At 43.5% G+C, this 288,358-nt stretch overlaps 1 protein-coding gene across 2 annotated transcripts; it reads right to left on the minus strand.

The window, feature by feature from the left end:
• Window positions 1-14,714: 14,714 nt before the first annotated feature.
• On the minus strand, window positions 14,715-231,971 carry APOOL (apolipoprotein O like). 2 transcript variants are annotated; one of them, XM_085607811.1, is made up of 9 exons: window positions 231,849-231,971; window positions 126,399-126,509; window positions 123,587-123,706; window positions 102,125-102,179; window positions 93,943-94,041; window positions 79,180-79,271; window positions 73,635-73,751; window positions 43,032-43,224; window positions 14,715-15,343 (listed from the first exon to the last, which is right to left on the minus strand). In XM_085607811.1, the coding sequence occupies exons 1-9, from the start codon at window positions 231,858-231,860 to the stop codon at window positions 15,246-15,248; spliced, it is 897 nt and encodes a 298-aa protein (XP_085463937.1). In that variant the 5' UTR covers window positions 231,861-231,971; the 3' UTR covers window positions 14,715-15,245. The 2 variants fall into 2 exon arrangements, with proteins under 2 accessions (XP_085463937.1, XP_085463936.1); XM_085607810.1 differs by having other exon boundaries at window positions 43,032-43,227.
• Between the last annotated feature and the right edge of the window lie 56,387 nt (window positions 231,972-288,358).

The raw sequence follows: 288,358 nt of genomic DNA on the forward strand, positions 1-288,358 counted from the left end.
GGCCATAGTAGCTCCTAGTTTATGAGTGGAATGTGCTCTAGGAGGTACCATTAGAGTCCTTTTGGCTTTTGCGCAGCCAATCTGAAAACATTTAACAATCCACCTAGCAATACCTGATTTGGATATAGCATTGCCCTTGTGAGGGGGTGCAATAGCAACAAAAAGTTGTTTGGTCTTACGAAATGATTTTGTTCTTTCAGTGTAATACAAGAGTGCTCTTCTAACATCTAAGGTGTGTAGAGCTCTTTCTGCAACAGAGTCAGGTTCAGGGAAGAAAACAGGTAATTAAACTGACTGATCAATGTGAAATGCAGTTACTACCTTAGGTAGGAATTTGGGGTTGGTACGAAGAACCACTTTATCTTTGTGTAGCTGGAAGAAAGATTCTTCTATGGTTAGTGCCTGAAGTTCACCCACTCTTCTTAATGAAGTGATTGCAATGAGGAAAGCTGTTTTCCAAGTAAGGAACTTTAGGTCACATTTGTGCATGGGTTCAAAGGGTGGGCCCATGAGTCTTGTGAGGACTATGTTAAGATTCCACACTGAAGCAGGTGGAAGTCTTGGTGGTATAACTCTTTTTAGTCCTTCCATAAATGCTTTGATTACAGGCACTCTAAATAGCGATAAATGTTGCCTATTTTGAAGATAGGCTGCAATTGCAGGGAGATGCAATCTGATGGATGTATAGGCCAATGATGACTATTGTAAATGTAAGAGGTAGCAGATAATATTTTGTATGGAAGCATCCAGAGGGTTGATGTTATTGTTATTTGAATAGATAACAAATCGCTTCCAGTTCCAGTCCCTTGTGGTAGGCTTTCTAGCCTTCTTAATAATGTTCATACAGTCTGGTGGAAGGCTCAGATAACCAAAGTCTATGACTTCAGGAGCCAGATCGCGAGGTTCAATTGTTTGGGATCTGGGTGTTTGATTTCTCCATGGCTCTGTGTGAGTTAAATGTAATTTTTGATGCAGTACCAGAGAGAGTTCCAACAGAGTTGTGAACCAGGGTTGACGTGCCTGTTAGACCAAGGATCCCTTATTGACTGAGGTAGGTACCTTAGGCCAAATAGGGACCCGTGTTTCAACGTCAGGGAAAGGAAGGTCTCTTTCTGAAATTGCCCCGCTCACCCCCTTGGTAGCTTGGCACGAGCAGCCAGGTTTATCTTTAAGGCAAATGTGTAAATTATTTGCAACCACGCTCACAGCAACCCAATAAAGACACCACAAATAGACTCCACATGAGTTTTATAAAAACGAGTATACATTTTATATAAAAAGATATACGATAGGACCACACAATATAAATCCAACATATGCGTATCTGTAATATTCCTCCTGGCTGGTTGTTAGACCAGCCAGCCCTTGTAAGTTCTGGCGATATTAATGAGCACGTCTCAACATTCTACTGTAATCCTAACACCATGTTATGGAGATCGTAATGCTAGAATCAGGCACTTTTGCAATGTAAAAATAATGCAATGCGTACGCAACAATCAGGCACTTTGCGATGTAAAAATAATGCAATGCGTAGCACGACAATCAGGTACTTTGCAATGTAAAAATAATGCAATGCATAATATAACCACCAGGTACGTCGTTATACAGATGTAAGGCAATGCGTAATACACTAATCAGGTAGTTCGTTATGCTAGAATAATGCACTGCGTAATACGCTAATCAGGAAGTTCGTTATGCAGACGCAATGCGTCATACGACAATCAGGTAGTTTGTTAGGTAGAAACAATGCCATGCGTCATACACTAATCAGGTAGTTCGTTATGCAGGAAAGATGCAATACGCAATACACTAATCAGGTACTTTGTTATGCAGAAATGATGCAATGTGTGATACGATAATCAGGTACTCCGTTATGCAGAAATGGAGTAATCCATAATACCCTCAGGCACCGATCACGGGGCCTCAGGCGGTCTCTCCGCCACTCGTGCTGACTCGCAGGTAGCCTCTGAAAACAGTTGCCCCCAACACGGGTATGGTAAAACACAAAAAGTGCAGCTCCGTGCTCCGGTACTGCCGCTCCCTTAGTAATAAGGCCCGCGATGCGAAGCAGAGGCTCGCGTTGCTGAAGAGAGAGAGAAGCCGAAAGCGTCTCCATCCGAGCCTGCGCCCCGCCCCAGGAGTAGACACATGTTACCTCCCTTGAGCTTCGGGTGCACGATCACCGGGCACTCCTGAGCTTCGGGTGCACGATCACCGGGCACTCCACACGAAGGTCTCAGGCTGCACAAAGATCATGTGCACAGCGTCGCTGAGACTCACTTTAACTCCAGGTGCACGTTGACAAGGCAATCCTCACGAAGGTCTAACAATGTACAAAGCACACACACACAGCGTCGTGAAACTCACTTGGATTCTGGGTGCACGATAACAAGGCTATCCTCACGAAGGTCTCACACTGCACAAAGTACACACACTCGCTTGGACTCCAGGTGCCCATGATCACAGGGCACCCCTTACGAGGGTCTCGGGCTGCAACAAGCACGCGCACACAGTGCCACTAAGACTCTCCTGGAAACTTTTGTGTTCCCGAGTTTACGCAACATGGAGCCAGCTCACCTCGGGTCTTTGGGGCTAAGTTACTTCAGGACACAGCACAGCAAAGTCCTTTCAAGCAGAGGGACACAGCACACAGCAAAGTCCCTTTAGCCTTTCCTTGGTTAAAACAGCTAGCTGCAGGCCAGCCCCAGAACACACAGCAAGGGTCAGTCCTCTCCTTCCGTCTTTTCAGTTTTTTCATCCTTGGCAAAGGTCCTCTTGACCATGAAGTAGCTCCAGTCTTGTTTACACTTGATCAAGCCATTCTCCAAAGTTCAGGGGCTTCAGCTCTCATAGTTATACCCCTCAATGACTTTGAAGTATTTGTGTTCAGGGGACACTGACACCTGTTCAAACCAGTTCTGGGTGCCTCCCTGCCAGTGAACCTTCTACCTTTGATTAGTGGGGGTATGGATTCTCAATCACTCAGCAGGAGATGGGACAATAGTTTTATAGCAGCAACCCAGGCCTCTTCACCTCTAGGGGCTTTTCCTCCCCCTACACTCCAGATGCAGGTCAGCCTGTTGCGGTCTCACCTCCTCCCCTGGGTCAAGACATTCCCCAGATCCTATCGCTTTCAAATCCAGACAGTCAACCCACAGCCAGGCAGAGACACACAGAAATGTTAGATCACAAAAACTCAGCCACTTCTAAAAGAGTGGCTTCTAAACACACAATGCAAAAAAAGATGTGTTATTACATTGTGAGTTCAAACATACTAAACTTCACCTCTCAATCTTAAGCCTTTGAGAAAATAGGCTGGAAAACATATTGCACAGCGTTCCCATTCTGTCCTATGGGCAAGATGGCCTTTCAACAGTGAAAAACGAAATGGAGATTATTTCACTGTCAGGACATGATACACACCTTAGTACATATCCTACTTTTCACATGCACTGCACCCTGCCCAGGGGGGTACCCTTGACCTACCATAGGGGTGTCTGATGTGTTTGGAAAGGGAAGGGTAAGGTCTGGCAAGTGAGTGCACTTGCCAGAACAACATGGCAGTTTAACAAACTGCGCGCAGGCACTGCAATGGCAGGCCTGAGTTCCCTTTTTAACGGTACTTGTGTGGGTGGCACAATTAGTGCTGCAGGCCCACTAGTAGCATTTGCATTACCAGCCCTGGCACACATCGTGCACTTTACTAGGGACTTTACTAGTAAGGCAAACATACCAATCATGGACAACAAATTACCATTACACTTTATACAGGGAGCACTTGCACTTTGACACTGTTTAGCAGTGGCAAAGTGTCCAAAACATCTAAGTTGGCAACACCATGTCAGAACAAGCATTTGCAATTAGCTATTGACATTGTAAATGGCAATGTTTTTTACCTATACATTTTATTTTTGGAGTGAATGTATGTATTGTGCAAAATCCCTTGGAATGGTCCTGCACTTCGTAATAAATATATTGAAAAAGACGCAAAGTGTGGATTGTATCAACAATTGCTTGGCACGTACCTCATGGGTGAATTGTCGCCACACATGCACACCGTGGTGCTTTACTAATGCGAAACTCATTAATAAAGGTAGTGCTTACATACTAACCAACGCGATTGGGATCGGAGCATGTATATCCGAATCCCGGCTTCCTTTTCATTTTCTAGACTATGTGACTCACTCTCCTGCATCTTGGTTATCCCCCAAACACTGGGAGGCAATGAAGTTTGCCAAGGGGGTGGGGGGCAGGGAGGCTTCGGGGGTACATGAAAATGTATTCATTGCCTAGTTGTCAAAGGTCACCCAGTGCTATTAGTTAAAAGTGTGCAGATTTCATTAAGATATTAAGAGTACTTTACTCGCATCAATGAGAAAATCGACATTTAATAAACAAAATGCCAGAATGCGTGTCAGTTTTCACAGTGTTTTAGACAGTACTGGTTGCTTAGTTTCATTGCATTAATTTTTGTATTTACTCTTTTACACAGCATCCAAAGTAGGTTACCTAACCCCAAAGCCCCGAGTTGTTAAATGACACACAGAAGGGAGTGTTTTACAGTTGAGCAAATGTGTCCAAATGTAATTTTGGTAGTGCCATGGAATGATCAGCCAATGAGGTACTCGATGAGCAGGTATTTAACTACACGTTCAAAACGTAGGGTATTGTGGCTGTTGTTTGGTTGTACACAACCACCTCTCTGAATGTGTTTAGTAACACAGAGCTTCATCTACCAGACAGTGCACACAGAGGGGCGACTAAAGCACAGAACAAAATGTATTCATTTATCCGGAGTGTGAAGGCTGCCGAAATAATTAGGTGCCCGCCTGGAGAGGCTAGGGATCCCAGCGCTTCTACAGGCACTGCTGTGCGGTTGGGGCATGCGGGAGTTGCCGGCAGATTTCCAGGTTATTGAAAGTGATGATTCTTACGTGAGGCAATGGAGACTGACTGTTTGTCTTCACCAGTCTATTTCTCTACCATCTACGGGCTCACTGTTGTGTATCCATTCATCTCTCTTTGTTAGAGGTGCGCGAGCCAATATATTAATTAACAGGTAGAGCCAGCCGGAGACGAGACAAGCGTATACGAGCCAGTGGGCGAGCCGTGAAAATGATTGGCATGTTAATTATACAGTAAACATGATATAAATGTGCCATAATGTCTCTTCAGAATTCAAAAAAGTGCATTTCTTTAGTGCGTCACCGCAGTACACAAGATTATAGCACTGAATTGAGAAGAAGTTATTAAAAGTGCTTGTTTTAAGCATGAGTTAAAACACTGCCGCTCCTCCCGCCCGACAACAATGCCATTTGTGAACTAAGAGGCGTCAGTTGACATGCATACCCCGAATGTTGCCTAGAGTCTTATTATATTTAGAGTAACATTAAAATCTAGTTCATTAAACATGAGAAGTTTTTGTACAGCACGCATCTTGAACTCGCATATGTCAAGGTGGCAATAATAAAGATGAAAACGGAAGTGCCGGCAGGCAAGAAAACACGAACGGGAGTGGGGAGGGGTGGGGGCAGAGGAGGATTGAGAAGTCACAGTCTGAGGGGGAGGGTGGTGGGGAGGGGAGACAGTGAAGAAAATAGTGTTAGGAGTAAAGGGGCCAATAACCGTGGAAGGATACAAACGATGAATGAGGGACTAACAAGCCTCAAACCAATCAGAAGGCAGCATTTAAGACAAAAGCCAATGGGCAGAGAGTGGGCGGAGCTTCCACGAAGCTTCCACACTACAGTATATACTGCATGTCTCGCAAAGCGATGGCAGCACATTCGCACTGCAATGCTAGGCAAGACCTAAAAGAAAATAGTGCCAGGAGTACAGGGGCCAATAGCTGTGGAAGGATACAAATGATGAATGAGGAGGGACTAACAAGCCTCAAACCAATCGGAAGGCAGGATTTAAGAAAAAAGCCAATGGGCAGAGAGTGGGCGGAGCTTCCACGAAGCTTCCACACTACAGTATATACTGCATGCCTCGCAAAGCGATAGCAGCGCATTTGCACTGCAACGCTAGGCGAGACCTAAACAAGGTCTAGGAGGAAAGCAAAACGTTTAGGGAATAAGCCAAAAAGGGCCTAGTCCTACAGTGCCCATGTTGGAGCTACCAGTATTAGTGTGAGGGATGTTTGTCTGAGTTTTTGAACCATTGATGGAATGAGTGGGAGAGGCGGAAAAGTGTAAGCAAATATCCCTGACCAGTTCATCCATAGAGCATTGCCTTTGGACAACGGGTGTGGATACCTGGAGGCGAAGTTTGTGCATTTTGCGTTTTGGGGTGTTGCGAACAGATCTATGTGAGGGACTCTCCAAGCTTGGAAGTATGGGTGGAGAACTAGAGGGTGAAGTTCCCATTCGTGTATTTGATACCTTTGTCTGCTGAGGTCTGCAATCTGGTTGTTGACTCCTGGGAGGTGTTTCGCTAGGAGATAGATATTGTGGTGAATAGACCACCTCCAGATGTCTTGGGCTAAGTGGGACAGTTGGAGAGAGTGTCCCCACCCTGTTTCTGTATGTAATACATAGCGGTCATGTTGTCGGTTTGAACCGAAACAGCTTTGCCAGTGAGGTGATCTTTAAACGCTTTGAGAGCTAGAAAGATTGCCGTCAGCTCTAAATGATTAATGTGGAGCAACGTTTGTTGGTGGCTTCACAGGCCTTGCACTGTGTGTTGTTGAAGATGAGCTCCCGAGCCAGTTAGGGACGCGTCCGCTGTTACTACTGTCTGAGGAACTGAGTCTATGAACGGCCGTCCTTTTGACAAATTTTGTTTGTTCTACCACTGCAGAGAGCGATGAGTACGGCCGCTTACCAACACTAGATCGGTTAATAGACCATGTGACTGGTTCTGACTGGCTAAGCATTCTTGAAGTGGACGCATGTGCAGTCTGGCATGGGGAACGATCATGATGCAAGATGCCATCATTCCCAACAGTTGCATAAACACTCGAGCTGGAAATGATATAGTGGTTTGAAATTTGCAAATTAGCACCTGAATGTTTCGAATCCTGGCTGCATTGGTAAATGCTAGAGCCCTTGTATCCAGAGTGGCTCATAGGTAGTTCTGAATTTTGTTTGGTTGAAGATGTGATTTTAACACATTGACTGTAAAACCTAGTTGGTGAAAAAACTGAATTGTTACTAGAGTATGGTTGCGGCATTGTTGGTATGTGCTGGCTTTGATGAGCCAGTGGTTCAGATAGGGGAAGACATGTATGCTTTGTCTTCTTAGATGCGCAGCTACCACCGCCAGACACTTTGTGAAGACTCTGGGGGCAGTGGTGACTCCAAATGGGAGCACCTTGAATTGAGAGTGGTGACCTGCTACCACGAACCTGAGAAATTTGCGTTGAGCCGGATGGATTGCAATATGAAAGTAGGAGTCTTTTAAGTCTAGAGTAGAAAGAAAGTCACCCTTTTGCAAAAGGGGTCGAACCTGTTGAAGTGTTACCATGTGGAAATGTTCTGACTGTATGTAAAGATTTAGTTCTCTGAGATCTAATATTGGTCTGAGGGAACGGTCCTTTTTGGGAATTAGGAAGTAAAAGTAGTAAACACCCGACCCCTGATGTTGTGGTGGTACGGGCTCTATAGCTTGTTTTAGAAGCAGTGATTGTACCTCTTGTTTGAGAAGGTGTAGGTGATCCGGTGAAAGTTTGTGCGACTTTGGGAGAATGTTTGGAGGAGTGTTGATGAACTCCAGGCAGTAACCAGAATGGATAATTTGGGGAACCCGCTTGTCTGTTGTTATTGACTGCCACTTTGGTAGAAATTGTGACAGTCTTCCCCCCACAGGTGTTAAGGGGTCGGGGGGAACTATGGGCAAGGCACTGTTTTGTATTGGAGGGAGAGGTGCGTATGTTGGAACCTCTACTTCTGCCCTTGCCATTGTTTCCTCTATAACTACCTCTGAAGTAAGTTTTGGAACCTGAGGGTTGGTTATTACCCTTATAGGTGGATGTAGTGTCCGAGGAAGTGGTTTTGGACCCTGCTCGATAAAAGAATCGCCAAAAGAAGCCTCGGCCTTGTGGAGACTGAAGGGCTCCCATTGATTTAGCCACTTCGGTTTCTTTCTTCATTTTTTTCTACCACTTTCCCAAACAGGTGTTCCTTATCGAATAGTGTGTTCAATATAGAGGTCTGAACCTCCGGTTTAAACCCCGAATATGCGTAACCATGCGTGCCTTCTTAAGAGGACAGTAGTGTTCACCGCTCTGGCAGATGTATCAGCCGCATCTAGGGAGCACCTAATTTGACTGTTGGAAATTAGTTGTCCCTCACGTACCAGGTCTTGCGCTTTAGATTTATGTTCTTGGGGTAAGAATTGTAGAAGTTGTTCCATTCATCCCAATGCGCACAGTCATATCTGGCTAGCAGCGCTTGCGTGTTAGATATGCGCCAGAAGTTAGCTGCCTGGGAGGCTATTCTTTTCCCTGAAGCGTCAAGGAGCTTTGACTCTTAATCTGGGGGTGGTGCGTCTCCAGTAGTCTGGGAGTTTGCCCTTTTGCGTGCATTAGAAACAATTAATCAATCCAAGGGTAATTGTCCTCTTATGTAGACTGGATCAGATGGTGCAGGTTTGTATTTTTTTTTTCCACCCTGAGGGTAAGGATACATGCCCTGACCAGATCCTTAAATATATAGTGTACATGTCTGGTCATTCCCTTAAGCATGAGCAACATATGTGTGGATTGTTGTGTGCTGTTTAATGTTTCAAAGAGGAAATCCTCTTCAAGGGATTCTTTATGCAGTTGGGCCCCCATGGTAATTGGCAGGCCTGCCTAGTAATTCAATAGATCCTATGCTGTCATCTGGTGGAGAGTGCCTGGTAGGATATAGGTCAGGGTCATTGTCTGTGGGCAAGTCAGTGTTATAGTCATCCCACTTATCTGTAGGTCCCGACTGATTATCATCATTAGTATCATCCCTGTCCCCATCAGCCTGATCGTCAGGTATATATGTTGGAGTGCTCAGGTGAAGCTGGCACAGACAGAAACTGAGGTAAAGGAGGAAGAGGGGAAGGGTTTGTCCCAACAGTTCTCTACTTTAATGAAATGTGGCATTCCTCTTCAGTAGTAGTCCCTCTTTATAAAGTCACTTTGGTAGTAATGTGGCCAGTTTTTGGATGTATGACCAAAATGTTCTGTTTTGGGTCCGTTTTTTCAAGCGAATCACCAAAACAATGCTTCTTAGGTGACTTTAGTGTATCAGTCTGTTTCGACTCTGAAATTTTTGGTCCAGATGATTTTGGGGCTGTTTTCGGATCCGATATGGTTTTCGGTGCAGAGTGGTGATGATCGGAGCCGGACTTGGTCTTCGATCCCGAAGGCTTTGGCTCGGTGCCCAATTTGGAATAGGGCTTCTCGGAGCCGGAAGATTTTTTGGAAGGCTCCGGTGCCGAGCCAGGAGGCGGGGCGTCAGAAGCGTGGTTTCGGTGCTGACCGGGGCCTGAGGGCATGGGTTGATCCAGAGCCTTCTTTTTTGGTTGAGTTGAGGTGAGGTAGGGCCTGTACTTACACTACGTTGTCCCCGCGGGATGTCTTCATCCTGGTCGGAGCCATCACCTGAGAGGGAGATATGTTCTTGCTCCTCTTCGGCTCTGATAGGGTTGTCGGCCTCTGCCTCCGATTCAGGTCCAAAGTGGTCCGGAATGGTCGACGGTCACGAAGAGTTTTTTGGAGCGGAAAGCTCGGTACGCGTCGCAGTCCTGTTCACTGTGTTCCGGTGACAGACCCAGGTTGCACACCTCGTGTGAATCGGTGCGCGGATATTTCACGTGGCACAGAGGACAGAATTTAAAAGGAGTTCTTTCCATCGACTGCGAGTCGAAATGGGGGCTATGTCCAATGGCCTACCACAAGCTCTCTAAATCAAAAAGAGTTTATTGTAAGAACACGATTCGCAAAGAATGGCTAACGCGATCGAAAACAATACCGTTGAGGTTGAGTGTTGTACGCACTGAGGGAAACCGAAGGATCGGCATCGAACCGGAGCGCATCGGGTCACATCCGAACCCAATGGCGGGAAAAAACAATCTGAAGATGGAGCCGATGACCATGCGCACCATCACCGAAAGGAAGAGTCACTACCTCGTGACTAGGAGGACTTCTTTCAAGAAAAACAAAGTGCAAACATCTGGACCCAATACTAGATGGCGATCTATGCATAAGCATGAGATCTACAGCTCACATGCCTCGAACACAGTGTTTAGGAACTGTTCTTGATTATGCTGTCGAACTGTATTTCATACAAGCCATCCTTTTTTGGTGATTAGGCATGTCAATGATCTGCAGTGATTTGTTGAGTTCCACTTTTAAGGTTAAGGCAGCTATCTGTAGACAGCTGTCCGTTATCTTATGCGCTTACAATATGGTCAGTAATGCCATATAAATTGGCATTAGTAGAAAGACTGTATTTGGGAATTAAACTTGGCAGTGATATACGTGATGAGCTGAGAAGTGTATGTTAATGGGATTAAGTGAAGAAAGAGAACCTCTTATCTGACCTATCTTATTTGTACAGTATTAATCACTGAAAAACAAAAACCCCAGAATGCAAAATTACTTCAAAAACATTTTCATTTTTTTTATTATTTTCTTTTTTTACAGATATAAATAGCAGAACATTCATATATGTTCTATTAGCATATAATTTGTATATAGATCATACATTTCTACACACGTTTCCACATTAGTTGAATTTCATAAATGCTTGTGGATTTAGAAGGCAAAACAGTTTAAAAAAACCTGTGGAAAAGAGATCCCGAAGGAAAATAAGAAAAAACCGTCACATCAACATTCTCACCTATCAATCACTCTTACATACAATCAGACATTCTACATAGGGTAAAGAAAAAATTGATTTCTTATTAAAACCACAAACCCACTCTGGCATGAGATCCTACTCAAGTTCTGATTATATATAAATTTTGAATAGTTCTTGCTAAGTCCTGAGATACTAGGATCAGGACGTTGAGATTGAATTCTTCTGTGGATCTCCCAGATGTATGGTTGGTACTCCCGGTCTACGTACGTTTCGGAGACTGTATACAAATTTCACGTCTCCTTCTTCAGGACCAGTGTATTTTTAAAGGTATCTTTATCGTCTGAACGGCGAAAGAATAATGTTTGTATCAATTCCATCCAAATTATTTAAGTGCATGAGTCCTCAAAGGGGTACGCTGCGTGTCTTGGAAAAAATAGAACGTAGGAATGACTAATGGCCTAATATATCAGGATATACAACTCTTGACGCCTACTTATTCTTTAGAGGAGTCAAATCTCTAGAATATTTTCGTGTTTACTGCACCAGTTGGAATACGGATCAGGTGTTTGGAAATCAGAGGCTACGCCAAAAAATACAGAGAACCCCTATTCTTTCGCCGTTCAGACGATAAAGATCCTAGTATCTCAGGACTTAGCAAGAACTATTCAAAATTTATATATAAAAAATTTTTTGAATCAGAACTTGAGTAGGATCTCATGCCAGAGTTGGTTTGTGGTTTTAATAAGAAATCAATTTTTTCTTTACCCTATGTAGAATGTCTGATGGTATGTAAGAGTGACTGATAGGTGAGAATGTTGATGTGACGGTTTTTTCTTATTTTCCTTCGGGGTCTCTTTTCCACAGGTTTGTTTAAACTGTTTTGCCTTCTAAATCCACAAGCATTTATGAAATTCAACTAATGTGGAAACATTGTGTGTAGAAATGTATGATCTATATACAAATTATATGCTAATAGAACATATATGAATGTTCTGCTATTTATATCTTCAAAAACATTTTCATTTTTTTTATTATTTTCTTTTTTTAAAGTAATTTTGCATTCTGGGGTTTTTGTTACACATAAGTGATTAATACTGTACAAATAAGATAGGTCAGATAAGAGGTTCTCTTTCTTCACTTGTTTCTTTCCCCTCCTCTTGGACCTAAAAGTACTTAGAGGAAACCTTTCGCACACATATGTTAAGGGATTATACAGGTGCTTACCGCATTTATGTAGAAATAAACCGCTCTCCTCGGATCTCTGATATCAGAGAGATGGTCGAGGTCCTTCAGGAATAAGCTATGTTGCCTGTTCGTGGAGCAGTATCAGCACGGGTGCAACCGATTTTCTAGTGGCATCAATCAGTCACAGCATCAGGCAGGAGCCATCTTATTTGAACTGATCTACAAGGCGGTGCTGCTGGTCACACGCAGCCAAGAAAGAGACACCAAACACTGTCAGGCATCTGGTTCCAGCAAGACATTCGGAGTCCTTCAGGCTGTGGGGTAAGTCATGGTATCCGTTACTGGCGCAGGAGTAGCTGAGGCTGTGATCAATTTTCCGGAGGCGACGGTCAGTCGCGGTGTCAGGTGGGCGCCATCTTGTTTTCAGTTTGATACCAAGGCTGTGCGACTGGTCTCCTGCTGTGTGGGAAAAGCACCACAGTAGGCAATCTCTGACAACGTTTGTTCCTACAATGTGTCAGCCAGCATGACCGCTTCCCATTGGCGAGAGAAAGGCAGATTAGAACATTATTATTTACTCCATCTCTGGCAGCAGAGCAACAAGACTAGGCAGCCATCTTGTTTGGGTTCAAGCCACGTCGTTTCAGGTGCGTGCTAATACTCCCTTTGTGAAGTTTGTTCTTGTAGAAAACGCATGGCTGGTGACAAGTTTTATAAGCAAATGTTCCAAAAACTCGAAGTGAAGCCCAGTGAATTGTTGCATTTGATATGGGACTCGTAAAGACCAATGCAATCATCAGACATGCAACAGCATGCCTGCAACAAAATGTCTTTAGTTGTGAGAGTGTGGTGCTAGATAGACCTGTAAAAAAGTCAGTCTCATCACATACATGTGCAAGAATTAGGGATCTTACTGTTGCTTGAAAGGTGGGAGTTAGGTAAGTATTGTACTTTTAGTGTTGTGTGTCTTCTCTGGAGAGAGGTGTCAACATAGGGCTGCCTGAGTTCTCTGTGCACAATGACAGTTGGGGGGGGGTGGAGGGGGGGCAGCCTTCCAGAGACATTCTTTGCTACATAACATGACAAATTCCTAAATAGTAGGCTTCAAAACTGGAGGAAATCCATTGCTATTGTGCTGAGACATGATCTTAGATGTTATATGCTGCTGACACTTCCAGATATACTTGAGTATTGGCAGCATATTGGTGGATGAAAGATTATGGGGAAGGCTGCAACGGAATATCGGGTAACAATTTGCAAGGCTCCATGTGGACGCACCGCTGTCTACATGAGATTCACATTGTGTTACCATTCAAGCATGTGAACACAATAGCCACACCTTGAATGTGAGAGGAGACGAACCAATCACCTTTAGGGTATTATCAACAACTTGGATGGTTGTGGCTTTTGTGCTGCATCTGGGATTCAAACTATACAAGTATGATTGCAGAAGGAAATACAAATTGGTATATATGGTGTATACTAGTGACTGCTGTGCTAGTGGCATCTCATCAGCAGATCTGCAGTGCTACTGGTGTCTCATCAGCAGATCTTCAGGACTAAGCTGAGATTCTTTTCAAGAGGAGAAACAATACAGCTTTTATTTTATTTTTTACGATGGAGGTTATAAAGTGCTTTCTACTTGAGAAGTTATAACAGTCTCTAATTGGAGGATGCTTTGCGGAGGGATTTTATATTATCAGATGGAAAGGTATCATCTTCAGCATAGTTATCCTTATAGAATTTGACACTGTTCAGGCTGACAATATTCAGAGGCTTAAGTACAAACCATTGAGGTTTAGCTCAGGGAAGGAATGTCAAGTTGAAGTTTATGCTGTCTCCGATGTCGCCAATATTCAGGATGGTATTCTGGCTGTTCATGGCTGTAGATGTTTAAACTCTACATGACTGTGGGTGGCAGAGTCGGGTTGTTGAAGTGGCAAATAATGTCTAGATAATAGGTTGATCTTATGTAGAGTATTTAAGACTATGAGGTCTTATTCAGCTTTTATTGATATTTATCAGGTCCATTCTTTTTCAAATACTTTAAAATATATACTGCCTGAGAGATCCACGCATAAATTTGAAACTCCAACATAGTTGATTTAACCATATTGACTGCAGGCTGTAATATTTTATGTACCAGATTTGGAATGATACAGAACTGTATTCTTTTCCTATTCTTGATTGGATCAATTATTCACCATAAATCTGTTGTAAAATGGGACAGCAAATGCTCATAATGAATGTCAGTATTTAGAAGCGTATAACTTATTTGTACACCCATGGTGCACTAACACACTATATAGTTCCAAAGTTCCATACTTTCATAGTTGGAACCTATAGCACTTAATCCCCAAAAATAAACTAACGTAGAGGACATAACAAGTACTTTTTTGAATCCATAAATTACAACAAGGTTTGCATAAAAATCAGAGAAAAGAAAAATCAGTCAAATTAACAAAGACTGAAATACCACTGGCATGGAAAATATAGACTAGCAGTATATGGCATGCTCAACTGTTCTAAGTTAGCAACAGCATGTTACGCTGTCCAAAGGCTGGTGACATCACTGAATCTTGCAATTAGAATTTCCTAACTATATAATGGGTTAATTAAATTTGAAATCTAGCATCTAGCCATCTTAATAGACTAAATCAAGGGCAATATTAAATAAGCATTTCAGAGAAAGTCGTTCATCATAGTTAAAATTATTAACGAGTCAGTCATTAAAAGATACCATAGCACAAGTTGTAGTTTTTAAAACCATTGTATTACTTTGGCAATAGGGTATTCAAAATATAGCATTTGTATACAAAGAGAGGCACCTATTTAAGTGATAAACATAAGGCTAAAAGCAAAGAATGCATATGTGTGCACCGTATTTGTAACACAGAATACAAAGACCTTCTACTTATCCTGATATTCTCAAATACTACCAAACAGAAAACATAAGAGGAATAAAAGCATCCTTAAGAAAAACCTCATGCTGACTACTTTAAATATGTTCAACAACCAAATATTGTACCAACACCATATATTAAATACTATCATATGCTACAAAGATAAATCAAAATTGCTTGTGTTAAATTAGATCTTATTAGAACACATTTTCAGCAGACAGAAAAAGAATGAGCGATCATGTAGACATTTTGCAACAGGTCTCAATGATTTTTTAATATACATATTCAGTATACACACTGCATAATTCCATCCACTCCATCTTTAACACTTCATTAATTATGTTTTTCCATTCATTCGGTTAGGATCCAGCACAATGGCTCAGCTTCTAGTGCTGTACATATCACTATCCTCAGGGTTTGACTGTCCATGGTCCAATAGCTTGGGATCTGGCTTAAACGTTTCGTTCTTTAAGTCATCTGGAGACACAAAAGAAAAGTGAATATTTAGATGAGGAATGGACACAAATAATCATTGTGCAATGATCATATCTTCGTTTTGTTCATAGAATAATTCGGCTTTTTAATAAAAAAAATGTACATCATGGGGAGAAACTAATAACTGTGGGTTGAAAAATAGCTAAGGTTAATGTTTCTCCAATTTTCATTTTAGATTCCTTTTTTTTTTTTTACTAAATAGCCATATTTAGATTTCCATCAATCTAACGGTGTTCTTTTCAAATTACTCTTATTTGCGCATAAGTAACACCAAAACAAACTTAGCACTATCAAAGTTTTATTTTATTTGAAATGTTTTTGGAAAGTCAGCTATGGGTACATGCAGAACCCAAAGGATCTACTGCCTCTTAAGTGAGAAGCAAAAATAGTTAAGTTTTATTGCCCTCAGCCATTTTCTAAACTTGACCTTGCTGATGTTTCCATTTTTCAGGACAGACCTGTTGCACTAGGACTGGGGTAAAAGTATTCAACTGACACAGTGGAATAAATAAGCATCAGGACTAGCAATGTGAAATGCCTTTCTGAGGGAAAGTAGTATAGAGCCAGCCAGCCATCAAAAATAAATGATCAACTGCCTGATAATTCAATATTAATGTTGGTATGGAACTGCTAGTACACAGAGTGAAAATCATCAACACTGTAATAAAATCTAGATAGATAATTTTATGTTAGGATGGATGAGAGATTTCCAGAAGAAGTAGTGGACTGGAGGGGATTTGTGATGGCACTTCATTTCTGCAGGATACCATAACCCCCTTCAAGCAATCTACTGTGCCCCGTCTGGAATTGTAATCTCAACCAGAAAGCAACATTTGAGACATATCTGCAATCATTTAATTTATTCTGTAACCTAATAACTGAATCTCAGCATTTTAGGGAATTTATATGGTGAAAGCCTTGTAGCCTAAATCATGAGATTCTTCAATATGTTGCATGTTAAATGCCATTATTCTATACTGCAGTGTTTACAATTACTTAATCAAAAATAAAATACATGAAAATGCTTAAATAAAAATGTAAATACAATTTAGGAAAATGAAAGCCTAGTATAGATGTAATCTATTTTTTACTGTACTTGGCAAGCAAAATCATACTTTCTACTCTTTTTTGCACATATTAATCAGGCTTTAATAAACTGTCTGCTCTCTGTGATTCTGTAGTAAAGTCAATATCGCAGCCACTGAACTGATAGGTATTTCAGATCATGCTCCAATTTACATTTCCTATCAGCTGTATGTAGCTTCTAATCTGTCCTGACAATGTCTGCAATACATCACTCTTACTGAGTGACAAATGTGTAGAATGGATTAATGCACAAATCACCAAAACATAATGTAGCTCAGAGTCTACAACTTTGGATCCGCTAAAGCCTTCTATCTGTGGTGATATTTTAAGACTCTAATCAGCACAGAAGGCGGCTTCTTTATACTAGGTAAATTAAAAAATATAGGAATATAAGAAGATCCAGAAGATATACATCTCTCTCTCATCACTATCTTCTTGTAAGAGTTCCAATATTTTTGCAGCGAAAAGCCCAGGGCTGTTCTTATACCCCTATGGCAGTCCAAGAAGGTGTAGATATTGCGTGTTTATTGCTTAGGAAAAAAAGGCCAACATCAATGCGTTTTGGCGCTTGCACGCCTTTGTCATTTGACAGATGGAGACCGCTACTTTTGAAGTTTTTCAGCACTTGGCATAGCACAGCACACGAGCACCACCAGCGGTCTCTTAACCCACAAGCAGCACACCATCATTTTTTAAATATATATGTTACAGATGACGAGCTAACGGAACACATAGCTAGGGTGGACGGGATAGTAACATTTGTAGACCGTTACTATTATGAAATAAATGTTATATCTAACATTACATATATCACTATGATTTTTCTAAAATAAGAGTCATTAGCGAGGTAAGGGATTAGCACTTGACATCCTACAAAAGTGAGCTACTTTCCAACCTCCAAACTCACTACTGAAGATACAAATCCAGACGGGGTTTTACCTTTGGCAGGGATTAGTTGGCTCATAATGGTGAACAGGTTAAGCCATTATATGAATTAATTTGTTTAACATTCTATTCAAAGAATTGAATGAAGCACACACAGCTATTCTGCGTGGACTGCAAGCAAACGTCCCAGAAACTTAATATTTATAGATAGAGGGCAACAAAAACAAAACCTATCAATTAGGGTTGTTTCTAGTAATTCAGGTTACACATTTGAATGATAGACAACTCCCATAGCATACAGATCATATCTTTATTCCTCTGTTGAGGAACTAATTACCTCTACTGAGAACATTTTAATTGCCGTACAGACTGCTGTACTGTAGGAATGTCCTCTAGAACAGAGGAAACAAATCATTATAGTTTCTCCCATACCTACAGCAAAAGCAGCGACTAACTTTAGTTTTCATAATGCATTTGCTCTACACCCGATTTGGGTGCAATGGATTTCTTCTTTAAATGCTTCTGGTGCAAAATTGTAATACTACTTCACCCAAAATAATTTTTGCAATATGCACAAAATATTCCACAAACTCAGAATGTTTTGCCCATAAATGAGAATAACAGAACGTTCTACACAGCCTGTGGATGACACTAAACAGAAGTACTCCACAGCTTGTGCTGCAGTGCAGGGAATTTTTCACAAACGTGACTTCAAGGCACTAGGCATATTCTCAAATGTTGGGTGATCCCACTGCACAGATAGCAGAAATAAATGCCCTGTTACTTGCTCTTCAAAAGGCAGATCTGTCCGTTCCTACACTAACTGTGCCAGATTCAGCGTTCTGTGTGCAAGGCTGTAGTGCAGATTTATAACACTGAACCTTGTAATGACTCAAAGGGGAAATCAACATGGAAAAGTAGCTGTTCTACTGGACAAGCTTCTTTGGGCCATGTGCAGCATACAATGGTCCATAAAAGTGAAGGAATCCAAGTTAAAGAGAACTGGGCAGCAAATGTATCTAAGAAGAGATCAGTATAAATCTTCAAGATAGCTGCTGAAATTCGATCTCAAACTAAGATGGATGCAGATATTTTAGCAGCAATACAAGGGAAACTGAAAGGAGAAAAGCCTCCCAAAGGTTTTCCCTACAAGTATTCTTAGACCCTCACTGAAGATAATGTTCCTATGTTTTTCATACCAGGGGTCAGAAATGGTCACATTCCTACGAGACGAACCAGGTAAGCTCTAATTAGAGCAGCTCATGAGGCAATAACTTCGGTTCATGCTGGCATCAGTGCTACCATGGGAAAGTTACAACATCAATACTGGTGGCCGTATTTACCAATGTATGCTGAAAACATATGTGGAGCAATGCAGTGCCTGTCAACAAATATAATAGTTGTAAGGCCAGCACATAACTTCCACACCCCGACTATATCCATTAAACCCTTTGGATTAATTTTTCTCAACCATATCGGGAAACTCCCGAGTGTTAATCAATATAACTATATATAGGTTGCGGTCAATTCATTAGATACATTCCTTTGGGTTTGGACACAAAAAACTCCCAAGTTTGAGTGATCATAAAAGACTTGCAGTGCCTGGTAGCATTAGGAGCAGTTCATAACTTTAATTCAGGCAATGGTCCTGCATTCTGCGGTTAGGCATTCATTGATGCTATGTCAGCTAACAGTATGTTCAAACAAGCCTTAACTGCTAGGGTATTTGATTCCGATTGACCTGACTACATATCCTTTACAGGGTTCAAAGAGCACTCAATAATTTACATATAGGAGTATTAGGTGATAGGATCCCACAGGAACCACTATTTGGTGCACCAATGTATATGCCGGATCTTGATGTCCCTGGAAATGTGGCAGAGTTGAAAACAACTGATGCAGTGTCCTGAGTCAATCCGTTACAGAATGTTCAAGAAACTAGAACTAAGGTATCCAAAGTGAAGAATTCCGGCTCTGCCACCAACAAAGATTAAAGGCTAGATGTACAAAACACTTTTGAGGTCGCCAACTGGCCGATTCACAGAATCGGGCTGTATGCGACCTAAAAAATGCCTATTTAAATGTACAAACACCAATTCAGTATCTTGTTAACAAATTGCAATCCAGGTTTACGACCACAATACCGATTCGGGATTTGGAATGGGCGTGTTTGGGGCTCACCTTCCAAATCATGAATTGCAGTGGTATGGATTATTGTTTTGCAACCAAAATGTGGTAACAAAACATTCATATTTTACTAACACAGGAGATGGTAACCCGCTAGCAAATGGGTGGGGGTTCCCAAGGGACCTGTTCCTCTATATGAATGTAGGCAGTGTAAAATAAAAATGACACTTAATTTTTTTGTTTAAATGCAACCCGTTTTCCTTTCAGTAAAAAAGGGTTGCATTTAAAGAAAAACAAATGCTTTATTTAAAAGCAATCACATGCATGGTGGTCTCCTGACCTCAGCAGGGCACCATCCCTGTGAAGGCTGGGTTTCCAAATGGGTCACAATTGGTAATCTACCACATTAATATTCCTGAGGTAGGTGAATTGCGACCCACCACGAATTGGTAATTAGCAAAACAACCTATTCGTACATAGGTTGCTTCACAAATTACCACACTGGTCACAAAAATACTGCCAGCAAATTACGACCAGCATTTGGTGACAAGTTTGATGTACATCTGGCCTAAAGTTACTAAAGCTGCTGAAGGGTTGCTCCCCAAAATGGGAGAGCTAGTTCAGGAAAGAAACCCTGCAAGTAAGTCTTCCAAACATTTCACTGACCATCTGTTATAGCTTAGTGTAGATTTCACTTGGACAGTAATCTTGCCACCGCTTCCTGGTGCAAAAAAGAACGTGAAGATATTGATCGATCACATTAAAATGCATTATATGCAGACAATTCTGCTCAGCAGACCCCCATCCACACCAAGGTGCCTCCGGAGTAGATTAACACCTCCTCTCCCTACACTAAGAAGAGTTCAGCCATTTTGGAATCAGCCCCATTCTGGAGATGGATTACACTGCAGTGCCTTCTTCTTTAACCACAAATAAATGAGCCTGAACAGGTGCAGAGTGGTTGCAATACAACTATCCTGGGGGGGTCTAGAAAGCATATTTCCAGGTGTTGTTCTGGATCATTGATCCCAAAACTGTATCAGGTCAACCAATGAGAGATAACAGAGCATTCTCTCCCCAGTTGAGAGACCCTCTCTGATGGGTTATTACGCAGAAAATCCCCCTTCACTGCACCCACTGCCACAGTCAAACCCCATCAAGTTCACAAACCCAAACCGCCTGGTCTGTTGATATATAATGGTCAGCAGTACTGTTGACTAGCAGCATCTGAATGGTACACTCTGGTGCATAAGGAAGAAATGTCTTCATGCAAAGGTGAGCCACCTGTAGCAGTAACAGATGAAATTGATGCATGGATGTAGACAAAAGGCCCAGCGTTGTCATGTCAACCAGATGTTCTCTCCAGTCCATCAAGGAGAGGTTTGTAATCCCGGTAGCCTGCACTTGAAAAGGGTTGTACAGACAATGTACTTCTAGATTGGAGGATTCCATCCACCAGTGCAGGTCTGGGTGACCCTACTTGCATCCTAAGCACCTGCGCCGAGAGGTTCACTTGACAATGTCACTACCATTGCAGGTACCACTGCAGGGCCTTCATCTACCATCTGGACTGTGAAACTAGCACGAGGCTATGAGGTTAAACAAACATAAGGTCTGAGGGACAGGGAGATGCACTCGAGTCAGAAAACTATGAATCATCTCCCAGACATCCATGATCCTCTGAGGAGGAGGAAAAACAATAACACAGATCATTTCAAATGCTGCACCTATGACAGTTAAGTGGAGTCCGGTGAGTCTTTTGGTCATTGAAGGTAAAGTCTAAGTAGTGGAGAAGAGTCATGCTATTCAAGTCTATTCTTGGGATTTATATAGTGCATGGCTACCCAACGGGCCTCCCAGAGCAGGAAGACCACTGCTCTAGGTGTTATACGCCTGCTGAATGGTAGAGTAGATGAGTTTTGAGTTGCTTCCTGAAGCAGACTTCCAAATTCTCAAGCCTAATGTCATCAGGGAGTGTGTTGCAAAGTTTGGAAGCCAGAAATGCAAAGGAATTCCCCCTTCCCCTTGCTTTCTTGACCTTTGGACAAGGAGTAGCTTTTGACCTTCCGAATGCAAGATTTGCTTTGGCACATACAGGGTTACAAGCCGTTGGATGAGCCGGGGGCCTTTGTTGTGTATGGCACTGTACTAAACAGACAGATTCAAATTGTATCCTCTTTTGGATTGGCAGCCAATGAAGTGCTGCCGGAGCGGGAACCACCAATGTTCGTTTAGGAATATTAAGAAGTATACCCGCTGCTGAATTCTGTACTACTTGAAGATGGTTGGTTACATATTTGGGACATCCACAGGGAATTCCCATAATCCAAGCATTAATTTATTAAGCCCTGCACTACCACTCTACATGCAGATGAGGCAAACCATCTTAGTATTTTTCTTAAGGTACGGAGAAGTCCAAAGCAGCAGGCCGCTAACTCTTGACCAGGATTTCCATGGATAGTCTCTCGTCTATCCAAAACCCTAGGCGCTTGACTGCCGGTGCAGGGGTAAGGAGGGGCCCTAAGTTGACTGACCAGGTGAGCTCATTTCACAGGGAGGGCCTGTTTCCTACAATGAGGAACTCAGTTTTCTCTCTGTTCAACAGCTGTCTGACATCCAATTGATGACATGATTAAGGAATGCATTTATTTGGAAGGAGGTATACTTGTGGTCTGCAGACAATGAGATGGCAAGTTGTGTGTCTTCTGCGTAGAGACTAGTGCAAACCCATGGCTCAGTACTATATCTGACAGTGGACGCACCTAGAGGTTAAAAAAAAGTTGGACTCAACGATGATCCCTGGGGCACTCTGCATTTTAAACCATAGGTTGAGAAGCTTGAGGAAGCTTCTTGGACTTGGAAACTTTTCAGGTCCAGAAAGTTAGATAGGCATTTAAGGGCGATACTGCCTATTCTAGCCTGCTTTGATCTTTGGAATAAGACTGGATGTGACAAAGTGTGGAAGGCTGCACTTAGGTTAACGAGGATCATTGCTGCTGAACCGCCCTGATTGAGGAGAACCCTCAGCTCTTCAATTGCAGCTAAGAGGGCAGTCTTGGTACTGCTACCAGGTTTGAACCCTGTTTGTGGAAGGTTCAGGATGTCATGTGTTTCCAGGAAGGTGAAAAGATGTTTGTTGACATGTTTTTACAGGATCTTACTTACCCCGGGGAGGAGTGAGATAGTGATCTATCAATAGTGGGTCAGCTGTGTTTTTTTATAGAAGGGGTTTCACCACTGCAAATGTTCATGTCCGAGGTACCTTTCCACTGTTTAGTGAACGATTAAGGAAGACTGTCAGTTCTTGTAGGATGAAGTTTCCTCCTCCGCTTATGTTGGTGAAAATAGGGTTTAATATAAGGCCTAGAGTGTGAGTGGGGTACTTAACTATTTGAACCCTTTGAATTGCAGCCATGTCGTAAGTGAGGTTTTTTAATGCCATCTGTGCTAACTTTAGCGAAATGTATAACCTGAGAAGTTTCCAAGTCCAAGAAGCTTGAGTCGAGGTATGTTTACTTTAAGACGGTGTGGTCAGTTAACACTGTGTTTTAGTTTAGTATGGATTGCTGTCAGAAATGAAGAAGTTGTCTGGAGAAGAGATTTGGTAATATTTATGATGACTTTGTGTGTGCATGAGTTTGAGTCAAGTGATATTAAGATTGGGAAAGCTGTAATCTAAAGCTTAATATGTTTTTAGTTTGTATTTAAGTTAGTTTGTCTAGTAATGTAGTACATCTTAATATGTTATAGATCTGTGTTACACGAGTGAGTGGATTGATAATTCTCATTACAGCAAATGTAGAGACTAAATCATCTGTGGTGATATATAAATGGGGTTGAGATATATATATATATATATATATATATATATATATATATATATATATATATATATAACATTTTGTCCATATATGTTTATTATTTCAGTCCATTTCGGAAATGAATGGATACGATGCATTTGCCAAGAATGTAATAGGGAATGGTTACCATGACGGCGCAAGAATGAGTATTTTTCCTCGGTAAGCAAGGACTTTTTTAATATGCAATCTCATTTGAATACCACTAAGGAAGGAACTGTGTGATATTTTTCTTGTGGTTTCTTTATTATCTCTATAGATGAATATCCATGACTGTGATTTAATTTTCGACGTAGTGAATGATTTGCACATCTCCACATGTGGTATGATGATTATGGAGTTATTTTGAAAAGAGAATAATTAAAGTTTTACAGTGGGACTATCATCTTTACAGTGTCCTGATTCTGTCTTAAATAATTTCTGTGTACCATTCACCTCTGCACCAATGGTTTGACTATGGTCTTTTGAGTCTCTGGTCATCTTTGTAATGAGGTACACTCACCATTTATATTATTATGGTCATACTCATTTGTATCTAGACCTACGGATTGTATTAATCAGAATCAATGTGTCTCTGTAGCATTTTTATTTAAAATCACTGTCATGGAAATCTGACAGCAGGCTAAATCTCACTTGGATATGTTATATTGTGTACATAAGAACTTTTCGTTTGATGAAGATTAATTTTTTGTATTTTAGGATTGTGTTTTCTGCAGCCCTGAAGAAGCGGAAGAATATCTGTGAAACACGTGTTGGCATTTGCAGGATTGTTCTTGAGATCATTATTTATAACGTTATTTTGCATTATTTGAACATAAACAATGTCAGTTGAACCACTTCTTGGAACTCTGAATATATCAGATGATGTGCATCTACATGTTACAGTGGATGTATGTGCCTAAAAACACGATAATATCAACTGATGTATATTAGCATGTTAAATTTGATGTAGGATACCTAAGAACACTGACCATATCAGTAAATGATTCAGAATGTAATTGATAAGGTTTTTTTTTTTATTGTTGTGATTCTCTTGTAGTTATTTGTACCTCCCCACAACCCAAAAAAGCACGAGAGATAAACTTACTTTTTGTTTAGAGTGTGCAGGGCCTTTTCCCTTGTATTATGTTAAGTAGTTTTATTAGGCACTCGAATAACGGAGGGTGTCTTAGCGCTGACAACATTGTGGCAGAGGACCAGGAAAGGACTGAGGCTCATTATAAAAAGTTGAATAGCCAGGTTTTAAGGGTCTATCTAAAGATAAGAAGATTTGGGGAATTGTTGATATGTTAAGGTAGCTTATTCCAGGCTTGAAAGGCTGTGCATCCGCCCCAGGATGCACCATTGAATCTGGACATGATCACAGCTTTGGTGGCAAAGGACCTCAAAGGTCTATTGGGAAAGTACTGGTTAAAACTATTTCTGAGGAACAAGGGCCCTTGGTCGTGTAGAGCTTTATAAACAATGCAAAAGGCATCGAAAGTAACTCTCTGCCTGATGGGCAGCCAATGCAGCTTCTTCATAGGTTTTGATACCGATTGGTGCTTGGGAATTTTGAGAAGAAGCAGAGCGGCTGGATTCTGCTGGGTCTATAGCCTATTAAGCAGATACTGATGTGCGGCTAGATACAGACCATTACAATAATCAACCCTAGGCAGGACAAGGGAAGTTACTATCGATTTCAGGTGCTGAAAATGGATAATAGGGAGCATCTTCTTCATAACCCTAAGGATGATGGAAGTGACAGCATTGAGTTGGTCAGAAAGAGACATTTTGTTATGAATCAGGACACCCAGGTTACGTGTTTTGTTGACAGGCGCAGGAAGAGGGCTCATGTCTTGAAGCCACCAGGCGGGAGTCCAGAATGAGGGCTGAGCTCCAAACAGCAGGACCTCAGTCTTTCCTGAATTTAACTCAAGGCAGTTCTCTGCCATCCATTGGCCAACGGCCTGCATACAATTACAAAAGTTGCTTCCTATGCCAGATGTGTCATTGGCATGGGAGACAAAAATTTGAGTGTCGTCGGCGTATGATGTAAGGGAAAAGCATAACTAGTTGATAAGCTCAGCTAGAGGGATAACGAAAATGTTAAACAGCGTCCGGCTTAGTGAGGACCCCAGTGGGACCCCACACGGAAGGGAAAAAGAGTCTGAAACAAAATTGGCCAGATGGACTGATTGTTCATGACCATGAAGGAACGAACTAAGAAGATTCCAAGCCATGCCAGTGATACTAATAGTTGCTAGATGAGCTAACAGTCTGCCATGGTTAACAGTGTCAAATGCCGCTGACCGGTCTAATAAGATCATGCCGCTCTGCCCCCCAGGTCGAGGGATTCCCTGATTTCTTCTGTTGAATTGATAAATGTTGTTTCCGTGCTATGGCCAGAACAGAAGCCAAGCTGGGTGGCATCCAGCAAATTCTAGTCCGAGATGAACTCAGCGAGTTGGATATTCATTATTTTCTAAATTACCTTGGCAGGCAAGGGGAGGCACAATATGGGGTGATAGCTATTTGGATCTAAAGGATCCAACGTGGGTTTCTTTAAAAGAGGAAGCACTGACACTTTTTTCCAACTAATTGGAAAAGAGCCAGACTGACACATTTGCTGAAAAATACCAGTCAGTGTGTGAGCGATTGTTTCAGCAATGAGAGTGACAGCACTGGGAGGACATGGGTCATCTGGGAAGCCAGACCTGGTGGCTTTGATTAGCCTTATGATTGTCTCGGTAGAGAGAGGAGTAAGAGAACTAAAGGAGGGCTCAACCAAGGTCCGGCTGGAGGAGATGCAGCTGCAATAAGAGGGAGTGGCTGACTTAGGAAAGGTACAAAAGCTATTTGCAACTTTCTAAACAAACGGAAATGGCCAAAGATTTGCAAAAAGATTGGCTAGAGTTAATAGAGTGCCTGGTCGAGTAGTGGTAAGCTTGATGACCATTTGAAAAGGTTTTCTAGAAGAATTTTCTGCTGCTTCAATTTTATTGGTAAAATAAGCAGACCTTACTATAAAATATCTAGTTTTGTAGGTACTCAGACACTTTTTGTACTTGGTCCTTTCCACATTGTTGAATTCGTGTCGCCAGTTTTTCTCTTGCCTTCTGCAGCTCTATACAAGAGCTCTCGAGTTTTCTGCTAACCAAGTCCATCCAATTTGTATACTGGGTAACGGCAGAATTCAGAAATCAGAGAGGTTAGGTTGAGAGTTTGATAGCAATCTGGTAACATTTTCAGAGTTAACTTTGTGGCAGGTCCAGGTGGGGATGGTGTGGGGAATAAATCTAGTAGGAAGAAGAGGTACCCTGGCAGTAATATGAAACAGAACGGCATGTGATCTGACCAGGGTAGAGGAAGAGTATCTGTGATGGGCAAGTTAGAATTGTTAGAAAAGATACCGTCTGACGTATGACCTTCCAAGTGGCTATGGCTGACAATCAGCTGAGGAACACCTAAGGAGGACATGGTTTGAAGAAAGTCAGAGGTGGCAGTATCCTACTCAGCCATCAAATGGAAGCTGAAATCGTTTAGTTACTAGAAAGAATGCCAGCCTCTAACAGGCTGCTTAGTTCTTGAGTGAAGACTGAGCTAGGGCCTGAAGGGCAGCAAACCAGAGTACCCTTGAAAGATTAAATCTTAGATAGGAAGATGCTAAAAGAGATGCTGGAAGATTTGCAGTAAGTAGATGGCAAGGTGTTGCAAGAGACTGATAGATCAGACTGATAAATCAGTGCTAAGCCCCACCTACTGTCCGGTCTATCCTGGCGGTTGATTTCATAACCCACAGGAATAGCTCCCAAGATATCAGGAATGGATGCAGAATTCACCCATGTTTCGGTAATAAAGGCGAGAGAAGGTTAGTAAGTTTCCATGAAGAGAAGGAATTCTGTATTGTGCTTCACAACTGATCTTGCATTGATGAGCACACATGACAAGCATTTGTGAGATTTAGATGGAAGCCTATTTTGAGTGAGAGGAATATTATCAAAAGAGCCCAGAGCTAGGTTACAAGTATGGCACATGTAATGACCAACTGAGGAAACATCTGCCATGGCTGATGGGAATGGAGCTGAGCGCTAAAAGTGGGCCATGGGTGTACCTGCTACCGGCCACTGGTCTGGACTGGGAAAGCCAGGGTGACTGGGCAAGGATATACACAGACGGTCTTGCCTTTGGCGTGCCTTCGGTGCAGAAATAGCCTGCCCTAGACAGGGGGGCATGGCCGGGGCGTGGCCTAAAGCACTGTGCAGCACGAAGCCTCGTGGAACAGGTGGGAACAAATGAAAATGCCAACCGGGGTCGAGCAAGCCCTAAGGCACGTCAGTAGGCTCCCCTGTCTGGTGGTGTCTACTGGTAACTTAATGCAAGCTTAAAGAACAATGTGAAATTAAAACTCATAAAAGAAAGGGCAGCAGCCCTTCTACGATGGAGCTTCAGTGCACCAGAGTGACAGCGGGAGTCAGGCACTTCCCAGACAATGGCAGCAAAGACTGCCTAACAGGAAATTAAATCAATTTCAGTCCTATCAGCTTCATGCCACAATGTAGCTGCGCGGACGCACTTTGCTAGTGCAGAAATAGCCCACAAGGGGCTTGGGCGGTGCTTGACTTTCAAACATGAGGCGTGGTTGTCAGCCCAAATGGCAAAACTGTGGCCTGGTAGGGCACACAGTGAAACTTTAGAGAAGGTCTGTGAGCCGGGAGACATTGAAGATAGGATTAGGCATCCTAAAGGTACAGAGAGGCCCAACCAATCCCCCGCGTTCAGGGCCAGGAGGATTTGGATGAGAGACTGCTTCTTGGTGTCCAATAGGAAAAGGGAGTAAAATCCTGTGCTCAGTCCTTTCAACAGCACAACTACTATGACTCCTTTGTTAAACAGAGCAAGGGCCTCAACCTCCAGAATTAAGGTATGTGCTGGACAGCAAACCCTGGTAGAGGGAGAACGATCCGGGGGATGGCACATGTAGGGCGTATCCCTTACAGATTAACTGGGAGACCCAATGGTCCATTGTGATCAACTCCAATGGATGAAATCTGAGAGACTATCCCCTCACTGGAAGATGGTGGCGACTCGGAGAGGTTTTGAGGCAACAGTTCCAGCAGTGGACAGAGGGGACTGGATTTGCTGTAGATGCTGATAGGGACCATTAGATCCACCCCTGCATCAAAAGGAGCACTTTATGTGCAGTGGTGTCCGGAGCAGCTAAGAGGGCTGTCTTTGCTATGGATACTGGGATTTATAGTAGTCCCTGAACTTTCTTTATTGCTACTAAAACTTCCTGACAGGCACATCCTGGTCCAGCAATTAGGCTGCATCCCTGCTATTTTTTTGACACTCATTAAAGCAGTAAGCCCACCCCAAAAAACAAAGTTAAAAGGAATGCCCATGAAAGTGGCCTGAAGCTACCTTAGAGGCAAAAGTCAAATCCAAAGGGTCAATAGCTTTATGCTCTACTGTGGTAAAGGTGTATACTTCAAACTGTCAGGGCACCAGCATGGTGAATACTGTACCCTGCTGAAGAGGTTTCTAGACCACTGCCATTTTGAAAGTCAATGTAAAAACCTGCATCAGAGAACCCTCTGAATCATACTTTTCATGTGCCCATTCCGGTTGAGTCTTCTACAGCTTCTGAATAAAAGCTCAGTTTTGGGAACTGCTGCTGTGACTCCATCAAGCTTTATGTGTTTTTTGTTAGAAGACCTTTTGAGAGAGTGTTCCATCATGGGAGATTTACCTGTCGGAGAAAGAGTATGCTTGGGCATGTCCCTCTGGGCCTTGACCAGGAATAACTTGGCCTCACACTCCCCGATGGCCTTCGGCTGCATCAAGGAAAACAAACCACTGGCTACAGCATGGTGGTGAAATACTAGACACTATATGCATTTGTTGAGTGGTTTTGATACACATCTGCTGGTAGCCTTAATTTCAGGGCTTAAACCCTGAAATCTTTGGATGAGACAATTATCCTAATGTATGTGGTCAGCTGAGAATTTTATTTGTGAAGTGGAGCACAGAGAGTGCGTGAGGCATAGAACAATAGAAGCTATTGTCAGAGCGCACGTTGGAGCAATCATACACTAGTGGCGTCATGTTTGGCAGATGGAGTTGTGGCTGGAGCAGTGTGGCATCAACTGGATGGAGAGCTACTGCTGGGAGAAGTTTTCCTGGACCAGCCTAACGCCTGGGGAGTATTCCAAAGAAGAGAAATGTGCAAGATTCTGTATTGAATATGCTACTTACCAGTATGCATCTGTTCTTGGCATGTAGGGCTGCTGACATTCATATCTGTGCATAGATCGCCGCCTAGTGTTGGGTCCGGATGTTTGCACGTTGTTGTCCTGGAAGAGTCTTCGAAGTATCCTGAGATAGGTGACTCCTCCCCTGGACTACAGTGCGCATGGGCATCCTCTCCATCCTCAGATTGTTTTTCGCCATTGTGGCAGTGATGGAGTAGATACAGAAAGTGATGACCATGCTAAACAGTAATTCTGAGAGCTGCAGCTGCTACAGGCGCCGGGGAGAAGGGTGGGCGATATGAATGTCAGCAGCCCTACATGCCAAGAACAGATGCATACTGGTAAGTAGCATATTCAGTTCGAGGCATGTGGGCTGCTGAATTCATATCTGTGCATAGAATACATAGCAGTACCTCCGATTAGCGGCGGCTACCAGTGCCAGCTGCAGCGGTCTGAAAAAGAGTTTTGAGAACAGCCTGTCCTACAGCTGCCTGCTGTCTTGAGTGTACATCTACACAGTAGTGTTTGGTAAACGTATGTATAGTGGACCATGTGGCTGCTCTACATATTTCCTGTAAAGGAATGTTTCCCAGGAAAGCCATGGACGCCCCTAACTTACGTGTTGAGTGGGCTCGTGGGGGAATCGTTAATGTGCGTTTAGCCTTTTGATAGCAAATTTGAATACATTTAACGATCCATCTGGCTATACCTGCCTTGGAAATGGCGTTGCCCTTGTGCTGTGGAGAAAAGGCAACGAAAAGTTGTTTTGTCTTCCTAAAGACCGTAGTTCTGTCTATATAGTACATGAGGGCTCTCTTTACGTCTATTGTATGGAGCATTCTCTCTGCTACATTCTGTGGATTTTGAAAGAAAACAGGCAGTTCAATAGTTTGATTCATGTGGAACTGCGATATTACTTTGGGCATGAATTTGGGGTTGGTACGTAGTACGACCCTGTTTGCGTGAACCTGTATGAATGGCTCTTGAATGGTTAGTGTCTGGAGTTCACTAACTCTTCTTAACAAAGTGATTGCCACTAGGAAAGCTACTTTCCAGGTGAGGAATTGAATCTCACATGAGTGGAGAGGTTCGAAGGGTGGACCCATCAGTCGGGTGAGGACCAAGTTGAGGTTCCACACCGGTGCTGGTGGGTGTCTTGGGGGAATTACTCGTTTAAGTCAATCCAAGAAAGCTTTGATGGCAGGTACTCTGAATAAAGAGAGGTGCTGCCTGTTCTGGAGATAGGCTGCTATTGCGGTCAAGTGGACACGTATTGAGGTGTATGCCAGATTGCATCGGTATAGGTGGAAGAGGTAACAGATTATATTTTGAATGGATGCGTCGAGCGGGTTAATGTCATTGTTGTTGCAATAAATGACAAACCTCTTCAATTTAGCTGCATAGCAAGCCCTGGTAGTGGGTCTCCTGGCCTCCTTAATGATCTCCATACAGTCAGGTGGCAGGTTTAGGTAGCCAAACTCTAGGATTTCAGGAGCCAGAATGCCAGGTTCAGCTGTTGCGGATCTGGGTGCTGAATTTCTCCATGGTTCTGCGTCAAAAGCGCGGGTTTGATCCGCAGCCTTTGATGCGGGACCACGGAAAGTTCCAGAAAGGTTGTGTACCATGGCTGGCGTGCCCATGTTGGAGCAACCAGGATGAGTGTCAGTGAGTGCTGTCGCAGTTTGCGTGCCACCAGCGGTATCAATGGCGCTGGGGGAAAAGCGTACGCAAATCTGCCTGACCAGTTCATCCATATCGCATTGCCCTGCGACTGCGGATGTGGGAACCTGGCGGCAAAGCTTTGGCATTTTGCGTTTTCGCTTGTCGCGAATAGGTCTATCTCTGGATGACCCCACTGCTGGAAGTACGGTTGGAGTACTGATGGGTGTAACTCCCACTCGTGCATTTGGTGGCTGTGTCTGCTGAGCAGATCCGCCATCTGGTTGTCCTTGCCTGGGAGGTGTTCCGCCATGAGGAATATGTTCCTCTGAATGGCCCACTTCCACATGCTCTGAGCCAGATGAGACAACTGTGGAGAGTGTGTTCCTTCCTGCTTCTGTATGTAGTACATGGCAGTCATGTTGTCCGTCCGGATCAACACGACCTTGTTGCACAGATGTACTTTGAATGCCTTCATGGCTAGGAAGATTGCCAACAGTTCCAGAAGGTTGATGTGCATCTTCTTTTGTTGTGTTGTCCATAGTCCCTGCACTGTGTAATTGAGTACATGAGCTCCCCATCCCTGGAGAGACGCGTCCGCTGTCAGTATTATTTGGGGAACAGACTCTTGGAACGGTCGGCCCTTGCAAAGGTTTTGTGGATTCCACCAATGCAGAGAGTTGTATGCCCGACCGCTCACCAACACTAGGTCTTTCAACTGTCCTTGAGCCTGATTCCACTGACGTGCTAAGCACTCCTGAAGTGGGCGCATATGTAGTCTCGCGTGTGGGACTATGAAAATGCAGGAGGCCATCATGCCTATCAACTGCATGAACACTCGCGCAGGAAGGGAGTGTTGGGGTTTGAACTTGGAAATCAGCATTTGCATGCTGCTGATCCTCACTAAATTTGGCTGAGCTGTGGCTGCCAGAGTGTTTATGGTCGCACCTAGGTACTGTTGTACGTGTGCGGGTTGGAGATGTGATTTTGGGTAATTTAGTGAGAATCCCAGACTGTGAAGGAGCTGAATGGTGCGGGACATGTGGCTGGCACATTGCTGGGCTGACTTTGCCTGAACAAGCCAGTCGTCCAGGTAAGGGTAGACGTGAATGTGTTGTCTTCGTAGATGTGCAGCCACGGTAGCTAGGCACTTTGTGAAAACTCTGGGTGCTGTTGTTACTCCGAAGGGGAGGACTTTGAATTGATAGTGCTGACCCTGAATGGTGAACCGTAGATATTTTCTGTGTGACGGGTGTATGGGTATGTGGAAATACGCATCTTTGAGGTCCAGCGTGGCGAGGAAATCTCCCTGTCTGAGGAGTGGGAGAACCTGCTGCAGGGTGAGCATGTGAAAATGCTCTGAGAGAATGTAGTGGTTGAGGGGTCTCAGGTCTAGAATAGGTCTGAGTGACCCGTCCTTTTTTGGTATTAAGAAGTACAGAGAGTACACCCCTGTTCCCTGCTGGTGTACTGGCACGACCTCTATTGCGCCTTTTTGCAGCATACTTAGCACCTCCTGCTGTAATAACGCTAAGTGCTCTGAGGACATAGGACGGTGCCTTGGCGGTATGGTGGGTGGAGTGGCGGTTAGTTCGAGACAGTAACCGTGTTGGATAACATCTTTGACCCACCTGTCTGTGGTGATGGAATTCCATGTGGACAGGAACCGCTGGAGTCTCCCCCCGACAGGTGTTATGTGGTCGGGGGGAAGGGAGAGGGCGTCACTGTTTGTTCTTGGGGGAGGACCTGGTATTGCCGTAACTACGTCCTCTGCCCTTGGTGCTGGAGCCACAATATCCACCTCGGGTGTTTTTATCGTAGGAACCCTGTGTGCCCCCTTTATTGTAGGTTTGTTGTGCCCCCTGTCCTCTACCTGCACCTCTATTTCCGGGGCGACGAAAGGAGCCACTACGAAAAGTCTGCGTTTGCAGAGCCCCCATTGACTTCGCAGTGTCCGTGTCTTTTGTTATCTTTTCTAAGGTGGTGTCAACCTCCGGTCCAAATAAGTAGTCGGGGTTGACCGGCTGATTGAGGATGTTATTTTGGACTTCAGGTTTGAATCCGGAGATTCGTAACCAGGCGTGTCATCGTAGCATGACGCTAGTGTTAATCGCCCTTGCAGCTGTATCTGCGGCATCCAGTGCACACTTGATGGATGCGTTTGTGAGCAGTTGTCCCTCCCTGATGAGGAGCTCCGCTGCCTCTTTGTATTCCTCTGGCAGGTGTTGGAGTAGGGTCTCTAATGTGTCATAGTGTGAACGGTCGTAGCGAGCTAGGAGGGCCTGTGTATTGGCAATGCGCCATATGTTTGCTGCCTGGGCTGCAATCCGTTTGCCGGAGGTTTCTAGAACCTTGGACTCTTTGTCCGGGGGAGGAGCATCACCAGTTGTCTGCGAGTGTGCTCGTTTGCGAGCATTGGCAACTACAATGGAGTCCAGAGGCAACTGGCTCCTAATGTACGTGGGGTCCCCAGGTGCGGGTTTGTATTTTTTCTCGATCCTGGGGTTTATGACCCGTGCCCTGGTGGTTTCTTATAAAATGTCCTTTGCTGGCTTTAGGACACCCTTTAACATGGGCAGAGTTTTAACAGTCCTCTCTGAGGATGCGAAAGTGTCCACCAAGAAATCGTCCTCGATAGTGTCTGAGTGGAGTTGCACTCCATGATTGGCTGCGGCACGTTCAATGAGGGCGTTGAATGCAGCAGTGTCCTCTGTGGGGGACGTTTTTGCGCCATAAAGTTGCGTGTCCTGTGTATCCAGGGCAGCACCAGGCTCTACGGGGTCATCCCAGACCTGATCAGGGTCTTGCTGGCCCTCAGGGTCCATGTCTTCGGGGTAGATGGTGTCGTCACCCATGTAGTCCTCCACTGCAGCCGTGTCGGAGTGCGTTGGAGAGAATGATGGATCCGTGTAAGAGGTGTGGATGCGTTCATAAAGAACTGGTTCCGATTCCGCCGGCATTTTTTGTTTTAGCGGGATCCTATAAGAGTCCAAAGCGTACCCTGAAGTGATCTTCCGCTTTTGGAGCATAAGCCTGCCGGTGTCGGCGTCGATGTCCCAGTAGTCGAGTGTTCGGTAGATGGGGACCTTGTCTGTGTGACGCGGGTTCTGATTTCGAACATTTTGGGCGCCGTGGATGGCGGCAGACCAAAGGTGATGTTGGCTGGTGCCGAAGGTGCCTTATGTGCCCGTTTCGGTTCGGAGCCCGACGAGGTCTGGAGGGCTGCCTTTTGTCTGATGCGTTTCAAGGACGCTGCCACTTGTTGCACCTGGAGAGCTGATGGTTCTTTGGCGCCGATAGGTTCCGTATCGGCAGGTGTGGACTTCTTCGAAGCCACCGGGTCATCGAGCCGAGGGGGGGTAGGAGCCGACGACGGCGTCGATGAATGTACCTTAGTCGCTGCCTTCGAGGTGGATAGCGATGCAGTGGCCATTTTCACCTTGATGGCTGGTGCCGATTTTTTCGGTGCCGGGGGCCTCGGTGCTTCGACGGTACCGATAGACTTCTGTTTTGGGTCGGCGCCGACATCGGCTGCAGCGAGTTCGGCACCGAAGTCCCGTTTGGTGCGGTCGGAGCCGACGGGTTTGGCTGGCGTCGAAGGTGTGGTGGTCCTCGAGCCGACCAGTGTTAGTTTCACTTTCGGTTTCTGTTGAACCGGTGCGATGAGTGGTTTCGGTTTCGTGGCAGGGAACCCAGTCTTTTTAGGTGACAATGGCTCTTGCTGAATGTCCGTGGCCGGGCCAGAGGGCGGGGCCGAGGAACTGCGGGATTGGTCTTGGGTAAGGCCCGAAGGCGATCCCTCGACCGAAGCCGTCGACTGACCCATTGGGATATCCTCCATTTGAAAGGGTAGGCCTTGCTCCTCACCGGAGCTACCTTCTTCTGCCCCTAAGGCCTCATCGTAGTCTCCTACCTCATCGTCGGCTTCTTCCCTGTGAAAAAGCTCTTATTCGACATCTTCCGATCGGGAACCGTGTTCGGAAGTGGGGCTGGAGGGTGTATTTTCCACGCTTTTGACATCTTCGTCCTCGGTGCTGAAGATGTTGGCCGGGGCCGGTGCCGCTTGCTGCGCTTCCAGTCGCGCGGCTCGTCGATTCCGTAGAGTCTTCTTGGATCGGAATCGGGCACAGGCCATGCATTTCGATTCGTCATGATCCGGTGAGAGGCATTTGTTACACACCGGGTGGACGTCGATATGGGGGTATTTGGCGTGGCAAACAGGACACCGCTTGAATGGGGTCCTCGATTCCATCGTCGAAGTTCGGTCGATGGTCGGATTGAATGGATCCGAAAAGTTGTTAAAAGCGCGAAACTAGTCTGTAAACTGTCGATACCGATCGGAAACAGTACCGTCGAAAACTAAAGGCCTTTTGGCCTGAAACTAGATTTTCCTAACTTGAGTCAAGATAAGCACATCCGAACCCAATGGCGGAAAAAAACAATCTGAGGATGGAGAGGATGCCCATGCGCACTGTAGTCCAGGGGAGGAGTCACCTATCTCAGGATACTTCGAAGACTCTTCCAGGACAACAACGTGCAAACATCCGGACCCAACACTAGGCGGCGATCTATGCACAGATATGAATTCAGCAGCCCACATGCCTCGAACATATCAGAAACAGCCATCCTCCAAGTCTTCAATGATATCTTATACATACAAGATGGTAGAGATGCTTGCTTGCTACTTCTGCTAGATTGATCAGAAACTTATGACTCCATGGACCATGGCACAGTATTCAATGTACTGTCCACCAGAACAGGAATAGATGGCACAGTCCTAAAACGGTCTAAATATTTGATTATTTCCAGATCTCCACTTGTGAAAGTAAAGAACTCCAGGTTGCAGAACCGCCTACTCATGTGTGGTGGCCACAGGTACCGAATCAGTCACTGCAGTATATGTAAACGGAGCCCATGGGTTCAATATCAAATACAGAAAGAATCAAAAAGATACCAATATGCTCACAATATCTGAATACATATTTGAATCTCTAAAACACATTGAAACCCTACAAATATTTCTGGAACATCTAAATTTGTATTAATGCTTTTCTTTCCTCTTAAACTTAACCTACATGGAACTGAATTTCTTTTTCTTCACTCTCCCACTGCTCCCCTTGTTGTCTAGCAATGGATCCAAAGCCTAAATGGCTTGGAGTCCACCCCTGCCTTGGTACATCAGCAAACTCTTTGAGCTTCACTTTCAATCAGAATATTACCATGTTGGCACAAGAGCTAGCCAAATCTAGCTACACCTCTCCTTAAGGAACTGAAGTCTTATACCTCGCCAGAAGATTTCAGATCCATCGTTCAAGCCTCCTTGGTCCTCTTACAAAAGAAGGAGGAAATGCTGTACTTCCAGGTCTAACCAAAAATAAACTAACTCCTTTAAGAGCCACACCGCATCAGTCGCCCGCCTAGTCAGAGGATCGAAGAAGTCGGGCCACACCATCTTGCAAGACCTCCATTGTCAACCTCTACTGGCCAGAATACAAGAGAGAATGTTTAACATATAAACCATTTAATCTAGGCCAGTTCTCCTACCTAACTGAAAAACTGTTACTTGGAGGAGAAGAAAGAAACAGCAGGAACAAATCCTGACTTCCCCTAGCAATCCAAAAGTAAGTGTTGGGATGGAAAAGTCGCACGCAAGGTGATGGATATGAACCCGTGCCCTGAAGGCCCCAACTGCAATGATATCTGGATCACTGATGCTGAATTTTGTCACGTGAGAACACGGATTATGTGTGAGTGTCATGACATAGGCCTGTTTTATGGATCGTGGTTTTGCTGGACCGGGAGGGACACCCAAAGCACTGCCCTCATGATGGTGAAAGGGTACTGCCTTTATCAGGAGATAAGTAGGATGAGTGTGGTGGTGGCAGTATACCGTGTAGTGATCAGTAGTGGTGGGAAGGCCTTTTTACCTGCATCACTGGAGTGAGACCTACAGGCCCACTCATGTAAAGTTCTGCTGCTGTGTGCTCGGCCTACATCAAGTTAATATGTAGGGTTGTGCAGTGTGTGTGGTGCTACATGCGTGTGCTGGATGTATGTGTGCCTGTGAGTGGTACAATACATGGAAGAGTCTAGGTTCCATTTTGGGAGACCTATGACCGGCTGCAGGAGCATGAGGATGTAGAGGATTACCCCAGACTGATTTTTGAATTGTTGCACTCCTGAAAGCTGTTTGGAACATACACTGGAGGAAGCCAAGCTCTTTGATACCCTTGAAAGGGTGCTCTTTGATTCTGAGAGGTCACTGAAAAGGGGCTTGGGTACATCTTAGGAAAGAAATGGGGCTGATAAGAGAAACATAACGAGACCCTGGTGTAGCCTTTTAGTGCACATATCAGTGTGGCTGACTTAGCAGGGGTGGGGGAATCATATCGCCCGATGCCCGAACCATGTTGTTTATATTGACGGGCAAGAAGATTTATTGTCTATTTATGTCCGACGGACATGTAGACATTAATCACGTTTTAATCACGTTAAAACAACAGGCTGTAGGCACTCTGGGGCTCACAGCCAATCCGAAGCTTGCAGAGAGCCTTTGGCGGCATCTGATTGGCTAGCAGCCCATGACTGGGCTCTAGCCAGTGATTGGCTGGGGGAGTGAAACGTCACTCAGCCTCTGCAAGCAGTAGTCCGTGGCCGCCACGAGGCTTGCAATAAGCATTCAGGTAAAATAAGCAGTTTTGCCCGCTTGAATTGTGTGATATTGTGACAGAGGTGCTGCGATTTTCTTTTATTTATATTTTTAGCAACCGTGCGTGGGTAGATTAATTAGTACAAAAGCCTAGGCCTGGCCCGCCTCGGCGCCTCAGATGAGGACGTCAAAAAAGCGTATCGCAAGCAGGCGCGCTGCGCTACCACCGCTTCATGGGGGAAACACCCATTACAACGAATTCAGATTCACGCGCTGCCATCGCAACGCGGGTTTAACATCGCGGGTCCGGAGCCTTCATACCGCAGATGGAAACAGATCTGTAGATTAATGCTTTCAAAAGAGACATCCGTTGGTGACTTGCAATTTATAACTTAAAGTCCTAATATAGAATAGTGAGCTATTAACTTTCAGCCCAGAACTGCGTAAACACACCGACAAATATACATTACAAAGTTGATTAATGTTGCAAAGAGGGTACATTTGGCGAAAAACGATTCTTATTATTAAAGGAAGCTCCCAACTTTGCTGTTTCTTTTTCGACTCTGCGTTTGTGCTTCTCCACACCAAGCACTCTTAAACTACTGCCTACCAGTAAGGGTGACATGTGACTCCTACACTCTCACTCCTTTGGCTTATGGGCAAAAAAATATTGTCGCACACGGCGCAGCCAGCACTAAAAGCTTTCGAAGCACCTGCTGCAGTGTTTCTTTCCGCCGGCAATTACCAGGCCTCACAGAAATGTGTAGGAAACTTGTGTGATGAATTACCATCCTGGAAAGAGATCCGTGTTTTGTATAGTTGAGGTTGTGACCTCGGTGAAGTTAGTGCAGAGGGTTAATATGCCTGCTGCAAAGAACATGTACGAAGTCGATTAGAGATTGCATAGGATGGAAACAGATCTGCAGATTAATGCTTTCAAAAGAGACATCCGTTGGTGACTTGCAATTTATAACTTAAAGTCCTAATATAGAATAGTGAACTATTAACTTTCAGCCCAGAACTGCATAAACACACCGACAAACATACATTACAAAATTGATTAATGTTGCAAAGAGGGTACATTTGGCGGAAAGATCCGTGTTTTGTATAGTTGAGGTTGTGGTCTCGGTGAAGTTAGTGCAGAGGGTTAATATGCCTGCTGCAAAGAACATGTACGAAGTCGATTACAGAGTGCATAGGATGGGAACAGATCTGCAGATTAATGCTTTCAAAAGAGACATCCGTTGGTGACTAGCAATTTATAACTTAAAGTCCTAATATAGAATAGTGAGCTATTAACTTTCAGCCCATAACTGCGTAAACACACCGACAAATATACATTACAAAGTTGATTAATGTTGCAAAGAGGGTACATTTGGCGAAAAAACGATTCTTATTATTAAAGGAAGCTCCCAACTTTGCTGTTTCTTTTTTGATACAACTTACCGATTCGCAAGGAACATAGGGCTCACGTCTGGCCAGCTGCAAAAGTGAGGGGGAAATGGCAGGAGGCACGCTGGCTGACACCTTTTATATCCCACCCATACGTTTTTACAAGGGTGACGGTAAATTAGTACATTACGTATGGTTTGAAATGTACGTATTTTGTGGGAATAAATACACAGCTAAGCGTGACGGTAAATTAGTACATTACGAATGGTTTGAAATGTACGTATTTTGTGGGAATAAATACACAGCCAAAAAAAATGGAAAAAAAGGGGAATAGAAATAAAAGAATTGCCGTCAGGGTTAAGGGGAGGGGGCGCAGGGGGGCAGGGATGCGATAATATCGCTTGACAAGTTTTCCTTTAGCATTATTATTGCACAGCATTCAATGGTTTACTGATTTTAATAAAGCAAAAATATATTAATGTTTCTCTGTCAGCCGGAGCCCTTAGGTTTGATGTAGAACGGGAGTAGGTGGGACAAGTGGACTTTACAGGACATGTAGATCTCAGTGGCGTTTTGTCCCTTGGACAACTAGATTATTTGGAAAATTCCACACCCCTGATTTAATATTTGAATCTCTGTTCCATTTCGGAGTCACTCCTGCTATGACAGACTGCTTACAGGAGGAGGGCAGAGGAATGGGCACTTCGAAAGGAAGCAGACCTCCAATACAAACTTCAAAGATTCAGACACTAAACCCTATTTTGTGTCTGGAAATGAACTATAAAGCAGGGTAGCTTGAGGCCCCCCACAACTGTCAACTTCCAAGCAGCCAGTCAGGCTGTGTGAGGAGGAGAAGCTCGGCAAGACTTCTGGAGAAGGGGTGCAAGACCTCTACCTGTGACCAGGGCTAGTTATTAAGGTCTGCCAGTCTCTTAGCTGGGTGATGGGACATTACCCAGGTAAATCCAAGACCACCAGCCCTGGAGCCTGGAACACCAATGCCTGCCCACTTGCCAAGACCAGTGGGCCTGGTCAGGAGCCAGTTGCTGCACCAATTGGGCCATTCATGTGTGCAGATTCAAGTCGGTGACCCCATATGCCACAGGGAGCCCATGTAACGCTAGCTGTTGCTGCACTGATTAGGTTGTAGATGAGATCGAAACGCCATAGAGCAACTATACTCCTTTTTTATTATATAAAAAAAACTACCCAAAAGGAGTCTCTCTCTTTGTTGTTAAATTCGATGAATGTTTTTAATATCTTCCAATCTTTCACAAGCCCGTTTTTTCACTTGCCTGTGAGCAACAGATCTACAAACGTTTTAGCATATTGAAATAATACTGTGCAATGAATAAAGTAATTGCTTAGTAATGTTTACTTTTGTCTTGCTACATACTTGCCTTTAATACACTGTATAAAGCCGGGTCCTAAAATTAAATAGGACCTATTATGTTTATATTTTAAAATACCGCAATCAAGATCCACTGGCCTTGAATGAACCATTATTTTCTGAAACCAAAAGAGAATGAAGTCTGCTCAACCTTGGTTTTTTGAGGCTCCCAAGCCAGCAAAACAGGGGTGTCGCAGACAGGAACGCAAGTGGAGGAAAGCCTCTAACCAGAGTAAAAAAATACAAACTGCATTGCTGAGTACAAAAAGATTTCCTTGGCAGCCAAATCGGCTTACTATACGGACAAATTAAACTGGCTAGTGCCTCCAATAAAGCACTTTTTCAAACAGTGAACAAGCTTACGTTGACATCTGCGCGCAATTCAGATGCCTGTTAGGCTATCTGTGACTCTAGCTAATTTTTTTTCAGGAGAAAGTTGAGGTGATCTTTAATAGGTTTTCTTCAAACTGCTCCAGCTGCAAAAAGAATAAGGCATCTTCTGGTATAAAATCTGGAGTGTTCACCTTCAGCAAATTCGACTCTCTAACATTCGAACAAGTAAAATCAGCTATCACCAATAAAAAAAATCAGAATCTCCTCAGGACCAAAGCCCACCCAAGATAATTAATTTAGTACTCGAAATGGTGGGCATTCATCTGACCAAGATCTTAAATGCCATGGCTAGCTCAGGATACTTTCCCAAACATTGGAAATCAGCCTGATCTTCGACTATTCAAAAACCCCAACTTAAACGTGCTGGATCCTAACAACTACCGGCCTATCTCCCGGCTTCCTTTTCAGCCAAACTGGCGGAGAAGGCCATGAACACACAGCTTGCTGCCTTTATATAGAATAACCATCTGTTGAATGTTACTCAGTTTGGCTTCAGATAAGGCCACAACACCAAATTGCCGCTAATAGTGACCGGGAAATTAAGGCGGCAATGCAGCCCATACCTTACTAGACTTGTCTGCAGCATGAAATACGGTCAATCATGACCTTCTGATAGACGGTCTAGAGATTTAAGCTGTAGCACTGGCTTTGCTGCGTTCGTTCCTTCTAGATCGGGTTCAATCTGAGCCCTACTCCTTGCCTTGCGGGGTTCCTCAGCACTAATCGCTGAGCATGACCCAGTTTAGCCTTTACATTACACCGCTAGCCACTCCGATTAAGTCATTTGGCCTATCCCTAGTGTCCTATGCTGACGATACACAGATCAAGAACTGTGCTAGTATGGGCAACTATTTTTGGAGCTGAAGGAGTGCAGTTAGTAAATGGACGGACAGTAATTGTCTCAAATTAAATTCGTCCAAGACGGAGATTATCCTTTTCAGGAACAATACCTCATTCTGGTCCCTTTTATGTGCCCTAATGATATGGGCACCCTTTCAACACCAGTGAAGGTTAAAAACCTAAGTGTCATGATGGATGAAAAACGTAATTTCAAAGATCAAGTTAACAAGGTCAGATTGCCCCCTTCTACGCCCTGCGAATCATCATGACAATAGCCAGATTGTCCCATTGGATCTTTCAAAGACAGTTGTCATTGCATTAGTTCTATCCAGATTAGACTACTGCAATCTTCCTCTACCAAAATATACCCAGAGATTCCTTGAATAGACTCAAAATTATACAAAATGCAGAAGCTTGCATGCTCTTAAATGTCACTAGATTTCACTCAGCATCATTAGCCGTTAGCAGGCTTCACTGGTTGCCTATGAAGCAATGCATAATATTAAAAGCCTTATGTATTACCTTTAAGGTCCTTCACAGTCAAGGTCCCACCTATCTGAAAGAGTTTTAGATGGTATGCACCTGGCAGCACTCTCCATTCCAGCTCCACCAGTAATCTGGTTGTTCCTCCCTTCAAACGCTCCTCGTGGGGAGGCAGGAGCTTCATTACTTGCACAGCCTTGAATAGGAATAAACTCTCTCGGGACTTGAAAGCTGCTACTTCCATATCAGCATTTAGGAAGTCCTGAAAAACTTGGCTTCTTCAACAATAGAAGCTTAGGGCCTTTCTGATCTTGTCACTTATAGCGCCAAGACGCCTCTGGGTATTCGTTGCGCTTAGCAAGTTACTTCACTCATTACTTCATTCATTCATGCTTCAGGTTTCACATTGACTATTACATTTTAGTATTTAGTTCCCCATCGCTGAAAAAGGGGAGGTTGAACAGACAATGAGATGTCAAGTTGATAAAAAATAAATTGATATTGAAATTTGATAATTGAGAAAAAAAACTACAAATTACATACAAGACGGACTGTTTGCAAGGAAAGTAAACAGTAAAAACATTTCCTCAATCATATTTATTTAGTCAACAGAAAACTGTACTTACAAATAAAATAACTTAAAACATTTTAAAGTAATGCAACTTCCATATCATACCTTGTTTTAATGTTTGTGTGGGCATTTCTGATTCGCTGAGTCCTACAGACGTATCTGCGGTGATCTTAGACGGTTCCCCAAGGGATGCTGAAAATTCTGTTATTTCTTGAGGCGGACTATATACCTCCTCCTCAGTGACTGGTACATGCGTGTTCGCTTCTTGAAGTTCCCTCTCCAATACTGGTTCTGGCCCCTGCTTTCAGTGTGCAACAAGGACAAATGACAGACACTCTGAACGTGGCAAGATCAATAACAACATACCTTTATAAAATAAAATATACTCCACCGAAATGACTTAGACAAAAGCCCCTATAGTCTACTACTGTCAAGAAAAGAAAAAACAATACTGAAATATACTTTGGCTTAACAAAACAGAGAAGCCAGCATGCTTTCTCTGATAAGTAATTTGCCTCGACAAATTATTATTATTACAGGCTACTGAGTGGACCTTACTTTACCACAAATAATGCACTAAGCTTGTTGAATCCACTTAAATTCAGTTCTGACGAGACCTTCGTCACGTCCAAACATTAATGTTTGCCTCTGGGGCCCACTCGCACCTATTTTGAGGTACTAGAACCTCTTTCTGTCCCTCCCGCAGGTAATGGTCCTGCCAGTCTGCTGTAAGAAAGCATGCTAAAAACACATTCCTGGGAGGCAGGGCCAGCTACCTGTCCATAAAGTGCCACAGCCCCACCAAGACCAGGCATTTCTTTGAGCTGTTCCGGCGCAGCAGGCAACGCCCACTAGTGGTGTTGCATCTTCATGGCAGTGACAACTGTGCTAAGAGGTCCAGTTGGTGTTATACAGCTTAAAGCGCTCATGTCATCTTGTCTGGTTCCATCTATCTATGATGCAGCAGTAAGAGATTATCTGAATTTTAAATTAGGTGAGAATCAGGTAAAAGAATTTTGTGTCTTAATACCTTGCTCCAGGCTTTAATTCGCAGTCCTTGGTTCGCCCTGCATAATTGCAGCTTCGGTCTTTATGAGGACAATAAGTCATGTACTAATATCAGCTCAAATAAAAGCACACAAGAAACAATTTGTTTTGAGGAACCCCTGAATAAGTAGTCAATATATTATATATATAAAAACCTAATCACCCCATCGTGATGTCGTTGATTAAGTGCTACCCGCCTGCGTAGCCCCACTTGTTAATGCAACTGTTGTGTTGGCGGATAGGCATAGTCAGTTGTCCTTTTGATTTAAGCTCCTCAACCAAAAAATCCTTAGCCTCTGCGGAAAGAGCCAACAGGAGACCCAATTAGTGAAATTTTATGTGTAGTGGATAGCTTCACATGGAACGTAAGCGAGACTGTTAAATAAAGGAAGAAAAGCAAAGATGGGGGTGTTTTTCCCTCCCTGTGTGCGAAGTCAAACAGGGCCCGATCTCCACTTAATGACGTTTGAAATGAAAAGTTATTTGCCGCCATTAAAATAACGCAAATTGCCTGCTTCTTGGTTCTATGTAACCCTCAGCAGCTTTCACTCAGGACAGTGCATTGAAGGAGGAATATCTATATACTTGGTATATAAATTGCGAGATACAAAATAGACCAATATATAGAGACAGCTGAAGTTCAATAGCTAGATCAAAGTCTTGGTAGACATAAAAATAGAAAAGGTCGACAGGCAATTAAATAGACACATAGTTGAACAGGAAGACACATCGCCATAGTAACAAACAAGAAATAATAATTCTTTAACAAGAAATGGGAAGAATGTGGTCAAGTGTCATGGTCTAAAGGCTCCAAGCATGTCTAGCAGACAGTTGAATGGGGTGTAGATTTTGAACACAATAAGTCATGATCAATGGGTCCACGAACTCAAAGCATTTTTTTCACCGAATGAGACATCAGACATAACTACGAGGTCCGATGGAATGAAAGCAACTTCTCAAACCAAACACGGACATCTCAACGCGTAAGAAATTCTAGACTGCTACACGTTGCAACAAATTCAGCGAGCAATAGCAAAATTAAGAGATGAACAAGTGCCAGGCCCAAGTCTCATAACAAATGAAAGCTTCAAGCACCTTCACTTGTTGTGGTAGCCTTTGTTATTAATAATCTTCACCTACCGCATATCCAACTTGACAGTCCAGAGCACTGACAGTGTCATAGTCCCAGGATACAAAAAAAAAAGGCACAACCCAGAACCCCATTTTTTATAGGCCAATATATTTAATAGATGCGGACCGCAAAATCTATATTATACTAACCCTCCAAAAAATCTAGAAGTGGAATGAAGAGGTGCAGTTTATCTCACCCTTCCAGGAAGGCTTTTGCAAGGACCTGTCAATGGCAGACCATGTCTTCATCTTACAACTCCAAATTGAGAAATACATAAAGCGTAAGAGCGGTTTCTTATGTGTCATGTTCCCTAACTTCTTGCTGGCCTTCCGCCTGGTGAATCGAATGTAACTATGAAAGACATTAGAGAAACTTGATATCAACTCACATCTAGTTTTCATACTGAAGGATCTCTACGAAGGCTTGACAGCACTACAGCGATATGGATCAAATCGAAGCGCAGCAGAATCATTCCCAACAACATATGGTGTGAACCAAGGCTGGCTGTTGGCCCTTCTCCTTTCCACATTATACATTAATACGATGGTAGAAGAATTTGTCTGAGCAAAGGAAACAGAGTTCCCAGCCCTAGAATATGCAGACCGACCACTCTGCTGGTTTAGCTTGCATGTCAAAAGGATGCACAAACTATCTGAAATAACTGAGGTGTTCTTCAAAGACTCTGGCATCAAGGAAATATGTCAAAATGTTAATGATGGTATGGGAAAACCTTTCAGGCAAATTTAAGAGATGGGACATCATGATGGCAGGGTATTTGCCAAGACTATATGGCAGAGGACCACTGGGTTATATCTTGGAGATCTTTGGATTCAAAATATTAAGTATCCTACTCTTTGGTGCCAAGGTTTGGGGGCTCCATAAGTCAACAACCAGGTAGGTTGCCAAGAACATCCTGTAGATGCCTTTTTCAAATCTCCCAGACAACACAAAATGCCCATGCTGTACATGGACCAAAGGAAGCTTCTCCTGTAGAACAGTTACCTTTCCAAAGAAGTTGCTCACTTTTATTGACTTTCCTTTGAATTGATTCAAGCTCCAATGTGGTATATCCACATTATATCCTTGGACATAAAATACAGAATCCGAAACTATGAATGTAGGTATCAAAGGATAAGTTTTCTGTACAGCAAGTAGCGGCATATATTTCAGAAAACTGTGCAGTAAAATCACCTAAAACATTGGTGTGCATAACATCTTGAAATCACCCTCTTCAAAAATTTCCTGCACTACAGCATAAGCAGCAGAGTATTTCTGTTTAGTGTCACCCACAGGCTGTGCAGAGCCAGGCGTATAGAATATGCTCTTATATATCTGTGTATGGGTAAAATATTTGGAGTTTGTGGAATATATTCTGTATTGCAAAAATTCTTGTGCGCAAAGAGTAGGATCATATTCAAGTTTGACATCAGCAGAATTTAAAGAAGCGGCCCACTGTACCTAACACAGGTGTAAAGTGTGAGCATTAGACATTTTTGCTTTTGATTTGGCATCTAGTACAGGTATAGGGGAAACTATATTGACCTGTTTCCTCTGCACCAAAGGGCACTTTTTCATTATAGCCATCTGTACTGAAGTGAGAATGTTCACAGTAGAAGGAAAGCGTTCCTTAACAGACGAGTACAGACATGACCTGTAAGCCATGGGTGTTGTACGTCCTTCATTTTACACTACGTATGTGTAGACTGATGTGCTGGGAATGACCCTAATTATGAGGTTTGTTTTATTATCACGAGTCTCTAAATGTTTCGTCTCAAACATCCTGCTTTCACAGTCCGTGTAAGATTGCCATGTGTGCTTTCTTCTAATGTTTTTCAGAAAACGTTGGAGTAATGAAAACACACAAGGGTTTCAATTGCTTAGCGTAATGTGGCAAGTAAGCTTTGATGAAGTTAAGAAACCCAATCAGGGTTTTTAAGTTCTTTAATGTATTCAGAGGCTTCAAAGTAGCACACTTCTGTTGGAAGATAGATCCAAACAGGATAGCTCGTATCCAAGATCAATCACATTTAAATAAGCAATTTGAATTATATTAAAATTGATTTCATACACATATCGGGTTAAAAAAGTCTCCATCCTGTTGCGTCTGTAAGATATACATCATCAACATTCAAAGCATTTCTGTATCTTCTTATAAGAACTCTATGATTCTGGCTGCAAAAAGCCCAGGGCTATTCTTATACCCCAGGGTTAATATTGTATAAGCATCCACCAAATGGAAAAGCAGTTAGAGCTTGAGATTCAGGCAGTATGCTATGACTAAAGAAACCATTAGATAGGTCTATGGTTGTGTATTTTTTTTCACCAGAGTCATCATTAGTCCAGTACTGTGAACATTTTGTAAAGCTTGCATACATGTGTATGCAATACAATTTCAATGATCTAAGACTATCCTATATGAATTACCAGGTTTCAATACTGGAAAAAGATGGGTGTTCATTGTGGAATGACAAGGCATTTTTATACCCTGAAATTGTAGCTGATGCAAAATAGCTTTTATATTGTACCGAGCCTTTGGCTTCCAAAGATACCGAGCCTGTACCTGCGGCTCACTCCTTCAGTTAATCATATTTGGAACAGAACTTTCATCCCACCCTACCTGGTTTCCATAAAATGCAAGACTCTGATCGAAAGCCCATACGCATGCATATTTTCCCCCTCGAGTTCCTCAGTTAGTAAGGAGGAAAACGCTTGCATTATCAGCTCCTCGCCTCTATGGCTTCTTTTATGAATACTGGAGGCGAGTCATCCTCTACAGGGATGATCAAATGATAAATGAGGCCAGAATATAGCTTTTATGTTGAGTGATATATCCCTCCTCAGTTTCGATTTCTGCACCATGTACTTTATCAATATGTGCATCAGGCATCTCAACCTGTACGTATTTTTTATCTGGAGTCAATACCAGATGCTCCTTAAGAGTCTGGTAAACTATTGGCACTTCTATAGCGCTGTCCAAAAGGGCAGCTGCGTATGAAATACGGCTCTTTATTTAGGTGTTAAACTGTCTGCTAACGTTGAAGACATTGTAGGGCTTAATCTCGACCCATTACTTGCTTCTACTAATAGGTCCCTTGAAAGGTTGAATAATTTACATCTTTCCCTTTACGGTCGCACGAATGTTGTTAAAATGCTTTTTTTCCCTAAATTTCTTTATTTTTTTCGGACTATACCTTTATTGTTCCCCTCTAGTTTTTATATTAAGTTAGACAGAATAATTTCAAGATTTTTATGGGGGTATAAAAGAGCTAGGAGGTCCCTTAAGTGGTGTACCCTACCTCCGCTTAGAGGAGGTTGGGGAATGCCGAATTTTCGCTTATATTATCTGGCGGTATCACTTAGGTTTATGAGTGTTTTAATCTGCGAAGGGACAATTATAGATGATTTTTTATATCCATCAATCTATACAATGCTTCTTGGTACCCCAGCACAAAATGTTTAGTATGTTTTACAGAACCAAGTTACTATAAAAAAACAAGATTTAAAGTTATGGTAACAGCTTATCAGATCTGGAGGCAATTTAAGTCAAGATTTTCTTTGAATAGTAATTTTAGTTATTATACACCACGTTTTGATAATCCAATGTTGCCAACAATATTTACAGACCATATTATGCTTCGATGGCAAAGTTTCAACATAGTGCAGCTAGGGGATCTTTACCTGGATGAACAATTTTCAACAACAATATAATTTACCCAAGGTGGATATTTTTAAATACTTACAAGTACGTAGCTTTTTAAGTACAAAATATTTATTGTATACGGATAAAATTAAGAAAATTGATGTACTTGAATGCTGCTTTAAAAAAAATAGAATTGGGGTGATTTATCAGACAATGATAAACCGATTAGAAGATAATCTTGGATTAGCTAATCTAAAATGGCAAAAAGATTTGGGCATAGACACTATTAATGTATCTGATGCATTAGTACTGTCCGAGCAAGTCTTATGTAATGGATCTTTAAAAATCCAATTCTTTATGAGTTTATTTGATTTATATTATACTCCAGCCAAACTAACAAAGTGGAAAGCCAATAGAGGTGATAAATGTAGTCGTTGTGGATTTCCAGGTGCGAATTCTATTCATATGTTTTTTTTGTGTCCTAAATTATTTCAATTTATTTCTGAAGTTCAAAAGTTTCTAAATAATATTATGAATTTGCCGGTTGTACTTTCTGCTGAACTTGTAATACTTGGTATTCAATCAAATCCAGATAGATTGCATACAGGTGCTGAGGAAGGTTTTTTATTTATATCTATGTCTATTTTTAGATATTGTATAACTTCTCATTGGCTTGATGCTGATCCTCCTTCGTTTTTCCAGTGGCAATCTAAACTTTTAAATATTTATCAATTAGAGAAAGCAATATATTGTTTAAAGGGGAAGAAAAAGAAAGCTTTTGGATAAAAAATTTGGGCCCCTATTCATAACTGGATTCAAGCATAAAAGCATAATTTGTTTAATTAAGTTTAATCATGTTAAAGTGTAGTGTAATTATGTTTATTATTTATTTTGGTAATCATGTGTTTGATATGTGATGTGCGGCCAACGATTTATTTGCTGCTGTAAAAAAATCAATAAAGAAATAAAAAATAAAAAAGTCTGGAAAACTATTGGCACTTCTGTTGCGCTGTCCAAAAGGGCAGCTGTGTTTGTCCTGTCCCGCAAAAATGTCCTAAGTTTGCAGGGTATGATAATTTGTTACACCAATCACTTTCTTTTTCTTAAAGGGAGCCTTTGAGTCTGAACCTTTCTCTTACTTGTTTAGAATAACTTCAGCCTCATGTCCTGATTCGATTTTCTGCTCGATACAGTTGTCTTTTCTGCAATAATCAGCCTTCCACTTCTTTCTGCCCTTTTATTGACCCCAGAGTCCTAAAAGGAAGGGGAAGAATGGCTACCAGGATAGTGACACCGTTCTGGCTTTTTGGTTTTGTCAGAGTGTATGAATTTACATCCACCCTTAGTGAATTCCTGTGTTGAGGGAGATCTAGTCCTTGCTTTCTGGTTTGCTTTCTGCTTTTTCTTAGTCTCCAGTATAGCTTTTTATATGAAGGAACCCTTAATCTCATGTTTAGCTTTGAAATACAGTTTATAAACTTATAATCCTAAAGTGGCATGTCCTACAGAGGTGTTAACTACTGAAATACTGGAAGTTTCCGGTCACAATCCTGAAGGGGAACGCTGCAAACCACTGGTGAACTGACAGAACTGCAGCTTCTCCATTAACATTATTCAGAGTTTTTCAGAAGATGGTTTCAAAATTGCCCATTCATTTCATCCCTAAATCAAGAGCAGGTGCAGTTCTATGTTCATTTTGTACTTGTATTAGCGCCTCTGGTAGCATCACTAGTGAGGGTGTGCCATGCGTAGTAGCATAAAACTCACAAATGTGCTTCACCAAGTGGTGCACTCTTCTGCAGGTGGTACCATCCCAAAGGGAAGACACATGGTTAAAATTCTATATTTATCCTGGGGTGTTGTAGGAGGATAGACTGCTTCGAACTGAATGGTCCTACGAGTGATTAAAAATAAATGGAATGGCACCTTGCTTGTGGGCTCTTTGCCCATGATAGCATGAAAAGTCTGAACTACTTGCCTGCACTGCACCATGCACATGTTGTGCAGGTCCAGGACCAACTACTTCCATAGCAGTCGTTTGTAGACATACTGTCAAAGCCTACACAGACCTACATGGGGAAAGTCATTATGCAGTCTCCCCACTTGGGCCCAGATAGAAAGGCATGTATTCAATCACTATTAATCAACTGCCACCACCTGTTAACTGTGTATTATCTGGTCATGAACACCGCAGTCACCCATGCTGAATTAAGTATCATTCTGGGTGGACCTCCAGCTCCCAAAAGAGTACAGTATGCTTTATCAGAAATTCCGACATGGATCCTCTGCATAAGGAAACCTATTGGACCAGTCAGAATGAGAAAATAAAGAGCAGACTGTCACATGGAATCTGTGCGAGGGAGTTTCAACCCTACATTAACATATGATCTAAAGAGGTGTTGGAGATTGGTAATGCAGTGTTTTACTGAGTCTGAAGGATAATGATAGATTAGTTTTAGAAGCATAGCACTCACACACTATAACCAATGTCTTTGAGTGTGAAGTGGGTCACATTACTAACTTGGTCACTGCACGCAGTTCTCCCCAACCTAAACTATTAACCACCTTGATGTACTTTTCAATCTGTATTACATTTTAATCGAAAAAAAGATGCTTTGAAGAATCTTTCAGGCCTCACAAACCTTTTCAGTTTGGTAACTGGGTTTGACAGATTAAGCTCTTTTGAAAGAAGCACACTTCTTATGGGCATTTTATATGCTATCGTTTGAGTGCTCGCTTGTGCACACTACACACCACCCCACCCTGGAAGTGGTCCCTTGTATGAAACACATACCCTCAAACAAGTACCCTCCAGGATCTAATAAATGTGGGAGGAATTAAAACTCAGAAACTTTGAGGCAAATACTTCACCTGGATTGACGGGCAGAATAACGTCTATAACACTGACTTTACTCATCAACTGTTCTTTAGCTGGCAGGTCATTAATATGATGTATGCTTCTAATAACCACGCTAGATATTGCCACATATGCCCAGATATTTCCATTGTATGTTCAGATATATATTCTCACAAACCCAGGCACCGCCTCACCTGCCCAGGTATAGCATCATGCCAATGTAAAGTTTCAAATGCCCAGACACAGCCTTAAGTTCCCCTGTTCAGCCGTATAGGTCAGTTCATGTAACAAGGTACTGTTGCATGCGACTAGAACAGTCATATTACTAGGCACATACATATGCCTACCTACAGCATATTTCTGCTACTCTCTTTACCTTATTGGTCTTTAGGAGCAATAAACTATTGTCTTTGTCCATGATCTGCTGTTGGGCAAACGCCATGCTCCTGGATGCCATGCAAGACAGTGCAGTATAAAAATATTTTAAGAATATTCCGAAGGTTGGTATAATGCTAGCTTAACATCTCTGTGATACTCATTTTCTCTGACTGGGCTCATGCTAGCCTGTCAAGGAATTGGCTCCAATAATGATCTTAAGATGATAGACAGACAGACAGACAGACACACACACTTGTCCCCCAGATACATATGAGGCAGGTCGCCCTATTACATCGTGCTTACTCAAGAAACACAAAGCATACAAATCCCTAGCCGTTACTGCCCTAGTGGCTAACTCACTTTTGCACAAGCTAGAGAGGTATGACATAAGATCTTACTCTTTCGGTCTCCAGAGCTGGGGCACTTCATCCCCCTCCACTGTTAAGTTACCTACTTGTAGTCCAGGTATTGCATCAAAGGGATCTTCACTGAAGTCATGAACAGTAGGATAATTTCCCTGCTGCGTGCGGGACCCAGGAACATCTAAATCCGTACATCAGTAGAAAGAGTGAATATTCTAACATGTTCAGATGTTGCAAGGCACCTGCCAAAGCCTATCTCGAGCCAAATTTTCAGAATTTCATTTGGACTGCACCACCAAATGAACCTCAATCCAAAACTACATTGCAGCACCCATAACACTAACTGCTGTCTGCATGTCTAATCAATGAGGATTAGTGCACCCTGATAGGCTTTCGTTGAGAGTTTAAACAGTACCCTGTCCCTTTAAAACTCCAAGACTCCATTTACCCATGATTGCTTGTACTAAAAGTTGCCTCAGAGTGTCAGATCTTTTTGAAAAAAATAGTGGAGAGTAAGCGTTTGTATACCAAAAAAGACGCCAGGGAGGATGTTTATGGTTTCAATGCGGAGTCCTATGATACAGGACCAGGACTACAGGTAAATAACCATTTCTTCTGCATGGTAGGATCTTTATTGACTGTCATAAACATTAGTAGAGAGTAGCGAGCTAAAAGATGCCATAACCCTTGCCGCTCTTCAGCAGAAGGAATTAAACCTGTATCTAATATGATAAATGAACAGAATTTTCACTACAGGCATAACCACAAATATTCCCCAGAGGAGCTTCATCAAGACTAGAATACGCTTTTAGTATTGCACAAATAACAAGTGCCAACTGATTTCCAGGTGGCCACTTTGCATATGTATAGAAAGGAAAATGCTACATAAACAGTACGCATCTGTTCTTGGCATGTAGAGATGTAGAGTCACATGCTGTGCATAGTCGCCATCTAGTGTTGGGGCCGGATGTTTACACTTTGTTTTTGTTGGAAGAATTCTTTGCCAGTCACAAGCTAGGCAACTCCCCCTTTCGGTGATAGTGCGCATGGGCATCAACTCCATTGTTAGATTGTTTGCCACAGAGGGTGATAATGGAGTAGTAAAAGTAGTAAGAGATGTCCATGTATATATGTATCTAAGTAAGATATAACTGCAACAGGTATAGGTACCCGGGGAGGCAGGTGGGCGCATGCGACTCTACATCTCTACATGGCAAGAACAGATGCATACTGGGTAAGTAGCATTTTCTGTTTGAGGCATGTGAGCTGTAGATCACATGCTGTGCATAGATTATAAAGCAGTTATCTCGCAAAGCGGTGGCTAACCTGTAGCTGTTGCAGTTGTCTGAAATGGTGTATGTACAACTGCTTGGCCCACACTAGCTTGCTGTCTTGCTAACACATCTACACAATAGTGTTTTGTGAATGTGTGAGGTGTAGACCATGTTGCAGCTTTGCAGATATCATCTATGGGTATATTTTCTAAGAAAGCCATAGAAGCCCCTAGATTGCGTGTGGAGTGTGCGCTTGGGGGAATTGTTGGTGTTCTTTTCGCTTTCGCATAGTATATTTGAATGCACTTGACTATCCACCTTACAATGCCTGTTTTTGATATAGGATTGCCTTTATGTGGTGGAGCAAAAGCAAGAAATAGTGGTTTTGTTTTGCGGAAAGGTTTCGTCCTTTCTATATAGTAAAGAATTGCTCTTTTCACATCTAAAGTGTGGAACACACGTTCTGCCAGAGAATCTGGTTGAGGGAAGAACACAGGCAACTCAACAGATTGGTTGATATGAGAGGCAGAAATTACCTTTGGTAGAAATTTAGGGTTGGTCCGAAGAACCACTTTGTTTTGGTGCATTTGTAAGAATGGTTCTTCTATAGTTAGTGCTTGAACCCCACCCACTTTCCTCAGAGATGTGATAGCTATGAGGAAAGCTACCTTCCAAGTGAGAAATTGTATTCCACATCTATGCAATGAATCAAAGGGTGGACCCATTAGCCTGGTGAGGTCTTGGAGGAATGATTCTTTTAAGTCCCTCCATAAATGCTTTAATGACAGGCACTCTAAAAAGAGACAGATCTTGTCTGTTCTGTAGATATGCAGCTATTGCAGCAAGGTGTAAGCGTATGGAAGAGTATGCTAAATTGGAGCGCTGCAGATGTAGTAAATAGCAAATGATGTTTTGAACTGAAGTGTCCAGTTGAGCTATTTGATTGTTATTGCAGTATATTATAAAATCGCTTCCACTTTGAGGCATAGCATGCCCTTGAGGTAGGACGTCTAGCCTCTTTGATCATATTTATGCAGTCTGGGAGAAGATTAAGGTAGCCAAACTCTAAGACTTCAGGTGCCAGATTGAAAGACTGAGATGGCTGGGATCTGGATGTCTTATCTCTCCATGGCTCTGAGTGAGAAGCTTGGGAGTGAGTTGTAGTTTTTGGCGAGGAATTACTGAGAGCTCCAACAGGGTTGTGAATCAGGGTTGTCAGACCCATGCGGGAGCAACTAGGATTAATGTCAGGGACGCCTGTCTGAGCTTCCGAACCACTAATGGAATGAGTGGGAGAGGCAGAAAAGCATAGGAAAATATCCCTGACCAGTTCATCCATAGTGCACTGCCCTTGGACAATGGGTGTGGATGTCTGGATAAGAAGCTTGGGCATTTTGCGTTTAGGTTTGTGGCGAACAGATCTATGTCCGGAAAACCCCACATTTGGAAGAATGGGAAGAGAACTTGAGGGTAGAGTTCCCATTTGTGAATCTGTTGTCTTTGATGACTGAGCAGATCTGCAATCTGATTGTTTACTCCTGGAAGGTGTTCTGCATTTTGTGACGTATGGCCCATCTCCAGATGGTCTGTGCTAGTTGTGACAGCTGGAGAGAGGGTGTCCACCCCCTGTTTTAGTATGTATGACATTGCTGTCATGTTGTTTGTGCGGATCAGGACAGCTTTACCTACTAGATGAGCTTGAAACGCTTTGAGCGCTAGAATAATCGCTAGCAGCTCAAGAGGATTTATGTGAAGCTGCTTTTGCTGCAGGTTCCACATGCCCCAAATTGTATGCGTCTGGAGATGACCTCCCCAACCAATGAGCGATGCGTCGGTGTGACAAAGTGCCCTCTTTCTGAATGGTTGCCCCCACTTTTTGCTGAATTGCTGATGTACTTTGACTGAGTGTGCCCTGGGCTCCTGCCAATCAGGTACCCAGGGCCTAGGGTCTTTCCCTAAAACTGCATTGAAGCCTAAACCCAATTAGCATCTCTGGCCACAGGTCAGCCCCTATTAAATGGTACCACAGGTACCCAGGGCACTGTGACCAGAGAATGCCTCTAAGGGCTGTGCCACCCTTAGAGGTCCTGTACCCTGACACTCACACACTGCCTTTGCAGGCTGCGTATCTTGTTGCAGAACAAAGTGAAGAGTCGACATGGCACACAAACCCACTGCCCTGGCATAGATCAGTCACCCCTCTAGCTGTAGCTGAGTGCACTTTACCAGTGGTGAGGGTACAGGTGCATAAGCCCTGTACCCCTTCAGTGTCTAAGTCCATTCTTAGACATTGAAGTGCAGTGCTGCCATTAAGAGTATATGGTGCTGGGAGTTTGTCATTACAAACTCCACAGCACCATAATGGCTACACTGAAAACTGAAAAGTTTTGTATCAAATTTCTCAGCACATTAAACCCACATTGATGTCAGTGTGGGATTTAATGAAAAATGCACACAGAGGGCATCTTAGGGATGCCCCCTGAAAACTAACCTGCCACTAGTGTCCAGGCTGAGTGGCTGCTTTTAGCTGCCACCACCAGACATGTTTCTGGACCCCTGGGTCAAGAGCGTGCTGCTTTCTGGGGCCTGAAACAATGCACATCTTGGGACAAGGTGCCAAGCCTCCTCCCCCAGGATGGGCAGGGTTCACGGAGGGGAAGCTTCAAAGGCTTGCCGCCTGTGTGAGCTTCCCCAGGCCACTTGCTGCTCTCAGCAACTGTTCCCCACTGGTTCTAACCCCCACTTTGGGCGGGAGAACCGGCGGGAAAAACAAGTGAGGAAGAGAGGTGTGCCCACCTCTGCCAACTCCACCCCCTGGTGGGGGAGGCAAGGTGAAGCACAACTCTCAGTCCACGCCATCTTGAAGATGTGGGGACTCAGCCAACCAGGGACAGGTTCATGCCCCCCCTCCCACTGGAGGGTGGCATAATAGGGGGTGTACCCACCCCAGGGAAGGGACCCATTGGTCCCTGCCTTTTACCTACCTGTAACGCCCCTAAATCTAGCATTTAGGGGCACCCCTGAAACTTGCTTCCTCAGACAAGAAGAAACTACAAGAAGAAGAAGAAGAAGGACCGAACAGCCGTGCAGCAGCTAGCAAGAGGAAGATGCCCACTGACTTGGCCCCAGCCCTACCGGCCTGTCTCCACCTCGTCCCTGCTCCTGCAAAATCCTGGTGTGTCTTGCAGCCAGCAGCCTCAAAACCCCCGGAGGACCTGCCTGCCTTCTACCTCAAAGACTTTGTCTCCTGTAAACACCGGATTTATTCGTCTGCAACCTCTGACCTTGGCCGGAAACCGCAAATCCGCACCATTCTGCACCAGCCGTCCACGGCCCGAGCTCGAGTGGGCAAACACCACGAGAAGGTCACCCTGGCGATCCTGACCCAAGATTCGGTGACCCCTCAAGCCCCCAGCCGACGCCTGCAGTCTAAATCCAGAAGGCCCCCTAACTGCGACCAGGAGCTGGTGAGAAGATCCAACCTCAAAAGGCACCCCTGCACCCGACGCCCCACGGCCTTGTGTGTCCAAACCGACGGTGCCTAACCAACCCCTAACTTCCCAACTTACCTCCTGAAGTGGTGGTCGCATCCAGAAGACCTTCGTCCCCAAGCCTGCAGTGTCTTTACCAACCGGAGGTTCTCTATTAGAAACAACAGGGCGTCCAGCGTCGAAACAGCCCCCTGCACCCGGCGGCCCTAGTGCTGCTGAGGGTGTAACAAGACTGCATCCTTGACCCTGGGAGACACCTGGGTCTACACCCAGAACCTCAACTCCCGCTACCAAATACTTACCTCAAAACCAATAACACTATTTTCCTCCATAGGATAACATTGACTGTATTTTTCTGTGAAAAGTTTCGAAGTGTGGAGTTTGAGAAACTAAAGAAATTCTTTAAAATTGCATAATCTAACAAAAACGATTTTACTTACCTGTTTTCAGGAAATATCGCAGAGTAGTATCTAGGTATACTACTCTGTGTAAGCCTAGTAATCTCAAAAGTTACTAACCTGCTATTTTAATAAAAAAGCCTATTCAAGTCTATGTACTGCATTTACTAAGTTTTTCATTTCTCTGCATCCATACTGTAAATCAAACGAGAGTGCATATACAATTATCATTCAAACTGTATTTCAATTGCATTACTACTGTAAAGTACTTATTGCTTACGTGTCCCAGGCTTGCTTGGTTCTAGAAAATAAATTAACTAAAAGAATATTTTTAAACAAAAACAATTGGTCTGAAGTTCAGTCTTTGAGTGTGTGAATTAATTTGCTGACTAAGTGTGTACAACAAATGCTTAACACTGTCCTCTGATACTGCCTTACTACTCAACCACACCAGGGATGTGGAATTCCTATAGCCCGACGCCCAGGACATTTTGTTTGGGGTCAAGGGCAACAAGTTTTAATGAGTATTTTGTCCTTGGGACAAGTAGGCCCAACCCCCTGCAGCACAAACCCTTTGGCTGCCAGTTTGCAGTGCCACATTAAGGGTCAGGGAAGGGCACTGCCTGCAGTTAAGTTAATATTTGTGTGCATATGTTAATGCTATTCAAATTATATTTATGTTTCATTAATTGAAAGCCTTTATTATTCGGGTGAGTGCTCTAAATAAATGTAAGCTCTGACTGGTTCCTGTAGAAAAATGTGTACAAGGTTTCAAAGTTTAGCAATATGAGGCTATGCATAAGGCTCCCAGAACGCTCTTTGATTAGAATTAAATATTTTCAGAAGCTTGAAGCAAGATTAATGATTCTTTGCTTTCAATATAAAATGTTCCAAGCATAATGAAAGTAGGGAAAAAAACATTTTGCTAAACTACTATAAGATTTCACGTACCATTTCTTTGCAGCATCATTTAATAAAATGTGTTAAAATGTGTTGATGCAAGGTAGTATTTCCCAAAAATATTCATATTAGAAAATTAGTGTAACCAGTTTCATTAAGATTATGGGAAACATAAAAATAAACAAGCACTGGCAAAGCCAGTGGGTCTGAAATTGGTCATCAGCTTTTTAGTTTTGGCAATGCGTAACTTGGCATGGTTTTTGTAAAATCGTATTGATGTGAGAGCTGCTGGGCCCTCACCATTATAACAAACATTGGCAAAAGCAAACCTTGTTTTTGCTCTCAAAAAAGCACACACTGCCACATTAGTTATTGGCACTGAACAAAACTACTTTGTGCGCCAATATGCTCTTGTGAAAGAGCAGAATGCGGTCACTCACAGCCAGCTGATACACAGAGAGAGAGAGAATTTTAAAAAACACAAAAGGTCATGGTTAACGCCAGACCAAATCAGGGGCCCAATTATTAAAGAAAGTCTCAAAAGTGCACCCTTGGTATATGTCCTTACATTAAGTGCAGCTATATGGCTTTTGTGAATTCACGAGAATTTACTGAAGTCGGGCAAGAAATTGTACTCCTAGAAAATATTTGTGAACTGCATTTTAGTAGGAGCTAATATGCATGGGTAGAAAAGCTCATGCAAAAACCTGAGTGTTTGCAAGCTCATTTTCCCTCCAACCACTTTTTTTTTCCAAACTCTGGAAGAAGGTTTACGTCTGCCATTATCAGGAGTAAATCTCCAACATTTCTCAGTATGGGAAAAGATTAGAAAAGAGTTGTTGAAAACCACTAAAACATGCAAGTTAGTAGGTTTGCACAGACTCAAAAGGGCATTCTAACCCTGGAACTATTGCTTACTACTACCTTCAGTCCCAGTATGTAGATCTGCCGAAACGTGGCAACATAGAGGGATTGCTAGTATTAAAACACTACCCTGGTATAATCAGCGAGGCTATAGAACAGCTCTTATACAATGAGATTGCTGCCATAATTTGTCACCGCACTACATGGCACCAAAGGGACAAGTGGATATTGTTACAGGACAAGTAGATTTATGAAGCAACCTGCCCCATGGACAAGTAGATATTTTAATAAATTCCACACCCCTGCACACTATCACAAATAGAGAATAAGGTTCTATCTAACTTTACCTCTGCCTACCTTTGGGGTTCCATTGGACTCTGTGCACACTATACCTCACTTTGGTATAGTATATACAGAGCCAGCTTCCTACAGTGTGCTGTTAGCACTATCTGTGGAACCAGGTCTATGAAGTGCCGCCCTTTTGAAAGGTTTTGTGTGTTCCACCACTGCAGAGCGATGGGTGCAGCTGTCCACCAACACTAGATCCGATAAGAGACCCTGAGCCTGGTTCCACTGACAAGCTAAGCACTCTTGAAGAAGATGCATTTGGAGTCTTACGTAAGGGACTATTAGAATGCAAGACGCCATCATCCCTAGTAACTGCATGAACACTCGATCTGGCAAGGATTGTTGAGGCTACAACCGACAGAGTAAAGTTTGCATGCTGCTGATTCTGGCCGGATTGAGGTAGGCCAAAGCCTTTTGCGTATGTATTGTGCGCGCAAACTTGGCGCGACACCCGGGACAGAGCTTGAATGGTGTCCGTTCCATCGACTGCTAGCGAGCCCGGCGCGGGAAGGCCCCACGGTCCTCCACGAGTTTTCCGATCGAAGATCTTTAAGTCGTGATGATACACGGAGAATGGGAATCAGATCAAGAAACAATACCGTTGAGGGTAGTGGATTGCGCGTCGAAGGGAACCCGCGAAACGGTGCCGAACCGGAGCGCAGCAATTCACATCCGAACCTGATGGCAGGAAAAAAACAATCTAACAATGGAGTCGATGCCCATGCGCGCTATCACCGAAAGGAGTCACGACCTATCTCGTGACTGGAAAAGACTTCCTTGAACAAAAACAAAGTGCAAACATCCGGACCCAACACTAGATGGCAGGCTATGCACAGCATGTGATTTACAGCTCACATGCCTCGAAAAAGATTGTTTCTTAGCCATGTTATGGTAGTTGTTTTCCCCTTAGAGGAACGACCTCTATGTCCTCGTGGCATGGATTTAGTTGCCAATTGAGAACACAGGGATATTGTAGGCTACAATTCAACGAAAGATGGACATGAAACACTGTGCAAGTATCACCAACCCTAAGAGATGACATAACAGCCACTAAAAAGCACTCCTCCAAGAAAGATGTTGCAATGAATCTTTGTGAACAGGCTCAAAGGATAGATCTATTAATTTTAACAACACCAAATTGAACTCCTAAGAAGGCAGAAGTGTTCTTACAGAAGGAAGACTTTCTAAAGGCCTTCCTAATATTTTATGACAGGACTATAAAAAAATGATGTTTAAGGCCATTCTTGTAATTGTTATAGCTGAGCGTTTTTAGGTTTATTGAGCAATTCAAGACATATAAGGTACATCCATATACCAAAGGCTCAAAGTTTAAATCAGCTTATAATCTCATAAACATAGCCAGTAATACAATAGGTTGGTGAGCTACAGCATCTTAGAGATAATCCCTGAAAAACCACCAACTTGCTAATGTGCAGCTGACTGGTTTGCACCAGCCTGCCACACACAGACATTTTTCTGACCCCCCTGAGCTGGGAGCCCTTTTGCTCTTGTGGGTCAGAAACAAAGCCTGCTTGGGGTGAGGGTGCTACTCATCTACCCACAAGCAGGAACAGCATTCAGGGTGGTGAGCCTCAAAGGCTCCCTGCCCTTTGTTATGTTGACCAGGGCCTCTCCAGCTAGTGGAGATGTCCAACCTGCTCCACTTTTGGCAGCAAGGTTGGCAGGAAAATTTGTAGCCAGGAAAGGTGTGTCCCTTCTCTGCCAGGGCCAACCCTAGGTACCCTGGACCAAGGTGACCCCCTCCTTAAGAAATCCTCCATCTTCAATGGAAGGATTCTACCCAATCAGGTTAGGGGTGCCCCCTCCTCAAAGGGAGAGAACATACAAATGGTGTGGTCACTCTAAAGGCAAGTAGCCCATTGACTACCATCTGCCAGTACCTGTAACACCCCTAAATTCAGTGTTTAGGAGCACCCCTGAACCTTGAGCCTCAAATTCCTGCAACCTACGAAGAAGACGCGGTGCAGCAAAGCCTAAGGCTACTAGTGACTCATCCCCTGCCCTACCTGCATATCTCCAGCTTAAAGAACCTGTGAAGAAGACGGCACCTGTCCTGTGGCCAGCGACTTTCAGATACCCGAGGAAGACTACCACTCTTAATCAAAGACCAGGTCTCCAGTGGGCAGCAGCCCTGTCCAGAAGAATCCAACTAAAAGGAATCCGGGTCCAGCCAGATCTGCGTCTCCTGTCCACTCTGCACCAAACACCCACGGGCCGAGTCTGAGTGGCTCACCTGTTAAGTGAAGTCTCCCCAGTGATCCTGACCTCGACTCCATTGGTCGCTGACCTCTTCTAGACTTCATGAAGACGCCTGCAGCCTCTTCACAAAGGGTCCCCCCCAGACCGGTTTTGGTAAAGAAAATACAACACCTAAAGGCATCCCTGCATCCTCAGCCTCTGACTTTGGGGAGCCCAGTTGACAGTGCCCTGGCCTTCTCAGACATCTCAACTTACCTGTCCAGTTAGTGGTCACCTTCGTTCAGTCTCCTCTTCCGAGCCTGCAGCCTCTTTGTGCAGCCACGATCCCCCTTTACTTGCTTCAGGTGCCCGATGCTGATTTGTACCTTGCACCTGGCCGCTCCTGTGCCACTGGAGGTGTATGATTGGTGCTGCCTTGTGGTCCCACCTGTGCTTGCTTTAACCACCGGGGCCTGTGCCCTGAAACCGCGGGTACTTACCTGCAACCAGTACCTCTTGTGGATGCCCGCAGTCTCCATTGACTAACTTTGGGCCAAGTGACCCCTGAACGGGGCGCCCCAGTGCCGCTGGTGGTGCAGTATTTACCTGGATCTTACTCTTGCCCAGTGTTGGTCTAAAAACCCAAAGATTGAATGTGCAAGTCAATTAATAACCTTTAAATGTGCATAACTGTTTTCTTTTCATAGGATTGCATTGTATGTCTGCCTATGGCACTACATGCATATCTTTTACATTGGATATGTTTGCTACTGTTTGATTACATTGCCAAAGTATTTTTAATACTCCTGTGAAGTACTTCTATGCCTTTACACTACAATACCAACTGTATTTGAAAAGTATTGCTATTCCTGAAACTGTTACCCACCTGCAACTGAGTTCCTCTTGGTTCTAAAATAAATAACCAAGTAATAACTTTTTTTTATAGAAAACAACTAGTCTTGGATTCAGTGTTTGAATGTGTGTAACTATTTCTTCCCTCAGTGTGTACAACACATGCTTAACACAGCCTCCTGACAAGCCTGACTGCTCAACCACACTACCACAAAAGAGTGTAAGGTATTATCTACTATACCCTCTGTAAAGCCTATGGGGATCCACTGGACTCTATGCACACTATACCTTACTTTGGTATAGTATATACAGAACCAGCTTTCCTACACTGGCCTGTAAAACGTTGCCACTAACTGGCAGGAGGCCGCACTAACCACCTTGCCACCACCAACAGGCAGGGGGCCGCACTATCCACCTTGACAGCTAAGTGTGGCTGGAAGGGTGCTGAATGGAGCCTGTAATGCGCGAAGTGCGCCTGTACACAAGAATAGTATAACTCATTGTCTAGGGCACAGACGCCACTCTGCTCAAAGTGGAGGGTGGGGGTATCCCAAGAGAGCCGTGGCTGTTTGCCAGCCCAAGCAGACACAAGGTGTGTGTGGACTTTCCGAAAAAAATATGTTAGGAACGGTACAGGGATGTTGATAAAATAGATAAACCTATTTAGGAAGGATAAGCATCTAGGAAATGGCTATTCGCTCTGCCATAGAAAGTGGTAATTTAATCCAAGAAAGTATTCAGTCCCCCAGCAAGGCAAATCAAGATGCCATAATTAGCCCTCCACAGATCATCAATGTTTCTGTTGAGCCATATTCCCAGATAGCAGACTGTTCTTTCAGCCCACTGAAGTGGGTTTTCGGATGTGAACCTCTCCATCACGGCAATGAGTGTAAAGAGGACAGACTTTGACCAGTTTATTTAAACGAAGCACTTTGCTTAAACAGGTGATATGTTGATATGAGGGTTATGTAGATATAGGGTAACACTGTCTGTATACATGGAGATTAGAATGCTCCTAATATGAAAGGCACGGCCCCTGTAGGAGTGATATTGGCACAGGTGGGCCACCAAGGGCTCCACAGCTATGGCAAATAGCAAAAGTGATAGGACGCACCCTTGCTAGCTGCCCCATGATATTGGAAAAGGGGCAATGACAGCACCATTGATGCATAGCCTAGTGCATGGCGACTCAGAGGAGTTGTATCCAATTAATCAAACGGAGGCTGTAGCCCAATCTCCATAACAATGGGAGTAGAAAGTGCTATTCAAGGAAATCAGACGCTTTGGTGGGGCTGAGCAATATTGCTGCAGCCTTTAGCTGGGGGCAGAACAATGGCCTTTGGTGCTTGAAAATGCAACTTTTACTGGGCCGAATGGCTGAATTACCTTCTCTTCGTAGCGGGTATGGTTCTATCTTTTCTGCTGGCAGCATAAGAAAAACTTCTTCAGTTTGAAAGAAATAGAAAGTCCTAGTCAAAGGGCTTTTAGACTTCAATACAATGTCTATGCCTGAGGTAGATCCCGATGCCCATCTTGTCTGATCTGAGGAGCTATTATGCAAAATTTCAGGATGTAACTTTTGGGCGCATTATTTAACTCGGTTTTCTGGTGGGTATGCTTGGTTTGCATGGCATCCTCTTTTGCGGATTGACTGACGTTTGCAACAAGGCACTACCAGTGCCTTGGTCAATATGGAGCAGTGAGGATCGTTGTTGCTTAGCAATTTTGGAGCTTTAACATGCCTGCTGGTATCAAAAGAACTGGGGAAAAGCAGAATGTGCTTGACCAGTTTATCAAAAGCAAATTGCCGAGTGAAGCTGGTTCTGATAGCTTGAATGCAAAGTCTTGGGTGCTGCCAATTGGTTTAGCATTCCTGGCAAGTAAATTGCCTTTATTAATAGACCATTGGACAAGGCTCACAAACAGATCTTCTGTAACTCCAATAATATTAGTCTTGATCTCATGCCTCCTTGATTGTTTAGGTAGTGCATGGCTGTTGTGTTGTTTGCTTGAAGGAGTATTTTACTCATTGTTAGAGATGGTCTTAAGGCCTTGGGAGCCATGTAGACTATCCCAAGTTCTAGGAAATTGATGTGGTGAGAACACTCCTTCTCTGACCAATGGCCTTGCACAGACAACTTGTACATGAGATCCCCATCCTTGAGCAGAGGAATCTACAACAATCATTTTGGTTAGAGGTTTTTGCTGAAAAGAGACACCTTGTAGCAGATTGGTGATTTTGCTCTACCAAGAGACAGGGAAGTTTGCATCCCAGTTGTCCTCTTTCTGATACCGTTGATCTTTTAGACACTGTTGGAGAGGCCTCATGTCTTAAATTGCGGACAATGGAAACGCAGGAATCCATGGACCCAGTAGGGAAGAAATGTGTTGGACTGGAATTCTTTTTTTAAATTTTTTTTTTAAGAGTGTGTTGACATTTCGCAAATATTGAGGACCTTGTCTCCTCTAAAGAAAACCCTTTTCCCTGTTCTCTATTTAATGCTGTCCCCAGATAATATAGAACTTAGAAGGGGGATGTCACCAATTTTTGAATGTTTACCTGTAGCCATAAGTTGGGTACCAGATTCTGTGGTTCAAAAATCCTGCTCTACTATTTAGAAACTGCAAACCTTTATCAGTCAATATTCTAGAAATGGGTTGATGAATATTTCTTGAATCGAAGTTGAGCTGATACTACTGCCATGTATTTCACAAATGCTTGAGATGTGGATTTCAGACCAAAAGGAAGCAACGCAGCGTGATAGCATTCCTTTCTACAAATCTCAGGTACTTAATATCATACTTTGTAATAGGAAAATGGAAGTAGGTGTCTTGAGAATCTGCAGTGCATATCCAGTCCCATTGCCTGATGTGAGGGGAATGTAATCGAGATCTGATGAAATGTTTTGTTTTTTATCCACTTTTTTAATCCAGTTTTTGGCCTTATATAAATACATTACTGGCCTGAATTACCTCTTCAAGCTTTTTCTGAGCCAGAAAATCTCAAGTATATATCCATTCCCCAGTGTAGGGGCAGGGACAGACTCGATTGCATGCTTCTTTAGCAACATGGAGGTCTTTTTTCTCAGTATAGCAAGTTGAAATCTCAATGTCAGCTTTGGTGGAATATGCGGTGGCAGTGTCTTGAAGTATAGAGTAGCCACCTTTTACAAAAAAGTCAGCACAACACCCGTCTTCTGTGATTTTTTCCCATGTGTCCAGGTATAATGATACTGCACCCACCTCCTCCCCCATGTGGCAAATGAAGAGGGAGGACCTGTGTTGTAGGGTGGTTGGGAGTGATCAGATTTATTTTCAGACTATATTCTTTGATATGGGTATCCCTTGGCCCCTTTCTGATTTTGAAGCTCCTGTTGCTGATGGGGGCAGTGAAGATATTTACCTCTCAGAGGATAATAATGGTGGTGCCTCTGACTGTAGAAGAAGTGGTTCTTATTCTCGAGACTGACAACTTCAACGGCCTCTGTCTCATTCTTACCACTTCCTCTTCAGTATGCTGACCAAACAATGATATACCTAAGAATTGGAGGGTGATAATTAAACTGTGCATCAGGTTTCAGGGTAGTGTGCTTAACTAAGATGAATGGTGCAAGATCATTCCATGGCAGTAACCAGTTGCTGCCAAATCCACTGAATCTCTGGCCACTGTAATAACCCGGTACCCCATGTTCCAACAGAGAATCTGCGACAATCATTTTGGTTGGAGGTTGCTGTTGAAAAAGGACACATTGGAGCAGATTAGCAACTTTGCACCACCACCAGGAGAGAGAGACAATTGCAGAAGCTGTTGCAGTATCAGTCTGTGACAGCGGTGGGTGTGAGGAATTACAATTACCCAGTACCAATGGAAGGAAAGGAATTTAAGATGCTCTTGATTAAAGTGTCTCAATTAACACAGACGCTGATGTTTGTGGTGCCGCCATGGAATATTCAATTTCAAGGTTCCCCTCACTAATACATCCTGAAAAGTGATCTCATCTACTGGAGAGACTCTGGATGGTGAGTCTGCAGGAGAGGTGGGTGTATTAAAAGATTTTTAACACCTATCATATGACCGCAACATCAGAAGGGTGATAATTATGGACATGTGTATGGCCTATGACTTCTAAGCATGTGTGGAGTCCCTAAATCCCTCACAGGATTTGGAAGGGTTTGAGAGGGAACCTACTCTTATGATCTTCGTGGGGACAGTCAGTTTCTGTATGGGTGCCAAGGACGTCTGCTGTGAAACCTTCTGATGATGGAAGAAGATTAAAAGGACACAGTGGCATGGGGAGAGGCTCTTCCACAGAGAAGGGAAATGAGGTGACCCCAAAGGTTGCAGACATGGCTCTGATTCGGCGATGGTGGGAAGTGCCTTGAGAGAGGCAATACTGGTGTTATATGTTGAGGTGCCATAGAATGGAAGGATGGACTGAATCAACGACGAAGGAGATGCAGTCATATGTCTTGAATGTTTTAACAAAGGCTGTGAGGTAGATGCTGTTGTGTGCCTTGAGGTTGAACACTTGCAGCACACGTGCAGATGGCAGTGCATTGACGTCAATGTCAAGTCAGTTCTAGCATGTCGGGACAGAGGATTTCAGAGACACCATAGTCTTTATTGCTACCAAGAATAAAGTAGATGAGAATCACAATGTTGAGGTCTTCTTCTTTCCACCTTTCCTTCCATTTCTGCTCTTCTCTACTGGATCTTCCTCTTGGGGGATCTTCTGTTTGCAGGCACCGTCACATTGGAAAGAAAGCATTCTCTGGAGGGCTTGTTCACCTTTTTCTTCTTCCTTAAATGTTCCAATTTACCACACAGCCTTAATCTACCTCTATCTTTAAGAGTCCTCTGACTTTTTTTCGTACAAAATTCACGTTTCTTTACAGGATGGTAGACACACCACAATTCTTGGAGTGCCTCAGAGACTGCCTTTTTTTACTCCCACAAAATGGGCGCTTAAGAAATATTAGTCATTCTGACAGGAAACAACTTGTAAAAATAAATGTTTTGCCCTGCTTTCCAAATGCAAAAGACCTCGATTGAAAGCTGTAATTTTCCTCATTGATCACACATGTAGGCAGCAGTTTGTGCTGTGGGTGCAGCATTGTGATTGCTTTTGCTGCTACATGCAGTCTAAAATTTAGAAACCTTGTCTGTGTTAGGCTTTTGGAAGAGTGCTTCACAAGTTCCTGACACCATGGACTACTTATTCTCTCTACTGGTGTATAGCTATAAGCGTTCATGGGCCGTGTATGCAACAAAGGAATTATTTTGACGGTTATAAATAAAGACCCTATGATGAAGAATCTAGAAGTATCCAAAACCCACTTTGGGGGCTCCAGGCTGTCAGCAGTGGAGTGGCATGAAATGTGTAATTTGGTGTGAGGGTCCAGTCCCCCCCCACCCCAAAAGGGGATTGTGCTTACAGTCCAGTGCAAGGAAACTACATTGCTGGATTGGGTTTGGTTTAAAGTCTTCTCCTGGTAAACTATCTTGTGACTACCTGTTGGCTAAGTAATAGGGACTTTTTCTCCGGGAAGGCTAAAGTCCTACCGATCTTATCTCACCAACCAGGGTTGGTAGCACTAACAGTGCTAATATGGTGCATGTCAACCATTTGCTGCCTACAAAGAAGCAATTGAGAGTGGGGTTCTCCAGCACCTCTTCATCTTCTCTGCGACTACCTTGTGAAGATGGACTGGCGAACAGAACGACCACAGAGGAATCCACCTGCCAATATGCTTGGTACATCCTGCAAGAGATGTTCTTCTGGTATCAGTGTCCTCTCCAAGAGCCATTTTCTTTCTACCAACTCCCATGTTGGGGCAGAAGGGCCAAGGTCATGCAGGCCTGCTCTGCGGCTAACCTCCTGCAAGCACCACCTTCTCTGCGGGACGTTCTCTGGACTATTTTAGTGCATTTGCATTCTTCAGATAGGCCCCTGTAGGTAAACAGCCACGCATCAGCTCACTGCTCCCAGATTAGCCCAGAATACCCTGTTACCTCAAAATAAAAGAGGGCCCATCGTAGAAAACCTGCCAGCAGCAAAAACACATTCTAACATGGCGGTCACAGAGCAAGCCTTTGCTGAGCCCTCACTAATCAATATGGAAAACACAAACGCCGACTTACCTACAAACCGTATTAAATACTTCAAGGAAACCACCATCCAGGGACAAAAGACGAAGGCAAGAATACACAGCACGAATAAGCCTGCCATCGAACAGGGTCAAAAGACGAAGGCAAGTATTCACAGCACGAATAAGCCTGCCATCGAGCAGGGACAAAAGACGAAGGCAAGTACACATTGTACGAATAAGCCTGCCATCGAACAGGCTATAGAGGACCCTCACGGGATCAGCATAGAAAGCAACGACACAATAAACAAAACCCAGTCTCAACACGAGGTCAAACAAAAAGAGGTATTAACACTCCCCCGAATATTGTCCCCCGGAAAAATAGAGACAGACACTATTTTATTCATTCCAGAATTCAATTCCAGAGGAAGAGTGGACACCCTAAATAGGAGCAACATACTAAAGCTTATCCACTCAATCGAACAAATAAAACATATCAACACAACAGACTTGCTTGCAGTTGAATTTCTCCCTTCCCTAGACTCACAAGGTCAAGACACCACAAAGACAACATGGAATACTAATGACGCAGCAGACCAAATCCTGGGGCAAACGTTTAGATTTTCTCAATGGGGAATAAAGCTAGTAGCAGGAAAAAGACCAGCCTACCCCACCCCGCTCCTAGAGGAAAGCAAAAAAGAACGCTTACAAATAGCTAAATCAATTTTAAAAGGAGCACGTAGCCATTCCCCAGGACCAAACAGTAACCCCTCACATATAGAACACTTAGTAACTCAGCAATCAGACTTAAACAAGGTAATTATACGACGGACAATAATTAAAGAAGACACAAATTGACAAAGGGCAACAGGCCAGACCTTTTCGGAAAAGAAAATCCCCATTATTAAAATATGCAGTTGGAACATGAACGGTCTTTCTGAAAAACTAGAAGACCCTGAAACATCTAATTACTTAAAATCATTTGATTTAATCTTACTCCAAGAAACCTGGGAAGAGAAAGAGATACCCTTCCAAAGATATACAACTCAAATCCACCCAGCCACCAGAGGTTCTTCCTACGGTCACAGCTCAGGAGGCCTGGCGTCACTCGCCTCAATACTAACAATCGGTACAATGGAAGAAATCAATGTAAAAATCACCCCTCTTAGTGCGATACAGGCACTAGCAATAACAATTGAAAAAAATCAGGAGGCACAACTACTCTACATTATAAACATATATATACACCCCAAACACAGACAAACAGGGGCAAGAGAATTAGTTAGGGAAATAGCAAGACTCATGGAGGAGAGAGAAATGGAGAACGTACTTCTAGCAGGCGATTTCAACCTTCACCTCTTCGGAGAGAAAACAGATGATGAAATATCACTGGATATGGACATTGCGTGGGGAATACCAAACCAATCTACAGTTCATCTACACAAGCAAACAAGATGCTCAAATCAATTACTGAAAGACCTCGAGCAGTTAAACCTGAGAGTACTCAATGGAAGATTTAAGGAGGATACACCGCCAGCATCAACATATTTTTCCTCAACCACTTTTTCTCATCTCGACTTCACCCTCGTAACACTGCCACTGTTTGAAATAATACATTCATTCAAGGTTGGAGAGAACGGCCAAAGCGACCACCTGCCATTAGAAGTGACATTGAGCGTCGCCAGTGGGAACGAAACGGAAGTAAGGAGAAGTATTGGCACAGAATACACCACCAACCACAGACGTATAAGGTGCAAGACTGACAAAGCAGAAGAATTATCAACTAATGCAAAAATAATCCTCCACCAGATAACAAGCCAGATAAAGAAAACAACAGAGGTTTGGGAAGAATTCGTAACAACACTCGGTACCACATACGCCACAGAGCAAAAAACCCGAAAAGAGAATATCCTGTGTAATATATTCGGTAAGGTAACCACACCAGAGATAAAAAATCTAAAACGGCAAATAACCCAGATCCTAAGACAGCTTCGCAAACAATCAAACAACGAACCCCTGCAAAAAGAGCTGCGAACCCTAAAGACACAGTTAAAGAAGAAGAAATGGGAAAGGAAAAGGCAATTGAATGAGGAACTCTGGGTAAAAATCGTATACGATTCAAAACAGAAGAACAGTGCTAGATTTTGGAAAACAATTCATAGCCTCCAAAGTGCAGGCCACACAGGAATTAACTCACATATATCAGAACCCGAATGGGCACATCACTTACTGAATCACTTCAACGATAATAACCCAGAGGGGGATCCACTCAGTGGTAAAACCTGGAAAATCGAAATGAACTCAAGCGCCTATAAAATTGGAAACCACAATGACGAAGAATATGAAGACCTTACCATGACAGCGCCCCTACGTATAACTGCTAATCCGGATGAGGCAGCAACAACAAGCCTCAAACCAACTTTAAACAGAAAGGAAAAAACCCTTGCTGCAACGGCGGCCAGGATCAAATCACAAATTTCAAAAGGGAGATTAGAGGGTGCTCCCGGCCCCAACGGAATCCCCCCAATAATGTACAAACAAGACGCCGATTTTTGGAGTGACATCCTGGCGCCAGTTTTCCAGGAAATCAGGGAAACAGCAATAAGTCCATCATCCTGGAGAGGATCAACTATAAGCCCAATTTACAAACAGGGCGACAGGAGCAACCCAAGCAACTACCGACTCATTGCTCTAATCGACACTGAAGCAAAGTACTATGCGGGACTTATCTTGGAGGAATTAACATCCTGGGCCACCCTCAAGCTCATCATTCCAATTAACCAAACCGGATTCTGTAGAGGCCAGCGTACAATAACCAACATCATGGCTCTAACCCTTCTGACAGACGCGGCAAAAACAGCCAAGAGCTCGCTATTTCTATGTTTTATAGACTACAGCGCTGCATTTGACCACGTAGACCGCAGCAAACTCTGGCAGAAGCTGGAAAAATGGGGGATTCCCGGGCCACTCCTACAACAGCTGATATTACTACACACCAATACTTGGGTCAAAATCAAACTGGGCTCCGGTACGCACCTCTCAAGGCAAATCAATACCACCAAAGGCTTAAAACAAGGATGCGTCCTAGCCCCCATGTTGTTTAATCTTTTTCTCGCAGACCTCCCAGGAGAATTGGAGAAAATCAACTCACACGCCCCGCGGCTGGGAGATATCACGCTTTCAAATCTCTTATACGCAGACGACCTGGTCCTTATTAGTCGGTCCCCCATTGGACTTCAGCATCTTCTGGACACCACTAACACATTTTCAATAAATAACGCATTAAAGATTAACCTGAAAAAAACAAAAGTCATGTCAGTAAATTATAATAAAACAAAGAAACGCAAATGGTTTCTGTACGGACAGAGGCTAGACCGTGTAGCCACTTATAAATACCTAGGCGTACTTCTAGACAGCAGAGGCTCATTTAAAAACCAACTAGAGGCCATTCGACGGAAGGGTACAATATTCCCCCTCTCAATGAAGCCCTTGAAGAAAGTCCTCCCTGATCGGTCATTGGATCCCCTTTTACAGGTGATTAGAGCACGCTTACAGCCTATGCTCACATACGGCAGCGAACCAATGCAAGGGAAAGACGCCACGGTTTTAGACAAAACTATCAGTCAAGCCTACAGGGCAATTTTCCATCTGCCTAACTACGTCTCCCCTGCCCAGATTCGACTCGAATTCGGACTCCAGAGACAAACGGTGGAGAGAAGAGGCGCCTACATAAAAAGCTGGCGAAAAATCAGAGGCGCCGTGCAAGGATCCTTAAACGCCCTCTTTGGACCGAACTCTCCACCCGAGAGAACTCTCCCGCTAGGAAGTATTTAAACGAATCCCTGGAGTCCCTGGGATTAACAAACCTCTGGGAGTCATCTACAGACATCAAAAGCTTCAAAAACGTGGTTACAAAAGTAACCAAAATGATATCATCAATAGACGACAAAGAAATTCTGGCCAAGAGGGCTCATGGATGGTCAGTGTTGAAAGACTATAACGCTCTGAAACCGCAGGATTACCTGAAAACGGGCCTTACGTAGGCGACAAAAAACAAATTTTTAAACTTGCGTCTAGGCATCCTACCAATACTACCCCACTTGCCACCTTGGAAAAGGGGAACAGAAGTCCATCTCTGCCGACTGTGTAGAGCAGGGAATGAGGACCTTATACACATAATCTGCATCTGCCCAATTTTGATGGACATAAGGCGCTCTTTACTTCGAACTTCATGGAATCAAAAGGGCATAAGAAGCTGCAGGCAGGCTGTGATGCTGTGCTTCAATCCAGTTGAAACTCAGCTAAACTGCAGACTGACAAAGTACTTTGACATAGTGGCTAGAAGACTTCTGAACTAGCCACACGGCTCGCTTAATGAACAGCAAGCAACAGCACCTCAACCCAATAAAGGACAGCGGGTTACTCACTTGCCAAGTTAAAGCTTCGACTGGCAAACCAAGTCCCCTTGACTTTATCAACTTACAAATGGACAATACCAAAAAGTAATGAGACTTTTATGATTTTATTGCAAACAATCTCGCATTACAAATGTATATAAGGCTTAATATGTACTCTTTTGAAGTTTTTATATTGTGAATTTTTATTAATTGTACAATAAACTAAACTACTAAACTACTGTTACCTCACCCTTCATTCTGCACTTAAATATGCTGTTTAGAAATCCTCCTAGGGACATTTTGGTGGCTTCCAAGACTCCTGAAGAAACACTGTACTTCTGCAATCTCGCCATGCATACTCATAAATACATAGGGGACACAATCCTAAGCTTGCAGCGGGACGCCTGGATGTATGTGTACATGTTGTTAAAATGTATATAAAACCTATGTATAGCCCTTGTATACTACTAGTAAAACACTACCTTGGAATCTTTGTTTCTTTCAAGTGATCCTTCTCCACTTGAAGGCTTTGGTCTCCAAAGTGATCCCAGTGTTTCGTAGCTCCAGTGGCTGGCGGTGTACACTTTTTTTCCTGCCACCTAAAAGCAAGAAGTTTTTATATTTTAAAGGGAATGTAAAATGCATTGTAGCTGATATAGTAAAGTTATGTTACATGCTTTTTCATGTATTGCAATGTTCACTGATTCTTACAACACCTTAGCTCTATCCTTTAAATTACTGATATTACAGTTAAAGTTTCCAGACTATCCTGCAAGCATTTCAGTTAATTTTGTTTCCACATCTTGTTTCATGGGCCATCAAACGTTGTACATGTACGATAATCCATTCTAATGAACTATTTACTGCTCAAAAAGGAGGGGGTAGTCATTGTGTCACTTTAGAGTTCCTGTAAGAAAAAAATGTAACCAATTTTTGGTTGCTGCCCTGACAAAATAAAAATATTAACAAAAACTCAATTGCTGATTATCACTGCCAAGTCAATCATAAATCTGATACAGTTTCACCTGAAAAATCCTTTTCACGTTCTGCTCAGTTGCTTAAATCGATAAAAAGTGAATACACACAAATTCTACACTCTTTTCCACGGCATGGATAAGGCAGGTTAGAAAAAAATCAATACATGTCAAAGTTCTGGAGAAATGTTTTCAAGTATCTTTATAAATAGTGTACTAAGACTTTAATTTTGTACCTCACTGCAAATAAGTACAGTGCAGTTTCCTGATGTTGGTTGAAATATAAGCCTGAGGAGGGTACTATTTACAGTACAATACAACAGGTGTAGAGTTACTTGGGCCATGGAGTCAGAGGGATATTCTGGAAATAATGATGGTATTTCAGTACCCAACCACAGGGCGAGGTTGGCCCACTCGGTTTTCTTGCATCCTAGCTAATCCATCGGTGACCTTCCTCTTTACACAAATAATATAAAATCAGGGGTTAGCAGCCATAAAAAATTCAGATAGGTGGCTTGCGAATTCTGTGTATTGATGAATAACTATTTAATTATTAACTTGAAAGGTTCTAAAACAACAAAAAAGGGTAAGTAGCTGATTACGAGTTTGTTTTATTATTACACCAAATAAAGGGGCAAAAAACAATTAAAGTATGTTATCTTTGTATCAACACTTCATTTGGAGAATGAATGCTCACTTTAATATCACCGCCATGGACTCACTGCGTTATATTTATCCTATCCTTCTTGTGTAATATAAAATGAATTGCATTCGCTTTGGCTGTCTATTCACCTTGGAAAAGCTCATGGAAACCTACTAATAGGAGTGGGACAAAAAACCTTGTTCACATGTAAGAGAACACCTTCTCGAGTTACACATTAGTTAGCAGCCATTTTGGTACCAACATAAAACAAGCATTTGCAATGCAATAGGTCTCGCATTTACGCAAGTTTGAGCTATTGGCATTGTAAATGACAATGCCTTTTATTTATGTTTTGGTTTTTAAAATATAAATAAAAGTCATTGTCATTTACAAAGCCAATAGGTCAAAGTCGCATGAATGCGAGACCTATTGAATTGCAAATGCTTGTTGTATTATATATCTGGATGCAGTGGCAGAAACAGCAAAATACCAGTCAGGAGGCACACTATGCTAAACATGGATTTTTAATTTAGGTGTTTTTAAGCCACGCCCTTAATTACATCTGCCACAGCCCTTTGAGAGACCTCCCAGTGTTTTCATCCACGTAAAGCACTGGGTATGGATGTTTGAGAGCAGCCTCCTCACCCCAACTGAAGTTTTCACCACCCTTAAAGTTGGCGCCGCGATAAACCTAGTTGGGCATACGCATGCGCATTGCGCTCAGCGCAGAGTCGCGTTTCGCTTCCTGGTTACCGACCGGACTGTACCATTGTTGTGGATAGAAGTGTGTTTACCAACCAGGTTGTTCGCGCGATGGAATGGAATCCTCAGCGGACAATGATGGGCCGGTGTAGCGGAGAGGGTCCGGGGGCGTAAGCTTTGACTCTCCCCGTCTCTTGTGTGCTGTGGCCGCACCGGGCTGCCATGGCAACAGACAGCCACAAAGAAATGTTCGGCAGAGAGACTGGCGCAGGTAGCCGGATAAAAGAGAGCACGGGGGGGGGGGCACGGAAAAGGGGAAGCAAAGACCGAAAAAGAGTGAGACACGAGCAGGGAAAGAGACTGAGAAAAGAGAAAGACATAGCCAAGGGAAAGAGTTAGAACAAGATGCCCTGATGATCTAGAACAAATAAGAGGGCATGAAGAAGCTGAAATTGGATCATAAATTCAAAGCTGTTCCAAAAAGGGCCCCCCCAGAATACGTTTGGGCCAGGGCCCCAAAATCCTTAAGATGTCCCTGCACGTTCCTTTCAAAGGCGCGCTCGCATCTTTTCAATCCGATTTAAAGAACTGAATACGGGCATTTTTATGGCTGAAACTGAAACTTGGATCCGCCAAATGACGGTCAGCCAAGAGGTTTTAGGAATCATTGTATTCTGTTCAAACATCACGCCTTTGAACAAAATCTCTACACTGCGACACCTGCGTGGCGTTGAATTGAGATGCCGTTTTAATCCACTGCGAAGCAACCTCTCCTGCGAGTGCACCCTCACCTCGGCCCGCTCCTTATCGGCCTGCAGCGTTCGCAGTGCTCACAGCGCCTGCCAGCCCCGGCACTGGTCCTCTCTGCGCTCGGCGAAGGCCTCGAGCAACTCCAGGACTCGCACCACTTGTGGCACCAGCGCAGCCAATGAGTCCGGCCCATGGGCCTCACGCAGGGCCCGCAGTGACGTGCCCAGGAGGCCAGCCATGCATAGCACGTCCGGACGGGAGAGAAGTCCAGCAGGCCTTATCCAGAGCCCTGGGTCCACCTGGGCTCTCGTCTCCAGCCCCTGGAGGTCCATGAGTAAATGTCACCCCCCGAAGCTCCACTACTGAAAACTATCACTGACAGAGCTATGTCTCCGCCCACTTCCGGGACGTGAAGCGCAGGGGAGGGGGGCGTTCCGTGGCCAATGACACAAATAGCGACACACTGTCACTTAGAGTAAGGAGCAGCCGATGTGTGAGCCCGGGGATCGAACGGCGTCCAAAGGTGATGAAAGTATTTCTACTGCGCAGAATGTCCTACTTCTATTATATTATTCGACAAATATTTTTGATTAAGCATTCTAATGTAAATTAGTGTTCTGAGGTTTGAATGTCAGAATAAAGTGGGGCTCCATGGGACGCCATTTTAGAAGAAATAAGCTGAGTATCACAGGATCACGCCATGGAACTATAGCTACGGGAGTTGTGCACGAAAGTCTAAGGAGCTCCGGTGTTATCACAGGATCACGCCATGGAACTATAGCCCCGGGAGTTGTGCACGAAAGTCTAAGGACCCCCGGTATTACAAGCGCTCGCCATGACGTATTTGCTCGGCTTTTTCTGCCGGACTCACCTGCTAAAAGGTTTCTTGTCTTTATGGGGCCATGTGTTTGAAACACATGGCCCCATAAAGATAACAAACCTTTTGCGACCAACGTAATTCAGGCGAGCCCGTCCAAGTGTGACGGCTCAAAAAGCCGAGCAAATATGTCATGCACAGCTCTATTCCAATGGCTGGCCACCGTTTACCATAAACGGTGACGCCAGCCAATGGAAAAAAAGGGCGGGGCTTAAAGCCCCTTACAGAAAATACCCGTTCACATTAAATCTCGCCAGCGAGATTGCGCATGCACCCAGCCTACGCCAGGCGAGACCTAAAAATGTCTTTGCAAGAAGCGTTTAATGTTCAAATGCAAAGCCTCCAAATTCAGTTTAAACAAGTTACAGAGTACCATATAACGAAAAGTTGAGAATTATTAACACAAAAATAACTTGTAACTCAGATGTTACCATTTATGTTTCAAAGTGACGTTGTGTAATGTACTATATATGCAGTAAAATAGTCCTAGTCATTTCCATCATGAATGGGGATAATCTACGCAGAAGTTGATGCAAAACTACTAAAAGAAACAAGAACAACAAAAATAGGTAGACGACAGCAAAATGAAAAATCACAAAGAATGATCCCAATCTGCTGGGAAAAATCGGGGACAAAAATGTATAGCAAGCTGAGAATGACGAAAATTGATGAAACGCACTGTGACGTGTCTACCTTTTCTACGTCCTGCCGTTCATATGTCAAAAACAAGAACTGACCTGAGAGGAAGAGACTGCCTCATCTTGGACTGGGAAGTTCATGCGGTTCCCAACGGAAAGACCACCATCTTGCAGAGGTCACTTTATATTGTCAAGCTCTATCCTCTACCAGGAACACATGGCGTTCAATGAGCCACAAAGAAGAAGCCCAAGTTTGATATTAGGCATGCCATGTGATAATCTAGAGGCTCACCACTACTAACTGCATTCCCGGTTTGCTACCCGTAATGCACCCCTCTGTGTTACCGTGGGCACAGCGATGCTGGGGCGACCCCAATAAGCAGCGGCAAGGTAAATCATGACACACTGATCAGGAGCACGTCAAAGCTGCAGGAACTTGATTAAGTGCTACCTCTTTGTTTAACCCATATGGGCACTGAAAATTGTTTTCACAGCACTGGCGGCGCTTGTGTGAAGGCTTCTAGAACAAGCTGGAAACTGGGTGAATGTACCTAGAGTGTGTCAAACTATCTGGGTAACATTACCTAAGGCAGGGAAGCATGCAGCTGACTGGTAGATAGTTCTGTACTTTACAGGGAACTTTAGCGCGAGTTAGAACAAAGAACTGGTCCAAATAAGGGTTTTTGGGACCAGTCAGCATAAAACGTATATCAGGTATTTTTGACACAAGGAGCAATTAATCGTTAGTGAAGAAAAAAAACGTAATTTATTTTATCGAAGAGAGATGTGTACAAAATATTTCCGGGTCATGAGTACACGTTATTAGTCACATGGATGCAGTACGATTACTTTGTAATATTCAACAGTAATTTCAGAAGAAATGACTTGCATTACTGTGCTTGATTGCCTTTTCAGTAAGTTTCTTTCAGATTCATCATGAAATTCATAGGAGCAAACAGAGAGTCGGTCTTAAATACTTAATTATTCGAAAGGAACAAATGGTTGACCAATAACTTTCGATCTCACAAATAGGAAGCATTATCCAAATAATTAAGACTAATTATGCAAAACGAGTTAAAAACAATTTAATGTTTAATCATCCCTCAGCAGCTTTACATCCCAACGCAGATCTACGTATTTAATTTCTTAATCATGCCTCGGTGGATTAGAGCTTTTAACACTATTAACACGACTATGACAAATGAAATCAAGATAAGAGGACATCTATTTACACAGTTTCAAGTAAAGGATCCTTGCTCCTATTCTCCAGCAGCCTGAAAAATAAACTAATGACCAGTATATGGTTCATACCAGGTAGAAACACCAAGTGGCAAAACTGCATACAGGTGATATAACGCTTAACAGCTTAAAATAAACCAAAATGGAACACAACTTCATAGTCTAAAAACATGATAATTTTATCTTTCTGTAAAAAAGACCTACCTTGGCAAAGATTATTGTTTGAGCAGGGTAACACACAGACAACCCGAATGTAGTAAGCCCAAAAGGATATACAATTTTCTTAAAACGAGAACCTGTTAAAATCAGAAATGAGACAAGATGAGATATATACAGCGTTAAATATTAGTTATTGCATTTGCATTCACATGCACTGCCATTAATTAAATAATTTACAAAACGGAAGTCAGTGAAACATTTCAGAGATTCTACAATTCCTACTCCCGTCGCCATTTATGAAATCCCAGAGTACAGCAGAATGCATGCATGCGTCTTGAGCGCGTGGAAAATTAGGGAAGTAGCTGATTTTCATTGTTCTGCATCCTTAGCAGGCTTTTCCACTGGGATCACCACAGGTAGCGAATTTCAGGTCATAGCTGTAGTACTGCAGTGCTTTCTTCATGGTCCTGGGAAAAGCTAGCACAGGTACTGCAGGCTATGCCAGTACATCATCTGCTTCGATCCGAAGGTTGCAGCACATGCAGCACATGTTTCACACATAACTACCATGTTACACTGGATTCCTGTGAAGAATAGTGCACATTCTCTTGCTGCACAGAGTTCGGATGTCATCTGTAATTGCTAGTACATTAGTAAGATCATGATCAAAGAACATATGTATAGAAGGTAACACCTTAAAGTGTTGGGTCCTTGTGTCAAATAAGCTTGATACACATCTAAAATCTTACACTTTAGTTCTCAACTAGCAAATAGGAATTAGCAAAGCCACATGGTCTGTCTGGCACAACTGTCTTTGCTATTGCTTTCCTAATGTTTGTAGAATTAAGAAGTTCAAGAAGATGAGGTCACTCATACAGGCTTTGCCAAAAGTGTCTGCCACTCATGCAGTAGCAAAGGCAATAGTGCTAGGCAGTCATCTTGAAATTATATTTCCTTTAGTGTATTATTATTATTATTGTACCATTCCAAGATGGCGTTGCTTTGACTTTACATACCTCTTTGCCTTTTTTTTTTTTTATAACTCTTTTCATTGATTTTCAGGTCAAATTAAAAGAATACAACAACTATATTAATGTGCTGCAATAATCCCAAATCCGTCCCAACCAACCAGAAAAGTCAACAAGAGATGGACGTACTGGAACTTGTTCCCCGGTGATCGGGTATCTGAATAAGCCATCCAGTCCCCCAAATCCTTGTGTTTTTCAGGGTAGCCCCTGGATTTATATACAAATCTTTCAGCTTTGGCTGCGTCGTCCATCCCATTCAAGGCGCGGCTGAGCCAGACAAGAGCACCAGTGCTGTGCAATGTTCTTTTTAGCAATAATGAAACTCATACCAACCAGCTGTATGGTGTGGCAGCTCTTCCCCAACACATTCGTCCATCAAACCCAACACAACCAGTTTTGCGTCCAGCGAAATTGCTATGCCTACAAACCACAAAAAGTGCTACCTACAAACTTTGTCAACTTCGCAATGGTTGGTCAGCACTCATCCTGTGCAACCCTGTAGGGCTGTAGTACACATGGTGCAAATTCTTCAGTTAAATGAGGCATAGCTTGGGGGAGATAGTCAGTGCCTGAGGGGCCATTCTGGCCTCCACCCAATCATCCTCATGTAAGGGTCCTACATCACCCTCCCATCCCTCCCTCAATGCTGTCATGAGGTCCGGAAGAATTTTTAACAAGAGAACAGAACAAACAGGCAATATCCTTCTCCAGCTGTGATGCCATCAAGTGTGCCTCAGGGGAGTTATACTGGGGGAGGGTCTTCGAAGAGTCGAGGGAGGCCTCCAGGGCATGGGATAACTGTAGAACGCGATAGAACTGTGTCCTATGCATGGTGTATGTATCTACGAGATGTTGAAACGTTCACATGGAGGTGTCCATCCAGACATCCCCCACCGTGGAGATACCAATGGGATCCCATGCCCGGAATCTCTCAAGAGCAGATGTGAGATGGAACCAGACAAAGCCATAAGCAGTGTCACCGCCGTCAGCACACCGTGCCACACCATCCAACCTGCAGCACCCGGTGCCAACTGAGCAGGGTCGACTGGGTTGCGGGCAGGAGGGGTGCGGGGGTGCTATGACCATAAAGGAGAGTGAGCATGCTATGGCAGTCCAATGCACTGAGCTAAGCCGCTTTTGAGGGGTCCTCCTGACCCGCAAAGAAACCAGTCTGTAATTGGAAGACGGTGACTGGTCTAGTTATATAACTGTAGGCCAGAAAACTCACCGTATGGTTGAAGTACGCATTTACAGAAGGAGATCCGCTGCAGACCCCCGGACCATATGAAGCGCATCACCTCTGACTTCAGCATGTGGAAGAGGGAACGTGAGATGGAGCGACCCTTGACCCTTCCAGGTAGGTCGCTCCCCCTCCGCACACCACCGTCTGAGTGTCCCTGCCCCAGCTGCCGCTGCTGAGGAAGTTCGAGGCCCTCCTCCACCCGCAGGCTACCACCTGCGCCTCATCCCTGGTGGCCAGTGGTAGGCCGTAGGTTTGCTCATCTTCCATTGTATTGCCTGTATTTTACATTGCTCTGGTTGTACTGCCTGTATTTTTTCATTGCTCTAGTTGTAGTGCCTGTATTTTCATTGTTGTGTCTGTGACTGCTGTTGTCTGTCTCCCCCGCTGCCTGTACGTGGTCTGTGCCCATTCTCTCCCTCTATTCCCCTCGCTGCCCCCGTGTCTCTCTGCCCGTTTTTGCCTTCTGTTGCTTAGCTGCCCCTGCATTTCTGTGACCTTTTTGCCTTCTGTGCCACTCGTTTCCCTCCGATTTTTTACCCTCTTTGCCCTTATTTGTGACATTTTGCCTTCTGTGCCACTCGTTTCCCCCCTGATTTTTGTGACCTCTTTGCACTTTTTGTGACCTTTTGCCTTCTGTGCCACTCGTTTCCCCCCAATTTTTGTGACCTTTTTGCCCTTTCTTGTGACCTTTTTGCCTTCTGTGCCACTCGTTTCCCCCCGTTTTTTGTGACCTCTTTGCCCTTTTTTGTGACCTTTTGCCTCTGTGCCACTCATTTCCCCCTGTTTTTTGTGACCTATTTGCCCTTTTTTTGACCTTTTGCCTTCTGTGCCACTCATTTCCCCCGATTTTTGTGATCTTTTTGCCCTTTCTTGTGACCTTTTTGCCTTCTGCGCCACTCGTTTCCCCCCGGTTTCTGTGACCTTTTTGCCTCCTGTGCCACTCATTTCCCCCCGTTTTTTGTGACCTTTTTGCCTTCTGTGCCACTCGTTTCCCCCCATTTTTTGTTACCTTTTTGCCTTCTGTGCCACTCGTTTCCCCCTCAATTGTTGTGCCCTTTTGCCTTCCGTTTTCTTTGTCGCCCCTCACTGCCCTCGCCGCTGCCTCCCCGCCCCCCTGACTGCCCAGTCGCTGCCCCCGCCTCCCGGTTGCTCCTCCCTCCCACCTCCCCATATATACCGGCCGCTGTGCGGCCCTGCCGCTGGCGCGCCGCTGGCACGCCTAATGCAAGCCTGTTTGCGCCCGTCTGTGCCTGGACCACGCCCAGCGCCAGAACCCCTGGCCCCTGCACCCGCCACTACGGCGCCTGCACTCTGCACGCTCTCAACCCCGGACGGACCCACACCTGCTTCAAGGCCGCCCCGAAACGCACACACGGTCCCTTCACCTGCCGGAACTGCACCTACACAACATCCACAGAGCCGACGAACCACCCGCCAAGAAAGACCTCAACCACCTCCGATGCATACTACTGAACACCCGCTCCACACGCAAACATGCCGTCGAGCTCTGGGACCTGCTCAACACAACCTCCCCGGACGTCGCCTTCCTGACAGAGACCTGGTTGAACAACTCCTCCACGCCTGACATCGCCATAGCCATCCCAGACGGCTACAAGATCACCCGCAGAGACCGCACCAACGGAGTCGGAGGAGGAATCGCCATCATCCACAAGAACAGCATCAGGGTCTCGACCAGCACCGACGACGCACTCAGCACCGCCGAACACATGCATTTCCAGATCCACACAGACCCCCAACTCCACCCTCAGAGGCACCCTCGTCCACCGCCCCCAGTTTAGCGACTTCATCAGCACGCACGCCCTGACCTCCACAGACTACATCCTCCTCGGAGACCTGAACTTTCACCTTGAGAACAACAATGACAACAACTTCACAAACCTGATTGATAACCTCGTCAACCTTGGACTGAGACAACTTGTCACAACGCCCACCCACTCCGCCGGCCACACGCTCGACCCCGTCTTCTCCTCAAGCCCGCACCTCTCCGTCAGCCACACCACCGAACTCCTCTGGACCGACCACCGCTGCATCCACTCCACCTTCCAGAAACGCACCACACACCACCGCACCCAACAGATCCCCGCCGCCACTGGAGCAAAATCACCGAAAACCAACTACATGCAAACCTCGCTCTCAGCCCACCCACCGAACCCCCCAGCAACCGACGACGCTGCCCACAACCTCAGATGCTGGATCGAGGACTGCGCCAACACCCTCGCCCCGCTGAAGAAACCCCCCCCCCCCACAGAGACACCAGCAAGAGGGCCAGCTGGTTCACCCCAGAACTCCTAGCCTCCAAGCAAGCCTGTCGGAAACTAAAGAAGAAATGGCACAGTGAACAAACTCCGGACAGCCACGCAGCACACAAGGACGCCGTCGGCAACCATCACCACCTCATCAGGGCTACCAAGAAGACCTCCTTCAAAGACAGGACTCGACAACAACGCACAGGAACAACGTGAAGGAACTCTCCAACCCCAGCTCCAACACCAACGACATCCCGCCGTCGCAAGCCCTGTGCGACTCCCTCGCCAACTTCTTCCACCGCAAGATAGCAGACATCCACGACAGCTTCAACACCCAGACAGCCCCAACAGACAGCAACACAACAGACCCTCCGCACACCATGTACCCTTGCTAGCCTGGACCAGCGTGAGCGTCGATGACACCAACTTGTCACAACGCCCACCCACTCCGCCGGCCACATGCTTGACCCAGTCTTCTCCTCAAGCCCGCCCCTCTCCGTCAGCCACACCACCGAACTCCTCTGGACCATCCACCGCTGCATCCACTTCACCTTCCAGAAACGCAACACAACAGACCCTCCGCACACCATCGACCATGTCCCCTTGCTAGCCTGGACCAGCGTGAGCGTCGATGACACCATCAAGACCATGAGCACAATCCACTCTGGCTCTCCGTCAGACCCATTCCCGCACCACGTCTTCAACAAAGCAAGCAGCTCCATCACACCCCACCTGCGCAACGTCATCAATCTCTCCCTCGAGACCGCGACCCTCCCAGAGAGCTGGAAACAGGCCGAGATCAACGCCCTACTCAAAAAACCCAAGGCAGACTCAAGAGACCGCAAGAACTTCCGGTCCATCTCTCTGCTCCACTTCCCGGCCAAGGTCATCAAGAAAATCGTCAACAGACAGCAAACCCGATACCTCGAAGAGAACAGAATCCTGGACCCTTCCCAGTCTGGGTTCCGCAGCAACCACAGCACCGAGATCGCCCACATCGCCGCCACCGACGACATCAGGACCCTGCTAGACAACGGGGAGACCGCCGACTGGATGAAGATCAGCCGTCTGAAGCTGAACTCTGACAAGACGGAGGTCCTCATCCTCGACTCCAATTCGTCAGCCTGGGACGACTCCTGGTGGCCAACGGCACTGGGGGCAGCCCGACCCCCACCGTCCACGCACGCAACCTGGGTATCATCCTCGACTCAACGCTCACAATGACCAAGCAAGTCAACGCCATCCCCTCCTCCTGCTTCAACACCCTCCGCATGCTCCGCAAGATCTACAGATGGATCCCGACAGATACAAAAAAGACAGTCACCCAGGCCCTCGTCAGCAGCAGACTTGACTACGGAAACGCCCTCTACGCGGGAGCCCCGACCAAGCTCAATCGACTACAACGCATCCAAAACGCCTCGGCACGACTAATCATCGATGTACCAAGACACCGCCACATCACCCCCACCTAAGAAACGTGCACTGGCTCCCCGTCAACAAGAGGATATCCTTTAAGCTCCTCATCCACGCACACAAGGCACTCCACAAGACCGGCCAGCCTACCTCAACAGAAATAGCAAAGTTGTGTATCCCGCCAAATACTTTCCAACAATGGCTCTACAACCAGCGCGAATAGGAGAGGTGACAGGGGGCATCTCTGCCTCATGCCCTGCTACACAGGAATGATCCAGGAATGATCCAGAAGGCTCCAAATTCATGTGGACCCTCACCTATGGCATGAAACAGAGCATCCAGACCCTGTGATGAAAGACAGGACCAAAGTTAATTCACTCCAGGAGGCGGAACATGAACTGCCTGTGGACTGAGTCAAAGGCCTTCTCAAAATAGAGATGAGGGCCCGACGATCTGCACATTCACAAGACAAGGCAATTGTGTTATTTACCCGGCAGAGGCAGTGGAGAGTACTAAGCCCCATCATGAACCAGTTCTGATCGGGGTGTATTAGAAAAGTAATTGCCTTCACCAGCCGGTTCGCTAGCACTTTGGCCAGGATTTTTGATTCCGTATTTAATATGTAGTTAGGCCTATAAGACCCACAATCAACCGGAGGCTTCTGCGGTTTCAGGATTACAAATATCGGGGCTTCTCTCAGGTCATAAGGAAAGTTAGCCCACTCCCGGCGCCTCCTCGAACATTGCATCCAATAAGGTAATTGGGAGGCATATTTCTTGAATGATTCTAGCGCAAAGCCTCACAATGTTTTCCATGTAGGGAGCGACTGGAAAGCCTCCATAATCTGTGAACGTGACGGGCTCCTCAAGGTCCTGTCTGTCCACGGCAGCGAGATGGGGGACTAGCAGGTCTTCAACAACAGAGTTGGAATGCTTAGCATCGGACACCAGACGGCCAGCGCAGAGATGCCTAAAGTACTGTGCGAACTCCTGGGCTACCAAATGGGGGGCCGACATACTGCAGCCCATATCTGCAACCAAGTTGGAAACCAGACAGAGGACTAGATACCTGCCTGCCTGCCAACCAAAAGTTTGCCCGCCTTGTCTCCCAACTCATAGAGCTTGCCTTGAGTGGTGAGGTGCGTTAGGAATGCCTTATCCAACGACTTCTGCTGAAGCATTAGCCTCCTCAGTTCTACCTCATGTCTCGCCGGGTTGGTAGAATGGGTTGCAAGAGCCTCCTCTGCCGAGCGCAACTCGTCCTTTAGGGTAGTGATTTCCCTTTATCTATGGGTCCGGCAGTGGTCTGGTAGGACATTTTCTGTTCGCGGAGGGTCGCCTGCAGGGCCTCGCACAGTACATCATCATAGTCCACTGTGTCGGTATTAGTGGCAAAATAATCAGAAATTTGTTGTCAGAGAAAGTCTTCAAAGTCGACGTCCATAATCCACCAGGCACTCAGGCGCCAGTGCTATGGTTGCTGTCGCTTGAAAGTTAAGAGGGCAAGAGTAATCGAGGTGTGATCTGTCGAGGTGCGGGTACGATGTGGGAGTAGATCCACCCGGCTGCGACAGTGGAAGGTATGAGGAGATAATCTAATCGGGTAGAGGATTTGTGGGAATGGGAGTAGAATGTGTATTCTCTGGCATGTCGGTGAAGCACGTGCCATGCATCTGACAGGGCCATATTGGAGGCCAATGCCTCCAAGTCAAACGATCGTGTGCCAAGGGATTGCTGGGGTCCAGGACCGAATTACAGTCACCCCCCTGGAGTGTAGGGGCAAGGAGAGATTGGAGAAGTAGGGGCAAAAGTACCTATAGTGTGGAGGCAAACATGGGGGGCATAAATGGAGGCAATAGGCCAGTGAACACCCCTCATGATGCAATGATGACAATGAGACCCACGGCATGGCATTGGAAACCAGCAGGGAGAGGCACTTGTGCAGGAGAAGGCAATGCCCCAGGAGGTAGCAGGGTAGCCATCATATACCCTGGTATAGCACCGGCGCTGTAGAAAAGGACATGGTTACTGAGTAAATGGGTCTCCTAAAGGAATACCACAAGAGAAGACTGACATTTCAAGTATCGGACCACTGAACTTCATTTGATTTTATTATTAAGACCATTAACACTCCAGGAGAGGGCAGTAAATAGGTCTGTATCTTCCATCATGGGGGTTGAGCTATCAAGAGATAAGCCAGGGGGTCGGGCAGGACTTACAGCAAATAGCAGAAAGGAAAGATATAACAGAAAAAACTGTAATAGTGAAACAACCCCAGATCACCTCCCCCCACCCTCCACTTCCACCCTAGAAGCAGCTGTTGCCCCTCATAACAACCACAAGGAACAATGTGGAAAATCAAGACCCCCGAGTCCCAACCCAACCAAAACAGATCTAGAACAAGGGATATAGTGGTGCTGGTGGCAAAAACTGTCATGAAATGCCGGGCTAGGTTAAACAGTGGTCAGAGAGCATTGGTCCCCCAGGAGGATGCGCCCGCATGCCCGCACCCAAAGTCTGACGGAGAGCGCCTCCAGGATACCCAGTGCCTACATCTCATCGATCCTATGCAGCCTCGGGGGGAGGGGGGGGGACCCCCCTATTGGAAGTACCAAGGGGGCGGAGTGTTAGGAGTCTCGAAAAACCAGGATTCGGAGTCATACAACACTTTGAGTCGAGCTGGAAAGAGAAGCATGCACCGAATGCCCCTGGACTGAAGCTGCTGCTTAACTCTGTCGTAGGTCCTACGTGTTGCTGCACAGAGCAATTATTGTCCGGAGAAATCCCCCCCGTCCCCCGGAAAATGGCATTGTGGTCCCAGTAATTCAAAAGCCTAGCAATAATAGGGCATTGTGGGACCCTCGGAGGTGGCTGGTGTGCAAGTGAACGATGTGCACCCAGAAAGACAGCCAAGTCTCCAGAAATGGTTCAGGTGGCTGTCCCTCCACTCCCTCAGCAAAGCCCACAAAGCTTAGATTACAGCAGTGTGCCAGCCATCTGTGTCCTCACTGTGGGCCTCCAATGCCACTGATGCAGTCGAAAGGCGCTGGGCCGTCATCTTAAGTTCCTTAACCGTACCTTCCAACTGAGAAATCCGGCCCCCCTTTTCAGTGACAATCTCAGTTCCTCCTCTCAAATCCTGGCATAAGAAGGAGACCTCCACCCCCACCTCACCGATCGGGGATTCCAACGCTGAACAAGGGTCCTGGATGGCCTGACTAGCGTCAGTACTGGCTTAGGGTAAGGCACGCCGGTTCCACAGGCCCAAAGCCCCGTCGACAGCTAAGGTAGGGGCGTGTACATGTCAATCTTAGTTTAGGATGGGCTGTTAACAAATGGCAAATGGCCACAGAGTAATTTACCAAAAGGGGGGGTGCGGGGGGAGGTGAAAGAGGAGGGATGAAAAGCTGGCATTGGATGTAGTCGTCAGGGGACTCCACCAGAAGCAGCTGTCGCAGTCAGAGGAAGGTGCCAGAGGGGCACATCCATGTACATGCACAGGACCAACACTTGCAACAGGCTTCAGGCACCCCCGCCCCTGGTAGCCAAACCAGAAAAAGAGGCCAAGGAGAGGTATCCCGCCAAGGAAGGGGGTGGGGGGCAGTTATTGCAGCAACAATCCAGTGCTCACTAATATGTCCGCATCACAACCCAGGACCTGGATATCGCAGCGCTACGTGGAGGAATAACACCCAGGCCTTTCAGGTGGGAGGGGAGCCCTCAGGGGGTGACAGCCCTGGTACTGGCCTGCCGTGTGGTAAGGTAAGGGCAGCATGAGAGCCAGGTGAACTGTAGAAGGGAAGGTGCGGGAACCCCTTTCCAGGACCTGCACTCAGGGCCACCACCAAATGGGGTTGTATGCGGGGGATCCCATCTCAAAGGCAACAGTCAATATGAAGAGGGTCTGTCCGGGACGCAGGTGCTCACAAGGTGCTGGACGGCAGAAGGATGCGGTGGCCTGCAGCCTTAGAAAAGAGGCGCCACGGCCCTTAAAGTCAGGCACGCAGGGGGCAGTCCGGGAGACTTCTGTAGGGGCTTCAGCACTTCCGGCAGTCTTTTACGGCCTCAGGCGGTCTGCGTCATCACCCCTGGGGCCTGCTGCCAACACCTCCTCCATGAACCCTCGGCTGCCGGGCCAGGAGGAGGCCGCTTGCCTGAAAATGCAGCCGCAATGCCCTAACAGCAACAGGTGGAGGCTGCAGTGCACACCCATCGGTGCGGGGGAACAGCAGGGGCGACGGGACCACGCCAGCTCGCCGCCAGCACCAAGGATGAATCCCTCTTCGCCTTCTTTAAACGTTGAGACCTAATAAACTGGAAGTGGCAATTGAGTAGCCTTTCATTTCAAAGACAGTGAGTAACTGAAGGAGACAGTACAAGGCAAGAGAAAAAGAACACAAATGGGGGGCAGGGGGAAGCGAGATATGAGGGTAAAGAGTAGAAAGGAACATGCAGGGAAAAAATAAAAGGGCCATGAGGCCCCATCAAGTGCAGAAAAGTCAACATCTGAACTGGAGTGGCGTGGTGAGCAAAATAACGATGGATTAAACCCAGATCTGTGACTGGGGGTGAATATTTTGCCAATGTGCAACATTCCGTCCATCATCTGGAGTGTTTTCCAAAAAAGTCAAATGCCACAAAAACCTTCATAGGAAAAATAGTTCACTGGTATCAGTAATGAAAGGAGACACTCGTCCAATCAAATGGGTTGCTGAACGCAAAATGCTCCAGGGTAGGGCAAACACAAGAATAGAAAGGAAAGCCATTGAATTAGAAGCAGGGAGCTGAGAGAGACAGGAAACCAATGAATCCAGAGCAAGGGGCAGATACAAGCTCACTGTGCATATATTGTATTGTAATTGCATTTATATAGCACTTACCACCTGTTAAAACATAAATTTCAATGTGGTCTGTAGCACACAGCTAAAGCTATCTGTAGCAAGACTTCAAAAACATTACCTTGTTGTGGTGTGTCTCATATTAATTAATCTTATGTCTGTTTTTGTTTCCAAGCCATTTAAACCCTTTCTCAAACACCTGACCAGGGCAGGTAATACGGTACTGGTGCATAGCGCCAGAATGCATGTGCACAACAGTGTGCCAAAACCAGTTCCATGTACCTCTAAAAAAACAAACAATGTAAAAAATTATGCAATCTGCGAAACAGATACAAGTGGAAACCACCCTGACTCTGGATCTGGGTAGCAACACATACCCCTGCTGCAGGGTGCATCCCAGGTTGAAGCTCACCATTGGATGTGCATGTTTACCACGCAATTTGATTTTGGCTTCCATAGCATCTCAACAGTGTTAAGATATTTCATTGTTCATGGTATAAAAGCAGAAATGCTGGTATGTACCCGACACACAGGCTTTTGTTCTTCAAATGATGTAGATTTCCAAATGCTGGAACAGAAAAAAAGAATTCCAGTATACACAAGGAAATGTCTGTCGCTCCCACCAAGAAAAGGAATCTACTTGCCAGAAGTAAATATATGATCAGTTCTAGGATGGGTACGGGTATTTAACAAAAGTGTGAATTCACACAAATGGTTATGTTTAAGGGTGTGAACAAACTTTCAGGGTACTCTGACCCTGGAATGCCCACTCCAGCCTGTGCCATAGTCATACGCTAGCTTGCTGGCTCAGTGGACCAAATTATTCACTGCAGTGATCTGTGCTTAATATCCAGGTCACAATTGCAAATCCTAGGGATGCACTAAGCTTTGCCTCCACCTGAGGGTGATTAATGAGAGCAGCAATAGGTTGGGTAACAATAAACATCTTGTGACTGAAATTTTAACAGAAGACTCCTTAAGGGTGCACATGAGTTTTTCTAATACGGCTGTGGTGTTATTTACTCACTCAGTTAATTACATGAGTGTTTTCAGAGAATTTCAAAAGTGGTTTATACTTGTATAAAAGGCTGCTAGTGAGTTAAGTTCAAATAGATTTGTGAGTAGGACTCTATATTTAAGAGATTGAGCTGTAGTTCATACATTATCACCCATTCTTCCATTTCGAATCTAAAAATCATATTGATTTCTTAACCCGGTTTGATGTATGCCGAGTCCCAAACTGAAGTGGTAGTACTGCTCGCCAGACTATTACTACTTTCAACTAAATATTATATTTCAGAAAAAGTAACAGTCAAGTCAATGGTAAACATTTATCGCATTTTTATGCACTCTTTCACCTTTTAATTTTATTCAAAATGAGGTGTAAAACATATAAATCCCTTAACAACTTGGCATTCAAGATGAGTAATTACCATGCTAAAAATTGTGCTATGAATTTGAGCTTAATAATGGAAACATTACTCTTTCTCTTTGTGGCAAATCGAAAACAAAAATAGGGAAATGTGTTGAGATCAATATATGATACATTGATATTCACTACAGTTTTTATGTGTACGCTTGCAAACATTTAGTTGTCACAGATTTAGAGCCGATAAATTAAGGTAAATGAGACAATTGTTTTTTTCCCCATAATGGTAGTTTGTGTATTGCAATTATTTACAGTGTAATACAGAACTAAACAGCTTGTGTTTTCAGTACAAAAATGTATGAATGTGCTGGATTTACTGTTTTTTGTGTTACTTTTCTTTATTGAGTTTGAAAGCAGTACAAGTTAAGGATTCAATGTACTGTAAATATATCTACCTATCTATACATGTGTATAGATATATATAAATATATATACATATATATTATTATTTAGGCTCAAATTTCACTCATACAAAACTAGTGAAATTCAGCAGTTCTAGTTACTTGAGCTAACTATAACTTACGCCCCGCAATGCACTGCTTATGATCTCACATATTACATCCCTCATGGCATTGTCAGTGACATCACTAATGAAATCTCAAATGACATCGTTCAAAGAACCACTCAAACCCCATACAACCTCTCACACACCCACATAACCACTCACAAACTCCTACAAACCCATACAAGTACTCACACAACCACTCATTGATCCATAGAGCCACTAATGCCCCCACTCACTCACCTATGCAGTCACACACACATCCAGTCATACAGACACTTACACACCCACTAATACACACATACAGCCACTCACACACTGAGTCGTCATCCATATACTCCCAAACCATTTTTAATTTTAATTTTGTACTGTATGTTTGTTATGCACTTTTATGGTTTACACAACCAAATAAATTACTTTCACCTGGCTACTCACACACCTACTCACTCACCCATATAGTCACTCACACAGCCACTCACGTACTCTAACAGACACTAACACATGTAGTCACTCACCTCATGGGCTGGACCAGTTCCCATTTGAACCCAGGACAATTTGGCTAGCCTCCTGTTAAGCTACAAGGACTTAAAAGCCGCAAGAAACCCAACCCACCTTCCTGAAGAGCCCGACTGGCCAGTTCAAATTGCTCTTGCCCTGGATCCGGCTGGTGGCTATCATTGGAGTGTGTCCTGACCCCCAAGTGTCAGAGTGTACTGCACCTTCCTAACCCTGAAAGCTGGCACTTGGAAACTTTAAGGATTTTTGCCAAATGCACCACAGGTTACCACCAAATCGCAGTCGTACTGCTAGCTGGACTAAGCTTGATGGTTTGCCCCGCTGAAAGGATCCTGACTTACAAAAAAGTTCAACCTTAGAAACTTCACTGGGCAAAGGCGCCAAAAGTATTCGGTTGGGGAGGGACATTCCTTGGGCATGAATTTCTAATTTCTCCTGCCCAAACGTTTCTCGCCAAAAGTCAATGTCATCGGGACTTCGTCTGATGGGTATTCGTATAGCTCTCAAGCATAAAGTTGATGTAGTTAAACACTTGGAAAGTTTTTTGCAGTTCTGTAAAATGGCACCAAAGGTATTCAAGCATTTCCTATAGGATTGTGATGTAACCATAACAACAGAGTTGGTATCAGAACTCTAATGAACTAGATATCGAAATGGAAACTAACAGTGTAGTTCATATGGCCAATGGTATTAATGCAATAAATGGGGCATAACAAATGCCACAAATTCGCTCAGTGGAACAGTGATCTCACTAATGCAACCACACAAAGACAGTACTTGTTTGCAGTGCTAGGAACTTCAGGAGTTGCACCAAGAAAGTTCATGTGACATCTGAAAATTAAGTGACAGCAATATCTTCCACAGCAGTCCTCTTTAAGTAGTCATTCGGAAAATCTCCCTGCATATTATGATTTTAGGACTTACCAAGCATCAGTCATCGTGACATAAAAACACACAGCGGATATGGCATGTAAAGCATCCCATCTTATGTGAATAGAACCTCAAAACATGAATAGTAGTCACGATATGTTGGAAATACCTGAAAAGCAAACTAATCTATTCAATTTACAAGTACACTTGTCCACAATAAACACACAATGAAAATCTTGCTACGCTACACTGTTGAGGAGAAAACGTCAACAAAAACAATTAGGAAAATATTTTCGCTGTGGGCAAAAGAAATGAGAACATATGCAATGCGCACTCCACTAAAAGTAATGAAACTGTCCTTTATGCTTACAATCTGCTGGGATACGCCTGGAGGAACAGGAGCATGTAGGGAATCATAAACCTGTTTAGATTTTGATGAGCACTCCAGAGATTTTTATGAATTTCAAAAAAGTCCAACTCAATTTATTCAAAGACGTAAATTTATGTCAATACATTTTTCAGATACTTTTTGTGATTCTGACCATATGTGAGATAAATATATACATGAAACCTTTGAAAATGATAAACTCTTGCCTTACAAAATGACTGCCTCGATATAATTTAATGTTTGAAGAAAACATAACAAAATATCTCAAACTCCTCATTATCAATAGAAATAATAATCATGTTTTTTTATACTTGCCTTTTCTTGCTAAAACAAGGCCAGCTAAGCCTGAAACTGTGATAACGCCGACTTTTGGAAGAAATTCAGGAGGAGGATTCTTCAGGTAAACATAACTATCTGAAAAACAGAAAAAGAACAGATTTGTATAACCTGGGAACTGAAAGAGATTAAGGCAAACCCCTTCCTTTCAGTTTGTTATATGAATATTATGTTAGAGTCCGGTACATGGTGCATGTTCATCCACCTCTACAATGCAGTATTTCCAACAAAAAAATGGTTCTGCAGCGAATAAGGAGTGATTTAAAAATACCCAACACGATTTCTCCAGAGTTTAAAAGTTTATATCTTTGGAATGATTATTTGCTATTCCAAATATGCAATTCTAATATTATTGATTAATTTCTTTCCATTTGTATGTAGAGCTGCATCAAGCTCTGCTTTTTTAAGACTAATCATACTGTGTCCCTGTACAAGAAATAGGTTGGCTAAAATGTGAAAACGTTTCTCCAGGACGATTACCTCTTCATAGGTGGGAAACCTACTGTTTTTCTTGTATTTACAAAGAACCCCAATAGAACTGATGGATATCAACAACAGTCAGAATTTCAGGGGTACTCTTGTATACAAAATGTACACATAGGGCATATGCGCCATACATCCCTTCTGCATGGATAAATCATGTTAAAAAGTCAATCTCCAGTTTATTTTTGTTTTTTTCCCCCCTCTACGGGGAAAATAGCTTTCCTCGTGGAGAAACCTCTTCATTTAAAAGGAAATATGGTCAACCTCCATATCCTCACCAGCGGCCTCAAGACTTAAAACAGGCGAAGCTACTGTCTGCCGACTGTGCTATGCAAACTTAAAAAAAACTTAAAGCATCGAAGCTGGTCCTCCACTCTCTATGTCAGCGTGTCCTTGCCATAGTACCTGCCCTCTACTTTAAAACCAATGCTGAAGCGACAACTAATGAGGTTGCGGTTTGGTCAGATCCCACTGCTGGCATACAAATACGGGCAATGGTATTAAGAGTCTGTAGGTACCAAGTGCCAAGCTTGCGGAGCAGCAGAGGAATCACTAATTTGCATATTTTGCATTTGCGTGAAACTGCATCCACTGAGAATATACTGGCTCCGTCCAATTTGGGGTATTTTAAATATAGGAACATGTCACGCCGCCCTAGTTGAGAGCATGAAAGGTGACTCAGCGCAGCTGGCGGCCCGGTTCCTGAAATATTTGATGGCAATAGGACTTCTCTGGACTCCCCCATCGTATAGAACTTTAAACCGCAAAGCTGGGCCAGGTTATGTACTCCTTTTAAGGTTTTTATGTTTATAGTAACAAAAACGGGGTTTCCTGTTTTCTTAACTTTAGCATAACTGATTGGAACAACCTGTCTTTTTATCTTGTACAATAAGGTAACAAAAAAATGTTATACTGTATATTTATATGTGATCTCATTGCAATGGTTTTAATTAATTGCGCAATTATCTATCTATCTATCTATCTATCTATCTATCTATCCAACTTCATTTAACACTGCCTTGTAATATAGTGATGTTAACTCCGTTATTACGCCCAGGTAAGGTGCATTCCACTGACAGAGGCAAAGCGCTATGTGGTTCCAATATTTTATGTAAATGCTGACTAGCTGCATGGTGACTTAAAGCCAGAATATAAAATGTCCTAGCTATTGTGAAGAAAAGTTTCAATTCTATTAAGGACGCAGAAGCAAGGATTATGGTCATCTCTCATTACTCAGCAGCCTTAACAATAACAATGCAATCAAAAACTGCAAACCCCATGAGTCTTTGCAGTAAATGTCAACCCAACATGCATAGAATGTGCCCCATATAAACGGCACCCAGGATTTGTACTTCTTTCTTCGTGCAAAAAAATCCTGATCCAGGAATTTCTTTCAGAATTCTTGCTTTAGATCTGCTTCTAGGAAAAACAAATATGAAGCATAGTTCTTACGATATAATAAACATCAATCCAAGTATGTCAACAGACAAAAAAGGCATTTAGCAATCCTGTCAAAACATCACTAGATAAACAGTGCCACCAATTGTTTAGCAGTAACATGGCAATACTAATTGTAACTATACGAGAAGACGAAAGGGGGGATTCATTATCACAGGGTAAGATATGGCGCTTGCCCAGTGTCGTGAGTATGATAATAGGAGGGTTATCAATGCGGTGCAACAGGTGAAGGAAAACCCCATAGCCCTCTATTATGGACACAGGTCCGTATACAAATAACAACAAATCCTGTGCACACGCATATAAGAAGTTACAACATTAAAGGTAATCGTAGTTTGAAAAAATAATGACAAAGTTTTCTTTCTTCAATTGTAGATTTAATCGTGTGAAGCTTCACAGGCCAGCCAACACGTGTTTCGTCATTGGGTGTATAACCCTTGACTTCTTCAGGGCTCTTTATTATTTGTTCAAACTACGATTACCTTTAATGTTGTAACTGCTTATATGCGTTTGCAGAGGATTTGTTGTTACTAATTGTAACTGTACTCATCCAGAACGTCGTGATCTCCATCTGAAAAAGGGAGGATGATATGATAAATCAGTCAGAGGGATAATCCTTGCCTTCGCTTCCTTAATGGAATTGAAAATTTCCATCACAATAGCTAGGAAATTTTATATTCTATGTCAGGACCGGAGGCTCAGATTATGCTAGTTTAAAGCTGGTTAACAACAAATGAAGCCATGCCTGTAATGGGTTTAAAGTAAAAGGTCTTTAATGTAGAATCTGAAGACCAGTCTGCTGCTTAGAGGATATCTACCAGATGGCCTGCCAGACAGAAGGCCTTTGAAGCCATAGTTCCCCTTGTGGAGTGAGCTCCCAAAGGCTGATGTGTCCACACCAGCTTCTTGTAACACCCATCTCACCCAGCGGGCGATAGTAGTTGCTGAGACCAGTTGAAAGTTTTGAGAGATACAAACAATTGATCCATCCCCTGAGGACGATACTCTTCAATCATGGTCTCATATGCTTTCAGACTGCGCACGACACACAATTTGGGATGACCAGGGAAGGGCGACAGTGAATTACCCTGGTGTTGGACTTGGTGAGTCTAGAACTGGTGAAGGATGCCCCATTCCGGGTAAACATCCGTGCTGTGATATCCAATGCCCGAACACCCTCTTACAGGAAATTAGGCATAACAGCATTGCCAACGTACTTATTAGTATCTTACGGGATTAATATTGGTTATCCTGCCAAGACCGAATCATTTGTAGGATTACATTAACGTTCCCACAGGGAGGAGTATTTCGGTACAGGTGGAAAACTCAAACGAATACCCCTCAACAGGCGAAAAAACAGAGGATAATCCACCACCGGAATGTCATGGAGAGGCACATGTCCCACTGATATAAATGACCTACAGGCATTAATAGTGCGATATGCCAACCCTTGGCCAACTAACTCGGACAAGAAGTTAACAATATGCACTACATCTCTCCCCACAGGATCAAAATCCCTTAGCAGACACCAGCAGGACCATTTGAGCTAGGCTGAGCCAAATCTCTTGACCGTATTGTCAGCCCACGCTCTTCTGATGAGAGGTAACCTCTGTCAAAGGGCCTGGGACTTCCCAGCGACCCATGTAATCCCACAGACCATCAACCAGTATGATACGTCCTGAACAAGTTGGTGCAAGTAGCCATGGGGACCCATCAGCAGATGATGAGTCTGAGGAAGTGGGATTGGAAAATCAATGGAAAGTTCCAGAAGAACAGAATACCATACTTGTGATTTCCAAAGCGGCATCACTAGGATCACCTCTGCCTTCTGTCATCTGACTAACGGTGTGAGTCTAGCGATCATCGAAAATGGAGGGAACGCATACCCTTGAATCTGACTCCAGTCTTGCAGGAAGGCATCCGTGGCCTCTGCCATCAGATTTGGGCACCAACTGAAGAAGGGCGGTCGCTGATATCGTAGTCTTGACTCGAAGTGGTTGACTTGACATGGAACCCACCGATGGATCATCTTCTGAAACAATAAGAGATCAGGTTCCCATGCACTGTAGTCCTTCAGGTGTCTCAACTGTCAATCCGCAGCTTGATTGAATTTCCCTGGTAGATACTCCGCTGTCACAGACAACTTGATCTCCAGGCAACGACTCCAGAAATCTCTGGCCAAATACGCCAGAATTTTGGACCGAGTGCCCCCAAGCGATTGCTATACCGCACTGCTGACACGTTGTCCATCTTCAAGAGAGTGGAGCAGGGCACTTTGTTGGCTGCTAAACCGTGCACTGCGAAGGATCCTGTGAGGAGTTATAGACAGTTGATGTGGCTAGCCTCCTCATGTCCTGACCACTGTGCCCTATCCCTGCCGACTAGCGTCTGATTCTATTACCATATGGAAAAACAACAATTGATGGACAGAATGCAGAACAATGTCATACATTCACCCCAGTACAGAGATCTGGGCCTAAATCCATCGTTTTTTTGCTCACCATGCCATTCCAGTTTGAACCCAGCCATATGCAAATCAGTCTTGACCCTGTGCCCCATGGGAACAGTCCAGCCCGAACTGCCAAGCCAGGTCCTCCCTGGACTGGAAACAAGCATCCTAGGACCGGTTTCGGGCTTTCAGCCCTCGTCAGCCAGGATAGCTTGATTCCAGTGGCATGGAGAGCAAGGGACTCACGTCTGAGCATACCCTTCCCACTCGGGGTGACAAATGCAAAAACAACAATTGATGGACAGAATGCAGAACAATGTCATACATTCACCCCAGTACAGAGATCTGGGCCTAAATCCATCGTTTTTTTGCTCACCATGCCATTCCAGTTTGAACCCAGCCATATGGCCCTGCCATTGCATGCATGCTTATGGTTGAGCCGCCATTGCAGTTCTGTCCGGGCCTCTAGAGAAAGTGAGATCCCTTGTGCATACGTCAGGCCCCTCCTGAGATGCTGTGCTTTCAGACGTTGAAGAGCACGGAAGTGCAATGGCCTGGAAAAATAGACTGGATGGATGACGTCAGCAGTCCTACAATCCTGGCCAGATAACAGAGTCTCCAGCATCTTGTACCTTTCTTGACATATGAGGAGCATCTTCTTCTAGGGTAGTTGGAGTGACTGTCGCACCATATCGATCTCAAAGCCTAGGAAGGGAATTTGTCGGGCTGGGAAAAATTCTCTGATTTCTGAATGTTCACAATGAACTCCAGATCTTGAAGGAGGAATCAGGCCATCTGGAGTTGGGCAAGTAGCGTTGCTCTGTCCTGATGCATCAGAAGCCTGTCATCCAGGTAGAATATTAGTCGGACCCCTCGTTCTCGCAGCCATTTCATGACCGGCCATAGCACCTTGGTGAAGCACCAGGGTGCGGAGGAGAGATCGAATGGAATTCAAACACCTGTCCGCCGCACTGGAATGTCAGAAAACGCCTGTAGGGTGATAAGATTGGAACGGTGAGGTAGGCGTCCTTCAGATCGAGCCTCACCAACTAATCGTTGGGTAGCAAAATATCCCTAAGGAGATGTATACACTCCAGTTTGAAATGGCAAACACCATCCACAGGTTGAAATATTTCAGATTTATTACCACCTCTCCTTCAGGAAGAAGCTGAAGACCTGGCTGTTCGAGCAGTAGCGGCACCCCCCCCCCAGCGCCTTGAGACCCTACGGGTATGTAGCGCGCTTTATAAGTGTCATTGATTGATTGATTGACTATATTTATTGATACGTGACCAGGACACCTTGTACGGTGAATTGTAAACCGTTTAATTTGTTACTTATCTTAATTCTTCTATTGCTCTTTGAGAATTTTCTCTTCACACACTCACTTCTCAGCACCCTTACCCTATGCACGTTCCCTCTGGAGCAACCATGCGCCGAACTTTTATACGAATTGTTGTAAATAAATAAATATCGCTTAATCAAATGGTGGATGTTGTATCGCTTCAAATTTAGTTTCTTGAGCTATGATAAATGTAATTCAGCTCCAAATGTAACGAGATGACACATTACTGATTTGTGAAGTATTGAGTCAGGACCATTGTTTGTTGTACTAATTCGATTCCCAGGTCCCTGCCTTTTGGGAAAACCCCATTTTTTGCAATGGGGATCTGAAACCCTCAGATTTTTTTGCTACAACTTGGACGACTAGAACTGTCAAATAGAGATGAGCTGCTATGCAGTACCATTACATGTGGATGGACTGTCAAGTTAAAAATGCAGGAAGGGAGCACATTAACTGATACACAATGGTATCGTGTGGCAGCCAAACTGAAAATGAGAGTGGAATGTAACCGATGGCGAGTGGGGGCAAAGAAGAAATGCTGGACAAGACAGAACTGAGAGGTAACTACTTATACTTTAAAAAGATCAAGCAAAGAGAGGAAGATGGTACCTAGGATTTGACAATAAAGAGAGTTGGAGATGGAACTGTGATATATTTTGCATGACAAGGAAAAGAAAAAGACAATATGTGTATCATCAGTATAGAATGAAAGTGCGTAGAGCTAACTGCATTGGGGTTGCACACGTAGAGAAGAGCAGTGGACTTGGCATTGCAACTTGTCCTTCATTGTGCTGGTGTGCAAGAGATGGCAAGGAGTGACAGGAGCAAGATACACAACTGCTACAGCAAAAAAAGCTAGATGGAAAAACATGCAAAGTCATAGATGAAAAGGATGCAGTGTGAGACCAGAAGAGTCAACACTTTGAAATGCTGCAGAAAGATCACAAAGAAAAAGTACTGAGGATCTCAGTGCTAGAGAATGTGAGATGATTTGTGAAAGAAAGCATTTGGTTCAATAAGCAGGGGAAATTAATTGCAATGAAGATAAAAGTGAATTTTAATCAAGTAAAACGGAAAGCTGGTGATGTGCAACCACTCAGAAGAGATAGGAAAAAAAGAAGTAGAGAGGTGAGGGGGAGATTGCTGGGATGGAATGGTCAAGCATGGCTGCTTCTTAGAAAAGGGAAGGGTAGTAGCATATGTGGCAATTTCAAGGCAGGGCCCAGAGCCAAGTCGGGATATTGTTGATGAAGGCCTAGCACCTTTGGCTCTATTGAGGAAGGATTTAATGTTACTCAAGATACAAGTGTAAAGGCAGAAAGGAGGGCACTAGAGGGAGTACCAACGTGAGAGAGCCACTAGGAAAAAAGTAAAAAGCACAGGGTTAAAAATCAAATTTCGAGGTCAAATAATTAGCTAAATAGATGCTTATGCTAAGAGTCGGTGATGCAGGAATACATAGTGGATTCTGGATGGAAAACAAGCAAGGGTTATCCAATACAGGTGTGATGGAAGTTTGTTGATACATTTATTTTCAAATATCAAAGGAAACTGGAGTAGTGCAGTGTGAGGAAATGAGCAGCGACAAATGGAATGCTCTGAAGAGTTCCTCTGTCACCTCCCTGTGTTCCAAAGAGGATGCAAGCTGAGTAGACTAAGTAAGTTTGAAAGGGATGTGGGAAATGTAGGAGACAAATAGATGTAACAAGGCATGTTAGATAGCCACATGCAGGTCGCTACCTTTCATTACTACACTTTACTTTAGTTTTTCCTGTGGAGATACACAACAGAAACAAAAAAAGCAATGCAATAGGTCTCGCATTTGCGAGAGTTTAAGCTATTGGCATTGTAAATGACAATGCCTTTTATTTATCTGTTTCGATAATTAACACATAAATAAAGGGCATTTTCATTTACAATGCCAATTGCTTAAAGTCTTATAAATGCGAGACCCATTTAATTTCAAAGAAGCAGCCGCCATCGTCCCGGACTGCCTGGAAAGTGAAAGGGGTCATGGCGCACTGAAAGTTGCAGGAAAGCATGTTGTGCCTGAAGTAGGAGAAACACATTAGAGAAAATAGTGCTTATAGACAAAATAAGACATACCGTGTAACAACAGAAGTAAAAGGCCCAGTAATCATGGAAGGTTACAAATGAAGAGAAGGCGGTACTAAAGAGGGACTAACAAGCCTATTAAAGAATCCGAGGCAAGCGTTTACAAAGAATAATGACACAAGCCAAAGAAAAATATGGGCAAAGAGTGGGAGGAGCTTCGAGTCCATACTCTAATGTCTCGCAGAGCAGCGTATGCGCTGCCCAGGCTCGACCTAAATAGAGTTGGACCAGTTTTCTGTTTGGGTTATAATGTCGAAGTTTAGAGTTACCGGCAATTTCCCTTAATTTCAAATAACATCTTGGTCACTTACCTTTCCCCAACTGAATGGTGCTCCATATCCCATTTTCAATTGAATGATAAGCTCCCTAAATAAAATGATAAAGATGGAATACTTGAAAAAGTTATGTTAGGGAAAGAAGATTAGGGAACAAACACTACAACACATATTTTAAAGGTTATGCATTTATTTAAATATTTTTACAAAATCACTAAACATCATAATATTGTAAAATAGCTCAAATGGTATTTTTTCATGCAGAATATAAAATATTCCTCACGCCTCGAACAGTTCTCCTCGAATAGCAGCACATCAAATGGGGACTATCCATAGGAAAATTAGGAAGAGTTTGGTTAGCTGTGATGATCATAAAACATTAACAGCAACTTTGTTACTTCTAAGTGGCAAGCTCTTATCCATTGTTCACCTACTACTGGCTGCTAGCAAACTAGTGCCCAGACTACAAGCTGATTCTGTAGTTGTTCAACGGAGCTTTGTAAGCCTAAAACATGACCACATGCAGGCATCTTACTTGAGCAGCCACTTTTCCTTGTGAGCATGCACACTCTTTCAAATGTAGTTCTTAATTGGGTACTATTGGGTACTTTAAGCTTGCCTATGTCCTGGGTTGGCAGGAGAATGTTCATAACCGGAGCGAGCCTGCACGAAGTGTGATGGAACAGCCATACACATAAGTTTGTCCTACTTCTATGTTCAGGATGTCTTCCATTACCTAACTATGGAGAGAACCCACATCATATAGAATACACAGGAAGGCGGAGAATGCAGTATTGGGCAGCTTAGACCTAAGATAGCATGTTTCAATGGTTTTCTTGGCCAATCTGTGTAGCACTCTGGAAGAAAGTCTCAATACAGCGGTACATACAAAATGTGTGTGTGGTAGATCCTGTTGCCACCCGCATATTTCTCAAACAGGTATGAGCCTCCTAAATGCCACTGATGGATTGTATAATGATTCACTGCTCGCTTTGCTGAAGGTTGATTTTTTACCATGTTGAATCCTTAGTACACTCAAGATGTGTAATTGCTGCTGACACGTGTTTCACTCTGGCAAATAGCGCCATCGAGCTTCCTTAAGGCTGTGGTAAGAAATATTTGGAGGGAAGGGGTGGGTAAAAATTAAGAATAAATAAAAAATTGTTTGGAAGATTCTGTTACAAATTAAATTTAACTTATTATGACCAACAAAACGTGCTTGCTGGGATCCACACGCAGGATTTCCAATAAGGGTACTGTTCGTATACTTACATGGGGGCAATTTCCTTGCAACAATACGACCAACATTTTATTGTAGGTTGGCCAAGTGAAGTAAAATATTTCTACTGGTATCAGTTGATCAAAGTAGTGCAAGGTATCAATTAATAACCTTAATAGTCGTAAATTAAAGTATAATAGCATTTAGGGCTCATTGGCAATAATATTAAAAACACTAGCAGACGTAATGTCTTTTAGTGTATCGATATATGCCATTGATTATCTTTTCAACATATCATAATTAAAAAAGCTATGAGCCTAGTGACTATAGTGAGGGTTTTCCTCGCAGTGATATAAGTATTTAAATACTTTTGGTAGTATAAAGAAAAATAGACGCAAAAAAAAATAATTGCAACTTGGGTTCACATGATATAGGAAAGGGAAAGAAAAGAAAAGGAAAAAACGACCAAAGAAAGCTCATAGTCTAGTCCATTGTGAATTACAGTCTCTGTTGAGGAAAGGGGAAAAAGGAAAAAGTCTGTGCAGCAATCCGGAAACAGGTTACTTAGCGTTAATCTAGGAAATATTCCTAGAAATGTACGGGGGGGATACTGAGTGAGGCATGCATAGGGAGTTCAATAGAAATAAATAGGAAGGCACAGATGGTTGTGTGTTTAACGGAGACTGTACCGTGAAGGCACAAAACATCTGTATGAATAGATCCACAAGGTCAATTACTGAAAAGGGGAGTTTTCACCGGCTGTCACCTGGCTGTTTCACCTGCCTGCATCAGCTAATCTGGCGCATGCGCTGGGGTGGGACTTCATCCCCCAGATTGCACTGTGAGCAGGAGGGGCCTTTGGACTCTACTTCTTGGCCCATGCCCGGGCCAAGATAGGCCCATCTTAGCTGCCGTAGCCAGACAGAGGCTGGTCCAGGCTTACTCTCTGGATCTGATGGTTTTTGAGCCCTCAACCTCACTAAATTCACCTACCTCGCATCTCCCAAGGTACTGTGTCCCTAATTTGATATCTTGCTTCCCTTGCAATTTGGGAACAATATGGGAAAAAGAAAGGCTGCTTCGGGGGTTGCCCAGGGCTCCCAAGTCCATAATCATTCAACCATTGACAGTTTTCTGGTGTGTGTAGTGGACATAGTTTCCAATGAAATAAAGTTGGTGGCACGCCAACTCTCACTCGCGACTGAAGACTTGGATACTTTGCCACTGCCGAAAACGCCGAGATTGCCCCTTATGAGTAGCAATGATCCCTCCATATCTATGGCTCAAAGTATAAGCATTTCTAAGTCACCTGAGAAGTTAACAGCGGCCCTACATGGAATGGCCTAGTGGATGGGGCCGTCCCTTCCAACGGTTCTGGTAATGGCTCTGCAAGCTACGTTGGCTCATCCGAATCTGAGCCTCTGGTGAAGCGAAGGAAAACAGACTCAGAAGTTAAAAACGTCTAAACCCAAACAAACTCCGGTGACACTAGGGCTCGAAGACTGGATCACCTTGCACATCCTAAGCACTGACCTCTGGGGTGGCCTGAGTACGAACTTTAGCAAATGCTTGGATGCCAAACTGCACCGGGTCCATTACGGCCATCGAGTCCAATTTGTTTTTACTAATAAAACCAGGAGAAGGCGGCCTTGTTTCTTCGCAAGCAGCTGTTGCTAATCCACCAATTGCCAGCACAGCACCATGCATGTAACTCCCGTCTGTCATAAGAGGAGCTGGTTCAGAGGTAGCACTAACACTGCAACCCTGATTTCAGCCACAGCCTCAGGAGAGGGCGACAACTTTGTGTCCGCCGGGGCTGGCATTCAGGCTCTTCCTGGCAGACATCCCAAAAGTTAACTGATAAAGCCAGCCACCCTCCCCGAGATTGATCTACACTCCCCCCCCCACCCACCGCATCCTGCCCCTATGCTAGCTAATGTTCCTAGTCTCTTGACTGACTCACCTGAATCAATGTGGGCTCTTAAGAACAAAGTAACCCATTGGCTGAACAGAAACACGAGTCGCCAGTGGGACTTCCACAACGAGATTCTGCATGTACGGCGGGTGGGTGGTATAGGCCACTTGGAGAGGCAATTCCCAGGAGACATCATACATATTCATGCTTGTAACCCTGCAGTTGCAGGGCATGTATTGGCCTTAGCAAGAGCTGGTATGGTCAAACCAGGTCCAATTAGAATCTTGCCACTTGGTTACTTCTACAGAGACTTATCACAGCCCATCCTCAGGAGAAAAAGGGGCCAACGCTCGCATCAACCCCCTAAGAGGCAACAATTTCACTCCCACCTCCCCCTTCAAACTAGATTTCAGGCCCTAGCAGGTCTGGATGATGATGACTAACATTCTGGAATGGACTGTGTTTTTGCTGAAGATACTGCTGTTGGGGTGTGGAAGACTGTCAGTCCATTTGGTTGTGCATACTCCTTTCCGAGGGCGACAATGCCGGGTCCTCTATGTTTAGACACTGGCTCCTACCTCCTCCAGATGAATTGTAATGCCCTAAGTATGGATATATGTGGGGCCCCTATGGATAGGAGTGGGCCTGATGTACCAAAGAGTGACAGCCTGGATGGGATTGAGCTTGCCACAGTCCATGCTGATGACAGCAACAGTGTCCCCCATGCGGGGGTAGGGCCTACTCCTTTTTATGATGTTGCCAGGGAAAATGAATGTATGGACGGGGTTGACCTGTCGATCCTTGCGGAGGTTGCGGGTGTGCGTGCGGAGGGGGGCTCATCCATCTACAATCACTAGGCTGATATCCTGGAATGTAGCTGGTCCGTCGTCCAAGTTGTCCTGCGTGGTGTGCCTTTATCGATACTTATGATATATGCATATTCCAGGAAACGTGTTTGACCACCCCAGTGCATTGCTCTGGGTTTGTGGCATTTAGTAAGGGGGCCATTTCGTAGGGCATGGGTAGGCCAGTAGGGGGGGTATAACAATTTGGGCTAAAACAACTTTAATGTGTCGTATCAAAGAAAATCAAGTTGGATTCCCCAGACCTGGCTTCATGTTACATCTACATTGTCTATTGTAGGCAAACTGCAAGCAAATCCGAGTCTGGAGTAATCTAAATGTTATCCGCCCACTTGGCCGATCTCTCAGGTGAAGCCGTTAAGATTGTGGTTGGTGACTTCAATTGTTAGTTTGAGCACCTGGACGCACATGTGGAATTCCATTTGACTGAGGAAGATCAACTGTGGCACATTCCTACACTAACTATCCTCTCCACAAAAAGATGGACCCCTCTGGCCCTCCAACTTAATTCCCTAACACTGAATGAAGGATTGAGAGCTCAATCATGGTCAGATAAAGAAGGTAAATATACCTACAATAGACCACAGTGTACGAGTCTCATGGACTACTTTCTACTTGACCTCCGGCTCTGGCCTAAACTAACTGATATAAAGGTCTTACTTCGCCAGGATAGCGACCACAACATGCTTGCTCTAGAACTCAGGAGCCTTACTTCAACTGCAAAATCCGACGATAATGAGTCCTCTGACAGAAGGTTAACAGTGGCCCCCAAGAGACGAAGGGTAAGATTGAGAGTGCTATCGAATTCTGGGGAATCGATTACCAAAGTTTATAAAGTGGTCAATGATGCAATTGGAGAGTTGATATTGTTAAATATGCTCATGAACCATAGTGTGACCCTGTCCAAGTACAGTAATATCCATGCCAAAATGATTTTTAACTTAAGGCGTCACGATCAGCTAGAGGTGTAGGGCCCCAACTTGGTACAACACAAGACGCCGTGAGGCTAGGAAGGCGCTAACAGGCACAATCAAATCATGTGTTAGATTAGCAATTCAAGAAACCAGAGGGGCATATAAAAATGCTATACTGTCTTCCAAGAGAGAGTGGGAAATCAAGAAATGGGAGGGTCTCCTTGCAGCAACTAAGAGAAAAGACTCTAGCTCATTTTGGAACATTAATGCAACTGGTTCCCGTGATGGGCTCATTCCTGTTGAAAATCACATTACAATGACGGAATGGGCTGCACAGTTGTAATTTGTATTCTCTTGAGGAGCAGCTTGAACAACCTGATCCACACACCTGTGATGTAGCCCCGGTTAGCTATGACGGACCACAGCCCATAAACCAGAACGTCTGTTCTGATATATGGCACACAGGAGAATATAAGTCTTGGCCTTGGAGAAGTTAGACAAGCATTAATAAGATTGTGCGACACAAAGTCCTTGCTAATGTTCCTCGGGACTTCTTTCTGAATTAGATTTTACCACTTTCTTCAATGCCATGCTGGGAGGGGCGGAGATCGTCCCCATTTTCAAGAAGGGATCTAGAGATCTCTCTTCCAATTACAGGCAGATAAACTTAACTGACAGTGCGCAAAAACTCTTCTCTGGGATCATCTTGAGCAGACTTCAAGATTGAATGATTGCTTCAGACATTGTGACCCCACTACAAGCCGGCTTTGGAAAATTGTACAGCTAGGAGGTGGGAGGTGGGCGACTTTACATGGTGTTTGTTGACCTTAGGTCAGCATTCGGCTTCGTTCCTCGACTTAAGTTGTGGCAAACTCTGGCGGGCATGGGGGTCACACTCTACCTCGCGAATATGATCATAAGGCTCCATGATAATAACTTTGCATAAGTCAGATGTGTAAAGATCGGGGCGCTAACTAATAGATTGCCGGTAAATAGGGGAGTCAGCCAGGGGTGTTTCCTTGCACCCACTTTCTTGCTGTTGTTCATAAATGATTTGGTAAAGTACATGGATCATAGTGAATCTGACGCACCCCGCCTGGCAAATATCAGGGTTCCTGCCTTGATGTTTGCAGATGATATGTTACTACTCTCTCAATCCCCCATGGGCCTACAAAATTTTTTCGATAGGTTTGATCATTTTTGCAGAGCGAGTGGTCTAGATAATAACCTTTTGCAAAAACAAAGTATATTGTTTTCAATCCATGCCATACTACCCAGTCAAATCCAACACTGAGGGGGAGCTCTTTGCAGCAAGTCCACACCTTTGAATACTAGGATGTAATCCTGACTGAGCACCTTAAATGGCAGACCCACATCACAAGGTGTGAACTAAAATTAGAACAAACCTCTGGGGGGCTGATGAAGACGCTAAGGACCACTCAATATCGCCCCGTTTCTCGTACCTTGCCTGTCTATAACCACCAGTTGTTGGGATCCGCTTTGTAAGGGGTTGAACTTTTGGGATGCAGGGAGGTACCCTCCTTGACTGCGAGGGAGAACCGCTTCATGCGGCAATTGGTTTGCCTGCCAATAAGTACACCACTGCTTCCCTTGAGGATGGATTTGGGTCTCAAAAATGTCTCTGACGTAGCGAAGTTATGGTCCCTTCTGTTCTGGAGGAGGATCTGTGCATCTCAGGAATTGAGTACTTATCAACAGGGATTGTCAGAGGTGTTGCATCTGCTAGGGGCATGCAACCTCCTGTGGGATAAAGACGTAAGAAGCACATGGATGACTATCTGTCTCTAGCACCTGCGGACCACTTCAGAAGATGCATGCATGATCTCTAAAGACCAAGTTAAAGCATACTGGTCACATCAAATGGGCTCACTGCACAGTATGCCCAATTTGGGCTCAGTGACGCAGGCTTTTCTCATGCAGAAAGATGGTTTTGCACAAGAACAGTTTATGGATGGAATAGAGCCTAGTAATACAAGGAAGCTCTAGCTCCAATTTAGATATGGGACCCTTCCCCTTGCATTGCACACCACCAGTTGGGTTCGTCCGGCTAACCTAACACATGGCCATTGTCCATTCTGCAATTCATGGGAGAAAACTATCAAAAGCCTTCTATTCTTCTTCCATACCTATCAGAGTACTAGGATGAAGTGGGTGGTCTCACTATGTCGTAGCTTTGGGGTAAGAGAATTTAAAGAAGCCTTGAGGATTATGCAATCTGATACCAGGCAATTTGCTGTTTTTGCGGTCTCAATGTTTCTAACGACTATGGGGAGGATAAGGCAAGGAGCACTTTAACCGAATACTGCAATGCACTTTATATGGTAGCCACTTAGCTGATAGTACCATATCTTAACCTCCCTGCTTTTATCACTAAGCAGTTTTATTCTTTTAGCATGTTTGAATATATTTTATCACATGAAACATGTCATGAATTTATATTATTCTTTTTCGACTTTTAACTTGTGGATGGACATGTTTGCTTTTTATGACTTCTGATGGCGAGAATCTCAGAATAAAGATTGAATTAAATTGAAAATCACAAAATGGAACAAAACACCAGTTGGGAAATTACATTAAGGCTAAACATGAGTGTATAAAGGATCAATATGGAATAAAAGCAAACTTCTACCAAGCAAGTTGTGGATATTTTGAACACTCATATGAAATACTACAAGACTGCTAGAAGCCTTCATAAAATCGCTGTTGTTCAACGATTACTATGGAGGCAGATCACTTCCAGAAGACTATAGCCCTTCTCGAAACAAATTATTATCATTATTATATAAATTTGTACAGTGCATGGCTACCCAAAAAGGGTTCTCCAGCACTACGCTACAGTTGGGGTACCCAGAAACATAAAAAGGGCTACTCCCATTGCCAGAGTTAAACCAACCAGGTTTTAAGCTTCTTGCTGAAGACCAAAATTGAGCGACAAGCTCTCACATCGGAGAGTAGGGAATTCCACAACTTTGGGCCTAAAAAGAAACAGGCTTGGCTTCCTTGCCGGGATCTGCTAACTCTAGGAACTGCAGCAAGATCAAGATTACTTGAACGCAAGGACCTGCTAGGTGTGTATGGCGACACCTGGAGATCTGAGATAGGTGGGGCCAGAATTTGAACAACATTTATGCACGTAGCATAGTGCTTTGAATTGAGCATGACTTTCAACTGGTTGCCAGTGAAGTTCACGAAGCCAGCATGCTAGCAGTGAGATAGAACTTAGGGGGATGAAGTAAGAGTCTTGCAGCTGTGTTCTGCACTATCTGGAGCCACCTGAAAAGGCTCTTTGTGATACCTAGGTAGAGAATATTTCAGTAATCCAGCCTGGAGATGACCAAGGCCTGGATAATGGTTTTCTGGGCAAAGATAAGGCGACATCTCAAGATTTTCTTGAGCCATCTCAAGATACCAAAACAGGTAGCAGCCACATTGGTGATTGTGTGACTCATGGATAAGCGCTCATGAAGCCAGACTCCCAGATTCTTGACCACGGGTACAGGAGTAGGGGTGTGGGGGGAGGGGGGAAAGTACCCCTGGCTTCAGGCCACAGATGTGGGCCCCAAAGATGGGGGAGGTTGCCCAACAACAGAACCTCAGTCTTTTCCCATTTAACTTCAGGGAATTAGCATTCATCCAGGAAGAGACTTGTGTGAAGCAGATATTCAATGCCTCTGTGCTGTGGTTCTCCCGAGATGACAAGGAGAAAATGATCTAATCGTCAGCAGAGGAGAGTAAAACCACACTTTTCTACAATGTCCGCAAATAGAAAAGGGTTGGACTAAGAATGGTGCCCTGAGGGACCCCAGAAAGTAGAAGGTGCGGCTTAGAGCAATGCTGATGGGTGTGGACTTGTAAGACGCGATCCTGTAGAAGAGCTCAGCCAAGACAGGACCGTGTCCTGCATCCCCATGGCCTCTAACCTTTGCAGTAGAGTTTTTCTTGTTCACCGTATCGAAAGCTGCACTAAGGTCTAGCAGAATCAGTGCAGCGGCTGCAACAATAAAATTGGCAGATCCAGTCTAAATGTAATCTATGGACTTAATACTGTGCAAAATTCCTCAATCATTTTGTCTGATGGAACTCAAGGTACGGTTTAGAAGCTCACTAATGCCTAAATCTATGGAGACCAGGAAGGAAACTTTCAAAAAAGGTGCTTCATATAACCAGAAGTCACACTTTTGAAGTATTTGTACATCAATCAGTCCAGAATAGGGTTGACATCACTTGTGACCGTTGGAGAATGACCCAAATAAAAAGGTGCACAGGGCTATCACTTTAAATTTAGTAACCATATCGGTGGGGACAAAGGATTGTCTTTACTTCTTTCTGTAAGCCCCAGTGACCACGAGGCAGGACCAGAGGGTCTAGCTGCATGCCTAATTCATCCAAAGGGACCCCTTCTTTTTGCGAATGGATTACCTCATTCTTTGAGGTGTTGGTAAAATATCAATGTTTTTGTGACTAGAGATTAGATACTAATTGGGTATTTGGAATGGATGCCTAAAACATACCCTTCACAGATACCGAATCAATATCCATTCACAATCCCACTCCAGAAGTGGATACAACTTTTCCAAATCCTAAAAATGAATTAGAAAATAATGAAAGCATTTTAAAGGCTGCAAACGCTGAATTGGAACATTTATGACCATTTAAATGCCTAGCAAATCTGGGACCTAGGTTCTCAAATTGAGTCGTGGCATGGCGATGGACGATACACTCTCTACATCCAAGGAGATGGCGTCCTGCATCTGGTGGAAGAGATACACACTTGTCAAAAAGATGCAGGAGGTCAGAAAACCAAACACGGAGAATCCATCTGGGGCCACCAAAATGACAGAGCACTGGGAGTGTCCTTGATCGTCTTGCAAGACCCTCAGAATGAGAGGAGTGGGGAGGGAGGCTTCTATGCCAGTCCTACTCATTAATCCAACATAGGTCCATCCCCAGGGACCGGAACACTTGTTCACATAGGCGGCAAATTGTTCATACCAAGTGTTGGTATGTTGCAAAGCAGTTGATGGTTGGGCATGTTCAAACACAGGTGTCAGGAAGCCCTGAGGAATCTGGACAAACTACTGCATCCGTTCTCTCTTTGGCTCTCAACCCAAGCAATGAGGGAGATCAACCGAAAAAGGTCAGGAGAGATTGTCTATTCATACAACTTCAATGGTATAGAGTTATAAAGAGCACACGTCTCCTTATTTTTGGAAAGTTCTAATTTTTCCCATGATGTGCTGCTCCGCTGACGAACTTACTACCAATGTCAGCTCAGATACCCTTTTCGAACTAGTGCATTTGATTGTGACCTTCTAAAAGTGATTTAATTATTGTCTTTTCCAAAAGTGTAGAACCACAAGGTAGTTGGGAAAGCTGGGATCGATTGATCATGGGTGAGAATAACCACTGCTTCTTTATGAGACATACAAGCTACGGACTGCATTGCAGATGCATTAATGATGAGCTAGATCTTGGAAAATGAATGGTGCATTGTTCATCATGAGTAATAGCAGGGCATACATTATGTCGGGGGCTAGATGGGTTGCTAGAGACAAGATCCTGGTGCCAACGCGTAACATTTATTGGGTCTGTTCCTCTTTAATAACATTTTCCTCTATTGCACAAGCAGATGATATCTGGAACAATCTGCTAAATACAGTTTCTTGAATAAAGGTTTGAAAATTCTTCTCTTAAAATCGCTAAAGCAACACACCCCCATATGCAGTCTAATAAACATACTACTATGACTTATTTGCTTTTTTTCAAACATTCTGTTCTTGAGTGAAACATCAGAGAAGGCATAAAGCTGACCCTCAGTGGGTTACACCAAAAACAATCTGTCCCCACATAGTTCTGATGTTTCTCTAGTTTTGTAACAACACTTACTTTTCTCTTGAGCAGCCCACCTATTGGAACACTTGAGGTGTCCACTATCGTACTGACCGATTTCCCATTTAGCCACTTCTATGGATCTCTTCTGACTGTCTCATGTCAAGACTTGAATACTGCCCAATCATATTCAACCTGCAGAAGCTGGTCTTATAAAGGTATGGCTTATTTACCTACTATGGGATTTATCACCCAGTGCAGGTAGAGTGGTTCACATAAGGTTTGTTGTCTTACAGAAGCTAAACTTGTTTCTTGTGAATTTGAAAACACATCTTGCAAGGCAAACTGAACACTCTTGGACTCCAGAAATGTTGATGTGAAGCTTGGATTTCTGCTGAGCCAAGAGGTCATTTATTACAAGGCTCTCAAGACTGCGACCCCAAACTAAATCTTGAACAGTGTGATTCCAACAAGATAAGTGACGTAGGTGTTTGAAAACTATATGTGGACATGCCAAGGTTTTGCATTTAAGGTGCTCTGTTACAACTTCTGTGTTTAATTCTCAGAGTAATCAACCCTGATAATAAGATGAAGTGGAATACAGGTGAATCTGTGAATACCGGGAGCTAGAGAAACTGTGCTGTTTTTAAGTCAACTAGTGCTTATTAACTATGGATCTATGGAACCAAAACGAGGGTTATTCTATATGACTAACTCAACATTTATGTATTTCACATTCTAACATAACATCAAGAGCTCCAACCTTTTCAGTCTTTCCTTCTTACACTCAAGGGGACAACTCTTCTGAAGTGAGCTAGATCCGTCAAGCAGCTTACAGACTCTTATTGACGACTTTGTCAACACCCTGCTTTTGGCCTTATACCAGGAGCGGGATGGTCTTTGAACAGTGTGGCAGGAGTGGAAGCACCATGGTGGTGGCGATACTGCACAATCTGCTTCCAAGAATCAGTTTGACATAGTTTCCTTCAGTCTTGATACCAAGTAAGTGGATATGATTGACTGTGGTGTCGAGAACAATAAGTCAGTCAAAAGGTTGGTTTAAATTAACCTGATAATGTTGAAGGAAAACGAAACTTTTCATATTGTGAATCGCATTTTTTAGCACCAAGCAAGCAGGATGCAGACATGGTGCTGAAGAAATTCATGATATTAAAAGTGAGTAGAGTCAGTAAATCCTCAGGGTTTCTATGGGGAGTGTATAACAAAACTGCCATTATAAATAATGGTTAAACAGCCATCCCCACAGGGTCAGACAGTGATTAGGTAAAATGCTAAACCCAGGTGGTAGTAAATTAACAAGAATGAGAGTATATCTTTAAATTGCAATAATGCAATAATTGAAGATAGAACGAAACTAAAATGAAATACGCTATCCCAACTATAATATATGCTGCTTACATCCTTGTTTTCAGTAGCATGGCATGAAACAACAATCCACAGTGGTGTGGAGGTCAGGTATTAGATTTATTACAAAGGCTATGATATATCAGAAGATTTGAGAAACCAAATGTCCTTATCAAAGTAATATGTTAAGAGCACATATGATTTAGAGGGATTCGTTAAGTGTATGGCATGTGCTAACAGCAGGGGAACACGTGAAAGTTGTACAACTCGTTCTTCATTACAGATGTCAGAAACCAGAATGGTATGGCATGCTCAACTAAAGGTCAGGTAAAGATAAGCCTGTCTATCGGGGACCTTTGCTATGCACAGTGAAAGATGTTCAATGCTCCAAATCTGGGGGGTGGGGGGGGGGGGTGACTTCAGACAAGTGTTAGGCGCACACACACAATAGCAAGTTTTATAAAAAATAAAAACATTGATCGTGTGGAATTACGATGGTGGCAAGTAAGGGTTCTAGATCAGAGATCGAGGGAGGATGTTCTGACATAGAAACACACTGGACCTAGTATTCAGCTGTATCCAGTTCAGGACCCAAGACATGGACTTGCCACCCCTTCTGAACAAGCAAGGTGCCATGTGAACGGGTTTTAATACATGTTTGATAATGTTATGCATTACAATCCGTGATATATGTTACCATGATCCACGATTTGGTGCTTTAGTTATGTAGCAAAAGACTGCTAGACCCAGGCCTCTTAGGCCTAAATTATGGGAAGGTTTGCAGATTCATTTGTAAGCTGACAGATGTTGTAAATAGTCACACATTTTTCTAGCTCACTGTACATTAGATGAAAGGAATATTTTCATTCTCTTGTGTATTTTTTGGTGCTCTAGTCTACTTCCACGACAAACGTGTAGAAATTCTGTAGTTCCAGAATCCAAAATAAATGGAACCGTGGCTTGCACATGCTTCCTACTAAGCAAATAGCACTACTGTTTTCCATCCTTTGTTGCAAAATGCATAATCTGAGCGCATTAGACCCTAATGCTCTATAGACTCCTTAAGGTGGAAAAATCCTGGTGACTGGCAGGTGGCAACCACACTGGTAGCTGTAGTGATGCAGTCAAGAAGGAATCCGATTAGGAACTCTTGTATCAAGGTATTCAGGAGGTTTCGTATGAATCAGCAAATATACCATACAATGCAGAGAGGCAATTAGGCACTAGTAGTTAGGAACAACATTTGGGGTGTGTTTAGTTCTCAAACTTTTGACAATGTATAAATCTCAAGCATTTATTATTTTTTATATAAATTATCTTTATTGCCTTTTACAGTTAATAAACTGAAAACTGTAGTTCATACAACTAACAGAACAACCCTCCCACAAGTGGAAACTCATCACCTCAAAACACTGGCAATCATATGCTCAGGGAGAGGCATCTCTGTACAGCAGTGCTTGAGAGATCGCCACAAAAAGAAGAGCAACACGGTCAATGCATGGGTGCTGACATGCAGGATCTAGCCCATTATGCATAAGAATGGTACAAGGAGTTAGCTCTAGGAAACCCTGGGCAAGACTTAGAAGGCAACACATCAAACATGGTTCCCGAAGATTGATAGGCGTCTTTTTTGGCATGTTCTGTTAAGGCTTAAACAATTGTATCCCAGAAAGTTGCCAGGGGGGATTTTCGCAGGTTTCGCTGTTCCCCTCTGAGAAGGCTGTATCCACCTTCTGCACCCAAAGCGGATGTTAACATTATTTCTGCGGCGGGAAACTGATAAGACAAGCAGACGAGGACCAAGCATTGGTAAATGTAGGAAAATATGCTACAGCCAAAAGAAATGGAGGAAAGGTAAGTGGCACGCACGGGAACTAATGAGAAGCCAGGAAAGAGAGGAGGTGGTTTGTAAGTCTCTTTTAAGTTTAGATTAAAAACAATAGATTTCTCAAGCACTGTGAAAGCGCTGTGCAGGCGAAACCTAAAAAGGTATGTCAGAATATATACCCTTAAGAGGGCGGATGTTCCGAGGTACTTAGACCCCTTCACGTCCATAGGGCCTTCGATCCAGGTTTTCTACAGGCAGAGCCAGTGGAGGCTTCGCTGGCAGAAATAGGACGGTTTGCATGACTCGGAACAGTGTGGTCGAGTTGAGAGTTTGGCAGACAAGATACTCCATCATCTTTGTGGCAGAAACCCTGTCCGCTAAGTCTATTATGATAATAGCATCTGACCTCTTCATATTTTTTTTCACTATCAGTTAATTGTCAAAAAAAAAGCCACTGTCCAAATTAGGGTAGTCCTCAAGAAGAATTAAAAACAGTATTGCAGACAAGATTTCTACAACTGAACATTTAATATGCAATCTGCATACGACTATTATGTTTGCTCTTCATCACAACCATCAATACATAAATGTGGATGTTTCCACCTAGTAGGTAAGCCACCTAACATTTCCCCAATCCAGCTACAATTGCAAAATCTAAAAATACCTGAAACATTATCACTAATGCCAAAGTGCATGGCATACTTAGAAAGAATTAGACCCATTTAAGATGTAAAACTGTTAAGAAATGGACCGTTATCCACTTTACATAAAACCCACCAGGTAATGGTACATTACTATATAATGAGAGGCTCATTTTCCATGCAGGTGTAACAAAATGTACACTAAAATGGCTGTGTGTATGTATGTATGTATATAGTAGATAGTTATAGTTAGGACCGTGTTTCCATAGGAAATCTCAAAATTCTATTTTGAATAACTTTGGCGCCGGTTGATCAATCCTCGCGAAATTTTCAAAACTAATGGGGCGCTCCGCTCAGCTCCTACCCTAAAAGTCTCGGGGTGATTCGTCAAGTGGGGGCCGAGAAAAAAGGGGGGGTCCCAAAACACGTTTTCTCCCTGCATTTTCCCATAGGACCTTTAGTCGAAGGTACAGCCCGAACGGCTGAACAGAATTACTTGAAATTTGGCAGAGAGGTAGTCCTCAGGTCAGGCATGTGCCTTTTGCATATATGGAGTCAATCTGTTCAGTAGTTCCTGATAAATTGCAGTTAAAAGTACATAAATATCTATAGCCGCGCACCGTGCGCGCACCCTTACGTGCGCGAGCGTAATTCTGATTGGTGGTTACATGTCAGTCAATGTTCGAATCGGTCGAAATCAGGAAGTGTCGGCCGCCATTTTGTTTGTTTTGGGTGCGACACTGAAAAAGAGAGGTGGCCAACGTGAAAAGGGGGCAGGGTAGAGAGTTCCTGACCCCTAGCCTTTGTCAGGGGGTCCCTGAAGGACCTCGAAGGGTGAGAATTTTTTTTTTTTTTTTTTTAAATTGCGGGGTGCACGCACGGTGAAAAACCTTAAAAAAAAAATAATAATAATACATACATAACTTAGCATTTAAAAAACCGTACAAATTCACTTAAAAAACCATAGGTTTCACACATGTTATAGTTAGGTGGACATTTCACTCGTAAAAAACCAATGAAATTCCCCCGTTATAGTTAGTTCAGATAACTATAACTCGCGCGACCGCCACTCTATCACAAGGATGATGTCATCAGTGATGTCATGAGTGATGCCACTGACCATGTTATGAGGTAAGTCATCAGCAGTGGATTGCGGGCGCGCGAGCTATAGTTATCTGAACTAACTATAACGGGGGAATTTCATTGGTTTTTTACGAGTGAAATGTCCACCTAACTATAACATGTGTGAAACCTATGGTTTTTTAAGTGAAATAATATATATATATATATATATATATATATATATATATATATATATATATATATTATCTACTGGCGGTCGCCAGTAGATAGTTATAGTTAGGACCGTGTTTCCATAGGAAATCCGCAACATTCTATTTGGAATAACTTTGGCGCCGGTCGACGAATCCTCGCGAAATTTTCAAAACTAATGGGGCGCTACGCTCCGCTCCTACCCTGAAAGTCTCGGGGGGATTCGTCAAGCGGGGGCTGAGAAAAAAGGGGGGTCCCAAAACGCATTTTCCCCATGCATTTTTCCATAGGACCTTTAGACACAGCTACAGCCCGAACGGCTGAACAGAATTACTTGAAATTTGGCAGAGAGGTAGTCCTCAGGTCAAGGATGTGCCTTTTGTAGGTCTGGTGTAAATCTGTTCAGTAGGTCCTGAGAAAATAGCATTTAAATCAATATATATATCTGTAAGCCCGCTCCGTGCGCTTACCGTAAGCTTACCGTACGCGTACGGTGCCGTGCGCGAGCTCATTTCTGATTGGTGGTTACATGACTGTAAACATTCGAATCGGTCGAAATCAGGAAGTGTCGGCCGCCATTTTCTGTCTCTCGCACTGAGAAACAAAGGTGGGGAACGTGAAACTGGGGCAACGAAGAGAGTTGCAGACCCCCTAGTGTTTGTCAGGGGGTCCAAGAAGGACCCAAAAGTACGAAAAATAAATTTAATAATTTAAAAAAAAAATCGCGGGGTACGCGTACGGTAAGCTTACCGTACGCGCACGGCAAAAAAGAAAATAAAAAAAAAATAAAGAAGTAACAATCACATTCATTAAATAAATTAAAGGACCCACAAAGGAGAAAAAAACAAATGTTACTGCGTAAAAAAAGGCGAGGCGCGCACGGCATGGACCGTGCGCATGGACACCGCAGGGTGTGCGCATAGTGAAAAATCAGAAAAAAAAATAAAAAATAAATACATAACTTAGCATTTAAAAAACCGTACAAATTCACTGAAAAAACCATAGGTTTCACACACGTTATAGTTAGGAATTATCATTTACAAAACCTTGCAAATTCACTTAAAAAAACCATAGGTTTCACACGTTATAGTTAGCTGTACATTTCACTCATAAAAAACCAATGAAATTCCACGTTATAGTTAGATCAGGTAACTATAACTTGCGCGACCGCAATCCACAATGTGTAATTTCAGATGTCATCATTGATGTCATGAGTGATGTCACTGACCATGTCATGAGTGATGTACTATGTGACGTCATCAGCAGTTTATTGTGGGCGCGCAAGTTATAGTTACTTGATCTAACTATAACGTGGAATTTCATTGGTTTTTTACGAGTGAAATGTACAGCTAACTATAACATGTGTGAAACCTATGGTTTTTTAAGTGAATATATATATATATATATATATGCGATTCCCCCCCTAAGGAGGGGTGGCAACAAAGAAAAGAAGCTAAGACAATTAGAATCTCGCATTATTCTAGAACTAGATAGTAAAGCACCACATGGGTTGAACACAACAGAGGATATGCACAATTTCCTCTAGGAACATGTTGTCGTGACCTTGGTGATATCGAGACTACTAAACTCAGATTTTTTATCTTACATCATGCACTGATTTCTTTTAGTCACCTCCCTATTTATTTCCTATATACTCCTTCCCTCTTGGGTAACTTATTTCTATGAGTAGACACTGTTTTTGTCGGTACATAATACTCATTATGGAACCTCAGCTGCTTTAGGAGATTTTGCACATTTTTGCTTTTTAGATTTTGTTATGGGTTTTACTTACACTAGAATATCCTTTTTAATGGAGATGACATTTGAGGAAAGGATAGCGTTAGTAATATTTTGCACATATTTTATGGCACTTTTTTATCTATTTCAGATGACGTATTATGACATGATATGAAAACAATTGGGCCATAATTACATCATAACAAGCATTTAGGCTGATACTTAATAGCTCACATATATGACTCTCGCTGGTTCATGTCTGGATTTTGTGGCACTATATTGATACTGTTTTATTAGCGATATTTTATATCCTATTTATTGACAGTTTTTAACAATGCGTTACATCTTTTATCCATTCCAGTGTTGATGTGTAAATATAATCGTATGTATTTGCATTCAGGTCATGTTCGATTTTTTAATTTAAAATTTGGACTAACTGATGTATGTTTTAAGTGATGCTTTTATATGTATTTATACAGCAATATTGTGCACACAAATTTAGTAAAAATAGATGTATTTAAATTCGTGGCGATTGTTTAAGTGACTTCACGTAATCTGTCTTTGCGGAAATCTTTTTTCTGTGTCTATGATCACGTGACACAGTAAGCAAACTCACTTAGCATATTTAAATGGTAATGGCGGACTGTTACCAGTGTGTGATCAAGTGCTCGGCTGTGCCCGAAACGCGTCACTGAGAGAAGGAGCAGAATAAAAATCTACCTGCCAGCAATCGGGGTCCGTTTTCCTCTGATTGATTGATATATATTAATCTAGCTTTGGAGGTTATAGGCATTGAAAGAAATTACAGCAAAGCCAATAGGGCTAGCAAGCATAAGTCCAAAATGAAAAAAGGAAATTTAAAGAAATAATGCTGCTACCAAAAAATAGTCTTTGAATGGTGTTTTAATGGAACAGTATGGAGCTTCCTTAGCTGTAGGCGTACAGAAATAGAAACCCTATATAGTTATAATACACTATGTATAATACACAGTACTGGAAAACATAATTCTTATTGGAGCACAGAAAAAGAACTAGAGGGTTGGATTACAGTAACCCGGAGACATAGTTTAAACACACAAGGGTGACTTAGACAAAAGTTAAAGCATGGAAAGAAAGAAGTACTGCTAAAGAGAAGTATTGGCCAGCATAGGCACAAGAATGCACTTTTTATGAAGCTGAGATCATGCAAAATGCAGTCACTCGCAGCCAATAACTGAAGTGGGAGGACCCATTGGCCCATGGCGTACACCATGGTGGGTGGAAGCATAATGTGTATGACTGTGAAAAGAATAAAGGATGAAGAGGGGTGACCCAAAGCCCTTCTATATATGTAAATATGCACGTATTTGTTATTTACTATTTGTTTTGATCACATGAAGGTCGAGAAACTGTCTCTAGGATAAAACAAGCATTGGCATAGCCAATAGGTCCTGCCTTTGGTACCTTATAAGTGCTTAGCCAGAAGTTTTGGCTTGGCATTTGTTTTTAAGCTATGTAGTAGAGCAGCGTGGCTGCTGTGCAGCATGTTGAAAAGTTATAATAAACAAGAATGGCCACATTCCTAGAGGAGCAAAAAAATCAACAGACGGAGAAGGTCAGAGAAGAGACGGTGAGGGGGACACAGAAAGGCAGGTACGGGACAGTGAGAGAGTAAGTGTGACAGTCATCCACACAGAAAGAGAGGCAACGAGAGAGATGTAGAGAAAGGAGATTCTCGCAGAGTCACGTGGAGTGAGAAAGAGACACTTAGTCAGGAGGTAAAGAAGAAGCAAGGGGGGAGAAAGAAAGAGACAGACAGAGTAAGTAGAACAGAAGAGAAAAAGAAAGCGCCACCGAGATAGAGTAAAATACATCCGTGAGGTGAAAGAGGGTGGGAAGAACTGAGAGAGACAAAGAAAGTGCAGCGACAGAGGTACAGAAAAAGAAAAAAGACCAAGAGAGTGCCTCTGAGATAGAGGTAACAGGCGAATCAGACACAGAAAAAAGGAATAGAGACAAATGGAGTGAGAAGATGAGATAAAAACAAGGCGGGAGAGTTAAAGAATGACAAATAAAGGTGAAAGGGTGACGCGGGGCAAGGGGTCTCAATAGGAAGAGACACAGTCAAACAGGGAACGAAGGTAGGTACAGACCTGTGCAAAGGGAAAGTCAGAGAGCGACAAAGGGAAGGGCATTGAGACAGATCCTTTGGAATAAAGCAATAGAGGAAGACCAGGAAAGAATGACAGAGAGAAAGAGTGCAAGTGAGAAATGGCGGAGGGAAAAAGAGACACTGCGAACAAGTAGTAGGTAGTGAGTGCGCGATGAGAGTTAACAAGAGACAGAGCGAATGTGTATGAAAAAAACTTTGAGTAAGGGGGTGAGCGCTGTCATTTATATATCGGGCATCACAGAGTCGAAGCTCTATTGACCTGAAATATGCAAACAAATTAACAGTTGAAGACAAAATATGTCCAAGAACAGCCAGGAAGTCACGAAGTCAGAGACATAGAAAGAGGGAGAATGAGATTTTGGAAGATAGAGAGTAAAAAAGAGTAAGAGAGAGATATAAATACATCTAAAGAAAGACAGAGGCAGGCGCCTTGAAATACTGCGAGAACACACACACACAAAACATACACACAGACTCACAGGTCAAGAGAGCGTCAGAAGGAGTAACAGAAGAGTCCAGAGGCACGTGGAGAGGTATAGTCAGACAGCTACAGAGACAGTCAACGAAAGAGGGATCGAGAGGGAGACAGAGACTGGATGAGACAGAGAGAGACAGAGAGAGACCGAGAGAGACCGAGAGAGACCGAGAGAGACCGAGAGAGACCGAGAGAGACCGAGAGAGACCGAGAGAGACCGAGAGAGACCGAGAGAGACCGAGAGAGACCGAGAGAGACCGAGAGAGACCGAGAGAGACCGAGAGAGACCGAGAGAGACCGAGAGAGACCGAGAGAGACCGAGAGAGACCGAGAGAGACCGAGAGAGACCGAGAGAGAGAGAGAAAGGAAGACGGGGTTACATTGAAATATATAACATCAGGAAAGGCAATAAAAGGACAAGAAATCACGCGGATGCAGCATCTGAAAGTCACAAACAGAGAGTTGACAGAGAGAGAGGAAGAAAGTGCGATGACGGAGAGCGACAAAGGGAAGCGAGGGTTGCAGGGGTAGAGAAAGAGTCGTAGAGACGGTGGGAGAGTGAAAGAGCGGGAAAACAAGAGAGAAACAGGCAAAGACACAGACTTAGAAAGACGTGCACAGGGGAGCAACTAAGCAAAGGATGAAAAAAGAGAGAGGGCGGACGAACGAGGTGCGCTAAGAGGCAAACAGAAAGAAACCTAAAACAAGAGAGGCCGGGCAAACGAGCGGCGCTGAGAGGCAAACAGAAAGAAACCTAGAACAAGCAGCAGCTGTTTTCAAGCACTCGTTCATGTGCTGGCATCCGCCTTGTGGAGAAAGCAGAGGCGCGCGGGCCATCTGTTTTCAATTAGCACGCGCAACGCTGCTCGCTCCCACACGGTGGATGCCAGCACAAGCACGAGTGCTTGAAAAGAGCTAGACGATTTCTAAAGGTTATCTCCTAGAGCAGCGCATGCGCGCTGCCTAGGCGAGACCTAAAAAGAAGCAAATTGACAGATTGGTTAAAGAAAAAAAATCTGATTTTAGAGGAAATGCTTTTTCCACTGATTAACGCTTTTTAGAGATCGATGGGTGTGGGTTGATGCATCTGGCAACCTGTCCAGAATGTGGATCCCAGGCTGTACCCTGTTCCCTTTCACCTGTGCCAAAGTGTGAGTTATGGGAAGCGGTCTGAGATAGTTTTCCAAAGTGCTTTAGACAGTTATTAGGAAACTCGTATTAGTGGCAACTAAAACCAAGGGTTTACATTATTTTTTGTGTACCTTACCTTGAACCACGCTGCATACGGGTGAATTGCGTTCCGTACAATTGATAACGTTAACTGCAGAGAGCCAGGCTGTTCTTCAATATACTTTGACTGCTGTGGAGGTGCCCTATAAATGGAAAGCTAAAATAAAGCACAAGTCACCAGAAAAACCGATCAGGTATCACAAACAAGTACGAACACACATTCAAAATAAAATAAGATCATTTCAAAGTGATACTGAATTAAAAAGTTACTTCTGCTAGTGCCTCTTCTACTACAGGTCCTTAGGCCCCTTTCTCAAGCATCATGTGATGTCCCAGTTACAGCTCACGGGACCGCAACACTTTGGCAGACAAAATATTACATTCGAATTGTATAGCCCAATTTATCACAGCAGCTAGGACTCGCCCTCATGTGCCTCTCCTGGCTCACTTCATTCCAGGTCTTTGCTCTTTGTGCTTACTGAAGGGATGCAGGCAGAGAACAGAATGGCATCACTTTAGCTTGCAGGAAGGAGACCAATGATTGCTAGAGTGAGACACTGCAGAAAGTAACTTGTACTTCAACACTCATCACCAGTTCTAAACTCCAGCCTTGTTTAAAAACATAGTAACCACAGTAGGGAGAGAGTCAACTGATGCTCTTCAGAAGGGTTGGCCAAATTGAGCACCAGAACTAAAGCCAGCATGCAGAGTCGTGCTGATAGCGGAGCTCAAGTCTGGTCTAGGATGCACCAGTGTTTGTGTCTAGAGAGCACCATGTGAGAGCTGGTACCAGCTGTGCTGCAAATACATATTGCTCCAAATCAGGAGCACCTATTCCTTCCTCTGCGGGGCTCCTAACCATAATGGTTTTCGCGATTCGTGGAGTTTTGTTATTCCAAATAAAGGCCCAAATTTTAGTTTGCATGGATTTAAAAATATCCGGGAGAATCATCACTGGTAAACTTCAGCAAAGGTACAGTAATCGTGGTAGAAAGTTCATTTTAATGCAGTTGATCCGGCCCATCCAAGAGACTTTTAGTTGACCCCTTTCACCTGCAGAGGTCTTTAAACAGGGTATCTAGGAGGGGCAGTACATTAATGCGGCAGAGCTCCGTAATACTGGGGCAGATGGTCACCTCCGAATAGTCGATTCAGGCTGATGCCACCTCTAGCTGGTGACTGGCACCAATTTTTTTCACTGTCCTCTGTATTCCACGTCATTCCCATTGCTTTAGACTTATGATAATTTATCTAGCGGCTTGCAACCTGATAGAAATGGTCTAACTCTTTGAGCAATGCGGGGAGGGAGGTGGCAGGGTTCGTCAGGAAGCATAAGACATAATCAGCAAAAAGTGCCATGTTCACCTGACACGCACTCCTGGGGGTCTTTTCCAGGCTTTAATATTAAGGTTAGATGGGAGTCCAACGTGGATGGGGTAATCTCATTTGTGTTTTCAGAAATGAGTTAAAGGTCGTCAAACATGGGGACAAAATTCTGGCAAACGGTTTATAAAAGAGTCAGGCCCGGTGCATTGTTTTTCGGAAGCATTTTTATGGTTTGTAGGACCTCCTCCTCCGAGATTGGCAGGTCCAGTTCCTCTGTGAGTGAGGCTTCTATTTCTAGGAATTGGACCTCAGCGAGGTATGGTCTTGTAAGGATGCGCTTCTTGCTACCCCCCTATAGAGGGTTGCATAAAATTCAGAGAAGACTGCCATTATCTTCTGGGTATTAGAGCTGCATTGCCCATTGCTTTCCAGTATGGAAACGATATGTTTCCTAGTCCTCTGTCTGCGTAATATAGTGCAAGAAGCCTATCTGACTTATCGCTTCGCTGGTAGTATAGCTGTTTCATTTCTAAAGTTTTCGGGCTGCATCCTTAGCTTCTGGTTCCCCTCGAGCTATACGCAGCATTGTTTGTGTCTTCCTAGTGCCTGAGCGTTTACATTTTAATTCCAATTTATTTTATTTTAGACTCCAAAAATAGTCTTTTTGACTTAGTTAGTTGAAAGAATGTAGTTGTGTGGTTAATTAATCACCCCACAACCACTGCTTTTGCTGCATCCCTTAGTATTGCATGAGTGATTCCCTCTGTCTCTTTCTCTTAAAAGTAATCTTTTAAGGTATCTGAAGGAAAGTATGATCTGCTTCTTATGGTTACCCCCACTTTTTGCTTGATGTGATGCTGTTTTTGACTAGTCTGACTGGGATCCTGCTTATCAGGACCCCAGTCTATCTGCTTTCTCCCTAAACTGTTGTGTTCAGTACTTAGGTACATCCCAGATTGGATACTGGGGTACCCTTGTCGTTCCCTAGTATATGGTACCCATGTACCCAGGGCATAGGTGCCCCAGAGGTCTCCCATGGGCTGAAGCATGTATTATGCCACCCATGAGAGACATCCAAAATGGAATACAGGGCTGCCATTGCAGCCTGTGTAAGTTGCTGCATGCACTACTTACTTAAGATATAGGTTTACTATATCTAAGGGTCACTGCACTTAAAACCTATAAGTCACCACTATAGCAGGCCTTTGCAATTCTGAAGGCAGAGTGTCTGGTTCCAAGTGAGAGGGTGCCCCTGCATGAGCAGGAAACACCTGCAGCCTACGGAGTCCATTCTCCCGGGTTGTCAGTGAAGCAGCCATATACTATATAGAGAGGCTGCGCGTAATTAGGGAGGAAGGCGCCATGAGGCTGAAAGGAAGACAAGGTTTGCTTCAATATCTCTTTGGCAAGGGAGAATAGGGCTGGGATAGGACAGCCAAATGCTCCACACAGAAACACTCTACACAACCTTGGTGCAGCATAGCATCTTTATTATTCTGTTTGGAAAGAAAAATATATTTTACCTGGCTTGGTATCAATAGGTGACTTTCTCCCACGTGCTCTTGGTTTGCTGCATATATTCGGAGGGAGACAAGGCCCACCAGACCTACAGGTACAGCTGCAAGCTTTATAATCTAAGAAGAGATAAATATAAAAAGGCAAATATAGTAAAATCAACAGCCAACAACGGAGAGCATATTTCCTTCACAACACAAATGGAGTAAACTGCTACAACCCAGACAGAACGAATGTTGATGTTGTGCAATAATATATTTGTCTCCTAAAGGGCTACAATGCTCTGGGAAGTTTCAAAGTGTGAACACCTAATTTCGATAACTAGTACATATTACAATCTTCTGAGAAAGCGACCACAACCAAACCCAAAGTCCATCCACTTAGAAGATCGATGGCTACCCCTCGTCCACCTCTAACAACTGATCAGAAAGCAGAGTATATTCAATGTGTTATCTGTTGTTTAGCCAGAACAAAGGCCAAAGGGATTTACCAAACAACAAAGTAGGGAGTATGTGAGTCACAAAGGGAAAACATGTTTTTATTTGCAGCTAGTTTCTTCCAATATGAAATTTTCAGCCCAACTGCATTTATTATATTGCTTATTCGGTGCGGATTGAAGGATGAAGAATAGCCAGTTCCTCCGTGGGCTGGAATTCATGCTCTGCTCTCCCAGAAAACCATCCCACTGAAGAAGGCTGGGTTTTTACCAGTAATACCATCTCCAGTCACAAACTACACAACAGTAGACACAGCTCCAAAAAAATTCCAAAATGTGAGCACTCAGCTTGAAGACTGGCCTACCCTGCCAATTTTCTGTGATGAAGGTGTTTTCCATATTGTAGCTGACATTTTTATGAGCAATCCAGTAGAATTTGATGATCTTTATCCAATGATGGGTGTTATCCACACGACAAAAGTTAAGTTGCAGTGTGCAGGAAGTTATATCTGGGGGGGGGGGGGGGGGGGGTATAGACGACACACTTATTGAGGTTGAAATCTTTGGAATCAAAACTGTCCAGTCAGTATTTAGCCGAACTTATTATGTTCGTTCGTTACAAGGTATGCTCATCATATCTGAGGCTATAGAAACATTGCGTTGGAATGCGTTCTGGAACAAGATTGACAAATGAGGTTTTGCCTATCTTATCTCAGAAGTCAACAAGGCACAGGGTGCACTTCAATCAAAAGACATAATGCATAGCCAGGCAATGTTTAATACACTCAGTTCAAAATCTGAAAACCTGAAATTCAAGTTCATAGAGTTTGTCAAAGAATGTAAAGAAAAATCTGAACTTTGCAAAAACTGGGAAAATGTTTTACACGATAGCTCTAGTGAAAAACGTGGTACTTGCTGATAGGGAAGGTGATTGGGAGCTGCACGTGAAGACTGTGCAGTCACGGATTAATGTGTTTCGCGAATTCTATTGCATAAACTACCCAAGGTATGGGTCCTGGACTTTTGGAAAGAGTGAAGAAGCTAGAGGTGGAAAAACCATACCTCTACAGAAAATTCATCCAAATACATTTTTTGGTGAAAGAAAGAGAGGGAAGATTCAAGACTGTAGCTCCAGATATGAAACTGGAACAGACGATCCGGGAGATCACAAAAAAGCTCCAAGGGAATTGTTGGTCAGACACTTAAAAGTGAATATGTAGCTCAATGGCAGCTAGTTTACCTGAAGTCCTTTCTATTTGCAATGTTGTCAGAGAGATGACAAATTAAAACTTGATGGCGCATCATGAAACTGTTCCACACTACGAACTTGTTGGAAAGAGAGGGGAACATTTTAATAAACATGTTGACAGCCTTCTTCGTTTCATGCAGCAGCAAGAAAAACTCCTTTGAAATGACTTAGCCTGTGAGACAACACCAGTTTGTGACCAAACAATATGTGGATAACGAAATAAAGACATGCCTACTAGATGTCCTGGAACATAGATCAAAACTATACGCAGAGCTGAAGCAGGTGAGATTTGTATTGAAAAAGAAAAGGCTGTTTGACATAATCACTAAAGCTAAACTACCACCCCTTACTTGCAATAGTAAGAATTTCGTCCAACCAGCCACTACAAAACAAGTTACAAAAAAACAACTTGCGTAAGAACATAGAGAGATCGATATAGCAAAAGAAAAGGGGGAATTTATCAAGGATATTCTGTTGCATGGTCTTTTTCCAACAAATTATTTGATGAAGATGCTGCAACCAAACCAGTAAGGCACAAACTCGTACAAGAGCTCGAAAAAATTCTTTCATCTGAAGAATTTTATTCAAAAAGGTGTTCTCATTGAAAACTGCTGTTGCTGTGGACTTTATCCATGCAAAACTTCAAAGAGGTCGCCCACACTGTTCTACAGATATTAAAGTCAGTGTGCACTTTGCAAGAACTGCACATTGTTTTTGACAGTTATCTGGAACTACCGGTCAAAAAATGTGAGCGAATCAGACAAATGTCTACAAGTGGAACAATTTACCTTGCCTGCATCAAAAATTCGACACCTATACCTGTGCAACTTGATATATTCAGGTCATCAACATTGAACAAGATAAACTTGGAGATGTTAACTCACCAAACACTGCTGATGCTTCAGTGAACACTGAATTTCCAATTATTGCAAGTGGAATGATTGTCAATGAGGAGTTGGTGCCTGCAGAGATGTATTTAAATGGTACAGGCCACATTGTTCAAGAACTTAATAACAAATTGGAGGAAGCCAACCTTCGTGTTGTGCCACATGTTGAGAGGGCTGTTTGAAATGGTTCTAATTGAGTCACTGTACTGTCAAATGACACAGATATTATTGTTCTACTTAGATTTGTTGCAATGTTCATAAATCAAGGATTATCAGAATTCTAGATACATTATGGAACAGATGAGAAAAGACACTTAATTCCACTTCATATTCTGTACAAGAAACGTGACCCAGAGGTGCCCAGTGTTCTTATGAAGGCACATATTCTTATGGGTGATGACACTGAGTAAAATTGGAACAAAGCTTGGCGCTTTAACTGCTGAACCTGTGATGTTTCTAAAAGGATTTGCTGAGACAGAAGAAGAACGTGGCTTTAAAGATGTAGAAAAATACCTTGTGCAAGTGTGCAAAATGAGTTCTGACTGTCACACATTTGACGATGTTTGATACAGTGAGTTTAAGAGATCAGTCCCGCTAAGTGACCTTCCACCAACATCATATAATGTGCATGGACACATTAAAAGTGCGTTCTACTTGATTAGAAGATGTGGAAATGTTTTGGATCATGCATTTATAGAGAAAGATCTGTGTGAATTTGGTTGGGAAGATATTGATGGGGTGCTAAAACCTACAAAATTTCTAAAGCCACTACCCACAGAACTTACAAATACTTGCAAAACCAGTGCTACAAAAAGATGTTCCTGTCGATATGCTCTTCTCAAATGTTCAACATTCTGCAAATGTACCGCAAGAAATTGCCGAAATAAATAAAGTGAACTATAAAAATGTGTCTAACAATTTTTTTTTCCATGTTCCATTTCATTACTATATATGTCTCTTCTTCCTCTATTATAGCCGCCACGTTGAAAAATGGCGAAAGTGTTATTCTGAGGAGTTATTTTCTGCCTCTATAAGACTACTTGACCCGCAAAATGTATGTTTTGACACCAAAATTAAGTATATAGGCCTCATGGTTCCTGAAATATTACATCATCACTGCAACATATCCGCCATTTTTAAAAATGCCGTCCAGAAAGAGTCGGCCCAGATCAGCAATGTCTACCCTAGATAAATCCCTTCTCTAATGAGCCAAAAACACAATTCAAAAAAAGAAAATCTCTGGACAACAATTTTTTTACAGAGGTATATCAGGGAGGCGGGATTATTTGTTCCATAGCCTAGCTCGGGCCATCAGAGAACGATGGCGGAATGGCAGTCAGTGGTTTCACTCGCCTTCTGTCGGATATCCATTGACCCAATGGAAATTGGAGAATGTAGGTAGGCCTGTGCCTGCGCCGACCACCTTCCCTTCTCAGCGTGGGTCTCTAGAGAGGTGTGCTGAGAGAGGAAATGCAGCTATGCTGCCAAGCGGCTGTCACAGAGCCACTGTTAGCGCAGTGCTGGGTCCCTGCTCCCAGTGTAAAAGCAAAAAGTGTGGCTTTCATCTAGGAGTGCACAGATGGTGGTGGTGAAGACCAGGCAATATTTTTCAATTTAGGTAGAAAGGAGTTCTGGGTGACATCATAGGCAGCTCGAGCTTCGCTTGCATTGTCTACTTGATGTCACCCAGAACTTTTCAGTGAATAACATCCCCCTTATTCAGTTACCCATCTATAATTCTAGATATAGAACTTTCATGAACTGTTTAAATCGATTTTCTAGGATCACCAATGTTTTCTTTTTTAGCTGCGCAACGCTCCACAGTGCAATTATATGTCTCAAAAGCTACCTGGATCAAGATCCAGCAGTGATCCTCAAGCAGGGAACCACTAGGGAGGTGTACTGCTGCAAAGAGGACCATACGCGCTGCACATTATGGCACAGGATAAGCTTTCCCCTCGCGTCCCAACATTTTTTTATTTTTTTTAAGAAAATCCTTTCGTCTTCCCCAGACTTTATGCATTATATTTGTTGTCCTACACCACCTTGCACCCTCATCACCATTACAAAGAGTCCTCACCGAAGACCAGCGTAATCTCAGTACTTTTACAGTGTTACTGACTTCATGACTATCCTTTTCAAGGTTTCCATTAGCATTCTGTCTGCAGTGACATTATGGCAGATTCAGATAACCTTGGGTTGTCCTACCCTTGGGCTGTCTGGACAAAAATGCACTGCCATGAGGCCACTAAATAATTCCCCTCCTTCAACCACAGCTCAATTGTATTCCTGTATGGTGGTTCTATGTCAGGGTATCATATACAAAAATATTGTGGTTCAAATATATCGCAGCCATTACATTGACTATCACAATATTGTAAAGGTAGGGATAGATTTACTATTGTTAACTCCACACCTGTGTGCTTAGAAGACATACATATTATCAAGGTACATACATGTGGAGTTAAGAATAATACATCTATACTTAGCTTACGAATATTGTGTTAGTCATTATTTTGGCCATAATATTTTTGCAGCTCAGAATTACAATATATTCTGCTAATATAGCGGTTTGACTGACTTCCTTTACACTGCCCTTGGCTGTCAACATTACTGTAGCAATAGATAATGACTATGGTATAACGTGGAATTCTTTAATCCACACTAAAATCATTGTAATAGATAGACAGTTTTTAATCAGGGGTACAGCATCACATCAGCTATGGTAAAGGGATAAACATTTCTGAATAAGTTCAACGTGCTTCAGCAAATGACTTAAAGAGGAGTTCTAAATTATGCCAGCTCCCAGTTCATTATGGTCTGGCTAGACAGCGCAGCTGTCGCCAGACAATTATGTAAGCATAACTAGAGATGGGCTTTGGCTCAGCGCACATATTGGGAACCAGAAGTACATGTTTTGATTGGACAGAAGTTGTGTCCTTTCACACAAAAAAGTACTTGTACTGCACACAGCTGTGGATCAATTTGCTTATTTATACAGTTGGCTGATTTTGAACTGTAAAGGTCATACACGAGGTAATTCCATTAAACTGTCTTCGATAACTAAATAATGTATGGGGTGTTTCTCTGCCAGCAGCACAGATGGGGTCGGTGATTAACCTACATGGGTTTTTAGGGCTTGCTTGACAGTGCACTCATAAGCCAAATCTATTGGCATTGCCAATGCTTATTTTTTTAAGGCTGGCACAGCCAAAACCTTTGTTTAGAACAAAACACAGACTGGGGTTTGGTCAACCGCCTCATCCACTAATTGCCTTGGGCCAGCCCCATTCAGGCTTTATTTATATTTATTAAATTATTAGATTATTAGGAAGCATAAAGATCCGCATGTATTGGAACACTGTCCAAGAAATAAAACTGATGTGGAGTAACTATATGAACATCACTCCCGAACAGTGTAGAACAATACAGAACATCCAAACAAAGCACAGTTTGAAAAAGGAAAATGAAAAACAAAGAGCACATGAGGAGATAAGAGGAGATTCGCAGGGAGGAAGACATGCTAGGGAAACCAATGATATTTTTGGAGAAAAGTGCAATGACAAGAACGAGGCAAAGTGAGTTTCTTGGTGGAAGAGGCGGGTCATCAAGTGTGACAGGAGCTCAACGGAAGTATAAGAAGAAACAAAACCAGATGAAGGGAGATTAGAGCTAGGATTAAGAACATGAACAACCAGAAAACATTATTTACTAGTGCTGGGGATTAGATTGGTTGAGATACTGGTTAAATAATAGGTTTTGAGAGTCTTTTGGAAGCGTTTAAGAACATTGAAGATGGACAGGAAGGGACTTCCAAAGTACTGGAGCTGCTTCTGTGCTTCTACTCTAATTGTTCTGAATTTTTTTTTAATCTCAAACTGAACAATGTTAAGGCTTCGGAATTTTAAGTTTGAACATACGGTTCTAATGCTGGATCTGAAGTGTTTTAGCTATAAGTGATATGCAAGTGAGGCAGACAAATTTAAATGGTATCCAGGCTGAGGACAGGAGGTCAGTGCAAATGCCCAAGGACGTTTGTGATAAACTCATATCTTCTGGTGTCTGTTATTAACCTTGCTGGTGTGAGTTTGAGGGGATTATGGCCATAACAAATCTCCCCAAATTAAGAAATATTATAACAAGTGATTGTACTGCATTGCAAAAGTAAAGAGGCTCAAGGCGTGATTTTAGTTTTTTCACGGCATGATGCTTGGATCTGGCGTTCTTGGATGCGAGGTCAACATGTATCATAAGTGAGGGTTGATCCACATGCCTAGAGATTCAGCTAATTTGTCAAGATATGGAACAAAACTATTGCTGTGAAATACAATAATGTGTTCTACAGCAAACAAATGATGGACGGAATGCTGACAATGCAAACATTCTCCCCCAGTCAAAGATCTGGGTTCAAGCCATTGTTCTTTTGCCCACTACGCCACCCCAGTTAGGACCCAGCCATATCCAAATCAGTCTTGACCTCTGTGCCCGATGGGAACAGTCCAGACCGAACTGCCAGGCCAGGTCCGCCCTGGACCGGAACGAGCATCCTGGGACCATGCCACTGTAGTCAAGTTATCCTGGCTGATGAAGGCTGAAAGCCCGAAACCGGTCTTAGGATGCTTGTTTCCAGTGCAGGGAGGACCTGGCCTGGCAGTTCAGGCTGGGTCTAAACTGGAATGGCATGGTGTGCAAAAAAACGATGGATTTAAGCCCAGATCTCTGTACTGGGGTGAATGTATGACATTGTTCTGCATTCTGTCCATCAATTGTTCTTTTTGCATTTATTACCCCGAGAGGGACATGTATGCCCAGACGTGGGTTCCGTGCTCTCCATGCCACTCGAGTCAAGCTATCCTGGCTGATGAAGGCTGAAAGCCCGAAACCGGTCATAGGATGCTTGTTTCCAGTCCAGGGAAGACCTGGCCTGGCAGTTCGGGCTGGACTGTTCCCATTGGGCGCAGGGTCAAGACTGATTTGCATATGGCTGGGTCTAAACTGGAATTGCGTGGTGAGCAAAAAAACGATGGATTTAGGCCTAGATCTCTGTACTGGGGTGAATGTATGACATTGTTCTGCATTCTGTCCATCAATTGTTCTTTTTGCATTTGTGAAATATAATAAGGCAATTGTTGTAGGGCATCCTTTGGGTCATGACTCACAGTGAGCTCCATTTTTTCTGGTTTTAGTATGAAAATATTTAAAGACACTCAGTTCTGAATTTTGGGCAAGTAACTTGTGTCTTGGAAGGAGGAAATCTTTAGGTACACAAAGTATGGCCGACATGTTGATGTTAACTTCATCAATATCCTCAACAGTTCTACAGACACGTACCAGGCCCTGGCCCTTGGAAGACAGCACATGACCAGGGCATGATCTGTAGTTTAGCACCATAGTCTGACCAGTTGTTTACGATTACTCTGGAAAGAGGTGAACCAACTCAGTACCAGACCATACATGTTCATATGGAACTCCGGAATTCTGAGTAGCTGAGGATAATTGATGATGCTGATGGTCACTGACTGATTAAGAATAAGGCAAGCAGCTTCCTCATCTAGTATTTAGTGTATGCCACCTACAATATTAAGAGTGGTGGATCTGCTACTACATCCTCTCTTGAACCTGAAGGTGAGGTGCAAGCAGCTCATTTTGGTCAGTTGTAAGGTTGTACATTCATCCATTATGTTTTCTAACCACAGAAAGTTGGTCACAATGAAGTAGTTGGACAAGATATTTGGGTGTTTGATAGTTTTTTCTCAGAATTGGGAGTAATTTGACCTATTTTGAGAAAATTAGGAAAAGTGCCTTCTTTGAAAGAGGTATTGAAAATTATGTTTGCCCTTGTTAATAGGGATTATGTCATCCTGATAAAATGCTGACTTTAATCTGTTGATGAAATTCTTCGGAAATTACATATAATTCACAGAGCAAGGGTAGCAGGAGGTTTAAAACAGTGGAATTCGCATCCTGGATCAGTCTAGATGACTAATTCTAACTCACGGTCATGCTTACTATTAGGTGTATTCTTTTACCTCCTCAGGAGTGCTTCCATTGCAATGCATGAGTGTGAGAAGTTGGCCTGATATATGATGTCACTAATTCTAGTGTACACCTTATATCAGTACCAAGCAGGAGGCCTATTGTCCAGGCCTCCCTGGCTGGGAGGGCTCCCAGCTGCAGGAGGACAGACTCGTGTCTGTGGCAGCAGCATCCATTTTGTGATGCTGAGGCTTTGGTCAGAGTTAAACAGCGAAGTAGGATTTTAACATGTCTCTCCCTCTAGAAGGGGGGAATAATATCCTCATCACCAGAAATGGTATGGGGGTATTATTCCAAAGTGTTAGCCACCTTACACGACATGTTTCGATAAAGCCAAACCATAGTTACCATAACCGTTTAAGATTATAAGGTACTTTAAGAGTATATGGTAGGCTATATCATAGAACAGCTATAAGGACATGGTTCCGAAAGCTGCAGACAGGCTCAGCTCATGCTAGAGCACCATCTCACATGTTACCAAGCACTCTGCCTCCAGGATTGTTAAGGCCTGCCATAGGAGTGGCTGATAGGTACACATGTGTCTATTTTAAGGGTAGATATAGGTATACTATATCTAAGCAAGGGGTGATTACACAACCTTGCCCCAGCTGAGTGATCAGCCAGTTGTGTCTGATTGGAAGGCCAGGCCAGGGGTGGCATAATACATGCTGCAGCCCCTGGGAGGCCTAGGGTACACCTATGCCCTGGGTACCTAGGGTACACTGTACAGGGTCCAATAAGGTGATCCTTACCAATTGGGTATGTACCTAGGGTACATGAAGTCCATTTTAAAGAGAGAGCAGATAGCCTGAGACCCTGAATGGCAGGATCTCAGGCCAACTAAGTCGAAAAACCAGCTAGACACTAGGCAAAAAGTTGGGGGTAACCATAGTCAGATATCCACCTTCCTACAATGAGGTAGACAGTCTTCTTGAAAAGAAGGCATTCCTCAACAATAGCAGGACATACTGCACAATAAGCAAATCCTTACTTGAAGCATGAACAGGAATGTGTGGCAAAAGCTGTATCAAAATTGTAAAACATATTTTATTGCAAGACCTGGTAACTTATGTGGCTACATACTTTTCTTGATCATAGTTCAATTAGGAGTTTGCTTATAATTTTAATGGTGTTGCTTGTCATGTTAAAATCAACAAATAAGATGCATTGATTTTAGGCGAAAAAGAAGCATGCAGGCACTATTTTCTGAGTTCAAAAGCAGTCTTGGGAAGATGGATTCCTCCACTAAAGTAACACATTCTCAGTTATAAAAACATTACTCATGTTTGCTCTAAATAAGTGTAATATTGGTCAATTGTTATTTTTAAAGAAAATTATATTTTGTGTGCCACAGAAAAAATACAAACACATGGCGTTATTAAACAAAATGCACAATGTAAATATCATTTTATTTACATACTCATGAAGATCATACTTCTAAATTTGTGATATCTTTTAATGTAGCTTGTGATGCAACACATACTAATCTACAAGGCAAGTAATGTGTCCTTTCTACAGCACATACATCTGCATCATGTGCCATTATTTTCCTTTCTATAGCATACAAACTGTATCACCCCCAGATGCTATCTGCAATCCTAACAATTTTAAAAGCAGAATTGACCTTCATTGCTATTTGTCTCTGTGCAATTGCATGTCTGGATTTTTCAGGGCTTGCCTATGTCAGTGAATGTGCTCTTGCTTACAATAGATATAGTGATCAATAAAGACTTGGAGTCTGTCCATTGCTTACTAGTTGTGAGATTCACTGTCACTCTCATTTGTTGCCTTCAAATTGGGCAGGACGAGCTGGATTGACTTCCTCTTCTTTCAGCTGAAACATGGCCCTAAAACCGATTGCTTCATTGGGATTAGGGTCCTTCTGATGCTGACGCTGTGATTGAGGAACTATTTTTAATTTATTTTGCTTCTTTCCCTCCCCCAGTCAATGTTGCTTCTTCCTTTCCCACCCCGTCTATGTTGCTTCTTCCACTCCAACCCTTGCCTGTGTTGTTTACTCTCCATCTCCTGATCGTGTTGCTTATTCCCTACCAGCTTTCATTGTGAGCACAGAAATAAACAGTCCATGGGAAAAATGGTTTGCGCCTCTATCTAAGAATCCTATAGTTAGAAACAGCATTGGGCACAGTTCCTTGTCGTATACTCTAACTGGTAAACACTTGCAAGTACTCTACGTGTACTGAATTCTACGCCACTGACATGTCCTCTTCCTGTGTTTGGCCTTCCCCCGGAGAATGGACCAATTACCTTTGTCGATCCACTACTCCCGTTTTTGGTGATACTTTTTTCTTTGTGTTCAAGCACTCCATATGAGTGCTTGTGTCTGCCATATCCCCATCCATGTAGCTTCTATTCCCTCCCATGAGCCCCTCTTCCTTGTTGCTTCCTTTCCCTCCCACTCCCTACCCTGTATTTTTTGTTATTGACCTCTACACTGCACTCTATGCCACTCTTCTCTGCACCACTCTATGCTACTCCACTCTACTCTAGGCAACTGTATTCTACACCACTGCACTCTACTCTGCACCACTCTACTCTACACCACTCCACTATACTCTAAGCTACTCTGTGCCACTCGACTCTATGCAACTCTACTATACCCCACTCCACTCCACATGACACTCTACTCCACCCCAATCCACTCTATGCCATTTACTCTACGCCACTCCATGCCACTCTACTCCACGCCAATCCACACCTTTCTATGTCTCTCTAGTCTACCGCACTTCACTCTATGCCACTCTACTATTTGCCAATCCATGCCACCTTACTCTACACCACTCTAATCTATGCCAGCCCACTTCACTCTATGCCACTGCACTCGACGCCATTTCACTGTATGCCACTCCACTCTACACCACTCTACGCCATACAACTGCACTCCACTCTATTCTGCCGTACAACATGGCTAAAAGACATTGGCAAAGCCAAGAGTTCTCGTGTAGGCAAAACCTATTGGCTTTGCTAATCTTTGCTTTATTTCTCTGACTGCAAAGTGAGAGGATTTTGTAAACATGACCTAGGTAGCAATCTTGCTGGGGTACAGGAACATGAAGGAAAGGCTGTAGGATGTCCGTTTTTTCATACACACAACATTTAAAGACCTGTAAATGAACTATGCACATATGTCGAAATATCAGCAATTGGGAAAGTACAAATGACGCACATTTTTTGGCAATTCTGAAGTGTGATGGCAACAATAGGATCAAAACAAATCAAGACACTTTACTTGGTGATGCACAAATGATAAATATTCGCTGAAATCCGATTTCCATACATTAATGTATGTGCGCTATATAGTTTTAATAGTAAGGCTGAATGTTTAGGCAAATTGAATGCCACTTGAACAGAAAATGTGCTGTCTAAAAATGACAGCAAGCTAACTAATCAGTACTCCAAAATGCACCACCGGCTACATACCACACCCTACCACTCTCCTGCTGAATGGGAGAGCCTCATTTGCTACACTTGCTCTTTGTGATGTACTTGGATTTTTCACAAACCCTATGACTTCAAAGATGTTACACTGATGGCAGCAGCCCCGGTCTGACAATTATTTCAGCACCACTGGCCTAAATCAACTTTCATTCTAACAAATGCTGTAGAGAAACTGTGATGATTTATCAATTCTGGCCAGGAAAGACTCAGGAATAATAGGTCTCTTTACTGAACATTCAAGTATAATTCATGTTTGCACATCTCTCCAATAACTTTTTGTGGCACATCTCTCTTTCTCAAAAGTAGGGTCCCAGCTTTCTGGCCATGCAGGGACCATTCATTGTGTAACAATGATTTGAAGGTATAATGCAATCCAATTGTTAATAGTGTGGTGTAAATGCAGAAACATGCATCTGTTAATTGAGGCTGACGTCCCCAATGAGGTAGGAAGTGTTTGTCGTACATGTTAAACAAGCATTAGCAAGGCCAACAAGTCCTACTTTAAGTGTGCAAACAGTATTCTGTAAGCATTCATTACCACATTAAAGCCATCCATATTGGCTTTGCTAATGCTTGTTGGTAGATTTATGTACCCTTTGGAGCCACACATTCATTTATGAACAAATTATCCCAATGGTGCACATGTCAAGAGACTACAGTGGCACGTGGACACATTTGATCTACTGAGACTGCATAAATGTTTCTGATGGTTGTCCATCATGTTATTGGATGTTATCATATATTATAGCTTAGTATTGTTCGTTATTTTCTGCAATGATTTTCGCAAGCACATTAGACTCTGATGTAGGTAGAAATCATACTCACGTTTTGAGCAAATGATCCGTATGGGACATACTAGGCTGTTATGTGGTCTCAACTTTTACCCTTTTTAGATCTATAACTCGTTGCTACTGAAATTTTCTAATAGTGGCTGTAAGTTTAGTGGTGTGGTGGTAGGTGTACTCTGAATATGGATTGTAGAGCAGGGGTGTTTCCCCGCAGCTCATCCTCATCTCACTGCTGTTTCTTTTATTTGGGAGTAAGGCTAGATGCAAACATGGTGGCTGGGAGCAAATCTAAGCTCCTAATGGGGAACTGAAACTGTCACCTTACCTTTAACCCATGCATTTTTAAATTTATTTCAAGGCAAAATTATACAACCAGGCTACATTACTTACGTCACTGCCATTAATTACAGCACTCTAACATGGAAAAATCCAGAGTAGCTAGCTCTGAAAAACACAAGCTAGTCTATTAGTAGCGGCTGGCACAGACTAGGGGTGGCAGGGCAGTGGGGAATGGGTTCAAGGGGGAAAAAACAAAAAAACAAAAAAAGTACCTCCTCGCCACGTCTCTCCTCTGTCGTTTTGCTGCGTATTTCCCGGCTGGAACAGGAAACACCCAGGCTCCCCTTAGCCAATCATAACGCTGCATCTGAGTGCCGTGGTTCGGCGCTCAGCCAGGGACTGGGAGCCTGGGCATGTTCTCCAGCCAGGCGGTAATGCATCCTAGGTAGAGGACATGCAAAGTGTGCATGACTGTATGGCCGGCCTGAGACTGCTGGCCAAACAGTCATGCACACTTAGAGTGCCCTCCACTCCTCCTCCTGCTCTGAGAGCACAGCAGCCCCGCTCGCCCAGCAAAGCTTGCTCAGCAGGAAAAAATAAAATAACGAGTTATTATCATTTCATTTTTCCTTTATTTATACTGCTTAAAAGAGTGGGGCGATGCTCCTCCACCTTAGCGGAGGCTCCGCCACTGTATTCTATCAGTTATAATCACTACCACTATTACTGTATTAAATAGCAGATTTATGACAGGCTTTGTAAGTCTGGTTTGCACTTTTTGTCTTCAATGTTTTACCTTAAAAATATTATTTTACTGGATTTATAGGTCTAGGTAATAAAAAGGAAGGTTGACTTATGGAAGCTGCTGTTCCCTTTCCTGAGCAGACTGCAGGAGCCTGATATTATTATTATCATTATTTTTTGGTCATTTGATATTGCGCATGACTCACTCTCGCAGGAGTATCTCGGCGCGATGCTGCACAAGAAGAGAAATGCAGGGAATCTAAAACAACCAAGTCTTAAGCCCCTTCTTAAAGAAGGGGAAATCTGGGCAAGAGCAAAGGCTAAGTGGGAGTTTATTCCAGTGATAAGGGGCTGTGCCCCCATATCTTGAGTTACACATACGAGGGATCACCAAAAACACTAATATCCCCAAAAGCCCTGTCAATATGGGCAGGGCTTTTGGTGTGGCACAGTCTTCACCCCATACTTCAGCCCTCTAGCTAAAAGTTGAGAAGAAGCATCAGGCGTACACAACACATGCATTATCAAAATAAAACATAAGGAAGTGTGATCACCCTTAACATGGCGTTTTAAAATTTGGGTTCGGCTACAAAGACTGTAGCAAACGCAGCAAAAGGTTAAATGTCACCAAAGTAATGCATATTTAATGGCGGATTACACCTTCAAGTCCAGTTCATAGTAATTACTGTTAAACAACTGTATCGAAATGTAAGGATAAACGAGAGTTGTAAGGTGATGCAGTTCTAGGGAAGTTACCAAAGAAGCTGTAAATTTGTCGCATGTTTAGAGCCATACAGGCTGTGATGAAGCAGGAAATGCGATGCAGGATTAGGGACAGTCCTGCAAGAGCAGGTGATGTCGGTGCAGGAGCTTTCTTCTAAAAATAAGCCCAGCGGGCAGGTCAGACTTCCAAAAAATGGACCGGTTCATAAAGTACAGTTAGATCAAAAGTCTAATTTAGACCAAAAGTCTAACTAGACCAAAAGTCTAATTTTTCCTACTTTTCGGTATTCACAAAGGGGTTTACAAGTACTCTCTTTACGCCTGGGGCCCGAGTGCGGAATCTCCGAACCGAGTCTGGAACCTCAGCAGGCACAAATATACTATTTGTAAGTTCCTCTGTGAATACCAAGAAATTTCAAAGTTAGGCTTTTGCTATAACTTTACCCTTGTGAATCCAGCCCAATGTGTAGCAGAATTACGACAGAAAACACAAAGGTCGGTATGGAAATAAATTGTGCGCTGTTAATAGTGCGTGACTAAGCGTTGCCACTTCTAGCAGGCAAGGGCTGATTTCTGCACCGAGACGACTCTTTTCACCCCAAAAAGACTGCGGTGTGGGATAACGGCTGGCTCCATCTCGGACCACTATGCTACAGGCATTTATTCTTACTATAGGCGCACAATGACGCTCGTGTCGACGTCAGCTAGGCTGAAACAGAACCCTAACTATAACCTAGATTACAAATGTGTTTTTAAACAGCAGCATTGTATTTATAGACTTCATCTTCGCGAATAAGGGGACACATCATAGCCAATGCTGCCATCTCGTGGCCGTACGTGGTTAAAATTAAATCAAATTTAAGAACGTATTTTTTTTACCTTATTTTAAATTCCAAAGTATTACAATGAGAGGGATTATAATTATCGGTTTCAAAATATGGCCAATCGGTATTGCAGGATTTCCTAAAATTTTTCCGCTTTCGCGCGTCTTTTTCTGCAGCAGATTTCACCAGTTATTGCCTGTAGAAATATGTTGTGGGAAAAGCTAGGAAGGAAGTCAGCAATTACTGCTCATCACGGAATATATACCGAGTAAAAGAAAGTACAGTTTCTAGACTAGCAAGTCTGTGTGTGCTACTGGCGATGGCCACGTAGGTGAATCTGATTTGATGGGCGATTAATGCACATGAGCGCATGGGCGAATGGACGAGGCATGAGTGACTGTATGTTGGGAGAGACCAGCTTTCAGTTATAAACCAGATCTATTGGCTGAGCCAGTGTCTGTTTTGGAAGAGGTGCCATGTTATCGATAAGAACATTCACTGATACAGAAGTTGTGAGAAAGGTTTTGAAAAATGATGCGTTTGACTGCTGTCCCAGAGGTTGTTCGAAGCTCTGTGTAAGGAGTGCGAGGTCTCTGACACCGCTGCATTCGTTAAAAGCTGCACGTCCCCTCCTAACCCCCCCATGTTTACCAGATTTCTAGTTTCAGAATTAAATGCACCAGGGAATAATCTTGCACAACTCTGCTTACAGGGTGCGTATACCGACGGCCTTCGGCAACTGAAGAGGTGGCATGCACTTTTACATGTCTGTTACATTTCAAAGTGTCTATGCTTGTTAATCAGCATGTTCCAGCATAAGCATGGTACAGATTTAAAGGCACCAACAGGAAGTCCTCTTGTGAAAGTTGCTTAAACTACACGCGTACCAAAAAGGCGTCCATACTTAGAGTTCGCATGCACTTCTAAACGTCAGAGGTAAGGGATCCGAGCTGTTGAATCAGCACATCACAGGGTTTTAATGCGAGGCGAAGCCTGCATTCCTCGACATCATCAGCAGGTGGACTGGCAAACATCTGCCCAGCTGCGCGCCAGCGTGCCGGCTGCGCTGAATTGTACTCAGTGCAATGTTCGTATTCTTGTAGAAGCGGAGTGCGGTCGTGTTTGCATACTCATCGCATATCGGATCAAGAAGCCCTTTTGGATGTTCTTCAAATGTCGACTTCTAGTTCTCTGAACCAAGCGGCACTCTTTTGGGGTGGTTTTGTAGAGGGGTGGGGTTAATGGGGAGGGATACTATAACACATGGATGCGATTAGTCAGCTCTAGTCCAAAGCAAGAACACTTTTACTTGAGCACTAATGACTGATCGGGTAGACAATCACAAATCGAGTTTGTCAGAATTATTTATGGTTTTCTATCCCCGGAAAGAGTATCGGAGATAGGCTCGAAGGCTCTTCACCACATCCTACAAGCGCACAATTAATGAAGACGGCTGCACCACATAGTGGCAGCTGTCAGACAATACAGGCCAAAGCAGCACAGTTCTTTCAATGCAGTATCTAAGGGGCAAAGTTTACAGTTCCATCCTCCTACCTCATGCACACTGCAGATGAAGCACCAGAGCTCTGACTTGTTAACCGGTGTGCTCGATGTATGCAAGGAGTGCCGAGAATCGGTGGCGGAAATGGAAATATTAATTTTTCCATAATGAAATTTGTTTTTAAAAGTTAGAATTATCTGAAGTGTTGTCGAAACCCAAGTCTGAAGACATTTATGAACAAACATTTGCAATGCAATAGGTCTTGCAATTGCGAGATTTTGAGCTATTGGCATTGTAATGACAATGCCTTTTATTTAGGTGTTTAAAAAACCAGTAATAATAAAAGGCACTGTCATTTACAAATGCTTGTTGTTTATAATTCCCCCATGCTACGCCCCTTTCTTTAAACGAGCCGTGTCTAAATAAAGGTCCGCGGCCGCTAATAAAGTGAAAGCGTGGTATGGGGCGCCATTACGAAAAAAGCATTTGTTTGTCAAGTTGAGAAACAAATGCTTTTTTGGGATAAGTGCCCCGTGAAAGTGTGCATCGCGCGCTGAATGTTGCAGGAAAGCATGTAGTGCCTGCAGTAGGAGAAACGCATTAAAGAAATTAGTGCTTAGAGACTAAATAAGACATACTGTGTAACAACTGAAGCAAAAGGGCCAGTCCTCATGGGAGATTACAAATGAAGACAAGGTGGTAGTAAGGAGGGACTAATAAGCCTATTAATGAATCGAAGACAGCACTTACGAAGGACAATGACAAAAGCCAATGATAAATATGGGCGGAGAGTGGGCGGGGCTGCTAGTCCATACTCCAATACAGCATGTCTCGCAGAGCATGCGCTGCCCAGGCTAGACCTAGAAAGGGGTGGAGGTGGATACAACCCCACAAACGTCCACTGACAGACAAGCACTCACCCATGAATAAAAAGACAGTGAATGAGTTACTGGCCCTATAGTAGACAAATGATTGAATATTCAAGGCTGATGTCGTGGCACAACAGACTCTTTGAAATCACCCCTTAAATCTCTGCAAATAAATTACTTACTTACAGGGCTATGGACTTGATAAGGTTGCCGCCCAGTTTTGAACTGAGACTAGAGGAAAACTGGATCGCCTACTGACTGGGAAGTGTATATGTTTTAAAATGTATATTAACATGATTTTTGTTGAACATCTCTATTGGAGAAACTTTATTTTGTAACTGTAGCACATTGATAAAAAAGAATGCAACTGTGGAAAGGATGAAAGAGGAACTGGCATTGGGTTATAGGAACTGGCATCAGGTTATAAAGAAAGATAGGCGAATGGTGAAGCACATGTATGCAAATATGTATGCATGCGCATATAAACAGATTCAGGATAAATGAAGACCCCCTATACTATTTCACTCCACCTCCTTATCTTCACTAGAAGTATTGTACCCCGAAAGCAATGAAATCTATTCCACGTCACAGTTCGATTCCAAATGCGAGGCTAAGATGTATGTGGGTTTTGTTTTAAGAAGGCTGCCTGTACCCCCTTGAAGTTAAATCAGGGACTTCTGAATCTGTAGGTTTTGCTATTATGGGCAATGAGGGGTGTAGTTTGGTCCCTGGTAGGACTGTGTCTGCCATTGATGTAGTGCCCAGTTGAGACTGGCAATGAAATGCAGTGAAAGGAAGGCACTCAAATGAGTAACAAAAGCACAGGTGTCCTTGATGTTGAATATAGGAATAGGTTTCTCCATCTAGAACGCAGACTGGTGGCATGAACCTACTGCACCCACAGGAAGCTGGTAACCCCACTGAGGAATAACATCCAAGGAATGCTGAATACAGAAGTACACTAGTGTTCTTAGGTTTGCGTATAATCAATAGCAATTAGAAACACAAATAAAGTTGCTATTTTTCTACCACGCCTGTTGCAAAACACATGATAAAGTTTAAAATTGCTGATCTACGGTTACTTTAAAGACTACTGTTTATACAATTTCTTCTTCCAAGAATAGCACTGTGAGTAGTTATCAGAGCACCGCAAATTACACATCTCATTTGTTGACTATTTCCTACTTTTAGTCTTAACAGAGTACAAACTGCTGCATCCTCCCTGTGCTCCTGGTAAAGCACTGCCAGTGATGTTTATTCAGGTTTATAGTATTGGTAGGTCTTGAAAACCTTTACAGATCTTATCCCCACCTCTAAGTTTTCCTGAAGCACTAATCATGGTGTACAGATCTTTTTATACACCCTGCAAAATCACACACTGTATGCCAAACTCTATTACACAGTCATCTGTTTCCCTTACTCAACCTACAGTATCACCAGCCACATAACATCAGCAACAGTATCTGCATCTTCCATCAACCCGCAGCATCTATGGGCATAGCCTTGTTGCATCATCAACACAAAGAACCACTAACAGTGCCTCCCAAGTCTGCAACAACCGTTAAGACACAAAAACTGACCATGAGGCCCCACCAGCCCATGAGAAAATAATATCTCAAAATAGCATCAAACTGCCTATACATCAGTAACTGACAGCTCACAGTGCCACCACACAAGCTATAAAACAAAAAGAGTACCACAATAAAATACAATGAGCCTTCCCTCCTCCATCGGAGCCTCGCTTCCATCTCCGAGCACCAGACTTCAATAGAAACAAGCACAGTAAACAGCTTGGACAGTCATTAAATAAGAAAGTAACCCCGAAGCAACTGAGACTGAAAATGTGACTCTAGAGCCATCCCGGAGATATCACCTGATAGCGGCACTGAACACGCACCAGTGTAGACAGTATTACACTGACACAGAAAACTGACTACAAGCAAGTACAGACAGGAATAGCCTCTGTGTTATGGTATACAAAGAGGCCATGTTGGAAGGGGTATGTTTTAAACCTCTATTTACTAAGCTGCATTGATAGTCTATTTTCAGTAAGTAGTCTCAAATAATGGAGTAATGCAAGTCTTCATTTCTGTTTTTATTTTATAAGGCTGTAATGAACCACCCGGTCACCATGCCTAGACCAGAATGTAACGCACCTTAACCCTCAAGGCTGAGCGTGGCCGAAGATATGGCTCAGCATAGCACCACACAGACTAGAGTAGGCTGTACCTTCTATTATTTAAATTTTTTATTAAATCAGTTCGAGAAAGCTTGAATTACCACTTTTTGATGTCGTCTGGGTTACGTAAAGCTCTATGACTACGCAGCTGTCAAATTGAAGTGGTCATAACACAAAACAGAAGGGGAATAAAAATGGGCGGAAGCAGCAACGGCATCAATAAAGATAAAAAAGTTCTCACACACAGGCGATAAGAAGGCAAGCGTAAGCAGACTGTACTTTACTGGTGTTCCTGAGCCTTCAAAGGAAGTGACGTGTCGGATGCCAGAGCGAGACAGGAGGCAGCAAAGAAGAGCAACGCTAGAATAAACCAATGGTAAATGGGAGGCGGGAATAGCCTGGTCTTATCGATTACAGCAGGTCTTACAGACAGCGCTTGCACGCTGATGCTCGACCTAAAAAGCTATAAGGCGGGATGAGAACGGGCTGTGGCACAGTGATTCTAATTGCATGGACCAATGTGTAACTAGTCCTCTAATCTGTAATATGATTTAAGATACCAACATTCTTGCCATGTTACAAGTTTGAAAAAAATAATATTTTTCGATCTAAAAATTTAAAATGAAGAGATTAAAATAATTTTGCTTTAATAATAAAAAAAAAGAAGTTATGAAATCATTCTATCTTTGACGATTACCACAACTTGCGATTATCATAAATTGACTCAAACCCCAAAGTGGGCTAGGACCAGGGTTAGAAGACTCAATTGGCCTACTTGAAGCAATGGTGAGAAAAGTTAATAGTCAAGACTGGAGTAATGGCATGCCAGGCAGCAAAACAGCAGTTGGAATATCTTTTTTTTCCACAATGTCTGCGAACTCAATGGGTTTTAAGCTAAATTCGAAATACAGAAACAATTGCCAATATCTAATTCGATGTTACCATCATAATGTTTCAGACAAAATGCATTTTGAATACAAGTTTGAATTATACAACTACATTCACGTCACAGATGTCAACAGATGCTTGCTCCGAATGGCATCAGGAATAACAAAGTAACACTTCTTTGGAACAGCCGAGTATAGCGATACCATCTAGTTTTACCACCCTCGAACCAAGAAAAGATAGGTAGCCCTTGCTTGTAGGACACTCTACAATGGTGGCAATGTCTACTGCAGCCGAAAGGAAGCCTATGCCCGAGTCCAAATGAGGCCTTCGATCTTGGGACTGCACGAGCTCAGGAAAAAGTTTACCATCTTTTGCACGTGTAAAATGGAGCTATGCTGACTGTCAGTAATCCAGAGGGCTTTGATAATTCTGCCACATACAATTCTTCTGATGCTAGACGTTTTGAATGACGAGAAAAATGCAAGGACTTCGGCGGTATTTCGCCTAATTAGCTCTAGATGTCTTAAGGATTAAGTCCCTTCTCAGCTTCTTTGTCGTATTCAGTTATCGGGTTGATTTAGAGTTGTGAGAATGAGGAATTTGTTGGAGAGAAAAGAAAAGATGGCAGGGCAAGAACCCCCATATTAGCTCTCTAGAAAAACCTTGAGACCAAAGTGGTACACAGATTCTTCCACTTGAGGATTTTTGTGATATGGGTACCTGCAATAGGCCTACAATTGGAGGGATGAGGCACAGCTAGGTACACAATCTACAATGTGCAGCAGCTCACTGCCGATGCTAAATAGTGCAGAATACTTCCAGTTTTGCAAAATAGAAAAAAGTTTGCTTTCTTCAGGCTAAAATTGAAACATTTCCTAAAGCAGTTTTTCTCATTGAGAAGAAGTAAGATGCAGGAAGGTGAGATTTCACTTTACAACAACATTCAATCTATAGAGGTAGGGACTTTACGCTACAGGAAAGGTACATGGGGGTTATGCCTAAAGGTAAACATGGGTATACAGTACTCACAATGGCTTCGATTTACTTCTCTGACTTGACCCAAGGGAAGTTCCTGTAAGAGATGATTCAGGAGATTGTTTGTTTTTCAACATGAGAGCCGGTGGTAGGGAGTAGGACTTAAATCCAGGTCTGTGTGGCAAGAATGATCAAATGGAACATAAAACAAAAATTACTTAACTTCGGTAACAATCTTTCTACCTACCTGTATTCCTCACCTTTTGAATAACCCTAGGTGCCAGAATGGAACACTAAAATGTGCAATAGCTTCTCTACGCCAGTAGGTAGCATCAGCTACAGCTCAACATCAGTTGCAACACACGTGACATAACAGGAGCCAAAAAAACGCCACCTTAACACCAAGTCCTCATCCATGTTTTCCAAGCCTTTTGAGGCCGACATGAGGACAGATTAATTCAACAGTGAAAATGTAATACAACAGTGCTGAACTGGAACACAAGGAGTCCATCATGTGTGTGCCACACCCTCCTTTGCCAGTCTGGACAATCAGGACGACTTGTGCCACGTCTAGGAGCAGATTTCTCAATACAAGAGGAATCAAGGGTTTTGGAAGGAAGTTCGTAGTGAAATGGAAAATTCCACATGAAGAGAAATACATCCCTCAAGGATCCCTGCAAAGGAAACTGAAAGACACAGAAATATGGGCATTGTGCATTTTTGTGTGTGGCATGAAGGTCCACCTGAGTGCATCACAGGGTGAAGAGTTTTGAAACATGTCTTCAACCACATCTGGGTAGATTCACACTTGTCGTCGTCAAGATGAAGTCTGGTTCATGCTGTTGGCTCTTGTATTCCGAGAGTCTGTTAGATGGTTTGTAACCAGTTGGATTCCTTGCACTTGGGCCCAGGATCAAAGTCTCAGAGCTTCCTGGCAGAGTAGAGGAGACCCAATGCCTTCCTGCTTTTTCATATATCACATCTCGGTCATGCTGTCAGTCATGATCTGTAATGACTGACCGAAGGAAGGATGTAAGAACAGGCGAACTGCCCTCAGCTCAAAAAAATGGATGTGGAGTTTTGCTTGAGCAGAGACTAGAGGCACCTGATCCTCAGTTGCTCCAGATACTCACCGCACACTAAGGTGGAAACATCCATCACCGTTGTGGCCATTGCTGGTGCTTGGCAAAAGGGCTTCCTGCATGACATGTTCTCCTCTACTGGTCACCAAAAAATAATCTGTAGTGTACGGGAGGATCTAGATAATATCAGTTAGATTGAACCCATATTGGAACCATTGAAGGCAGAGAAACCACTGGTGAGCCTTTACGTGCCAGCGAGCATGTGTGACCAGTAGGATGCAGGAAGCCAGCAGTCCCTGCAAGTGGAGAATCTTTAGGTTCCACCCAAAAACACATGATTCATATCACAAACGTTCCAGATCCTCTTGAGAGTAAAAGATACTCAAAGACATGTGGCCAGTACTGTTCCTATAAACAGGAGGCACTCCGAGAGCTTCATGTGTGGCATGGGGAGATTGATGGAAAAGCCCAAGTTGAAAAGTAGAGATGCAGTGGCGTTGAGAGGATCTGACACCACGCCTGATGCAACTAACAAAGAGGAATGTTGAAAGCAGTAAGACTTCACTTCTAGCTTAAAAAAAACCCTGAAGTCAGCAGATCCCTAAAGGCTCCAAAGCTTTTCTGCAAAGAATGTAGAATATATAGTGCATTTCTGTTAGTGGACTATACTACATCCAAGATGAAGGGTGCACCAAACTCAGTGTGCATTCAAGACAAATAAAAGAAATGATATAGTCCTCGCAAAATTAATTTGTAAATTACAGCTAAGACAGTTGTCATTTTGAGTTGTTCATTATTCTTGTGTCACTATGTCGCAACTCCTGTGCATATCGTCGCCTCATATTTTTTATTTACCACAGATTACCTCAGATGATAAGGGGTTATGCTATAAATATTTTGATGGGCTATTATATGTTGGACTGTGACTTTGATATTTGCTTTGGATTTGTATCTACTGTTAAGACTTGTTTAGCCTCTCCAGTTCAGTGGAAACAACATGAACGAGTGTGTAAGAACCGAGATTTAATAAGGGCCTTCACAGTTACTTGTAGCCCTTCATTCCAGGGTTTGGAAACAAGGACAACTACCTAGTGTTATGCAGGGAAGAATTGGCAAGCTTCAAGGTCCCCAACTGGATACTTGTTCAGTAAAGATAAGATTAAGCCATTCCAACCAGTGAAATTATATGTTGCTCTTATGGAAGCAGAGCGATGTAGACAGTTTCAAGTAAAGCATTAGTTAATGGTCCTCTAGGCAAACGGGGTGTCACGAGTCATGCCATGGGTCATCCCACTGATTCTGAGAGCTTTAGCAAGAAAAGGAAGATTGGATGCATGCTGTGGTACTGTTAGATAGGGTGCTGTCCCTCTCGTGTGGGCAGACTAGATAAATATTTCACAGAGTCTGGGATGAGAAGTTAGATATGGAGCTAGAGAACACTTTCAGTAAATAGACCAGGGGGATAGAGAGTGAATACAGGAAACTTTAAAGATAGCAGCATACCAGAATTATGATGAAAGCTGTAGAGAGGGACAACCAACATGTGCTACAGACTAAATGAACAATTGGGTTACATCCTATTATTTGGTCACGTTGAAGACTGCCATGTTTCTGGGAGAAAGTACTGTAAAAAATAAAGGTGGATTTATAGGTTTAGCTACCTTGCCCCCCAGAGGCAATTCTGCTGCGGATGTAGATACACTCTAATCTTGGGTGATCACTGCCCATATGTTTCTAGCTGCCATGCATGAGATTCTTGCAATATGGGGCTAGGGAACAGTCCAGTGCTATGGGACTAGTTGCATAGACTATGCTGCTTGTTAAGTACAGATAAAATAGCATATGTAATGACATACCACATGGAAGAGTTTAACAGAATGTAGACACCACTGCTCAGCTATTTAGCACACAAATTCAAGGAGAACGTATGTTAATTTCAGTAACGGATGCTCAACACAGTATGACTGAATGAGAGTAGGAAATGGTTCAAAACTTAGCCAGCCGCTTGAAGATCTTGGATTTTAGATCCACCATAGTGCCAAGCATCTGGCCAGTAGACCAAAGTGTATTTTGCAACACTATCTTTTGAAGAGTAATGGAGGAAAGCAAACGTGGATTGAGGTTGTTGGTAGACTAAGATCGACGGTCGCCTGATCTGCTTTATGATCACATTAGTATTCAAATGAATAAATAGAAATCTATATAAACCAAAAGCGAAACTATTTAATCTGTCAAAATAATAATGGCAAATAATTTAACAAAATAAATTCATATGTCAACACAAACGAATGGTCTGATGTGCAAATATAACTGTAGAAGCTTTACAATGACCGGAGACTTTATTAGGTTTATTTTCTTAACACAAGTGCTGGATATTTGCTCATGTTATGAACAAATCTTTGAAATTAAAATTTCAAAAAACATCTTTGGCCAATCGGTTTTAAACATTACATATCTCTATCAGTAGTAAAAACAAATTATTACGTTTTTATATTTTATATACTTTTTGCTAAGAGAGAGTTAGATACACTATAATCAATGCAAGTGTGTGCCTTTTGTTACCTGCCTAGACAACCTATATCACCCTCACACAGCATTCCTATTCACTGTCTAGATTCTACCCAAGACAAATCTGCTATTCCTAGAATTAGCATCAAGCGCCAGGAAAACAATTCTGGTGCATCTCCTGTAACTAGTCAATTACACAATTCTTTCGTAAAACGGCAAACTCCTACTTAACCAGTTGGCACACAGCTTACACTGCAGTTGTTGGAACCACATGTGGCAGTGCCACATAATATCAGCAACTGTATCATCAGACCATGTTTGAGGCCATCAACTCAAACTATCCAGGGACAGCATCCATGGCACGTATTCCCACACACTAGTTGCTATCTCCAGGGTCAGCAGATGCCGCTTTGACTCCTCCTCGTAGCTAACCAGCCAACTGCGTCAACTATGCCACACCAGGACCATCATGTAGTCTCCTCTCCCGCATAACCAGCAATCGGGGATGCACTGTAGTTTTGGCTATATGCAATAAGTCTTGCGTAAATGCAAGACCTATTGCATTGCAAATGCTTGTTCTCCTAGTGTGGACAAAACACCTTGTGCAATACTTGGAAGGGGGTGAGTCAATGGCTGCCCTACGATTAGCAAAACTAACACTATTCTGATCTGCTAACCACCACATGCATTGACCTGCAAATGCTGGCAAATGTGTGGCCTGTTCTGGTTGGGAAGGAATGCTACAATTACAATTTCTCTATTGCCCAACGTTCTATGTGTAATGAAGACTTAACCACTCTGTCCTCTTCCCCATATGTTAGATACACTTTACAAATTAGTAAATAGCTCTATTTGGTAGGATAAGAGGCCTGGCCGGACCAAGAAATATGTCTATCTACCTACTCCTAAAAGAAGGCGGCCTCTGTATCTCTAACCCAGCAAACTACTTCCTCGCTGCCCAAATGAGATACATATTGGATACATATTGGAGTGGAGCGGAACAGTCTCTGAGAAATATTGGTGCTTTATGGATCAGCATATAGCTAGCATTCACATCTATAAAGCCACTTGGCTGGCCAAGAAGCACATGCCATGGGGTATTTATTTCTCCCCTATCACTAGCCCTACCTTGGGTGTGTGGGTCAGGGTGGCCATGATGAGGACCCTCACGCCCTCTCCTTGGACTCCTACAATAAACAACCCAGAAACCTCCCCTGCTATAACAGCTTATGCATATTCAGAGAGGCAGAAGGCCAACTGCAAATAGGAAACATTTATAGTTAGAAGGGACTCCAATCCTTCGGGCAGCTAAAAGCAGACTATGTAATCCCTGAAGGAGCACAGCTGAGATACATGCAGATTTGGCACTAGATGTCATACCCCTCAATCAAGCCCTATGCAAATAGGCTACTTACTCCCTCTGAGAAATGGGTCATCACAAACCCAAACAACAAACACATACTGTTTGACATTTACAGTTTCTTTAGACAAGGGACAGCTATTGGAATAACATCCATGCAAATGTGGTGAGAGTTTGAAATAGAACAATGTGGGTGGAGAGCGCCCTCTGTTTAAATGTTAAAGTTTAAAAATAGTTTAAAGCGATATGCGTGCTAGATTGCTAATATGTCTGCAATACATATGTGTGATAAATGAATAAAGTGGCCTAGACCCTACGTGGTGACTAGGACAGCAATCTGCACTGCTTGTGAGTTTTTTCACATTCAATGCAATTTATTATTCAATTGACATTAGAATATAAACATCATAAACTAAATCAGCATTCAATGTTTATAGATCAGGCATAAACTTTTCTATAACAATTTTTCACATTATTGATATTTCACATTGTACAATTCATTTTGTATCATAAAGATTACTGTGGTACCAGAACCCTGGTGCCGAGACCCAATGCATTTCGGGACATGAAGTCCCTTCGTCAGGGGTATTTCTAGAAAAAAGAAAAAGAGAAAGAAAAGGAGACCATTCTCAGTTGGTGCACATTTGCAGTTACTTTTATAGTATTGTATTCCCTTCACCATCGTGTTGTGTCCCCGTTAATATGTGGCTTTCACTTACTATCTCAGTTCCACGAGATAATCCTTCACTGCATAAAAAATAAAGAAAGACCAAAATTCTATTGAACCAGACCGTCAATCAAAAATAATGAATAATAAATTATAAATTCAATGTTTTCATAGATACCAGACTCATACCTGATACCAATATGTATGAGTAATCAATATTTCAAAATCCCGTCCCCTCTCAGGAACATCTGAAAACATAAAATGTCATTTTATGTACCAACGTTATAGCGCATGAGTCTCTCAACAAAACTACAGAGCTAGAGGTAATAAACTCACCTCGTTAAGAGCATGAATGTGTGTTAAACGCGACCGTTTGAAAATACGAGCTGTATGGTTCACTGAATAAAAGTATTTCCTCCAGTAACCCAATTTTTTGTGTCACCTAGAACATATGAAAACCAGAATGAGAAATACCTCCAAATATTTGCACTTGCAACCACCATCTATATTTATAAAGTCGCAGACCGCTTACCGAGTATCTTAATGAGCAAGCTTCAGTGTCAATCGATCGTTCCCGAAAAGTGTAAACCGCGTTTGCGCCCATTATCCAAGGACGAATTCCTGAATTGCATTTTAAAGTCATCACACAATTAAACATGAAAAGCGGAGTCACCGAGGGCTTCGTGAAGCATACGCGGATCAACTAGCTTAAACGGTCAACACAGAAAGCGGACTTCAACTAGGTTTATTAATCGGGACATCCGATGTATAATTAACTTGTCTCTTAAGCCAAAACTCAAACGGACTCAGCAAGAAAAAATAAGAATGCTCATAAACCCAATGATTTTACAAACAGCTAGCTTGACTTTCAGTGTTACTTCAGAATTCTAGAGTGTAATTAGTAGTCAACGTAGTTTGTTCCCACCACCAAAGTGCAGCTAAATATGTATGGTGACTGTGTGTGAATGTTATTTCAAATGGTCACTGCTCATTAAGCGCTGTTTTAACACATGATTTTCAAGGTATTTCAACCATTGGTAATGATGCACAAAACATAAAAACATTAAAAACAATCTATCGGAAAATAATACTGAATTTGTGCATTTCAAATCGATCAACAAATTATATGCAAAATAATACTGAATTTGTGCATTTCAAATCGATCAACAAATTATGTGTAATTAGTAGGTCTGGTGTCATTATTTCTATTGTTTGAATGTAAGTGGATGACTTTTTACTGAGATGACGCGTGTGGAGCCTTTAGTGATTGCTCAGATTATGAATACGTGTGTTTATAAAAAACAAGCCATTTCCAGTTTATCATTAAGACCGTATGGTGTCATGGTCTGTAATTTTTTGATCCAAAAGACTTCCCTCTGTAGAAGGTATTTCGAATTCTCTATCCGGATTTCTTGGCACTTCCTCTATGATTTGGAATTTGATTTGTGCTATTTGATGGTGCTGTTCTTTCCAATGTGTTGCTAAACCCGATGTAGAATTCTTTGTTCGAATTTTGATTTTGTGTTCTGTCAGTCTTATTTTCATTTTTCTTTCAGTTTTACCCACATATAATAGTCCGCACAGGCATTTTATGGTATACACCACATTTTCAGAATTGCACTTCGTCCTACTGAGAATCTTGATTTTAGTGCCGGTACGAGGGTGCAACAAAATATCTCCTGGAATTGCATTATTGCAATGGATGCATTTCCAACATTTAAATGTGCCTCCTTTCAGGGTTGTGGATTCCATGGTTGTAAAAATGTTTCACTTTTTTGATAGCATTTCTTTGACATTGTGTGCCCGGGTATATGCAAACAATGGTTTCTCACTAAATACTCCATTAAAGTCTGTTTCAGATTCCAGTAGATCCCACCTTTTGCATATAATTCTTTTGATAGCGGACGATGTTGTGGAATATTTCGACACAAAAACAGTGCGAGTATTTTTTGGTATGATGTTCTTTGTCAAAAGTTTCTCCCGAGGTATATTCTTCACTTTGTTTAATAGTTCTTGTAAAAGATCTGTTGAATATCCTCTTTGCACATAGTTCGTTGTTTGTTGCTCCCATGTTTCCTTACAAGTTTCTTCTGTAGATGAAATCCGGCGGGTTCTCCAAAATTGGGACACTGGTAAATTTTTGATTAAAGACGGTGGATGAAAACTGTTGAACAGTAAAGCATTGTTTTTGTCTGTGGGCTTTTTAAAAACGCTGGTGTTAATTTTCCCCATTTCAATATCAATCCAAACAAGAAAGTGCCTTTTTGCTAGTCGTGTAGGTGAATTGTATTCTAGGATCAATTAGATTAAGTGTACGTATGTTGTCAATTAATGCGGTCTCCGATTTCTTCCAAATGAGGAAAATATCGTCAATATATCGACGGAAAAATACTAATCCTTCTTGCCATGTGGAATCTGATAAGATGTAATCATTTTCGAATTTTGCCATAATGTGTTCGCATAGACTGGTGCTCCTGGAAAACCCATAGAAGTGCCGTTTAACTGTGTGTAAAAATCTTCTTTCCAATAAAAGTAACTATTCTGTAGACAGAATTCCAGTAATTGGATAATGAAACTTTTGGGTGCATCTAGATCTTCTTGACTAAGTAGAGCCCATTCAACTGCTTCAAGTCCATCAGCATGTGGTATGGAAGTGTACAAGGCTACTACGTCAATAGTACACAAAATCCAATCTTCATTAAATTCCAAATCAAGAGTCTTTAAACTCCGCAAAAAGTCGGTGGTGTCTTCTACATATGTTCCCCAATTTTGGACAAATGGTTGAAGACAAGTATCAATGAATTGTCCTGGTTTTTCAAAGATCGATTCACAGTCTGAAACAATAGGTCTGAATGGAGGATCAACCAAACTTTTGTGTATTTTAGGGAGGAGGTAAATTCTTGGTCTCCGTGGAAATTGATTGGCAAGATACTTTTTTGTCGAAGCATCTATCCAATGTAACTCCTCTGCTTTTTCCAAGATTTGATTGAGAAGTTTCAAAATTTCAAAAGTGGGATCCTGTGTAAGGTGTCCGTAAATTGCTGCATTATTCACATGTTCCATGACTTTGACATAATATTCCGTATCCATCATTACAAGACCCCCTCCTTTATCCGTTTTTTGAAAAATTATGTTTGGATTTCTCGCTAGGGATGACAATATACTGTATTCAGCTCTGCTTAGATTTTTTTGAATATTGGATGGTTTTAAGATCCTTTTTGACAAGGAGTTCAAAAGTATCCAGGGTTTTATGTGACACTGGTGCCATAAACGTACTTTTGGGTTTAAAAGTATAAGATGATGTTTCTTTGGTGGATTCAGTAGGGCAAATATTCGTGAAAAAGTTCGAAGTCTTAGTATTCTCATAAATTTGAAGAAGGCTACTTCTGTTTCTAATTCTGTTGTGTTGTTTGTACTCACAAAGGATGTTCCTTTGTTTAGTACTTTTTCTTCTAGTTTTGTTAATTGAACAGAGGAAATGTTGATTATGAGACTTTCGTCTGACTCCTCAAACCTTTCTTGCTTTTTTCTTTTTCTTTGTCCTCTCCTGGTTTTGTCAGTCCACTTTTGCTTTGGTTCTTGTCTTGGGTTTGTTCTGGTGGTCGATCTTGATCTTTCCCCCTTTCTAAAAAAGAAGAAGAAGCATTAGACTTGGTTGCAAATGAATTATCTTCAGAAGATTTTCCAGAAGTCTTCTTGCCCTCTGTGCTTCTAATGGGGGTTCTAGCTGTATTAGTCTCTGATTCAGACACAACACTTTCTTCTGTGGATGTTTGAATATTCCTCTTGTTGAATCTTCTTTGGGCGTAGACATCCGCCCATGTATAGGCTTCGTTCAACTTATAATCGATTGTGTCTCTTTTGAACTTTCTTAATTTAGTTTCTTGTAATTCTTTTCCGTATTTGTCTAGTTTGCAATTCAGTTCTTCCAGAAATTTACCCCATGGTTCTTCATCCATCCTTATTGATAAATCACTTTTCAAAGTTAATTTCCTCTTCCAAATCGTGTATGGTTTTTGACAATTCCTCAATTATTAGTAGAATCAGGTCCAGCGAACATTTATTTAATATCGAGTACCATTTTTCCATGAATTGTTGATTATTCTAAAGTCTGAATAGCATTGGTCGTTTTGCTAATCTGAGACCACGAGGGATCCTTTTTACGCGATGGTATTGAATAAGCGTCGAAGCGTGTAAGCGTTGATTCAACTCTCAATCCTGGTGAGGTATTCAAGTTGGCGTAACTGTTGAGTGATTGATCCACTTCGTGCATTGAATGATTTTGTCTCCTTAATGAGATTGTAGATTTCATTGGCATCCTCAGTAGTGTAAACCTTAGTAGATGCGCGATTTTCTGTGATGTTTGCTATTGATTCGAAAGACATGTTTTTCTCCCATGGTGCTGCTCTTCACGTGTGCAGAGAAGATCAGAACAATGTGGGTGGAGAGTGCACTCTGTTTAAATTTTAAAGTTTTAAAATAGTTTAAAGCGATATGCGTGCTAGATTGCCAATATGTCTGCAATACATATGTGTGATAAATTAATAAAGTGGCCTAGACCCTACGTGGTGACTAGGACAGCAATCTGCACTGCTTGTGAGTTTTTTTTACATTCAATGCAATTTATTATTCAATTGACATTAGAATATAAACATCATAAACTAAATCAGCATTCAATGTTTATAGATCAGGCATAAACTTTTCTATAACAATTTTTCACATTATTGATATTTTACATTGTACAAGTTTGAAATAGAAATAGAACACACATTTACTTAAGACGAATGGGCCAGTCTGCTCTAAAGGACTCCTACATTGGCTATGAGCACTCCTGGCAAAGAAGCAATACTCAAAAACACACTATAAAGCTAATACACCCCTCGCACATTCATAAGTGGAAGCCCAAAAGTTGATTTAACTGTTGGAGGAGTGTAAGCCCGGGCACTGGGACCCACCTACTGTGGCACTGCCCTAAAACGCAGGGATATTAGTAAAATGTCCTATCCAACATAAACACGATTTTCGCTCCTCAAATACCACAATCCCCTACATATGTCCTTCTTGGTCTCCCTGGTAACCAAATATACCCTCCGGAGATCCGAGAGGGGTAGAGCAATAATACAGGCCCTGTGTGCTACCAAACAAACAACCACAGTACTGTGGGGCACTGAGACAACTCCAGAAAACATCTCCTAGATACAGACTATGTTATCTCCTAGGTATGGAAACTGTCTCAGACACGCTGGACGGTAAAGAGCAACACTTTGCAAGAAGCTATACTGGGACTCATGTATTGACTTCTTAACCCAGGATTTTTGAGAGTTCACCTATCCCAAATACCTGCAGGTGCTACTCCTTACCCAATACCTACCTATTAACCAGAAGTCTGAAAAAACCTAGCAGCTTTACAAAAACTACCATCGTTTTGAACTACAGTGTAGGTTTGGGGGAGAGGTTAGTGAGCTTTTTTATATGTTTGATTAGCTATGTTATCTGTTCCAGACATTTATCTTGGCAGGACCTTCATCGTCCCAAGCACGATCTTCACCGGCCAGTAGTTGTAGGTGGGACCACATGTATAAATTAAGGCACCGATAAAAAGGGGGTGGGCACAAGGGGCACATCATTAAAATAAAAAATATCAACTGCTAATAATCTGAATAGTTGCTCTGTGCGTCTATTTAAAACTATGGATTTTTGAACTACTAAAAGACCTTGATAAAACTCAGCATTAATCTTGGAAGTTGAGGCAGACAGTAGATAATACTCGGCAGTACGCAGACAGCACACTATTTTACGACAGAACACCTGTTTGTCTAATTACTGCCTAAAGATATAACTTTCTTGAAGTAAGCATGTCAAAATCATTTTATTTGGGACATGCACGTTTGGCAAATAAATGATTCGCCAGTAGAGCTGAAAATGGAGTCTCATGTTTCCTTCAACGAAATCCCACGAGTGGGCAATTACATTATTATTGACACAAGAAGACAGAAAAAGCTATAGTCTTGTTTATGGACATAAATGACTAATTCCTTCCATAAGTGCTAATGCAGTGAAAGTTACACCCCTAGTTTTATAGGTTGGAATGGCGGTGCAGCAGATGAACTGTGTAAGCTCAATATCTAGTGCATTCATCCCTTCCAGAATAGAGTCTCACGCTCTGGAGTGCATAGAGTTGGAAGACTGTGTGCACATGTATTTTACCATTCTCTTGGTTAGAAACGCTTGAACACATGCTGTGAAAAATAAACCAGTGATGCTGCATTTAAACACTATTTGCTGCGAAAGTAAGATCCACTCACTTTAAAGAGATCAGTGCAAACAAATATCAAGGTGATGTGGATCTTGAATATTTGGATCTAAAGATCTAAAATAACACATGTCACACAGATGGAACCTAATTCCACAAAAGATGGTGAAGGATTCATGGACCAAAGTCTTTAGAGTAAGTGAATATATACTTGCCAACCCTACAGATTTAGGTGTTAAGCTATGGGTTGTGTAGCAGCCCATCCGCCAAATGATATGTTATGATGGTGGAAGCGAAGACGCTGCACTTGAAGCCCATGTGTGTTTAAAAATATGAGCTGCAATTTTACAGCCCAATGGAGGTTGTCTGAAAAACATCAAGGGCCCAATCAGAGGCATACTCTGGTGTATGGTAAGCCAATAGAAAAAGAGCACCTGGCTAGGCTTATATAATTCAGAGTTCCGCAGTGCTCAGGTTAATGTGGCTCTGGGCCTCTGCCCAGGCCAGGCCCATCCACCCCCACACCCCCTGCAGGCAGCCAAATAGGTGCTGAAGCTTCACCTACATAGTACCACGATACCTAGCAAGATTTTCAGATAGAAGCTTGTATGATACTGTTGTACCATGTGAAAAGTTTGTGCAGAAGCTTTAGTGGGAGTACCGAGATAGCTTACAGAATGGCCATGCTGAGTTCCACGGGAGTAGCATAGTTAGTACCCACAGCATGATTTCTTTTATTTTTTAACTCCCCAAACAAGTGGTAGGGGATCAGAGAGCCTTTACCTTGCCTTCGCTTATTACTGTTTAAAAACAATTTAGGACACAGGGGCCGAGTCTCCGAGTCCTGGAATTGCGGCTGCAACGTTTTTTTCTGGGTTGCACCAGCCAATTAAATCTCTTGGTATCCTTCTACTAAAATGGTTCACAGGACAAAAGCACCCTCGGCCGATCAGAGGACCCTATTTTTCAAATTGTTGGTACCGAAGGGCCAATCGTACAAATATACCTATTTTTTAACCCCTTCATGACCATTAATTTCCCGAAAAGCCTGAACAAGTTTACACCAAATCACAAAAGCATGCTTTCTAAGTAAAGTTCAAAGTTTTTTGGCAAATCTGGCGTAATTCCATGCAGCTATTTTTTCTTTATCAACGACAGAAGTTTCCCATGGGAATTAACCATTTTGGAACCCCCCTTTTTCTTTACCAGTGCTTTACGGATTACCCCAAAACAGTCCAGGAAGGAGCTCAGAGGGATAAACTTTTTTTTTTAAAGTTTCATGCAGATTCATCAAACATAGAGTTATTAACAAAACAAAGAATGCTTTTTCTTATGGAAACTTTGTGCTAACTATAACTAGACGAGGAAATACATCTGGACAATTATGGATGGTTTGAAAAGCATGAAATAACAGCACAGAAGACTTAAATGCAAAGCATTATGGATACTGTGGTCTGCACATTATTATTGAATTTTATCAGTGATATTGACTCTGCAAATGTTACTTCAGCAATATAATTTGGTCTAATGATGACCGGAGTACTAAGTATTGGAACTCTCACTGGTTACCAATGTATTTACACCAAGTGGTTAATAAAACAAAATGAGTGTCATCTGCAGACCGAATCCATGTGGAAGTCCCTCTACAGTGCTCATGCACTGTGTATGTAAATGGATGTATCCGACCACTCTGCATTTGAGTATGAAGACCTGGAAGAGGTCGAAACGCATCATGGACATACGCCTATGGACATTTGAAAATAAAGGCGTTTAATGACATACTGTCTGATGGGTCAGATTACTTTTCTGAAATGAGAAGAGTGTGCCATTTGGAATATGTTGGAAGTGACTCCTGCCAACGAGGCGGACCCGATAGGCAGGGCGTCCTTCAGCATTGAACTGCTCTTTTGGCTATATATAGAATATATATCACTGAATAGTTATAGTCAAGACCTATACCTCGTGCCCTTGCCATATAGTGCTGTCATCAATTATATCATTTCAGATGTTGTATTGATGTTATCTATGTAATGGAATAGGTCATGAGTGATGTAATATGGGAGGTCATAAGCAGTGCATGGCAAGGGTGCACGTTGTAGTTACTTGAAATAAATATAGCTGGTGAAATAAGGGTTATTAAAATACAAAGTAAGTTATTATCACCTTACCCAACTATAAAGTCACTTTAACCTTGTTTTTTTCAGTTAATAAAAAAAGAAACCTATATATATATATATATTATCTACTGGCGGTCGCCAGTAGATAGTTATAGTTAGGACCGTGTTTCCATAGGAAATCTGAAAATTCTATTTTGAATAACTTTGGCGCCGATTGACGAATCCTGGCGAAATTTTCAAAATAGGTGGGGCGCTACGCTCCGCTCCTATCCTGAAAGTCTCCGGGGGATTCGTCAAGCGGGGGCTGAGAAAAAGGGGGGGTCCCAAAACGTGTTTTCCCCATGCATTTTTCCATAGGACCTTTAGTCCAAGCTACAGCCTGAACGGCTGAACAGAATTACTTGAAATTTGGCAGAGAGGTAGTCCTCAGGTCAGGGATGTGCCTTTTGTAGGTCTGGTGTAATTGTGTTCAGTATTTGCTGAGAAAATAGCATTTAAATCAATATATATATCTATAAGCGCGCTCCGAGCGCGTACGGTAAGCTTACTGTACGCGCACGGTGCCGTGCGCGAGCTGAATTGTGATTGGTGGTTACATGACTGTAAACATTCAAATCGGTAGAAATCAGGAAGTGTCGGCCGCCATTTTGTGTGTCTCACACTGATAAACAAAGGTGGAGAATGTGAAAAGGGGTCAACGAAGAGAGTTGCAGACCCCCTAGCATTTGTCAGGGGGTCAAAGAAGGTCACAAAAGTATGAAAAATACATTTAAATTTTTCATGTTTAAATCGCGGGGTGCGCGTACGGTAAGCTTACCGTACGCGTACGGCAGAAAAAAAACGATAAAAAAAATAGAAGTAAAAATCTTATTTAAGTGTTTAGATATTAGGGGGCTCTAAAAAGAGCCGTTGTGTTTATGAAGTGTTTTTTTTGTGGTACCTACAAGTAAGTACCGATGCAGAGTCTAAAGTTCAAGAGGAAGACTCTGTTGCCTTCATCAGTGAAATGTACACCGTCTCCTCTATAAATGCCTTGCATGTTGTAACGCAAGTTGTTGTGGTATATAGAACCCATACCATAGTCTGAGGAAAGCAGAAATAGATTAGTTGACGTGCTTTCTTGCTTTGTCAATCTGCGGACAAAATTGGTTGGACCAGTTCCACTTTTGCCTTTGGCATATGTTAGAATATACAAAGGCAGATTGAGGAAAAAGCGACATCAATTGCACAAAGGTGTCCTTAATAAGCATTTCCAGACCTACCCCAGTTAAAGTGCCTAGGTCATTTCCACCACAGTGCACAATAATAAGGTTAGGCTGTGGGAGATGTCGAAAGGTTTTCACCAAAGGCATTAATTGGTGCCACTTTAACCCTCTCTGACCAATCCATTTAATGTCTACATTTGGCAAAGCAAGGTCTCTAACCATACCTCTTTTTTCTGCATACTTTTCACTCCAGAAGACATAGCTGTGACCTACAATCCACACTGTGAACATCTTTCAAGGAGATCTGGATGCACTCAGGAGGTGTCTTTCAGTAGAATGGCAATATGAAATGAAAGACAGTTGTAAAATGGAGGCATACATATTTTTTTTAAATAAAAAGAACTCATTGGCTGATTCAAATCATTTTACAGTTAAAACTAGGCTGTATGTGTACATTTTTAGAAGCATGTTTTGTATTGGTTCAGAAAATTGTGTTCCCACAGAAGATTAATTTGGATTTGCTGTTAGGTTTGACAGGTGAAGCACTCTTGCTCTTTGGATTTGAAACATTGTGTGCTGAACTTCTGACCCCTCTGCTCACAGCAGTGTTCCATGAGCTGTTGCTATGGTAGCAGGCAGAAGTCAAGTTGGGGGAAGGGTTCATTTGGAAAAGGGTTGAAGTTTTCAACCAATAGAAATGTGTGATTTCATTTGAAAAAATGTGGGAAGCACTGAGATTTGTAATTAACATGTATATGTGTGAAAAAAGAGAGGGAAACATTGCCATTTACTGGTTCTGGAGAGAGGAGAGAGGTGTAGAGCTCTGATATTCTGACTCTGATAGTCTGCTGTTTGAGTGCCACATTTCTTTCTCAACTAAGTAATTTTAAAGGTGAGATATGAGTTTGAGAGAGGATGTATGTGGTGATTTTTGATATAAATATTAGAATTGTGATTGTTCTTTAAAAGTTATGTTTAACATTTTGTGGTTTGGGAGATATTTAACTGTTTTGAACTAGTAAAATATTATGGAGTGTGTTTTCACCATAAGTTAAGGTGTACTGGTATCACTGAGGAATACTGTTTTGTGCCTAGAATCAACCCATGAGTCTGTGTGCACACAGGAATTGTTGTCAGAGATTTTAATAGTGATGGTCCCGGTTCTGTAAGAATGGCATTTGTAGGAAAGGGGCAGCTTTCGTTTTGTAAATATGATTGTTTCCATTCAGCATAAATCAGTAAGACACAAATGGGAGGCAAATGCTAACACATTTGAAATTGATATAGCAGATTTTGCTTCTAATCATGCAATTGCTGAGCTTGGTCATACATATACAAAACTGCAATTAAACCATGCCACATATGTACTTTTACATACATTACTACAATGTTTATGCTGTTATGGATGCATGCATGCATATGTCTCTTGCAAGTGAAAATACACAGTCTGCAGAAGCAGACTCTTAGCACACACCCAGCTGTTTATCATGTAGAATCATGCTTACTATTCACAAGTGAGTGGTGTTTCAGGTAGCAGTGAGTAACGCTAATACATTCAACATCACTAAGGCTGATTTCTTTTGCTGGAGTGTAGTCAGTCACCAAGGTTACACATGTTCATGGTCTCAAAAAGCTATTTGAACATGTGCTGTAAATGTATCAGACTGTTAGAGTACTTATCACCTGCAGAAAAAAACAGTAGTAAGTGTGCTTTGAAATTGGCAAGCAAATTTAGTTTTCTGCCTAGAATCACACTATGAGTCTGTGAGCACACAGGAATTGTTGTCAGAGATGTATTTCGTGTCACTCTGGTTCTTTTTGGATGTATCCATGCATATGTCTCTTGTAACTGAAAATACACAGTCTGCAGAAGCAGACTCTTAACACACACCCAGCTGTTTATCCTGTAGAATCATGCTTAGTATTCACAAGTGAGTGGTGTTTCAGGTAGCAGTGAGTAACGCTAATACATTCAACATCACTAAGGCTGATTTCTTTTGCTGGAGTGTAGTCAGTCACCAAGGTTACACATGTCCATGGTCTCAAAAAGCTGTTTGCACATGTGCTGTTTTCTGTATCTGAAAACTGTAATGAAAATGTATCAGACTGTTAGAGTACTTAACACTTGCAGAAAAAAACAGTAGTAAGTGTGCTTTCAAATTGACAAGCAAATTTCGTTTTCTGCCTAGAATCACACCATGAGTCTGTGAGCACACAGGAATTGTTGTCAGAGATGCATTTCGTGTCACTCTGGTTCTTTTAGAATTGCATTGGTAGGAAAGGGGAGGTTTTGGATGTTGTCAGAGATTTTATTTCTGTTGGCCTGGTTCTGTAAGAATGCCATTTGTAGGAAAGGGTCAGCTTTTTATTCGGTACTGTGATGGTTTCCATTCAGCATAAATCAGTAAGACACAAATGGGAGGCAAATGCTAACACATTTGAAATTGATATAGCAGATTTTGCTTCTAATCATGCAATTGCTGAGCTTGGTCATACATATACAAAACTGCAATTAAACCTTGCCACACATGTACTTTTACATACATTACTACAATGTTTAAACTGTTGGGTTTATCTATTTAACATTGCTAGAAAGTAAATCAGTGAGTTTTAGTAAATTAGTTAACGATGCCAATCATTGCATGGAATGCTGTGAATGTAAATCTGACATGTTTTCAACGTTATTTTTAAAGAAATATGGACAGTATGTAATTTTAATGATGCAACGTTGTAGAGCTGATGGTTCAAAATTGGACACTTTAATAAAGAAGTTTATAGGACAGCAATTATCAATTTCAGGAAAAACTTTTGTTACAGTTGCAATAATTTTCCATGATGGACGTACTGTAACTTCTGGTCATTACACAGTTTATCTTAAATGTGAAAAAGGCTGGACACTGTGTAATGATTCTCAATTGGTTTTTAAGCAACGTTTGCCTTTTGATTTAGCAAATTCCTATTTAATTTTTCTGAAACCAAAATTTTTGCTAGAATTTGCAACATCTGTACAAATCATTTTTGCAATTTTATTGGATTACCATTGGAAATTTCATCAAAAAAGATTTTAAAAATTACCATTTGGCCTAAAGGAAAGGTAACAATTTGTATTGTGGACTTCTTTGACACATATTATTCTGGTGATTATGCAACAAAAATTTTAAGACGATATTTAGTGGAAATAGTTATTGTTCTTAGATGATATTTTTTTAAAATATGTTACATTTCTATAAAGGTATGTTTTAGTGAGAAGAGATTCTGGGCTTTTTTTAAACAATCTTTCAGATTGTTATTTTTTTTTGCCCGCTGTTAAGTGATGAATGCAATTGCTTTCACGATTTACAGTGAAATGCAATATATTCTGAAAACAGCAAAAAAAGGGCAAAAAATAGTTTTTAAATATGAAAATATGTGTACTGTATTCTAAAATGTATTATGAAATATTAATACCTTTTTCTTTTTTTTCAGATTAAGAAAAAAATTTACGAAAAAATAAACCTTTTTTCTAGCTATTTAAATGAAGCATTTATTAATAAATAGGTTATTTTTTTGGTCAGGTAAGTGTGACATTTCTGTATTTATTACACATTTAGTTTCATGCTCCCTTTTTTTCACTTCTCCTCTCTCTGCTTTTCTTATTTCCGTTGTACTCCCTCAAGGACCTTGTAGGGTAAAAAAAATAATTTGTTCTTTTAAAAAAAAAAAAAATGCACGGTAAAAATAAAAAAAATAAAAAATTCATTAAAAGAATTTTTAAAAAAGTTGTTAGGTAAGGTTGGCTCTTAAAAGAGCTGTTGTGTTAATACAGGGACAGAGGAAAGAAAGAATAGGAATATTAACAAGGACCACAGATGTGCTGGTCTATCTTATTGTTTATTAGGGAAACACTGCTCTCCCCATGAACAATTAGACCATAACATCTGGTGCACCTCATTTGTACCCTCAGAAATCGAGGGTTCGTTTCCAGAGGAGCAGAAGAGGGTGATGCTCCCACCGCAGAGGAAGTGCTCGGCTGAGCTGCCGAAGATGTACTCGGCTGAGCTTCTGCGGGTGTGCTCGGGTGACTTTCTGAAGGATTTGCTTCAGAATGTCGAGCAAAAGTCCTGGGATGTACATCCCTAATGTGTCTCAGCATAGTGTGATTACCAAAGGAATACTTCTTCCTTGGGTTACCTCTAGATAAGACACGCTCACAAAGTGAGCAGGTGACTAATGGAGCATTTACCTTTTTCTGCCCCTCTGGAAAAGTAAAATACTCCCAAACAAAAGAATTCTTTTGTTTCCTCCTTCTCTGCCTGATGATGCTGCTGCCCTGCTCACTCTCAGAAGAGGTCTGCTGCTCTGCCATTGCATCCCAAAGACAATTTAGCTCCTTCTCCTAAGAAATCACAAGCAGTAATGAGGGGAATGGGTGTGGTGTAGGAAGATTCCAGAACTGAAAGTAGTTTAAACCAATCAAAAGTTGTTTCTTGATTACATGACCAACCGTACGCGCACGTTAAGCTTACCGAGCGCGTACGGTAAAAGTACGCATGCGCGTACGAAAGACACGCGCATGCGCATTACAGGCACGCTCGTACACTTCCGCATAACGTGCGCGTGTAAAGCATGCGCTTACGCGTAGGAAGTACGGACGCCTACGCAAATTGCGTAAGCATGCGCAAACAGTAGAAATATTACGTACGCTCACCGTACATAAAGCGAAGCGTGCGCTTACGGTAAGCTTACCGTACGCGCACAGTAAAAAAAAAAGGTTTGTTGAAGATATTAACTATGTTATACAACTATATCTAACCATTTATTTCAAAAAGGTGAATCATTATAAATTGAAGAATGAATTAAAACCATGAATAGGTAGAATAGTGTTTAAAGGAGAAAAATAAAAAGGAAAAAAATGTGAAAAAAAAAAAGAAATTAAATAAAAAACAATAGGGTTCACACACATAGTTAGGAATTAGAATTCAAAAAACCATGCAAAAACACAAAAAAATATAGGTTTCACACACGTTATATTTAGAAATTAGCTTTTAAAAAACCTTGCAAATTCACTGAAAAAACCATAGGTTTCACACACGTTATAGTTAGGAATTAGCATTTAAAAAACCTTGCAAATTCAATGAAAAAACCATAGGTTTCACAAATGTTATAGTTAGCTGGACATTTCGCTCGTAAAAAAACAATGAAATTCCCCCGTTATAGTTAGTTCAGCTAACTATAACTCGCGCGCCCGCAATCCACTGCTGATGACGTCACATATTACATCACTCATGACATGGTCAGTGACATCACTGATGACGTCATCCATGTGATAAATTAGCACATCTTCTCACACCCTAATATAACCTTTGATACACCGACTCAAAATTTAAGAGTTCCATTCTCAAAACCATACATACTGCAATACCAATAACTACATACCCACTTATTAACTCTTAGGTCTACATACACCTCCACTCATTCACCTGTACAGTCACTCATACTTACAGTCACTCCATACAAAACTATCATATGCATTTATACACCTATATACACACTCTCACACTACCAATCATCCATATTGGTACTCTCACACCTACTCAGTCATGCAAATAATCACACTCCCATTTACACACCTATGCGGTAATACACACTCAAGTTCACTTAGTCATAAAAATAGTATCACATTGTTACGCTCTTATAGAATCACTGATACAAGCACACACTCATCCATACAGTCACTCTCACAATCACACACTCTCACATCTACCCACTTATATACTCTTACAAGCATATATACTGCCTTTCACATATGTAGTTAGTCACCAATGTACCACTGAGATATACATTCAATCCCTAACACACCCATACATACACTCAGTCAACCATACAGTCCATCACAGATGCACTCTTAAAACCATGCACCCATAGAATCATCCACTCACACATTTATGCATAGTCACACACACCCTACCCACACAAACACTCAGGAACCCATACAGATACTGAGACAAGAAATCAATAACTCATATAGACACTCATATAGCTATTCACAAAACCATGCAGCCACTTATACACCAACATACAGAAACATACAGACATTTACACAGTTTAGTCACTAGTCTGCAGTAAGATACATTTAATGGCTCACTTATAGAGTTAGTTACGCACCACAGAAAATCATCCATTTACATACTTGTACACCCACTCATTCTTCAACAGGCCTTTCCCTATATATATTAAACATATTAAAATTGTTAAGAAACACACACTCAATGGATGATGTAATCAGTGATGTCATTTGAGATGTCATCAGTGATGTCATGAGTGATGTCACTGACCATGTCATGAGTGATGTAATAAGTGACATCATCAGCAGTGGATTGCGAGCGCGCGAGTTATAGTTAGCTGAACTAACTATAACGGGGGAATTTCATTGGTTTTTTACGAGCGAAATGTCCAGCTAACTATAACATTTGTGAAACCTATGGTTTTTTCATTGAATTTGCAAGGTTTTTTAAATGCTAATTCCCAACTATAACGTGTGTGAAACCTATGGTTTTTTCAGTGAATATATATATATATATTCACGCTCCAGATTCGCCCAAGCAAATGAGTTGCACTCCACAATGACGTAAGGCATTCCTTCGTCGCCTGACGCGTTTCGAAAGTTCTCCTTTCTTTATCAAAGGCTGTCGCTGGAAATGGTTCCGTGCTGGGCGGGCCTCCGTTCCCACTAAATACAGCTTGATTCCACGCCCTGAATGGGCTGGTCATGTGACAGACTGCGGGGCCTTGTGGGAGTAGAAGTCCCAATAATTTCCTCCATTATGGTTGCACAAATTCCTGCTGAATAAATTATAAGACCATTAATGGGCCTCCGCTACCTGTGTCCATTCTTAATCCCATGCCATTGTTCCACCAGAAAGCTGGGTGATTCCCAAACTTCGTGGCCCCCTTACTTCGCGGGGTGGTGGCAACTCGGCGTAGGGCCGCAGCCTAATATTCACGCTCCAGATTCGCCCAAGCAAATGAGTTGCACTCCACAATGACATAAGGCAGCAAGACCTTTATTATGGGTATAAGCGTCCTTCAGGTTGCAGATATCTTAAGCAGCCATTCCTTAGTCGCCTGACGCGTTTATTAGTGCAACCATCAGTGGAAGAAATCATTGGGACTTCCAATCCCATAAGGTCCCGCGGTATGTCACATGACCAGCTCATCTGAGGCGGAGAATTTGGCTGTATTTAGTGGGAATGGAGTCCCGCCCTGCACGGAACCATTTCCAGCGGTAGCCTTTGATACAGAAAGAAGAACTTTCGAAACGCGTCAGGCGACGAAGGAATGGCTGCTTAAGATATCTGCAACCTGGAGGACGTTCATACCCGTAATAAAGGTCTTGCTGCCTTATGTCACTGTGGAGTGCAACTCATTTGCTTGGGCGAATCTGGAATATGAATATATATATATATATATATATATATATATTATATATATATATATATACACATACATACACACACGCATATACATACCCATACCCTGTGGTCGAGAGCGGACGATTGCGGATCGTTGAGACACGCCACTTGGTGTTTGGCAGCCTTTCACTGTATGGGCTGACACTTTGGACTCGATATACCTGCATGCCTCTGTTCTCGAGGTAACATGGGAGGCATTACAACTGACAGCAGAGGCGGGGTGAAAACAACGATTGAGAGGGTGTGGCCTGAGACTGCCACAGGACCTTAAAACAACCCCTAGGTGTGAGGCTCCGTTTGGAAACTGGAACCGGCGTTTCCTGGGCTTTGCTTTAATTTTTGTGGAATAAATCTGGGTGTATGCCCTAGCATATTTCTGGCTCATTCTTTCTTTAGAGTGGGCATTGGTTCTTATATTATGCCAGTAATGCTAGGCACTGGCTACCGGCATGCCCTCTCATTCTGGTGTGACGCACATAAGCCAGCACCTTTGGATTTTGTATTAAACTACAGCACGTCACCCCCCCCCCAAGGTGTTTGAGCAGCACTGCCTTGGAGACACCACACACGGGGAGAGAGGTTGCAGTACTGACTGCAGGGGCCACACCAGGTACTGCAATATTATCCCTGTGGTCAAGAGTGGACGATTCCGGGTCGTTGAGACACACCACTTGGTGTTTGGCAGCCCTTCACTGTATGGGCTGACACTTTGGACTCATTATCCCAGCATGCCTCGTTTCTCGAGGAAACATGGGAGGCATTACAACTGACAGCAGAGGCGGGGTGAAAACAACGATTGAGAGGGTGTGGCCTGAGAGTGCCACAGGACCTTAAAACAACCCCCAGGTGTGAGGCTCTGTTTGGAAACTGGAACCGGCACTGATGAAAGCATAAATAGCTGAAACGCATCTGCCTGGCGTTTCCTGGACTTCGCTTTCATTTTTGTGGAATAAATCCTGGTGTGTGCCCTAGCATATGTCGGGCTCATTCTTTCTTTTGAGTGGGCATTGGTTCTTATGTGTATATATATATACAGATCTCCACGTGAATTAGAACATACCTGTGATTCCGGCACTGATGAAAGCCGTTCCGGCTAGAAACGCGTCTGCCTTGACGTTTCACGGACTTCTTTGCACGCATTTACTGCTTCAATAAAGCCACTTTCAACCCCGGAGCTGTGTCCTGCCCACTTCGTACCCGTAAGTGAGCACTTGGTGGTGATGGTTAGCCGGCATTGTCGACGCCGGCAAAGGACACACCCTCTCGTTCAGGTGCTCTGCGAGAGTTGACAAACTTTTGGTTGGCGCAATGAACTTGCAGCGCAGAGCCCCCCCAAGCGGGTAATTGCCATGGAGCAGTCATTTTCTGCAAGGGGAGAGAGGAGGAGTAATTGTACTGCCTGATGTAGGGGACACGAATGGTATGAACCGGACAATCTCACCTTGGCGAGCTGCGGCGGAAGATGTGAAAAATCGCCGAGTGTGGGGACACCACTGTGTGTTTTGGATTCTTGTCATCACCTGATGAGGTTTCCACGATAGACCACATGATCCAGCATGCAACTCACCAGGAAATGCAACGTGACGAGGGACGCACCTGGTATATGAGGAGGAGCTAGAAACTGTTACACTGTGAGTGGTTTCTGAACGCTTTAAAGATCTCCACGTGAATTAGAACATACCTGTGATTCCGGCACTGATGAAAGCCGTTCCGGCTAGAAACGCGTCTGCCTTGACGTTTCACGGACTTCTTTGCACGCATTTACTGCTTCAATAAAGCCACTTTCAACCCCGGAGCTGTGTCCTGCCCACTTCGTACCCGTAAGTGAGCACTTGGTGGTGAGATATATATATATATATATATATACACACACACACACATCAGGGCTCGACAAATCCACTCGACTGCTCGCATTTGCGAGGTAAATTTAATGAGGTCGAGCAATTTTTAGGTCCTACTCGCCCTTTCTGGCGAGTAGGAAAACGACATATACACACACATGCACACATTCATGTTACAAGAGTAAGCCTTCCGTTTGAATGTTTGCCAGTGATTTCAAAGCTCATATTTGACAGAGAGAGGTCCAGCTGTGAATTATTTCCCATAATTCACAGCACTTAATTTATTTGTAGGATATTTAGCTTCCCTAAACAAATAAAGGCTAAGAACAACATCTGTCTTTCTTTATTGCTGGTAAAAGGCACACTTGCAGAATGACAGTGCTACTCCTAGACCATTAATCATCAGAACTGACAAGCTCACCCTCGCAGGTCTACTCCTGATGCAAACATCTACCAATGAATCCTTACTAGTGTGTGAAATAAACACTGTAAACGGAGTATCGGGTCAGCAAAAAGTTCCACATTGTATTTTATTTTCTATATACAGGTCGTTAAACAAAAACGCACATTTTAGAAATAATTTAATTTCCAGCCATATAATGTGCTTTGTATTTAAAACGTGATTTATACATAATACACATTGTTGCATAGAACCAATTTACAATTTAGCACACTACCCCAAAAAAAACACAGATTTCTCAAAACATTAACAGACATATCAGCAGTCTTAGGCAAGAAAACAATCAAAAGCTCTAAATCTTTCGAAAGCGTACTAAAAATCAATTAATAAACCATGTAATATGTAATATACATAACAAGTGCACATAACAAGTAATCCCATCTCAGGGTTCAGGTGATATTTATAAACCACTGAGCCTTCGGCTCCATGGTTTGTAAATTTGTAAATGTCACCAGAAGAACCCCTCAAATGGCACTATAGGCAGTTACAGTGGAGTTATACATAGGTCTTCTTAAAAGTAAGAAAACCGATGGTTTTCAAACAAAAAAAACACAAACTCGCCAGTTATATGTAACCAACTTAAGTATAACTTGCACCGCCATAGATTTCACATATCATGAGGTAATATGTGAGGTCACAAGTAGTGCATTATACATACTTAGGTCCGTTACATATAACTGGTGTTTTGCAGTGTTTATCTGGTTTTAAAACTGTAATTTCTTATTATAAGACCTACGTAGAACTCCACTTTAACCTTTGTGTTTTTTCAGTAAGTTTCTTTAATGTAAATTAAGATCCTATTATGATACATCAGCAGCCAATTCCACACCTTCCTCAGTTGAAGAGGTTGGCTGCAGAGCTTGGCCAATGGCCAGACCATACGGCCAACTTCACGCGGGCGGCCATTGTTTGTGCACAGCGTGTGGCTGGCTGCCTGTGGCCAGGCCATGCCCCCAACCCACCGTTGGTAGCCAATTCCCCACAGGGCAGAGCACAGCGTAGGGTGGGCCGCAGGGTGGTCAATGCCCCACAGAGCTCCACCCAACGTTAGATCTTTTTTGTTGTTGATCGTGCAGAAGGACACAGGGACTGTAAGATTTTGGGCTACTTGTTGATGGGGGTGAAACCCTACTCAAGCAGCAATCACAATACTCATCAGGTTGAGGCACAGGTAAACCCTAAATTAACTTGTACTCAATTCCTCAAACAGCTTGGTAGTGACCAGTCAAGCTTAACTCCTAGGCAAGGTGTAAAGTATTTGTGCAACACTTCAAAAAATAACATAGTGAAAACACACTAGAACACCAGTTTAGAAAAATAGAGCAATTTCTAATAAATAAAACAAGACAGAAATCATATCAGTAAAACTGGAGACATGCAGTATTAAAGATTTTAGTGAAAATAGCACAATAAAGCACAAAATGCCAACTGTGGTTATCTGGTCGTGCAAGACAGAGACAAAGTCACAAGTTCAGGCAGACTGCAATGGAGCGCGGGTTGGCTAAAGGGACCCACTTCAGTCAGCTGAACATCGGTTCCAATGAGGTTGGAAGCTGTGTGGTGAGAATTTGCAGGTCTTCACGTCAGTTCTTTATGGGGACCACAGCTGGGCTTGGCAGAGCACCTTCAAGCTCACATCCAAGGACCCAAGCCAGGGGTGGCCCCACTTGGGAGGGCAGGACAGGACTCACAGATGGCAGAGTCCAAGGTTCTGGGTTCAAGGTTGTTGGAAGCCTGCTATGTCCCTGAGGCTTCTGATCAGGAGGCCAGCCAACTAGCACTTTGAGTCACTTTGAGGTCCTGGGTTCTGAGATGCACAGCCAATCCTTCTCACCCAGACAAGAGGACAGCAGGCTGGTCAGCACAGCAAGGCAGTAGTCCAGCAGGGCAGCAGGGCAGCAGAATGAGCAACAGTAATGTGCACAGAGTCCCCAGGCCAGAGAAAACAAATTAGCAAAAAGTGGAGGGTAAAGGCAAAAGGTTTGGGGTGACCCTATAGAGGGGGCCAGGTCCAACAAGGAAAATACCTGTGGGACAGAGATGACCCAAAACGTTTAAAATAAATAAATAAATAAATAAATTGTTCTTCAGGGATGGAGGGTCGTCTCTACCCTGTTCCTTTTTTTAAATATTATTTTGATAGGACTCTGGGACCAAGCCTCGAGTCCTGTAATGGCCGCCATACATTCCTTTTCATGTTGCAGGCAGCTAAACACAGCTCTCGGTCCCAGCCAATCAGAGTGCTTTATTTTGTATTTGTTTTTTACCACAGGACTCCCGCTGAAGTCCTGTGTTGCAAGATCCTGCCAATTGTTGAATTTCAAATTCTCTAAAATGGCTGAACAAATGTACACAAAATCACAAAAAGCCCACTTTCGGGTTACAGATCTATCTTTCTGCCAAATATGGAGCAATTCTGATCTGCAATTTTTTCTATATAATGGTCTAATTTCCCCTATGGAAATTGCATAAGAAAAAAATAATTCTGGGACTCAGCCCTGTCTATCAGCTCCTGCATGACAGAACACCCCAAATCTTTCCAGGCAGGAGCTGAGGTGGATGAACTTTTACTTGGGAAAGTTTTGTGAAGATTCATCAAACTGCAGTTATTAGCAAAGTTAAAACACACTTCTTATGGAAACTCTTAACTTACTTTACAGTGACGACTGCCACTGAGTAAAATTAAATACAATTTTTTTAGTCATTTCTCAAAAAAATCGTCATTGCACAAGTGTCCTTTTGAGATCAGAGCTAAAACTGTACACCCTGGAAAATGGGTGGTGTAAGGTCCTAAGCAGGTAGGCAAGCGGGGTCAGCATTTGACTCTAAGTTCACCTGGTTATCTGCCTTTTTTAAGGAAATAAGCACTGGCATAAATAAACACACCTTCAACAGTCTGAATCGCTTCATCGTTCCTAATGATTAGGCAGCAAATCCGCTTCCAAATTCAACATCCTCCCCCTAATGTGATTAGTTTATTTTCTTGTAACTCACCCTCAGAAAACCACTCTTCAGCGAAGACCGACCCACATTTTATGTCTCCAGCCATATTATCTCCCTCAATGTCACAACAAGCACAAGGCCAAGTCTAATAAGCGGCATGTATTCTTTCTTATTCTCTGCCTTTCAACATCTTCCTTTTTCTCAGGACGCATCCCTTCTATTCTCTACGGATCTCTTCTGCTTTCTGATTGCATTTTAATCACGGTTATAATTTTCCAGGAGTTAATACTGACTGCATTATTTACTAGCTCACCTCAGAGATTATGAGGGATTTCTTCTAGCATAAAGATTAGGAAACTACCCCACATCTTGTCAAAGTATTATTATGGATTTACCTATACTAGGGTGCAATTGAAACTTCGATCAGTCTTTCTGTTAAATTGCCGGTTTGTATCTAAAAATTACACAATATCCCTGTTCTATGCCTCTACCTGTTGATTAAGTGTTAAATAAAAACAAATAATCTGTATAATAGATACCTAAGAGGATATTTAAAATAGTTTTACAATCTGATTTCTGCTAATCGAGTCACATTTAACTGTCTCAAAACCGTGCAATCATTAAATGAACTGTAGCTTTTCACCGAATTCAATTTAAATTGATTGAATTCAGTTATTCTTGGAAACAGCTTGTTAATGCAACTTTACGATAACAATGAAACAATCCGGTGCCACAAAAACATTATCTTAACAGCAACGAAAAGACCACAAACGGTTTCACTCCATAAACTTCCAATTACAACATGAAAGCGAATTAAGATTGACACCATATTAGGAATGCACACACCCCGACAGGTTTCAAATAAACACTTTTCCCCTTAAGCTCAAGTAGTAACATTAGTGAAACGACACGCGTCCTTGTGAAGTGGTTTCCAGTCTTACACGGGGGCGCGAGGCTTGCGCCGTTATAACACAGCAGACCACAAACAAACCCACTTTTAAGTGATGTGTCTAGTACATGACTGGGCAGGCGAGACCTTCTGGCACAATATAGCAACCACGTGGGGAATGCCATCTGTGCTGCAACCCGAATAGGGAGGTGAACATGGGGAGTCTAGGTGACAGGACAGCTTTAGAAGGCAACAACTGGGGGCCTCTCACCATTTAAAGCCTCTAGCAAAGTCAACAGGTCAATTAATAACACATAAGAGCACCTTTAAATAAACAAGTTCAGGAAGTGGGCTTCACAAAAACCGCTCGTCTTTGATTTATTAGCCTATAATGTTGCTCCATCAATAATTATCTACGCCGCAATATAGGGTGCATATCACAGGAGCCTATGGTGGAGCGCGTGGCAGTGGGTGGTGGCCTCGCAAGAAAAATGTTGACCACCTGCACTTATTATTTTACAATTTAACCTCTGAGGTCTGTGTTTCATGTTCCAACACTAAGAGTAAAGTGCCACACACGGGAGCCAGCCAGCAGGGAAGGACAGAGAGGGCTGTAGCTGGAAAGTAGTCTCCCACAGTTCCATGTAGGAAATCAAGTGGAGGCGGAAGGTTACACCCAAACAGACAGTGGCCTTAAAGGCGATATGAATACTCCACTGGGGTGACAAACACATGATCGACACAGTGCCAATACAATGGGTGAAAGTAGCGGGTCCAAACAAGCCAATGGATGAAAGGGGAGGACCCAAAGCCCACTTCCTTGTATAAGGTTAGCAATAAGTCTATTCGACAGCTGTGCTGTTAAAATTCAGATCAAAAGAAAGGAGGCGAAGAAACAGAAATGGGTCAACGATGGTGCAAACCCAAAGTCCTTGTGAAAACTCAGGCAGCGTAAATTATGCATATGGAAGAAATACTTCTTAAAGGGAATCGGTAACAAACAATAACACACACTGCATTAACCCCTTCGCTGCGGCGGACATTCCGCCGCAGTGCTGGGGGGTGCGGGGGGCAGCGCGGTGGCGCTGTGCTCATGACGGAGCCGCTCCGTCATGAGCCACGGTTGGGCTGTGCTCATGACGGAACGGTTCCGTCATGACTCCGCCCAGTTGCATTGTCCCCCCGCACAGGCGGGGAAACAGCGCCGCGTAGGCGGAGCGGCCGCCAACGGGCGTGTCATGACGGAACCGTTCCGTCATGAGCACACGGCAACCGTGGCTCATGACGGAGCGGCTCCGTCATGAGCGGGGAAGGGGTTAAAGACAACAGTAAACTGCACGTCTCGTTTTTTTCAGTAGTCTGACTTTAGAGACCTATGTTAAACAAAAACCTTACCCTGCAAAGTTGCTACATTAAGGATTTATGACTCAGCAGACCAATAAGCAACTAGTAGCGCATGCCAGGATATTGCACCTTCTGCACATCCTCCCCTGTTTCAACTATATACTGATATATTTTTCAACCAATGATAATTTCCACTATCAGGAAGGGTAACACTGAATCATTATGTCAGTTTTTCAAAAACCCATCAAAGTAAGCGTGATGAACAGAGAACCCTATACACAGAAAGCATATTAAGGGTCGCTGGCTACTCAATGGAGTGTGGTCTATAAATATGTAGCAAGATTAGGTTCACTATTTTGCAAAAACATGGTTTCAGATACCTTGAGCAGATTTGCCTAGGGTACTGCTACCACCCCAGGTGCTTATCTATCAACTTATTCTTTTCATTTTCTGCATGCATGCCTCTCCCTTCAAAGACATGCAATTACTGTATAGGTTCCTGCTTCTTTAGGGAAATACACTATTTAGCAGAATGTCAAGAGAAGAATCTATGTAATAATACCAATAGAAAAATTTGAGAAAAGCTGTAACTATAATGAACCTATGTGCAATAACAATATAAATCAAGCATTTGTAATGCAATAGGTCTCGTATTTGCGAGAGTTTAAGCTATTGGCATTGTAAATGACAATGTCTTTTATTTATGTTTTAAAAACCAAAACATAAATAAAAGGCATTGTCATTTACAATGCCAATAGCTCAAACTCGCGACCTATTGCATTGTAAATGCTTGTTTGAAAATTAAAAGGAGTTGAAGTTGTGGTAAAGGAAAGCGGGTCAGAAAAGAACCTGAAACATGTAAACAATCGAAAACCAGAATAGTTCTACTTAAAAACGTGGTTTATTCTTTCCAAACCGAAGTTGAGATTTTTATTAAGACGAGGGGAGGGAGGGGCGTCTTAATCTTAATCTGGTTTGACTGGGCGCTTGTACCCAATCTGTATATGATGTTGTGATGATGACATAGGGGTCGAAATGCGGCGGCTGTTCCAGCCACTGGCACTAGGAAAGAAATCCACTAGCATAGGGTTGGCTATTGGGGCTCATTTCCTACACACTCGGTCCACTCTCTGGTGCTGCCGGTAAAATGCACATTTTAATTTTGTTGTGAATATTAATTTCTGCACTGCGTGATAATTGTTTTTCGTTGAGCACTTACTATGGCCTGTAAGGAAATGCAGCGTAAGGTGAGATGAATAGTCAACTGGCCAGTGAGTCTATGCCCCCTACCCCCAAAAAATCATTTACAAGGTAGATACATCCAAAAATATCTGCCAATTGACGAGATTTTTAATCAATACGAGGGCATTTGTGTGCTTGCTGCGTCTCTATGGCCTGGCCAGTGGTTAGGGTCCTCAGGCGGGCCTGCTTTGCAATGCAAGCGATAGCATTCTTCAAGCCAGTTGTCAGCCATAAAAAAATACCACACATAGCATCTCAAACACAAATGCCCTGGTGTGTGCAACTGTGCAGGTTAAATATACGCTGAAGGTGGTGTTCTTGTTTGTTTATACGGAGCCCGGTTCAGGTTCTTAACTGGCAGAATGTGCAGGAATGGCAAGTAGGAGACAGAGGAGTAGGCGCTAATACGGGAACAGCACCGCTACTTAAGTGCCTTGAAACATTAACACATTCTAGGGGTGAGTACAGGACTGATGATAAATGGAGGGCGCATGCATTTGATCTTGGGCTCTATCAGAACATTTCACAGCCCTGCTTTAAATGTTACCTGTGGTATTTCTGTATTCATTTATATTGTTGTCCCTTTCCCTAGTGAGTCATCTAGAATGTAGAATGTTGAAGGTGCCTAGCTACAGGGTTCCGCGATAGGCAGTTGCTGCTGAACCTGCTGGGACGCTGTTTCGATCTTCCTGAAAACAAGGAAGCTACTTTCAAGCTTTCACTATCGTGTAATCCTAATTATTACACTGGCGACGACCGGGATTACCCAAGAAGACAGAAACTGGTGGTGAACAATCCTCGCTTCTTTCATCTCATGATTCACGAAAATACTTCTCGGTGAGGTGAGATCTACCCGCTTAAGCATCCTAACACACCCTGCTTCTTTGCTGCGGAAATACGTGTGTTTATACACACACATGAACTCAACGTACGGTCTCGTTTATTTTTCTCAATTCAAGGCAAATCTCAACCTTAACCTAATCGCTGCCTCACCCTCGTCTAGTCGTCCTTACTAAACAACTTCTCTGCATTGTTTTGGATCTCTTTCCTGAATAACGTCTACGAACTCAGCATATCGTGACATTATTAAATTATCAACTGTTACTTACTTAACGCCAAGAACTCAGCGCGCGGCTTTCCCAGCGCGTCCAGCAATCACCTCGCGCTGCCTTTCCCCGTGCTGCCAAACGGAATACGGATGTAGGCCTACGAACAATGCATCTTCTAAAGTATCACGCACTGCCTTCAACGTGGATCGCGTGCACCTTAACACGAGCAGAGTACTTGTGACGCTGCAGGAGTGCGTCTACAGTACCTTCCGCTCCTTTAAGAAACCAACTGACGTGAGAGCCGCCATCCACGCAAGCACGTCCTAACAAAGGATTCACGCCTCTACTTTGACTCCGCATACTACAATTAGCGTTGCGCGTATCATAGCAACGCTTAACACAGCATTTTGCTATACGCTCTTATTTTTCACCGCTTGTTACCAGTATTGCTCTGACAAGCACAGCTTCATGTTTGTCCTATCTGGCTGACAAACACAGCAAAAAAAAAAAAAAACTTAAACAAAACTTCGCTGCAGCATTTCAATTCACGATGCTTCGTAAATTGCTTGTTATTGACAATTCGCTGACAAGCACAGCTTCTCTACTTCTAGTCACCCTCAAACATAAATAATTTTATGTTTTGAGTTTCTGTTCCTTGTACTACACAGCTTGTCAACTACTCTGCCCTTACAAGCAACATTTACAAGCAACATTTCATACATCATTTGTTCTTATTGTTTGCTTAAGGTTTATATCCATTAATAATATATCTTAATTGTTTAAATCATCTCAAAATGCAACATCAGCACCATTCTTTCTTTCCAATCCTGGTGAACCCCCTATACGCTGGTCAAAGTGGAAAAAAGTATTCCTTAACTATGCCAGAGTTTGAGGGGTGTCTCTAAGCGCAGAAAGAAAGTTTTCACTCTTATTGCATTGCTTAGGCTCGGAGGGTCAAGACGTCTTTGAGCATCTCCCAGATCTAAATGATGACGAAGCTGACCACCTCAACGAATTTGAAATTGCTCTAAAGAAGTTAGACAAACATTATCTTCCAAAACTCAGCACAATCCTAGAGCGATATCATTTTGGAAGACGAGTACAACAACCTGATGAATCAGTTGAAAGCTACATTACAGCCTTACGCAAATTGGGTGCCACTTGCAAATTTGAAAGTTCGTTAGAAGAATTCATACGTGACCAGTCTATGCTTGGTTGTAATGTGGAAAAAATCAAGGATGAACTCTGGCAAAAGGATGATCCGAACCTCGATGAAGTGATCACCTTAGCTGAGAGAATTGAACACTCTGTAGCATGTGTGAAGGTTATTAAAAAGAACGAAAATGGACATCCTCAACATAAAGATCAAGAAAAAGTCCAGTCTAGCGATAACATTTTTCAAAGACCTTCCAATTCGAAACCTTCTTTGAAAGACAATGATCCAATCAGGAAGGGTCGGCCTTCTAACTAATTTCAGCCAATTCCAGATGGAAAGAGGACACCAGAGTCACATTTTTTTGTTGTGATCTTTATGGTCATCTTGCTAACGATAAATCCTGCCCTGCTCTTTCATCCAAATGCCACAACTGTGGGAAAACTGGTCATCTATCCAAAGCCTGTAGGACTAGGAAACCCAAGTCCAGCAAGCGTGTTAAAGAAATCTTCTTTGAAGAGGTTGACTCTGAAAGTGAACATGAAGGTCTACATTGTGGAGAAATTATTTCTTCAGGTGTTCTTAACGAGTGTAAAGGTCCTGTAGATTCTGTTCCTGTGAATGATTGTAACATTAGGATGCTGTTTGATTCTGGTGCTAAGATATCTCTTCTACCAAAAGCTTTATTTGATTTAAAGTTACATGGTAAAGTGAAAGTACATAAGCCTGACATCAAACCATTGGCGTATGAGGGGCAGCCCATAAAGCTCTTTGGTTACTTCCTTGGTAGCATAGAATACAAACAGAGATTAACAGTTGGAAAATCTACATATCATGAAGAGGTGACAGCATCATCAGCTGGTTTCACCAGGCTGACCTAGGAGTCTCCTTGGTTCCTGGGGCAGATCCTTGTATTGTTCTAAGGGATCTAACACATTACGATTCCACTAAAAACATTAGGAGTGTAGGGCTCCATGAAGAACATGTTACTTGCAGGGATGATTTCAGATTGAATTTACAACCTGAATTCAGTGAAGTCTTCAACGAGAGGCTGGGTTGTCTTTCTGACTATTTACACAAGATTGTTTTGAAACCTGATTCAAGTCCCATTTCATGCAAGGTACAGAAAGTTCCTCTTGCTATAAAAGATTCTATGCATCTCGAACTTGAATGAGATGGTATCATTGTTGAGACTGCAGCTAGCCAGTGGTTGGCTCCGGTCGTTCTTGCACGCAAAGCCTCAGGTGAGGTAAGTCTATGTGTGGACTTGAGCGCACTTAATCGTGCTGTGGTTGCGGACAAATAACTGCTTCCAAATATTGCTGAAATGCTTACGCCATAAAGGACACATGCATTTTCTCAACCCTAGATTTGCGTGCTGCCTACCATCAGGTGAAAATAGATCCTGACTCCATAGATCCGACAGCCTTTATCACCCTGTTAGGGACTTTTAAATTCACTCACCTTCCATTTGGGCTCGTCTCCGCCGCCTGTTTTTCAGAGAGTTATGGAAGACGTGTTGAAGGATATAAAGGGAGTCAAAATCTATCAGGACGATGTGTTGATCCATGGCTCTCCACAAGCTGAGCATGATTCGAGACTAAGGTGTGTCCTAGAACAATTTCGCAAAAGAGGCTTGACGCTTCGCGAAAATAAATGCAAATTCAATCTTAGCGAAATAGAATATCTTGGGCACAAATGAACGCCTGATGGTATCAAGCCCAAGGAATGTTTAGTCAAGACCATCAGTTACTCAGTCACGTGAAGAACTTGTAACCTTTTTAGGTATGGCTGAGTATTATACTAAATTTGTGCCACACTTCGCCAGCCGCACGCACGCTCTTAGATCTCTCTTGAAGCAAGGGGTGAAATTTATTTGGAGACCTCAGTGTCAATTAGAATTTGAGGAAGTCAAGGAAGCTCTTAAGTCAGCTCCTTCCTTGCAGAGCTTCGACACCTCCTTAGACTCTATTTTGATCACGGATGCAAGCTCTAAAGGTTTGGGGGCTGTTCTTAAACAATCCAAGAATGGAAAAGAAGAAACCATTAGGTTTCTTTCTAGAGCGCTTGTCGGACCAGAATTACAATATTCCGTAATTGAAAAAGAAGCTCTTTGTATCTACTGGGCCATCAAAAAGCTAAAGAAATTTTTGTGGGATTCCTCTTTTCTTGTTCATTTGGACCATAAACCTCTTAAAGATTTGTTTGGCAAGAAAGATCTCAATGCGGTTTCTTCCAGAATCTGCAAGTGGATCATTGCCCTGCAAGATTTTGACTTCCTGGTTAAATACATCCCTGGTGTTCACAACAAAATTGCTGACTGCCTGTCACGTTTGGTACCTGTATGGCCTGACGTATGTGACTCAGAAGACTACTGGGAGTTTGACACCTTCAAAGTACTTGAGATTGTTGATGGTGTTGTGTCAGAAATGGAATGGCAAGAATCTTTAAAGAATGACAAGGTATTACTCGAGGTATGCAAGTTTGTGTCTGATGGATGGACAGGCATTAGGTCCTTATCTGACGACGCAAACATTTTTGGGAATGTGAGACATGAACTCTCTCTACACAAAGATCTTTTGTGGCGAGGTTCTCGTCTGGTTCCACCTAGTTCATTACAAGAGAAGATTGTTCGTCTTGCACACGATGGCCACCAGGGTATATCAAAAACCAAAGAGCAAATCCGGGTACACTTCTGGTGGCCGGGTGTTGACATTTTAGTTGAACGGTTAGTCAGAGATTGCTCCGAATGCAGGTTGTCAGACAAAGTGTTCAAGACAAGGACTCAACCGATGATCATTCGTGATCCTCCCTCTAGGTGTTGGCAAGATGTTGCTTTAGACCTCTTAGGACCAATTTATTCCAACTCTGGTCAGTTTTTTGTTCTAGTACTTATTGATATGTACTCCAGATGGCCAGAGGTCAAAGTCACTCAGCATTGAAACCAGAGATGTTGGAGGTTTTTTACAGAGAAGTTCTCCCTGAGACTTTGTTAAGTCACAATGGGGTACAACTCGTCTCAAAGGAGATGGAAGACTTTCTGTGCAAGAGGGGTATTGTCCATAGAAAATGCGCTCTCTATCATCCCGATTGTAACAGGATGGTTGAGAGATTCAACCGTGTGTTGAAGGAAGCTATTCAGTCAGCAAAGGAACTAGGGCGTGACTGGAGAAATGCAGTTCTAGAGAAAGTTTTAGCCTATCGTCTAACCCCTCATTCCACAACAGAAAAAGTTCCATTTGAGTTGTTTAGGGGACGTACTCCTAACACTCAACTATTCCAATCCTGGATGAGGGGTTATGGATCTGATGTTAGTGTCCCTGAAGATCCTCAGTGGAGGATTCGTCAAGATTCCAAGTCCAGAAAGATGAAAACAAACTTCAATGCTAGACATGCTGTTGCCCATACGATTGTCAATGTAGGGGACTGTGTGAGAGTTAGGTCTCAACAAAAGAGTGGGGGTAACAAGTTCTCCATTCCGCGTAAGGTTGTTAAACTATTTCAAAATGCTGTGAGACTTGATGATGGACGGATTTGGAACCTCAATAGAATTGCTCCTGTACGTTACTTTACTTCTCCTGAGTCTCGTTCTCGTCAGCCTTATTCTGTACCACATGTACCTCCTCTGCGTAGGAGTTCTCGTACTTGTTTTATTCCTTCTAAGTTCCAGGATTATATCTGTAACTAGCTTTATCTTCTTTTGATCCTTTGTTTCTGTTCGGGGGTAGGTGTGCGGCATTTCTGTATTCATTTATATTGTTGTCCGTTTCCCTAGTGAATCATCTAGAATGTAGAATGTTGAAGGTGCCTAGCTACAGGGTTCCGCGATATGCAGTTGCTGCTGAACCTCCTGTGGCTGGGACGCTGTTTCGATCTTCCTGAAAATAAAGAAGCTACTTTCAAGCTTTCACTATCGTGTAATCCTAATAATTACACTACCCATTTGGATTATTTTGCTATATTTGAAGAATACAAACTCCAAACTCCTCGAAACGGCACCTAGACTTACCGCCGTTAAACTCTTGTACACACCACTTGATAACTTTGAAGATGAAGGGGAAATATATACCCTGTAACGTTTTAAACTACAAAATTCGCTCCTTTAATTTGTCAGGATATTTTAAGCAATTTTGCTGCTCGTTTCCAAACCCCTGAACCCGTTAGTTCTGCGAGTCAATAAGCAGCTACCTACATCATTATCGTATGAAATCTCTTTATTGATGTCATAACTTCACTTCACAATCGCTTTATTACCCATCTTGCATTCTTATATATGCTTGAAAAATAAAAAGGCATTATTTGCCATCTGTTTTAAAAAAAAAAAGTTTGGGGGGAGAACTCACAAACCCCACCTTATGACGGTCGACCGCGCTCTCTCGGCACCGACCACTCACCACAAACGTTTACGCCTCAACACTTTTAGATGTCAGCAGCCACCACTGGTGTTGCTTGCTAGTATCCCATTGCCTAACAGTCAGTAATGACCTTAAATGATACGCAGAGTTGACCTTTGTGGGATTTTTATCTTCCGACCAGCAGATCACAGCAGATGTCAGTGACGGGCGTTTAACCACTTGTCGTGTTAGCGGCTGGGAGTAGTCCGCATGCTCTCTTTTGTGTTTTTGGTTGCCTGACATATTTAAAATAAGTAAAGTCAGTTAAATCGACAGACGGTTTTGTTTTCATTGATCAGTTGTTTTTTCCTTAAAGGATGGGCATTTTGTGGATTTACGTTAGTCTTGTATAATGAAAAAGTTTTTTTTCCCTAATCAAAGATGGTTGGTCACTTGTTACGGTTCCTACCTTGAACCGTACGTTTTTCTTTTGTAAATATACTTAAGTGGCACCCTGCCGCCCGCAGGCGAGCCGTGAATGTCCATCCCTGGTGTATGTGTAATTCTGTCCAGCTGGAGAAGCGCTTGCATTGACGCAGGTGATCCCCGTGGCTCACAGACCTCTCCTCCACAAGCCTGTCTGGAGAAGCAGAGCAAGCCTGCACATTTCAGTGAAGCACCGAGCGCCTCGGGGACTCATGGCGCTACCCTCTCCCAGAGTGCATTACACATGTATATTAGTGCGAGATTGGGAGCCGGTCTGGAGCGGCTTACTCTCTCCTTGAGACGGCACCGAGGAGCTGTGAAATCTTAAACCAGACGTGGGAAGGAGGTGGCAGGAGTGGCCGGCGGGGACTGTGGTACTGTCACCCCCACGCTCCTCTGCCGCCACCTCAATTAAGAGCACGCATGGTGGTGCCCAGCTTGGACAGAGTACTCTTTACGTCTGCTCCAACCTGTGTGTGCCATAGGTTATAGTTTAATATGTCATAATTCTTTCAAATCCATCTGTCCAGCAATGGCGCTGGCGTTCCACTATAGTGCGTAGCGTTACTGCCTTGAATACGCACCTGAACCTTCTGTGAACAAGGCCCTGTAATCCCACCCCGCTCGCAGAGAGCCGTTGCGAGAAAATAAACAAGCGCGACCGAGGCGGAGAACGCTGAAAATAAAAGCAGACTGCATTAGTGAGGAGAAACATTCCCTTTTGGCCCGCGTGGCAAAATAATTAAATAAATAAACAAGCGCGGCCGAAGCGGACCGCGCTGAAAAAAAAAAGTGCTTACAGACTTGTGAAGGAGACCGTGTCAGGCTAGTCCGGATGGGCCGTCTCAAAAGGAGACAGGGCGGTAACAAGGAGGGACTAAGAAGCCTCCTTTTCAATCGGAAGCCAGTTTAGCATGGACGATGACGCCAGCCAATCAAAAAGGTAGGCGGGGCTTAAACTCCACTTCTAAAATATCCTGATTACATGAAGCCTCGCAGAGCGAGCAGTGCATGTGCGCTGCAACGCAGGTCTGCGAGACCTTAAAACACATTGATGGAAATAAACAAACATAAAAATAAAGCGCAAAGATTGGTGTCTGGAAAATAAAAGCAACTGGGAAAACAGCCAACTTATCAACAAGAAATAATAACGTTATTTGATGGAGCAGTGGTTTGTAGTGATGGGGAGAGATATGCAGAAAGTGGGGTGGCTGAGGCTGTGCACAAGGTGGCTACGTTTTGCGGAGAGAAGCATGCAGACAGCAAAGAGGTGGAGGCCAGGGTGTGACAGAAGACATGACTATGGATGAGTGGAGCCTGAATTAATATGTGTAGCTTATGCGAGTAAAGACTAGGTGTAATTGTGAATACACACTAGGTGCATGAGTAAAGCCCATGTGTGTGTCAATAAAGACTAGGTAATAAAGACTAGGTTAGAGTGCGTGTTTGAAAGCAACTTTTGAGGGCGACCAGAGTGCAGGTAAAAAGAAACATGACAGATGTTTTTGTGCAGTAGGATGATAATGTAGGCTCCTAAATTTTCATGTCAGCTCTTACAGTCGTCAGGAGACCAGGGCTGAAGTAGCAAATATATGCACATCCTCAGCCACTTTCTGCACATCCACTCTTACAAGTTTAGCCACTGTTTGAAGAACCTCAGACATGCTCATTGGATGGGGAGAAAGGGAGACTGATCATTTATCCAGTTTCGGATGCGATCTTGGGAAGGTACAAGAGACCAGCACTACCGGAAAAGATGATCAGAGGAAGATGTGTAGGAAGACCGCAAGGGGAAAATACTACTTCTACTTTGATGTCCCTGGACAGCGTTTGTGAGCATCTGGAGGTTAACGGCGCCTTAGTGGCACACATGATCCTTAAGATAAGTTCCTGCAAGGCTGAGCAGCACTTTCTTACAGACAGTTCTGACTTAGATAATTTGTTTAAATATTCCTGTGGACGCCAGTGCAGGGAACTGGCTCCACCAGTACTGAGAGTATTGGAGGCAGAAGTATAACACACAACTGACAACAAGGCTTTACAAAACTCTGAAGAGTATTCTAAAACTCTATTTGCAATTCCTGTATTGAGAATGTGTTTTGTTGCATCAAAGGAGTACCGAGGTTCCATGCACCTAAAATATAAGATGGAGGGACCTTGCCTCAGCTGGGAAAAGCTCTTCTCTGTCACAGTTCGGCATAGGTTTCCCAGAAGGAAGGGACATAAGAAGGCCTCACTGACCTCCACTCCTAAAGGAAAAGCGTGTTACAGATTCAGTTCAGCAACAAATGTGACAACAATACAGAGACCTTTTAAGGCATGGGCAAAGTGAGCACTGGCCCAGGGCCCCAGTGTTTTAGGGGGCCCATTGATAAAGCCAGCTCGGTTCTGCAGACACTCCTACCCTGATGACCTTGAATGATTCTTAAAACAGTTTGTTTGAAAATATGTTTTCCTTTCATTTATTTTTAATGTGGATGATCTGTGGGTTTTTTTATGCTGTTTAACACCATGCAACACCCATAAAAAAAAAATTCTTTTAGGTCGCAACAGGACCTTGCATTTGAGAAAAGAGAGGGTGTCACAGAGATTATTTGCAATAATATTCATGAGGTGCTGCTTTATTACGATATTGAAACTAAGTCAGTATCACTGACCATTAGATGTAAACACAAGTAGAATGTGGATCAGTGTGCCTCTACCCTGTCACTGATCCTGCCACAAGGGCATAAAAGACCTGCAATTTGATCATACATTCAAAGCTGTTCTAAACAGGGCCCTCAAAATCCTTAGGATGCCCCTGAAACAATATGACAAGGCTAAGTACTACTTTTGGTCTTGTGCACTGTGTTAACAGTCTGTAGTAAAGTACTTGTCAGCTATTCTCACTGTACTGCTCTGTTAGAATGTTGCATGACATCATAGAATGCCTGGGTGCCTCTCTGGGTGAGATTGTCAGTTGGTCTACTCAGGCTGAGCTGTAAGGAGCTTGCTCCTGGTGGGGCTATCTTTGTATCATTTATCTTCTCCACCCATCCTGACCACCTATGCTGGAACCAAGCTACTAATAAAGAAGTAACCTACATGTACAGATGGACTCTGTATCTTCCTTTACAACAATTTTGGCGACGATTTTGAACCTACGTGTGCAGTAAGGAGAAAGGGTCAACCAAGGAAATAAAGGACGAGCATTTAAAGACTTTAAAGACTTTAAGCACTTTCACAACGTCTATTGAAAGTCGGAGATAACGCCCTGGCCAGCCCCACCAGTGTCCTGTTCCATCTGGACAGCCTGCAGCCTGGGCGTTTAGTCTACTGTCACCCATCTGTCCGCTATCACCTGGGAATTTTCAGCAGTGTTTTGTATCTCCACCTACACCCTCAAGCCCTGTAAGTTAGGATTCTTGGCGACGATTTCTGCTCTAGCTTAACTCTCGCCGGTCATTCAAGTTGTTTCGGTGAGCTACGTTTGTTCGATCCCACAAGAGCGGAGGCCCTCTCCACCCTCCACGTCCTGTTTGCATTGGTCTGAGGCCAGTTTTTCATCACTCAAGGGTGGCGTTGGATAGAGCCCGTCAACCAGCCCACTTGTGCAGTTTCTTCAGTCAAGTGTGGTGCTAGAGGGACCTCGTAAACTAGCCCATTAACCTCGTTTATCTCGTTTAATGATGGGACTGTTTGCTTTGGAGAGTGAAGTCACGTGCGAGGCTATGTCGGATTAGGTTGGAGCAAACTGCCGAACCAGCGCGCTGAAAAAATGAAAAGAGAGCAACTCATCGGCGTACCCGAGGCAGTCCCTGGTAGTGGCGGTTATTTCGTGAGGAGGTCCGTTGCCTGCGATCCCTCGTCTTGCTCTGGTGACATCATCGAATTTTCTGTGGTGACAGCGGAGCCTCGCAGGTACAGCGTTCTACGTTCTTCCTTGTTGTCAGACGTCTGAGCGTCATCCACGTCCTTACGCGATTACGTTGTCACCGCCATCTTGAAGGTTGTTATGGTTACCCTTCCGGCATTGTGCCTCACTTCATCGTCGTAACTACGAGTCCTGTGAATTACTGGAGTTCGCGAACTGCGTACATTTTGTTGTGAATCTTGGTGCTTGTGGTCAGCACGCACACAGCGATTCACACGCTTTGGGGTTCTCACGTTGATTCAAGGGGGTAGAGCCACAGAGCTCAGAAGACCTGAGGTGAGAAGTGTTTGTCAAGCCTAGCGATGACTATTTCCTGATGTGTTCGGTCTTGCTGCTGTCCACTATGCTCTTCACAAAGTCCACGTTGAGTTGCCTGTCAAAGCAAGAGCAAGGAACATTTTTTTGGAGTTAAGGTGGTTGTGCGGACAGCTGGACAGACCCGCAGCTGTTATAGTCTATCCTGGCGCTCCTGTTTTTGGGCACTGCGCAGACAATAGTGTGAAATATGCATTGGTGGGTGGAGGTTTTAATGGCACTCAGTTTCTCTTTTAGGTTAACGCAGCATGTACTCTTTCTGTGGGGAGGTTGTGGGTGTGTCTACTGCTTTAGTTGCCGTACATAGAGTGTACCCTTTTTTGGGGGGGGGAGGTTGGGGGGTAGTCAATGTCTTTAATTTTGTAATCTCTGTATATAGAGTGTACCCATTTTGTTGGGGAGGTTGTGGGTGTAGTCAATGCCTTTAGTTTATTAGTCTTCATATATAGAGTCTACCCATTTCTTTGGGGAGGTTTTGGGGTAGTCAATGCCTTTAATTTCGTAGTCTCTGTACATAGAGTGTACCCATTTCTTTGGGGAGGTTGTGGGGGTAGGCAATGCCTCTAGTCTAGTTTTCAGTTTTCCAAGGTTGTTACCATGTGGTGTACCCTACTTAGGGGTGGTTGTGTTTCGTTGCAGAGCTTTTACTCTGTGGTGTACTCTATTTAGGGGAACGTGTTGTCGTTTTCCAGGGTGTCTACCCTGTGGTGTACCCTATCTAGGGGAAGTCGTGTGGTTTTGTAAAGTGTTTAACTTGTAGTGTACCCATCTCTTTGGGGAGGTTGTGGGGGTAATGAACGCCTCTATTTTAGTTTTCAGTTTTCTTGGGTGCGTGTACCCTTTGGTGTACCCTGTCTAGGGGAGGTTGTTTTGTTTTCATGGGTTAGTACCCTGTCGTGTTCCTTGGTGAAGTTTTTGGTTGGTTCCTAATGTTATCTTGGGTCTTCCTTTCATGTGGACACCATACTCTGGTCGAAGTCTACCTGCGTGGAATTCGTGGCCAAGGGTTTCACACTTGTACAACTGTGAGTGGGAAGTTTTTTTCGTTAGTGTTTAGACCTCTTTAAGTGTCAGCATGCCTTCTACCAAGGGACCTCGTGTTTCTTTACAGAGTGTTTCCTCTCTGGAGTATATTTGTTGTTGTGGTGGCACTCTTAGCGCAGGTCGCGCTGCCATTGCGCTGTGTTTTTAAAACTACCAGTTTTGTATTTTCGTTATTTTGCTTGGATTCTCCCTTGCTTTTACTACTATTCTGCCTGGGTACTCGTCCCCTTACCTGCATTTAATTTTTGGAAAGTGCACCGCCGTTTGGCGGGTCCGGGTCCCGGGGTTGGACTCTTGTGGGCGCCATCTTGGCTTGGATTAGTGGAAATTTAGGCGGGCGCCATCTTGGAGCGTCCCGACGCTCGAGCTCTTCATTGCGACGCCTACTTAAGGCGGACTCGCTTGTCTTTCACTCAGATTAGGTGCTGCATTAGCGCAGGTCGCGCTGCCATTGCGCTGTGTTTTTAAAACTACCAGTTTTGTATTTTCGTTATTTTGCTTGGATTCTCCCTTGCTTTTACTACTATTCTGCCTGGGTACTCGTCCCCTTACCTGCATTTAATTTTTGGAAAGTGCACCACCGTTTTGGCGGGTCCGGGTCCCGGGGTTGGACTCTTGTGGGCGCCATCTTGGCTTGGGTTAGTGGAAATTTAGGCGGGTGCCATCTTGGAGCGTCCCGACGCTCGAGCTCTTCATTGAGACGCCTACTTAAAGTCGTCCTCTCCCGCACAGCGGGACCGCGCAGTGGGACGCCGTCGCTTAGCCGGAGTCGTGCCAGAGTCCTGCCCGTCTGCGCTCGTCCGCGTTGAGGAAGCGTGAGCGGGGCCTGGACTCTGGCATTTAGTCATCTTACCATCATGCAGAATACCTTGACGCTCAGGTACAATCGCGCCGCTCTGCTTTCTATTAGAGAGAGGCTCCCGGTGTGTGTTCATGATCCTGTGCACCCGTTGTCGGGTCCTTATGACTGTGCCTGTGGCAGTCTGTCACTCGATACCCCGTCTGGGGTGCGCTCTGTGGAAAGGAATGCCCCAAATACACGTACTAATATCTCTGAGCGTGTGCTTAGCATCTGGAGTCTGAACGTGAGATCGTTGGTCAAGCACCATCAGTCCTTACGTGACATGATCGGAAAGGACTCTCCTGACCTCATCTTCCTCACTGAGACTTGGCTTCAGGATGCGGACACTGTAATAATCAATCTGGCATTCCCTTCCAACTACACAGTGTTCACTCTTAACCGCACTTCTAGAGGGGGTGGCATAGCTATGGTGATAAAATCTTACTTCCCGGCTGAATGGAAAGCTCTTGACTTACCAGCGTGTGAGAGCGCTTCTTTTAAGGTGGCCTTCAGTCATCAGTTTACACTTAGCGGTATGCTTATCTACCGCCCGCCAGGCAACAACACTGTCTTCAAGGCCGCTCTTGCTGACGTGGTTAGCTCTTTAGCTCCGAGATGTGCCAATTTTAACATCGTAGGCGACCTCAATATCCATTTTGATCAGGGGTCATCAGCATCTATTAATACCTTGCTAGCGGACCTTGAAGCCATGCAAATGATCCAACTAGTTACCTCCCCTACCCACATAGGAGGCCATATCCTTGACCCCTTCTTTACCACACTGGAGCGGGCTAGGGTCTCTGACCCGATGGTGGTAGGCTGGACTGACCATCTGCTGGTTAAAGTTTCATGTCCTATAGATGACCCACAATTTAAACCTGTGGATAGACTGATCCTTAAAAGAAATTGGCATAAGCTCAAACTGGAGGAGTTTTATAAGATCTTGGAGGCGCAGCCCCTGGGCAATCTGCTGAATGTGGAACAAGGATACGAGCAGTTTCGTAACTGGGTCCTAGCCGCCCTTGACTCTCTTATACCGATGCGCTGGTCGAAGTGCCATGCTAAAGTTCCCAGCCCATGGTATAATGACACTCTTGCCGAGCTTAAGAGAACGTGCCGGCAAGCTGAGAGGGCGTGGAGGAAATCCTTTGATCCCACCTTGAAATCTTTGTATTTTGCCCAGCTTAAGATCTATCACAGGGCAATCTGTCAAACCCGGGCCGCACACTATGCTTTCGAGTTTCAGAATAGCCCCAACCCGTCTAAATTAATCTTTAAGGTTCTTAAAGACCTTATGGGGAAACGGGCCACCTCGGTGGAAATCTGCACGGACTCTCACTGTGAAAGTCTGGCATCCTTTTTCGTGGAGAAAGTGCAGGCGATTTACCGAGGATTTACGTCATCTGTGCCTGGTGCTGAGCAAACTGGTGTGATGGCTAAGGTTCATGAAACCCTGTCCTCCCTGCCAGTAATGTCTGACGAGGTCTTCGATACTCTGAGCCTCAAAATTAAATCCGGTTCTCCATTAGATCCGCTGAAGCCAGAGGTATTTAGACTTCTTCCTCCCTTATGTCGTGAGCCTATACTGGATCTGATCAATCTATCGCTCACATCGGGCGTGGTCCCTTCTTCCTGGAAGCAGGCAGTGGTCAGCCCAATTTTAAAGAAACCTAACCTTGACCCCCTATTACCAGAAAACTACCGTCCCATCTCCCTCCTGCCCTGGACCGCCAAGGTTACTGAGGCACATGTGAATTCCATCTTGTCCGCCCACCTTTCTCGAAGTAACATTCTAGACCAGAGCCAGAATGGTTTTCGTGCACAACACAGCACCGAAACTGCACTGCTCTTTATGACCGAGCACTTGCGAACGGTGCTGGATGCTGGGCAGACAGCGGCGCTCCTCCTGTTAGATCTGAGCGCCGCGTTTGACACGGTGTCTCACGACATTCTGATCCGGCGCTTGGAGGGAGTGGGAATTGAGGGGATTGCTCTCCAATGGTTTCGCTCTTTCCTCTCGGACCGGTTTTTTAAAGTGGCTATTCCACCTTGTCAGTCCTCTTTCCATCCACTGGGGCTGGGGGTTCCGCAGGGCTCTGCGTTGAGCCCCACTCTGTTCAACCTATATGTGAAACCGCTGGCTGCACTCGTCAGACAATGTGGCTTAACCATGACATCGTATGCCGACGACACGCAGCTGGCGGTGACACTCAGCGGTGATCCCGAGGTGAACGCTCCCAGATTCCGTGCAGGACTCATAGCCGTGGCAAATTGGATGCGAACTAACTGTCTGCAGTTAAATGCCAAAAAAAACGAGGTCCTGATCTTAGGAAAGCAGGCGGAGCTCTGGGGAGACCAGTGGTGGCCTCCAGAATTGGGGGTGACTCCCATCCCAGCTGCCAAAGTTAAGAACTTGGGGGTCTGGCTGGATCCTACACTCTCCTTCACCAGCCACACGAAGAAGGTTGCAGCTACCTGTTATGGTATTCTGCGAGGGCTGAGACCGGTCCTCAAATTCTTCGACCCCCCTACTCGGCAACTGGTGGTCCAAGCCTCCATTCTTTCTCGGCTGGACTATGGGAGTGCGCTGTTGCTCGGAGTGAATCAGGCGGAGGCTACTAGATTGCAAAGGGTGCAGAATGCCGCGGCGCGAGCCATCGTTGGCCTTCCTAGACAGTGCTCTGTCTCTGCAGTTCTGACCTCTCTCCACTGGCTGCCGGTCAGACAGAGAATTAAATTTAAGGCTCTCTGCCTGACATTTAAAATCTTGAAGCTTTCTTCTCCTCCAGCCCTCGCTAAGCTTGTTTCCTCCTATGTTCCTACGCGGTCTCTTAGATCGGAATTTCTCCATCTGGCGGTCAATACACGGTTTAGACTGAGTAGGATGGGAGGTCGCTCCTTTCGAGTATTAGCGGCAGGATTATGGAATTCTCTCCCTGTCCATATTCGAGCCCTGAACAGCCTTACTTCTTTTAGGCGCGCCATAAAAACTTTTTTGTTCCCAACTGCTGACTGATTCCTTCCTCTCCTTCCCAGCATCGATTTGTTGTGTTGTGGTACCTGATCAGGCGCCGGGACGCCCCTTGGCTGGGGCAGCTGCGCGCCTTATAAAAATGACTAACATAACATAACATAACATAACATCTAGAGTGCTTAGCCACTATTGTATCTCTTTGTTGGGGATGTTGTTTTCTCCCAAGGGTCTGTGTTTTACACCCACTTTTGTTTAACAGGGTGTCTACCCTGTGGTGTACCTGAGTATGGGGAGGTTGTGTGGGTGACCGCCCTTCTTTGTTGCAGTGTTTTTATCTAAGCTGCTGTGTTTTCCCTAAAGGAGGGGGATGGGGCGTGTAGTAATGTTGTTTGCGATTTTAATGTTTAACATCTTAACACATTTCTGTTCATGCCAGTGGAATGATACCTCATGTAATACACCTGTGGATATGTGCACCTCATTGTTGCACCTTCTTGCTAAAGATTTATTGGGGTATCTTATTTGTCTTTACTTTTACTTCTGTTGTTCCCTAAGGAAAGAGGATGTGTAGTAAAGTACTTGTCAGCTATTCTCCACTGTACTGCTCTGTTAGAATGTTGCATGACATCATAGAATGCCTGGGTGCCTCCCTGGGTGAGATTGTCAGTTGGTTTACTCAGGCTGAGCTGTAAGGAGCTTGCTCCTGGTGGGGCTATCTTTGTATCATTTATCTTCTCCTACCATCCTGACCACCTATGCTGGAACCAAGCAACTAATAAAGTAGTAACCTACATGTACAGATGGACTCTGTATCTTCCTTTACAACACAGTCCAATTCAAAGGGCTACTGGAAAGCGGAGAAATTACTTTGGGTGAATTACATATTACTGAAAAACACAACGTGACTGTAGGCAGAATCACTCATAAGTCATAACTATTATAAGCATACAGGATGACTGGAATCTAACTGTAGCTTGTTTAAGCTCAGATTAGCAGTACAATGCACATTTTGTTACGCTCTCATTTCACAGTCAAGGTTTCACATTAACCGTCACATTCCTCATTAAAGAGCAGTGAAAATATTCCTGCACACTAACAGCCAGGAAAATATGCAGGCTAAAACCAAACAGGATTCAAAGCAAGTGGGACAAAAATAATCTGTTTCCCATATCTGACTAGTTCCAGAGCTTCAAGACATCGGCCCACAGATAAGCGGTCTTATGAGAAGGACATATTCCATAATTTAGCAAATTAGACACGCTTATCCTTTGTATAGAACACAAGTGCCTAATCACACAGCAGCCAGGCTGCAGCCATAGCAAAGGACAAAATACAAAACAAAAAACAAACAAACAGGCGGACCACACTAACCATATTGAATTCCCTCATAGTATCAAATTGCTTGTGAAAAGCCTTACAGGTCGTACATTTTTGTAGATGCAAATTTCAGATAATAGTCAAAATGCAATAATTATGTTTCAAGACAATAAGTGCCATCAAAAAGCCCACAGAGAGGCTTAATGAAAACTAACAAGTAGATTTACTAAACTCTGCGAAGTACACGTAATAAGAGGCTCAATAAATAAAACAGTAAAACCATCACAATATCAACAGGTAAAAAACCTTCAGCTTAACATAAAAGGCATTAAAAGAGCAAAATGTATTATGTCCATAATAATATGCAAAGTAGATAAAATGACAATACAAGTAGTGTTCCTATTCAAAACTGTAGTACAGTTTGCATTGCTTCCCAACATTCATGCAGACTGTGCTGCGACCGCCCTCAATACCCTGTGTTAAAAAAGTCAGTACAAACTCTAAACCAGCAAGACTGAAGTCTTTTACAGGTTACTCAGATAGACTGAAGACCAGCCAATATCCTTAAAAACTTGTAAACAGCTCTCACACATTTATCAAAGATGCATATTAGCTGCGTGGTATTACAAATAAAATAAGTAAACTTGGTGGAAAGACAGCTGCACTTACCAAGTCTAACAAACGGGACGCTTTAAAAACAGCCTGTTCTCATTTGGAAATGTTGGACAACAACAAAGAACATGGTCATGGTCTCCTCGTTTCCGCAAAATATTCAGCTCTACACAGGAGCGGGATACTTTCAGAGTTGCAGCTGCTCTCTTAGAGAAACAATCCAAACTTAATCTCACATAGTTTGGTTTGCACTGCAACAGGACTGCTTTGGTCAGATATTTGTAAGTTTGTTCTCTGCATCGGAGTCTGAGAAAATACTTGGATGTTTTTGTAAGAAAGCCTCAGACACAGGATATGTAGTATCAAGTAGAGGCTTTATTAAAACGACCCCATCCATCGAGGACTTGAGCCAACTGACTCCCAGAGAACACCCACGCTCCATGCTGGAACATGGAACTAAGCGACATCACACTTCTTCCTCTTTACAATTTGAAATGAAATAAAATGGAAATGGCACATAAAGTTTCTAAGGGCACCAGAAGTACAAAAGTATTATATATATATATATATATATATATATATATTGTCCACACCTGTCCTCCCATCTGATGCAAAACAACAAAAACTAAAAGAAAAGCTAAATTATTGAGAAAAAAAAAAAAAATTGTCAAGAACTAACTTCTTATAAAATCTTTCAGATAAATTGGACTTTACAAGATCTTACACTTGCGAATGGGTTCAAAACACTGCTTTTGCAGAGAAGAACCACAAGAACTTTCTTCTCCACTTACATCATCACATTTAGATTTTACATGAACTACACGGCTATGATTCCAGATGTTACCATCATTTGTTTTCACCGCATTCTTGAATAACTTCACCACTGTCTTTTAATCTGTGAATTTCGAACAGCTCAGACAGCCTACAGGCGTTTTAACTTTAACCTTGTCTTCCACTTTGAAATGCACTTTCTTAGCTGATTTATGAGCGTCAAAATAAATCTTTTTCTTTTGTAAACTCAATTCTTTATTCCGCCACTGACCAATGTCATTATCCTTTAGTCTTTTATCAAAAATCATGCAGCCAGGGCAGATGATGGTATTTTCAGATCTTCCTTTGAATAACTCAAAAGGGGTCTTCTCCGTTGACGAGTGTGGCGTAAACCTGTAAACTGTAATCCTTCTTTGCAATTCCGCTCTCCAATTCAAACTGTTGAACCTGGCTAACTGGATACTTTCTTTCAAGGTCTTGTTCAACCTTTCAACGGCCCCATTGGTCTCTGGATGATAAAGCGGTTTTTTTTATGTTTAATCCCATACTTAGTCAAATATTCTTCCATTTCACCAGAAAATTGTGGGCCATTGTCTGACAACAAAGAACCTGGAAAGCTTTCACGTTTAAAAATTGCATCTAAAAACTTAATTACAGACTGAGTAGAGATATCACGTACAGAACTCTTCAATCCAACGCGAGTATAAATCAAGTAAAACTATTAAATATGGAGTCTGGTGCTAACCATGAAGAGGTCCAACAATATCAATAGCCTGCGTTCTTTTGTTTTACAAATACCCGTGTGTCCCTCATGAGCCATTTTTAGGTCTCGCCTACGCAGCACGCATGCACTGCATAGGAGGGCCTTTAGCCGTCACTCTGCTCATTTTCAAGCACACATTCGTGCTTGTGGCGGCATCCACCTTGCGGGAGCGAGCAGGGGCGTGCCACAAGCACGAGTGCAGTGCTTAAAAATGAGCAGACTGTGCGCGCACGCATGCACCATTCGCGGACTCAACTCCTGCTCCCCCTCTCTTTCACAACAATTAACTATCGCGGCCGCGGGGCAGCCCTTGTGGTTTAGCGCTGGTCTTTTTTGTTTTCTTTCCCTCTTTTCCCCTCTAGTTCATGCTTTCTTCTGTCCTTATATCCCTCGCTCCTTTCTCTCTAGTGCAGTTTTCTTTTCCACCCGTCCACCAGTGCATTAACAACAACAGTCGCATGCCAGTTTGAGGTATAGGACTGTGTATGGGTGTCTTAATTTTAGCCATTTCCCCGTCACGCTTCTGTCCATCCACTGGAGCATGAAATGCCACTTTATAAAACAGCGTACGACATGTGTCTTCCTACTTTCAAACTGTCCGTTGACAGAAACCACGAAAGGCCACAGCAGTTAGACAACACGTAAAGTTGATGATTGGCATAGAACATCTGGTCCGTACCTTTCGGAGGAAGAGCTGTGTTGGGGTAATAGTTTCTACATTCCATTGTTCCATTTTCGCGATTATAAATTTGCAAAGAGGGTCCGGGTAATCCGTGTTGTTTCCCTGCTGGAAATCGTGGAAGTCATAGATCGCCTCCATCCTCCGGATGTCACAGATGATCCTGCTGGGGTGGAGGCAGGCACCTCCTCACTCGCCCTGTTCTTCAGCACGCGGTGAGGAGTCCTCATGCAGCCTGCTCTGGACAGACCTGGCAGTGAGGGCTCGCTTCAGTAAAGGGTCGCGTGCAGCCGTCTGCAATTGCCAATGCTTGTTTTATTTATACCTTTGCGAACAGATCCGTGGGTGTATGGGCTCTCATGCTCAACACAGTGCATAGTTCTAAGCCGCCTCTCTGCGAGCTGAAGGTTAACATTTGCCAGCTGTCATGGTCTGCATGCTCCGCCTCTCGCTCAGTTTCGGTTTTATTTACGTTGCTACACCACAATCGAGCAGAACAGAGACCCGCTTCAGAAGAAGAAAAAGCAGTTAAAGGTAAAATAAAAACTTGAATTCATTGTGTTTGTGATTTAAAACTAAAGATGCCTTTATGTTGTGTTGGGTTGCGTTCCCATGAATAAAAGTAGCACCTTTCTAATGATCGCCCTACTCCATTCCAAGAGGAGTAAGGCCGTTTTATTTTTGCTTTTTTTTGTTGCGCTAACTCGACCGGAAGCTATAGAAGTGCTTTACATGAGCACCAGTTACATTAAACAGGGAAACATACATTTTTGGGTAGGCACGGGGAGATTAAGTGATTTGTCCAGAATTACAAGATGTTGAGCCAAAGCCGAAACTCGAAACTCGTTCCGCCATTCTCACCGGTAGGCCACATCCTCTCCCCGTTAACCATGATATTATTGTTATTGGCGTGTGCTAATATTATGGGTTTTATTTTTATTCAAGTTCCATCCAGTGTTAAATGAGTATGGGCATGCCAGTGGTGATGAACAACGTAAGACAGTTTGGAGGAAAAGCACACGAATTTCGTAAATACCAATCAATGGTGCTGCAGGTGTAGTTTCGCTGGAGCACAGAGGTCTAGAGGCCCAGTCAATCCTGTTAAGTATTGTATTTACTATCTTTTCAGCCTTTATCAGTTTTGCGAATAAGTGGATAGCCCCACTTACAAAGAATTCACTTTCATATTGATCAATTTTTATAGATCTATCGTCGACCCAGGTTTCTTCTTTGCATTATGGGACCTGTACTCCCGATCTCTCTACGGATTAATCAGCTCTACAATCTCAGAATGCAAAGAAAAAACAAACTGAACTCGATGGGCTACACACGAGTAAGGGAAAATATTATGTAACATTTCGTAATTTTGAAATTTGTGACCAACATATAAGTGCAACTTAAAACAGAGGGAAGTTTTTTGAAGATATATTGTTCCACAGTATACAGCATCATAGACTGCCCACTTTTAAAATATAAAAGCCTATCACATACATTTAGCAACACACGACTTGATGGTTTGTGAATACTGGGAAATATGATGTGGGCGTTTTTTTGTCCATGTACCTTTTTAGGTCTCGGCTGAGCCAGCGCATGCGCTGCTTGGCGAGACATTTAGTAAACAGGGCTTTTAAAAGTGCAACTGCACGCTTTTGGCTGGCATTCTGCATGCGTTCACGTGCACAGGCACGAGCAGAGGTGCCCTATGGCTGTCCTCTCGCTCGGTAAAGCGTGTGCGCCTCGCTTCAATGCCCCTCCCCCACCACAGAGCGCGTCTCGCAGCTTTTTTTTTTTTAACTTTGAGCGCGAGGCGCGCGCGACCAATGCTTGTTCTTTTATATCTCTAGCACTTGATGGGCCAGCCATTCGATCCTCTACCGGTACATACGTCATTTTTCTGTTTCTGTTCCAGTCCCCCACTCATCTTTTCTCTTAGTCCCTGTACACCAAACATCATTCGTGCACCAATATAGTACAAACTCATGTACAAGTCTATACGTTATCCTAACTATATCTGCACCTGTACATCACTGACCTGTCCTAACACTTCTCGGTACATCACGCCACTGGTCTATAACTATAAAGCCATCTCTCCTCCCTATTTCTGCACCAGATATTCGTCCTTTCCCATGCAGCACAGTACTTTTACCCTAAACCTCTGTGAACATTAGCCCTAACTTTCTTTGTGCGTTAGCCCCTCTTTGTATCTCTGAGAATATTAGTACCTCAATTGCCTGCTGGAAAGCATCACTTTCCAGCACATACCCACGGTAAGCAGAGAAACAGAAAGCCTCAGTTTACTACTATTGATTTTTTTGATGTTGTCATTTTATTGTGTCAAACAGTTTTAGCTTTATGCACAGCATTTTGTTAAATGCAAATATATCAGTGTTCTCTTGCAAATGTCATCTGTTGTCGCATATTTTATTTCCCACTGTAGATGCACATTGCCCTTCTCCTAAACAGCTTGTTTCTTCCACATTGAAAGTATCGCAGAGTACTTGGGGACCCGGGTGGGTGCTTGGGAAGTGCGCGTGGCCTCTGCTCACTCGTTGACTCTGAGGCGCGCTCTGCCTCGCTTGTGGCCCCTAAGGCTCGAGCAGGCCTTCCAGCGGCTCACGCACAGTGGCTGCGTCCGGGGCTTCGGGGGGCTTGCGCGCCATGTGACTGGTCTCAGTGGAAGGCACACTGAGGCAACTCAGTGTCAATTAACCCTTGGTCAAAGGGTAGCGCTGGGATACGCGGATATTGTGCCTGAAGTGGAAGAGGTGGGAATTCTCTTTCCACATCCTGGGCTGGAGGTCGCTTCTCGACAGGGATGTGAAATCTGCACCGGTCCCCTCTGTTCACTTCCTTATCTCCTCCTCATCGTCGTCATCGGTTTCAGATAACAGGAGAATCCGCGTTTGCCTTTGTTTGTCCTAGATCATATGTTTGTATTGTTGGCTTGAGACTGAGGAGCTGTGCTTCAGGAGAGGGCGGGTCATGCTGTTGTGTGTTCTTTCTATTCTATCCCTAGGGGTCAGGCTGACTTTATGACGCTCTGGCCTGCCTCTGTTTAACTCTTAAAGTTTTAAAGATTAGATTACCCAATAGAACTTTGTGAATTGGCTGTAAACAAAACAAGCATTGGCATAGCCAATAGGTCTCACCTTTAGGACCGTATAAGTGTTTAGCCATGCAACAGTTGATGTTGTTGCACCAAGGATATTGTGCTGGACAATTAAACACGTACAAGGTCCCAAACGCGAGACCTATTGGCTATGCCAATGCTTGTTTTCTTTTAGGGGGGGTTGCACGTTCACTGGGCATGGCTGCTAAATCGACTAAATGCACCGGCATCCATCATCAGTGTTTCACCCTGAGGGCAAAGGTTTGAATCCTGGCGTGTCCGCTCACCTTTCAGTAAATGGGTACCATTGAATAGGATTACAACTAACGGCTGTTATATTGCGCCAAGAGGCTTCTCAGGATTGAACATTTTTTTTCTTCTTTTTACAAATACACAGGTTCAGTTTAAATGTGCTTCCTTGTAGATGCATTGAAAAAACACAATTGCCATCACAGACATCCACTTCACTCCAAAACACATAAGTTAAAAACATTTACATTACAACGCCAATAGCACAAACTAACAAATGCGCGACCTAATGCATTGCAAATGCTTGTTATAATGTTGTCTCTCAGACCCACTGGGGCAACCAACCTCGTCCCTCTGGTTATAATGTCATTACTGATGGCTAACTCGTCACACACCATCAACCAAGGTTTCTCAAGCTTGTCCCCTTTATCTTGTGAAATCATCTCCATAACTTTCTGCATTTCCTTGCCCTTTTTTACTTATTCCCTCCATTTATCTTCCTTGATGGCTTCTGAAGTGATTTCACAAACTTTCACATCATGCTCATCCACCATGTCTTCAACTCCTTTCACATCTTGACATTCCACAGTACCTACCAAACGTGAGAGACAATCTGCCAAAACATTACTTGCTCCTGGAATATACTCCATAGCAAAATCAAATCCCTGAAGCAAAATCACCCACCTCCTGATCCTAGAAGAGATTGAGTCCAAACTTTTTTCTCAAAAATCTCTTTGAGAGGTTTATGATCAGACCTAACAATAAATTGAGTACCCCAAACAAAATTCATACATTTATTCAAAGTCCAAAAATGGCTAGTGCCTCCTTCTCAATGACTGAGTAGTTTATCTCAGCACCTCTTAAACATCTTGACGCACAAGCGACCAAACACTCCTGAGTATCTCTCTTCTGTATCAACAATCAACAATAGTCCTTTCTTAATCGTATCTGTCACGATGTACGTCAAATCACCAGGTTTGAAAGCCTGTAAATCAGGAGCACTTCTAAGATCTAGCTTGACATTCATAAACTCTTCCTTACACACCTCATCCCACACAAACTGTCTTTTTGCACAGAAAACTTCTTAGATGACAAGTTTTATTCGCAAAATTCTTTATGAACTTGATATAAAACTCAGCCATTCCCAAAAATGATGCCAGCTCTTCCTTCGAACACGGTTCCTTTAGATTTACTATTGTGTCTACCAACTCTCAAACCTGGAGATCTCCAAACCTAATCTGGCTGCCGCATTTTGAAGGCCCTGCAGTCTTCTTAGATACTGAGATTGGATCCCCATGTACAAGGCATTGCCGTAATCCAACCTGAACAGAGCTAATGCTGTAACCAATGTTTTTAGGGCATCAGGTGGGATGAATGGACGGATTTTCCTGATAATTTTTAGAATGAACCAAATGGTTGAAGAGATCAAAGGATACTGTGCTAGGTCCTCTGAGACAAGCTCTTCTATCTTCTGGCCTGGGTCGCTGGCGTCCGCGGTGGGAGTGAGGGTAAGGGGACTGGTTTGGATGATATTATCATGTGTCTGTTGGCGTTACCCTTCTGGGTCTTTTGGAATATAAACAATTTAACGACTTTGAAGGTTTTTCACTGCTAGGATATGTAAAACATTAAATATATATGCCCTACTTTGAAAATACCATACATCCTGTTTTATGGGCTTATAAGAACTACCCTAGGGGTGACTTAAAAGTATTAAAGAGGAAGGGTTAGGCCTGGCAAAATGTTCATTTTGCCAGGTTTAGAAGGCATGTTTAAACTGCACACCGAAGATGCAGTGGCAGGCCCGGAGATATGCTTTACAGTTCTACTGTAATGGGTGGCACAATGAGTGATACAGTCCACTAGTAGCATTTAATTTGAAGGCCCTGGAAACAGATGGTCCCATTTACTAGGGAATTCTAAGCAAATTAAATGTGCCAATTTTAAAAGGTTAGAAAGGGAAGGCATAAGCACTTTACCACTGGTTAGCATGAATAAAGTGCACAGAGACCTTTTGCCAACAAAATTGGGCTTATTAACAGAAGCCAAAAACAAGCAATAGGAAACCCAATAGGTCTTGCCTTTGCAAGACCTAATGGCTTTGCCAATATGTTTTAGCCAAGTTGTGCACCAGTGTGGCTGCTGTTCAAAATGGCTAAAAGTTAATGAGGTAATGGAGAAATGCGTGAGGTGAAGCAGAGTCCCTATAGACTCCATTCCAGGCAGACCCTCAAATCCATCTTAGATTACATTCCGGACAATTCCAGTCAAATCTATTATCAACAGTAGTGTCATGAATGCCATCCACTCTGATCATTTGTCAACCTGAGGGAGGGACAGAAAGTGCCATGGTGGTCTGTCCGATAATGATTCCGGTATTACACCTGGTGAGACACTCCGTCTGGAACAAGTGTTTCCCTATCAATATGTCAAGGCCACCAAGAACCCTCCCTAGATAATTTATCAAGGATGTGTAGTTCAAATTGACGTCCACTCTTCTCCCATCTTCTGAAAGATAGATCTAAGACCCTTTTTTTGGCACATGCAATCTATACATCAGGGGCCATTAGAATGAAATTTCCATTTTGCATTTCCTAAATAGCGAATCCCATGAAATCGCTATTTAGGAAAGTGTATGTACAAAAATTGAGATTTCCTAATAGTGATCCCTACAGAGTAGGAAACTGCTATTTAGAAAATGCTAAAACATTAGTTACTATGGGCCTAAAGGCTCATAGGTACGTATGGCTTTGCATTTTCAAATTTGCGAATTCCTAATAGGAACTGCAAATTCAGAAATTCAAAACCAAGGGTTCGTATGGGCCTAAGGCCCCGCCCCCCCCTTGATGTCCCCCCAATAAAGTGGTGCACATGTAAAGCACACAAATGCCCTAGGGGCATGTGCGTGCTACATGACACTTTAAAAAAATGCATTTGGGTGCATTTTTTAAATTGCACGTGGTTACCATCGACTTGGATTCAATGATAATAGCATGTCGTAAATGCCCATTTGGGAAACGCTTTGCACATGCACTTAGGAAATCGCAAATAGGAAATCCCTATTTGCGAGTTCCTATTTAGGGAATCACAAAATGCAATTTCTATTGGGTAGAAATCACATTTTGTGATTCCCCATCTGCCTTTGTACATATGGATAGGGAACTTAGCATTTCTTAACGGGCCCAAATTGCGATTCGGTTAGTTAAGAAATGCGAAATCCTTTCGTACATATGGCCCCACATTCCGAAAATTATGCCAGCGGTCTTCATCCCTGATAACGTTTGGTATTGAAGGACAAACATTCAACCCCTTAGGTAGAGAGGTCCTTCTTTACAGATTATGCTGCAAAATACCATCTGAAGATTATCTTGGTTATTGGCTGCATATAGACAAGCTGATGCATCCTGCCTGAAGCTGATAAGAGCAGAGTACCTGAGGAGAGCTACCTGAGGAGAGCTGCTACAACAGCCATGTGTTTGCGTTTCACAGCACTTCTGATAACCACAGCCCGAACTGTCGTTAAGGTAAGCAGTGCGCCAATTCTTTCCAAGAAACTCTAGTACTCAAGTTGCTCTATTACATACTCTCCTAGGGTAGCACATAGCAGTAGATTTAGGGCGTTAGACTTTAAGATGATATTTTAACCATGTTAGAAATATTTTCTTTTTATTCTCGTTGACTGCAATGGATCTTCTTGCTGTTTTTATGATATCCTGTATGTTTTTTTAGATGTACTGAGAACTAGGTTCACCCTATCGTAATAAATACTTTTAGTTAAAAGTGTCTGTTTTTCTTCGTACTGTGTGTATGGTACTGTGAAAGCGAAATAGGTTTACTGTTACCATGATGTCCCTGATCCTGTTTATGAGGATTGTTAGTATCTCAAAAGTAATGATTTCATTTCAACTATGTACCGAGTGGATTTCTGTAGGATTACAATAACCTGTTTTTCACATTCAGCTCTACTGCATCGAACTAAATTCACTTAAGTCACCCGTGGGTGGGAAAGCAAATCTTGTAGAGCTACATCAGAGTCGTAGCTTACGCAACAGAGTGTTGCATCGTAAAGGGAAGAAGTGTGTTATGAAGTAGCGTAGTGAATCCTGAAGTGGTGTAGAGTGGCATAGAGTAGAGTTGAGTGAAGTGGAGTACCATGCAGTGGCATAGAGTGTTGTGGCTGAGAGTGCAGAGATGAGTGTGTCGTAGAGTGGAAGGGTATAGAGTTGATTGGCGTTGAGTGTAATGGTGTTGACTAGAGTGCTGCAGAGTAGAGTATAGTGACGTACAGTGCAGAGATGTAGAGTAGCTGGCATAGAGTGCATTGGTTTTGAGTAAAGTGGTGTAGAGTGCATTGGTGCAGAGTGCAGTGTTGCAGAAGAGTGGCATAGAGTGGAGTGGCATAGGGTGGAGTGGCGCAGGGTGGAGTGGCCTAGACTGGAGTGGTGTAGAGTACAGTAGCAAAGAGTGCAGTGGTGTAGAACAGAGTAGGTCAGAGTGCATTGGCACAGAGTAGAGTAGAGTAGGAGTGCATACAAAATAGTGGTGCAGAGTTGAGTACAGTGATGCAGTGTAGAGTTGCATAGAGGGGAGTGGTACAGAGGAGAGTGCACTGGCGTAATATATAATAATAATAATCCACATTTGTAAAGCGCAAACAATCACCAGAAAGGGTCTTTAGGCGCTGGGGGCCGTCGGGAACATTAAGCAAGCTATTGCCCAGTCACATGGTGCTGGGCTAATCTGCCGCCGGCGTCGGGGCTCGAACTGTGATCCCCACATTCTGGAGTCAGTCGCCCTGGCCGCGGCGCCACACCTCTTACCAGAGTAGAGTAGAGTGGCAGGGTAGAGTGACAGAGTGGAGTGGAGTGGAGGTGAGTGGTGCAGAGTAGAGTGGAGTAACCTAGACTGAAGTGGCGAAGAGTGCAGTGGTACATACTAGAACAAAGTTGGGTGGAGTGCACTGGCATAGAGTAGAGTGCTGCAGAGTAGAGGAGAGCAGCGTATATTGAAGTGGTGTAGAGTGAAGTGGTGAAGAGTAGAATGCAGTGACAGAGTGGAGTGTCGTAGTGTGGAGTGGTGCAGATTAGATTGGAGAGGGGTAAAGTGGAGTATGCATGTTGTGGTATCGCACTGCCATTAAAAACAACATATCTTCAATTGAAATGACCATTATATTTGCACAGACACAGTTTTACTCAGGGCACGAGTCGGGGGTACAAGCTTGGTGGACGGCGTCCACCCACTTTTTTCACAGGATGAACGCCATCCACCCTGCCAAGAATTTGGGCCCCACTGAATAATGTGCTGAACTCATCCTGGTATAATTTCCAAACACCAGGACACTTTCAACAGTGTCTGCTTTTCATCTGCAACAAGCAACAACGTGCAGGCGGGGACGGGGCTTTCTTATTTAAGACTCCTGCTGGACCCATAACAAAGGCCAAATTTGAGGGGTCATCAGGCCTACTTTTGTTCAGTCTCTTGGCTCACACCTTGTTAGCACTTTACACATACTTAAGAGAGGCAGCTTTTCACTTTGTTCAGTCCCTCTTTGGGAGATATGCATGCACTGTAAGAATATCGGATGTGTTGGTCTTTCCCAGTATTTACACGAAGCAAATTGAATTTATCTAGAGCTTACTTCCCCTCAGGAGGCGTTAAAATAATTTAAGTACCACTATTTTTTCTTGTATAGCGCTGCTCATTCCAATGCAGGGTGTCAGAGAGCTTTATATCAACATGTGCATATTACAAGTACAATAAACTATATAAGTTTGTAAATTAATGTACAGGATGTGTTACATAAATCTGGGGGATTGCAAGGTGTAGAAGTCACATATCATCTTCCATAGCTCATTGTGCTATTGTCCTCAAAATGCGCTCAAACGTACACATGATCGACCTGCTAAACATATGTGAGGGCTTTAGATCTGATGTCACTTCTTGTGATGCCACTTCCTGTAAAGTCGTGGCTTGTGATGCCACTTTCTATGATGTCAATTCCTGTGATGCCATGTGTGATGTTGTGCGCCATATGTCATGCGCTGTGATGTTGTACGCCATGATGTCGCGCGCCGTGATGTCACTTGCATACTGCCAAACTAGGTCACTTCTTTCTTAAGGACTTGTGCCCTGGTTTTACAGATAAAAGTATACCGTGCAGAAATGACAATGTGTGGAAATGTCATCACCTAGCATATTGATTTGTTTTGATCATATTAAAATATTTATTGTCACCACACTTCCAGATTACCAAAACATGTGCTTCATTTGTGCTTTTCTAATTCTGATATATTCTGAAATATCTGCACAGTTCTTTTATAGACATTTAGATTGTATTGTGTGCTAGAATAAAAATAACATCTACAGCCTGCCTCTACCACCCCCCCCCCCCCCGTAGCCAGCGTGTTTGCAACATAAATCTTCTCATTATGAAGTGAGAGAAAGGAAACTCCAAGCTCCCTCAGACGACAGAGCCTGACAATTGACATCTGTCTTTGAATGTACAGCAAATGTGAAAAGATAAGAACAAGATTTAAAGGTCTGCTTACAGAAAGCAAGTACTGGTAGAAAATACATTAAATAGGGTATGGGCCACGGAAGTAAACAGCTAGAGCTGGACAGTCTAAAACAAATATAGCCAGCAAATAGAAATCAAGCAAATTTGAGATACAAATCATATATCCAATAGTACACAATGGGTGAAATGCATTCCCAGGAAATCTTTCTGAATGTCCTTAAGATGTCATTAGCAAACCACACAGCTGCACTATTTGGCAAGCTTCGACCTAATTAGAGGGGATAACCAAAGAAAGGATGATAATTTCCAATAACAGGAAATAAACAAATGCCCCGGGCGATCGAGTATTTTTAAAATATAGCAGTAGCAATTCAGTGTGGGTCTGGGCTAGATCTGATCTACAGCCATTTATCGGCTTAATAATGCCATTTAATTTAATAAGATCTGATTATTATCTGGGATAAAGCCTTCGTAACTGCTATAGGAGTATAGGGAACTATCCACATATAGGAAGTTAAAATGACATACCCAGTCAGTGAGATGCACTGAGTGCCCAGTGCTTTGGCTATTAAATAGATGAATACCCAGAATTTCAAAGTTATTAGACTTACACATGTGATGGATTTTGTATCCAAGTGATCTGTTTTGGCTTGAAGGCTTTCCTTAAATGCTCTAACCTCGTTGCTGCTGCAGAAATACCTTTGTTTTTGCATGCTTATCTGACTGCTGTATTTAATTCTTTACTTTTTTTGTTTCAGAGTCTTACAATACCATGATCCCAGAGTGACAGTCGATTTGCAAGCTGCCCCCAATGTTTCTGCAAAAGAAGGCAAAAGTAAAAACTTGTGCAGCTGGCTTTATGGTATTTCCCAAACCTCTGTTATGGAGGAGTCTGTTACTTTAAATAATGTAATAAATGTCAAAAAAGTGACAACACTCCACTTGATATAATGTTCGCTAGCATCCAATGACTCCCTAATGCATTTTGACTGTTGTATATTTGTAAACAATTTTGACACTAGAGGTTCTCTTCTCGCATACGTAATTGGGGAAAGGAATCTGTGGGAAGTGGTTGCTCTTTAACTTGTTTAAAATTCTGAATAAAAGAAAAACGATTTAAAAAAGCAAAGGAATAATCCAAAATTGCGGAACTGAATCCTCAGACATGGATGGGGCTAACAGGAATGTCACCTGCAAATCACCAGTGTACGTCACTTAGACCTAGTCTGGGAAGAAAATGTAAAAGATCTCCCCCACACAACTGATCTTTTCAGCGCTCAAGTCTCTTAATTCCAAACGAGAACTTTTGTTAAGGAACAATATTTTTCACAATTCCCTTTTCATTTCGGTTTCATTTTGTATGCATATAAGGAAATTCCATATACATACCTAACTGGTCTTTAATCTCCTATGGCTAACTTGTCGATTGACACGATGACCTATACCTGCAAGAAGTAAACCTATCTACAGAACAAGCTACTGGTCATGTGCTGCTTACTAGTCTTCTTGTTCGACTTTGAGAGTCAAAGAAGGACTAACGTCTTGTAACGCGGGAACAGATATTTTATGTTAGCTTTCACAATAAAAACAAGTTCAGGCTGACTTTACTCTCTAGAAACCGCTGCCTCTTAAAGGGCCGCAGCCAAATACATAAATGGTTTGCTTCAATACAGAGCTGTTGATATGCAAAGTGGATAAACACATTGTGCAGAAGGTTAATTCCACAACATACACATCCAATAACTGAAATAACAAGGAGGGTATACAGCATGGACATTTATCATATTCAAAAGTATACCGAATGCAAAATTACTAGAGTGCACTTAGGCAAGAAGTAAAACTGCATTAAAAAAAGAAATGAAAAATATGCAGGTATATGTAATAAAAGGTGTAATCAAAGCTCTTCGTAAACCTTTCACAATGGTAGCCCAACTCAGTGGAGAAGGTGTCAAACCACTGACGCATCAGACATGCCGAGCCAATCTGCCCACCCCTTGATGCATCTAAATGTAGACTTATCAGTGCGGAGAGAGCTCACCTTCTTATAGCATCAAGTCACTCTAGCCGTCACCATGCACAGCAAGTCACAAAGACGCATACCTTCCTTTCGACCAGAAGACAATTTTCCTGTACCAGCAGGCCTTTAACTAAAGGGAAATCTTTTCCTGGTGCAGGTCTATGCACAGTCAAATGCAGGCCAGGCGTGACCCACCTTGCATTGTCTTCTAGCCGTCCCCGGGTTTGCATGTCCATCTCTGATCCTCAAGGTAACTGATTTGTTCAACTCAACTGCAATTCTGGCCCATCAACTTCACTGTGCTACCTAGTTGAATATTGTGCTCAAATGTTCGTGATTACACCATGTAAAATCAGACAGTGATTTTTTACCTTTCTACAGAGAAAACATGCAATGGAGGCTACTTCCAAACATACACAGGGAAATTCCCCAAAGCTTTCAAGAACCTACTGAACAAAGTAATTTTCTACTGGAGAGTGGACCAAAGAACACCATCTTCGTTGCAATATATAGCTTCTTTCAGTCGGGGACTAAGTTTACAGTAATTTTGCATACAAAATATCAGGACATGCTCCATACAGATCAGAGTGTTTTTAATTTATAAAAACAATGCTTGTTTTAGCTAGCATAACTAGGTTTTAGTTGACATAAATAGTCGGAAATCAGCCTGTAATTACATTTTTTTTGTAGTGACAGAAAGAACAAGCATTGGCATAGCCAATAGGTCTCCCCTTGGGGACCTTATAAGTGTTTAGCCATGCAACGGTTGATGTTGTTGCACCAAGGATATTGTGTTGCATAACTAAATACTTATAAGGTCCCAAAAGCGAGACCTATTGGCTATGCCAATGCTTGTTTTCCCGGGCTGCAGTGACAGCAGGCACATTGATGTGCGCGTGGTGAGCGTTGTAGAGGAAGGGAAATCCTTTAACCCCTTCAGCGCTGCGCGGATTCCCCCGCGGTGCTGAAGGGTTCGAGCGCGGGCTGGGCCATGACGGAACGGTTCCGTCATGAGCACAGCTCAACCGATGCTCATGACGGAATCGTTCCGTCATGAGCATGGAAGGGGTTAAAGAAAGTCATTTTCTCTCTGGATTCCCCTTCTCTTTTTGAAACTCAGGAGCAGCAACATTGTCGTGGTGTCACCAGGGCTTTAAGTGGAAGTTTTTTTAATAGTATATACAAGCCATAGTTGCTGCTTATTTATAATATGCAACTAGCAACCATTGACACAGCCAATAGTCTTGACTTGTACGTATGATGTTACTTGTTGTATCGTATATCTGGACGCAATGACAGGAACAGCAAATTACAAGTCGGGCGGCACACTGTGCTAAACACAAATATTTAGCTTACGTGTTTTTAAGCCACGCCCTGAATTCAATGACCACGCCCCTTTGAGAGTCCCCCAGTTTTTTCATCCCACTTAAAACCCTGTCCATGACAGTAGCTTCAGCAGAGGGACAAAGGACTGAATGGGAGTGAATAGGAATGGTTTGCCAGCTGCCATACTGCCCACCCTTTGGAAAATTGGTGAGGTCTACCAGTCGAGCATGGTGGGAAAACTAGCACTTTGCATGGACGGCTGTGTACGGGTTCTGTTAAACCAGAGGTGTAAAGTGTCACAGACATGGAAACTCCGCCTGCTCCCCTTTGCCTCGGAATCTGCGCGAGCCTTCACCGAATCCACCCAACGCGCGTGCCTGAACCCGGGAAAAGGATCGAGGCACTCTACACGAAAGGCAAAATAAACGAGGGCACCGAACAACCTACTACAATGCTATTTTGGTATTACATTAAAAAAACAGGTAGGGAGGTGGGTACCCTAGGAAACCAAACACTCACATAACCCTGGTCTCAAAGGCAGTCTCCATAAAAGGGAGTGTTCCATCAGCTGAAACAATTATAAATAATGTAGCCAAGACCTCTTTGCACCTGAGTAAAGTCTATTGAAACAAGAACATCGCATCAAATTAGGCACTGAGGGGGCCTGCATAATGAGCCGCCGCGGCACGTGCTGCGGCAGATGCCAGGCAGGAGATCGGCGCCGGCACGACGGTACCCAAATACCAGAGAAGCGCGAAAGACATCAACAAGCATTGGTCACTTTCGCGGCCGCGAAAGCGTTCGCCTGGGAGTGGTGCGTGCGTGTGTGCGTGCACATTGTGCTCTTTTTCAAAGCACATACTCGTGCTTGTGGCGCACCCCTGCGCGCTCCCGCAAGGCATATGTCGCCACAAGCACGAGTATGTGCTTTGAAAAAGAGCTGCACGACCGCTAAAGGTCTCCTATGCAGTGCATGCGCACTGCGTAGGCGAGACCTAAAAATGTGCTTTTAAATTACATGAACAAGTTTCCTATGTGCATGTTTATCGTTTGTGTCTTCTCATTTCAGAAAATAAGTGATATCGAATTTATGGCATGGACTTTTTGGTACTGTTTGACTTGTAAAGCTGAATTGTATTAATTTGTGTTCTTCGGTAGCCATGTGCAGAAAGTTCCTGTATTTGCAACAAATTCAAGGCTCTTTACCAGATTCTGATCTAAGTAGCTGTACTGACTATTGTTTTCACTTGCTGCACAAATGCCATGTTATTTCTTTCATTTCCTTATGTACGCCTGGTTATAATATTATACTATATATGATGTCAAATCTCACCATATCAACAGAGTAGTTTTTACTGCCTGAGACCTATAAAAGGTACCTTTTTTGAGATGTGTGCCAGACTTTTCTTGCTTTCTGAACTGTGCAGACTCTATGATTGGCCTACCTACTGGTTTGTACTTGGACTTTTTGTTTACTTACATGAAAGCAGACTCTACACTAGTCTGTCTACTGATTTTACTTAGACTTTTCCTTGACTTTTAAACTAAGCATTTTTTTGCTAGTCCTCTTGCTGAACTATACTGTGGTTCTGGCTATTTATTTGTTTTGGAGATTGACCGTATGTTGATTCGGCTCGCATTTGCATTATTTGATGTTTTAATAATGCTGATTTGAATCCGACTAACTACATTTTTTGCCGTCTGTAGTGATTCTTAAATTTGACTGAACCTTTATGGTTTTAACCTTGAATTTTGTCCTTAGACGGTTTCTTTTATTTGCACAGGGACATCGTCTTATGGGGCTCGTATGGCCCAAGGCTTGTGTCTCACCCATTCCATTTATTCATTAAAAAGTGGTGGTGCACAGGAGAGTGATGTATATAAGGGTGAAAAACGTTGCTGGAGTAGGTTTTCATGTTCTTTGACATCTACTCTTTATACGCTATGCCTCTTGCTGCACAGAGCTGGTAGCCTTACAGTGGAGGGTGCACAAGACAGAATTATTTGTATTTATTAGACACCCACCTACAAACATCACCTTGCTTAAACACCGCTTTATAGTATTCCAAACCTTCCAGTTACCAGTTGCAGGCAAGAAGCCACACACAAAACATACTGACAAACCATTTGTGATGGGTAGGGAAGGAGGAAATATTGCAGATCCCGAAAAATATGTGGATACTCTTCTACCCTAAGGGATGGGGGCAAGGTTAAGATGCATGGAGAAGTGCTGAGCACAGTGTTGTACTTTTAGTGACAATACAACTGTCAACACGCTTTCACAGATTATTTCCCATAAACATCAGCAGAAGACTCTTGTTGTGTATCTTGACTCTACAAATAAAATATATTGGACAACAAAATCACCACAATGTTAATCCAAGTATATAAGTTTATAAGGCAAATAGAAACTATGGAAAGACTCTACATGCTGCCAGACCTGCAATGATGTATGCCAGATTGATTGTCTTAGTTTATCTTTTATGTGGTATTATTTACTTGATTGGTAGTTAAACAGGAAGCTCCTAAAGTTAGGAAAACACCAGTCTTTTCCGCACATTGTGGATCTCCTTAGATCAATTTCTGACATCCCAGAAGTAGAAACCCACATATGGCAGCGGTCAGCCCGAACTGGCCTCATAAGAATGAAGTGATGCTGCACTACTCTTTTTTATCAGAGGCTGTCTTTGCGGGCGCTACTAACGCAAGCCATCCACCACATGCAATCTATAGATCTTCCCAACAGCAGCAAGCAAAAGACATTTGTTTCCATAATGCCCTGCGCTGCAAGTCGTCAAGGCTTAGGCATCCATCACTGGTGGCCTGCTCACATTCCAATGTGAATCTCATGCTATCATTATGCACCAGTCACAGTTTATAAAAAGAAAACTTTCAAACATGGAACAAAGGATGACAGCTTAAGTAATTAAGCTGCTAGATACTGGCTGCTGTAGAATGCTGGCTGTCCAACTAGCCGATATACTTATCAAGTAATCCGCCCTCTCATCAAAGCTATTTACACACTACCTCAGAGACATGCTGCATAGTGCATATTGTATCAACATGCCTGCCATAGTATACTATTTCTGCCTCATATTTGGATATACTCCAAAGTCTTGGTCCCCTACAGAAAACCACCATAAGACCACTCTGTCTTCTACATACAACATTTAAATGTAGTCTCAAGTGCTCACCATCAGTCAGGCAGGCTGTTAAGCACCTGCTTTGCAGATACACAGAGCCTTCAACTACATCACCTTCTCATGTCAAAAACTCCTAATATTTTCTGGCCAGCTGAATCTTTTTGTTCACCCCTTCAAGCAACTCTTTTATTGCGAACCTGGTACCTGCTAACCTGGTCTCTTAAACTTTGGCTGCATTAAGGAAATCGGTTGACTGTGCACACTACTAATGACAGTTGTATTGCACGTTGGTTGTCCACAGTCCTTTGCTATTGTAATCGATGGTTATAACTATGAAAGGTAAAAAAAGAAAAAAATACTCAAATCTAGTTGAGAAAATGTAAGTAAATATTTGTGAAGACAGTCGTGAACATGCTGCGTAGCTTGTGTCCATGCCATTTTTTTTGCTTTTGTTTGTAGGAGTTTCTTCTAGGTCTGGCTCTTTGAAGTTTATATTAGCAATAAAAAGAACACAGAGAATGGCTTTGGGTCAGCCCTCTTCGCACATTTGCTGTTTAGCTCTCGCCTGAGCCAGCGCATGCGCTGCTCTGCGAGACATTTAGTAAGTGGGGGTTTGAAAGTGCTACCACACGCTTTTGCTGGCCTAGCGCTTGCGGTTACGTGCGCAGCTGCCATCTGGCTTTCTGCCATGCCTCATTAAGCGCATCGCTTGGGGCCTTCTAGAATTAAATGTTTGGGTTTGAGATCACAAGAATACAACTATACGATTCTTCAACATCCATGGAAAGATCAGAATCCTGCCGATTATTTTTCAAGAGTGCCATCACAATGCCCTGGTACTCCGTCTAAGACAGCGGAGGCTAGAGAGTATGAAGACTTAGTGTGCAGAAGCCATTGTGACGCGAACGGGTTAATTAGGTTAGGCAGTGTTGATGAGTAAAAATGCATACAGAAAACCCTTATACCATGCAGAAATAGCAGATAATCTTGTGATGCTTGTTTGCCATTTTCTACTAGAGACAATTAGATGTGCTGCCAAGGTGCTTTGTTTATGGTAACAGGCCGCGTTGAACTTGCTTTTTTTCGACATTCCATAGACACAACTATCTGCGAAAAAGCTCTGTTTATGGTACATTGGGCAGCAAGGTGGATCATGGGAGAGACATACTGTTGAGGATGTACTGACCCAGAGGTGGCCTGGGAGTACTTAGAAGGTCCTGGGAGGATGATTGAGGAGTACCAGTAAGAACAAAGTTGTAAATACTGATAACAGCGCAAGAACTAGCGAAAAGGGAACATAATATTGTGCAAGCCAGTTTTTTGTATATAAAAAGGAGGGACGCAGGAGGCCTCGAGTGAAGATCACAGACGGTGTTGTGCAGAACTGTCGTTGCCTGAAGCTGCTGCCCCTGGTTACAAAGTTCCCAGGTAGGGTATCAGAGAGATTGGAGCAGGCTTCCCGGCATTGTGAAAAGTTAAGTCCCAGGGGGTGAACGGTCTGATTCTACAGCTCTATCTTGATTTACCAGAATATTACTGTTGCATCTTTACTTAACAGCATTGCAATTGATGTAAGACTGCATGATTCACCACCACTGTGCAGGTATTGCCCGGCACGCAAATATATACATGCGTAACCAACTTTGCCACTGTTTGTTGAAAGTGCTGCAGAATTACTTCCTCTTGATTTACTAGAGTGCAAGTGATTTCAACTGGTTTCTTACCTTCACCACTATTGTGCTAGCATTACATTATATATCTCTATATCTCTCTTTTATCTACTGGCGGTCGCCAGTAGATAGTTATAGTTAGGACCGTGTTTCCATAGGAAATCTCAAAATTCTATTTTGAATAACTTTGGCGCCGGTTGACGAATCCTCGCGAAATTTTCAAAACTAATGGGGTGCTCCGCTCAGCTCCTACCCTGAAAGTCTCGGGGGGGGGGGGGGGGGGGGGGGATTCGTCAAGCGGGGGCCCGAGAAAAAAGGGGGGTCCCAAAACGCGTTTTCCCTATGCATTTTCCCATAGGACCTTTAGTCGAAGGTACAGCCCAAACGGCTGAACAGAATTACTTGAAATTTGGCAAAGAAGTAGTCCTCAGGTCAGGGATGTGCCTTTTGCATACATGGAGTCAATCTGTTCAGTAGTTCCTGAGAAAATTGCAGTTAAAGTACATAAATATCTATAGCCGCGCACCATGCGCGCTCCCAAACGTGCGCGAGCGTAATTCTGATTGGTGGTTACATGTCAGTCAACGTTCGAATCGGTCGAAATCAGGAAGTGTCGGCCGCCATTTTGTTTGTTTTGAGTGAGAGAGTGAAAAAGGAATGTGGCGAACGTGAAAAGGGGGCAGGGTAGAGAGTTCCTGACCCCCTAACCTTTGTCAGGGGGTCCCTGAAGGACCCCGAAAACAGAAAAAAAATTGTAATTTTTTTTTTTTTTTAAATCGCGGGGTGCGCGCACCGTGCGCGCACGGTGAAAAACCATAAAAAAAAAAAATACATTTTTAATACGTACTTTATTGTAAAATAAATATAATAATAAATACGTAACTTAGCATTTAAAAAACTGTACAAATTCACTGAAAAAAACATAGGTTTCACACACGTTATAGTTAGGAATTAGCATTTAAAAAACCTTGCAAATTCACTTAAAAAACCATAGGTTTCACACATGTTACATTACATTTCACTCGTAAAAAACCAATGAAATTCCCCCGTTATAGTTAGTTCAGATAACTATAACTCGCGCGACCGCCACTCTATCAAAAGGGTGATGCCACTGACCATGTCACGAGTGATGTAATATGTGACGTCATGAGCAGTGGATTGCGGGCGCGCAAGTTATAGTTATCTGAACTAACTATAACGGGGGAATTTCATTGGTTTTTTACGAGTGAAATGTCCACCTAACTAGAACATGTGTGAAACCTATGGTTTTTTAAGTATATATATATATATATATATATATATATATATATATATATATATATATATGCGCAACTGTTCTGTTAATGTATAATCATCATTGTTGAGATATATGCTTGTGCTAGTATTTTAATAAAGCTAAATTGTACCAGCTACTGGTGTGTTGCTCCTTACGGAGTGTCCTTATTGATTTGTACGTGATTGACATTTGCTTGGGTTGGTTGGCAGCAGGCAGTTAAACACAATGGCTTACATCAATTTTTTTTGTGAAACTGAGCACACCAACTGCCATGTCTTAAGAACAAATTACCATCAAAAGAGCCAAGATAGTGATATGTTAAAAGTTAAGAGACAATATTGCTAACCAATCATGGAACCAGCACTCTAGCCCTCTCACTAATGGCAGTGAGTATTTGAAGTTCATAAATGTAAGAGAGGAATTTTCAGTGACTCAAGAAGGCTTCATTCTGTGAGGTACACAAGTTGTTAATTCCTGAGAGTCTCGGGCAACAACTGTTCGACGTTGCCAATGAAGGACATCAAGGAATAGATGGCACTAATAGAGCTCTCTGTGATCGAGTCCGGTTTCCTTAAATCAACGAAAGAGTTGAAAAAGAGTTGAAGACGTGTCACATTATGCAACTGTCTTTCATCTCAAGTTATTAGGCACCCTTTGAACATGTCATGATTGCCTCATCATGCTTGGGAGAAAATTGCTATTGATTTCTTTGGTCCTCTTGAGAATGGACATCATCTTCTAGATATTGTTGATGAATACTCCAGTTTTCCCTTGGTAGAAGGCCTTTCATCCAATACACATGAAAAGGTTATTCAAAGGTTGGATAGCATCTTTGTGACATGGGTTATACTTGCAATCTTAAAATCTGACAACAGCCCACCTTTTAATAGTCAAGAATTCAAAGACTTTCTAATTTCACTTCAATATAAAGCATCAAAAAAGCACTCCTCCTTGGCCCTAGACCAATGGTCTCATAGAATGGTTTATTAGTACTCTAAAGTAAGCTGTTGAGCGTGCTGCATTCGAGAAACTAAACCTTAAAGTTGTTTTGAACACTACACTTGGAGCTTATCGTTCGACCCCTCACTCAACGACAGGGGAAAGCCATATTTGGAAGAGCCATGACGACCAAGCTGCCCTAATGAACCAAGCTTAGATCCAAGAATGAGGAAGACATTCATGTTACGGACTTTGGTCGCAAAAAGAAGATCAAAATATATGCTGAAAGACAACGTCATGTGGAAGATGTCATCTTTACAAGAGGAAAATGAGTGCTTGTGAGACAACACAGAAGAAGAAAGTCTGATTCTCCTTTTGAGGCTGAACCCTTTACCATTACTAACATCAAAGGACGCATGGTGCCCAGCCTCCTGGGAAGTCCCTTACGAGAAATTCCTCACATTTTTGACATGTGGCCAATCCCTCACCAAACATCAATGTCAATATAGAGACTGGGCTCCGGCAGACTGTTGATGACTAGGTCTGCTGATAATTCCACCTCACCTGTGTGGATCACTGTCATTTTGACTGCCAGTTCCCAGTGACCTGATCAGGATGTGTGATTCAGATGTCACAACATTTAATTGAAGAATTGTATCTGCCTGTATATCTATGAATATCTGTGTATTTAATTTTGTGTATGTATTTACTTATTTATCTATTTTAAAAAAGTTGCAACTTTTAATTTAACAAAGTGGATGATGTTGTGTCTTGTAAATAAAAGAACGCTGGAACTCTTTTTGTTCCCACTCTACACCGTAGGCCTATGACGTAAGCATTGGAGAGACGAGTTGAAGGCAGGCTTAGAATGTTCAGTTCTGACTTACACACAGTGAAACAAAGACGTGTACAATTACTCTCCATGTGTGGTGTGTTTATTGGCAAGTACCTGGGCTGGCAGGATGCTACAGTATCTTACCACTTGGATCCTCTGACCAGACAGCCAAACTCCTGGGATCTACATACTCAACTGTTCCAGCTGAAAATTCTTACATTGATGTGTTTTGTTGTTTGCCCTCTTTACTCGACAAAAGATGCAAGTACATTCCTTTGCACTTCTGAAAACCTTCCAGGCCTGTCTTTGGAAGCCAGCTGTCAGTGGCCTTACTCTGCCCTCTGCTTCTGCATACTTTTGTTTTCCACATCCTGACTTAGAATTAAACCAGTCCATGGAAGAAAGTTATTATTTCTGTATACTTTTAGTGATCTTCTTGATTATTCAGGTTATACTTGTCTGACTTATCTTACCAAACATTATTCCCATGCATGTTTGACTCTTTTTCCCTAGCCAGGCTGTGCCTCTGGTGTACTGAATAAGTGGCCCCAAGTGTTGCACTCTGAACCAGTCCAGGCGTTTAGCCAGTAGCACTTTACATGAGATTTCAGAGTTCACACAAAAAAATGGAAAACAGTACCACTACAAGTCTCAGACATTACACGTACGGTGGCTAAAAAGCCATGGTAATTGAGAGGCAACATGGCAGCACTACATTCATATCAGGATGCATGTAGCGGTAAAACTTCATACGCACTGGAAAAACAAACAGGACAGATTCTTAGATAGTCACATGCCAAGAACATCAGTAAAAAGACAGATTTGCCTCTAAAGGCAGGTAGTGCGAAGTAAGGGACTGGACAGAGCCAGTTTTATGACAGTTTTTCATCTGAAAGGGTAATGATGTTGAATAATAGTAAATCCTTCCCAAACATACTGAGACACCAGAGTATGTCCTAGCACAACATAACACAATGAATATAAAGTATGCAATAATTCTGACAAATTAAAAAAACGTATTCTGGAATATATAATTTACACCTAATTTATAAAACAGAGATTAACGGACACCTTGTGGGCTGATGAGCTTTATTAAGTTAATCAAATGGTAAGTCTAGTGTCAATCTGTGGCTTTTTTTTTTTGTAACTCTTTTTATTAAGTTTGCCGGGAATAACATTGCATGGAAAATAGCAGGCAGAAAACAACTTTGTAGCTCACACCCAAAACATCTTACGGGCACCATTTCCCTTTTTTTTAACGTGTGTAGGACAACTGATTTCAGCGATTTAATCAACCCCACCCCCTGTCCACGGCCAAAGTGCCACCCAACAATTAACTCATCCCAACAATTAACTCATCCTGTTCAGCCAAGGATACAACATTTTGTAATATTTCCTGGGGCATCCCAGAGCTAGATATATCTGTTCTTCAACAGCTGCGCATTAGTCCATTGATCCTGTCCACTCGATCATAGTTGAGGCAGCCATCGATCTCCAGTTCTGTGCTATATCCCTTCCGGCGATCATCAGACCCAGTGCGACCAGTTTCTTTCCCACCCGACATTATCCCAAGTAACGCCATGAGGGGATCCACTTCAATTGGCAACCCAATAATTTCAGCCAAACGTGCATGTGACCATGTCCAGTATCGAGATATCCCAGGGTAGTCCCATATTGTGTGCAAAAAGCTACCCTCAACCTCCCCATGTCTAGTGCAGGCTGCCATGGGGCTTCTCCTAATCTTGTACAGGCGTGCCGGTGTAAAGTATATTTTATGAAAATATTTCAATTGATACAAGACAAAGCCTCGCAGGTATCACAAGTGCCCTTGCAGCCATTTTTGCTTCAACCCAGTCCTCTTCCTCCAACGGACCAAGATCACTCTCCCAGCACTCCCTAAGTGTCTGCATAGGGTCGGGTATGTTGGCTAGAAGTGTCATGTATATGGAAAAGATAACTCCACCCCATGTCATTCTAGCAACTTGGATTCTAACTGATTAAAGTACGGATGTGCCGGAGACGCAGAAACAGTTTCTCCAGAGCATGTTGGATCTGAAGATATTGAAAAAACTGCGTCTTACGAAGCACAAAGTCTGGCCGTATTTGCCCAAGGGACTTAATGTGGGATGACTCCCAGGCATTGCCTACGGTGGAGATCCCAGTATTATCCCACTCAGCACATCTATCGAGCTGAGGAACCTCCGGTAGCCAGGTCCTGTGCCAGAGCGGCGGTTGCTTAAATTTGTGGGCTTACTACGCATTTTGTTATACTCTAGTTGAAGCAGCTATATCTCAGTCACTGCTTAGTATCAGTCTCTGCTTAGTATCCAGAAAATCTCAGTCACTGCTTAGTGCTACAGTGATAGTTGGGCCTTGCAGGGCTGCACGGAAAGGTGGAGAAATACTGGGGGTTTATGTGGTTTGATACAAGCATCCCTGTTGAAGAACCTATAAGGAGGCAAATGGCGCATGGGGAGGGGGTGCAAGCAAGGGGGTTTTAGGAAGCCGACTATAAATGAATACATGGAATGTGAAGGTTATTAATGGGGTTGTCAAGATGCAAAATATGTTGTCTTGCGTACGAATTAGTGGGAGTATTTGGCTATGCTACAAGAAAAGTGTTTGATGAAAGAAGAACACTTTAAACTGCGTAGGACATGAGGGCAAATGGGTTACTACTCCTTTTCATCATATTAAGCGAGTCCTGCTATGGAGGAGCCTCAGCTTCCTGTTCAAGGTCACCCAAAAAATCTCAGACACGAATTGTCAATGGGCTGGATTGACACTCAAAGTGCATGACAAGCCAAACTCCTATAGGATACTAGGTTTGGCTTTTCCAGTAGACAATAGGCACATGTAGTAACAGGAGCGGACTATATGGATCACTCTCTGTTAGATGGCATCCACTTACAATGTAAATCATTTCCATTGATGTACCTCCACCCTGATGTGTAGGCTACAACTTTGATGGATAAATGTGACTTCTTCGAGATCTATGAGGGTTCAGTAGACAGGTAAGTCTGGGGAGCTGTTCAAATAGTAAGCCAAGGTAAATAAATACATGTTCGCATCTGATAGACATTATTTGAGAGAATCAATGTACTTGAGAAGGTAGGCGATTTTGACAAATCAATGGTAACGGGTGCAAACTTAAAAAGCATTGCCATAGCCAATAGGTCTCACCTTTGGGACCTTATAAGTGTTTAGCCATGCAACAGTTGCATAACTAAATACTTAAGGTCCCAAAAGCGAGACCTATTGGCTATGCCAAGCGGCCGCGAAAGTGATCGCGATCAAACATCAAAGCGGCTGTGCGGCTGCGACAGTGAAAGTAATCGCGGTAAAGCGCAGCGCGCGCGCCCGCGCACATGCACTGTAGCTCTAGGCTGGCCTGGTAGCACTTTTTGGAGCCCTCTCAATAAGTCTCGCCAGACCAGCGCATGCGCTGGGTCAGGCGAGACCTAAAAACTGGATTGGCCTTTATGGGACTCTTGGCAAATCTACCTATAGTACATATATGTCAATAACCAACATTACAAAGTGGACAAAACCAGATGTACCATTGCTTCGTTATTTGACAGAGACAGGGATTTGGGTGACCATGACCAATACAGAAGCGGAAAATACAGCTTCAAAAGGAACATCTGTGTTTCAGCAAAAACAACTTGAAATGTACATCTGTGAGCTATTAAAGCAGCATATTTTGGTCAGCAAAGAACAGGTGCAAGAGCTGTTAGGTGTAGCTGATATCACTGTGTCTCACTGTATGCTCTGCTTCTACTAAGATTTGCTGGGCGATTGATAACAAAAAGGTATGTGCAAGACACCCACAAGGGACAAACTTACATAGAAATTTACAGTGTATATGGCAACCTTTTCTCCTCTATGTGCACAGAATTTTAAAATGAGCAATGACTAAAACTTTGAAGGCAAGCGTCCATTTCACAAAACTGGAAAGGGCAAGTTGGACAGCTGCTTTAAAAGGTCACTTTCTACAATTAATGCAGGCAATACAATTATTGAGAAGACTCTAGCTGGTGGGTCAACAAAGGTGGTGGAAAGTCACTTTAAGGTGATCAGACCAGGTTATCGCACTCAGTAATGCAATTCAGAACTCTGACAACTGATGCTGTTTAAGTCTACGCAGCGTGCATGCGCGGCATAGGCAAAAAGACCTTTTGCAATCGCCATGGCTTTTCAGCCAAACACGTGCACGCGTTCCATTGCCTTCAATGGCAACGCGTGCACGTGAGGCGATTTACTTGCGGGAGCGAGCACCGCCATATGGTAGCAATTATCGCTCCCGCAAGTAAATCGCAAGTAAATCGCGCAGGCCCCCCTCCTCCCCCCTGCTTCTAGCGCAAGTGCACACACAAACACACACACACACACACAACTCCAGGGCTTGGTTTTTTTTTTTTACTTTAAGCGCGAGGCGCGCGTGCGGCCAATGCTTGTTAATAGCATTCCGTCGTCCTTGCATGCTGTACTCTGACGTGGTTGAGGGTGACTTGACAGCAAGCGATACTGTGACGTGATGAGGAATAACCGGTGAACAGTCGTAAGGACTGGCTGTGGCCTGGTGGCTGAATTGCTGGTTTTGGAGACCTCAAATGTGGATTCTGCTCCGATTTGGTATTTGAAACGGAACACACTGCGTTATCACATGTTCCTGCAACTTTTTTTAAAATTCCATAAGTGGGCCAGACATGGTTGAGCCATGAAATAAAATACTTTAGACGTCAGTCAGAGACAGAAAATTGAATTCTCTGCTTTGTTCATGGGCAGCGCAGTTCACTTTGCGTTTGGGTCTTTTTTTAAATTCGGGAAAAAAAAGTCAACCCGTATTATTTTGGACTCTGCAAGTTTAACTGTGTACAGTTAGATAAACCTATGCAAAGTCAGTTACAATAATAACGTTTTGCTGAGATCTAGAAACAAGTGTCATCCGCTGAAGCATGTTGTTCTTTTGGGAGAAAAGGTGTCATAACCAAGTGCTTTGAGTAACAGAACATTTCCATTTCTGGATGAGAAAGGCTTTCTCAGATTCCAACTGCTGTCTTGTGACCTCTCAACCCGCTACGTAAAAAATTGAGGGTCTTATTTACAATCCCAGGCGGCGCGAGGAGCTTGTAAATATGCCTTGGAATCTGTGCACTGTTCTACCACTTGGTTCAAAAGTAGCCACGGGAGTCTAGGCGCTGCTGTGACTTCCCCAGCTCATACCTGCAGTATCAAAACATCTATCGGGCCAGGCACTGGACACTTTTGAAGAGTTGCCCCACGCAGCGCAATGGAAACATTTCTCTTGCTTTTATACGAATAGCTGCTTTATTACCCAGCTTGTCTGGCCTCCTTATCCACCATGTGAAGATAAAGAGCAGTATCAGCCGAATGCTTTGATGGAATCGAAATCGAACTACAGTGCGCAGAAGCCCTGATAGCAGTGGCATCAGCCCGATAAATCCCCCCTCCAGAATTCAACAGCCCTCCCTACTACACAGTAGCGTGTAACGAGCTCAACACTTTTCTAGTGAATCCCTTACCCCAAACACTGTTTCTGAGCACAGCGGCCCCTCCCCACACCTGTGTGTAGCAGCAGTGGGGTTTTGTTACAAGTGGTAGCTGAAAAGAACAAGCAATTGCAATGCAATAGGTCTCGCATTTACGCAAGTTTGAGCTATTGGCATTGTAAACGACAATGCCCTTTATTTATGTTTTGGTTTTTAAAACACAAGTAAAAGGCATTGTCGTTTACAATGCCAATAGCTCAAACCTGCGTAAATGCGAGACCTATTGCATTGCAAATGCTTGTTTTGAAACATATCATGGATAGGGCTTAGTCTTATGCAGTCTCCATGCTTTACCAAATTGAGGTATTTACATTATTACCATCATGGCTGCGTTACTCTACGTGATGAAAAAAAGTCAAATTGACAGTACCAGGCTTTATATTTACAAAATTTTAAAAAAGCCAGTCGCTGAAACATATTCCCCATTGACATTTATATTTTAGAGATTCACACAATCAGGGCGCCCACCTCGACATTCATCAACTATAATCACAAGACCATCACCATAAAGTAGCCTGCCTTGTCCTCTATGACATTAATGTTTCTTTACAACACCCATAACTATCATTGGCACAATCGTGCTTGACTAAGACAGTTACAAAATGTAAATGAATCATAAAGAACAGTAAACTGTGTGCACTCTCACCATGTGAAAAATATTATTTTTTAAACTTACATTGGTCCTCACTGAATTATATTACAAAACAGAGGTAGCAGGAGCAACATGCAAAACTTCCAGGAAAGGACTTGCCAATTAACTAAAAATACATTATAGAAAGGAAATAAACTATTGACTAGTATGGTGTATGGAGCTCAATGCTTCCCTTCATCCCCAAAATAAGTGAAAGGATTCAGATCTGAGCAGGTTAAAAATACTGGACTATCAATCAACAAAACTTTATTCGATGTTTTACAAAGAAAACCATAAAAGTCGAGCAAATACGGTAAAAAATTTGCTTCACAGGTTAAAAGGAGGCAATACTGTGTATCCATCATGTCCCCGAAACTTATATCTAAAACTGAAGCAAATCCAGAAATAAAATGACATCATCGCAGCCCCAAAAAATGCGGAATGAACAAAATAATATGTCAAACACAGTGAGACATCAGGCACCATAAAATGTAAGATGAATTACAGGTTCGATGTTAAAAACAATCTCGTCAAAATAATAAAACCACCCATCATAGCCCTATAAGATGCGAAATAAATAATTAATAGATTTCCAAATACTGGACTAAATTCTTCTTCAGTTTTGGCTTCAAACAGACATCATTTCGTATTGCAAGGGGCTTAGAAAGGATCTGTTGACTTTCCATTTCCTGAAGAACCCACATAACCTGAGATTCACTATAGGTGCATCTTCTTACCCTTTTCAGCATTGGCAGTTTTGTAGCCATTTGGATTCGAAATGGATGACATGGAAATGCACGTTTGCATCAAACCCTTTACTTCATGCTATTTTTCCGCTTGGCTGATGCGTGTTGCCATTAATATCTACTGCCTAGGACTACAGATGAAGGTAGTCTCGGGGATCACTGATGTAGGCACTGCTTCTGACCATTCTGTTTATGGCCATCGAAGGAGGAACTGCTTGGGATCGTGGATGCATGTACTGCTTCTGAAAACGATTGCATTTAACATGTGGGACCTCTGATTTATGCACTGCATGTGGCCAATAATGCATGCATAGCGACAACCCACACATGGCCTCCAACAACTGATGTTAATTTGTGTCAGAGGCCAGTAATGCATGCATTGCCTTGGACCACTAATATATACATACAGCAGACCCATTGGTCTATATTAGGTCCTGGGAGCATTGATGCTAGTTTCTGCCTGTGCACTGAATCAGGACCCGTCTGGGACCATTCCTCTTAGTTACTACCCCCAGCAACTGTCCCATGTTACTGGCAAGGGGCAATTCTACTGTTTGTGGACGTAATGTTCAGGGGCCTCTGGCAAATAACGTCTGGGGCCTAGCTCATTGACGCTCGATGTCACCAGGGTCCACTGATACATACTCATACCTGAGCCCATAGATGATATTACTGTCCTGGGCCATTGATTCATATTATACACTGAAGCCAATCGTGCAAATTACAGCTGAGGCTCAATGAGCCACTGGTGCACATTACTGTTTGGAACTTGAGGCACATTACTGGAGCCAATAATGTACAATGAACACATATTCTGCCCTCAAGAACATATAGCATTACTGCCCAGTGCAATTGATGTTCATTACCGTCTTGGGCCAGGGATGCATACTGTTGTCTGCAGTACTGCATGTGGCTATTGAGTCCCATACTCCCTGAGATCACTGAGGCACACACTGTGTGGGATACAGATTACTGCAGTGGGGTGGAGGGAGGCTTAATTCATGTACTGTTAGAAGATATTAATGAATGTATTCAGGGCACAAGACCTAAAAAAAATAAAAAAAAGATGGAGTTGGACTAACCAAGTTAGGGAGTATGCAAGTGACATAATTGCATGTGACATCGCACTTCATCACAGAAAGTGGAACCACAACCCATGACCTCACAGAAAGTGACATCACAAGAAGTGACATCAAATCTTAAGACCTCCCACATAGGTTTAGCAGTACATTTGAGTGGATTACAATATTTAACATTTAATATTTTGCGTTGAGGTTCTGGCAAAAAAATTATGCAACTCTGATGCAAAATCTGGGCCCCAACTTCATATTTTTTTTTGTTTTTTTAACTCTGCCACAAAAGAAATTGGCAACAATGAGAACATGGCAGTAAATCTGTTCTGGTTAATTGAATGAACGACCACATTTATAGAGAGCATGGCTACTCAGCAAGAGTGTCCCGGTGCTAATGGTCCACATCTACCTTATCAACTGCCACTAGTTGCAGAATAGCCAGGTTTTAAGCTGTTTCCTAAAGTCAACCAGATCCGTTATAGATCTGGGGGTCGCCAGGAGCAGTTTCCAGGCTTGGGATCCCAGGAACATAAAGGATATTCCTCCCGATCGGGCTCGGCGTATCCTGGGTACCGATGCCAAGCCAATTGAGGAAGACCTCAGCATTCTGGATGGCGTGCAATGGGATCCTCTCTTCCTGAGATAGCCAGCACCCATACCTTGTAAGGCTTTGAAAATCAGCACCAAAGCCTTAAATGTAATACTATTTCTCACTGAAAGCCAGTGTAGAGCCTTGAGGTGAGGGGACATATGTGTCCTGGGATTGAGCATGTGCACCACTTTTACCGCTGCATTTTGAACAACCTGCAAGCGGCTGACAAGATAATCAGGTAAACCCAGGTATAACACATTCGCATAGTCCAGTCTGGAGGTGACCAGAGCATGGACTACCGTTTTCCTTGTATTCAGTGATAGTAGAGGTAGAACTTTCCTCAGCATTCGCAGTAGACCAAAACAGGTACCTACTATCAAGTGGACTCATCAAAAGAGAGCTATCAATAGAGATGCCCTGATATTGGACCATGTTTTGAGCCGAGGGTTCTGATATTCTCACCCTCAAAGTCTGCCCCCTTTTACAGGTAAAAAGCACCTGGGTATCGTCAGCGTAAGAAATTATTTTAGAGCTGCATGTTTCTGCCAATGATTCAGATAGTAGCAAAGTCTGCATTTTATAAAAATCGTATGGGGTTTAGGCACCTGCTGCATAGGTCTGTGTGTGCCAGTAAATGTCAGGGAATAATGCACCTGCTGGCGAGATCTGCGTTTTGTCTAGTCTCAGTTTTGAATCAAAGTAGGATAGAAGGTTAATATGTCTCCTGCAAAGCACATCATGTGACACGTAGATGACAGATTTTGTATTTTATGTTGATGGGAAGGAGGTTACTGCTTTTAACACAGAGATCCTTTTGTTACTTGCAGTTCATAAATTGTAATCCTTCTAATATAGCAGAGTGAGCCATGAAGGCTATGTGACTCCAACACATTGCAACCCTCACTATCTTATTTAACACATTTTGTACATTGATTCACACACATATGATTTATTGTCAATGTGTATGTGTGATGTAAAGCGCTCCGACGCCCTGGATTGGAATGAGCAGCGCTATAAAAGAAATAAAATAGTGGTATTTGAGTTGTTATTTGTAAGAATACTGGGACAGACCCACACATTTGAAGTTCTTACAGTGCATGCATTGGTCTTATATACAGGGCCAGAACAAAGTCAAAAGCATGCCTCTCTTAAGTACCTGTGAAGTAATAAGCTGTGAGCCTTTGCTTACCCTCCATTGCATTTGCAGGTAGGTGTGATGGCTCCCAACCTGGATAGTCAACCAAAAGAAGGCTTAATGGCCTCCTAACTTTGGTCTTTGTTATCGGCCCAGGTGGAGTCTGCAATATGAATGACCCCTGCACGCTGCTGCTCGAAATAAATGCAGCCAACATGCAGGTGCTGCTGAATGTGTCCTGGTGGCTGAAAATTACACCAAGGCGAGTTCAGGATAATTCTGTGGCGCCCAACTTCTGGGTAGGGGAGAGGCATCCGCCATATGATCAAACAGTTGGTATCCTCGACTTGTGCCCTGCATATAGTCTGTGAGATCACTATAGTTTGGACTAACTTGGGTGAGTGTTAACTGTTGCCAGTGGTGTTTTAACATCCACTTTTTAATATAATGTTGCCTTTGGTATACTGCTGGTAGGTCGTACCATGCAGGTGTCAATGGGATGATGGTGTACACCGGGCATAGGACTGACACTGACGTAATGATATTCATTTTGGGCACATGACATCCATGGAATGATTATACACATTTCTGGCTGATGCTGGCCGTGGCATAACTCACGCTTATTCGTGCACCCATCCACACACAGATTCGTATATCTATACATTCAACCTCTCTTCCAACTATTGACTGAATCTCGTATATGCTCACTTACTGTACAAAACTCGCCAACCAACAAGCACTGTATGCGTCAGTGGACTTGGCTTTGGGAAACCTTGTTTGTTCCTGCTCGGATGTAACAGGACATGATCTGCCAGTTCGGACTTGAAATAGATACATTTTTTTATGGTTCATTTAGACGTATGTTGCTGACAACGCAAAGTATTGGTCGAACGTCAGCAATGGCTAGAGCCCTTACGCTAGCGATGCCACTTCGAAGTAATGTGTATAAATTTAGACAGTGCCCGTCCTCTGTATTAACCTTGGTACTGTCTGTGCTCAATTTGATTTTTCAAGCAGACCATCGTTCATTACTGTGATTCCTGGCACAGCACCTTTTCGAATATATTTAGAAGAGCTTTCCCGCATTGCTCTGTATCACATTTCCATTGCAGAAAACCTCTTCGCCCAGCCAATTTGCACTGCCGAGCTTTAAACATAACTATCAAGCACTCACCCTCGTCGCCATGGTCTATCCTCCACCTCCACCTCCACCAATGAACGAAACTCACAGACGGCGTCCGTAGGAGGACAAACTTCAATTTTTGCAGACGTGCATGGTCATGAGGAGTTGTTGATAAATATAGGCGCCATATTGGAATGGTCGCTAAACATGAAAATACATATAGTAGTATTGACAATCAGTTAAAACCATATATCAATCCAACTAAAACATTAAAGCCTCTGCTCTTTATTTATAACATCTAAAACTTATTTTTTAATAGAATTACATAATAATAAAAACATTATAATAGTTAAACTAATTATTTTAAGTAGGAGATAAAAGTTTTCATTGAGATGTCTAGCAAGCACAGATTGCTTTTTCTTTTTAAATAAATTCGACTGTTAGTTTTTGGGGAGTGAACACCGCTCCACACAAAGCCACTGGTTTATACAACAGCACGGCGCCTCTAGTTCGTTGTCGCCGTTCTAGTGTATTTCACACTTGACAATTTGCCTGGTTATGAGCGGGCTTTAATGCCCAAGGTTGGAGAGGGAGGGTATGTGTGTGTTTTTTTAGAGGGGGGGTTCGTTAAGGGGCGTGATCTGTGTAAATGAGGGCGTGGCTTACACTCGTAAACTACATTTCTGCCAACTTTCAGAACAATCTCACGTGTGAAGAGGGGGCGGGGGTCGTGCCGAGAAAGTAACTATGAGGTACATTTGAACCCCACCCGAACGCAAGCCTCTGCCTCCCCCCCAAAACAAGCATTGGCATAGCCAATAGGCAGAGGCGCAACTAGAGCCAAATTTAGGGGGGGGGGGGGGGCTAAGAAAAAATTTCGGGGAGGTGCTGAATCTTTTAAGCCATAGGCAGAGTGGAGCTGCAGGGGCTCTTAGAAGGGGTGAAACAACAGCGAGGTCTCATTAACATGCAAGTGGCCTTTTAAAGACCTGTGAAGTGCTGTCTCATCCCAGGCTGCCACACATGAGGGGGGGGGGGGGGGCTGAAGTCCTGTGAGTCCAATGGGTGTTGCGCGCCTGCCAATAGGTCTCGCCCTTGGGACCTTATAACTTAAGTGTTTAGACATGCAACAGTTGATGTTGTTGCACCAAGGATATTGTACTGCATAACTAAATACTTATAAGGTTCCAAAAGCGAGACCTATTGGCTATGCCAATGCTTGTTTCAGCATATTCATGCCGTTCATGACTCCGGGCCTCATTGAAGCCTTGGGAATCAAAGGGCTCGCAAGGGCAGCATTACCTCCTCAAAGGAATCCTTTTATATGGAAATTGGGTCAGTGGACAGATGGAAAACAGCAGGAGAGCGTGCCAAAAGGAGCTGGGGAGAAGGGGCCTACGAGGAGGGGCGCTGGGCGCACGGGAACAGCCGGGAAACAGGCAGGCATGGTGGTCTGTATGGGGGGAGCATGCATTGTGCCATGTCCCTGGATACGGAATACCTTCCAGATCGCAGTGGGCAGCATGTCCGGGTCACCGCATCTGCAATGAACACGATGCTTGGGGTGTCTTTTTAGGAGCTCGTGAGAAGACATGGGAGAAAAATACATGCAAGTCCACTCATTGATGCATGCAGAAATGCGAACCTTTCAGGCCTCCACCAAGAGCAGAGCTCTGACAGGCCGTTTGGCTGGCAGTCAGTCAAGAAAATGTTTTCAACTCTGCCGATGTGACTCTTTCTGGAGGCAGACACAACTAAAAAGGAGTTTTCAAAGCACGGCTGAGCTTTGTAGGACTTTTTTTAACCTAGCGCCTTATCTGCGGGGAGGCTCTGGAGCACTATTAGAGGCGCTCGTAATTGAGTTCTGGACGGTCTAGGCAAAGAGAGAGATAGTGAGAGACGGAGAGAGAGGGGAGCTGAGAATAAAGAGAGAAAGATCAGAAGAATAAACCACAAATATGTGACAGAAAACGTACAGACCATGTTTAAAGTGGTGGGTTGCTCTTTGCTGGGGGGAGCTCCGGAGGGGCTGATTTACATGCCGGACATGGAGACTGTGGAAGCTGCCATCTTAGGAGAGAAGAAGAGCTGCTGCTTCCCTCTGCTTCCCCACCGCCTCCGCTTGTCTGTTAGCAACATAGGCAGCGTAGACAACGGGAGGGTGCGGGAGCAAAGGCAACACGCCACATGCGTGCGGGGAGGGAACAACCTATTCAAGAGCTCGCATGCAAGCAGTGCGTGTCCAACGAGCCGTCATACCGGCACGCGCTTTACCAAGCGCCGGAAAAAAAAATGTAGGTTGCGAGCAGAGACAATGGGAGGGGCGGGAGCATAGGCAACAGGTGCAGCGGTTGGAGACTGGAGCGGATCACAAAGACCCGCAGATGCAACGAGATGCCGCAGGCAAGCAAGAAACTTATTCTTATTAAAGTTTTAAGTGGACTTGGTGGAGGAGTTATTTCGGTGAAAACTTTGTGAGCTTTGTGTCTTTGTGTAAGGCGTTGGCAGGAAATGGGACCGCTCAAGCAGCGGCACGAGGGCAGAGACTGGCACAAGTGAACGTGCGCTGACAATAACATCACGCCAGCCCAGGAGCTCATACTTGACACGATCTTGCCCGAATATAAATGCAAAATAATAATTTCCCATCTTCGGAGAAAGCAAGCGGGAGTCGGAGTTTACTTGGAGGAGTTATTGTTGGAGAGCTCGCGATGGCGTGTGCGTGCGGCGAGAGGGGGAGCGTGACTCCGGAGTGGACGCAGACCCTGGAGGAGGCAGCGAGTGGGAGTCATACAAACAGGAAGTGGGATAAGGGAGGGTGTGGCAAATGGTGTGCACTTTCGCGGCCGCTTTGATGTTCTCAGTGGCCGCGCGGCTCACTGAGGACATCAAAGTGGCCGCGAAAGTGATCACGCAGGCTGACAAATGGTGTGCGTGCCCGGCGCACATGCACTGTTGTTGGAGGCCTGAAAAGCCACTAGTCTGCACTTCCAAATCCCGCTTACTAAAACTCTCGCCAGAGCAGCGCTTTAGCGCTGGCTCAGGTGAGACCTAAAAAGCTGGTGCCACGTCCTGGGGTGTTTTCACAACTCTTAATGGAGGTGGGTTATTAAAAGCCTCGGAAAGTGAGCTCGTAAACCACTATTTACAGTGGTTTTCAGCTTGTGGAAAACCACTATTTACAATGGTTTTCAGCTTGTTTTCCGTGCCATTGTGTGATATCGGCTCCTCACCTGGAGACAGTGTGATGGGAGCCGATTTCCAGTGATTAATTTGTGCTTGTGGTTTCCGGTGCTCAGCACTGGCTCTTATTTTAGAGGGTCGGGGCTGTTAAAGTTTTCTTCCATGGGTATTAAAAATAAAGGTACCTGTCCTTCAGGGTAGCTGCCTGGTGTGTCTTTACAGGCTGCCCCACCTGGTTCCAGGCATGATGACTCTATTGTGTCTTGGGCCCTAGGCCCACATGCTGGGTGAAGGACCACACGGACACAACACTATGGTACTGGAACTGTCCACGAGCATGTGCACCCGGGCCCTTTTATTAACAGGGTCACCTCACTTGTGATGCCTGTGATGGATGGGTGTAGGGTGCATGTGTGTCCACTTCCCCAAGGGAGTGGCTAACCAACTCACTGTCTGCTGAGACACTAGAACGTGTCCAGCAGGACACGACATTCCTCCCAATTTTTATTGAAAAACAAAACAAACCCCAGTCCACCCTGTAGGGGTAAACAACAATTAACTAGACACCACAGGGTCCATCAGTTCCTCGAATCGGGCAGCAGGAAGACTGCAGACATGGGGCTGGTAACTGACTGCAGCAGGACACTCTTCGCTGGCACTTATAATTTAACCAAACTTAAGAGGGCCCCTGAATACAGAATGAGAGGGAGAGGAGGGCAGGGGAAATAACTAATCACAAACAACAGACCTCCCCCAAGTAAATTCTTAATAGGTAATATATCCACAAGCATTTAAAAACATCATTGTCCCACAGAAAATATTTTCATTTTGATTTATTTTATGCAAAAAATGATGTTGACACAAAATTGTTAGGTTTGATATGCATTCAGTTTAAACCATTCCAAGTGTTTCTGCATATAAATATCACCTGTGCAACCTCTTCAAGAAAAAATATATACTGAGCACAGAAAATCACAGGTTCAAAATCCACATGCACACAGCATACATACCCACAATACATAAATAGAAAAGACAAAAAGGCACAACTGCATCAAATAGACAATAATAACAAGAATCACAATTAAGCTCTATTAACAAACATAGGGCTGCAGATAGCAAATAGGACCTTCTATTTCAAATAAGTAACAAAAAGAGCTCTGACGCGCGTTTCGGGGTGGACCTAAAGTACAACAGATCCTGCGTCAGGGCGCAGAAGATAGGGATCATCAGGTGGTCAAAAGTCCCATCCAAGGTTTCTTTTTATTTGTATATATACATGTATTGAAGTGAAAGGGCTCCTTAATAATACAGTATATAGCCGTGTATAATCTATGGACAATAATGGGGGACAAAAAATATATGTATAAATATTAAAAACAATGCCAAATATATCTCTTGAAGCTGACCACAACCAAGAAGACAACCGAATCGTGAAGTCAGAAAAAGTGGTCAGTCAAATTCCCAAGTGAAATATAAGAATGAACTATGAAGCGTGAACTGAACTGTCTCAGTGAAAAGACCAGAGGAGGATAAGGGAACAAATGAGAGAAAGCGAAAAAAAAAAAAAAGAAAAAGAAAAATCCTCATGTCGGACTAATCTATATGGTTTTAAAGTAAACATGATAACACAGGTTAGATAGAGTTTTCTAATAAGGGGTTAGACCAGGGAGATCCTGTGTCTATACCTGCTTTTTTAGTGACTGGTCCAAGTAAGTCAGTAGTTAGAAAAGGGTCAAGTCAGACCTAAGGAGTCAAGAAGCGTGGGCCACCTGCGGGATAACATAGTACAGATGTCAAAGAGAATGAATATGGGGCTGGTAAAACTGACAGGTAGAAGTACTTAAGTTATCTAAAACAAACTTACTATGGTTCTATGGATCATCAACATGCACCAATATCCGAGAATAAGATCTTAGAGGGATAGTCCTCAACTTGAAATATAGGAGTGCCCTAAGGTACAACAAGCAAAGTTAGGAGTCCGAACCTGGTAATAAGCCGTCACTGCAGGATTAATAAATGTAGACTAGAAGTCTGGAAAAAAATGTTAATGTACGCATGTAAAAAGAGATAGAAAAGAGACTAACATTATATTATACTTACTTCATAAGAGTAAACTATTCACGCGTGCCCAACAAAGTCCACAATTGATTCGTAGTCATACGTTATGGGGATATCTTGGACCCAATACAGAATAGAGGCTAGAAGCAAACAAGACCCGGGTCAGTAAAGGTATGTACCTAAGAATCGGTCTATGTTGTTAAAAAGAGTGATGGTTATTATTAGAATAGCTTAAGTCGTGTAGCCGCTCTCTCTTACCTGATAAGTCTTAATAGCATTCCCAACGTTCGTCAAGGCACCCATAATCAACGCACCGCGTCTGCGTGCATAAATACGGGGCTTAATTGGGTACACTTGTATTATGTATTCACACAGAAACGTGGAATACTAGTCTGCATATCCCTGAGCACCATCTTGGGGGAATACGTAAATGAATTAACGCGGACTAAAGTAAAAGGGGATAAACAATGATAATATTGTTGTCCCGCCTCCTAATTTAATACTCGTGAATAAAAAGGGAGGCAAAACGATCTCAAAAAAAGTGTAATAAAAAACTGGGATCAGACTTTAGACTCTCTGGCAGTATCATAAAAATAAAAGACAGACCGCCGATGGAGGAGACAGCAATGAACCAAGAGAAGCGTAAACCGGACTCCCAAACATATGAAATACAGAATATATGAAAGGGAGAGGCATAGCCTGCATCAAGAGTCGCCTATACAGTGTATTTAAACAAATAATTTAAGTCTTGTATGAACAAAAGGGCATGCCCTGATGATTCAACACATGATTTCAATATTAACCATACAGAAAAAGGAAGTGAATCACCAAAATGTGTTTTATATATATGTCTAAGAGGTGGTAATATACCAAAGAACGGACAGCATGAAGAGTTCCTTATCAAGAATTTAATGGACCCCAACCAAGGTTAAAAGCCCATGCAAATCATATGGATCAGAAGACGTCTGATGGAAAGATACATAAGAGATGGACAGCCAAAGGAAAATCATTATAGTAAGGCATTTTGCCAGGGGCAGTGTTCATTGAGTCCTGTGATCGAAGTCTGGAGAGTATAGATCCAAAACACTTCTCTTTTGCCCCTAAGGCCATTGATGTTATTGTCTGTGGGATTATGGACTTTTTCTAAAATTGTCCATCTAAAGTCAGTGTCAGAGTGTTGATTGTCCTGCCAATGTTGTACGAGAGGAGCCCCTCTTCGTTTGTTTTTAATCGCTGATTTGTGCTCACTGAGACGGATTCTGAACTCTCTACCCGTTTCACCCACATATCCCTTTTTGCAGGGGCACAGGATTAAATAAATGACATTGGCAGATCTGCAATTCGTCATTTCTTTGAGTTGGAATTTTAGCTTTTCCCATAACAGTTCCGTTGACACCATAGCTGTACTACAAGCATGGCAGTTCCTACATTTGTGGTTGCCCTTAACTGGTGCAGTACCCATGATGGATCTCTGACCAGGTTGTTTAGCATCCTCTATTTTGGTCTTAACCAGAATGTTTCGTAGGTTTCTGTTTCTACAAAACGCAAACATAGGTTTGGGCAGCGGGTTAGACTGTTGTCCAGAGTTGAGTATGTGCCATTGGGAACATAACACTTGACGTAGTTTGTTATTAAGGGTTGAGTGTCGTGTAACACAAATAAGTTTGTTATTCTCCTTAGTTTGTTTCTCTTGGAGGAGAGCATCCTTGTTGTAATACTTCGCCCATTTATAGGAATCCCTCACAAGCCTGTAAGGGTATCCTCGATTGATCAATTTACTGCGGAGTGTGTGGATTTTGAACCTGTGATTTTCTGTGCTCAGTTTATATTTTTTCTTGAAGAGGTTGCTTAGGTGATTTTTATATGCAGAAACACTTGGAATGGTTTAAACTGAATGCATATCAAACCTAACAATTTTGTGTCAACATTATTTTTTGCATAAAATAAATCAAAATGAAAATATTTTCTGTGGGACAATGATGTTTTTAAATACTTGTGGATATATTACCTATTAAGAATTTACTTGGGGGAGGTCTGTTGTTTGTGACTCATAATTTAACCTGCATGGTTCAGGACACGAATACTGGCTTGGAGACGTCATCTGCACTCTCTTTCCATGCCAGTGGAAACATGTCTTTTGGTCTGAAGTGGCTCCCTGTCGCTGACGTTGAGGATGGTCTGTGGTGGATTCTAACAGTTCATCAAACAGGGTGTGTCAAGAGCATGGTTGGAGTCCAAGGTGAAGGTTCACAAAGGTGTTGCTTCATCGACTGAAGTCTCTGTTAGACTACTTGGCTGTATCCTGTAACCCGTCGGTAGGGCAATATGAAGTCCAACTCTCCCGCCTGGGACGGCCCGTTGTCGGGGTTGCCACGGGATTGCTTGTGGGCTGCGATGAGGCTGTGTGTGTGCCGACTAGGGGCTGCTGCTTGACCACTGAGGAGCCAGTACCTAGTCGCTCGCACAACCCTTAGGGGTGGATATGTCTTGGTCAAGACATGCTCTCGCTGCCGCAGTTCAGGTTTAAGCCAGGTTACCAGGTAGCCTCTGGTCTGCTTGTCGGCTAGTTTAGCAACGGTGTATGACTCCAGTCCATTAGTACTCTTGAGATGGTAGTGTTTGACGCATTTGACGAGGACTGGCGTGATGGCATTGCCAGCCGTGTGATGAATCTGGACAACCACTGGTAATGACCTACCGTGGCCAGGTGCTTCCATTTCCTTTGGGGAGGCAGCTACATCCGTGCACTTGGACTTCTTGGGCTACTAAGGCGTTGGTGACAGTGGCGTGATCGACATGCTTAGAAATGTGAGGCATGAAACTCGGTTCACGCATGCTTGCGGGTCTCCCGCTGGGCAGTCCCCAGGCCATTCTCTGGTTGTCACCCACTTCACTTGCTGTTGGTGTGCTGTGATGCGCTCCTTTAGCAGTTCGAGGTCTCTGCAATGTATGGCTGGCCACTCAAGACTTCCCCTACAGAACTTGGTCGTTTGTCCGATTCTTAGTGTAACCCTCCGGTCACACTTCCACATTTCCTGCTGAGTGTGGTGTCATGCACATGGTAGTGATGATGTGGTTGTCATTGGACATGGGTAACAGGCAGTGATGATCTTTTAGGAGAGGGGATTTCTTGAGGGACTTCGTAGCTACATGCCTCTGCCTTGCTGAGGGGGTTCCTTCACCCATGGCATATGCGGTCAGGAGCAGGGATGCTGTCCGACATAGACTGGCGGCACTCGGGATGGCCGGTCGCACTGGGAAGCGTTGGGGAGATACGCAGTTTGCGCTTGCTGCGGCTTATGTTTGATTCTCCCATGGAGCTGTGTCCAGGGACGTCGGTCCACCTCGGTGGCTGTCTGGTGTCTCTGGTTGTGCTCTTGGGTTCTGTTGCTACAAGTCCTCGTGCTTCTCCTCTTGTTCTCCCTAGAGCACCTGTGTTTGTCCGTTTCTTCATGGTGACAGGATTGTCACTCTTCTTTTCGATTCTTCTTCCGGGTGCAGTCGCATGCACCTCCTTCCAATCAGGCCAACTGGGCCTATCCACTTTGACGGTCTCTGGACCATGCGGGTTAGACTTCCAGTTGCTCTCCTCTCTTCTTCTTCCTGGGTGCTGGGTGGCGTACAGCCACTTGACCTCGGTGTTACTTCTTCAGGAATTTCCGTGGTGCCAGGATGGCCGTTATCTTCTTAGCTCGAGCGTGTCGTGCTTGCGCTTCGAGGCTGCGCGATCCTGGCACTTGATCCTGCCTCCATTCAGGCATGCTTGGTCACTGCGAGTGACGTGCTCTTTGCTTCCGGTGTGATGTGGCATCCGGCCATGTGCTGCATGTCCTTGGGGCACATGTTGCGGTGACAGCTTGCCATGTGGAGTGTGCAACTCTCCTCTTGCCTGTCTTGGGTCACCGATGTCTTGAGGCAGTATGAGGAAGGACACTGTGCTGTCTTTGGCCCACTGCAGCACTTCGCTGGAGCAGTGGAGATGTGGATGTTCTTCTTGCTGCCTTCAGCAATTTCATCTTTTCTTTGGAGAGGTCATTCTCAGCTGGGCGTTCGCCTATGCTGACACTTCGGGGTGTCTGCGCCGCACACCTTGGACTTTGCACGCTTCATCCTCTTCATGGGTGCCCTCTTCTGGCACTTGGTGTGTTTGCTCTTCTTTGTCGCAGTGGGCACGAGCTGTGCACGTTCTTCCGTACTTCCTGGAGGGCTAGCTGTCTTCTTGTCTGATTGACGCTTGTCTGGGCTGGTACAGCCCTGGGCTTCTGGGTGGGGCGTGACAGTCTTTCTCCTTTTGAGTTTCTTAGGTCCTGCTGGCAGCAGGCTATTGGCTTACCCTTTCCTGTGTGTAGATGCAGATCACAGCAGCTTGCTTGATGGGAGCTGGGGCCTGGGCGCGTTGCGATACTTCACCACTAGGTTGCGCTGCAGCCACCTCTTGTGTGCTGGAGCAGCTCTCCTACTGTAGGGTCTTTTGCTTAAGCGAGGGAATGCTGGGACGGTTATTTCTTGCTTGTGCAGCCTCACAACAGGAAACAGGGTGCGGTGCAAAAGATACCTGCTGGGTGGCACTGTTGCCACACTTCTCAATGCTCTGCCGCTCTCACCTGCTGATGTCAGCTTCAGCGGGCAGTCAGTGCCTTCCGTGTTTTGCTGCAAGGCTTTAGACCATGCAAATTGCAGCTTGTCAATTCCATTATGTTCATCTGGTCGGGGCTGCCTAATTACTCAGTCACGGTGCAGTGCACCAGGCAACCACTAGGTGGTGTTGCAGCCACCATTTCAGTCAGGCTGTTGAAGTATCTCAGGCAGGAGCGTGCAGGAAGGTGCTTGAGATGCAGGTGTGGGGCATGTACAATGCTGGCGAAGTCCCCAGTTTTTAGCTGTAGCTGTTCCCAGCATGGCCGCCTCACACAACTCGCACGGTAAGTGGTGCTGCCACGTTACCTTAATGAATCACGGTAGTCTGTGTCATATGTGGGCCATTTCTAATATGGACTGCTCCCTTTCCACTGGTGCAGCAATTACTACTGGCCACTAGATGGCACTGCTGTTCACTGGGCTCTTGGCAGTTTTCTTTTATTTTTTCTCTTACCGGCCAAAGCAGGCTTTCTATGACTGCGGGCCCCACGAGGGTTCACCATGCAGGCTGTGTATTTATTGCAGAGGTGGCAAGGGTGTCCTATTGAGGCAGCGGACGCCCGGGCCAGTGCGGTGTTGCCGAGTGGGGATAGGTGGCGCTGTAATTGCGGGAGGCTGTCCTTTCTCAGCAGGAGTTGGCAGACAGAAGGCCTCCTATGGCGCACTCTTCTCCCACTGCTGGCCGCAACTTTTACCTTCTTTTAATGCCGATTCGAGCGCCGTCTTCTTGCACCATGGCAGCAGGCAGGCAGCTTACGGGCAATGCTGGTTTGCAGACGTCGGTGTGGGGCTCTTGGTGCCGTGCTTGTGTGGGGTCTAGTGACCACACCGTCATCCGCTTCAGTCAACACGCATACACAGACGTCACCCAATGATTACACTGACACTTTATTTGTGGGTGAAGAACTGCTGCAGGTTTATTTCATACAACATGGTATGATAATAAAATTGGGTTATCTTACGGGCGATCCAGGGCAGGCAGCCCCTTGCTGCTCCGCCCGCCTGGTGAGCCAGCACACACGGTGGGTCGATGCCCGGCAGTGTGGCACATAATTATTTACAGATCATCCACTGGGTCACGTGATCTGTCTCCTACTCCCGCCCCTTCCGACAGGGGCGGAGCGTGTTGTGGCACACCCCCGGTTGGTCAGGCCCCCCAACCGCCCGAAGGACTAACGGGGCGCCGTCGCGGTCTTCCCAGAACCCCCTTTGGCTCGTGGACCTTGGCTCGGGCACCCTTACTGTGCCGGACAGGGGTACCCTTACTGTACCGCCTGTCGCAGAGGTACCCTTACTGTACCCGTCTGCCTCCAGATCGCCCTGTAACTCCGCCTGCAACGCAAAAGAAAACATTAAAACATTCCAATAACGCGCTGTGCCTGACACGTGGGGTAAGTGGAAAGGGTGGGATAACGCGTGTCCAGGCTGGAGCGGCGCGCAGGGAACAGAGGAGGAACTGGGCGAGAGGGCCTCCTAAGTAGGGGGGGCAAGCCTCGCCCCCTGCCCCCAACGGCCCGCCTCCAGCTCCACACTATTGGGGGGGTCATAACCTTTTGTGGGCGTAGCCTCGCGCGCGAGGCAGCAGGGGGGAAGGCTCCGACGGGCGGCCACTAGAGTGCTGCCCTGCTGATGTCCCACTGCTTGGGACGCGGGCAGCGGCATAGTGACCACACCGTCATCCGCTTCAGTCAACACGCATACACAGACGTCACCCAATGATTACACTGACACTTTATTTGTGGGTGAAGAACTGCTGCAGGTTTATTTCATACAACATGGTATGATAATAAAATTGGGTTATCTTACGGGCGATCCAGGGCAGGCAGCCCCTTGCTGCTCCGCCCGCCTGGTGAGCCAGCACACACGGTGGGTCGATGCCCGGCAGTGTGGCACATAATTATTTACAGATCATCCACTGGGTCACGTGATCTGTCTCCTACTCCCGCCCCTTCCGACAGGGGCGGAGCGTGTTGTGGCACACCCCCGGTTGGTCAGGCCCCCCAACCGCCCGAAGGACTAACGGGGCGCCGTCGCGGTCTTCCCAGAACCCCCTTTGGCTCGTGGACCTTGGCTCGGGCACCCTTACTGTGCCGGACAGGGGTACCCTTACTGTACCGCCTGTCGCAGAGGTACCCTTACTGTACCCGTCTGCCTCCAGATCGCCCTGTAACTCCGCCACAGCTCTGGGGAGGCTACCGTCGCTGCCAGAGCCCCCCTTCCTCCCTTCGCTGTTATAGGTGCCCCCGCCCCTGCGAGCCAGCTGTTTGTGCGCTAAATTATGGGTCCTGTTCTGTAACCCGAAAATGACGGCATTACTTTGCAACCTTACTCAGAAGCCCAGGGCAGGCGAACAAAGGATGTTGCTTGGCCCTACTGCCGTTCAGCTTAGACGTGACTGCTGTTCCTAGCTTTCTTAGCAATGCCACTGCAGATTTACCTAACGTAATTAGGGAAGATCTAGCACCTACATATGGAGCCAGAACCGAACCATAGCTGAATTCGTCAATCCATCGATTCCCTTCATCCTAGCACGAAGGTTTTAATTTCACTTTGTCTACGGAGGTGATGTATGGATAGCGTCATGGTTCCTGAATTGCTGCTGCCGGGGATTGCATGATTTCTCAGCAGGACAAAACATTTTAACGTAACTGCTAAATGGACGCATTCTTTATCATGACTCTGGATAAAGCCAATATGACTGACTGAGCTGTGAAAGAATACATCTCTCCGCTCGAGGGCCCAAATTTGTGAACGTTTCCCACCTCCCTGGCTCCAAGGAAAGGCTGAGCGAGAAGAGCAACACCTAAATCTGCTTCTCAGGCTGGAAAATATGGCATGGGTAACAAGGCATTGGTGAAATAGGCGGTTACGGACCTGTAGTCCTATTAAGGTTTTCCAATTGGCCAAATTGGGTGCCTTCCTGGCTCGGAATTGTGTTCCCAACAGCTACAGCACAATAAGCCGGGAGAAGGTAACGTGTGGGTTAACCACTTTACCTACGTATCTAGACACCGGCTGACATCACCGGTACCTAAATGTGCTTCCTTTCGCATCGAATCATCCTATTGTTTACTATAAAGTGACCCATTTCTTAGCAACATCTCCTCGTCTAAGCCTTTCTCCTTGCAAATTAAGTTACCTTAAATTGGACGATAGAGTCTTATACCAGTCCCGCTGTTTATCCCAATCTTTTCTTACTCTCCACTGGGACAGTGTATCCAATTTCCTTGCCTGTTGAATAGAAGCTGGCTTTTGGACTTTATTGCTGCTGAAAGGTGTTAATAGGGTTGCCTAGAGTCCTCGTTATACCGGTGTTGCTGTGCTATAGGTATGTCGTGGCACCAAAATCGTGGCTTGAAAGGGAATCTTCTTGTTTTATCAAATAATTTGTTGTGAGCCCCAGTTATGCTTTCGTTCCTATCCTCATAGTTGGCAGTGTCTCTCTCCTGCTATTACCTGGGACACGTCCGCCTTAAATAATGACAATACATCTGGCTTTTCCGCTAGCCTTGCCCATTAACCTGTCAAATGTCAGTGGAGAGCAGCACATCTCTGGTCATGCTTATTTCAGACGGTGTTAAGCCCTTTCCATTACTAGAAAGTGTAAGTGCCAAATTCACGAGGTATGGTCGCTCTCTGCTCTCTCAATTATTACCATGTAGCTGAGGGCATGCCATTCACGGTCTGGTTGAAGTATGCACCGGTAATTGACACTCGTTCTGGGGTGTCGGTTGAAGTATGCACAGGTCCTTGATACTCCCCCATGTGCAGTGCTGTGAACGTTTGAAGTAGTTCATCAAATTCAGCCAGCCACCCCCTAGGTGGAGGCTTGCACTCCCAAACTTCTGCTAGTGTAAAACCCGGCCACACCTCCAGTTCAGTGAAATTTAGTAATTCACGACACTGACAACCCCAGGGCCAGATACTGGGCTGTGTAAATGCGGCCCAATATCACCATGAACAATTAGCTTGGAGTGGAGGGGTGTTAACCCAGGCTGGCTGGAGGCAAAAACTTTGACAGTCACTCCTGGCAAGATGTGCCAACGCAGGTAGAATTAAGAGTTATCCAGCCCGCCTTACTTCCTTTCCCAGTTCGACACAGGTCGAAGAAGAATGCCCCTTCCAGAAAGGTCATGGCCTTATCCCCGAGCCTATCCATACAGCAGTCTACCGTAACTCTACAGCATTGCTTTGTAAAGCTTTTGCTGGTTCCACAATTAATTGTGGTCGATATGCTCTCCCTCAGCTTGAACAAAATCTTAGCTAATCGTACGCCTGCCTAATTCCCAGGGCTGTCTGGCTTAATGCTTTACGCCTGGAATCGCCCCACCAAATGTAGCCTTGCACTGAAACTTAACTGGGTTGTCTCAACTTTCCATGTAGAGCTAGAAACGCCCCCCGTGCTCCTTGTCCTTACTAAATGGACCCGCTCCTTAGTTTTCAGCGCACAATGCACTTAAAGTGTCATCTGGCCCTGGTGCCTATCAACCAACAGTGACAACCTCTGCCACCTTCATGCAATACAGCAACAAAAAACCTCACAAGGTAGCAGAAGCGGCAAGCCATGCTCAGACTCGGTAAACCGTGTCACTCTGTGCTTTCCCTGGCCTCCCTGTGGAACAGTGAGAATAACCTCAACGATGTTCGGCATGATAGACAAACCCAGGGCTTCCGCATGTCTCAAAAACAGCTCAGGCTACTCCCTTTCCTGTATACACTAAGCTGCCACTATGACAGGGTTGCAGAAAATATCACACCAGCTGTTACCGAATAGCAAGGCTAAAGATGAAAGGCAGCCACATCTCTTGATTTAAGCGTGGAACTCACAAAATACCTTAAGATGTTACGTATGACACACAAAACCAGGCTTACAACTTGCCTCAACACAGCTCAGGCTGCTGACTTTTCTATTTACACCAAGCTGCCACTATGACTGATTTGAGAGAAACCTTACCCCAGCTGTTCTCAGGCTGCTGGCTTTCCTGTATAGACTAAGCTGCCACTATGACTGAGTTGAAGAAAACATTACACCAGCTGTTTCCGCATAGCAAGGCTAAAATTAAGGCAGCAGCACCTCTTGGCCTAAGCGTGGAACTCACAATAATAGATCAGTATTCCGAATCCAAATATTTAACCAATATTCGATCTCATGTGACAATCTTAATCACCATCAGCCATGCCTATTACCTTATTAAAATCACGAGTGGCTGGCAAACGGTACGTTAGCAATATCAAAGCCATGCATGTTCGACCTGAAGCCAGGAATCCCAGGAGTCTGCCTAAGACACTGCATAAGCAATGTGGGTTGTTTTTTCCTATTAAATGCGTGCCTATGCACGATGATGCCGGGCCGATACCGAAGGCCATTGGCACTGGTGCGCCACAATGCAAGCCTGCCTGTATCCCCCAGAAAACCTTCCCCAATTGGACATACACACCACCGCTACTAGTGTCCTGCACTAACAGCTATTCCGAAACTAGCTGACGAAAGCTACCCTTGGCCAGAAATTAGGAAAACTAAACCCATTGTGCGACAAGCGCCAATCATTGACACCAGTCTTAAGAAAAGCACCATCAGCAAGTAAAAGAAGAAAGCATAAAAAGATATTGAAAAAACTTCCTCTCCCCCCTTTCCCCTAGATTCAACTACCCGAGGTCCAGCCCTGGTAGCCATCTGCGTTCAGCGCCACCGGGCCGTTGTAGGTCGAGCCAGGGCCGAAGTCATGACAGGCCAGGCGGAAACTATTACGCAAAGGGGGGGGGGGGGGGGAGAGAACCACTCTTCTTCCCTATTCACCCCCAAAACGTGGCAGACCGAGTTTCACTCCTGCTTAGGTCGGTAACAGTTTGCTAGCTATTATTTATTAATAACGAACCCTCCCCCAAGCCCGCTCCCTCATTCTGGCCAGGCGGTTCGACGCACTGCCCGCACCACTATACCCGCCTCTCCTGTGTGCTTCGTGGTCAACGTTCTGAATTTGCCAGGCGCCCGCTCAAAAGGGAATGTCAGACCAAAGATAAGGGGGACCGAGAAGGCAAAATTGGTGCCCCTCCCTCCAGGGAACTGTGCCATGCCGTGCTTTGCACAAGACGGGGGCGGCACTTACCCCCCTGGGGACATAACCACCACCCTGCAAGGACAGGGGATACCCGTCGCATCCGTGCCACAACTGGGCTCGGCATGACACGCAGCAATATGGACACATGGACACGGCGAGTTCAGCCAGCGTGCTGCACCAAGTGTCTTGACTCCGACATCACGGCACTGGGGGTTTGGCATGCAGCATGATTATATCGCGCGAAATAGACCCGACGGCCATGAAGCGCTATGCGTGAGCGCCGGTCTAACAATGCACCCATAGACACGTCGTACACTGCAAGGTACCTATACCGCATTACCATGCCCTAAGACAGCTGCCACAGACCATGCAGCCAGGACAAACTAGCAAAACAAAACATAGCTATCACAAGCGAAAGCGGCAGAGCGCACCTAGTGTTCCCGCCTAGCTCCACCCTCCCGCCATTTTCCGTGACCTGTTACAGAGAACGGTTCTTATTTCGCATATCTTATATATAGCGCGAGCTTGCCCCGAAGGTAATTGATCGCGTTACATGGCATTTGCATCACACATTCAGGACAAGGATTCCTGCACGCACGACTTCAGTATTGACGCTGTACTGAGGAGTGCTAAACATACATCCAGGTAAAATGACCCACAGCGCTGCGGTTGTATGTGACACCCGGTACCTCGAAAGCATTCTCTCCATGCGCGCAGCGGTAGGCTGAAGGCGAGCGCCGTCGGGAGAATTGGCGGGGGATGGTTGCCAGCGCTAGAGCGCGCTGCCGGGAGGGTGCGAGAGGCACAGGTGTAAGATGCAGGATTCTCGAGCCTCCGTGCTCACTGCAAGGCCGCGCTCCCGAACTTTGGGGGGGATCAGCGACGCCATCTTGTCTTACAGGGATGGCTGACGAAGCTAAAACGCATTCAAGACGGCACCCGCGCTTTGCAGCAAGCAAACCCGCGCACCAACACACAGCAGTAACTCGGCATGTTCTATCTGTACAAGGTGCCCCTAAACTAGCTGCCCCGGCAGCAGGAGCTTAGCAGCGTGGATGCCGTTTTCTTGGCGATTTACTCTTAACCTCATGCCCCTACCCCTCAACTAATGAAGCGCACCACGCACACATAATTTGCCATCCGTGATCGCTTATCAAAAGGTTGCTTTAAGAACCTATGCCCCTAATTAACAATTCAACCTAATAAACGTGGGGCCAAGCACCCATCAACAGCGTGTGCGGAGCCCGAACCCGTGTCCTGTAAAGTAGAATTTGAAACTTTTTGCCAACTTATGACACTTTGACAGCGTTTGCAGGACCCGGACCCTTGTCCCGTGAGATCCTTTATAACCCCAGGCACAGGACTCACCACTGAGCTACACCCGAAGAAAGTTTGCAATTTCGCCATAATTTCGGTCATAATAAAATGAGTTGCATGGAGTTCAGTAAGTGTAACATCTAGAGTTTAAAGTTCTTTAATGGGGGGGGGGGGCCTGGTCGAACCACGGGCCAAGATGGCCGGGTAGTGCTGGGGCTCCGCCGTAATCCCGGGGACAACGGGCATCCCTGAGCCCACACGCCGATATGCAGCACAGTGCGGCAGCGTGATTACACTCCCCAAGGCACCCTGATTGCAGCAACTCCTCTCTGTCTGGCATCGGACGTCGGGAACCGCTGTGACTCCGAGGCGCGTGTTGTGGCCTGCAACGCACTACCAAGCTGCGGGCTCAGCTGATGCTCGCACGCCGTCTGGGGCAGCGGGCTGCGCTCCCTTGACTCCGGTGCGATCGCGCTTCCTCAGAAAGGGCGGCGGTACTGCACAACCCGGAGGCTCGTTGCACCTCGATTGCCACCGACACCACGGAGCGGCCAAGATCCACGTAGGCTATCCGGTTGGCTGGGGGTAAACCCGCGCGTCCCTCCCGAGGCCCGGGACATTCGAGAGACCCTTACTGAGGCCTGGTGATCATCCGTGTGCCAGACTGAACGCGCCCCCTCTCTTGCGGGTTGGAGCCCTCGCCAAAGCCTTAATAAACGCAGCACCCTCTCTGTTACTATCCAGGCAGCAAGAAACGCATAACTTATGACACTTTGACAGCGTTAACGGGACCCGAGCCCGTGTCCTGCAAGAGACTATTTTTTCCTAGGCACCAGGCTTAACATGAGCTATAGCTCCTGTTGGCGGAAACAAGTATTCAATTCGCCCCGTTATTCTGCTGGCTGAGAACGTGGCCCGCATGGGAGGCGCTGTATGCGAGCGCCTTGCTCCCCTCCCAATCCCCCCAATATAGCGGCCAAAAGTCATCAGATTACCGAGTCAGGCTCGCGCTGGTTCAACGCTGCCTTTGCCGACACTGCTTGAGAGCCGGTTTCTGGACAAAAACCGAGGGTCACAGCAAGATGGCCGCGCGGGATGGGATGGGGAGGGGGGGGGGAGTTTAAAGGACGGCCGGCCGAGCAGAGTTTTGGCGCGAAAGTGCGGCTATCCATCATTCTCTCCCCCCCGACGCCCGACACGAAAACCGCACGTGGCCGGAACGACCCACTCGCAACCTGCCGCCCTGGCCTCACTCGCACCACGCAAGAAGCCCCCTGACACCGCTTGCGCCCCCCACACCCATGGCATCCTAGCCACAAAGGCCCGTCCACCTGGTCATGCCTAGGGACAGGGCCGGGGTGGGAGGGGTTAGCAAGACTCACCGCGGTATAGCTGCTATCTCGAAGAGCACGACGACGCTGAAGGGGGCCCGGTCGTAATCGCGTGGAGCGGGCGGGAAATAACGCTTGTCCAGGCTGGAGCGGCGCGCAGGGAACAGAGGAGGAACTGGGCGAGAGGGCCTCCTAAGTAGGGGGGGCAAGCCTCGCCCCCTGCCCCCAACGGCCCGCCTCCAGCTCCACACTATTGGGGGGGTCATAACCTTTTGTGGGCGTAGCCTCGCGCGCGAGGCAGCAGGGGGGAAGGCTCCGACGGGCGGCCACTAGAGTGCTGCCCTGCTGATGTCCCACTGCTTGGGACGCGGGCAGCGGCATACTCTATGCAACACCTATGCGAAAAAGCAGCTTATCCTTTCTCCCCTCGGTCCCTGTAGCAGCCGCTACCTGAAGGTTAGTGGGTGATAGCTTGACGTGGGGACTATGCTGTGGCTGTCTTTGTAGAACTGTGGGCCCTCTTACTTGCCGACCCCTATTCAACGTGCTCTAAGGGGTGGCAAGCGTGCGGGCAGGGCAGTCTCTCGCTGTGTCGGACAGCAAAGTGCAAGGACTTCGAAACACGGTGCTGCCCTTCATCCATGCAGGCACTTCCGGAGCATGGTAGGGGTCCGTATCTCTTGCAGAGAGCGTTGGCAATATGAAGACACCTTGGCCGTGGTGCTGGCTCTGGGACTCCTCTCTTTCACAAGGCTCTCTCACCCACTGCAGAGCCGGTCAGGACTACAACTGCCATAGGTGTGGAAAAGAGTGGCTTCAGCTAGCCGGCTGTAGGTTCATACGCAGGCCCCAGCAGTGTTTCGAGCCCCGCGGGCCATACATTTGGTGCGGCACTTCCTCTTGGCATGGCTCTGATGAGCTGTTGCGCTGGTGACGGGTATAGGGGGTACCCGAGACATTCCCCTTAGTCCAGCCTGACCTTGTCGCCATTGTTGTGTCTTGGGCCCTAGACTCACATGTTGGGTAAAGGAGCACACAGACACGATACTACGGTACTAGAACTGGCCACGAGCACGTGCATCCGGATCCTTTTATTAACAGGGTCACGTCACTCGTGACGCCTGTGATGGATGGGTGTAGGGTGCATGTGTGCCCACTCGCCCAAGGGAGTGGCTAACCAACTCAGTGTCTGCTGAGACACTAGAAGGTGTCCAGCAGGACACGACAGACACTGCACCTTCACGCTAGGGATGTCAGCATGGCTGCTTTTTACACAGACCATTATGTTTAGTCAATTTTGATGATGCATAGTCGATGATTGTGTCGGTGGCCTGCCACCGGGCTCCTGTAGCTGAGCTGGGGTGAGGCAGGCTGAGACTGCGCAGGTGCAGGATGAAGTTTTCTGCAAAGGCACAACACAATGAAAGGCAAATTAAAGGTGCGCACGTCTCACTCCCTAGAAATAAAACTCAATGGCCTCATTCTACCCTCATCGTTGTGTTCGAGACCGAGCATTATCGGCGCAGGACCTTTGCTTGAAGAGTTCCATATTTGGCAAAGCATAGGCACAGGCTTGTAAATCGGGCTGCTGTGACAACAATGATTCTGTACAATTTACAAAGGTAGATGATTTAAAAAAAAAAAAAAAAAGATTGATTGTGCTGCGAGTGCAGAAGGGTGCCCTGCCCTTTCCTATAATTTGATTTTTCCCATTTACATCAGCATTTTGTCTGAGAGGCGTCATTTATAGGGAAATATTTAATTCTAATCCTTGTTATAAAAATGTATATTCACCCTCACCTGCTAAAATGATACATCTCTTAATATGAAAGAGCAAACAAAGAAACCAATGTACTATGTAGTTTCCTAAAGGGCACATCGTAACATACACAAAGCCATTTGTACCATTTCCCAAGAAGGAAAGAGTATTTAAATCGGCTCCTTTTGGTTCTTCTTCATCTTCTCGGTTTTGTTATCAAAACCATGACAAAATTAAAATGCATTACAGCTTTTATTTTAAAAAAAAGTAGTTGCACAACGGTGGCTGTCTTAAACAGCTTTGCAGACAGAGAGTGGTTATATATTTTCACATAATTTGTTTTATAAAACGGGTGCATTGAAAAAATGATCTTATATTTTTTATCCTGCAGTATAAAACTTATCTAAAAACCTAGAAGATACTATTATTTACAAACATTCCCAGTAGAGTAGATTGGAGTGGGAACCACAAAAGCATGCATACCCTGTAAACTGTTTAAATTTGTAGCCCTGGGAAGCCCTGTTTTTACCATGTGCAGCTGTTGAGCTGGAACGTGACATGTTCCAACTGCTCTCCTTCCGTAAAGGGCAGAGGTGGGATGCTGAGGCCAGAACTCATCCCATTGCTGCCTCCCTCACAGTGATTCTCCTGTTTGAGACCTAGAGGCAACAGACTGTGTTGCATGTGCCTAATCGGAGATAGGCGTTGCAGATTAAGCCCACAACCACCAGCACTGATTTTAGGGGACCAACATTTATTTTACCTCAGCAAACTTTGAACCAGAGCCTCAGAGAGAAAAACCATAAAAGGGGAAAGAACAAGGAAGAGAGAAAAAAAAGAAAATAAATGTCAAAGAGAGCGAGAGTAAGGATTAAAAGGAAACTGCATGAGTGAGATATATAGAGGCAGGGAGAGTCTGGTGATGGATTAAAGAGGCTTGAGGTAGACTCAAGAGTATGCTGTCTTTGTATTTACACCCAAATGTTCCATGACTCCGGCCGTATTCTTTTGAGCTAAAGTTTGAGCCCTGACACTTATTATTTTACAAATTAAGCACTGCCGATATCGTGTGTCACACAGTGACACCGACACGATGTGAGTTGGCAGGTATGTTTCTGCTATCCCTAAAGTGTGCCACCCAACCGATATTTTGGTGTAATGTTAAGTAAAACATGAAATCTAAACAGGAACTAAACCGATGAAATCGATGACCTTAATTTGTTTACATTAAATGTTTGGAAATCGATCATTGTTATTTGTAGGTCTGGGTGGAATTTTTATTTCCGCTGGCGGGAGTGAAGTTAGAAACCACTGACTGCACAATCATAATCACTGCAGAGTATGTAAGGGCCTGAGGTGTATGCACTGCAGTGCATTTGGTATTTGGCTGTGCTATTTCTTTGTGCAAAATGCATTCTTGCGTTTATTTTTGGATCTGAGGGTCCATTTGAGCCAAGAAAATAGTGCCAAATGCCCACTCTGCCCCGTTGCAAAATTCAGCAGGATCTCGTGGAATATTAATGTAATTCCGTGGAATTCCATGAAATCAAACTCCGCCAATTTTGCCCACCCCTCGTTATTTGCTTGTAAAGTTAACAGACGAAGGAGTGCAAGGGGGGCTTACACTGTTTCCAGGGGCACTCCGGTTGGAGAAAAAACTCCTAAATTCTAATTACATCAGTACATTTCGTATAGTTCAAACACGTGTAATCGAGGTAATCATGCTTGAAAGGTCGTTTATTTAGTGGGTTACATATTAAATCATCATAGTAACTCCTTTGTGAAACGAAGCATTAAGGAAAACGATTTAAACAACATCCATGGATCTATGCATTATCCCTATGCATTTCGGGCGGAGCCCTTCGTCAGGGGATAGCGAAGAATCTGCAAGTAAATAAATCGATATCAGGAAGGGGATCTCGCAACCACAGATAAATACAACGTTCTATGTGGGTGAAATGAAAACATGCATGTCTAAATTGACGACTGAAAAAAAAGGAAAAGAAGCGAAAAATGAGCCAGTGTCGACCATATCGTGTTGTCAGGAGTTAAAGAGAAACCCGAAGTGGGTAGAAAAGAATCACCGTGTTATAGATGAAAAAAACCGGAAAGCACCCGATAGATCCGAGAACCATTGCGTGCGCGTAAAGTTGGTGACAATCGGAAACTGGAATTTCAAATGGTGGAGTTTTAGTGAAGTACCAGTGGAAGAAATAGCCATGCGAGTAAGGGTGAGGAGGAAAAACGCTTACCGATGGGTCAGAGTCGCAACGCGCCAAGCGCCGTGTTGCCAAAGGTTGGTGAACAAACGAGGGTGATGCGGAAGGAAATAAACTACCGTGAAAGTAAAAGACGGACTAACGAAAGTGTGGGTGGGTGGAAATGTCGTATCTGTAAATACTCAATCAAGTTAGAAACATCATAAAGTACACAGGAAAGTGTTGTGAAACATTAATCCAACGTTTCGGGTGAGGATAAAAGCCGAAAATTTGCGTGAGCTTACACAACACTAATACTCGAAAGTGGCGGCCATCTTAAAATGGGCTCTGGGTGGTATACATACACAGTAGTAGCCTTGCTGATATAACGGTAAATGGATGAAAAATAGACAGAAGGTATAAGTGAATAGTAAGTGAAACAAAAAAAGGTGGAAAAACAGCTGGAGTGAATAACAAAGACCAGAAGTTTAAGAAAAAATAAAAAAGGTAAGGAAAATTCTACCAGAGAGATTATAGACAGGGGGAAAATAGAGTGTACAAAGTCAGACGAAAACGAAGCGAAAAATTGCAGTGAGAAACCACTTAAACAGAAGAAGAGGGGAGAGTAGGGAAGGTGAGAACGTGGAAAAACACAATGTAAGCGTGTGGTTTCAGACAGAAAACAAATGAATGTATATAGGTTGGGACAACAATTATCTATAAGAAGCAACTATATTCCAGTCTGTCATTAAGCCCCTTAGGCTGGCAGGCATCCAGTCTCTTGATCCACACTGTTTCCCTTTGGAGTAGTAGTTTCTTGTTATCTACGCCTGCTTTCAGTGGGACAACCTCCAAAACAAGGAACTTCAGTTGGCTCACGTTGTGCTGGTGTGTGATGAAGTGAGCAGCTAATGGTGCTTTAGTAGATCTGTTCCTGATAGTGCTTTTGTGTTCGGTTAAGCGAACTTTAATCTTTCGTTCGGTTTTGCCTACATAAGGCAGTCCGCAGGGACATTTGAGTAGATACACTAAGTTCATAGAATCACAAGTGGCGTTGGTTCTCAATTTGATGGCTTTTCCTGACGATGGATGGTTGAAGATATTGCCCGGAATTATATTGTGACAATGACTGCAATTGTGGCACGGTATGGTGCCGCAGTAGTTGGTGGAAGTATCAATAGGTTCGGTCTCAAGAATGTTCTTTAAGTTTTTAGCTCTCTGGTATGCAAAGAGTGGTCTGGTGTTGAAAATGCCATGAAAGTCTGGTTCAAAGCGAATCATATCCCAACTCTTGAGGATGATGTTTTTAATGGCCTTGCTTCTGGTTGAGTATTTGGAGACGAAAACTGGTCTCTGTTCGTCAGTTAATTTGATGTTGGTTCTTAGAAGTTCTGACCGAGTTTTGGTGGCCACTCGGGTTTTTGCTGCTTGTAATGTGGACTCGGGATATTTTCTGTCTCTGTACTTATGTAGTATTTTTTCTTCAGAACTTACATAGGCTTCTGATTCTGAGCAGATTCTTTTAGCCCTTAGAAGCTGAGAATATGGCAAATGAGTTTTGAGTGGTGTCGGATGACAACTGGTGAACATTAAAGCATTGTTCCTGTCCGTGGCTTTGACGAATAGATTAGTTGTCAGTTTGTTGTTGAGTAATGTAACCTGGACGTCCAGGAATGGCAAACTTTGAGGACTGATAGAATGAGTGAACTTTATATGATCATCCAAAGAGTTTATGTGTTTCAGAAATTCCAAAATTTCATCAGGTTGACCAATCCAAATGAGGAAAATGTCATCCATAGGGTGAGAATGTTGTTGATCCATTTGTTGTGATTCAAGATGTGATCTAGTTCCATCCGGTGCATGAACAGGTTAGCGTAGCTTGGAGCAGCACAATTTCCCATTGATGTTCCAACGAGTTGAAGATAGTATTCGTTGTTGTATGAGAAGTAACTGTGGTACAACGTGTACTGCAGAAGTTCAAGTATCAGAACTTTCAAAGTGTCATCGATGGGATGGTGTAGTAAGAAAGATTCTATGGCTTCCAAGCCTCTATTGTGCGGAATCGATGTGTACAGGGCACATACATCTATGGTTACCAGAGTGTATACTTTGTCTGGTTCAATGGTGACCTCTTGGAGGCACTTCAGAAAATCAGTGGTGTCACGCAGGTAAGTAGACATGGATGTAACAATGTCTTGTAGGTAAAGATCAATGAACTTGCCGGTAGGCTCATGGATAGAGTTTTTTGTTGAAACGATGGGACGAAAAGGAGGCTTGTGTACATCCTTATGAATTTTAGGGAGCATGTGGATGCTAGGGCATTTAGGATGGGGTTGTGTGAGATATTTGTGGTCCTTGTCTGTGATCGTTCCCATAGTGAGTGCTTTATCCAGAATGACTTTAAGCGTATTGGCAAAGACACCAGTAGGATCATTGGGTAATTTCATGTATAGATTCTTATCATTGACATGTTCACTTACACTGGTGTGGTAGAAGTCACTGTCCATGACAACAAGTGCGCCGCCTTTGTCAGCTTTACAGCACGTGATTTCCGGGTTGTTAACAATTTGGTTGAGTGCTCTGGATTCCTTAAGATTGAAGTTATTGTATTTAGAGTTGGGTTTTTTGAAGATCTCTCTGATGGAATTCAAAGTGATGGTTTCAAAGGAGTCAAGTATTTTGTGACTAACAGGAGCCACAAATGTGCTTTTGCTTCTTAACTCTTTGCAAGCATGTCGTGTGGGTGTGCTAGTTGGAGGGCACACATTAGAAAAAAGTGTCGAAGTCTCAAGGTTCTCAAGAATTTGTATAAACTTATCTCGGTTTCCAATTCGGTGGAATTGTATGTTGGGACAAAAGAAGTCCCACGTTCCAGGGTGGACAATTGTAATTGAGATAAGTTGGTTTTAGAGATGTTGATCACGAGGGTTTTTTGCTCCTGGTGGCTTGAGCGATTGAAGTTGTTATTTCTCTTGGAGTTTCTGCCCCGCCTGGTTCGACGTTGACGGTTTGGCCTGTTTCTAAAAAAGAAACACCAGAAGTCGAAGCTGCGGTTAGGGGGACATTATCAGATGGTTTCGGTGATGCAGTGTTCCTAGGTGGTCTGCCATAGTTAGTGTTCCCTCTTTGAGAGGTAGAACCATCTGTAGAACTCCCTTCATCCGAGGACGGATTGTTGTATGGTCTTTGTTGTCTGCGTTGGGCATAAACTTCTGCCCAACTATAAACCTCACCCAGTTTATAGTCCATAGTGTCACGTCTATATTTTCTGATTTTTCTATCATTTATCTCTTTGGTGTACTTTTCTAATTGTATATTGATGTCAGCTAGAGATTTATCGAGATCTTCTTTGGACATGTTATTCTCTAGGTTGCGTGAGATCTGTGTAATTTCTTTGTCTAGATCATCGATGACTTTTGAGAGTTCTTCAACAATGAGAAGAATTAAATCCAGTGAACAACGGTTGAGGATGGCGTACCATCGTTCCGTGAATTTCGGGTTGTTCTGACAGAGGGTAGGCTTCAAAGAAATTCGTAATCCTCTGGGGATGCGTTGGTCTTTGTGGTATCTGATGAGAGTTCCAGCGTGTAGGCGTTGGTTGATAATTCTCTTAGAGGTATATAGAAGTTGTCTCAACATGCTGGGGTTGGAAAAGGCGCTTGTGGATGAGGGGTCTGCTTCCTGAATCAAAGCGTAGATGCGGGTAGTTTCATCTTGGGAAAACCCGAAAGTATCAGCCCGATTGGCTGTGGTGCTTGCGATTTCTTCATAAGACATCGTACAACGATCGGTGCCCGCCAAACGTGGCCAGAGGTACGTTGATAAGCAAAATGAATAGAAGATGGCGGCACTCGGGGTGTGCAACGTTCATCAAGTGAATAAAGTAAACCAATGGTAAGTATTTTAGGGTGCCAGGAAATGGTCCCTTCCGGCCGGTAGGGACTAGAATTTGAACAACAGACGAAGGAGTGCAAGGGGGGCTTACACTGTTTCCAGGGGCACTTGTAAAGTTAAGGACATGAATATGGGCCCAGAATAGATACCAACATTTTAGAAGAGGAAAGTGGGACATTTTATGGTTTAAATCTGTTTATTGATTTCAAACCAGCATAAGAAACAAGGCTCTGAGCTCCATAAGAGCAGTATATCTGGGCAACAAGGTTGCCGAACATAGCTTTACCAGAGGTTATGAGCGAGGAGCGGCCTGTGAAATAAGAAGGAAAGAGAACATAGGAAAACATACTAACATCCAACATATCCCTACCTCCCCCCCACCCCCCCTCGTCCACTTTGCACAAAAAGGGTAGGAAAAAGAAGAAAAAAAAAAGGAAAGGAAAAGGGGGTAAGACCACATTGAAAGATCAACGCCGTCTTTTGCGGCCCTTCTGGGTAGTGCTCTTTGGAATCTGTGTATCTGGAAGGCGGAGTAGTCGAAGATATCGGGGGCAGGTCAACTCGCGGAATTCGGACACCAACAAAGTCAGAAAGGGCCTCCATAAATCAGGGAATTCAGACCCTCTACCGGCTAGTGTGAGGGTTAATTTCTCCATGCCTAGTACCTGCCAGAGTCTCTGAAGCCAACCAGAGTGCGTTGGGAGCTGAGCAGAGCGCCAGTGTATCAGAATGTTTTGTGTCGCTGCGACTAAAGCAATAGCAATCAGGCGGCCCCTCCAAGATTTAAGCGGATATGTCAGTGGGTTGGGTAAACCCAGGAGGACATAAGCGGGAAAACGTGGGAGTTGCGTCTCAAAGTGGAGGTCTATTTCGTCAAGGATTTGGGACCAATATGGTTGTAGACAAGAACAACTCCAGAGAATATGTTCCAGGGTACCCACCACCCCGCACCCTCTCCAGCATAAAGCGCTCCGGCGGGAGTCGAAGTGATGCAAGCGCTCCGGCGTGTAGTACCAGTAAGTGGCAATCTCGGTGAAGGTCTCCGTGAGTCCCATGTGATATGCCGAGTGCCGCGCCCTATGGTAAATGCCTTCCCATTCTTTGTGACTTAGAGATCTGCCTAAAGTGGGACATTTTAAAAGAATAATTAGGAGAATGTATTTCCCCTACTGACTTCTATTGAAACAGAGGCAATTTCAGGTGGGAGACATCCAAAATTAAGCTATTTTTGGCTTGAAAAATTAGGAATCTACTGGATGAATCGCGTCAATTGGCATGTATGGTAGATGACCCGTATCAATGTCTGTTTTCAAATACTAACGGATCTGAGACTCGGAGGGACACGGACAACTTAAAGCCCTGGTTTTCAGGTTTTTGTAATATTTGTAATGGAAAATTACCCCTCTCTATAAAGTGACTAAATGCTTGATAACATTAAGGACCTAAACTATCATTAACATGCAGCTTTTTAGTTGCTTATATGCTTTGGTTTTTCACCGCCTGTAGCAACTTTGCCTTATGCAGGGTTTTAAGTGGAATGGAAAAAGTAGAGGTTCTCTAATATGGATGTGGCCTATGTAATTAAGGTTAAGGCTTAAACACATAAAGTACATTTGAGTGATTTCCAAGGTGTGCCACCCAACCAATATTTTAGTGCCTCTGTTATTGCGTCAAGATATATAATACGGCAACTGATATACACCTAAAACCACGCAAGACTGTTCACATTGTCAATGTTTGTTAGCTGTTTAAGATAAAGGAGTAACAATGATAATTTTGTAGTAAATAATTATTTTTTAAATTGTTTTAATTCTGAAATTATGAGACTGTGAATTACACATTACAAAGACCTGTGGAAGGGGTAGTGGTCTTCAAAGTTTCTTTATCACTCCTGTTAAGTTCAATCTATGTTAGACATGCACACCTTTTCTTCTCTCCACCTCTCCTCCATCTCCTCTTCGCATCTTCTTTTCACTCTCTCCTGAATGCCCTTCCCGGATCTCCTTCACTTCACCACACCCATACACAGAACACACCTTCTCATCTGTAAGCACTGCATTTTCTTTTATTTTCACCTTTGGTCCAACTGTGTACCTCTTTCACGTAAAGAAGTGAGCAACCCACTACATCCAATCAGAACAGGTTAGTTTTAATCCCCAGAATAGAACGAACGAAGATCTTGGAGCTCTACTGAGGTCTTTGTTATGCCAGAATCATAGAGGCAACAGAGGGGGTGGCCAGAGGAGAAGAGGCAGGGGACGGCAAAATACAGAGCAAACATGGCAGACATACTCGCTCCAGATAGGGGCAGGACACCCATATGAATAACATAGTGGTCAATTTGTCTGACCAACTTACACCCGGAGAGTTTCATTTCTTAAATAAAGGCTTAGGGTACGTGCCAAGACCTAAGCACAACACCTTTAAGTTTAGGACGGATTTGTTTGAACTAATGAGGAAGATCAAACTCCCAAAATGTTTTGCAGACAAAAAGCAAGATCCTCCATCTGTGTTTTCGACTAACCTACATCGCCCCTCACAGTTTTGTCCTCCAAGCTCTTCCGTGGTATCGGAAGTTCTGGTTTTTGAGCAACGGATGCTCCAAGACATCGCTTCATTGGAGCAATCTGAGAGTCAACACACTTTTTGTTACATGAGTCGGAATGATCGGAAAGCAATAAAATCACTACAGAATAATGGGATGCTAACTATAAAACCGGCAGATAAAGGTGGCATGGTGGTGGTGATGAACACCAAGGATTATGAGGTCCTTAAGCTACTGGGGGTACGTGCAAATTACCAACCGCAGGCTTGTGATCCCACGGGGAAACTTCAAGATCTGATCAGGGCTATGGTGACAAATGCAAAAGAAAAGAAGCGGATTACTCACGAAGAAGCGGATTTCCTTGTGAATCCAAAGCCCAGGACGCCAGCAATTTACATTCTGCCGAAAATTCACAAGGCTCAGCGCCTACCACCGGGTCGCTGGATTGTGTCGGGGATCCAGTCAATACTGGAGCCGCTGTCACAGTTCGCCGACTTCTTCTTGAGGGAATCTGTTATAACTCAACCCTCATTTGTCCAGGATACTACCGATATCTTAAACATCTTGGGCACTGTGGAGTATGATCCGGAGCACCAGTTTTTGGTGACTATAGACATCGAATCCCTGTGTACCAGCATACCCCAAGATGCCACGCTGGTGCCAGCAGCACTGGCTCTTGGGGCACGTGAATGGTTTTACGACACACTGCAGTAATTTGTGCTGCAGTGTGTGGAGTTGGCCCTTACGAGAAATTACTTTGGCTACAAGAACCAGGTGTACTCACAGGTCTCCGGGCCCTCTAGGGGGCTACATTTGTGCCCAGTCTGGCCTGCATTTATGTTGGCCAGTTCAAGGAGAATTTTATTCATCATGTCTCCATCCCCTTCCAACAGGACATCTCTCTTTGGAAGAGGTTTATCAACGATGTGATATGCATCTGGACTGGACCGGAGGTTAAATTGCTGGATTTTCTGAAATGGCTCAATGAGGCGGACAGGTGCCTCAAGTTTATATGGACCATCAGTAAGCATTCTGCTGTCTACTTAGACCCGGACATTAATGCAGCCGAGAACAAACTTCATACAACTGTCCATCAAGAACCCACTGACAGGAACTCACTGTTACATTACCGCTCCTTCCATCCCAGAGCCTTGCGGGTTAACCTTCCCGTGGGGCAATTTTTACGATATAGCAAGAATTGTACATCAACAAAAATGTACATGGAGCAGTCTGAGGACCTGGTGATAAAGCTCAAAAACAGAGCCTAACAAAACAGGGTGGGGAAAAGGGCACGTAAGAGAGCCCTGTTGGAAATGAACATAAGGCACAAGGACGCCTGCCTGCCTGTGGTAACGACTTTTGACTAGCTGTCAACGAGAATGAGGCAGATTATTAGAAAACACTGGTCATTGTTGGACTCAAGTGAGATCAAAATGTCGCCCCCAAGATTTGCATTTAGGATAGCCCCTAACTTGAGAGACCGGCTGGTCCCATACCCGCCCTCCCCAACATATAAAAGAATCTGGCATACCATCAGTGCACTTCCCATGTGGCAGTTTCTTGGTGTGTGATCTAACGGAGACATCTAAAAGTGTGCAGTTGGCGAACAGCAAGATATAGCACTTGAACAAATTTAGCAATTGCACTACCACCAATGTAATATATAGACTCACTTGTGCCTGTGGACTGCATTATATTGGCCTAACATCCCGCAAAATCAAAGTAAGGATACAAGAACACATTAGCACACAGAAGGCAGGAAAATTGACCACACGATTAGTGCACCATTACCAAGAGCAGCGACACAAGTTCAGGGATTTTAAATGGACAATGCTTGAATGAGTAGTGGGAGACGCACAGAGTATGGAAAATATACTGGCTAGGAAGGAGGAACAATAGATTTTTTCAGAGACGGTGGACCAAGTTGGCCTGAATGACTGTATTGAATGGAATAAAGTAGGCCGTTAGTCCATTAGAGATGCACAGTATTTGGTGTTTGAACTACTGGATGAGAGTACTCTGTTTAGACAGCTATGAATACAGCAAAATGAACCATGGAATTAGGTTATGTTGATAAAACAGGACATCTTGCACCAGCCTAATCATGGTAGCTAGTGACTGTTGAGTATTTACTTACTTTGCAAAATGAAGAACCATGGCTTGAACCTACCTACTGCAAGACTACTAGAAGATTTTTAATAATGAGCGTGAAGTCCTCTGGTTTAAAATTAAAATTAATTTTGGTATGCTACTAAGTAAACATTTGTAGGAAGACTGTAATGTAGTGTGGTGTGACGGGCCGACCGGGGAAGACCAGCATGAGTGCCCCGGGGGCACTCCAACGAGGCAACTGGTGCTGACTCTCGCGACGGAAGAGGGGCGGAGCCAAAAGGGATACGTAAACCCGGAAGCAGAGACATCGGGAGAGAGACGCGAGGAGGACGAGGAGTTCCAGGGAGAGCGCGGCAAAAGAGAAAACGAACATCAGGAAACTGCGAAGTCCACGAAGGAAGCCAGCCGGGCGGAGGCTCGAGGAGACGACGACGCGGCGAAAGCAAGGGCCAAGACGAACCCCGAGGAAGGCGCTCCAGACGAGGCAACCGGGACCCCGTCATCGGGCTCCGGTTTCAGGCGAGTAGCGGGGAAGACGGGGCGTTCACTGTTTGGGTGGTGGCAGACGGAGTCTGGCTTTTCCGGATTATAAGGGGACCGGGTGGAGGCAGCCGGGACGGCCAGTAGAGGGGTCTTGAATCCTCGTGTGTGCGTGGGAGCAGCTTATCAAACAAAATAAAGCGTAGGGAAGACCTCACTCGTCTCCAATGGGAGTTCCCTGATGAAAGGGCCCAGGGACGTGAATCGGGTGGGTCAATACCGAGAGAACGAGATACGCCAATCCCGCAGGGTAACCCGGGGAAAGGACAATCCCAGGGAGGGGGAATTGACAAGAGTAGGGAGATAAAACCGCACTGACGCAGGGACGCTAATCGCCTCTCCTTTTCTGTTTTACCGAGGGGAACGTCCAGCGGGACTAGTCGCGAGAAGAAGACCCGAACAGAGACCGAGAAACCCACAGGCCCTGCAGCAAAGAGACCACGACGACGAGCCAACCCTTGCCCAAGGAGGACAGCTACCCTATCGTTTTCCCCTTGTCCACTACCAATAAAAGCCTGCATAACATACCCCCCGGCTTTGTCCTCTGTGAAGCGTGACATGTGGATATTATATACCAAGCCCATAACATGTTTGAGTGACCACACTTTTTAAGGTAAAATACCGGAAGGTCTAGTGTTCTCTTCCCCACTACATTTGTAACTGAAGGCAGTAATGGGAGGTGTTTCCTATATATATAAAAAAGCAAGATCTCTCTACAACTGGTGAATGCCATTTCAAATATGAATTAGGGTGCAAACATAGTATAATATCAATAATGCATGCATACTCGGCAAGAGTGGATAAATATATAAGGGTCACAGCACGTCTACACTCAGTATTTTGACATCTACAATTTTGGAATAATGGAATGTGGGAGAGTGATGGTAGTTATCCCCCGCATAATTAATAACACTTTTGCAATTGGGAAACGCCATTTTAAATACAAGTTATTCTGTAGAATGCAGTGCGAGCAAGATTTCACAATGGAGTACGCGCATTTGACACTCCTCCAATATGGGGCCGATAGACGATCATGTCTTGGGGCTTGACGTAGGTCACTGGGCGGGGTTATCTGGGCCCTTCCGGTACACACTCTTGAAGGAGCACGGGAATGCCCTGTGTGATCAGGAGGAGTGCAAGCTGGACGCGTCCTGAGATGCGGGAAGAGTGTGTGAACATGATGTAAGGCTGTGAGAGTGCTGGACTGATATTAAAGAGGCATAATAGAGGCAGGGTCAGTATGCTCTAGTGATCCGCTGTGCCAAGTTGTGATACCAGTGACTTGGGTTTCGTTTTGCCAAATTGGGATACTGCTGACTCAGTGGCATTACGGTTGAGTGTTTTGAGGAGTGGGCAGAGGGGTGGAATGACACAAGCACTCTTTGCGCATTCTTTCACATATTACTTCTGTCTTTTTATTTTTCTTCACATCTCGATCATTATTTTAACACTAATTTCCTTTTTCACGGTCATGAAAGTTACCAATGATGAAAACGTGAGCAAACTGGTGAGTACCAACCAGCAGCTCCCTTGGTGATGCTTATGTGAGGTACTTTCTGACCTTTCACACATTTTTTCCTTCTTGATTATTTCAACAAGAGGATTTGAATTTTGGTAGAGTGACAAACAGTGAGAAACAGTGAGAATTGTACACCCGGATCCGGATTTGATTGGCATTCTTTAGAAGCAAGCATCTGAGCAGAGATAATATCACAATGCCCCTGGGATCCTTGAATAGGGTTCAAGTACAATCATGTCTTTTATATATTGTAATTTAATTGAGTTGAGGGCGACCTCACTGATAATTCCCTCTCATGCTCCTTATTGTGTATGATGTATGGTAGGTGACCCGTATCAATGTCTGTTTTCAAATACTAACGGATCTGAGACTCGGAGGGACCCGGACAACTTAATGCCCTGGTTTTCATGTTTTTGTTTTTGCAATGTTTGTAATGGAAAAATACCCCTCTCGCTAAAGTGGTTACATCCGTGATAACATTAAGACCTAAACTATCATTAACATGCAGCTTTTTAGTTGCTTATACGCTTAGGTTTTTCACCGCCTGTAGCAACTTTGCCTTATGCAGGGTTTTAAGTGGGATGGAAAAAGTGGAGGTTCTCTAAAATGGATGTGGCCTATGTAATTAAGGTTATGGCTTAAACACATAAAGAACATTTCAGTAATTTCCATAGTGTGCCACCCAACCAATATTATAGCACCTCTGTTATTGCGTCCAGTTATATAATACAGCAACTGATATACACCTTAAACCACGCAAGCCTGTTCACATTGTCAATGGTTGTTAGCTGTTTAGGATAAAGGAGTAACAACAATGATTTTGTTGTAAATAATTATTTTTTTAATTGTTTTAATTCTGAAATAATGAGACTGTGAATTACACATTACAGAGGCCTGTGGAAGGGGTAGTGGTCTTTATAGTTTCTTTATCACTCCAGTTAAGTTCACTCTATGTCAGACATGCACACCTTTTCTTCTCTCCACTTCTCCTCCATCTCCTCTTTGCACCTCCTTTTCACACGCTCCCAAATGCCCTTCCCACATCTTCTTCCCCTCACCACACCTAAACAAAGAACACACCTACTCATCTGTAAGCACTGCATTTTCTTTTACTTTTACCTTGTCAATATTATGACAACTGTGTACCTCCTTCACACACATTTGGGCAGAATCACAGTTGCAACTGGAATAAGTGACCATTGTTCTAATCACTCTGCAGAAAGACCAAGGATTGAATGACCATGTGTTCTGAACATCCTTCTGACCCAATGACATGCTCTATGAGAAATTATCACTGCCTTCAGCCTCAAACCTAGATCTCTCTACCATGGCTCTTTAGCAATACTCAGAGGCATCTCACTTTAAAGTATTCACTTCACAAAAATAATATGCTGCGTAAAAATATAAAATACAGAAACACAACAACCTTTTAGGGAATGCAAAATTAAGTAAAATGTGAAATATAAACAGGAACTAAATTGCTTACAAGCATTACCTTAATGTATTTTACATTCTGTGTGCAGAAATCAATGTGTTTTTCCTGTAAAGTTAAGGACATGAATATACGGCCCGATAGTGACCTGTTTCAATCTCTGTTTCTAATTAATACTGGGTCTAAGACCCATAAGGACCTGTCCCACTTAAATCCCTGGTCTTGTGATCAGACACTCAGTTTAATTTAAAAAAAAACAGTAAGTTTAAATCAATTAAAAAAAAAATCAGTTTCCCTTGGTTATGAATATCTTGCTTGCCATGTTTATTCATTTTTACATGCATATCTCTAAACATAATGGTGAAGCAAACCTATCTCTAAACATTATGGTAAAGCAAACCTGACAACTTCATAAACATTTCCTCAGTGCGATCCTTTTGGCAGCTTCAGGGAGACAGGGCCTTTAAAAGTGAGTTGTATTCTGGATCCTTCGATACTGATGAATATGTGGAGACCCATGCAAATACCTTTTTAGCACCAAATGAAGAATAAGCAATATTATCCAAGCAAGGGTTGTCACATGCCTGTTTTTTTTACCAGCCTGCACTATATTTTTAATTCCACTCCATTAAAAATACTGGGAAAGGCTGGGAATCTGGAAATTGTTCCATTCTGATAAACCTAACAACAGCAAACATATAAAGAAAATCAGTAAAAAAGTTTTGTGAGCTGTGTAAATCATTTCATATTGATTGCTGGAGCAAACAGAGCGATAATTGGCATGTTTGCAAAACAATCCTGACAATTTTACAGAAAATCTTTTTCACTTACCTGCTTTTAGCTTTCCAAAATAGCAAAAGGTTGATGAAGCTCTGGGCCAACATTTCAATTTTCTTTAAGTCAATGGACCTTTGTTGTAGTCTAAAAAGTGTTGGAGGGAAAATCTATTGATAAAGTAAGACAGAACCATTTTACACAACATGGGTTTAATCAATCAATCAATTGGAAAACCAGCCAGTCCTAAAAAAGAGACCAAAGTCTGAGGCCCAAAGTTCAAATTTCTGGATTAAAGGCAGTAGTATATATACTGCAAAATTTTAAAAAAACATGGATTATAAATTCCTACAGGACGCAAATAGCAAGTAGGGCAGATAAGATTCTACCAAATAGTGTGAATATTTCCAAGAATTGTGTACGTGTCCATGTTTAGCAGAAGCCTACGCTTTTGAGCTTTTCTTTTAGTTCTCAGAATAGGGGTGAGATATTATTGAAAAACATTTTTGTTTTTCTGCACAGCAAGTTCTTATCTCTTGTTTGACATCAATGGGCCCAACCAGGCCTATCTGCTTTAACATACTCTCAACAGGCTTGCGCTAAGGCAGAATCAACCCTTGTGTTCACCCTGTGCTCAATGCTCCATGACAGTGCAAACCAGTTTCTACTGATGGCCACGCGTTATTTAACAGATAGAAATGTGGTGTTTTTTCTGTGATGTCTGTACTAATTTTTGATGTCCCGTCAAGGTTGAGTCTGCAAGGAAATATAATCTATTTGTGTTTCAGCGCAGTTAAATTGCCAATTCATGTATGTTTCCTAAAACAAATGTGCACTGTGACCTGTGTATTTCTGCAGAACATAATGTTATCTTTTGCAGTACGTCCATTTATTACTCTAGGCCGGTTCACTACTGACATAGGTTTAAAACTATCACTTACCTGAAATTTTTGTATTGGGATTTGGGATCATATACTTGTGAGTCTATAAAATGTATTCCTAATATTTCTCTACATCCTAAGAGAAGGGGTTACTGACAAGTTTAGATCAATAAACTGTGTGACCAAATGTGACCACACAAATAAAGAGTCATAGTCCCTGTCTTAAAGTTGAACAAGAATTTATTATAAACTCAAAGCCAAGGTAATGTAATCAGACAAACACATTCTGTAAATATACAGCATTATTAAAGGATGACCAAATCAACATACAATATTGATTCTTAACAGCAAAGAACAAATCAAGATTCCCATAATTGCAATACAAAAGATTAAGAACTAAGTCTGATCAGTGTACGAATGGTTTTGATCCTTCTCCTCATACATGGGAAACAATTGCAGTATCTAACTATCTCTACACTAAACTAAGAGTTGAGGAAACCCTATTCCCAGAAGCAAGAAAAGGTGTCAGCATCAGAACATCTGTAGAATTTCTGTAAGCAAAAGATCATGGATAGCATAAAGCCTTACAATCAGAAGTCAGGAGATATCTGTACTTCTCGAAGTCTAAAAGACATCTCTCTGACTACAAGGTAAGTTCACTAATAAGTCTTTACTTCTGAGGCGTCCTTGTATTCTTTCCTTCGACAGATATTGCCAACTAGTAGCCCTCCAATGTACTTCTCATTAAATTTAATTGAACTTGCTAGATCTTCCTTGCCTCACTATCTTAAAATACAATGTTCTTGCACTAAGAATGCTTTGGTCTACACCTACAAAAAGGAAAAAATATATCGCAAGCAACTTTCACGGCCAATGTTAAATGTGCCAACTATAAGCTTATGGCCCAGAGTCACGCTAACTTAGCAAGTTACTATTGGAGCACCACTGGGCCCATTTTCCTTATAAACTCTTTATCTCCTAACACTACACTTTGGGTTTATTTACTTGGACCTCCGAGGGATCTTGTTCTGTGCCTAGAGGAGTTGGACATTGGGGATCCACTCCAGTTATGCAATGAGGACCAGGAATTGGGTAACTGACCTACAAACTCGTAATTAGATTCATATAGATAACTCTCATAACCAAGCTATACAAGTACAGAATATCACGGCTAGACCAAATCATCTGAAGAAATTCAGTGGAACTAAGATAATGCAAAACAATAATTCTGTTAAAGCTATGCAGAATAATAACTCTAGTATCTGTTGTCCAGAAATCGCTCTATTAGATCCTGATTAATAACTCAATTGGAATGCAGAATCAATTATTGAAGTCAAACCATGGAGAGGCGAAAACAGGATTGAGTTAAAGTTAGATTTGTATCAGTACTAAATAGCACCCCATTATCAGTCTTCATGAAGCACTGAAGGCATTACACTCCCAATTCCTGGATGCTCCCCCTTCTTTGGAGTTGTTACAGATGTTGCATACTAACAGCTCACACAACAACCTCATAACTAGACAATATAATCAGACCCTCCAGGATTTCGCGATTTGGAAAAAAATCGTGAAATCAGCAGTTTTGTAAAAAGGCCGTGACCCAGGAACCTATGGGCACCATATACAACATATCTTATGTCAGCAACCACTACCACTTAAAAGTACAGTAATGTGAATGCTTAGCTTTACAATCCTTGGATGTATGTGGATGATCTGTAATGTGCTAGTCATGATGATACTGTGATTGCATTGTTTATGTAACTGTTATGTCTTTTGATGAAAATAAAAATAAATAAAAAACAAAGTTAGATTTTTATCAGTAAATTAGGAAGAGTAAATAAATCAATAACAGGCATTTGAGATGTAAAAGTGCATCATAATCAAAGCTATCTCTTTTATTGCCATTAATTATGAAAGCTCTGAGAAAGTTCAGGCAGGGACATGAACCATGACAGCGCAACGGTACTCCCCCATGTGGGAAAGAAGTCTGGGTATAGCACACAGAGCGTATGTGTCAGCCAATAGAGTCTGCAAGGAAGTTCCAAGAAAGAAATAATATGTCTCTCAGTCCACGAGAAAGGACAAGGGAAGAATCGATGATGAACTCCTTTTTGTCACATCAATGTATAATATAATCCTCAAGTTCTGTGTGACACCTCCTGGCTCACCTCATCTGGTCAGACCACTCAGCCCATTGGTCAGTTCATATAGGGTGATGGTCATTCAGTATAAAGAAGACATATTTTATAGAGAAAAGGTGGTGATTATCACATAAGCTGTTGAACCAGCCAGTGTATATAACTTTCTAACAATAGTCCTTTTGCAAAAGCACATGAGTGAGCTCAAGAGGACAGTTTCTCACTGCAAATGTTCCCAATGTACCAAAATTGTTGGGATCAGTCCTAGTATGCGAAAGGAAACTCTCCCAATGCAACATAGTTTGCCTTGACATTGTTTACAGAGCTTTTCATGAGAACAAAATCAAGTAAAGTAAGGAAAAACAGGCCTAAATTGAATTTGGCTCATAAAATACAGAATATAAACTAATGAAAATATACATTTTATTTAGAAGCTTTTGAAACCTTACATTTCTTTAAAACTTATTTGCACTCATCAAGCATTTTAGTTTAGTTGTAAATAGCACATGTAACTATGACTGCATTTTCAACGTACCAACATGTACATGTATTTCAAAACATAAATTATTAATATTGTTTTTGGTGATTCGTATTAGTACACCTATGAAGATTATTCTCTAATAGTTTCAGAACAACTGGCTTTAGTATAAACGTGCAACACACATTTGCCCTTTCTCACTTGGTGCACAATTTCACATATGCAAATTATGGAGTTTAAGAATGAAATCTTTCAAAATCACGCATAACGATCTCTAAATCATATTAGATTTCATTAAATTCACACACATCATTATTTAGATAAGAATGGTTAGAAATCTTATAAAACCTAAATATATCACATTTACCCTTTGATTGTTACCCAAGGCGTTAGTAACTGAAACGGGTTACTATGGGCCCGATTCACAAAACTAACTTAAGACAAAATCCTAAACTTACCACCATTTTGGAATTCACAGAAGGCACTTACTCATTTTGGTATTCACAGAAGGCACTTACTCACCAATGAGTAAGTGCCTTCTGTGAATACCAAAATGAGTAAGTTACTCAAAATGAGTAAGTTACTCATACTCATTTTGGTATTCTGAAGCAAATAACTTTATTCGACAATTCTGTCATAAAAGCTTATCAAAACACATTACACCAGTTAGGCAATGTCAATGTGGTTAAGATATAAAACTATGAATGCAATTATTTACATGATAAAAGATCTTAAAATGTATTAAATAAAAAACATTAGTCGAATAATACTAAGAATGGTCTGGATACAAACCCCAGACAATTCCTAAAATATAAAACACATTCTCTCCCATGGGTACAAGACCATCGATTAGGGTTGCCTCCACATCCCCACTATTTCCAACTGTAAACAGCTATCTCTTAGGGAATAAGTTGATGTTGTTTTAACGCCTTAGCTCGTATGGACCATGCCCAGCCTAAAAACTTGGCCAGAGCAATCGCAATATGAGGAGACGCATCTGATCGAAGAACTAAAAGTGCTTCCTCGTGCTTCCTAAAGCCCAGTAATTTGCAGATGGGAACGACCCATACCCTTCGTGGTACAGTATAGATAGGACAGAAAAACAATAGATGACTTAAAGTTTCCTGGTTATCTGGACACCATGGACATACTTCTTTTGCGGACCCTACCCATCTGCTTGTGAACGACCTCAATGGGAGGGAGCCAATCCTCATTTGAAAGTACAATTTCCTATCATGGGGTTTCATAATTGCATCCCAGTATTTTTCTAGTGCAGGTCTTTGTTTAAATTCTAGAAATAGGCCTGTTAGGTGTCTTGTGGATCTGCTCATACAAGCCACTTCCATTACCCAATCCCAATACATGCTCTTCAATGCTTTTTTTGAGGGAAAAACTGCATTTTGGGGATCGTTCCACATTTCGCTCAAGCCCATCCTCACCAGGAGCGATCTGATTTATTTTAGCCAAGGGATTTTATGGAAGGTATCAGCTTCCATAACGTCCTTGAGACCGTTTGCGTAGTGTTCTATTTCTTCTGTGCACCAAAGTCTACGCCAATATAATAATGGTCGCAGCTTTGCGGAGTCATTAACAGCCTTCCTGCCTAGATCTATCCGAACAGGATACATCGGGGTACTCACTGGGACTCCAACCACTTTGCGTAAAAATGAGTTCTCGACCACAGTCAGTTGATTCAGGTTCGCGAATCCCCATAACTCCGCTCCGTAGAGAACAGAGCTCAAAACCTTTAGCCCATAAATTTCCATTACCGGGGTAACGGGCTTCGTATAGGAAGTTCTAAACTTCCCTAGAAGCACCGTTGATGTTTCCAACCCATATCCTTCTGTAAGGATACGCCCAAATATGCAAAGGCTTTAACTTGCTCTAGCATGACATTTTTCATGCTAATTTTGCCCCGAAAGGATCTATGTTCATTGAACGACATGAATTTAGTCTTCCCCGTGTTTATTTCTAGACCCCGGATACTACAGAACTCTTCGAACCTCTCTAAAGTTTTCTGTAGGCCACTGGGTGTCTTGGAAATTAGTAGGGTATCGTCCGCAAACATGAGGACAGGGATATGGACTCCTGGTAGTACTGGAGCGTCGGAGGGGACCCGGGCCAGGTGATCGGCCACCCCATTGACGAAGAGTGAGAACAGGGTAGTTGCAAGCACGCACTCCCCTGCCAACAGGAAAGGTCTCCGTAACCTCACCCCTAGATCCCCACCGCACCCAAGCATAGTTCTCCTCATGTAAGTGGACGATTAGGGACAGCAACTCCAGGGGCATGCCCAATTCTCCTAATACGTGCCACAACTTGTAGCGTGGCACAGTATCGAACGCTGCCTTCAGGTCTACGAATACTGCATACAATGCTCCCCTGCCCATTAGAACAGTATTCCAGTAAATTGTCATAAAACGGAATACCTGATCTATTGTACTTATAAGAGGGCGAAACCCTGCCTGCAATGGGGTGAGTATATGGTGTTCGTCCATCCATAACTGTACTTTATGCAGAATCAACCGCCCTACGACCTTTTGGATGGAATCTATAAGGGTGATCGGCCTGTAATTGCCTGCCACCGATTTATCGCCCTTTTTGTAGACAGGTATTATTTCCTCTCCCTTCCATGAGGTCGGGATTGGGGCACCGCATGCAACTGCATTGGCAATAGTGCATATGTAACTACACCACAGCGGTTTATTGTGCAAAAACACATCGGCGGGTACACAGTTGAGCCCCGCAGCTCTGCCAGGTGTCACTGTGTCTAATGCCCTAGCCACATCGCCTAAAGTAAATACCCAATTAGTAAAGGGTTTGTCGTCAAGGGGTCTACTATCCGGTTCGTCTGTTGATGGTGCATACTGGGGTTTAAAGAACTCCACCCAGTGGTCCTGGGCAACGTTGTTCTGTGGGGGATCTGGGCATCCGCCCTTCTCCCATTTATATTTATCCCAGAATAATTTCGGATTTTTATCCTTGCACGCTTCCAGTAGGTCGCCCCATCTAGCCTGGTCCCATTGTTTTTTAGCATCTTCGACTACCTTCCTGTAATTGTTCCTTGCCAGCCTTACTCTATCCCCATCTCTATTTCCTAAGGCAGATCCTAACTCAACCCTGGCCTGGCGGCATTCCTCGTTATACCACCTGTGGGATTTCTTTGTGTTGGATTTCCTGGTGCTACCGTGCTTAAGAAAATAGGACTTCAGGCGATCAAAGAGGGCTATATGCTCCTCCATCACCATCGTCTTCCATTCCTGGCTGTCATCTTTGGTACCTAATACACCCATGGTATTGCTTAGTTCGAGTTCCATTTGGGCCACTATCTCCGGGTACTCAACGATATGATTCCACTTAAGGTGGCGCATATCATTGCTAACCACGACATCGTGGTTAGCTAAAGTGTCCCTACTGGGGATTATTTTACGTATCACCCCCACCAAGGTCATAATAAGTTGATTGTGGTCACTTTCGACTCGGTTTATTACAACCATATCATTGAGAAACTGGAGAAGTGTGGCTCAATGGTTAGAGCGGCAGACCTCGATGCAGAGCACTGGTCTGGGACCAGGGTTCGATTCCCGTCGCGGCAGGGTCTCGGGCTATAAATTCCGTGGACTGGATATTCTCGCCTCAGTGCCTATTCTAATCATGGGTCCCACGCTGCAACTCTGGGCAATAGCTTGCTTAATCTCCACAACGGTCCCCCCGCGGCGGGATGCCTGGCTTTCACCTTGGGGATGCCCAGTACGGGTTATCTCACAGGGAAAAACCAGGACGGGTTCCCAAGGCAAGCGCTAAGATGCCCAAGGGTAGTTGAGCGCTATATAAGAACATATAATAATAATAATAATAATAAACTGCCACAGGTGTAGGCTGACTAGCCAGTAGTCTATACGACTTGACGAGGTCCCATTATCAAAAGTTGCAGCCCTGGTCCTGTCATTAGCCGCCCTCAACTGCAGGCCCAAACATAGACCCTTTAGATGGATGGCCGCCTCTGTCCATCTTTTTATCGGCGGGATTTCGAGGATAGGTATTCCCCACTTACGATCCTCCTCTTCCGTGAGGCTCCCATCATCAGGCCCCATCGGCTCGAACGTAGTGTTGAAGTCCCCCCGATTATCGGCCAGACTTTACTAGGCGATGATTCTAGCATGAGTTCCATTGCTGTCACTACCTCAGAACTATGCCCTCCGGGAAGGCCACGTGCGTAGATATTATAAATATCTACTCGTATCCCTGACCCCATCTTCATTCTCACGGCTAGAATATCACTACTTACTGTAGTTAGTTGTGATACGGTGCAGGCCAACGCCTGCATAACCCAGATTACCAAACCACCCGCTGGCCGTCCCTTATCTTTCTTCTCTGCGGGAATATAGAAGTTCAAATAGCCCTGGCGAAAAACATGATCCACTGCCCACGTCTCCTGGAACAAACATATATCTTGTCCCTCGATGAAATCAGACCACTCTTCCTGTGATATCTTGGAGCATAAACCAGCGATGTTCCAGGACAACAAGGACAGATCGCTCGAAAAGGGGGGGGGGAAGGATTTCTGAAATAACCTCCCGGGCCGTGATTTGGAGCCGTACTGTGCTCATGTTTGTCCCTGAATCTATTCGGGAATCTAGTCCACCCACCCTAGTAATAGGCAGTGAGTTACCATTCTCGACATCGGGATCTGGTAGCACATGAAATGTCTGTGTTCCCCCAGGAGCTTGGACATGCAAACCAGTTAGTAGATCTTTTTGAGAACCCCAATCTATCCCTGTACCCTCCATCGTAGATATGCAACGGCCAACCATTTTTCCGGTCTGTACCTGAGATGGCTGGCGTCAATCACATTCCTCGAGCCCTGAAAGTACATCATACCTATTCCTGGTCTCAATGCCCCAGGTATTTCCTGTATAAACCCCCCCCTACTCCTGGTCGATCATATCCTGGGGCCATATTCCCCTCCGGATAGAAGTAATCGAGGGGCACAACATTTATTTGGGGCCTGGGCCTTTCCTGCACCCATCCACATATGTGCGCAACAGCTCTGGTATCCTTGAAGTTAATTATTATACAATCACCCCGATCTGATTTTTTTTCCTACCCCCCTACCCACTCTACCCTTCGGGCAAATAAAATCTCAGCCGATGCCGTAGGGGGTAGCGGGCGATTTGCATTCAACCACTGTATGCACTTTCTTTTCAAATCGGGGTAGTCCTCCCATTGGCCCGATCTTAATACTGGTACCCCCACTAATATTGCCACATATGGTGCACAGGCCGGGGGAAGGTTAATACATGGTGTGATTTTCCGCAGTCGGTCTCTTGAAGGTGTAATATTTGTCTCGGGAAGGTTCATAGTCGAGGTAGTGTTGGAAGGTCCCTCCCCCCTTGCACGTTGTTGAAGTGCTTGTCCACTTCCTGTTGGCGTTAGACCTCTATCCTGCCCCTGGTGGACTAAATGAGTTATCTGTGGATGGCCATGACCAAATATTCCAGCTTCGCCCCGAATAGTTGGGAATATCCCGGCTACGGGTTCTGTTGGTGGCCTTCCCTGCTTCTCTAATCCCTTTGCTCCTAGTATTGGGGCCCCTCTACCCTGAACCCTCAATTCTTCAGTCTCGAGGATACTCAACCTGAGATCTATTTTGTCCAGCCTTTCATATATGGGAGCACACGATTTTATAAACAGATTTTCCATTTTGTCCCACATGTCCTCTCCCCAACTGAATGATGTCTCCTCCCTAAGACTTGTTGTTGGGGCGGCAGATCCCACCACTAGGGGAGCAACTTCAGGGGTAGTCTTGGCTGGAGGACCATTATCACCCATCTCTGGATTATGCTTCTTTGCCTTTGTTTTCCTTCCCTTATGGTGTACATCTACCCGTTTCCTCTTTAATTCCATTGTTGACCGATTTATAGAAGCAGAGTATGCGCTACGAGTATGCATGCATCTTCGTGTGGGCTCAGTCAGGGTGCTACTGTCCACTGGATTTATTATAGAGCCCCTACTAGCGCTCCCCACTTGATTAGAAAAACTAATCACAGATGTTACGCTGGTTTGACCTTGGGTAACTTCGGGTACTATATTCAGAGGAACAGCAAGAGTGTCATGAGGGGATTTTGCCAGCGCCAAATTGCCCAGAGAAGACCTTCTTTCAGATGTTGGATCCATGGAGAGTCTCTTTTCAGTCTGAACTATTTCTCTCTCCAGTGCTGATGATGCACGTATGATAAACTGGTCTAAAGTGCCCAGGACAGAGACTCCGGTGATCTTTTTTTGTTGGGCCATAGACAAATATACTTGCTAACAAACAAGGAGATACCGTGATGTACAGATATCCTTACACGGCTTGCCCCGGTCTTCAACCACGCCCTTGGTCGTCAACAGTTCCCAGCTGTGAAGCACTAACCTTGTTGAGCACACCTCAGAGAGGTGCCCTGTCCCGTCCTCCTCCGGTCTCTAACGGGCACAAACGGGCCCGCCCTTGGCCCGGGCTTCGCCCGGCGCGTCCGCGCGCGTCCCCCGGGACAGGGATGACGTGGTTCTCTTATAAGGCCCTGGGCGGAAAGGGAGGGCTTCGCTTCTCACTGGTTGCCCCCGCTGTCTCCTGGGGTCAGTAGTCCGTGGCTGGTCTCCTGCTGTTTTCCGCGCTGCGTCCCCCGCGAAGCGGGAGGCGCGAGGCCACAAACGCTGATGGAGGCGGAAAGGGAGGGCTTCGCCCCTCACTGGTTGCCCCCGCTGTCTCCTGGGGTCAGTAGTCCGTGGCTGGTCTCCTGCTGCTTTCCGCACTGCGTCCCCCGCGAATAAGTGCCTTCTGTGAATACCAAAATGAGTAAATTACTCAAAATGAGTAAGTTACTCATTTTGGTATTCGCAGAAGGCACTTACTCATCAATGAGTAAGTGCCTTCTGTGAATACCAAATTGAGTAAGTGCCTTCTGTGAATACCAACATGAGTAAGTGCCTTCTGTGAATACCAAAATGGTAGTAAGTTTAGGATTTTTTCTTAAGTTAGTTCTGTGAATCGAGCCCTATGAACCTATGTTAGTTAATGTATATGTTTCCATCTACCCTACACTTTATCTGTATGCTTTTACGATGCAGTAACTAAGTCTTCCAATTGATTTGTTCCTCATGATTCTTTAACGTATAGTAAGCACAGTTGGTGCACGTTTGTCATTTTCCTCTCAGATTTGTCAGAATCAGTTGTATGAGTCAGCTAAAGGGATTCAGCCGTTAATCTGATTCATGTGGACCCCATTTGATGGCGAATTAAGCCATGACAAATTTCCTATCTGATGTCACACATTACAATTCCACAGTCTTCATTATTTTTAATCTTGAATTCGCTTAAGCCTTCATCTCATCATAGTACCCACTTTATCTATCTTCTAATTCCATTTCAGCTCTTTTCCTCTTTATTCCTCTAGTTTCTTTCCTAGTTTTCAAATGTTTATAAACCTTAAAGATGACATTCATGGTCAATATACAAATTGCAATCGTGAAGATGTTTTTCAAGATTATTCCTAACAATCCATTTCCTAGTTTTGCAAAGCACTTGCCTATTGAAGAAAATCCTTTCCCAATTAATTCCCACTATCAGCTTTTAAATCATTCAAGTCCTTTCCAAGATGTGTAATGTTCCTAATGTATCCTTTCAAGTCTTTTCATTTGTCTGGAATGTAAGTGCAACAATTCTGCACCTTTAGCATTCAGCAGACTCCTCACTCCTTTGCAAGAAGGACGTCTAAAGCAAGACAATTTTGAAGAACCATAGATCTCATGGCAATGATTTCATTGTCTAATGCTAAGAATCTCTCAGCAGTGTCAGTAGACAACTTGTCTACCACAGTGGAACGTTTTCTTATCTAGAGATCTTATTATCATCCCAACAGATAGTATTGTGGCTCCAAAAATGTCTCTCACTATCTCTCCAATAGTTGCACCTCTCTTAAGTCTACGGTGCATCACTTTGTTGGTTTCATCAGATTGACCCACATGTTACACTTTCAGAAAGACTATTCCTATGTTACAAGATCCATACCACTTTTTATACAGCCTATAATAGGTGTCTTTCCCACAGATGTATAAACTCCAGGAAACACAGGATCGATACCACCCAAAAACAAACCCCAATTTCCATGAACTTGGAATGTATGGTCACATTCGCTGGAACCAACAAAGATTGTATCAGCTTCAGCCCTACACCTTAGTATACATAGCTTTCTTCTATGTTGCCAATCTAAAGCAATAGCAGCTCAATTTCTCATTGTTTTGAGGTCTGGTTCCCTAAGTGCACAAGATGGTATCCTATTATAATTTGCAGCTTTAACCATGATCTCTCTTTGTCTACCCTCTATTGACTCTACAAATTCCTTTTCTACATTGTGGAAAAGGCAGGTTAAATTGTGTCGGTGTACATAAGCAGTGTCTAATCTTTGCATAGGCTTAAAGAATTCTCCCATCATTTCCGCTGTTTTAGTATCAGGGACAGGATTTAAAAATGTCCTCACAGGCACTTCAGAAAAGACTAGATGATAGTTAGAATAGTAGTACTGAAATCGTCATTTGCCTTAAAATAAGCTTGTTCATACACTGCAAGTATTTCCATATGTTACAGGCAAATGGTGATAGGTCACTCCCTCAGGAACTGATGTAGCCAATTACAAGCACACATAACAATCTCTAGCGTCCATGGTTTAAACATACTCGCACAGAAGGTTTGCAAGTACATTCACTGAAAAATCACCAGTAGACTGATCTCTATTCAATATCTTATCATCTGAAATGCTTAGTCCATTGTGACTCGCTAAATCATTTTTAGGCACAGAAGTAGCCACAGGTTTTGTCATACATAGATGATGGGGCAAATTCAAAACTATAAGAAATACTACAAGCATTACAGAACATCTAGAAAGTATATATGCAGAGATACATTTGCTTTTTGATGATATTACATTAGGATTCATTGTCTTTCCTAGAACCAGACCTTATGACTTTTGATATAATTTGATTAGATGTTAATAGCATTAGCAGTAAAAGTAAGATTCTGAAAGCTCGGTTTTTCTATGCTTCAGCTACATTTCTGTACAGTCTTGTAATTGCAGATCTTCAATAAAGCCACAGTTCTGGTATATTGTAAACTTTCCTCAGTACAAATGGACTCACTTCTTTAGAAATCTATTTCAAGAATTTCAAATGGAACACAAAGTTCTCGCAAGGTGGCTCATACAAGCTTGGATCGTTTTAACAAAAGTGATGATGTGCTTTTTCCCAGTCATTCAGAGGCACATAAGTCCATTCAAGTGCAGCATATTTTTGATTTGGTATCTTAGCTCTTTTGGACCGTATCTCTGATCGTTCTTCATCATCACTGTTGTTTTGTTCAGACTGAATAGAGACTGCAATTGTTCGTGGTACTCTTACTTTTGTTAAAATGCGTCTCAATCCATCTTGCCTTCTGAGCCAACAGTCGCCGGGTGCTACTTGAGTTTCAGGTGTACTGTTCCCTTCGGTGAGGTCAAAATCACATCCAGTCAGCCCTTTCTCTCATGACCCTTTGATACCTATAAGAGCTAACTCTCTCTGACCTTCCTTGGGACCAGTGCATGGACTCTCAGTAACTGGAGTCCCCTCAACAGCTTGGCTAACTTAAGTCTGTTGTTTTTCTTTAACCACTGGCACATCCGAAACAGGTGCTGTATCTTCAAGAGGACAAGGGACTCTGTGAGTATGGACAGCATGCACCCAATTTGGAAGACCACCACACATAACAGCAGTTGTGGTTACAGGCATCACCTGGAACAGACCACGCCAACGAGGTTTCAAACACGACTTGCGTATGTATTTCTTCACCAGGACCCAGTCACGAGGAATGAATTTGTTGCACTTCTCCTGTTGAGGCAAACTAGCAGCTTCCCCTACCTGCTGAGACACAGAACCAGAGCCAGTCCTTTACAGTAATCAAGCAACTGTACGCTGTCTCATAGCCCTCCCCATAATCACTTCATGAGGATAAAGTCCCGTTCTTCTGTCTGGGGTACCTCTCAAACTCATCAACACAAGAGGCAATGCATCAGGCCATTTAATAGAAGTAGAAGCACATACTTTAGCCAACATAAATGTCTGCGTTCTGTTTATCTGCTCCACAATTTCAGAGGCTTCTAGACAATAGGCACTATGGAGCTTTTGGTCAATTTGTAATGCTGCACATAACATCTTTAGGACATCATTGTTAAAGTGTGTCCCACGGTCTGATTCCAAACAAGTCGGAAGCATCTTTGTGTGTCATCCTCTGAAGAGGTTTGACTGTCAAAGAAAAATTGGCCATCCGTTGTCGAGAGTAGCCAACTATTCCCAAAAACATGTGGACATCCTTTTGTTTATTTGGTGGGCTCATGTTCAGAATCGCAGCGATTCGGTCTTGGGGCACTTTCCTTGCTCCTTTCTCAATATGGTGTCCAAGATACAGAACTTCCCTCTGTGGAACTCAGCACCATGCCAAAGCATGACTGCCGAACTGGAAAGCAAAAAGATATTGACTGACCTGGTGCAATGGAATGGAAAAGAAAGGCTTGACACAAATCAATGACTGAAAACCACTCAGCTTCACATGGAATCTGAAATAAAATCACTATTGCATTCAGTACCACGTGACAATATGGGACGACAATCTAACTAATTTTGCTCAAATCCTGAACAATGCGGTATTTACCGTTGGGTTTCTGCAAACCCAGAGTAGGAGAGTTACATGGCTCCGCATTACTTCTTTCGGGATTCTCTGCTCAATCATTGAATCAATCAGAGGAGAAATCCCTATAATGGTTTCTGGACTCAAATTGTATTGCGGGATTCTTGGAAATTCAACATTAGGCTTCACAGTAATTTTTACTGGAGCCACACATTTGATTAGACCGATATCCTTTCCCGTAAAGTCTCAAACTTCTGGAAATACAGTGTCTCTCAATTCTAGAGGCAGGTCATCTATGGTTAATATGTGGAGTAATCCATCGATCTCTGAGTTTTGTTTAGCCAATTTAAAGACAACATCCTCATCATTTGTGTGAACTCAATTCTCTTTGGAGTACAATAAATTGAGCGATTGAGTTTGCACAACCAGTGCCGCCCCATTAAGTTTACTGGACTTGAATCACATACAACAAATATGTGCAAATCCTCAAAAGAACCTATTTTCACAAGTACAGGTTTTGTTACTTGGGTTTGACATTTGTCGGTTTGTGACTTCTACAAATTGGATTCTTTCTCCCGAGAGGGGTAGGTTGGGAACTTCCGCTGTTCTTACAGTGGAACAGGTAGCACCAGTATTGACAAGAAATGAGATAGGCGTCCCATTCACCTTGCCGTCCACATAGGGACCACTCTGGTTGACTTCTAAGGATACGCCAAGCACGCATTCCGCCTGAGTCTGCATCATCCATTTGGATCAAAGAGTATTGCTGAGGCACATTCTGATTTGCATGGGATTCTGCATCTGTATTTCTGGACCAGACCATTCATTTGGGGCATCGGGGTTTGGGGCACATTTTGAGTTTGATTTATTTGTCTGTGAATCTATTGAGTCTTTACCATGCCATCGCTCTGTGATTGTGCATTTCCAACATTCTAGATCTGTCTCCCATTTCCTTGGTTAATTGGATTAAATCGGCATTCGCGCATCCAATGCCCTAACTTGCCGCAAATGGGTCACAAATTTGTCCTCTTCAACACATCAATTGAAACGCCTCAACCTCTACCTTGGGACTGCATACCCTGCTGTTTTCTTACCCCTTGCATTGTTAGGGTATGCTGACAACCTCCCTGGACAATAAACATGGGATTAACACCTGTTCTACATTGGCACTTCTGAACTGCTTTCATTTGGGCATTCATTAATTTCTCCTCGAGCTTCTTGTGTTTTGATTCAATTTCATCCACACAATAGTTTGCTTACTAGAGAATTTCATCAACAGATTAAATGCTGCTGGATCATGCTGCTAATCTCAGGTTCAAGTCCATACACAAACCGATAGACAAAATGTCCCGTATCCTTTTCGGACACATTCTCCATGCCACCGCGCTGCTTGAATGCCTGCAATAACCTCTCATAGTAAGCATGAACTGTTTCCTTCAATTCTTGAGTTGTTCTGTCAATTTTTACCCAATTAATTTCTTTAGGAGACATTTTCCCTTTCAAATAGGTACTGGCTTGGTTATATTTCTTTATCACCTCAGGAGATGGTGCACCTGTGCAAGCATTCTTAGCTGGTTCTGTCTCAGGCTAATTGACAGGAATTTTACATTCCACCCACAAAGCACTTGGGACCACAATGTCAAATAAGGTACCTAAATTCTTCAGCAAAACCTTTGAAACCTTCACAAACCGTTCAACTTGTTTGTACCTTTCAACAGGATTTTCTCTCAATTTTCGGGAAATCATTTGTATAGGACAATGTATCTGGTATAGTCTTGCACATATCCTCCTCCAGTTGCCTCTCTCATAGGGGGCATCCTCACTCCCTAACCCCATCATCTTTGATGACCAGGAGCAGCTGCATAGTGACCTTTTTGTTTCCTTCTTCTTGATCCATTGACCTACCCATTTCTCCAGCTCTCCCCATTACCTAAGGATAGCCAATAGATTTTTGTTCTGAAGCCCCATTCCTGAAGGACTCACATTTTAAAATCCCTGTAACTAAAATTTACTTTATAGGGATTTTGCAATGTTTTTGACTTTCGTGCATCCACTCTATATTTCTGTGCCAATTCAGACAACTTTTCATATGTGATTCAAGTGCATATGGTAATGTCTTTGCAGACAAACAATAATTCATCATCCTGATAAGCAACAGTCCTAGCAGGGCTTATGGTTCATATAATCAATTCTTCCAATTCCACCTTAAGCCTCGCAACATCAAGGGACATATCCTTTTTCATTCCCAGGGCATTTGTTGCAATAATTCCAACACCTGCATCATTTGCAGGAGTATCTATACCTTTTAAACCAATCAGCAAATTCTTGAGAAGTAGAACCTGTTTGCTCTTCTGTAGTATTTCCTAGTAAATCCTCATGCTGACCTTCCGTTCTTGCAATAGGTTTAGAATGTAAAAGGGATGTGTTGAAGTCAGAGGTCCCCATCAGAAGAGTGTTTTCTTTAGTATTCTAAGTTACCCGTGGTGGAGGTGCCATACCATTTACAGGTACGTGGAAAGTTTGGACCTGTCCTGACCGTCCGCTGGAAGAATTTAATCGAGTGGAATGCACACTCGAACCAGCATTAGCTCCACAAGGAATATCAGCTGGAGTTCGAGTCAAAGGCTGTCTCATTCTCAAATTTCCAGGAGTAGGAGTTAAACCATTTATCCTCGTAGGGACAGACAATATATGTACATTCTTTCCTCTATTCCCAGGCTGCTAAAAGGGAACTACAGGACCTGTGGTCACTGGGACAGTCAAAGCATCTGGTGTATTCAAAACAATCTGATTATTCACATTAGGTATTCCTATATTCCCACCCACTGGTTTGAAGGGGTTGTGTGGAACTGGGTCTACAGGCCCAGCAGGAGCATCAGGAATTTTTCCCAAATTTGAATTCGTTAAACTATGGGGTTGGTCTTCATTATAAGGTGGTGGACGGTTCAGTAATAATAAATTTAAGAATTCGTCATCAAATTCATGATCGCTATCTCCAGCCGGAGCTAGTGTTCTTGGCTCGACAAGATGCTTTTTCTTTTCCTTATGCTTTCCACCATCTTCCTTTTGGGTAACGATTATGGGATTTATTCTTGTTCCCTCGGCTATATCTGTTCTCCAAGCCTTTTGTTGTGCATCTCATCTAGCCTCGACATAACAGTTAAAGTATTCTTGTACCATCCCTTATATTTCTGTTTTTTTTTTATGGGCAATATGTTTCCATTCACTAAGCTCCTTGAACTGCATAGGTCTAGGAGGCGGTTTAATCTCATACAGTTGTCTTGTCTAATTTTCAAGAATTCTGATATTAAAAGTTTCATATTGTGGGAGCCCTAATGGTCAATCATTCTCAATGTATTTCATCCAGTTTTTAAGCCATGTACACATGTGATATCCTCTCTCTTGGGACATATACAAGGATGGTGTATCCTCAGGTGGTTTTGGTACCCCTCCTTGGGGTATGGGTGGGTATGGGTGCATCCCCCTGCATCAAACTCTTCAAATTTTAAAAAACTTTCACCCTTTTCGCTAATTATAATTATTGTCCTTCACAAATAACTCTCCTCAATTGATTTCTCCTACATTTTCTTATTTAGTGCTTGCACAGCCAATACCAGTGCTGCGCACAGTAATGTAGTCACCCTATCACAACGTGACGTTACAGTGACCAACCAATACCAGCATGGCACACAGTGACATCAGTATTACTTCTCGCAGCAGCTGCCCCTCCCTTACAATCCTTTATGCGTGTTTTCTCCTAGCATAAACCCTTACACAATGAAAGCTATTTAAAACACTCTGGGGCAGATTCACAAATGTAATCAGAGACAAAAGTCTAACTTTACGACTTTTGGTATTCACAGAAGTCATTTACGACTTTTGGTATTCACAGAGGTAATTTACGAGTCGTATCTTTACATCCGCAGTCCGGCTAGAATCTCCACACCTGGGCCGTACTCTCCGGCTGGGGCCATACTCTCCGGCTCGAGCTGTACTCTATGGCTCCGGCCGGATGAAGTGTAATCAATGGGCTGGAATGCAATTTTTACAAAAAGAAATATTAGGAACGTGTGATAAATGGTAGAGGAGGTCATGAAAAACAGTTTGAGCTGGGAAATGGGTATGGCCAGACACTACATCATAATCCAGAAAAGTTTGCTCCGTTGTATATTGATTCAGACGCATTTACAGGTTTACAAAGCATTGCATTGAAAGTATGTGTTTTAGACCATGGATGTTGTGTCTAAACACCCACAGCAATACCCATAGTACAACACATTCACACTTATACTGCCTGGAAGGGAACCATGATTGCAAGGCCACAAAAAGCCACACAAGGTGACTTTACATGGCAATATAAATGTTTGCTGGACCATTGTACCACCGGTACATCGCATGAAGGGACACACTAGTGTTGATGTGGTATTGTTCATTAGACGCTATGTAGCCCCTTGCACTTCTGGTGTGTCACTTCACATGGGAAAAAGTGAGCCACAGGCACAGCAAGGTGCTTGTAAATGAGCCCCTATGGGCCTCATAACCTTTGACCACTGGAACGTCACTATTTTGACGTTCTGGTGGTGCAATGGGCCACTGCATATTTACAAGCCTACATAAAGTCACTTTGCGTGGCTTTTCATGGCATTGTATATATGCCCCTTTCACACAGAACACTGCATGAAAGGGGCTCGTTCCATGGGTGTTGCTGTGGGTGTTTCCACACAACACCCTTGGAATCTGAAGCATTACCAGATTTACAAAAAAATGTAAACCAGAATCTAACACCACCTCAGGGGTGGTTTTAGGGAGGTGCAACAAGGAGAAATGTTTTTATTTCTCCAAGCATTCTACAGCACACATAGAAAGAGGAAATTACCTGAATTGATTGATTTTGTCCAGGAAGGTATCCCTTCCTGCATAAAATCATTCATCCCTGCAACACAGGTACCCTTGCACCATGGCGCAATTGTGCCTGCTTTGGAGCATGACAGCCCAGTCTGTGCTGGTGTAGGGGAAAAGGACAGGAATGTGCCATATCTTATAGATACAGCACATTCCTGCCCTATTGTTCTGACATAGGGCAGCGCTGCAAGATTCCTTGCGGCGCTGCCCTACGCCAAAACCTCATAGATGAGTTCCTATGTTTTTTGCAGGGTTTTGTGGGGTTTGTAGTTCTGGTGGAACAGAGGTGACAGTGGCCTGGTCCTGCACTTCAAACATGTATGTGAGTTACATGATGGATCTAGAGTGAGCTGAGCAATATCTGACTGTCCAGTGTATGTGACAATTATGTGATACTTAACTGTAATTGACACACATACCTGCCTTTTGCCCAGCACATGGCGCTACAGAGGACTGGTACATAGCTAAATGTACTGCACAACATTAGCTTGTTACCCACATTGCCCCTTGTTGCGACTTACCCTGTGGGTCTTTCAGTTCCTCATGCTCAGCACTGTCCTGCCCTGGAAGTTCTGCCACCAACTCCTCTGGGATGACAGCTGCCACCCGCTCCTCCAGGCAAACCCGCTCCTCCTGGTGTGTTGGGTTCCCTCCTCCTGTCTGCATCACTGCCTGCAGGTTTTTGCCCATTTTCTCTTTTGTCCCGCGCTTGATGTCATGGTAGCGTTTCTTAAGATCAATAGTTTGATTTGTCTCGATATGAAATATTGTTGTTGACCACCTCTCATACTACTTTGATCCAATGTCCTTTTTTGAACCCTGCATCTTTAATGCCTATTCCTGAGGATGGCGACTCGAGTGACAGGGTTCTGGTCACTCCCATGTTATTAAACCTCATATTGATTTGTCTGATCTGCCCCTCAATTATTGTAAATGAACACATTTTGTGGGTGGACCCTACTCGCTACTTATACTGTCTTCACTGTACTCCAAATTGTGGAAAGTAGCAACTTACCCACTGTAAAATCAGCTGAAGTCACAGAGTTCATTGCTCTTACTTGCATTAATATCCCAGCTCAAGAAAAGTTATTTACTGTATACATAGACTCAAAGTATGTTTTTGGAGTGACTCAAGAATTTGGGCTTCTTTGGATGCAAAAAGATCTCTTCACCTTGGTGGGTATTTCTATTAAGGATGGACATTATGTTTTTACTGCCTTGAAACGTTGGCAGTGGTGAGGTCTGCTGCTCACCAGTACCCTTGTGTTGATGTTTTAAGGGGCAATGTCCTAGCTGATTTAGCTGTCAAAAATGCTGCCTTGTCTAAAACTACTAATTTTGCTATAAGAACTGAGGGGATGAGTGGAGACATCTCTGGGTGTTAGGTCATACCAAATGTTCTACTACTCAACCTCACCAGATTGATTGTGTTATGGAGCAGCCCATGTTGGTAGGGATGGCATGTTACATGCTTCTGTAACCCATTAGTATGCACCCTTATTTTCCTCTATAGCCTAAAGCTATTGCCAATCCAGTGCCACATGCCTGTTATACAAGGCTGCAAAAAGTTTTAAAGCTACACTTACGGCTCCCCTCCCCTTGTGGCCCATTAATGCACACCCAGAAAGACTTAATTCAAATCTCAAATGTGAAAATTATTCCTATGTCTTTGTTGTAGTCAGTATATTTTCAGGATGAGTGGACGACTACCCCGTGCCCATACAAATGCCATTACAGTGACTGAGCGGTTGTTTAGAGAATTAAACCTCTGGTTTGGGGTGCCAAGTCAAAGCAGAACTGATTGAGGGACATATTTCATGTCAACAGTAGTGTAGACAGTTTGAAAGGCCATAGGAATATACAAGCACTTTAATTAAACCTATCACCCTGAGTCAGTGGGCAAGGGAGAAAGGACCCTGAAGAACTAGATTTCTAAGATATGCTCGGACACACAGTTACAATGGCCTGATGTTCTGCCATTTGCCTTATGGTCCTTGGGAGATATTCCTTCCCAAAACTCAAAATTGAGCCCACATGAAATATTCATGAGCCAACCCATGATGCTCACATCAAATCCACCTGTCTCTCCTACCAAGCTGTATTTACA

The sequence above is a fragment of the Triturus cristatus genome, chromosome 5_2 (assembly GCF_964204655.1).
Source record: "Triturus cristatus chromosome 5_2, aTriCri1.1, whole genome shotgun sequence".
NCBI classification, from domain to species: Eukaryota; Metazoa; Chordata; class Amphibia; order Caudata; family Salamandridae; genus Triturus; species Triturus cristatus.

Bases quoted from the DNA above. Each gene is read 5' to 3' on its own strand.
- APOOL (XM_085607810.1), bottom strand. The intron at 94,042-102,124 runs GTAAGTGACCAA...TCTGTTTTTCAG, and splicing joins CACCATTCAGTTGGGGAAAG to ATAGTTATGTTTACCTGAAG. The intron at 73,752-79,179 runs GTAGGTCTTTTT...TCTTGCTTTTAG, and splicing joins AAACAATAATCTTTGCCAAG to GTGGCAGGAAAAAAAGTGTA.